Source organism: Scomber japonicus, chromosome 11, assembly GCF_027409825.1.
Source record: "Scomber japonicus isolate fScoJap1 chromosome 11, fScoJap1.pri, whole genome shotgun sequence".
In the NCBI taxonomy this organism is placed as follows: Eukaryota; Metazoa; Chordata; class Actinopteri; order Scombriformes; family Scombridae; genus Scomber; species Scomber japonicus.
In genome coordinates, this window is record NC_070588.1 from 11,434,902 (window position 1) to 11,703,953 (window position 269,052).

At 38.3% G+C, this 269,052-nt stretch overlaps 2 protein-coding genes across 2 annotated transcripts; one reads left to right on the forward strand and one right to left on the reverse strand.

The window, feature by feature from the left end:
• Positions 1 to 1,329: 1,329 nt before the first annotated feature.
• thsd7ba (thrombospondin, type I, domain containing 7Ba) lies at positions 1,330 to 143,755 on the reverse strand. The gene is made up of 28 exons (XM_053328594.1): positions 143,596 to 143,755; positions 111,146 to 112,031; positions 109,228 to 109,476; positions 108,109 to 108,278; positions 100,838 to 100,996; positions 83,037 to 83,245; positions 72,761 to 72,947; positions 69,997 to 70,228; positions 65,221 to 65,336; positions 63,784 to 63,916; positions 62,116 to 62,219; positions 49,115 to 49,306; positions 39,087 to 39,353; positions 37,557 to 37,735; positions 26,120 to 26,125; positions 24,116 to 24,249; positions 22,787 to 22,943; positions 17,247 to 17,391; positions 16,784 to 16,899; positions 15,882 to 15,999; positions 11,615 to 11,760; positions 10,284 to 10,452; positions 6,002 to 6,175; positions 4,191 to 4,286; positions 3,108 to 3,190; positions 2,140 to 2,335; positions 1,718 to 1,805; positions 1,330 to 1,411 (listed from the first exon to the last, which is right to left on the reverse strand). Exons 1-28 carry the CDS (start codon positions 143,753 to 143,755, stop codon positions 1,330 to 1,332), a joined length of 4,953 nt encoding a protein of 1,650 aa, XP_053184569.1.
• Positions 143,756 to 262,200: 118,445 nt separating this feature from the next.
• LOC128368341 (C-X-C chemokine receptor type 4-like) lies at positions 262,201 to 264,171 on the forward strand. Its single transcript, XM_053329131.1, has 2 exons — positions 262,201 to 262,215; positions 262,540 to 264,171. Exons 1-2 carry the CDS (start codon positions 262,201 to 262,203, stop codon positions 263,659 to 263,661), a joined length of 1,137 nt encoding a protein of 378 aa, XP_053185106.1. The 3' UTR covers positions 263,662 to 264,171.
• Positions 264,172 to 269,052: the final 4,881 nt, after the last annotated feature.

Consider the following 269,052-nt stretch of genomic DNA (forward strand, 5'->3'; position numbering starts at 1 on the left):
TATGTGCTCCCTAATATTTGGTATTTGCTGTCTTTCATGTTGTAAGCTCTGTCATCATTGTGCAAGAAGAAAAAAATGAGAAAAGAGAACGGAAAAGACAAATCCACTATCAAAAACAAGATGTTCTCCTTGCTATGTGCCCACTGACCTTATAACTGGATGTAATGTTAAGAAATCAACTAAATGATTGAAGTGTGATGCCCTCGTGAAAGAAAGTGAAGCATACTTGCTCTAATAAATGTGCAGTGTGTATTATCCAGTAGACATTTCTTCTTTTCTATTCTTGTACTGGTTATTGGTGATGAAAAAATCTAATGAAAAAGTATACATGAGGTATGATTTTTCATTTTATCATGCTGGTATTTGATATTTTGCATTAAAGGTCTGTGTTAGTGGTTTCCTGTTAATTCTTGACTGCATTTGTCTGCCATGTTTCAGTACAAATTTCACAATTGTGTTTCTTCAGTGGCCGAGTGTCTTGTGAGAATTAGGCAGGAGAAATTACTGCATCATTGTATCATTAAACTCAAGGCAAGCCTGCTTTTGGTTTCCACATATACACAACACATGGCATCATCAACAAAACACAATCTGACAGCAACAACTTGCATAACAATTAAAACACTAGAAAAGTCATTTGAAAGGAAAAAACAAAAATGAATCAGCACTAACGTAGTGCATAGAGCATCTTGTTTATTCTCAGGAATTCAAAAAAAGGCTGTTTGTTTACCCAAAAGGCTTTTGACATTTTCTTTACAAATATCCAGCACTGATGACACAAAGTCAAATGTCAAATGTGCCATTGTTCCACCTCTGAATGTCATGACTGCTGACTCAGGTTGTTTTTTTTATCCCTCTCCACACAAATATGAAACAACCATGGGCCATGTTGCCCTTTACACTTTTAACACACAAAAAAACTCCAATCCACCGTGGACCCACTTTGTCTTCTTCTGCTTTTAAGAGTCCTGATGTTTTCAGGGTTGCAAACAGTGCTGCATCTGTGGCTCCATGTTGCAAGCAGTTAAAAAAGAAACTAAAGTTCCATTTTCATCCTTTGTCTAAAGATATTGTGTCTCACTTTCACCATATTCGGTTTTGGTTCCTCTTATTTGGGGAGGAGAGCAGCCAAAATTTTGTGCTATTCCACCAGCAGCACATCATGTATGAGCATTGTTATTTGTCCGCTCCATTTTTGCAGTAAAATTGGCACTACAGCGAAAAGTCCCCCATTTCAAACTGGCTGACAACCAGTGGTATGTGTTGGATGTGTGTGCTAACAATCTGAATGCAGTCAGTAGTTTGTCCTTGTGAGGTATAGCAGCCTGGTCACATATCCATGTCACCATCGTAAGCCAGGGTCAAGGGCTTCTGTGGAGGAGGAGACGTCTTTGTGGTTTTGGATGGTTTACTGAAAAAAAATAAACACAGACAAGAAAGAAAAGCTGACAGTGTGTCTGACTTAGTACCGCAGTGCAGCCCAACTTGATTTCAGTCTTTACAAAGAATTCCATTATCTGATAGCAGCAGCACACAGCAGACAAAATATCGTGAGGAGTATAACTCATACTTGACAGGGTTCTGTTCAAGGAGAGCAGATAGTTAGAAATGTTCTATGCTTCTATGTGTTCAGTCTCTGACCTACAACGCAGTTTTTGTTCTTGAAAGCAGCAAAATTGTGCATAGTGATGATGAAAGAAAGTAATTTAGTACATACCAGACCAGGAATGATAATGCAATTATGAAGAGTATTAAGATGAATCCAACAGCAGTCACGGCGTAAACCCACAGCTTTACTCTTCCATCTGTGCAATCAAAATGCAGTTTTAATACACAACTTTTAAATATATGTACGTCTGTCATTTGTCAGGAAATCTGAAAACTTTTTCTCATATTTTGGAATAAAGAAGTACCTTTAGCTTTAATTCAAACACACCACAGAGGAGCTACTAGGATTTTTTAACGTTTTTTGATCCATTGAGGTTTTTTTTCACAACACATAATGATGAGCCCAGTAAATACATTGACCTAGAATGAATTCCACCCCTGGCTTAGTGATCCTAGCACAAAGCTGGTTCAAAGGCAGGAATGATCTCAGGCATGCTGGTTGAGATGTAAAGATAATTTCCATTTCAGTACCTGGGCCAACAGGTCGTAAGGTCCATTCGCTGAAAAGATCCTGGGCCTGAGATGGCCCGGGCTTTAATCTTCCAGAGTTGGTTTTCACATCGGCTTTCTTATTGTTGTCCACCCCTGGGGTTCTGGTGCAGTAGTCCAAGAAGCCATGTGTGGTCATTACTTCAGTGTAACCCCTCTCACACCCACACACTCCACTCTGCATGGGGGGATATGGGATAGAGGGAGGGGGGAGAGATCATTTACAATCGACACAAAACTACTCGTGATCGTTACTTTCCCATTGCTACAAAACACTGCTGACGAAACAGTGATGTATAGGGGCGACTTTGTTTTACTCTGTTCATTTGTAATATTTCAAAATAATTTCTGCTATTTATACAGGCTCATTTATCCCAACTCTGAAACATGTAACTGTGCTCCTCAGGAGGTAGATCACATCGACACTTTTTCAGATTGGAAAATTTACACAATGGGCGATGTGTCACAGCTAGGCGACAAACAGACACAATGAAACCAAATGCAATACACCACTTCACAGCAGTGTGTGCTCAACATTTGATTCATTTTTAAGACATTTCATCAGCATGAAGCATATAATATGATGTTAAATCAAATAAAAAACAAGTACAATCTTTTTAAAAGCATCAGTGCTCCATTGTTTTGAATGTTTGCAGTTACATGAAGGGTACTCTAAGGGGCAGTAAAACTTCAAGCTTAGGTGTTGTCTTTTTCATTGCTGCTTTTATGCTGTTTCCCCCCCTTTATCTAGGTGTAGTCCCTAACTGACACCCACATTCATTGGTATTAATGTGATAAATCCTTTAATGGCTTGTTCTTGATAATTAAAAATGTCATCTGTCAAAATCTATTTAACTCCCCTCCTACTATGTTGGAGCAGCAGGAAACAGCAAAAAAACACACAGAATTACAGAGATCACAGCTGCCTGATCAAAGTGCAATTATCTTACCGGTGTGCAGTGTGAGAAGGGTTTGGTGCATGGAGGATGGCAGTGTCTCACCGTGGTCGGCCTTTTCTGTGGGAAACAGCCCCCTGGAGAAAGACACAGGTTCTTATTTCTGTTCTTTTACCCATTGATCACTAAATTAATGTACTGTCACACCTGATTAATGGGCTCAGTTGCCTATCAGGGTCCCTGATCAATCTGCGAACATTTTAATTCCAACATGGAAAATTGCATGTCAAAATATCAAAGAGTAATGCCTTGGGCACTTGGCTTCTCTGCAGAGGGAGATTATTTCTTCTGGCCTCATATTTGCCAGAAACACTTCCTTACAGCGATAAGATCACATTCACCTACTATTTACAGCACATCAAGCTCGCCTCAAGCTTTCACTCTTGCAGCACTATTACCTTTGTTCTATTTCTCTACGCCTGCTTTACTTCCCACAAATACAAATGCATGATTATATTTATATGGATTGAAAGCCTCCCAGCTCAGAGTCTGGCTTATTGATTACTTATGTTAAGAGGGAGAGGAGAAATCAATGAAGGCTGCACTGAGAATGAGCAGATCAAATAAGGTGTTAAATTCAACTAGAACACAATACTAAAATTATTCTTTCTATATGTGCTGTTCTTTACGTGTTTGAGTGTAGCTGTATGTATGTGTGATTGTGTGAGACATGGGAAGTGCATGCTCTGAACAATTTTCAACCTGATTTCATTGGAGATGTTAGTAGCAGATCACATCTATTGTAGAGCATAACCCCAATATTATTGTATACACAGATGAACAACAGCTAAAATCATCACTTCTGATTTTGTATCGACCTCTCTCACTTGATCACTCACTTAATCCATATGATCCAGAGTGAAAAATGAGACACCATGCAGGGTTTTGCTGTTCACTCTAATTCAATGCAGTGTGAGGAAACAAGAACTGAACTGGGACATTCACAGCTGCAGTCTGCTTAAGGCTAGATATACATAGATATTCCTATTTATATACATGTGTGTCTGTGTGTGTCTCCATGAGTTGGCTCTGCAGAACCCGTCTTGGGTGTCCAGAAGGTGTCCAGCAATGATTCACCTGTGACATTGACACCATCTGAGCGCTGACACCACACTGCTCTCTCATTGTTGCTCCATCCTCCTGCCCTCCACTGGTAAGTGTGGCATTTTCCTCCTGTAGCAAGTGGCAGATAGGCAGATGATGCTTATTAGTAGTTTTTGTTGGGCATCTATCCCTCCCATAGACATTACTGCCTCTTCTTCTGCTGCTTTACTACTTTATATTATAAAGCATATTATGGATGTAGAGAAAGGATAAGAGCACATTTTTCAGTGATAAAATAGTATGCTACCAGACAATGGCATTTTGTAGGAAATTAGATGGCAGGAGCTAGCTGGAAATGCACTTAAGACACCCATTTCTGAAAAGGAATGCTCTTGTTTTCCTGGAGGCAGCTGTGGGAGGATTTGAACAGAGGAACGGTCAGACACTTGACCTGATTTCATGTATAAATGAAAATCCAGCCACACATGCAGTGCTGAAATTTGTATCAAGATGGCAAACAGAATAAACATCAGAGAAAAGGACTTCACTTCAAAATTACAAATTAGGTTACAGGTGTGCAGCATTAAATTAAATGCCAAGTGTCTGACAATTACCATTTTTCAGGTTTTAAAGGCTGCTAATTAATAAGAGAAAGGAGAGGGCAAGAACTTGTCGGTGGCTGATTTGGTAAATAAAGCTATGTAATTACAGCAATCAAAAAAGTGTTGAATTATTTCATGAAACAATGAAAAAAGTTAATAAAAATGTATGATAACATACAGAAAGTCAAACATAAATCTGTATTCAGCCCACACAATCAAATAGAGATAAAGAGAGGGAAAAAAAGGCAGAATAAATACATGCATGCATAACACCTGTGAAATATATCAATCTCCCTTGGGCCAGACGGTAATCAGGTGCATCCACCTCAGTCTTTCATCAAAATCAGATAGTGGTGTCGCAGTTATGACCTTTCAATGGTTCAAACAGTGACCTTTTAATTATGGCTTGTGTGACACAGTTTTAATGATAACTTTGCCATTAAAATCACAAAACTGACATTTAAAGCAGGACTGAACATCTAGAAAGGACTTGAAGTGTCATTTTTTAACCTTTTACCTCCCTTTATAGTAAAACCCCAAAGAAGCCTTCAATACATAACATGATGAACTGTGAGGGTATGTGATCTGATGAGTCAAACATTACTCGATCACGGCTTTCCAAGGTAGTAGTGGCCTGATAAATACTAATAAACAAGTGTGGTTTCAGGACAACAGGAAATAAAAATCTCTCTGCGGGCCTCAGTAGATATTTGATTAATTGAACTTATCAGAAGACAATTTCCACATTACTGATCTATCAACGATATGGAGACTTTTTTTCTTAAATATCTCAAAATCCAGAGAGATGCCACAAGGAGGTATTAAACTGCTCTTAAGACAAATGATGACCCTCCAGATACTTGATATTCACATAGTTGATATGGCGAATGTATTAGCATACAATTGCTTATTTACACAGCCAGCAAGCACGAAGTGCCATTAGCATTCATTTAGCATTGTGTTTCTTGCCAGCTAGGTGTGCATAAAATCTCCATTTAGCTGTCTTTTTAGATGCTATTTATCTTGAGTGAAGCTAGTAGCTCAGCTGTTCCATCAATGCTCACAAACTTTGATGTAAAGTTGTAAAAAAATGCTGTAAAGGTCCAAACTTTGAGTGAGCCCCTCCACGTACATGTAGTCAAGTGATCCATTGTTAATATAAAAATGTTGATTGTTGCAGCTGTAAGTAAGGTTAACGTTGCTGTAAAAAAGGTTCATTTATATATGTGGTTTCCTCAGTACCTTTGCAGGGCTGGGTCTCAAAGGCTTGTTGTGGGCAGCTGCCCTGGTTCTCCATGACTTGAATGATCACAGCTCTGGAGCGGGATTGGCGGCCAATGGTCTCAAAGCTCCTCCCCTCCAGACAGGTCAGCTGGCAAGAGCTCCAAGACGACCACTCAGTCAAATGGCAGTCTCCTGGCAGCAAAAACAAAAAACAAAAAACAAAAAATTGACTTAGCCAATACCTCGCTCAGTTTCTTTTCATAAACCTGAGCAGGGTTTGTATATATATATATATATATATATATATATATATATAGCTTGCCAACAATATTTCAGGGATAATTTTATTGGCTCCCCTGCTAGCTCCTGGAACATTTAAAAGAGATCGAAAACAACTTCAGTACACATCTGCAGCTGATAATGTACAAAATGCACAAACAAATTACTCAGGCAGCCCAGTGGGTATTCAGAAGTAATAGACCAACCAGAGCTATAAATTATATAATACAAGCTAGAACTCTGACAGCAGCTGTAAAGGCAACACCCAATATTGAAGCATGTCATAGCAGAAGAAAGATTCATTTGGGAAACATTTTCAGCGTGTAAAAGCTAGTTTGTGTGTATGTATTCTGTAACTCTGCAAGTAACATGTCAACCCTTGCCTCCTTGAAGGTCAAACATGAATACTCTTTGTAATATTTGATAGGTCCATCTTGCAGTGATCATATCACCCACTGGCACAGCTCCTTAGCCAGAACAAGCCTCTGATTCTCTGCCCTGAACGCCCATTAGTGAATGTCTGTGGATTGACGCATCTCATTATCTTTCATCTTTATACGGATCCACTCCATCAGCTCTTCTCTCATGCTGCTTCGGCTGTGGAGACATGCTGTGGCAAAAGCAGCAGTGTACAGCAAACAGAAACACACACACACACACACACACACACACACACACACACACACACACACACACACACACACACACACACACACACACACACACACACACACACACACACACACACACACACACACACACACACACACACACACACACACACACACACACACACACACACACACACACACACACACACACACACACACTATATACATCACATTCATGTTGACAACCACTCCCCTGGCCCGTACACTGTGCCTGCCACCTTCACATCAACAGACACATGAACACACACATCTGCTTTGGCCATCAAACACTCCTGATCCCAAGCCAAGGCTCACAGTAAAGGCGGGTTGAGTGATGAATCAAGGCGAGGATCAGAGGAGAGTGAGAGACAGATGAGCAAAAGCACGCACTGCAAGATGGTGTCTCTTCACAGGCAAAGCTTACAACAGCCTTGCTTGGTAGGAGCCACAATAAAGAAGAACAGTATAGTCCTTCCCCTAGATGATAATGATCGGTTTTCTATCACAAAATGATTAAAAATATATATAAAGTCAAATACAGTCTTTACAGCTTATGTAGCTGGCCTGCACATCAACTAAGTGTCCGTAAGGACAGTAAAGCTTTATTATAGATTTTCAGTGAATAAAGCTTGGAAGTGACAAGAGGAGGTCATAGCTGTCAGCTACATTCACACTGGGATTCACAAAGGGATATATATAAAAAGAAGAAAAATCACCAGTCTGCATCATGGACTGTCAGTCAACCATGATCTGCTGGCTTCTTGTTGCCATGGTGATTTTTTTAGGGACAAGGTTGACCATTTCATTGTGCACAGATACAATTAAAATGGCCTCTTTATTTACACTTTTCGAAATTTTCCATCAAAATCATTATTTTGAAGCACTGTGTGACAGTTTGATTTCAATACGTGGCATTTTAAAATGTCTAAGAGCTTACATTATATTTAGCTTTGTTCTTCATCAACTTAATTGGAGACTCAAAGAACAGACGCATAAAGGAAAAGTAAAGTAATAGTAAATTCATTTTCAAGTCATCTCTACTATTAATGTAAACTTCACACACAGTGCTGAGTTGCGCCTTTTTTGGCCCAGCTCCAGCTACAGGCACTGGTGCACTTTTATTATTATCCTTTCATGTGTTAAACACTGAATGCAGTAACACTGTTGGATAGACTTACTATAAGCACATGCACACGCAGGGCCTTTCACTCAAGTTGTGTGTGTAATCTGTGGGTGATTTACACTTGTTTTAATTAGCAATAATTGACTGGTACTTTACAGGCAGACTCTCTGTGTGACAGTGATCTTACTTGATGTAGATTGGTGGAGGATCAAAGTGTAGTGACGCTGAAAAAGTGAAACTCATTAAAATAAGAAAGAGATTCACTACTAATTCAATTTCTCCTTGTCAGTCACTCATAAATCAGTAATAACCTGTATTAGAGAAATGTTAATGAAATGAATGCAATAGAAGCCATTATTCATCAATGTGGAAATTCATCAACAAACTTCTGGAGGTAATGGCCAATAACGCTGCAATGCTGCCTAGTGTGTTCATAATCTCTTGTTTCCACTGTGTGATGATCCTGATGTTGCTGTGTAATGGATATTCTGCCCACACTGTGCAGCTTTAGCACATCACCACTTCTGATAGACAGCTGCCTGCCAAAGAAATCTCTTACCTGTCATATGGAGAGCCTCTTGAAATGACAGAGACTGACAGTTTCTAATATTTTACTATTTCTAATATCATGTAAGAACTGTTAGGTAGCTACAACGTATGTTACAATATGAGTTGAGAAATTTAAAGATTAAAGATAAAATTGGATAATGCAAGAAATGTTATAATTTTAAAATATATTGACTTAAACTAAGTACTGTATGTTACGGCCACAATGAGATGTTGTAAGTAGTAAAACTATAATCTAAATGAACATTGCGCTCTTAACATTTCACAACTTGTTGGCAGCTTTCCCCTCCTTTCATTTTTAATGCAGTTTTGATGAATAACATATAAAGCTTTAATGCCGCAGAAATACAATAATCATTAATCAATAACCAGTTTTACTTTAGGCTAATTGTTACTGGCTGGTTAAGTGAGCAATTTACAAGATTTCTGTCCAGGAGCTCAAAGTAAATTCAATTTGTTTGTTTGGCTGATGGATCTTATTGGTGAACTTAAACTTTCAAGATTTCAAATAAAGTTATGTTAAACTGTTAAGAGGTTTGTGCTATTAGTAGTTCATTTGGCTTCTAGAGAGACAACTCATTTACCTTATTATTTCTAAATAAATCCACCTTCTCAGTCGCTTATAGTTAGATAACGTCAATGCTTCTACCACAAACCACTACTGCACCTCTGTTTTCTGATACTGTGTTGCCAATTTGTAAAGCCATCACTTTGCTTTAATATATTATTGTGATACAGAATTAACAATTAATAGAGTAAACCTAAAACATTATTTCATTTTGCTATCTCGTGTTTTTATCATTGACTGTTTTTGCCATGAACAGCACATTTAATCAAAGCTGCTCTTTCATTGTGATGTTGAACAATCATTGCCTTTGTGCTGACACACAAACACTCCCCATGCAGAATTCCCATAGCTGTTCTTTGTGTGGCTGTGATATGTAGAATGATTGCTCTCAGTGGTGTGATCGACAAATTATTTCACTTAGCACATCATGATTTTTCATGCTTTATTTATTTCTTGGTCAAACATAATGTAGTGTAAAGAATCAATACTGTTGACTCGTGTAGTAATCAATTGTACAAGCTGTCTCTCTTTAAGTTACTCAGTACTGCCTTCAGGTGTGTGTATGTGCACTGTGTGTGGAACTACGTATATTCACCCTATGAATGCAACAATGAGGGTTAATACTCTCAGGTCATGTATAAACAAAAAACGTTCACTTATTTTTGTCGAAATGGACGGTTTATTTTTTTTCCTGGTTGTGTTTTGACAGGCCAAATCAGATAACGTAGAGTTAAAAGGGTCATTAGTGGATCCATAACTTTTATTGACTTTGCAGCATTTATAACACCTCAAAATGTCAACTTGTTAGGAAAAGGACAGATTCCAGCAAATTAGTTTGTGCTCAAAACAAGATTATTGATTATGAAGTAAATGACCTAGGAATGTAATTATTGGTATAATGAGTTCAGAATGACTACAGTTATGAATAATTCATGCAATCATGTAGGTTTGATTATTTAAAGAAATATTTTTTAATATGTTCTATATTACAAAAAGCATATACATTTCATGTATACATACACACTGTATACTATCCTGTGTAATTTTGTGGAGATATGTCAATACTTCCAAATAGTCAATATGTCAATGTAGTAAATTTGCATGCATCTTTACCTAGACAAGGAACAAAGCAGGGCTGCTCCATCTCTTGTTGAATCTGCTGTCTCAGTTTGTCTCCACAAAGCTCATCCTCTACTGGTTGTGGAGGAGACTCAGGCCAGTCACCCCAGTGGACGACACATGACAGGTCCCTTCTCCGAAGCCCCTCACCACACTCTGCATCCTGAACAAGTACACACAAACGTGAAAGTTTTAAAGATTCAAATGCAGACGTTATGAGATGAAAGAGACTGTAACTGCATTGAGTTGGATGTATACTGTGAATATAATGTATGTGAACAATACTAGAAGGCTACAGCCAAAAGAGTGACTCGCCGAGGCTTAATCAAATTTGAGCATGCTAATGTGCTCCAATGACAAGCTAGGATATTGATGTTTCGAATGTGTAATGTTTACCATGTTCACCATGTTGGTTTAGCATGTTAGAATCAAACATTTGCTAATTATCGCTGAACACAGCTGAGACTGATTTTTGCTGGTATTTGGATAAACAAAAGTATTACAAATGAAAATTTGACCTGATAATGTTGCTAGATGAAAAGTGTGATGATCAAAGTTATTAAAATTCATCCTCTGGGGACCATAAGACTGTGTACCAGAATTCACAGTGGTCAAGACATTTCAATACAGAACTGAAAGGTCAAGGTAGTGCTAGAGAAAAAGTCACAGTATAACCAAAGTCATTACAATAGAACGACTGGGAGTCATGAATGCCTGTATCAAATTTTGAGCCAATCCTTCAAGGAGGTGTTAAAATATATTGCATAAGTGAAAGTTTTGACCTACTGGTGACACTAGAGGAAAAGTCATTATAATTTATCCTCTAGCGATCTTAAATATCTTAATTGCAATCCATGTAATAGTTATCGTAGATATTTCACTTTGAATCATAAAAGTCAACTTCATGGTGGTGCTAGAGGAAAAGTGAGGGGTTCACCAAAATCAGTAGGATTCATCATTTGGGGACCATGAATGTTTGTGCAAAATTTCAGAGTAATTTAGTAGTTCATTTAATAGTTGTTGAGATGTTTCAGTCTGGACCAAAGTGATGCACTAGCAGACATCCCTGGAGCCATGCTGCTAGAAAAGAGATAATTAATGTCAGAAAAGAAAAGACACAGATAAAAATAAATGTCAAAAAAATAACTGTTGAACACTTCGGGAAATATTGTTACATTTTCAGTCTTCTTGGCAAGGTGCAAGGGGACACCCTTACTAAAGACATAATGACATCACCTGGGGGTATAAATGTGTAATGAAAAATCTCCTTTACCCTCAAGCTGTAAATCGTTCACCACAGGTAGAGTTAAGAAAGCAGGTCATACCTCCACAGTGCAGGAGGACCAGTCACTGAGCAACCACATGTAGCAAGGCCTTATGGGACATGGCTTGGTCTGTATGAGGTGACTGGGACAAGGCCTGCCCTCCTCATGAGCCTCCTGCAGGATTCTCCGAGTGCGCACAGACTGGGCTGCAGAACAAAGGCACATACACCGTTAGGAAGAGATCAGAGAAGACCTGACTACATTTGTTTGCAAAGTGCTTTTACAGAGCTTAGATGCCATCTATATGTCAAGATGAATACTATTTTTGGCTGCTACAGTTACTGTGCAAATTGCTAAAGAATAAAGAATACAGATACTGTGGGACTAAACAACATGCGAGTCAGCACGGGAGATGTAAATGTGCCATTGCACAAACATAAGGCGCCATAAAATAACAGTTAATAAAATGTGTGGCTGAAATGAATGATGATCATATTTGGAAGTGAAAAGAGGCTGCGCTTTCTCTTTACCCCGTGAAATATTCGCCTCATGACAAAGAGGAATTAGAGCACCACAACAATCCATCTGTCACCGTGCCACTTAATGCTCATATCTAAATGTTTCCCACACAAGTGCTTTGTGGAAGTGACCCATTAATAATGTGTGAAAGGAAAAGTGGCCACAGAGCAGGAAAAAAGAGCGGCCACAGAGCAGATTTTCTATGTTTTAGAACAGCTGGGTCCAGTGAGGCTCAATGAAGGCATGGCCTCCATCAGCCATCCTGTTAAGACAGACGTTTCAGATGCGTGGTTCGCTGGGGGAGATGTAGTGCTCAGTGGGCCCCAGGCAGACACAGTAAAAGGACAATCAGCTTTGCCATCTCAAAAAATACAAAATCAAAGCGAAAACATTAACGCTCCCATGGCATCCTGACAAAACAATATCCTTACGCTGTCTGACACAGATACAACACAAATCTCTTATCAAGATTGACAAATGTGTTTCACAATCTGTGGGTATGAAGTGAGAGTGGCAGAAACAGTCTCAGCAGTGACAGCAGTGAGAGACGCAGCCTGCAGTTTATATCCCGAGATGAAAGCTTGTTTAAATGTGAGCTTCTTGGAATGAGGGGTTAACTGCAAGGAGTCAGACAGCCAACGACAAATTAAAATTAATGAACTTAGGAAGATACTGTTGAGTCTCTCTGATTAACAGAATAACACGCTTTCTCTCTAGGAGATTAATAATGCATTAGGGATGGGCATCTCAAGAAAAAAAAATACTATTCACAGGGAACTATTTGACCATTCTTTGAAGATCCCCCTCACACCTCCCTCCCTCCGATGCATGCACGCACATATACGTACTCCATTTCTGTGGTAATGGATTCTGTTGATGGGACTGTAAACTTGTGCTCTACAAATGCCATCAAACATTGAAAACTCTCGTCTTCAACAAAGCCGATGTTAAGCGTGTCTTTAGCGATCTTCTTTAAAATGATGGCTGTTGTTCGCTCTGCACGTCTACTATCAAACTTACTTCACCTGCTGACAAAGATAACCATTGATTGTTGATCTGTGGATGAACCCCCACCTTCTGCTGGGTGCTTTGCTTTTATACTGTATGACTGTGCAAAGTTGCTGTAGACTTGTAACACAGCTTCAGACTGCACCTCACTTGTGTTCATTTTTTTGAACAAGTTCCATAAAGAACTTTTTGACGGCTGTAGCACTCCTTGCATGTTTCTCCTGTCCTGTTTGTACAGTAGCATCTATCCCATCTCACAGCACTGTGCAGAAAAGAGCTGAACTGAATATGCCACACACCTTTTAAACACAGGGGAAAATACATGTTTTAAGACAAGATGATAGTCATATAAACTATTGGATTTTTTTATGATTTAATGACTACTTGAAACTCATGACCTATCCCTAGTATTCATCCAGGTTAAATCATTAACTTTGGTTGGCGAATACTAATTGCATTTTTGAAATCATGCAGAGGTAGGGCATATATATTATTTAGGAACACTGAATCATGTTCCAACGTATATATTGACAGTGTCATATATTGAATTGACAATTAGAGCTTGATTCGACCAAGAGGATGCTTTTCTGGATCAGGGTGTGCCGCTTCTGTGACCACGAGATCCAATGAGACCGCTGCGAGATTCAGAATGGCAGAACTGAGCTGCTAGATTTCAAATATAACTACTACTTTTTCCCATGAAATAAACCCCTTCTCTGTACCCTATCAACTAGAATAACACAATGTTTCAACCGACTGCACCATGAAAGAAAAGAAAAAAAAGGTTGAGGACAAAGACAATTTTGCCTCCACGCAAACCATCAAGAGAAGCACAGCTCCCCGGACAAATCATGTTGTACTGAGGTCAGTGAAATTTTACTTTCTATTAACAATATACTCTCAGACTCTCAGGGCTAGATGTAAGAAGAGCTCTTGTCGAAGTGCTTCACAAGGAATTCCAGCAGCTACACGGCCTGGAATTCAGCCAGGAACAAGTAACCACACTGGCTCAAGAAAACAAATCCCTCCAATGCTCCGTTACCTCCCTCACATCCCAGCTCGCCTCCAGTGCTAAAGAAGACAAGGACATGAAAGAAACCATACTTGATCTACAATCACACAGCACAAGAGACAACCTTGCTTTTTTCTGGTGTCCCAGAGTGAACACATGATGACAACCCAGAGTAGCTGATACAGGAATTTATCACCATTCACCTCAAAATCTCCCTGGACAGAGTAAGTGGTATTGCATGACTACACCTTATAAGGCAAAAAAATACCCAGTGAACAAATGCCCATCAGACTATGGACCAATAACCCCAAGAAATCTTGGACAGACACAAAATACTACTCCCATTCGGAAAACAAAACATGCAAGATGCTTGTACCAAAATAGTCATGGAATAGAATATCTTGCATCATGAATGGAATTACTTGTTTGTCCCTATACAGTGTAGACATGCATTACATCATTCCACAAAGACAAATGTGCAACCCATACAATTCAAGATTTATTCATTGAATACGCTACCAGAGGAAAATAATGTTTAACATGGGTTTTATATAACACTGCACACAAATCACCACAGGCAGCACACCAACGTTGATTTTGACATAATTTGGTATCCATTCATTAGTCTTAATTTCACCTCTTTTTGCCTGTTCACCATCCACAGTAAACACGCACATCATCCTTAACAAACACACATATCTGCCATTACATATACACCGTGATCCCTACAAATCTGACATACACTTACACAACCTCAGGCATCACACACATATATGAAAAAAAACACACATATTTTGACCCCCCGAAGCTCCAATCTATCCTTCCCTCTAACTCTTTCCTTTTTTTCTTGTCTCTCTCCTCTCCTATAAAATACTTCTAAAAAGACGACTTATATATTCTTTCATTACTAATCAAATATTGTTATTATAGTTTAATTATTATAATTGTTATCAATAATATTATTGTTGGTGGTGGTATTCTTCTTCTTCTATTCTTTTTCTCTATCATGATGTTTATTCTTTTCCTAATATTGCCAGTGATATTATAACTATTACTATTATTTTTATTATCCTAACGTTAATATTATCCAGTCACTAGCACCTTCTGCAGCTCCTATCACCCCCAACCCACAACAGCTGTCACCCCCAACCTCAGTCTCACTCAACTCCCTCTCAAGACGCCTTCCACATTACCACATAGACATACACACCAACATACTCAAATATAAGTTGTACTCTGTTTTTTCTTTTTTTGTTTCGCTCTGTTTTGATTATGTCTAATTATTTTGTGACTCTGTAACCTCCTCCATCCTGTCTTCCAACACCATGTTTTGAAATGTTTTACACATGTATTGTTATCATTTTATTGCAGTGAAAGGAAAAAAAAATGAACACTGAATCATTTATGACATTCACAAAGGTGGGCTGTTTAAAATGTAGTTTAGATTAACCTAATATTCTTAAAATATAACCTTGCAAAACTAAGTTGTCTGTGTTAATTGAAATAAAACTGAGCTTCATACAGGATGATAATGAAGAGAGAATATCAATGCATACATTAGAAAAAAAAAACACAGAACAATATTTCCCTGTATGAAAAGGCACTGGATTAGACATACTCGTAAATATTTTAATACATTTAAATATATTCATGCACAATTCAACATCTTGGTGAATGCCTGAGCAGACGGAATAATGAGGTGCTGTACATGTGGTCGACTTCATGTCTGTTCACCGGGTTGGTGTTCCCACAGGTTTAACTTAAAGGTTTGTTTGGTCATATGTTTACCTTGGCTTCCACAGGTGTGTGAACACTCAGCCCACGGTGACCAATCAGAGAGAATACAGCTGACAGGACAGTCTACCACGCAGCTCTGTGACAGCTTCCACTTGTTGTTCAGACCAAACTGCAGAGAAAGAAGAACAGAGCAGTGAGGACGGCAACCCAATTATTTCCACTAACAAGAAAGAGAAAGGATGGCCACATTTCCATATTTTGAATAGACAGCAGTTCATTTGAGGACAGATTCTAGAAGAGTGGAGATTCAACAATTAAATAATTTGATTGCTTTCAAATAATTCTGGGGTATAGTTGTGCATTTGTTTAATTCCGTTTAATTTCTTCCAGGAATTCACATTGTTGATTATACTTAACACAGAGGTGGCAAAATCACAGCCTTTATCCACATAAATCCCTTAAATTTGCAGTATAATATGATATTGGATATACAAGAAATGAATTGTGTGTTGGGGAACAAGACTGATATACAATTTGCAACATACCCATGAAAAAGTTATAGCCACTGCAGCTTGATGGCAAATTGCTTAGTGAAACATGACTTTGTTAGGAGATTAGATGCAATATTTCTACTTATGCATTATTGAAAGCCTGGCTGCCCTGTTTGTTTAAGCCAATGGGAACAGCAGAGAAACTGGAGTACACAGCATTGATCAATTCTTCATACTTAAAAAAACACTCTCCCTCTCTCTCCCTCTCTCTCTCTTTCCCCGTCTCTCTCTCTCTCTCTCTCTCTCTCTCTAATATGATCAAATTAAATCATCCTGCCCCTGTTTAAATAAAAATTGTGTGACTGTGAATGCATACATTGTCCTCCAACAATAATTGTAGGATCAGAAATGTCAACTGCTGCATCCCATGATGAACTAACTGTCTGACTCCACAGATGTTACCTGCTCGCACTTCTGCAGGTCCACAATCTTGCCATCGCTGCGGATACAGTCCAGGAGACGCAACTGTGAACCCTGACCGCAGATGGCATTTTCACTCAGCTGGCATGTACTCCAGTCTGCAACACACACACACACACACGCGCACAAACATACACACACACACACATTGCAACATAGCTGTACATTACTGCTGACAAATCTGTATCAGACTTGCAGGATCTCTGTTCCAACACAGCAGCATGGTGCACACTGACCTCAACCACATTCAACTAGCTAAACACATGCTTATTTAGGGGATATTTATTTTGTTGACTTCGTAGCTAAACTTGCTTTCTTTCATTTCTATTCATTCCAATACAATAATATTGCAATTACACAACAGCATGCTACAATCAGTCACTGCAGGCTGCCCAGTCTCAGCATGTCTATGTGTGACTCAGACCTGCAGTGCAGATCCTCCTACCTGAGACTCTGTACTGGTAGGTGAAGCAGGTGCTGTTGAGTATGCAGGGTTCTGACTGGACCAGCTCTGGACAGAGCGACTTTGCAGAAGCAGATGGACGGAGGATATGTCTGCTCCTATTTCTTTCTGTCCATTGGTCACATTGCTGCAAAACAATGACAGCAAAATAAAATGTCAATTCACAAGGGCGTAGGTTAAGTTTCCGATATTAGGGGGGTGGGATGAAGCCATTTATAGTCTAGGGTCCTTCACCAGGTCAAAGAAATAGACATCTTCTCTCCTTCATTTATATTTTTAACATACTGTCTAACAAAATGAAGTGTAATCATACTTTGCGTAATCACTCGCTAATCAGTATTTCAAGTAATCACTACTTTAGACTGTAATTACTGCTCTGCCACAACCCTTTTCTTGCAATCAAAAATATATTGTATTGCTATTACTTCACAGTGTCTGCCACTTATATAGGCAATGACAAATAGCAACTATTATAAATTGTGACTTTAGTAGGCCACTGAATCACTGCTGAAATATCCTACTACTACAATAATGTGTGTGTCGCTAGTAAGCTAAATGTTTTGGAGTAAGCGAAGAGACTGTGCATGAGAAACATTTTAAAATGATTCTAGATGACCAGTGTGTTATCAGAGACAGTTAGAATAGTTTATGTGTTTCATAATTTCAGTTATTAAAGACATGGGGAAACACAACAAAGCTTTTCTGATAATACACTGATGGTTCTGTCCTCTCTCTACCCATATGATCTTTTAATATCAAGAAAGCACTACAGGAAATCCCAGACCACCCATAGTTTCCTTAGCAAGTTGTGTATGCTTAATGCAAATTGAATACTAATTATAGAAGATCTCCCTGAGCCTCATTATCCGTTTTTCCCTAACTATACCTGATCACTGTAGACCTCCAATTTTTTTTTACAATATTGTTTTAAAATTAGTCTCTGACCTTGAGACTCGCTGTGATAAACTGCTGTAATTGGACGATACAGATGTGTGATTTTCTCTATAGTCATACCTGGAATCTTCTTCCTCTGTGCCACTGATAGCTTGAAACAATAAACGAAGTGAAATAGCCTCCAAAATGTGTGTTTTCCCTCTGAATATCACACATTATCTCATTATCATGTGAAAATATCTCAAAATTATGCACTGAAGCTGCAGTTAACATTTTTAATGTCAAACTGAGGTGGCTTCTGTGTGATTCTTTTTTAAAACAATGTGTTAACGCAGTGGTGTTAACGGGCTGCGCTTTTAAAGGTAATGCAGATTCACTGACACAAATCTGTACACCCATCATCTTATCTTACACACCAGAGGCCTTAGAACTAGGACACATTGTTTGACACCTATACTGTTACTGTTTATACTGTTGCCTTCAGTGCACTATAAATACAGTATTTTCACGCTGAATGTCTGAATAATCCTGCAAGGTAGGTGCACTAGAGGAAGACTAAATTTACTGTACAGTATCATGTTTTACACTGTGGATTTGATGGCAGATAGAGATGAGTGTGATAATAACTGAGAGAACAGTTAGGAGAACTATAAGAACACATTTTCCAAATATCTACCGAGAAGCAGTGGTAGCATGACAAAAAATAAAAATGATAATAATTCAAGTCACACTACAAAGGAATAGAAATCTGTGAACAGAGGAGAAAAAGATGTGTGAAAATGTGAAATGTGGAGGAGCAAACAATGTGCAAAAATGTGAAATGTGGAGGAAACAGTCAGTCTAGTCTCTGAGGGGAAAAAGAAGGACTCTGCAGATAAAGGTCTTTGCCATTGAGTTTCATTCATCCCCCTGGCTCTGATGCATCAGAACATGCACCTCAATCACAGTCACCACCTAATGAGGGACCTCTGTGTGAGCCTCATGAATCAACAGCAGACTTGGTATCCGTAATGTTTTTACGCCACCTGTCACACAAACACACACATCCATTTGTATGGTACATATAACACTGACTAAAGCTTGACGGCCCCTTTGGCTGTTGTCAGACACTCCAGAGCAAATGTACCTTCATTATTGTAAAATTAATATACCACTCAAAGCTTCTACTTAATAAAAATATACAATTTAGACTAAGAATTTAATTAAGTCCTGTGCATCAAGCATTTTTACAATATAGTGTGAAAATCTCTCTAATATGCATATGTGTGCTACATTACCATCATCAGTGTAAAAACACTAACATTTCATGTTTTTGTTGCACATACTGCCTCACATCCCTAGCTCTTTGTCACACAAAAAAAGACGGACAGAGTTTTGGGATTTTCTGCTAGTGATGTCATCTATTACTGGAACCTTTGGCCTTCAACTTGATAGTGTGATTCTCATCCTAACCATTAAACACTCAGCTAAAATGTGCCTCATGCTGTGCTGGAGAAGACAGTTTATGAATAAGGTTGTTTTTTTAAATGATTATGATATCTGGCTATACACAAATAATGTGCATTTGGAAGCCCACATATACTCCACAGACAAATCATTGTTGTTTGTAAACCAGAATTGAAGTGTGATTACAAATTACATATTAGTCTGCCCAAAATTGCCATTGGACTTCAACTCTTTTATTTTCTGTTCAAAATACAACAAACAGCCCTGAAATATGGATGCTCTCAAATTCTTGACTGTTGAAGAGTACAACATCAACTTTGTGCTGTTAGGATGGGAATAATATCATAAAGGCTTAATTTCAATGGACCTCAGTGTCAATTAATGTTCTACATGTGTGCAAATAAACTTCGCTGTTAGTTGCATCTTATGAGCAATGTAGACTCAAAACTGCAATGCAGTGTTTGTACTTTGGCTTAATGACTGGTCTGGGTTTATTCTTGATATTATGTGATTCGTGTCTGTTTCAAAGAGTCTTGGAGCTAAATACAATCTCCCATAATTGCACTTTTATCGACAATGCTGGCCTCAGCCTAGCTAAAACAAGGCTGTGGGGAAGTTGTGAATGAATGTGGACATGGTAGGGAAACATTGCAATGTCATTAACAACTATGCTTTCCTTCATCACTGTGCTGTTTTTGCAGCCCACAACACAGCTGATCACATATTCCTGCACACACAACACAACATCCTCATTCTAGCTGAGTACAGGAATGGCCCAGGGCTATACAACCACCTCCAATTACAGTGGACCAACATATTTCACATTAAGCATTCCTGTGTCTTAAAACGCTATCCATTTACAGAGTTTTCTGCTGCCTGGACACTAAGATTTTTTGATGTGTGCTTTTTTTCTCCATCTATCATCAGTCTCTCTGTGCATCATGTCTGAGTCAGTCAGAAGCCAAGACAGGTGAAGGTGAGACACACCCATCTGGGAAGAAAATGAAAAAACTGCAGTATTAACAATGATTCAGTGGCTGGGCTTTGTTTTAAGTTCATAGTTTCATGGCATTCTGTAGGTTGTAGTTAGTTAGCTAAAATGATAATAAGCTAAAATGCATAGGCATGGCTTTGATTCATGAATGTGCAGATACTTCATTCATTATGTTTGTGTTTATGTAGATGTCAGGTCATTTCAGGTAGACATTCTTTGCCTGTCTGTACTTGTTCAGAAATATATTAGGTACATGTATAAGGCTTTGAGATTCACTGTGCAGAAGAGTTTCACATTAGAAAGGTGTTTTCACATTCATCAGCTGAAGGAAGCAAGTTTCTCAGTGCTCACCTTAAATCTGAGTATAAGACGGGTACCTATGAGCATACTTGATGACATCACAACTAGTCTGAAGCCAATCGTTGTCCAACATGCAACTCCAGTATCGATTTTTCAACAAGGGAGGAGGACAAGATGTCTTTTCAAGGATTAAGGATTTAACAAGGAAACTGAACATATAAGATGCAAATTATTATTTAGAACAGAGTGAGTTTGTGTATTGACAGGCAGGTGTAAAATCTCACATCTCAACATCATATTTAACATTTTAATATAGCATGAATTCTTCTACTCCTTGAGATATTGTCAAAAACACAACTGATAGAGCTGTAACATTTCATAAACCACAATGAGTTATTATTTAAGCCCTACCTAATGTAGACATTTCTCATTTAGTTGGATGAACAAATTAATTACCAGCAACTCCAATCACTCCTGTGTCAAGGAGTTGACGTGTTCAGGCAGGAATTTAATGTAGAAACAAATCATCCATAAGAGTTTTATATAGCTGTTACAATTTAATTGGCTTCCAAATGAACAATCTTAGCATTATTAACAAATGCATTACATGATGTTCAAACTGAAAAGATTGAAAGAGACTAAACGTCTGTGGAGAAATCCGACTCATAAGTTATCTTTCTATCTCGTTATATTCCAGTCCAATGACCTGCACTGTCTGCCAGTAAACCTGTAATACAGCTGCATGGTCGGTGCACCAGTAGCCTGTGGCTAGAAACGCTGAGGAACATATGCTACACATTTTTAGCCTGAGGGCTAACCTTCAGTGGAGAATCGAGGTACATTAGTAAGCTCAATTTAATTTGCAATACCCCACATACAGGAGTAATGCTCATTGTGATTTCAAACCACACATGCTTAGGGCAGTGGTTCTCAAAGTGGGGTCTGGGGAAACACAAGGGGTCCCAGCAAAAAGGGGAATAATTTATTTGGACTAAAATTCCATCTGTAAGTAACACAATGGAAGAACGTATGAGTATTTTGGTCATGGGTTTCATTCACTTTCTGTAATAAAACATATCAAAGTAAAACATCAAATCAAATGGGGGTCTGTGGACTAATGTGTGTCAGTTTGGGGTCTTTGACATGAAAAAGTTTGAGTTAGTTAGAGAACAGCTGGGTGAAGAGCTCTGTATGATGAATCTTTCTTACTAATTATCATTAACATTTCCCTGATGCATAATTAGAATATGAATGTGTTATCTTTAACCTTTATATTTACAAGAGGTCTGATGAAACAGAGTCCTTATTCCCCATAAACTCACTGCTTTGTCTCCATGTCACAAAAGATCTCTACTTATAGATATCATTGAAGACTGCAGATGTTGATCATTTTAATTGGTAAATGTGGCACGCGTTTCTGGCGCCACTTCACCTTCTTCCAAGATACGTGGAAAAGGAAAAAAGCTGAAAAGGTCAAAACTTCAGCAACACTTGTAGGTGATAAGGGTAAATCTATTAAAATAATAACTGCAAAATCATTATGTTCAAGAAGAATCATAGACCCTTACAAACATAATATATATTGTAAAAGTACTGATATTTGGAATTTGCCTGCTTTTACCTGCAGACAAAAAGCACATTTATTTTTGTATGGTATGAATATGAATTGAATTGGAGGAAATACATTTACACTATATAGCTTATCTGGCACTTTTCCCCTCTACCTCTTCATGTTGTTCACTTATTTGCTGTGGATTTTTTTCATTCTTTCAATGATAACAATAAATCATTCAGCTTATCATAACAGAACCTGTCAAACATAAAAACAAAAAATCAGAAACAAAACAAAACCAAAAAAACAGTCACTCAATTACATATTGCTTCTCACCAGAGGGCAGCTGCTCCATGGTCCCCAGGGTGCCACGACACAATCGTTGGGGCAGGCCAGAACGCAAACCTGAGCAGTGGGTGGCATTTCCTCCTGATCACACAAACTGTCCTCCACACTGCGGGCCTCCCCGCTTGTTGTTCCTTTCTTCACACACCTAAGCAAGAGCAGCAGATGCAGCTGTACAACTTGTCTCTGGGCACTGCTGACTGGATTCTTTTGAGTTTCAAAACACATGTCTAAGTTTCTGTCTTTAAATACAGTAGAAAAGACTTTTTTCTCCTGGGAGATTTTATAGTTCATTAAATTTTAAAGTATAAGCAAAATTTTGTAAAAACATTGTAGCATTGCTTCATTACATCATTAAAGAATGACCTATGTTTTATGGAGGGCAACCACTTCCAGTCTGTGAATGACTATTCATATGTTTACATTCAAGGGCAAAGATGGATGTAGCATGCTTTATTCTGCAATAAAAAGGGACGAGATCAGGGTGGATATTTGGATTTACCACACTGGTGACACAGGAGACCAAAGTTTGTGTTAACTGAAGAGTTTTAGTTGCCTAAATTTGGCTATGCCTTATTGGTGGAGATGAAAGACTGGAAAACACAGGAAAGCACTCACAAACAACCTACTTAGTAGTTAAGCTAGGATAACTAATTGGAGAAGGAAAAAGTTAGTCAACTAGCAAAACTGGGTGACTACTATAGATTTCCACTCAGGTAACAATATACAGAGGCAAGTACTCAGACTAGTGGGTGAGATTGTCACAAAAATAAGAATAGCCAACAGTAAATTTAGGGAAGGCATCGCCTTCTCTCGCTTACATTACTCGCTGCCCCTGGCCCTGTGATAAACCTGGAAATGGGCAGCTTTTTGTAGCAGGCTCCTTTATAAAATGGAGAAAATAATGGGAAGATTTCCTTCTACAATGCAAGCACACTTCTGCTCTTTTTCTGCATCTGTGTGGCTAATTGGTACCAATTATACTGTGGCTGGGTTAATGATAGACTACGTGACTTTTGACACAATAAAACAGTTTGGAATCTACCCTTTCAAATGGTGCATAATCCAATACCAACACCTGATCTTGCAGAAAAGGTCAACTGTTTTTTCTGTGGCTATTTGTACTACCGCTAAAAAGGCACAGCAGAAGATCTAACAACATCCATTAGGAAGCAGTAGTTTGTTTTGACGGTTTGTTTTCCCTTGGCATTGCAAGTGTCAGGACCAGTGTGAGTGCCAGCTACAGGACCAGTGCCAGTCTACTCCTCCCAATGAGTGTTGCAGTGCTTGCCGTCTGCCAAGCCTAACCCGTTCACTGACCTGATCTTGCGGCTTTGGACTCCCTCTCCACAGGCTGGCACGTCATCCACAGTGTTGATAGTACAAATGGACCAGGGCTCGATCCTCCACTCATACTGATTGCATTCACTATGGCACGGCACAGCCTCGTACACCTGTACACATGCATGTGCACACACACGCCCACACATGAACCAACACACACATGCACACAAGGAAAGAGACACACGAGGAATTATAGGGACAAGCAGCAAAGTGTTTAACCTGAAAAAATGGACACGCATATAAATCAGGTTTCACACATACATATTCAATACACCCACACACCCAAGCACACTATATGTGTAGATAAGAATAGTCTCTGCCTACATTTGCAGGGAATGTAGAAGATTAAGGACATTTATTCTTTTCATGGCACACGTATGATGTGTCTCCAAACTATTATTCCCAAAAAAAAGTCTCTCAGGTATAATTTCCTGCCTTAACTGGGGACGTTCATGTCTTTAGTACATGCTGTTTTAGAAGTCTGTGTCAGGCATAATACTTATTGAAGCCTATATTACTCATTTAGACAGCTGGGATGGAACTATGTAACTGGAGTTACCAATACCAGGAGGATGGTCATAATATTTTCTACAATCAGAATATAGGTTTAAAAGCATACTTGAAAGGATTGAACTGCATTCTGAGTAAGGAACAAAGGGAATGTGTTCCTATGGAAAGTAAACCTTTCACCACAGAGAGCCACTAAACTTACAAATGGTCACTTAATAGCTTACCACGGGACAGAGAGAGAGAAACAGTTTTATTCACATTGAAATAAATACTATGCATGATATGGAGAGAACAGCATGGGGTGTGTAAAACGAATGACCATGGCAACAGGCCCTTCAGCTGAGGATGCAACTGGCTGAATGGTGAGTCTATTCACCTCTCCCCACTCCACCAGTGACTCTGGCATGTCTGTATAACCAAGGGAACAGCCAGCACAATGCTCCTGTAAACACATGTTTACTCTCAATCTATGTAACAGTCTGCCACAGTAAAAGGTATACTCTAGAGGACAATTTGTGAAAAAAGCTATGACAAGCTGTAATAGGTATCTGTATGTGTGTGTGTGTGTGTGTGTGTGTGTGTCTGTGTGACTGTGCAGAGTAGAGAGAGGGAATGAGTGTTGAGTATTCCCTCCCCTACGGGCCACACAGATGCCTATTACACACCCTCATCATCTCCCATCTGTCCCTGCAGATGCCCCTGCTGGGTAAACTGGCAAATACTCTGCTCCCACTTTCCCTGCTACTTCCGCAGAAGCACAGCTCCAGCTTAACAGCTAATTTTTATCACCAGAAAAATGAGTTTCTAGTCACTGTCCACAGTACACACACGACTTATTAAGCACTATCACCATCTGTTTAGTGAAAGATCATGTTGACCTAGCACTCATCAAATGGGTTACAGTGTCACAGCACATGAAGTGTCAAATATAAATCATTTGTTGGAAGGTTAAAGCTGGCTACAATACAGGATCTGCTCCCAAATACATCTTGGGTCACACACATTTAAAAGGATTTCACATCACAGAGGATAAAATAATAGACTATTATTTGAAATAGGCTGCTTTGGTTACACGCTATATGGGCAGTCTTTATCTTCTGCCCTTTTTTTTCTCTTTTAGACGCTTTTAAAATCAAACATATTTTTTTTAGATAAGCAGTACAAGAATGATAACCTGGCTGACTCTCTTTGTGCGCACTTTCAAAAGCCTTACAGACTATTCACAATATAATGAGGTCCTAACATTCTGAGTCCCTCCAGTTAAAAAAAAGCAGATGAAATAATATCCAGATGCACTTCACATAAATTATTTCCATCCATGTGGCACTCTCTCCAATCAAACTATTGTTCTTTCTCTCGAGCAAAAGACAGCGCAGGGTCATAGGAGTATATGTGACTTGGACAGATCTGGCATGCATTTTGTCTTCATTAGCTAAAGAAGAGTATATGTACAGAATGAACGGCACTGACCTGAGCCTGCGTGGATGTCCATATTAGCAGTGCATGAAAAGCCAGAAGTTGGGTAGGGGAGAGAAGAACAATGATATGATCATTAGTTTAGATTTTGCCTGCAGTGACAAAAATGTATAGTTTTTCTTAAATTTGATTAAAATACTGCATTCTGCTATGTGTTTCACTAATGAAGGTAAAAGATGATTAAGTACTTCATCATCTACATTGATTCTAGCAGCCCTGGATATTTTGCCAAACTGAAAGATTCATAGTGTTGAGAGTTTTTAAGTGCTGCAGTTGGTTGCAACAGCTGTGCAATGGCCGGACCTCCAGCTGAAGGCAACGCTGAGAAATTAATTTGTCTGGAGATGGTGAGAGGGAAGTTGGCATCAATGACCATATGCTCAGAGAGACTGTGTGCTCTGTATCTAAACAAGGTTACAAAAAGTAACTGTTATGTTGTTGATTCAGTTTATTCGCTTTTATTTTTCACAGTAATATAGAACATTCTAATACACTTCCCTGACCTGAGACAGTGCCAACTATTGCTGTAAACAAACTGGAGGTACCTTTGGTCCAAACATTTACTAGACTCACAGTTTCAGCCAAATACTGTAAGCATCGTGCAGTGACAAATGGTCAAAGCAGGTACATGCACCCTTGTGTATTCTAAAAATCCCCCTTGAGGCCAACATTCGCTCATTAATTCATAACTTCACACATCAGTATGGGATTACAAGCTTAGGATCAAGGAAAACTCATCTTCATTTCTGGTTAGGAGGCATAAGTTAGTGATCACTACATCTTAAATTCCAGGTTTATAGGGAAAAAAACGTATTTCCTGTGAAACTCTCAACTTCTCTGTGAGATAACGGTTATGGCTTCCATCCAAATAACACACGCACCTGCAGGGGCTTGAGAACCACATATACACTGACTAATAATACTGCATGTGCCTACACAATGATACATTTGCATACATACACAGGCAGTACACACACTCATACACAAATAAACACATATACAAAAGGACACGAGAAGAGAAGCGCTAAGAAGCTAACCTAAAGAGGTGGAATTTTATTTTTAAACAGAGAGAAAATCAGAATCAGGTTTCTTATCAGGTGGGTTTGCACATACAAGGGATTTGCCTTGGTGTTGTTGTAGTGCATAACAGTCAAAAATACATACGAAATTCATTTAATGCAGTTAATGAAACGCACCATGTCAGATCAAAGATCACACACAAATATAAGATTATGGGGTTTTAGGTGTGATGTCCATGGTAGGTATAGAGTAGGAATGGGAACTGACAAGATTTCATTGATATCAATGCCATTATCGATTTTGCTTATCAATCCAATTCTTTATCAATTCCCTTATTAATTGTGTGGGAAAAAGTTAGTCTACACATGTTTTCAGTGACAATGCAGGGGAGTGCGCCGCTATTGACAGACCTCAACCTCTTGCTTAAAGGTGAGCAGGTGTCCTGGAGGTGTGCAGGGCCTAAGGGGATGGCAGATTGCAGACGATCACCTTTCATCACATCAGATGATACGCTGCAGCCTGCCTTTGTCCTTGGCAGTTGAAGTAGCCTACCAGATGGAGATGGAAGAGGTGAGGATGGACTCAGTGGTGGTGGTGTAGAAGTGCACCATCATAGACTTTGGCAGGTTGAACTTCTTCATCTCCCTCAGGAAGTACATCCTTTGCTGAGCCTTTTTGTTGAGATCACTGATATTCTGCTCTCACTTGATGCCCTGGTTGATGATCCAGGGAGTGAAAGGACTCCAAAGTGTCTTGTAGGGTGATTGGTATAGGTGGGGCTGCGTTTCCTTCTGAAATCCACAATTATCTCCAATGTTTTTAAAGTGTTGAGCTCCAAGTTGTTTTGTCTGCACCAAGTCACCAGATGGTCTATCTGTATCTGCCTCATCTCCACCAGAGAGGAGCAAAATGAGGATAGTGTCATCTGCAAACTTCAGGAGTTTGACAGACTGATGACTTGAGGTGCAACTGTTATGTACAGGAAGAAGAGAAGTGGAGAAATGCATAGCCTTGAGGGGAATTGATGCTGATGGTCTGGGAGTCAGAGACGCGTTTCCCCAGTTCCACGTTCTGCTTGTCAGATTGGAAATCAGTGGAAGAGCTAAAAGCAGAGCTAAAATCCACAAACAGGATCCTGGCATAGGTTTCTGCAGCTTCCAGGTGTTGGACAATGAAGTGGAGGGCCATGTTTACCGCATTGTTGACAGACCTGTTGGCTCTGTCGGCAAATAGCAGGGGGACAATGAGTGGGTCTGTGATGGTTTTAAAGTAGGACTGTACAAGGCACTCCAAAGACGTCATTACCACAGAGGTCAGGGGGATGGGTCTATGAATCGTTAAGTGTTGTGGTCCTTGGTTTTTTTTGGAGATGGGGATGATAGTGGAGGTCCTGAATTAGGCTGGTACGTGGAATGTCTCCAGTGAGGTGTTTTGGTTTGTAGTTGATGAGCTGTCTGTCCTTCCAGACAGACGGAAGCTCTTCTGAGAACTGTTGAACTCTCAGAGTACAGTTGTTTAGATCAAGACTATTTAAATTGGTCCTTGTCCAAAATCGCAGATGATAGAGTCCAGGGGTGTGTTTCGATACCCATACTACCATACTATTTAGTATGCAAGAAAAATATTTAATACGTCCCAATGTCCCCCTCCCCTTTTTTCTGTTTCCTGGCTTCATCAGTTATTTACTCAAATTTTAAATTATTATTACTCTCAAATTGTGTATTGTTTCTTGTTTCGCCTGTTTCTGTTCTTATGGGCTATAAAAGTATTTCTAGTGTATCAATGTGCTTATGCTGTAATTTACTACTAGTTATACTGATGTGATGTGATGCTCAATGTAAATATGACATTGGTTTCTGCTGTGCTTTACCTAATAATAAACATATTAATCAAAACAAAAAAAAAGTCCCAGTACATAGTATGTCAAATACAGTATGCAAAAAGTACCAGGATGTCCTACTACATCAGGTTGCATTCTGCAGTATGCAAACAAGCATGGTTTTCTGGCTATATTGTGACCCACGATCCTCTGTGCAGCAGAAGGTTGAGACAGCAGAAACCAATGACAGCACATTAACAGTGCAATGACTGAAGTCATAATGACAGATGAAGTAGATTGTCCCAATTGTATGTGTATTGAATGCAACAGCACATATTTTATAGGGGCAGCTGCAGAATGTACTAAAAATAAAAATTAGTAGAGAGATTTGGAACGCAGCAGTGGTTTTTTCGCTCCACAAACAGTATCTGGTTGGTGAGCATCCTGCATGTGGGCTTGTGGTGGTACTGTATGTAAACACCGACCAGAATGAATGAAGAATACTCAACAGTGGACTTACAGTTGATGAAAAGAGTTGCCAGAACAGGTGAACAGTGCGGTAGAAACACTCACATCTTTGAATCAGTCAGTGTTATTATAAAAACACCTTTCACTTTGCTGGTTAGCTATGTGTCATGATGTGCTCTGAACAGCTGGAAGCCTGCCAGCTGCAGCGCAAACTCCAGTATCGATCCACACAGCCAAGCTTCCGTGAAGCACAAAACAGAAGATGAAGAAAGGCTCTGTTCCTCCCCACCAGTAGCTGGATCTAGTTTGTTGCACACTGATTGCACGTTAGAGAGAAATATTGCTGGTAATGGAGCGCACAATCCACGTCTACAGAGATGCACAAGCAGACTGGCATGTTTCCCTCTTCTCTGGTGTTTCACTGCATGAACAGAGGTGAGTGCACCTTTGACCAAAATGTCCAGTAATTCCACAGATGGGACGGCACGTTTGGGAAATAAATCCACAGAAATTGTTTCCCCAATGTTTGTGAGCTCTTCTTTGGTGAAAGAACACTGAGTACTGTAGCAAAGCACTGAGTTTACAAACAAAAAAAATGAATGCACACCAACACACCGAAGCAGCCATCTGCAGCATCATCTTGGTCTCATGGGACAGAAAGCCTTAAAGAGGAGCTCTTTCTCTCTCTCCTATAAATCTCTCTGTCACTGTGTGACTATAACTTCAAATAGACTGTGCTATCACTGTCAGCAGGTCCATGGGTGAGTTAGAAAACAATGGCTTGTCTGAAAAACACAGCAGGATCTATTCCCATGTGATCTCTCAAATATAATCATGACATAATAAGTAAGAATGTGCCAACAAATAATGCAACCATTATAGGATGACTGTCTCTCTAGGAAATACATCTATTTTTGCTAGCGAAGATAAGATGACACTGAACAACAGGGAATTGGAATCAATTGCCCCACACTCAACTGACAATACATGTAGTAATGTGATTATTAATGTAGCACATTGTGCAAAAATGAATATGTTTTCTGTACAAACAACCAAATTAACATTCTTTCTGTTCATACTGGCCGTTAAGAGATCCCGTCACAACGCACTTTCAATGTAAGTGATGGGGACAAAATCCACATCCCTCCCTCTGTGTGAAATATACTTAACATTTATTTGAGGATGATATGAGACTCAAGCTGTCCAAATAAGTCAAATCAAGTCAATGTATTTCAAAGTTACTTTCTTTTTAGTGTAGTGATATAATCCTTCTACTGCAGCTGAAAAGAAAAACACTACCTGTTCAGGCACAATACATTTTATTTTCTTTTTCAACCAAAAAGACTAATCATGGAAGATATCCGCTTTATTTGACTAACTCAAACAGCTATTCAGTCAATTCAATTTTATTTATTTATCATCAAAACACTGAAGGCATTATCTTAGGGCACTTTCCACATACTCTTTATTTTACAAGACCAAACATTCCCCCTTGAGCAAGCACTTGGTGACAGCGGCTCCCCTTTAATGGGAAAGAAATCTCAAGCACTAGGTGGGCGGCCATCTGCCTTGACCAGTTGGGTTGAGAGAGAAAGAGGGAGGGTGAGAGGGGAGAAAGAGACATACAAACAAGCACAATAACAACAATAATAAGCAATAAGCTAAAGCCTCATATCATATTTAGATAATTCATAAAATGGGGACTGTGGATTTTGTCCCCCAACACTTAATTTTATGGCAAGCAAAACCTACGGAGAGCTCGGTCCAATTCTCCTGGCAGAAATTCAACAATAACATATATTACTATCTATCTACAGCATAGTTGATTATTGAACAATAATTGCATTAAAATGTGTCCTTGGACAAGACGCATTATTTTCCCATGTTATCAGTGTAAGACAGTGTAACTTCTTTATTGACTATAGAGTTTGTTTACATATCATACGTTCTCTCTCCTGCTGTTTTATAATTATATTACTATTACCAAACACACCAATGAACCAAAGGCCTTGCAAAATGTATGTCGAACATCAACCCGCCACTGTACTGGCTCTACTGCAGGCCAATGCCCTGCTTTTCCATAATTACACAAATGATATGGCCATCAAGTTCTATTTTCTGCTCTGAAATAATCTCCTCTTCTCATTTACTTTGTAATCTATTACCAGGACATAGTTCAACAAGAGAGGATTGCATTAGCGGAGACATTTCAAAAGCACTTAACTCTGCACTGGCTATGAGGAAAGATCTTTTTCACATATACAAAAAATGTCCCTCCTGTCAGAGCAATACCACTCTTTCACAGTTCAAATGAACAACTTCTATTTAAATGACAGCGCTCTGATTAACAATGAGAAATGTAACAAGACAATTCATACTCATTATGGCACCTGCTCGCCACATGCAAGCCCTTTTGTCTTGCATTCTTTTCTACTAACTGGTAGCTCTATCATCTCTCTCTTTGACTAATACTATTTATTTCATCTTGATTACACAATGATGAACCTTACTGGTATAACAGGAAACATGTTAAAACAATCATCTGATACAAGACTGAAATGTAAAGGGAGAGATTTGGAAAATATAATTATATTGTGGACCATCTGGGTTGCTAGAAGGGAGTTGATGCAAAGAAAGTGACGCTCCAAAATGTAATTTCTGGGTTTCAGCTCTTCAGAATACATAGTTTGTCTTTTTCATAATATAAAATGCTAAATTTACTTGTTGAGTGGAGAAAGAAAACTGCACTTGAATACAAAAATGTAAGCTTATATCTTTGAGTTACAGCTGTAGAGTGCATTTTGTCTTAGCCTCTTAAATAGGCAGGCATCCAACACAATAGTACACAATAGTGTATTACTTATTATTCATACTTATTCGAATTACAAGCACAAGACACAAATTACACATAAATTAGACATACATTAATATGGAGATCTAATTTATGGTATATAAAGAGCAAAGCAAACTGACCCATACATCAATGTGTGATGAGTGAACAGTCAAGAGATATCAAGAGATATAATATGAAAGGTATTTACAACCAATATGCCCATATAACGTAGTAGTAACCCCAATTTACTAAGCCAAGAGGAATCTCTCCAAAACAATGCCAACAACATCATGGGAAACACTGATACCTCAAAACCAACCAAGTCCTAATATGAGTATTCCAAATGTACACCAGTTGAAACATGAGTAGCACCAAACCAGCAGGGGCTAAGTCAAGCAGATCTGCCTGGGAGGTAAAAAAACAACAACAAAAGAACAGCCATGTCTTGGCTGCTCTTCTAAACAAGCACACCAGAAAAGCTTCATGATCACCAGCAGCCTCACAGTTTACTTACATGTGCCAAGTAGCACCCAGCTGAACCAGTCAAACATCCAATCAAGACATGAAAGCACCAAATGATTATTGATGATGATTATTTCCTCAATAAATCTATCCTGAAGTGGCATGATGAGGCAGTTGGCATGAAAGCTTGCTAATGGCAATTGAAGTGCATCAGTAACTAGATGGAGAAAATAGAAGTAGACAGTGTCAATAGATTGTAAGAGGTGCATTGCATATGCACTGCTAATATTTGCACACAGTATGTCAGGTGTGAGCATCACTTGAGTTGTCAGCCTGAAGCTTTATCAATGATTACTAAACATCAATGTTGAAACCTCCAAACCCATGTGATTTGTAAATGAAAGGGGGTTAAATATCAAGCACTAATAATTATATTCCTTCAAAGGGGACATATTATGCACATTTACAGATCTATATTTTTAATTTGGTGTTCAAACAGAATATCTTTACATGATTTGCAGCTCAAAAAAATGTCCTCATTTAATTTAAATACTGACTCTTTACACAACCCTCTGAGTGAAACAGGCAGTCTTAGCTTCTGGCACTTTAAACCCCTCCTCCTAGGGAGCCCAATCTCTTCTGATTGGCCAATCCCTTAGGAGGTAACAAACCATGAAACAAACTGAAAAATGACAACTTCTCAGGTACATCTGTGCTGGAATCTGAGCCAAAATATTAGAGTGGACAATGCAAACAACACATAGAAAAGTCTTAGCAATAACCTTAACAAAACAAGGCTATGTAACAGATGGACGATTATGCGTGATGAGTTGACACAGGCTCATCATGAAGGTAAAGGAAACCGTTGCAAATGAAGCATTCAGGATTAAAGACAATTTAAGCTTGTGCTTTTGACGTGCAGGCAGCATTCCTACTCAAGTTAACTTCAAGTTTTGGAACTTTGACAATGTTTACCATACATAGATATCTGACATCGTAACATTATCTAAACAACAGAAAATCACAAAACACATAATATGCCCCTTTTAAAATTAATGTTATCTGACAATACAATACTCAGCTATAGAGTTTAGAACAAGGAATAGAATTTACCCAAACTACTAATTAGAAATACATTTACAAGAGAGGCTGCATCAAGGCACAAACAGCCACATCGCTAATTAAAAGGGTCTTTATTTTCAAATCAAAGCATATTCTCTCTGTATATGTGGCATTCACAACACAAAAGCCATCAATGGAACAGAGAAAATCAAGGCATAAAATCTCAAACAACAAACCTTGTGTAATTTCCTCTTTGACCTGCGCTTGCAACAGGCACATCAACACACCAAATGCACAAATGGAATAATTAGTGGGGTTTTTTGTATTCTGCAAATTGGAGGCTGTGATTCTACAGAAATTAGGGTTTAACAGTCACAGCAGGAGGTGATATTCTAAGGACAGACATACAGTATATGTAGTGGAACAGTGGTGAATTGCTTCACACAAAACCAATTAATAAAATAGACAGTATGGTGTGTGAAAATGATTAATTTATCAATACAACACAATGCTACACGATTATTAAAAAAACAACTTGTATGGAAGTTCCACCTGCTGGGATAAAGAAAATCTAGAAAAAAAACAACACTAAATACACAAAAGCACAAAAATGGAACAACAAACTCAATATTAACAGTGTGGAAACTTGAAATTTCTGTTGCATAATACTGGAGTTAACTTTAACAAAAGTGACAAGCAGATAATGCTAGTTGTATTTTCTCAGTGTCCAATGCCTACTTTTCATCCACACAAACCAAAAAGCACCTGTCTTATACACGCATAGACCTCTCTCACACACATACACCTCTCATCACACACACAAAACATATGGCAGCGTTGGAGGTGGTCAGGAAGAATGTTTCTCCGTAGGATGGTGGTGGGGGGGGGGGGGGGGGGGCACAGTGGATAGTGGAGCCCTAAGGCATTAATAAAATGAAAAATAACTATCTGACTGGCACAGAGGCTGGCAGACAGTCAAGACATTACTGTTCTATTTTATGGGCATTGTGCATACACCACTTGATATCTCAGCATTTGGCGGAAAACACTCGTGGGAGTTATGATGAAATTCAAATGTCTCCTGTAATTATAGATCCAATTTGTGTGTTTCTCGGGAAGCCTTGCTTTGACAGCTGGGAGCTCTCTGTAGAAGTATCTTCGGGTATCTTATATTCAGACACGGGCTACAAATGTAGCTGTGGTATAAGATCAATGTCTTAAGATCTACCACTTTATCAGTATTTGGATATTAACAGGCATTTTATTGTTCTGAGTGTTAATTTTAAAAGTAGTGATATATAATTTAGAGTAAAAAGTAGAAAGTCACTTTTATAAAAAGTGAAAAAAAATCAATGAAGTGAAGTGAAGATCCATCACATATACTCACTTTGAATGCAATGATCTAAGGAATCATACTGAATATGTCAGGAGGAAAATTAATTTTTTGGTACATTATTTTAATATACATTATTGAAAACATTTCTATAATTAGTGACATTCAATTGAAAGTAATTTCTTGATTATCGTCCAACTTCAACACTTGATGCATGAAATAATCATCTCAATATACACATTCGCTCAATCCCATTTCGCCAACACTGAAAATCTTACAGACTTCCTCATCCTCAGCACAGTTACAGTTTACTTTACACCCAAACTCCTACACAGTCTGTTCAACATTGTGGCCATTTTTGCTCATTATTTTCATGGTGACACACACACACACACACACACACACACACACACACACACACACACACACACACACACACACACACACACACACACACACACACACACACACACACACACACACACACACACAATCTCTCTCTCCCTATCTTTTTTGCTCACTCAACCATGTGATGAGAGGATGAGTTTCGGTGCACTGTATATTTCATTTCTGTCAAGCCAGTCACTTCTGGCCGGTGCTCGAGGGGAAACATCTGCTGGTGGGAGTGAGGCCAGACTTTGGCTAGAGTCTAGTTCATAGTGGGCGAGTGAGCAAGTGTTTGTGAGACAGAGGGGGGCAGCCATTTGGAAAGTGAATATTCTTTGTCACACTACACCTAACAGAGACTAAATAAAGTGGTAAGGGCCAAATGTAAGTATTAAGGCTAGATTGTGATGTGTGGCCCCTTTCTGAACTCATGTGAAGAAGTCACTTGTGACAAGCCAGGAGTTTCCTTGTTTAATATAACATCAGGGAGAAGTGACCGCGTACAGCTCCACACCTATTGAACTACGATATCTCTCCACCCACACCTCAGACAGATGTACTACTCTTTTAATGGCCAATTTGATATTGTTAACCATGAGCCCTAGTCTACCCCTAGGATAAATCCATGAGGGCACCGGCAACAGTAAGCTCTTATTTCAGTGGTGAGGGTTATTACGGGGCATTACAACAGGGGCCATACAGACCGTGTTAGTGGGCACTTAACCATCTGTACACAAATCTCCACTGGAACACACTGGAATATTATTCTCACAGCCGTGCCTCATCTCCATACTGACCTCTACAAACTAAAGTGTCCTTTCAAGCCCACTGAAGCATACAGACGGCATTCATAAAACACTTCCCCTCTTTAAACCATGACCCCTGGAGAGATGTGCTGTCACAAAATATTCAGCGCTACGGATAAAACCAGACTATGGGATATCAAGAGCCCCCATCTGTCCACTTCTCCCTCTCTCTTCCACCCTTTCTTTTTGTTATTTAAGATCGCCCTGTTTTGATGTCAATGAAAGGGCATGTCTCGCAAGGAAAATGATTTGGTCTGACTGAAGACACCAGAAAATGAGCAGGTCACCCAAGAGTCCCACTGGCTTATGGGTAATAAACCTTGTCATTGAAATGTGAGCAGAAATGCAACAACTCCTTTGTATATTTATGTGAACACTGGGGCTTGCGACACCATATGTGCAAGAGGACATATATTTTCAAAAAGCAAACAAGAGGTGTTTTAAAGATTAAGATGCAAACTACTGCATCACACTAATGTTCCCAGTAAAAGAACGCTGTATAGCTCTGTAAAACATGGAGTTGTGTGGACACTATCAGCATTAACTAATTTGACATCCACCATTCCATTTACATGTACAATGGTGGTGAACATAGTGGACTCACAGTATAGATTGCCCTCATCTGTATTTTATTATATGTGTCCCTAAACATAATCACGTCCAGGAAGAAGTGACAGCAGAACAATGTAGATGGATGATGAGGTCAACCGTGTTTGCTTGTTTCTGCTGCGTCTACTCATGAAAATCAAAATACATTATTCTAACATCCATAAACTGTTAATGAGAAAAAATGTCAGAGAATGGCTCTAAATGGCTCTAAAGAACATCTCTGTGTGACTGATTGTGTCTCACAGTAACAGTTACTTGAATATTATTTAAACAAATACAGACATGGGACAAATAAAAGTAAAACAAATGCAGTACAGCCTGTATCATATCATATTATGCTTTTATCCCCACCCACACTAACTCTCCCTTCAGACTCCTTCGGGTAAAACAATACAAACTACTACTAACAAACAGTAAGAATTCATAGCACATTAACAATTCGTACTGAGAATTCAAACCAGAAAGTATTCAAGTAACACAGAACCACTAGATAAGAAATGAAAGACAAAGGTACAAGAAGACAGAAAACAAACAAAAAACAAATAAAAAAACATACAAAGGTACATAAATATATGTATATGCATGTGCTGCAGGATTGTATGTATATATGCAAGCGGTGGCACACATCTTACCTGGTTCTTCAAATCAAGTTTGGGGCATGGGCGACCCCCGTTGAAAGCTTTCTCCCTGAGCCACTTGGATCTGATCTTCAACCCACTGCCACAGGATGCACTGCATATTGACCAGGCCGACCAGTCGCTGAGCTTACAGTCTAGAGGGCAGGGAATATGGCAAACCTCCACCATGTATCCTGAAATTGAACATTGGCAGACATGAGGGGGAGGCCTGAGTCAGACTTGGTCAGCGGTTGCAGTGTGGATCACATTAATAACATCCGACAGCCATACCACTGGCTTGTGCTCTGCCAGATCTTGGACTAGCTCACTGTTACACCCAGAGCTAATTATCTGACTAATGAGTGTCTCATTCCTACACTGTGCCAACACAGCATAGTGGAACTGATTGAGGGTTTTTACCCTATACAATGACTCTGTTTTCTACTCTTGTTTGTTTGCGGTGTCTGCTTAACTTCATTATCATTAAAATGAAAGATTCGAATACACAAGTATTTCAACCACCAACCTAAGTAATGCTTTCAACTGTCAGGCCAACAACTAACATCTAGTCTATACATTGGAAAGTACTGAAAGTTTTGCTTTTAGTTAAGTAAAAATGTAATGAATTAGGGTTCATCTAATCCAAATAAAACATAACAGACTTGATCATTTATTCTAATCAGATCATCAAGATTTGAATAAAAATGCTTGGTAATTTAAGTGATTCAATACTTGATAATATGAGAAATGTTTTTTGGATGTGCTTGTCACAAAAATCTTTGACCTCAATACAATGTCAGAACTTTGAATCATCACCCACATTTGAGATTGTTCACCGATTCACGTAATAAGTCTGCTGCTGCACTCACTAATGGCTAGGTTGGAGAAACTTTCAATCTAACATTTACATTTTTACATTTTGTGTTTTTATTTAAAGTGACCTACAGTACAAACGAAGCAAGACATTCAAGCAGTGAAGGACAGTGACTCAAAAGAGTCTTGGTACGATTCTGAAGGAGGTGAAAAGGTAGAAGAGAAAGTTTTTAAAATGATTATTAAAGTAAGAAAATGCTGGAACTAGACAGCATCATCAATACCATAATCAAATAAATGTTAAAATGTTAAAAGGCCTCAAGAGTTGAGTTTAGGGGGATCAAGAAGGGGCGAGGCAACATTGGCTACTCAGCTAAATCCATGAAAAATAGTGACAGAAAATAACAAGGATAAGGGCAACCGTATAATTACATGTTTGTTGACTTACTCTGTTAAATTGTATTTCTCTGATCAATGTAAAAATCACTCCTAGCAACGACTACCGCAGATTCCTTGTTAAATGGAAATGACAGTGAGAGGAATAGGTCACTCACTATGATTGATTAGGGCAAAACAACACAACGCTCCCAACTGGAAATGGACTTCCATGAACACAACATCAGGTTGTATGAGTGAAATGCAACAATTTTGATAATCAGGTGTTGCGGGGTTATTAAAGGACATCGTGTTATAGCAGTAAAAGTTCTTTCCTGCAATGTTTGTGAGTCCTACCTGTGTCTGTACATAGTGTGGGGTTGACTGGGTTTCCCTGCTGGTCAATGCAGGCCACAACTCTGTAGCGTAGACCTTGGCCACACTCCTTTACCTCCTGGTGGCTCATCCAACTCTGCAGGGATCCCGAAGCTGAAGGATCAGGGAGGATGCAAGCAGACCAGTTCCCATAAGGTTGGGACAAAAAGTCATCACAGGGACAAGCTTCTGTCTCCTCCAGTGGGTACAGCCCCTCTTTCAGGCAGTGCTCCTTCTTTTTACTGCGACCTAGACATAAGACGGATGAAATGATTGGTTACTTTGAACTGAGTGGGTCACAAACAGTTTATGAATTGGGCTTGAAGCTAACTTTCTTCATGGTTGGAATACATGAATCAAAAGGTTTATGTTTTGATTTAAACATCAGTTGATGGAGAGTAAAAGAACACTCAATTTACAAAGAAAGAGCTCTGAAAAACACATTATTGGAAAAATATACCATATTTTATATTGAATATAAAAAAATATTCAAATAATAACAATGCTGTAATTTTGGTCATTAATTCCATATGATTCAAAATGCTTTCTTAATATTTCAATGAAAGTATGTTAGCAAAAATGAGTGTAAATTGTAATTGTGTATGATTGCAACTGTGGATGAAAAGTCTACCTAGGCTTAAGTGCAGCAAAGAATGTTATGTGATTTTTTGTGACTGTGCTGTCTGTAATCTATTTTGGTGACAGGCTTGTTTTTAGTTGATAAGATCACTGGTACAATTTCAACTTGGAGAGCTGCTGGTTTTGAAATGTACAACTTGGCTTACGTTTTCATTATTTTCACCCACACTTAATCCAAAATCCAGCCCGGTCGTCCAAACATAATTCTCTGTAGATGATGAAGACAATTTGTGTAATTGGATCTTATTCCACTAATAGAGATGACAACTATATGTGAATTTACAGTAGATGTAGATTTTATGACCGAAACATACTTCCAATTTGCAGTAACAAGCCGCTCATGATTAATATTTCAAATGGTCCATGCTGCAGGGAAATATGTTAAAAGAAGTTATTATTATATCCGCCAGGCATATCTGTCTGCAGCTAAACTTGCATACTACTGGGCTCATCAGCTTAATATATTTTGTGCACATTTATGACTATATGCTCAAGCAACTCTTGTCACTGCATTTGACAATTTAAAAAAAAGCTATTTTATAACACCATTTCTTAAAAAGTAAATACAGCTTTCGTCTTTTCAGCAGTTGTTGTCATTTTATGATATGCTTTAATTTCAAAAATCTTGAACCAGAGCATCTGCTGATTAATGCCATACCTGATATGTTATGAACCACTAAAGGCATGATACGAGATTAATAAATGCCTGTTTGCCGCTGCCATCTTGACTGCACCATTGTTCCCCTGTGTTTATTCTGCAGAGGCGCTATTCTGCATCTCGTAAAATTTCACAAAGTTATTAATATCAGTGGGCTACTAATGATTTTTATTTGCACACAATAGCACCCTACATTATTGTGGAGTCATCGACAGGTGCATCATTATCACATCATCTCCCTCTTCTGATTCTCCAAAGGACCTCTAAGTGAAAGGTATCGTATGATCTACAGTATGAGTACAATATCAGTAAAGCATTCAATGGCTTATTCAGTCACTTGCTCGTGTTGCCAAGAAATGCTTCATGTCAGATGTAGTAATTTAACCACAAGTCTCATGTGGTTTTAGCCCAACAGTACACCATTTTTTAAACACAAATCATTTCCTCTTTAGAGGAAACTAACATAACGCATAAGAGCCAATCAGTCAAAAATATTCCATGACCAGTGGCAAGGAAGCACTTTCCCTGTGTGATACATATTCAAAAAGCATTTTCAATGACCCCTGGGGAATGATTAGTGCTATTTGCAGTCATATTTAACTATAATTTAGAAGCCTCATATTAGAGTAGTGTATACTTAATGTCTGTGTAAAATCACAAAAGGGGTTAGACCTAGGTAAGTGTTAAACAAAATGGAATGTATAAAACAAATACAAATATAGCTTTATTGAAATACATGTGCCATATTTTAAACCTTTTGTATGTAAACTGTGTGTAAATGGGCCATTTTGAGCCATGGCATATATACAGATTTTGTGCTTTACCATGAGGACCAAAAGCAGTGAAAACTGCTGCAGCTGAGAGAGGAATAGAGAGAGTAAGACAAGTTAGTTTTTTTTCTCCTGATGCACATTTATTCCCTCTTCTCTCTTTTTCATCTAAGACTTTTCACCAGACACACAGCGGTTGCTGTTTATAATTAATGACCAAAATAATCAATCTTTGATTCGAGGGGCTGACAATAGCAGAGGAATGAACAGAGCACAGATACTTTTATATCATTAGTCAGTGACGTTCAACTCAGGAGTGATTTTGTGATTAAGTGCTGTAATTCTCTTTTTAGTGTTTTTAGTGTCGGAATAGTCTCAATTGAATTAATTTAATAATTTCATATTTCTCACAACGCCTTTTGACATAACAGTTTTACAACAGAGTGAGATCTCTTTTACACAAAACTCTGCCTTACTCAAAACAAAACATGTCTTATGGCTGAGTTGCAATTGGATCTAATGAGGCCTTCTTCAGTGAAGAAACTGTTGCCAAGTTTTCTCTGTGAGATCAAGGGCCATTGTGACTCTTCTGGAAACCATCATGTCATCATCAACAATCAATGAATATAGAAACAAAATGGACTGAGAAATGCATCATGGATTGTCAGCACTTGTTTTAGCATTTATTTTTTCCCTCTTAAAATATAACATATGTCTGAAAACACCAGCTCCAAGGTCTTTGTCTAATGAACGTGAAAATATACGTTTTCTATTTCAAGCTAAATACCTACATGCCTATTATGGCTATTAGAAGTACACTTTCAATACAGTTCACTTCAGGGTTACAGTTCGCTTCATATAATTAGACCTGTCCATTAAATCTGATGAGTATTAATAGTGTGAGCAGGAGTGCGACATAGCAGCTGGAAGGCATGTGTTCCTCTCAGACTTACTTTTAATATCTGGACAAGTAACAGATAAAACCTGTCAAGCTGTCCAACTGCTCAAAATCTTCCTTATGATTGATTGTCTGCTTCCCATTATTGAATAGTTTCATATAAGACAGATATGTTGCTCTGTTGTGAAGCTATGAATATCCTCCTGTCATCAACTCATTAGTCTTGCTTTATTACATTGTTTAAAAAAAAAAATGTCACTGTCACTGTCATTGCCTCTTCATGTTCACGTCAACACTAACCAAATACAGCATTTGATAAGAGCCTGAGCCCTTATGCAGGAGATGCATTCAGTTCATAGCATGTAATAGAAAAAGACAATCCAAGCTACTGCAAGTGGATAGACTGGCAGATCAAAGCATATCTTTGACATATTTTTCTATTTCACCATTTTGCAAAGGTGTTCAAATTCAATTGTTCCATTTTTGAATTTCCACAGTTTCCTTGACAAGATGTCAAAATCTCAAAGTCTCAAAATGTCTTTGAAATATTTAAGTTCACCATGACTGACTCTCACTGTCCTTTGAGTCATTGACTGATGATGTTTAGAATAGCTTTTTGGTTTTTTTTTAGATTTTAGTACACAACTGTTGCTTTAATGAAAGTGAACCACAATAACACAAGTGACCAAAGAAAAAAAATGCTGAAACCAAATGTGTAGACTTAAAGCTATATTTTATCTGAACCCATGGCCACAGTGGTCGGTTTTTATGAGTAAAGTTTTTGTAGTTACTTTTATGACACCTAATTGAGCACAAGTTCAAGTTTGTTTTACTTTTGTTATAAAACCACTGAAAGATTTATCTGTGAGAAACATTTCAGTGGTTGTGAAGACTGAAAAATGTGTTATTCCTTCTTTCAAAAGTTACATGATCTGGAAACCAGCAGGCTATAACCTACTGTATGTACCAGTAACAGCTGGTATTATATTGTTTTTATGCTCACATCACTTTGAAAGTGTTTTTTTTTCTTTTGTTGGTGGGTAAAATTAATCATGCTTGTCCCAACAGAACAGAGCCAGTGAACGCTTTGTGCAACATACTCAAGTGTGTGCAAGTGTAAGTGTGCCTTTAATGAATTGCAGTCTTGGAAGAATGAGCAAATTACCATGTAATTGTCATGATTAAAGTAAACACCTTGTTTCTGTACTGTAAAATAAAATTCCTTGACCTGAACCAGTTGGAAAGAGAGCGAGACACACACATCTGTCACACACATAAAGAGGACGTCTGGTGAAATAGTTGCAACACAGTTTAGCTCAACTTGCCATTCTTGAGCACCCCTATTTGTTTCATGAATCCTGAGTGTCCCATGCCTCCTGTGTGCCCAGCAGGCTTTCCATCTGTTTCTGAAGTGGGTTTGATTGGAAACATTCCTCACAGAGTGTGAGCTCACTGCTGTTGCAATGCAATTCACCAACAATCTGTTCAATCTACACCACTGCTGGTGGTTGATTGAAATGCAGCAACATTACTTCCCTTTGACATAACCAGCGATCGCACTACACACGCCACAAACAATCTGCATTTAACTGTGCAATACCCAACTTGTTTTAAAATTTAGCTATTCAGTATAATTGCATTTTTTTCTGCAATTCAATTTACTGTATCCCCATTTAATATCTCTCCATGAATGAAGAGACATTGGATTCAGATTGCCTTCACCTGCAGGTGCGATTCACAGGAAAAAGATACATGTATGTAATCCAGTGCAATTTTAGCTCAGAAGACAGGTTTCACACCTTCAACCCTGCCAACCCCCTCACCAAATGTGAGTTGGTTTGGTTGCACTGTAAATGAATACACTAGTTGCATTTTTAAAATCTCTGAACACCTGAATATGTGACATGTGCATTGGAGGAAGGTGCAACTTGAAAACAAGAACTCCCTCACACTGCTGAAATATAATTATATCATCAACACTTCATCCTGTATATGGGTAGCATCGCGACACTTCAATATAGTATATATATATATATATATATATATATATATATATATATATATATATATATGTATATATAGGAGCTGCCTTAATCATCCAATCAGGTGAAAATAGAGAGTGGTTTGACTGATGAGCACGTTGAACTAACACAAAGAATATGCATCACCATCAATCAAAAGATTAAAAAGGTACAACATTACACAAAATAACAATGTCAATACATCTTAAGCAACATCCTTGTAGCCCAAAACGTATTAAATCCATTCGATAAAAAAGTCAGAAGGGAAGATAAATAAGGAACGGATGTCTCAATTTGTCAAAAATAGTTTTCATTGTCATTTTATATCAAACGAATCTACCTCCAAATGGCATGGATATTCACAAGTCAGGATGTACCACTGAATACATAAATGGCATAATTAAGGGAATAAATGGCAATTTATCAGTGAATCTATACAGTAATATTGATATAATTTTCATTAGTAAAATTAACTTTATGGAGGCTCAAATAGATCAAATAGACTTATTCAATGCATTCATGTTATTCAAAGAACAAAGAAAGACTAATTTATATTGGTTTGCTGATATCCAGCTCCTGGTATTTGTCTAATAAGTATAGCATTCGTGTGGCTGACCTTTTAGAAAAATATTCAAATCAAACAAAAATGTATCATATCAAGCAGAAGTTCATCATTCAGTCCCTTGGAAGACAGAGTCTGTAAAGTGCAGATCAAGAAAGTACTGAATAACTTAAATGCTCCATTAGCAGCTTTAACACTGTGCAGTCTTCTTATTGAAAAGCCTCTGCAAATGTGGAGTGGATGCTGAGTGAATTAGTGTTTATTTATTGTGAAATGCAAGGCCACGGATGAATTAGCAGAAATATATTAATAGATAAAAGATGAGTTAAGATAAGACAATAGATGATGGATCCATCCTTCAGTGAAATGTCAATATTATTATTTCCTCCACTTTGATTGGAAGAATGCAAGACGCCCTCGATTGCTATCGGTGTGATAACTGATAATGCACACTGTTGATGCAGAATCATGTTTCATTATCTGCAGAACCTGCTAGTTATAATAGTTGCCAATTAGGCTTGGGCACATTATGACCTTAATGTTTTATGATTGGCTGATACATATATCTGACTGGGCTAAACTGAATCTTGAGCATTTGTTTCTGGGCTTGAATCTTGGGTGGAAATGATGTACACAACATGTTGTTTGACTGCGTGAGGCAACTAATCAACACAACCAAGTATGTTTCAGTGCATTAGGTCTTACTGCAGAGCATGACATGCTTTATATTTGCCACATATAGTCTCTAATTTCACAAGTTTGTTTTGTGTTCATGCAAACAATAGCCAATACACAATATGTATGGCTCACAAATTGAATTTATTCATCCTCAGAACAAGTTTGTATACTGTTTTCCACTCCACTATTCCTGTAATATAATGCCTGGTAGTAATCCATGTACTCTGAAGTAGGTGTATAATGAATTCTATAGAAATCCCCCGGCGCCCACCCCACCGCACCCCCACTCCAGCCTAGTGCTATACGCTCTGTTGGTATAACAGATTTTCTTTTTCACCCTTCTTGGGAGTTAGAGTGGATTTCTGTGGAAAGCAGTTAAATAAATCAATTAGTCAAGCAATCATTACTTTATGCAGCACATTCAATTAAATAAAATCAAATGTAAACAAGTCATATTAGGTTGACAATGAAATGAAATAAAATGATGACATAATATACTAGAGAAAGCATGAGAGCAAACATTAAACTGAATCATAAAAAACCCAAATGAATGATATGTATGATTCTGTGTATCATACTGATCAAAATATAGTATTTCTGTTAAAGGCTGAGCCAAAATTATACACATGAGGTACTTAAAAGCTTACTTTGACAAAGAAGAGAGTTGGAACAATTTTAAATAGCTCAGTAACACAGCTTTATAGTGTGGCTAAACCATTTATCTACAGTTAAGCTGTTACAGATACACACAAAAGCTTTGCTCTCTGATCTGAAGTCGAAATAATTCACAGAACTTAACGTTTGAATAGCCATACAACAGTCAACATGCAGCTTGAGAGAGAAATAAGCTACAACTCAATAGATAACAATAAAGCAATGGGGGAAAAAAACATATTCCTATCCTTTTATAATTTTTGTGAACATTTTTGCCATCAAAGTCCAGTCATCTGTCATTCTGGTAGGGGACTGATTCAGATTACAGCAGCATCAGCAGAAATGTGTTTCCTTTAAAACATCAATAAATCATTACCCATTAGTATCATTTATATAAACAAACCAGAGGACTGTTAAACAGAGACAGAGATAAAGTTCTCAGAGTCCCTTTACACCTTGCATTAAAATGCATATCATATCCAGAGTATATCTAGACATGATTTAACCTGATAACAGTTACAACTGCTGTCAATTTGTGTCTCCAGTGTCCACATTGAGATCTGATTGAAATCCAGTCACTGTGTCCAGCTCACAATTGAACGTCACATCCTCCCTTCGTGTGCGCAGGTCCAAAAAACTAACAACCCCCCCCCCCCAAAAAAAAAACCCCAACAAAACAAAACATAAAAAACTAGTTTCAAATTACAATGTTTTGCTGACAGGACACCTTTTAACGGTTCTCCAGCATTTGCTTAGCTACTGCTTCATAAATAGCATGGTTGTGATATGAGGGTTGATATGACGCAAGTTTCGCTTATACTAGTGTATACTTTCACCAAACCAAACTGAAAGCAGACACTTGGTCTCGTCTAGGTTTCTTGCTGCTTTCTTGCTAGTAGCTTAGCTCATTGACTGGTTAATGGCTGTTACCTCGCTGGTCTGAAACACTCGCACTGGATAACATATTTCCACCCACACAGTTGTTGTATGTGAATTGACAAAGCAGGGGAGGTTTGGCAGATTGGATCATAATAATATAATATGTCCTAAATGACTCTTACACCCAAAACAATTTAAGAGTTTAATGAGAGTTCCTGAAAAGGAGCAACATCATCATTTGTAACATGAACAAACTGTGTTTACTGAAAATGAGACCTTAATTTTGTGTTTCTGATATGAAAAAGAGGATTTCAATCGTCTCTTATATGGTGCCATTTATTTGTTATAACTTTGTTAGCGTATCGGTATCATTTAAAGTAGACTTCATTTACTGTAGGGCAGTCACTAGTTTTGATATATTTGAAGGTTTTTGCAGAATGCATTCAGGAAGAAGCAAACAACATGCTATTTTGACCACTCTATTTCCAGGCTATTACAAAGTAATTATCTTAGTATCATATACTGTGCAGGGTGACGAGGGGGCTTGAATCTATCAAGCAAACGTTGTGTAAGCTGGATATTTCCTGGACAAGTCAACAGTCTATCAGTAGACAGACACACATGGGCAGACAAACATATTCACACTTAATCAATTTAACCCACAGAGAGGAAGCCCACATGGGCAAAACATACAAATTCCACATGGAAAGGCCACAGCTCAACTGAAAAGTCAAACTCATTACGATCCTGCTCTGAGGTGATAGTGCTATGCTACTAACTATTGAGCCACCATGCAACATCACTGCAATAGAATATATGCACCCATTGACACCACTGGGCCACTTCACAGTCTCTGATTTAAGTTCCACATACAGTATTTTGGAAACCCAGTTAAACATGCAAAGCAAACATTCACACAGGCTTCTCAGTAGGAAATTTACAGGCAAGAAAACCTGTCAAGTGTCGTCCAACAGTTTATTTGTGGGTGTGTGATATGAGGAGAGCATGGTGGGATGTCAGCAGTCAACAACACAGTAAACGCTAACTGAGTGCTGAGGCGTAGCTGCTCATTTTAGGTCCTTCTCCTTTAAAGCCTTCAATTTGGAGGACTTGAAAGGAGGTTGTCAAATTATGAAAACGCAATTATGATACAAATAAAACTCAGAGAAAGCCTGTCATCATGTGCTTTATGCAAATTACAGAATAAAATGTTGTGTATTTTGTAATAGGGCAGTCATGATGATAACATTTACTTTTACTTAACAATGTTCTCAGACATTTGCTAACTTTAGTGGATGGTGTTTTTTTATTTTCTTCTACTCTTCTAGAAAATCCAAGAAATATGCAGTAGAACTGAAAAGCATTTTCTTAAACTGCTGAATAGCTGTTTAGACCTTCAGTGACTTTTCAATATTGAAAAAAGAAATATAATGGCTCAAGGAAGCTTTTTAGCATACAATGGCTGTATTGTATAGGCAGAGGCCTTGGTTTGCTATCAATGTACTCAGTCATGTATCAGACCTCAAAAAACACACAGTAGATTCAATTCTGATTAAGTTACCTGACAAAGAAATTCAAGTAAGTGTTAAAGTTGGCATAAAGGAGCTAAAATACTGCCCATGTACACTCTTTCCAAATAAACCCACCACTGAGCTAAGGCTTCATGTGTTGGATTCTAAGAGCATTATAGAAGGAGACAGGGTGTGTTTACTACAACCCCTCTGGCATCGGATCAAATATTCATGAAGACAAATAGTATCCAGCCTGGTCTGCAACCATGGCATGTAATTCAGATTTTGCTATCTGCACTGGAAAAAGGGACTACAAGCTGTGAGAGACCTAATTTAGACCTGATGTAACACTATGGGGACAGTACTGTAGAAAGTTACAGTTATAGAAAGAGAACAAGAAGTGTTTGAGCTGGATTGTGGTATGTACGTCAAAGCGGAGGGGCTTTCCCACATATGAAGAATATGCTGCAATGACAACAACTCCTTCTTTGTAATGAGTTTTTGAATTCTTTGTTTCCAATTATGCTCCATTTATACAACAATGACCAGTTCTCAGCAATAAGTACTTGTAACAAGTAGAAGAGTAACCTACTAAGTATGAATCTTTCTAACCAATTTAAAAACTAAAAATCAATTGTGTGACCTCAATAGAGAATCCAATCCGCCATTTGTAAAGATAAAATTGTTGACCTGAATGATATTGATGTCTCACAATCTGTGAATAAGAGAGAAGCCTTTACCTGTGAGTGAGCGCTTGCGACCTCTGGAGCTGCCACATCCAGTGCATTCGGAGAACTTGGACCATGCAGTTAGAGTGCAGTCATCCTTGCAAGCCACCCGGCACTCTCTGATCTGAGGGGGTAAAGGGCCAGCCCATTGTAGGCACTCTGTCATATTGGCTGACTCCCCATCCTTCCCAACACAACTGATTCCTGTGAACACAGGAGGGGGGGGGGGGGCAAGAAGGTTACTCCAATTATATGAGAAATTCACAGATATCAGATTGCACCTCACCAAGTTAACAGTCAGTCAAGGGTATTGTTTTCAAAGCTCCCTGAAGATATTTTTTACAGTCTACTGCAAACCAGTCATTCCTAAAATCAGACGTACCAGATAATGTTTTGCTTGGTTGAAGGAGCACTGAAGGAAAGGACAGTCCTATCACAGTGCATGTCATTGCTATATTCCTTTGAGCTTTAATGTTAAGATCTACTGAAATGCTAATGCAACCTTCAAGCACAACACCTTTATCAAATGTCTATAGATAACCATGATTTATTGAATAAAAACACTGTAATTGTAGTAACACATTAGTATGAAAGCTAAATACTTTTGACAGAATGATGTATACGGTATCTACTCAGGAGTAACGAAGTATCAATATCTGATCCAAGACGACTACAGACATCACAACCTTGTACTATAGCTGCAATGTGTGCTTGTGTCCTTTACTACACACTTAATGTTGCAATAAATTAAATGGAAGCAGAATTTCACAGTGAACATTACCCCAAAACAAGTTTTTGCAGTTCTTTGATATTTTAGAAAACTGTCAAAGGCATAAGTTCACACGTTGTCGGAAAGGACACAGCTGGATGTAGTTAAGGCAGGATCAATACAAGAGATACATCTGAATCACTCCGCCCACCCCCCCAAAAAAACCCTCCAAATCAAAACAAAACAAAACAAAACAAAAAAACTTAACTGTGCCTCACATATTTCACAAAAAAAACAAATATTCCCCTAAGAATAATGCAGAGCCCCGGGCTAAACAACAGCAAGCTGATACATCGCTGTGTGTTGTGTTGATACCAAACTGGTTGAAAGTCTTTTCAAAGCTGGAAATGTTGACCTTCTGTTTTCCCAACATGGATATTGAGTCTTATGGTGGCTTCATTAGGTCAAGCAATTTATGAAAATGCTGACACATATTGCAGATGCATTATTCAGTTTTCTGTCAGACCACTGTCTGAGACATGCAATGGGGGGTAATGTTTTGACAGACAGTTGGATGGCTGAATGCAGCATAATTTGTAGATTATAACATTATAAAATCAAAACGGTTTCTATTGCCAAGTATCCTGGTATAATAAGCACAATAAGACAACCAGCTATGCAAATGAGGGTTAAGTTAAACAGTGAATATATAAGCAAATATTTATATGCCCACACAAATGTCTTAAGAGCATACATATTTTAACCCTCGTATTGTCTTCGTTTTTACTACGCACCTTTTGTCCTCCCGGGTCAAATTGACCCGGTCTTGTTCAACTGTTTATAAAGTATGTAGTATAAAATGATCCTCAATTTTTTTGTTTCACCTTTTCAGTGAACTTGTTTCCAACACATTAACATATATTTTACACTTTTTTTTGTAATATATGGTATTTTAGCCCCATTTACATAACAGTATACCTCATTTTTGAGTTAAAAAAAGCAGAAATTCTGAATTATTTTCACTATGGTTTTGATCAGAGGCACACAAATTGATGGAATATCACAGATTGGTATATGTCAAAGTTTAGTCAGGATATTGTTTTGAAACCACTTAAATTTTTTTAATGGCAGCAAATAGTCACACCTGTTGTCCTCCCGGGTCAATTTGACCCGGTCTTGTTGGACTGTTTATAAGGCATGTAAGTATAAAATGATCACACAAGTCTGTGTTACACCTTTTAGTCAACTTGTTTCCAACACATAACCACAGATTTTTCATTTTTTTTTTGTAATGTATGGTGTGGTAGACCTCATTTACATGAAATGTCAAATTTACCTGTCTAATTCGACTGTTTATAAAGCATAAAGTCTCAAATGATTACACCATTCTGTTGCATATTTTTAGCCAACTTCATTCCAACTCATTACCACATATTTTAAACTTATTTTACACCTCTTATTCTTTTTTATTATGCTTAATTTATGAGCAATAAACCTAATTTACATGAAATTATACCATGCTTTTGAATAAAATAAGCAGAAATTATTACTTATTTTTGGATAACCACTGACACTCCAAAGGGGTCAAAATAAGGTCAAGAGGCTGTGATATAGTGTCGGTCATCTTCATCATGCTGTCTCAGAGTGAAATGTGAAATGCCCCAAGGATGCTATACACTCTGTCTTATGTTTATTGTCATCTTGTCCCCAACTGGAGAAAGCATATCAAAAGTGTAGCTTGTGTTTTGGCCCAATGTAAAAGCCCAGTGCTTTGAAATGTGTTTGAGTGTGTGTAGCCCCATGTAGGTAGATCAGAATTGTGATGAAATCAGGTGTACACATCTGTAGCTTTGGAGTTGTGTGTGTGTGTGTGTGTGTGTGTGTGTGTGTGTGTGTGTGTGTGTGTGTGAGAGAGTGAGTGAGAGTGTGTGTGTGTGTGTGTGTAGCCCCATGTAGGTAGATCAGAATTGTGATGAAATCAGGTTTATACATCTGTAGCTTTGGAGTTGTGTGTGTGTGTGTGTCTGTATGTTGGGGGGGGGGGGGGGGGTGTTAGAGGTAATTTTTTGTGTGTGTGTGTGAGTGTGTGTGTGTGTGTGTGTGTGTGTGTGTGTGTGTGTGTAGCCCCATGTAGGTAGGTCAGAAGTTGTAATGAAATCAGGTTTACACATCTGTAGCTTTGGAGTTGTGTGTGTGTGTGTGTGTGTGTGTGTGTGGGGGGGGGGGGGGGGGGTTGTGTTAGAGTTAATTTTTGTGTGTGTGTGTGTGTGTGTGTGTGTGAGAGTGTGTGTGTGTGTGTGTGTAGCCCCATGTAGGTAGATCAGAAGTTGTAATGAAATCAGGTTTACACATCTGTAGCTTTGGAGTTGTGTGTGTGTGTGTGTGTGTGTGTGTGTGTGTGTGTGTGTGTGTGTGTGTGTGTGTGTGTGTGTGTGTGTGTGTAGCCCCATGTAGGTAGATCAGAAGTTGTAATGAAATCAGGTTTACACATCTGTAGCTTTGGAGTTGTGTGTGTGTGTGTGTGTGTGTGGGGGGGGGGTGTGTTAGAGTTAATTTTTGTGTGTGTGTGTGTGTGTGTGTGTGTGTGTGTGTGTGTGAGAGAGTGTGTGTGTGTGTGTGTGTAGCCCCATGTAGGTAGATCAGAAGTTGTAATGAAATCAGGTTTACACATCTGTAGCTTTGGAGTTGTGTGTGTGTGTGTGTGTGTGTGTGTATGTGGGGGGGGGTGTTAGAGGTAATTTTTTTTGTGTGTGGGGGGGTGTGTGTGTGTGTGTAGCCCCATGTAGGTAGATCAGAAGTTGTAATGAAATCAGGTTTACACATCTGTAGCTTTGGAGTTGTGTGTGTGTGTGTATGTGTGTGTGTGTGTGTGTGTGTGTGTGTGTGTGTGTGTGTGTGTGTGTGTGGGAGGGGGGCGGGGGGGGACGGGGGGGTTAGAGGTAATTTTTTTGTGTGTGTGGGTGTTTGTGTGTGTGTGTGTATATGTTCATTGTGCTGGAAAGCGCAATAGCGTGACCAATTACACCACTAAATGTGACCGGGTCAAATTGACCCGGGAAGACCACAGGTGCTATAAATTTTCATAAAACACACATAATTTAACAAAAATATTCATAATTAATTTTACTTGCAAAGAGCATAGTCGGGGACCATCCATGTCATTTTGAGGCAATTATATATAAGAAAACCAAAGTTATGACATGTTAAATGTTGTCTTCGGGTCAAATAGACCCGAAGACAATACGAGGGTTAAAGCAAGGAAGTGATCACATGTCACAGAAATACTCATTAGTATGCAAATATATGCCGCAAGGTGCTCCCAAATCTAATCACCTACTCTACAGAGAGAAACTGTGCAGTAGAAGGAAATCTACTGTTCTTCAGTTACAGTTTTTAAGAAAACACATCTACAAATGACATGAAGAATTTATCACATATATGTAGGTACAAGTCTCACTTTTTTTTTTGCCGAATGTGAGAAGAGACATTAATGATGTGAATCAAGTGGCACATTCACCATAATTAAAACAAAAAAAAACATCAGCAGACGTGCATGGTAGGAAAGCAATAATTTCCTTAAAACACTGACATTTCAGTATTTTATTGGAAATATGATCCAGTTAGTGCTTTTTTTTACCCTCCTTTTTAGATAAATTATGTTGAAATGAAGAGCAAACAATGAGGTGTGAGGACATGCTGCCCCTGCAGCGAGCAAACGAGAGTGAGAGAGATGGAGGAAAGGACTTTTGTAGCTTTGTCAGGTGTCACTGATTGCCAAGAACGGTTGATTAGACTGTAGTCTCCTCAAACAAGGAATAAGAGTGCACAGACACACTACACAGGAGATAACATTTCTCAAATATTAAGATTTTTCCAGGGAACTCCTCTCCCCAATATCTCCTTATCTTTGAGGATTCACAGATCTACATACATGCCTTTAATCCATTTCATTGATTTCTATTTGACTTTTAAATTTTGCCCTCTGACAAAGACCGTTTGGTTTCTATGTCTGCTGAGAGTGTGTGGGATGGTCATTTCCACACAAAGCCTCTATAAAAGGCATTACAAGGGAGAGAATAGCTCTTATTAAAGCATATTTATATAACATTTACAATCACAGTTATGAGAAGTATTTTTATTGTGTGGTTTAGATCAAACAGTAATTATATTATGATATAGGTCAATGATGATTTCTTTAATAATCTACAGCTGCTACAGTATTAGTCCTATTAGCACCATTATGGGAATGACTATATGTCCCTTAGTTTACCTCAAATCGCCCCATCTTTCTACCCAAGATATTCTACCAGTGACAACCCAAGTGTCTTTTATTAGGAGAGCCCAACACTGCAAGTAATGATATTCAGATTTTGAAATACGAGCTATCCATTTTTAACATCATTTTTTCAGCCTCTGGTGCCCCAAAGTCCATTTCTGTAGCCTTACACATCTTCTACTCACAGAAATGTTTAGAATTTTTGTCACAGTCTCTCTGCCACTGACAGGGATCATCTGTAATTATACAGTTACTTAGAAAGGTGAACAACTTTGAGCACCAGCTAAAAGGACACACTTTGAGGTGGCTTGTCACACTGCAAATTTTTAAAATCTTTTCCAAGGTAATGTTGTAGATTTTGACATAAAAGCACATCTTTATTCAATCATATTTAATCAAGTTTATTTCTATTGATAGCTTCTATCAACCCACTCCAGAGCCTGTTACATTTTCTATCATTATGTTTAATACTAGTTCTTCTTCCATCTGCATAAAAACCCCTCCTATCAAATTTAATCTTCATGCTAATTCAGTCATACTGCTTTGTATAATGTTCCTCTATGCAATGCCTTGTGAAGAGTAATGTGGATTGGGTTCATCGTGTCTATTAAGTCATAGTTTTCCTGCAGCAAAATATCCTTGGCATGACTCATTTCTCAAAACAGTTCCAGTTCTAGTCAGGCGAGGATATAACATATCCAACTGGTTTGAAGCCACAAGTTGACTGAATTTAGACAACGTATCGCAGTTGGTGTGAAATCCATCTGCACAATCCAAGTTATCTAATACAGGTTTACACAGGCTTTCTCTCCAATTCAGTCTTCTGTTTAGTAAGACATGTTTTTTGGCAAGGTTAGGCCTCACTAACCACAAGTCCTTAAGTCTTATTTAGAAATGCCTCTGCTCTCTTGACCTACATGTTAAGTCAGCATATGTACTCCAAGAGTCACGTTATTCAACACTTGGTCAGACATTAGCATTCATTCAACAGGCAGCCTTGCATCCAACCAGGATGGGGCCAGGCAGACACTGAAATAGCAGGAAGCATTTATTCAAGGCAAAGGCATATTGGCTGTGTGCACCACAAAAAGTCTGGGGTTCACAATGTATCCTGCAATCTGACTGGTCCTGACTGAGCACAAAGTAATCTTGGAGACAGTTAAAGTTCTTATCTTACTAGCCATCTGACAATTTTCCATGGTTCTACAGTATTTCTACCAACACTTACAATTTTCAACTAATACTTTTGTCAATTCACCAAGAAAGACAGTCTGGCAACTAAAATCCTGCTCACCTCAATGAAAGCAAGCAGGTTCCCACAGTTGTAAGAACAGTCCTTCAGCTCTATTTTTCAAGGTGTAGAGATATTTAGACATGGCATGAATACAAATAAAGTCACAGGAAAGATTAGAACAGATGGAGATACATTTGTTCTAAAGCCTGACTGAAATTCCTTTTCTTTAAGAAAAGACTTTATTTGTACTTCAACTATCTTTTTACATATCTTACTAATGAATTGGAGGATGGATATTGGCCTACAGCTGGTCAGTGCATTACCATTTAGGCTGGGTTTCTTTAGTAAGACTTTTACAACAGCTGTTTTGAAGGCATCTGGAAAGATGCATGTTTTGATAATGTTCAGGCCATGACTTGAAGCATTGTTGAACACCCACTTAATAAATGCTCTAGGTAAAGGATCAATACATGAGTGCAAGAGTTAAATTCAGTGACATTCTTGCAAATCTCAGTTAATGTAATACAGGTACATTTTCTTATGGTTACATCATTTTAAGCTGGTCAACAGTGGAAAATAATATTCTAGAGTCCCAAGCATTCTCTATAATAAAATTGGAAAAGTAATCCTTTCTTGCCAGATGTATTGCAGTCTGGCTTCAGTGAACTGTGAGCCTAGCTTTCTTCCTTTTTCTTTTAGCTGCCTAACCGATTCTCTTAATCTTATTAATGCTGTTATTGTTTCACCATGGGAAGATTCTGTCTTTCGACCTTTTTAAACGTTCATGGAGCAGCAGTTTTTAAAGCAAATGACAAGGAATTGTCAACATTTTCAACCATGTAGTTTAGAGAGCTGTCATAACAGTATGTACTGTACTGTACTTTTGAACCAAAGAAATCCTTTTCATACTACGTTAAAATTGGGTTGGCATCAAAAACACACGCAGTGATGATCAGAAATAGGTCATTTAAACACTGAAACATCATCACTGTTAAACCCTGTTGATATTTCCTGCAGTGTTACCATGCTGATGAGTGGATTCATTTATATGTTGGATGAGTTCAAAACTGTCAAGGAAATTGTATTAATATGAAAATGCAGCTCTCCATTCAGTATCAATCTATCTTATCTAGTCATACCAAGTGAGATAAACTCTGAGAATACCCGTAAAATAATGATGAATATCTTGGTGGCCAATGTAATGATGATGACCAATAATTCTGATTTGGGCTCAAGGGCGGGATATTCCACTTTTCAGTTGTCAGATCATTAAACAAAAATAATTTGTTAGCTAACGATCTGGTATTAAAAAGAGCTAATTTTAGCTGTATAGATTCTCTGACAGGAAAAGAAACTGGTTGTGGCTGAACATTGACAAATGTAAGATTACAGAGACAGGTACCAGATGGTCTGTAATTGCTATGACTTGTTAGATCATACCACTGGCTGTTAAAGATCACCAGTATGTTAAAGGAAGTGGCATGGGGTCTGTCAAAACTTGGGCAGACACCTGAGTGATGATGTCTATGGTTATTTCTGTTTAATGGTTAATCAATTTGACTGAGCTTCAGCGTGGCAGCTTTAACTAACTCCTCAATTGTTAAATGTGGTGGTGGTGGTTGGAGGGGTGGTGTCCTTGGGTCCCTGATTGAGACAGAAACATCCTCTGAATGCCTTGGCTGAGTGCTTGTGTGCACCATCCTTTGTGCTTTACCACACATTCTTGTTTGGGTAGGGCATCCCAAGGGCTTGACACAGGTTGGCACTGGAGTAGTTTGGATCCAGTGATATTTGGATGAACCCCAGAAGGTTTAAAGCAGTCTTTACAGTTCCAAAAGATACTGCAGTTGTCAATTAACTGTATTCCATGGGTGAAGCATGTTATGTCACTGTATATTATTACTTTTTATCAGACACACTCGGATGATTTCTGCTCGCCAGTGTCAGCACTATATTTAGGCCAAGGAGTCTGCTAAAATGTTTGAATCCTTTGGAAAGGGGCCTGAGATGAATATATGTTACAATTGAAAGTTGCAGGGAGTTCTCAGGTTCTCAGAACCATTTTTTCTTGGTGGAATGTCAAAAGACCCAGTGTGGATAATAATCCTCATATTAATTGGATCTTTAGAGAGGATAACTAGCAAAAGCCCTGTTAGCTCCCAGACAGATGTGTCAGGCATAGGTACATTTTCAGTCTTTGCCATTCTGACATATCAAGTCAAGTTTTATTTATATTGTGCCAAATCATTAGTTATCTCATGACACTTTTCAATTAGAGCATGTCTAAAATTAACTTGTGAGGTAGCTGGATTCGTAAAGCTTCATAACGCTGTTGGGTTTCAAGATTTGCGCAATCAGCATCGCGAATACAGCTGCCATGCAAGCTAAGACAGTGATAGACGGTGATAGACCGGATTGCTGGTTCAGATGGTTCCTCCGATCACCGGTCACCTTTTTTGAAAGTGCCTACCCTTTTTCAAAAAGCTGGTGTCGGGTTAGGTCTAGACCATACTCTTTAGGATATTATATAAAGACCCAAGATTTCTCCATGAGTAAGCACTTGGCGACATTGGCAAGAAAAAACTGGTGGTTTTATATTTTCATTTTGTTCAGAGTCAGTTCGTACTTGCTATGCAATGAATGTTCATGTAGTGGAGTGAGGATTGGTGCTTTTTTATTTGATTTCTTCTAAATTTACCTCTGCGGCAGATGACGTAAGACCAAATCCTGACTGGAGTTGATACTTTCAGTGCTGGTGCTGTGCCATTAAGAAGCATCATTAGGGAAGGCTGGTTTAGGAGCTTCTGCAGCTAATCCAGTGGCGTTAGGACATATCCAGGGGAATGTGTCCATCAAGTCCGTGACGGAATGGTCTGCATTAGATGTAATCCAGTGTATAAAAATCTGTGTCTATCCATGAGCATTTGTGTCTCAGCACTTTGTACATTAGCTGCAACAGAGTCAATGAATTACTCACTCTCATGTACACGATGCATCATTTCAATCTTCTTTTCCTCTTAGTTGCTCATACGTAGTGCAGCTCATCGATTTTAGTGGGTTTGAAGACATAGCTTTTATGTTGTCTTTTGCCAGTCAGAGAAGCTTTGTGTGCTAGATTAGGCTAGCAGCTATATCTGTGGGTGGGCACTGAAACTTTACCATGTCCCGAAAGTTAGTGGTAGTTCAGTGTAGCAATGTTTGATTAATAACAATGAAACCCAATACTCTGTGTGATTCTTATACTTTCACTTGGCAATCCAACCAAAATGATAGATGTCCTCATTACAGCCCAAAAAGCAGCAAAGTAGGACCAAGTCTTTACCATGTTTTACCATGTAACCCTTTATGCTGAGTTAGCATGTGGTTGATGAATGGCTCTAAAGATCATGAGGTTCAAAGTATATGTAACACTAGCAAATAGTTGATTCAAATAATTAATATACTAGTAATTACACAAATGTTGATTTGTAGATAAGTGTGATTTACTGTAACAAAACAGATATAAAATATTAAAATGTTTAGGAAATAATAACTGATATAATACATTCTTTATTGATGATCATTTTCTTATTAACTAATATTTTATAATAAATTACAACAGGTCTGTGATGGATGTTGCCTGAAAAGAATGTGAGCCTGCAGTGACAACACTGTTTAAACAATCTTTCTGTGATGCCTTGCTGTAAGACGTTACCACTCTGGCTGGTCAGTCTAATTATTCCACAAACATATACTGGTGAATCAAGTCTGTTTGCACAGTGAGGCTGTCTAGCTTACCAACTGATTGCATCTATTACACAGGAGGCCTTTTTCACACTGCTGTTAACTGTTCTTACACCTGTGCGTGTTGTGCTACAAACTGTTTTAAATTAAAACTGTGTGGATGCATGGAGGGTCGCTGGAGGACATTGTTTATGCTGTGCAAAGCTTGCTAGACTATTCGATTGAGACTATACAGCTTAAAACCTTGCTTAGGCTTTACACTGTAGGAGGGAAATAACCCTAAATGTGAACATTTACCCCAATCACACAACAGCGTTAAGATCATGCACAGACCTTTCAGAACACACTACCTGATTTTACACATTAATACATTTCCTCTGAGGCCACAAGTAGTTTCCGAACATAATCAGTAACTTAGAAGGACATTTGATTATGGGGAGGTTTTGTTAAGCTCTATAACAAATTCATTCTCATTTAGGGAACCAAAGTAACGTGGTAAAGACAGAAAATGTATACATATTACATTTGTTCATATAGAGTCTGACTATAAAACAATTTTAACTAACTACAACATGCTACTTACTGAAAAACAAGTGAAGAGCTGGCCTTCATTTTGCATTGACACAATAATGCTGTACAACTTGTTTGTTTATATTCAGTTCTAAATGGAGGGAAATATTTTAAGTAGACTAAGACTAGTCTACTTAGTAGATTAAGTGTATGGAAAAGTATTATAATATTTACTTGTACTTAAATGCTTAAACTGTATGTTGAGATCACTATTAGATGGAAACTGCATACTGTACTGTTCTAAGGTTACATGATCACAATAATAATAGGAAATAAATCTACATCTTCATCATATAATCACAACTATTATTACCTACATTCAACTGTATTATACCTTATGCAGAGTATATTATATAGGGCAATGCAACATCTTTAAATGCAATTGAAATACAATCATTGAATCCATGCTTTCTTTTAAATGCCCTCATTCAGTGTTGAGGGCATCAATTCCCAATTATTGTGCCCTCAATTGGCAATTTGACATTTATCTCTCATTTTCATTAATGGTAATTCAGCCAACCACTTGCTGAATGTACTGTAAACTGTGGATAAATTACTTGGTGCTTAAAATCTATGTTTAACTTCTGTATTTCTACTGACTTCAAATTCCAAACTCATATTTAAGTTTTTGAAATGTCACAGGTATTTAACTTAGGCATTTTCTAATCATATTCAAAGAGGAAGCAGTAAAGGTCAATGAGGCTTGCTCTTAACCAGGGAACATGACATAAACTTTTCCCATCCCCGGTGAAAAGTCATAGAAATTCACTTGAGAAATATCAGTCAATTATAATGCAGAGTAGAAAACAGCAACAGTGAGCAGAAATGCTAGAAAGTCCTCAGCACCTCACAGATAGCCACTGAAAACTTCACTTGACTCGAATCAGTAAATTAGATAGAACAGGCAGTTTTTGGCACTTATTGGGAGGCTTGTGCTCCTCTAAATGAGTCTGAAATGATCCAATTAGCACTCTGGCTTTCTAACGATTTGGGCCAGGGGCAGTCATTTTCACAACTCCACTCAGGGAGATGCACTTCCTTATGAAGGACAACTACACAACACGTATACACACTCACAGAGCACAATCAATCAGGGATGACATTCAGTAGTTAGGTCACTATGTTTATATGATGATACAGGTAAACTCTGCAATATGGGACACACTGCAGGCAATAATCACCACCACAACATGATAGACTGTGTAACTAAAGGAAAGTATCCCCCTGATGGTAAAATATGTCAGCAGGAATCATATCATGCACAACAGTATGGAGAGGCATCTGATTCACACAAAGTCTTATAGATAACTGAGGTAAAATGCTCACAGAAGCACAAACACATGCATGCACATGCACAGAAAAAACAAAAAAACCCTCCTTCCCAAAAAACAAGGCTGTCATCACCAACTAGCTAGCGAGTTAAAATGTCAGGAATAAAGGAAGAAGATATCTCTCACTTCTTTCTTTTGAATCTATGTTTAACAGACAACTCACTTACTACAAAAATAGCAAAATTATATTTTTACAAAGAGCAATAGTCAGGAAAGAAAACTACAGGAACTATTGGTCTATTACCAACACATACCAAGGGAACACATTGACAGAACTGCACCAATATACTGCCACATGCCACAGTATTTATAGCCCTAAGCTAGTTTGATCCACATCACAGTGTTCTTATTTATTATTTGTCCTTTCGTAATAATCCATCTATTCACATAGAGAACTTTATACAATAACTGCAAAATAAATGTACAAAACTACAGCAAGTGATTATTTACAGATATAAATCCAGTGCAACTAATGTGCAAAAACATTTGTTAGCGAAACGTATTTGTATTTTTTCTCCATTTTAAGGGAGCTAAGGTTCACTTAAAGCTTCAAGTGAAAAAGATCATGGCTTCGCGCTTATTGTGTTACATTATTAATGGATTGTGTTCTGTGAGTGTTTAATAATTAATTTGAGAAAAATAAATTGCAAAAGTTTCTTGGTGACAGACTTTATGAACCCGAATTTCAAGCCATGAAAGACATAATCATCATGTCATCAGAAAGCTGTATTGGAAGGGCACTGTAGTGTGAGGCAAACAGGCTTTTAAATCGTTTTCAAACACTATGAGAAAGAGTGCACACAAGTGTCCATATGTAGTTTGTGTGTGTTGTGTGTAACAGGGCTAATTAATCTTTTAACCCGTTGCTAAGATATGCTTGTGACCAACTGACTTGCTGCATTCATTAATAAGAACCCAGTGTTGTGATGGGATCATCAAGCCAACAGACAGAAAGGTCCATCTCGTTACACTCTCTGGACAAATTGCCTCCGTCTTTTATGTTTCGATCACTTGCTTGTTAAAGGAGCAGTTCTGAAAGGACTATTAGGTCTCATTAAATAAGGACAATAAATAAGGACAGATGGCAGACAAAAGCCTAAAATGGTGAGTATAGCAGCAGTTGACAAGTGTAGAGAATATAATAGCTCAGAAAACAAAGAAAACACTTGCCTCTTGTTTCTAAACCATTTCCACAGGCTTCTCCTGTTCCAGATAATCCACGACGAACAGAATCTGGAACCAGAGTACAGCTGTGCCACTTGTGTATCCTCCACCTTCACGGAAACACAAAGAAAGAAAGACTATGGGTTGCTAGTCTATTTTTACAGCTTAATTTACACAGCAAGTGAAAGATTTTGTTAAGATGTTTGTTGATTTGTAATTGGTGATCTCGACCACCAAAATGCAATGCATCCTTTGTATAAACCAGATAGCCAACTTAATTGGTGCTTTGTGAGAACACTGCTGGAAACAAAGTGATGTGGTACATTTTATAATTGTTATTCTGCTTGAATGCATACAACGTCACTGTGAGTTCACAGTGAGCCTAAAGGCATGCGGTATTGGTGAGTGTATTTGATTTATGTGCAGTATTACTTTAATAAGTATTGGTATATAAAATTATTTTTTCATTAAACCATCACAAACATACAGCATGTCTTAATAACCCCCTAAGCAACCGTCTTAATACCACTTCTTGTAAATGTGTACTTTGATATCTATGAGTTCTGCAATGATGCTTGCAGGTTATCAAGAGTATGTAGGGAAGCCCTGTTGTTTCCCTGCGTTTGTTCCCCTTCCTGGTTTTCTGTGTACGTTTTCCAAGTAATTGGTAGTACATTACAAACTCTCCTTTTATACCAAGAACTTCTCCCTCTTTCAACAAGATTCAGGCAACATTTAGACGTTCTAATTGTCTTGAACCCGCCTCCCCGTTCTGTGATTGGTTCCCTAACTCAAGCGAAGATTTTGTCTTGGTGGCCATGCTAACTTTCTGAGTAAAGTGGAATGTTGCTGGAAGGAGAGCATGGGTATACCCAGGTTAGCTTTTAGCATCAATTTTATATAATTTATATTGTGTAACTGACTTAATTATATTCCAATTCAAACAATTTCTTAATGCATATTTGGCCAATAAACACCAGTTTACAGTACATCCCGTAAAATATGACAGATAGTCTCTTTGACCAAATCAAATTTTAGCAAGCCTCATCAAGTATACAGCCAAAACTGTCATGAACTTTGTCCAATTAACAACGCTAGTGAAAATGTTTTTCTAAGCAACACTTGAGCTGAAAAACAAAAACGCTTTGACAGCCTGTAAAGACTTTTGTTTAGATTTGGCCTTTTCATTGACCAATATTTTACATACTTACAGTATGTATCATTATTGATCTAACTATGGTTTGTAGTTATAGCCATTCTCTGTAATAATCACTGTCAAAGCAGTCAGTCAATAATTTCCTTGTTGAGCGTGGCTTATCACATACACAGAAGTATTTCAATGACACTAAACTCTACAAATATTGGCCATACCCCCTTTTAACAGCTTTGACGGGCTACTTATGCCTACATTTTTTGCTTTAGCTTTTTTTGTTCTGTCTATCAAGTACAAAAATGTAGCCATGTTGAGCATTCACAAACAATATAGAAACATTACACTGTAAAGAACATGAGAGCATAGTATTAAATGTCACAGGAGCTGATGTTAATGCCATAATAACAGCACATTTATACACATTTAACAACATTAATGCAACAATTAGTTCAGAATAATAAAGATAACTTGCCCTTGGATAAGAAAGCAAAATGTTTGGGTAAAAAAAATGGTGCTTTTACCTATACACTGGACATTCTGGAAGTGATTCACATTCTCTCTCTTCATACAGTGTGTCGGGACACTCCTGACCTCCATTAGTGGACCTCTGAATGATAGTCCTGTATCGAAACTGTGTGGCTGCGGTCACATTTTCTGTTGGACATGAAAAACAATCTTCACAAAAAGGCAGTGTTCAGTGGCAGATTATTTGCACAGTTCAATTTAAGTGTATGTTTTCCAGAGGGAAGAGAGAGAAAGATGATATTGAGAAAAATGGCTGACATATCATGTCTGGGACATCAAATAAATGGAGATGCAATAGCACCAGTGCAGACCAATATCTAGTGGAGATTTTTAGAGAACAAGTCATCTCTAAGTTGATCTGATCTCGGTTAGTGTGCCCTTGTGGCTGCTATGTCCTCCACTTCACTGCAGCCTGTTTTCGGACACACCACGTTGTATTGGCTTCATTTGGCTCACGCTCCAAGGCTCATTACACAACACTAATTACTAAACATTGAAAATGGTGCAATTAAGAAAGTGATTACATCATCAGCAGACCCAATGGACTACAGCATATTTACAGACGAGATGCCTGCTCAATTTTTTTTTAAACAATTACATACTTTTTGATTTCCTAGATACTTACAGTACACATATCGAAACCCATTAAATATCCATTTTCCTCTTGATGTGTCAGCTTAATGTAATCGACAGTTAACACTGTCATTTACACTTAAAATGTAATCATTGAATACACAAGAGACATCAATTGATAGCACATTTGTATGGCAACATATTTATTAGCCATGCTAGTGTGTGGTTGTAGGGATGGTTGTGGAAGACAGCTTTGGTCCCGACTGAAATATCTCAACAACAGTGTTCCCCAGAGGAGGACGCCCACTGGGTTTGGTGAGCCCCTGCCTTTTCCTCTAGCACCACTAGGAGAATGACACATTTGACTTCTAGTGAAATATCTCAACTATTGGAATGTCAAGAAATTTGGTTCAAGTATGTATGGTGCTGAGTCTATGAATTCAAATGACTTTGGGGATCCCCTGACTTTTCCTCTGGCACCATAAGCAGTTCAAAGGTTTTTTTTGTATCTTGTGAAAATATCTTAACAGCTAAGGGATGAGTTAGCACAAAATTGGTTACACATATCCATGGTTCCAAAGTGATGTATCCGAATAACTCATCTGACTTTTCCTCTCATTTATTTGAAACTTTTTGTGTTTTTGAGTGACATGTCACTGGGAGCATGCTAATATGCTTACCTTAGTTATATCTACAAACATGTTGCTATTTTACAAAAACCTCCTGCCACTAGTCAGCAATAGTCGCAGGAGACTTTCTACTCTACTAATGTATCAGGATATCTTATTACTTTTCAATACATAGCACTATTAGACAAACATTGTTCAACTGAGTTCATAGTAATGTATGTGCATGGCTACCTGGTACACAAGTTGATGGACAGGCGGTCCATTCACTGAAGGGTGTCACGATGCAGTCTTTCTTGCAGGGAAGCAGACATGGTCTTGTGGTTTCTGGACGAGCAGAATCTGAACACCTAAACATACAGATAGACAGTGGCCTTAAATTCTCTTTATCCCCCAGGCAATGAATGATAAATGTCCTGGGTCTTGCTGGTAACAGGACAGTGCAGTGAAACAACTGCCCTGTCCTTGACATCACACATCTCCCCAAAGAAAACATGATTGATTACGTGTCTGCCTGCTTGCACGCTCAGGCAAAAGGTGGACAAATATAAAAATTTACAGTTGTCTCACACATTCAGTTGCTTCCCTTGGCACAAATATTGTTCAATAAAAGAAATAAATCATCCCACCATTCAAGCATAGCAATTGTATTTTATGGGCCCATAATGCTTGGTCAGTTCTAAAACCCAATTATCCTTAAGTGGCACTAATTAATATTTTTACTGAAACTGTAGAGAACAATCTCCCAGTTTTGCATTTCCTCACAACTTTACAGAGCCTTTAGGTCTGTATGGATCATTATTTTGGATTTCTGGCCCACACAAATAAAGCCTAAAATGTAGCTGAATAAATCCAAAAGAATGCTGATGTAGCCCTGTGCCTGCTGGAAGCACACATGCAGCTATAATGATTATTAATATGTCATATCAATCAATATAGGCATACTTACAGATCTGTTTGTGAAATATAGCATGGTCGACCGAATGGTTTACATCAAAACTGGTATCCACTGTTAAAAGATAAACCTCTGGATTTTTCAACCTCGATCCTATTATCTTATTTTATTTTAGGTTTAAGTGACTAATGGGACAACAGTTTTTGGTCCAGTATTGAGAGAAAGTGTTTTAGCTGGCAGCCACAAAACTGGCTGCAATGTAAACATATTGGGCAATTGCGCAGCCTCAAACCACTAAAAGTGGTCGCTTTTGCTACTTACAGGCTCAGATTGACTGATTATTCCATGGAAACAAAAGAGTAAAAACAAAGACTCGAGGCAGAAAGGACCGTCAGGAAAGATAGAGTGCAGTAACAGTTACCTCAGAGAAACTGATTTTCTGCCATCACTATTCTCTTGACGAGTGAAGAGGAAAGCATTTTTTGCAGAGTGGCACCTGTTGAAGCCATACTCGGAAAATCTGTGAGTGTTCATGGAGTGATCCAGCTGTGTAACAATTACAAATTGATTTACAGCATTTATCAACATTGTCTTCCTGGAGAGTGCTACGAAGATCAAATGTTCAGCTCCAAAAAAAAAAGGGATTTCAACATGTCACTGTGTGAGTAACGTTACTTCTAGAATATTCCGTCAGTGCACTTTGTTTTTGTTTCCTTACAGTCTAACCATGATGACAGTCATCCTCAATGCATGTACTGGCATGTGTGCATTAATATGCACAGCAAGGTCAGTTAAGCTTGCAAGGATATAGATCACTTTGCAGTTAGTCATAATACTGCTACAGGCAGTTAGTTCTTGTGTTTACCATTACTTTCATTCAGACACTTAGAATAACAATCTGACCCGGCCAATGGCAAAAACAAGCACTTTCAGGGACCTACATTGAGGGTGTGCAATTGTCCAGTATTGCAACCCATTTCGCAACTGCCAGCTGCAGCGTTCTCACTCAATACTGGACACATTTCAGAAATAGTTCTCCCCATCAGTCATTTCAACATAAAATAATGGAGAATTAGGGTCCAGGTTGAAAAATCTTTCAGTGTCCCTTTAAGGGGACTGTGGTTCATGATCTGTTAGTAGGAGCAACAAATTTAGCATTTCTTTAAACATACAGATGAGTGCATATATCTTCTCATATGCATGTACAGCGTAGCCCCAGTAGTCTTGTTTTGCCACTAAGGAGACAGAGTGCTCTGGGAGAAAAATCCATCAAAGTCTACAGTCAGGCTGCTAATTAAACCTGAGAAAAGTGAGGATATGCAAACTGTTTACCAATGAATCGTTCCTGCCACACCAAGGACACCATTACCACCTTTTAAAGAGCACTTCATTAAGTTTTTACCAATATTTCCTGGCCTTAAAATAGAAAATGATCATGCATTTCCCCTCTATTTAGGCTGCTACATCTTGTGTAACATATCTGTAACAGGCCCTTTGGCGGTGTTATAGTTTGTGTATTGCGCAACCTTGAAGTGATGTGGTTTAATGCAGCTATGTAAAATCAAATCAAATAAGTGCTTTGATGTCTTCATCAGCCATCTACACCCCCCAACCCCCATGCAACAAACTCTCTCTCTCTATCTCTCTCACTCACACACACAGATCACAATTTCTTTTTAGTATGAATGACTCCCTTTGCCCAACAACCAAATCCAGGTCTCACTAGAGACCCAGCGTGGTGCCACATCCTACCGACTGCCGAAAGCCAGCATACACAGGAATGAGATCAAAGTATGCCAAAGCATAAGAAGGCAAGATACATAAAACCCATCCTTCCCCAGCTTTATCCCTCCTCTTCTTTTTCCCTCTTTGCAGTGATGCCTGCCAGAGGGCATGGCAACGCAATGGAGCAGCTGGGGGAATATTTTACGTTCAGAATGAAGGAATCAGACTTATAGTCAAGACGCTGTGTTCTAGGGGGACATGGTTTGGAAAATTAAATGTCTCTCACACAGAGTTATTGATTAACTCTTCAAAAAATGATGAAATGTCTGATGAATTGCTTTTATATTATACCAAGTTATTTCAGTATGTGATATATTCAAGTGAGCATTTATTTGTTGTTACACTTCAGCACCTACTGATGTGTTCTGTCCACTGTGAAAATAAGTAATAACAAATATATGTCTCAAATAAATAATAACGAGCCAATTTTATTGAAATACCCAACATTTAAATGTAATGTACTGTATGTGTAAATGTAACGCTGATGATGTCCTACGAGATAGTACAGGATATACACTTATTTTTAATGCATTAGTTTATTAATACATATTTCTTACTCAATATGTGTAAATGTGAGGCAGAAATCAAACTAAAAGTCAATTGAATGTTTATTTTTTATTTTTTCAAGGCTGATACTAAGAGAGGCTCTTACCCTTAATTGAGCCACTGCTCACTGTGGAGATTATTGCTGAAGACGGAACGATCAGATGTTTGCTGACTGAAGTGATCCCTCTCAAGTAGCATAACATCAAATATACTGTATGCAAGGAGCATCACTTCTCAGATGGGAGCTATTCAGAAGTATTAGGAATGTCCCCACATTTCACTCCCAGTTTAAAATAAACAGGGTTAAAGTAACAGACATTTCATAGTCTGAACTCCCTTATGTAGCCCTGTTCTGCCTTTTTCAGTCTAACAAAATTGCTACATAAGTTCTCTGTGTATTATTACTATAATGTGAGGATTTAATTGTTTTCCAAATAGGTCATGTCTGACACTTACATATGATGGAAAGACAGTAAGAAGGTGTGACTTTGCATTATAAACACATAAACTCACTTGTTATGGACAGTCAGAATCAAATATTAATAGCAAACCACAGGGCCATGTGTAAGGTGCTGTTCCATTAAATGAATACTCTCCATCCACATGAATAGAAAAGAAATGATTGAATTCACAGCATACAGTGCTATACAGGTGAAATCTGTTGGTGGAGCAGAAATGACAGCTTTCATTAAACCTCTGTGGCGGGAGACAGAACGGGCATAAAAAAATCCTCTCCATAATCCACTTTATGGCCCTGTCAATAATATATTGAGCTAAAGAAGGGCAAACTTTGTGAATTATTTATAAATCTATCTTCCTGGTGTGGGCTATAACATCATTACAGTGACAGCACAAAAGCCCTTAGCAGTGTTTGATATTGTATTGCTGAAAGAGGAGTAGATAATGGTGGCGCATAAGCAAAATGAATCTCAGGTTTAGAAAAAAAATCCTAAACACAGGCAGAAAGTATAAAAAAAAAATCTCAATGTACAAAACTTAGGGGATATATTTTCACAGTGCATCAAGTCCTCTGGGTCATCTGTCACTAAGTAAAAGCACACGCTATATATCTTCAAGTAAAATGCTTTTAGAAGAATGGAGAATGTGTTCTTAAATGATTTTTTTTTCTCTGAGAGAAACATGATCACCTCTCAACTTCTCCCCCAGATTTTATAAAGCTTTTTTAGTCCTCATCCATAATTTTCCATTCGTTTCTCTCAGGACACAATTTCTAGTATCTAAAAAACTAAGCTAAGCAGCAGTGTCAGGTGGGGACGGAAGAGGAAAAATAGTCTTCTTGCAAAGTGCTATTTCATAATGGCATAGTGACTTATTGTTGACTATGTTCACAGCGGACAAAACATTAAGTGTTAGTCTGAAAAGGCACATTAATTTATATACATTCATAAGCCAGCAAGAAGCCTTTTTTTTCCATATGTAAAAGTCAAAAGCTTTATCTGACAAATACATCTCTCTTGGGACAAAGTCTGCCATTACAGTAATAACGTCAACATAAAGGCAGATGTGACTCAGCACACTCTACTAACTAACACTGAGGAGAAATTATTGTTAATTCACCTCCAAACAAAGATAAAAATGCATGGAAGAACATACATACCTTCCGCCGCACACATTATACTGTAAGACCACAGTGCTGCTCTGAATTACATTTCACTAGGTGATACAGATTGAAAGTCTCAACATGAATATATAGTGTTTGCATAGAACTGTATCAAAAAAGCAAACATCGCCACACTCATAGATACACAGCGGAGAGAACATACCTTTTATTTATGACGGGTCCCACATTCGTTTTTATACAGCTGACTTTGCGGCTCTGGACACCCACAGCACAGGGAGCGGTATCATTCCAGAAAGTGGTTTCATTGAGATCCATAGAAGTATCCTCAATACACGGACCCCACACTGAGGCCTCCCAGTAGAACACCATGCAGGGATGGTCATTGCAAACTCTCCACTCCTCCAGAGCTGGAGCTGCTGGACACTCCTTCCCTTCTGGCCACCAACACACAGGAGAGAACCATAATGTCAAAAACACGATGAATATGTAACATGGTCCTCCAAAAGGAACTGGGTAGTCCCTTTTATGCTGTGTTTGAAAGTCATTAACTACATCTGGTTGGTTTTGTGTTTAGATTTCAGCAAGCAACACTGAAAAATGCATGTGATTTGCACAAAATTTAAAATGAATTTCTTCTAAAGTACAAGCAGGAATTTGTTGCTTTTATTATCACTGACCGCTGGCTGCTTAGCGGCTGAACACATGTTTGTTCGGGTTAGCTGAGCAGACACTTCACAAGTTACAATTTGTAGAACTTTGAATTACAAATGTAAAGTCACAGTAAGGTCACTGTCTCCGAATTTATGGGCCAATTGAAGCTAAACCATAGCAATCTTTTCCAGTCCCTGCTCCCCATGTCCTGTTGGTTGTCATATTTTTAGTCATTATTCGGACACATATTGTGCAGCTCTGTATTCAACCTCAATAACAATGCAACACTGCATGAAATATACTGCATATGTATTCACCATGATAGTGTCTTGGTTCGTTTTTACATTATTTCTGTTCTGTTATCGCTCTGTGGTTCCACAATTCATTTTAGAAAAGCTTGGATTTAGATTGCATGTTATGTGCACAAATATCGTATGTAATCAGTGTGTATTGAACCACCATCAAAGTAAGTTATCAAACTTTTTTTTAGTGTTTTGTTGTGCCTGTTTGTATTTCATCTGTGTATTTTTAATCTTACTGTATCTATAAACACTGGTGGACACACTGATATATACATAAATGTATGGGAAACAAACAGACATATATATTCATGTTTGAGATGTCTATGCTGAGATTCTGCAATACAGTTCAAGTACTGGGACTGCATCAATCAGTGTAGTGATAATCCAATCTAAAAGGAGTTAAAATAAACAACTTTTCAGCTGAAGTAGGATCATAGGTGTCATCTTATGAATGATAAGTGCCCTAAAGTGAACTGTGATCCATAAAAGGGCATTGATGAGTTTGTCACTGAACCACAACCGAATAAACACCTGCACCTTCCAATCTGTTTTTCATTCCCCACGTCCTTATTTCTTTCAAACGCTCTTATAAACATGCAGGCACATGGACACAAATGCAGCACATACACACCGTGCCTCTGCCAGCAAACAGATAGCAAGCAACATGATAATAAAAACGCAGTGTGGAACCTGGCTAAGCAGTGAGAGTCTTTCATCAGCTGTTATTGCAGATATGCGTTTGGTTACAGGGATTAATGGGTAGTAGCTGGCTGCCAAAGCTCTGCTGTCTGACTTGAAAACACAACACTAAGAATATGCAGAAAAATACTGGACAGAGAAAGAGCTCCCGATAATGGATGGTCAACTCACATTTCAAATGTTTTTCAGATGAAACATGTCTAAATAAGTGAAATCTAAAGAAATAACAGCCAAAATAAACTTGCAGTATTTGAGAAAATCAATCTTTTTTATTTTTAAGTTAACTTTTGAAATAATCTGTGGGTTTCATGTTTTTTTGGTTCGTACATATTTTTTAAGTATTCCATGTTTAAAATGTGTTTTTGTAACTACTGTATGCCAGCAGTCTTTGTAACTGTGCTGTCATTTAATTGAAAACGAAACTATATGATTAAATCCTAGAACATTAGTATTACTGTGCCTAATAGTTGTTTAATAAGTGTATAATAACCATAAAAACTGCACTTGAAGTGTAATTTACATCATACAGTCATTTATTTCTGTTTCTCCCTGCGCTCTAGTTTTATTTCCTTCTACCTTTATTTATTGACAGTCTATATGCACTATACAATAAAATGATACTGTAAACAACAACATACTATAGTCTATGTGCCTGATTTACTAAAGGTCTGCGTGTGTTAAAATGTGTGCAAACTTGACATCACCCGCAAAAAATGTGCAAGCTGATCTACTAAGGCAGCGCACTGAGGTTTGTGTCTTTCAACTGTGCAAGATAGTACGCGCTGTCCATTTAGTACGTTTGCCATAATGAATATGCAATGTGGGGCATTTCAACCCCAGTGTGCAAAATACAGGGAGGAGAAAATGCAAATATGTTATTTAGTACACGCATTGGGATTTACCAAACCTGAAGGTAATTTTACTGACAGAAACTGCGTCTATAAATAAAACCTTTGAAGGGCAGGTATTAACCAGCTGCGCACTGCGCACAGATGACTTTTGTCACTGTGGATAGGAGGAGATGAAGGCACATTCTTAGTAGATCACCCGCAAAACGCTTGCAAACGAAACGCGCAATCTATTGCACCGTGCTCGCAATTTAGTACCCACTAATTGGGATCTAAGTAAATGAGGCCTTATAAGTTTTCCAGTAATGCTCAATGCAACAAAACTCAAACCTCACCAAAAGAAAATCCAAGGAAACAAAAAACTCACTATATTCAGTGACAGTGACTGAGACCTTCTGCACAAAGGAAATTGAGTCATTAATAGATGTGCAAAGAGTCAATTAAGTCAGAGGCAAAGCTACATTACCTTTTCCTGGGAGGGCCAACACAGTGCGTGTGCGGCTCTGCCGGCCCTCTGCGGTCTTAGTGGCACAGCTGTGTGAGCAGGGTGACCAGGAGGACCAGGAACCAACCACACAGTCTGCAGGGCATGGCACCTCACAGGCCACTTCTGTCTGGGGTGGATCATCTACACAGTGTGCAAAGGGGACTTCCTCGCCTGGGGGAGAGAAGTTAAGATAATAAAATTACAATCGATTAACCCTGCCCCAGGTTTTTAGGGGTCATACTGCTCTCTGAAATCAAGATCATTAGAGCCATTACATGTAGAGTACTTTTCTTGGACTGATCTCACAACTATCAGATAGCAATACAACATTTTAAAATATAAATTGAACCACCAACACACATAAAGACTGGGTTCAAATCTTAAGGGATGCATGTAATGGTGCTGAGCATGAGTCCACATGCAGCCCAACAACTAGAAACATGTGGTGAGTTACTTTGACATGCTCTGTTTGTCTCTTTTGCTGTTTCCTGTAAAGTATGATTTTCTTTCAGGGGTGGATGGAGATGAGTGGTTGAAGACATGGACACATACATAGGAAGTATAAAAGAGGCCAATGTGATTGGTAATAGTATAGTGGCCACTAAAGCTACATCATTAGATAAGAAGGTTATTATAACTTGTAGCATTAGTGTCTTTTATGCAATATTATTGATCAAAAATGTCATCCTCCATGAAAAAAAAACACATCAAACATGACTAAGCATCCTTCCTAAATGTTCTGTCATACACTAATACAATTTTGTTGTATCTAAGAAAATTATAAGGCCAACCCATTAGTATTCTGAGCTAGTTTTAAAAGCTATCCTTCAGTCTTCATCTTGCAGTCATGTTATGAAATATTTATCACAGCTCCCAGTTAACTCTTCTTTTAGCAGTGAACCAGCTGCAGCAAAGACAGGGCCTTTTTTTCTTTACTGTACTTCCATGATGATAATGTTTTTTTTAATACTCTCACATTCATGTTAATGACTGAATAATACCCTTGGTAAAGAAAAACAAAAAACATTCCTTGTATGTTTTGTTGGAGTCTATCCAGAATTTTGCAGAGTGCCACAGATTCCTCTAAGGGCTCTCTGTCTAAAAGAGAAAGATCAATTTCAGAAACAGGGATACCATCCTGATGTCAAAACAATGCCAGCAGCATCCAAAGCATTGTTTTCAGATATACAGTACGCTCAAACACAGCAGTATCATTAACTTGGCTGAACTCTGCCACTACATCATGGAATATGGTTTAACAATAACAACCCCAGGGCGGATTTGTCATCAATTTTTCTTTTTTTCCCTCTCCAGGCCAATACCCTTGATGCAGTTGAGGGCAGTGGAGAGAGCAAATGTAGGTATCGCCGTATCAGATAGATGTGAAAGACTCCCTTGGGGAGTTTGAAAACCTTTCACCCATAAAGTTGAAGCGTCAGAGATCTCAAGCCATCAAAGTAACTGGTGTGTATACAGCAGGAGACGTTAGTCTGCTTGAAGTAATGACAAAGTCCCACAGGCTACCATACAGTTCGGGATGCTTTATTTCTTTCATTAGTGGAGATAAAAGAGGACTGCACTGAAGATTGAAGGTTTTCCAGCTGAAGCTGACAAACAATAAACAGTTTTGAAAGTATGCCACCTAATTTGATTTTAAAAGTGAGAAAAATGAACACTTGTGAAAGCAATACATTATTTACTCTTATTATTAACAGTATTAACAGCATACAGTACCAGTCAAAAGTTTGGAGACACTTCTTCATTCAAGTGAATGGGAAAATGTATCCAAATTTTTGACTTGTACTGTATATGTTTCTATTATAGAGCAGGCGACGTTATTACATGATGAAGGTAGCATTTTAAAGTACTGTAAAATGACAAAAAGAAACTAATAAGCGCTGAGGGAGCAGTGAATACTTTTTAGAATTATATATTTTCAAATATACCAAACTGAGAAAAGATCTGGAGGCTGCAGCACTTGAATATAAATTGTACTGATACTTTACATAATTGTTTTGAACTGACTGAAATTTCCAAGCTGTGTGGGTATTCATTGTCTTGATTCACCATGGCTCCTACCTAGGTAATAATATCAGGTGCCCGTACTTTATACAAAGTGGGCATAAAATGAACATGAGAATGCCCCATAGATTCTATGAATCAACCCCTATGACCCACATTCATAGAGACGTACACTGTGTACTGTACCTTTACCATCTCTATAAGTTCTGTGTAAATGTTGTAGAGATAAGAGACATTTTTCACTTGGAATGTGAAAATGAACAATGTTATACAGCAAGACAATGTTTAAAAAACCTTAAATGGGAACTGTGAAGTGGAAAGTTTCATCTCCAGTTAAGGAAATATTGGGGGAAAAAAACAAGATGGTACTGTTCTGAAAAAGTGGATATTGTAAAGTTAGAGTTACATTTTCAAACTGTCAAATAATGGCAACGGGCAGCACTGTCTGACTAGTTTAAAACTGATCTCCTGCTGGCTTCCAACACATTTTTGTTAAACTATTGGTGTGATGGAGGCTGTCACAACCTGAACAAGCTCTATGTTCAGTTAATGTTCTTACTAAGGCAAACAAATGATAAATATTTTGGCACATTTACTATTGCAACCGTAGGCTTTACTCAAACACATATGAATATGCAAGAATGGGATGTTATGCAAAACCTGGCAGGCTTCCTCTTGCTCTTAGCATATATTAAGAATTGTTTAGATATATCATTGCCAAAGGTAGAAGTATATGATATCCCCTTACAAGCAATAGAACAGCAGGAATTATTCAACAAATGTTCTGCATGAAAATCACACAGGACTAATGAATGGGTTAGCAAACAAAACTAACAAAAGACTAACAAAGCTTTGCCTGGAAACACTGCCTTAAGAGAAATGGTATGATAACATGAACAACTAATATATGTGTGTGTGTGTGTGTGTGTATCTGTGTATGTGTGAGGCTACATGTGTGGGGAACTCTGCAAATAGATGGCTGCCCTAGGGGTCCTTTTGCATTATTAATACAGGGATCTGTAGTTGAGGCTCTTATTCAGATAATACCACTGCCTCCTGCATGCATTTTCACCATGATTTCTATTCTGCTCGCCCACCCACCAATTAATCTCCTTCATTGTTATTATGCAGGTAGGTAAAGAAAAAAACTGGAAGTCCTCACCTTTGCTTAAAAGTTAATCATCACATCCACTCTGCACAGGCTGCTTTTAAGACAAAGTTGGTGGGCAAACGTAACACAGCGAAATGAACAAAACGAAAGTATAGGCTCTGACAAACTAACATGGGCAACTAATTAATTTGCTGTATTTGTCAATCCCATAACTTTAGAATTACAATGTGTGGGACTGCTTTTCTGAGTTAATCATACCTGATTGTTCCTGACCTATTGAGCAGAGTTAGTTCAGGCTGATGGTAACCATTCAGCTGAGTTATTGTAGTTGGGTTCAGAAATGTCAGAATGCCTGTGGCTTTAGGGGAGTTAGCCAACATACAGTATATCTACAGTAACAAGGGTTAAATCTGTTATGTCAGGTTTCGGTCTGCCTTGTGTGTTGTGGTTGGTGGTGTGAATAGTCGCTGAGCAGGGATGGGGAGCAGTGGGAGCTGTCAAAATAACTTTATTAAGCCCGGGGCAAAAAAACAGCAGGTTAGGCTAACACAGCACTTTTTTATATTGGTGTAGTTTACAGCCCAATAGAGTTGTTCCCATTAGCCTCTCTGTGTGAGATGGCATATTATTCTAAATTGTGTTTGCAACAAGTCTAGATTTAATTCCACCCAGCTAAAACTGCATGTAAGACTACTAATGGACATAACTGAGTTACTACCATGAATTAGAGGATGAAAATTGTGTTTTGGAAAGTTGCAGAAAACATGGTTTGAAGTTTGAAAGCTCAAGTCTCTGCATGAATGTCACGAGAGCCAGAGAATAAAAGTTCCTTGCTTACTGAAACCTTGGAAAGTCTAGACAGTTTTATTGGCATAAAATAAAGAAAACGAAACAGCAAGCAAAATTAATACACAATAACATTTGTTTTTGAACATAAACAGTCAACCACTCTCATTAACCAGGTGCCCAAAAAATGAGCACATACTGTATAATACTGATCTCTGTCCGTCTCTTCTCTACACATTCTAAAGAGGACTGTCAGATGGTAGGAGGCAGATGAGGAGAAGGTAGACATAACAGAACTAGATGTGTGCTCAGACTGTGCTGCAAAAGATTGATGCATTTTCTCTCAAGTGTTTCCCAGAGGTAGATGTCCCGTGCTATGGTTCTCCTGACTTAGCCAAAAAATGAGTCTATTCCATTTCATCCATACCTGGGGGCTTTAAGAATTACCTAATGTATTTTCTAAGCAATAAGAGCTGGCATATATGTGATAGAGAATGTTTTCTGATTGCTTGAGCAGCATGGATAATATTTTAAATCTCCAGATGAAGTTTGCTGAGAAAATGCTGTCTCTTACTCTTTAGAGATCTAGAGTTTTCACTGGAAAAATAAAAAAACAAAAAAATCATGAGCTTTTCAGACTTGAAATGAAAACTAATTTTATCCTGAGAAATTATAAAGCAACTGCTTACTCAATTGGGGGATAGTGGAGAAAACATCTCATATCTCTGGGGTGCTTTCACTTCATTGAATGGTGCCTACCAATTCCCACACATCCTTTCCTTATTCCAGTTGAGTGTAAATGTATGGAAAAAATCCACATCAATTATCTTCATGGCTTTGTTTTTTCTAGAATTCTTAGTGATGTTTTCATTTACACTGGTGCCTCAATACACAACACATCTCAAATCCAGCAACTCCATCCGCATCACTGATGATGAATAGGAACTCCACTTGATAAAGTCATCTTCTATTTATGCATGACATGAGTTTCATTTGGGAGACCAAAACAAAAAGTTCCCTAACCACAAACATGCTTGTAACAAATGCTTCACCTGTGCATCCTAAAGGATTCACCTGTTGATATTTGACACTTGCACCAGACCAACTCTCCAAATAGATTAAGTACTTACAATTTAACAATTACTACCAATCCATGTACAATGATGTTTGGTGTTCACTTTGATGGTAACCTGTCTGAAAGAGAGCTTCTGCTTGGAACCAGACTAGCGCAACATGCACTGACTGACTGACTTACTGAGTTCCTTCCAATTAAAATGTCTTTCTTTGACACGGTAAGCCAAAATCAGCTAGATTGCAGAAAGGGCCTCTATTTATTTATTAATTTATTTTTAGAAATCGTTCACTTCCTATCCACAGATAGCTTGAAGTCTTCCTGTAAAACATTTGATGAGAAAAGGCAGCTCCTTGAAATCAATATTACCATTGCAGATTAAGACAGCAAGGTCATATCATTTATTTGTATTATTAGAAAGCGACCTGCTATGATTGAAAGTTATGTTAATATCACAGATGCGTACTGTTTATGGCAACATGTCAGATTACTGTAAACAATCTTTTCATCTCTGTAGATGCTGTATGTCACTCCTACCTCTGCGTTCTCTCCCTCGACTCTTCCTGTCAAACATTTTCTGCATTTTTGAAAAAAAGTAAGAATGATTGAAGTCAAGCTAACAGTGGCAATGTATTCAGGTGCTATACTCTGCACAGTCAGTCTAGACATTCTTGCCACAGCAGTTTCAGACTCCTATTGCACTCTACATAACTGTATATAAAATATTATGGAAAACTCTTCACAGAAACTCAACGACACTCCTCCCACCAAACCAAAGACGACACTATTTAAGGAGGACCCTTTACAACTAGCACCTCCACCTAAAGACTGTAGATTTTCTACAGTTTACAAAAAGTATCTGTCCCCTGGACATTTTCTTTAAATCTAACATAACGTGTTTAAATTGTATGTGACAAAGGTTATTTGCTAAATGATCTAATAAATACTATCAATTTAGCATTAAAAATCAAATTGGGGAACTATATTTTCATTCCTGTTTATCATAATGTTTTTCTTTTTCTGTTTTGTTAGTTTGTGATTCTGTGTGAAATATATGAACTTTGCAACTGCTTTTTTAATTGGTTTTCTTTCTTTCTTTTTTCTTGTCTCAAAACAGCACTTTAACAAATGAAATAAAGACAAACTTAATAGAATAGTCCACAACTAAATTAGGGGAACAATTATCCAGAAGTTGATTCTATACTAAATATCAACATTTCTTGAAATAGACTAAAAACTCCTTAATATTATACTTAATATACCACTTCACTCTGACCCTAAGCCTAACCCATACATTTTTGGAGAGGAATGTTAATTATCTTCTATAATATATCCATGACAAAGAGGTAGCTGAGTGGTGTTCACATAAATGTTGTGATGCTATAGAATGAGTCTGGGAGGAATCCGAAGAGCATGCCAGTTACAAGGTGAAGTGGTATTTTCAATTAATCATCCTTCCCCATATGCCTCCATATTCTTTATTTGAGCTACTTACATTCTTCATTCACTCTGAAGGACATCAGATGAGATGTATGAGGGAGAAATCCAGGTCAACGTGGAAGTAATTCACGTTAGTATCTTACTTTAACAGCAGTGTTTCCCCTGCATTCATTCTGTAGAGGTGCACTGCTGCTACAACATTATGAGTACCACAGTTAAAATTTCACATCATCATTAATATCAATGGGCTACTAATGATTTTCACTAGCACACATTGTGCGAGCATGATAACACTCTGCATTATCTTGGAAATTATTTTGAGTCATCCTCACTCTCCCAATTCTTCAAAGGACATTTACGTGAAAGGCACTCTTATGAGAGTAGTATAGCTGTTTAAGGAATAGGGCAGTGCATAATGTGTGCACATAGCGAGTGTTTGGTTGAACATGTGGCAGAAAAATGATGGTGAATGCCAGAAGAGTAAGTTGTAAATATTGCAGCAAACAGTACAGTACAGTCTACAGTGTGTAATTTATTAAATGCTGCAGCTTCTAGAGACCAAGAAAAGTATCATCTATTGTTTACCCAACTACTGGAAAATTGATGGGGCTTAGCTCTTAACTCCAAAGTTGGAGACAATGGGTTAGCCTTATGTGACCAGGCTCCCTTAAGGTGAACTGACCTTTAAGGTGGACCAGCTATTCCTATTTTAGTGTGAATCTCAGCTACAGAGAATAGAGAGAGGAGATGTGTCAGGCTGCTCTACTGAAGTCTGATTTTTTGCTCAGCCCAAAAAAGCAACCTAAAAAGCAAGCCAGATCTTATTTATTCTTCACAAAGGCTGTTTTGTGTGTAATAGTTGGAATCTTTTGGGGATCAAATTTTAAGGCTTATAAATAAACTCTAACCATAACAAACTAAATTCAATTAGTTCAACGTCTTCTGTGATTGGCAAAAGCTTAAACTTTATTTTTCCCCAGGAGAGAAACTGCTCTTCTCCCTTTTCCCAACATTTCAGTGCAGTGTCTATCATCCCTGCTTGTATAACAGCTGAGGAGAAGAGCCTCAATGTGTGGGGTCTGAGTGTGCAGACAGACGTCAATTAGCTATCTGGAGAAAAACGTATAATCTTATAATAATAATCATAGTAAAATAACTTGCCATCCTCAATAGCACTATATGGTTTAAGAACAATGGTGGGTATGGGCTTTTTCAAGTGTAATGAGCATGTGCATACTGTGTTTTATTTTAATTAAATTGATTGAGACTGTCAGCAGTATCAACTCCATGACACAAAGATTGGCATCCTGCAAGATCTCTTATCAGGAATATGCAAAAAAAATGCTTTAGGCCTCCGGCAACATGTTTTTAATCCAAAAGTATACCAAATATCCTTCATTTGAAAATTAATTTGCATTGTGTAGACTTAATACATACAAAGTATGTAGTGCCAGTTGAATAGTTTTTAAAAATCAGTTCAGTTCAACTTTCTGAAATTAAAATCTACCAATTATTTCAATTATTGCAAATGAGGTGCCTTTTTACTGCTTTTCATACATATTAGCTGACTCAACCATGGGCATGAAATCCACTGAGATTGTGAATCATATTTTCATGATAAGTGAGGCTTGTAGACCTTACCTTACCTGACGTCATTTAACAAGTTGGCCTTGAGTCAATTAAAGAGATATCAATGAACAATGTGTCAGCATTCACTAGCAATAAATCCAGTGCAGAAAATTTCATAAGCCTTTTTCCTCAAACCCTCAAAAGCTTGTATTCTTAGTTACCTTGTCAGAATTCGTTAGACTCTCCTGTTGGGTAATATATTTGGACCCTCCACTGCCTCCCTGATAAACATACACATGATCCATTGTGACAGAATAATACAACACAGGCAAAAAACAGTGCAATTAGGTCTATAATCTATGGAGATGAGCAATTAATGCCTGGTAGGAAGCTGGAATTCTGGCTTTTAATCAGGCCGATATTTTCTGTGCCCATAAACACGGTGATGGGCCCTCATAAATAATGCATGCTCCAGTAACGCTGATGTTCCAATCTCCCAATGTGTTGATATGGCTGAGCACAATGGATCACATTATACCTGATGATGCATGCATCACTATGCTACTTATACAGTATATATAATATTACATGTCTAGACCACAGCATTGATGGCTCTTCTATGGACTTGATGGATTGTACAGCTAATTGTAGCTCTAATCTAAATATATTTGTGACTATGCTTTTGATACTTTAGTTAGCACAAGTTTAAAAACAACAGCATATACAAACAAATACATTAGCTCCAATTAATGCTGAACAATGGGAAATAATAACAGACAGGATAGTTAGAAAAGAAGAACAATCAGTTTCCACGCCTGCAGAATATCAGTACCTATGCACAGGAGAATGTACTCTGGAGTTAAAACTGTCATTCCTTAGAAGGATAAAGACCCTCAATGTGCATGCTCATACTGTCCTTTAGCTTTGCTCAAGTTTATTAGTCAAATAAAACCTGATGAGACAGGATTTATTCCAAAATGGCGTTATTTTTTTAGCTTTAGGTGTCTCCTCAATGTATTATATTCCACATGTGCGTCTGATAAACACCAGGTCATTATTGCACACAAATAATCTTTTTGGTGTCCGGCACAAATTCAACGTGGGTGAATATTTTATCTGATGGACAAAACTACTTCATAACTGTTCCAGGGCCAGAATTTTGACTAAACAATATTCCCTGAATTGCATTACATTGAGGAACACAGCAGGGTTGTCTTCTCACTTCTTGCTAAGAAAATACGAAGTGAACCTCTTATTTCCAGTTATGACAAAGACAAAACACAAAACAGGACTTCTCTTTATGCAGATGATATATTATTATATGTAGAAAACCCAAAGGTGAGCATCCCTAAACTGTTAAGATATTTATGGTTTGTGATAGTCTTTCTGGATAGTTTATCAACTGGAATAAGAGTGAGCTCATCCCAATCAAACTGTGCAACCCAAATTTAATAAAACACATTTCCATTCACAGTGACTAACAAATTAACCTACTAAAAAAAATATGCTCCTTTCATTTCTACATTACAGTCAGGTTTAAAGTACTGGTGGACCTTGCCTCTTTCCCTTATTGGGATAGTTAATGCAATTACAATGGTCAGTTTACCTCTATTGCTCCCCCTATACCAAATGTATTTAACAAGGGCCTTTTTTAAATTAAACTGAATTCTATCATCACCGAATTTCTCTGGAATAACAAATATCCCAGAATCCATTTATGTAAACCCAGGAAGGAGGGAGGATTAGCTCTGTCCAGTGTCATTCAGTACTACTGGGCTGTGAAAATTGATGATTTATTTTCAGTACCCCACTGCCTCTCATAAATGACCGCTACTAGAAATACTGCTCCCCATATTATCCAGGGGTTATTCTACTGTCTCTTTCTAGACCTCCCAAATCCAAATACCAGAGTGATGCATGTAACATGGGTTCTTTAGCCACCCTGATATATATAGATATATATATATATATATATATCTATATATACACATATACTGTAATATAACACCCCATTTTGGGAAATAAGCTCAAAACCTGATGTGGGAAAACAACAGAGAACGGTATCAATCTTCTCATCTCATACTCAACAAGAAATAGAATAAGCATATTTCCAAAAATGTCAAACTACTCCTTTAAGCAGGCTTTAGTTGGAAGAAGGCATCTGTTTAATTTGGGATTGTACAAAAGTCCAGCATGTCAGTGTGATGCATTTTAAATTTGACTGAAAGTGTCCCTTTGTAATGCAAATCAAGGACATTACCTTCAGCACGGACACAGGTCACATTCTGGACTGCACTTCCAGGACCACAGGCCTTTTGAGTAGGAACGCATCTTTCCTCTTGTTGAACCTGCCACAGGTAGCAGGTGGGGTCCTCGCAGGGGATGGACTCCACCAGATGAGGGCAGGTCTCCGGAGGACTGCTGCTGGACTCCCACAACACCTCCCTCCTCCTCTGTCTGAAACCTGACAGAGAAAAAGGGCAGAGGAAGGTTGTCAAAGAGGCCATTGAAATTCCTGTTCCAAGCAGTGAGCATTTTGTTTCACACATTTGATACAGACTCACTCTCAGCCAGCAAGTACTACACTTCAGTGCAGTCCTTGTACAGTATGTGCAGTACTCTAGCTGATACTGCACCTATAGCTGCTGCAATACTGTAGATGTAAAGATCTGATAGATGTCGACTTAACTGGACATTATCTCTGTGGTCATTTATTTAGATCTCTCATTAAATATTGTCTAACAACACCTCCCGATAAAAGCTATCATGTCTCTATGATACATTTACAAATAAAAGGTGAACCATGAGGGCACCCGTTTCAAAGAAGAGAAAAACAATGAACAGAAGGCAGTATGTGTTAACCTTATTCTTGTTTGCCATGGTTTCTCCACAACAAAACTGTTGTTTTAGTATAATTTAGTTTGTAATTTTGCAAATCTTATTTGGTATAATAGTGCTTTGGAGATAAAATGATGTTTATTTTTGGTTTTGTTTTGTTTGTTTGTTATGAAATCTAGTTAGGGGTGAATGAGTCATGTAATGGAGGGGCAAGAGTTACATCATTGTCAAACTTATTTTAAGCACCAGGAGCTGTTCATTAAATTATTGCTACAGATGTAAATTCACTTTCCTGGGCATTTCTGAGCTTTATATTGACATTGTTAAATCAGTGGTACAGCAGATACATGAAAGGTTTCAATATAACCAAAGGTAACATTTTGGTAAATGGCTAGTTGCCAACCCGTACTGTTCACATTTCCTTCCCTTTTCCCCAATCAGTGTCAAGATTCAGACTAACTGCCATCAGGTGATACATCTTTTTCCTGCTATATTGTTTCCAGAAAAATGTTGGCATACACACTATCATTCTGAAAATACTACACCTTAATTTTTACACGTTATTGTTTATTCTTTGGGACTCCTAGATATGCTCTAAAAAGATATAAAAAGAAAAAAACAATCACTTGGATCCCATTTACAAAGTGGGAAGTGAAACAAGGTGAGGGAAATAATGAGCACAATGGCAAAGCCAAGGACAAGGTGTTTTAAAAATAAGGGCAGTGTGAGTGACCAGGATGAAGTTACAGTAGTTTGCAACACCTTCACGACGACACCTGCCCCTCCAATTACTGAGTTCTACTGTAATTTCATTGTCGCTGTGGTTACTAAATTTGGATCTACCTGCAGGGTGTACTGCCTCTACACCAACAGTTCCTGAAAACCTCTGTATGGTACACTATAAAAAAGTGGTTCAACTTATAAAAATTAAGGTAGATATTTGCATGTATCTCTTTCAGTAATTCTAATCTTTGCTTTATTGAGTAAATCCTACCAGACATTTATAATTAGCCTAATTCAATTACGTTAACACAAACAACACAATTTGCTTTATTCTCTTAAGTTTCACCAACTAAATATGGGGATTTGTAATTTTGGTGATATTAACTGGTTAAATAATTTAATTTAAGCTATGCTTGATTCTTTATTTTACTTCCATCGTATTCAGTAATGTCCATGCAAATGGTTACTTGTTTTTTTATTTTTTTTATTGCGTATTAGGAACTTATTTCACTTCATAGCAATTCCAGTTTTATGATCATTCTCTTTATTGTAAGACTAATGTCAACTTATGTACAAATGGTTTTGTAACTGTTAACATTTTTTATACCAACATCTGTGCACAAAATAAACATGATAACTTTCAACCGTACCATAAATAAATGTGTAAATAATAAATGAATAAAAGTCCACATGCAAATTAGTTCACACTAAAATTAACAGTGTGTTTGGGAGCTCTACATGTACACATTAAGTCGAATATTTTCATGCTCCAACCAGGAGGTTGCCCTTCAACAAAATACAACAAATTCAAATTATAAATGTATATTTTGGAGGACACATCCCCTAAACTGAATCCCGTTCTTCACTTTGTGCATGTTAAAGAATACAATAAAAATAACACTATACACTATGTGAAAAGGAATACATAAATAAAATAATACATTTAAAAAAAAACACAGAATGACTACATGTATTCTCCCCAAGGATTGTAGAAGCATGTTTCCCAAGTTATTTTGTAAATACATACATGATACATATCAATACTTCCAAAAAAGATTACAGACAACATCAGAAAAAAATCTGGTCAAAATACACTCAACTGCTAGTTTACTGGGTCCACCTACAAAAAGATGATATCGTTTTTTTAACAGTCTTGCAACAAATTCTACCTACATGGGGGTTAATCATATTCAGTTTTTTGTTTAGACATCTTTTCAGAACTGTTCAACTTTGACATTTGACGCTATACAAATTGTGCTTTGTGCTTGTTATAAAACTGCATTGCACTATACTGACATGCCTCTGTTAACTGAGGGAGAACTACATATTGATAACACCTAAACACCAAGAGCACACAATAAAGTTAAGCACCAACAGCTACAGACTCCAAAATGGCCATAAAGTTAAACTAGCATCCCTGTAACACTGTAACTGTCTCAAAAACACTGACCATTGTAGAATTTATTACAGCACTGTTATATTAAACTGCATTAGTTTTTGCCCGGTGCATAAACTGCCAACAACTGCTGTATGTTTCAAATGAAACTTTCCAACATAACAGTGCAACATTTTCTGTTGAATTTGAGGACAGCCTAATTCTTGAGTTTTCTTATTTTTTTGGACTGGCTTTCATAACATACAGCTCAAGGATTAGCTTTTGAAATACTTCAAAAGTGTTTTTCAGTTATTTTGGACAGCTGAGGTTCAGTGTGTGTATCAGCCCCATTAGCAAGGTGCATCCAGATCTTCCAGTACTTCTGTTCCCTCAATAATGATCTTGCGCTGGCTGTATCAGACGTTATATCACCTCTGGTTATGTAGGTCTTCATCTCTTCATTAGAATCCCCACAAACCTGGCATAGGTAGGTCAGAATCCATGTCAGTGTTTTAAATTGTCATATTCAAAAACAAGAGAAAACAAAGGACAGTGTGTCTGAACATAAATGACTGATGTATCTACCCACTGCTCTTTGAAGAGATCCCCCTACCTTTCTCTGAGATACACCACTAAGCCATGGATAGCAACCTATCTTCTTACTTTGTCAATAATAAATTTTAATGCTACACCATGAGGATAGGTTTTTAAAGGTTACATCGCTGTGAAAAAAAGACTGAGGGATGAGGTTTATTATTATTTTTAACAAAGCCATTATAACTTGATTAATTAGTAAGAATTTTTCAATTTCAGTCATATATTATAAAATTCCAGACAAAAAAAAAGAAAAGCAAAAACCCAGCAAAAAATCATTACATTTGCTAATTAATAATTATTTGCTATTCAATTTCCTTGCTCTGTTATGTTGGAGCAAATGTTGAAGGATGACCCATTAATGAAAATTTAATAGCAAATTTCATTTTAAAAAGGCTTCTAAATTTATGTTTTGATTTTAATTGAGTGATTTTTTTCTTAGTGACTTGGGAGCAGAGGACTAAGCTGTAAACACCATCTGACATATTATTCCCTTACAAGTGTTAGGGGGACAAACAGTTGCCTTTAAACACACATAGGAGACAATGAGCAATGTTAATATTCATTTGTTTCTGGCCACCTGTCAAATTTAAGTCCAATAATATCTTTCTGGTGACAGTGATCCAGCCCTAGCCTGATATAATATACTAATCATGATCAACTAACCCAACATAACATACGAGCAAAACAGTGGATTTAAAATGAACTATGTTACATTTATTCATACCCCTAGCAACATGTTCCTTATGCACTGATTATCCGTTTTTGCAGGTCCTGTAAGGACCTCCAGGGACATTATTTTCAGGGAATATTGGTCCGGTTTTACCATGAACATTGCCTCTGGGTTAACAACGATAATCATTCAGAATTCTTTGTTCATCTGTATAAAAAATAAGGCACAGATAAAAAAGGCACAACTTGTTAATGTAGAAAATTGACTCTAATACAGTACATACTGCAAACCATTTTATGAAAAAAATGTCTACCTGAGCTGCATCCCAAAAAGCAGGCCATCGATCTTGGGGAGTTTGATTGACAACTTCCTGCCTGCAAATGGAGAATGTCTTTGCCATGTTTTCACTGATGATCTGACAGTTGTTCCTCTTCTTTACTTCATTAATGAGCTCCACTCTTGCATGTTACAAACTTTCTTCTGTTTCTCCTTGTGGGTTAGGGGGTAAATACTTTACCTCTGCCTTTCTTGGCTTTTTGATATTCTTTGCAGGTGGTTTCTAATGGGCTCATTTCTTTGTGAGAGTTCATATCAAGCCCAGGACATCCAAGCTAGGGATGCACCAACGCGACATTTTCAGCCCCAATACGATACCTACTGTAGGCTTTGGCTATTGGCCACTACTGAGTACCAATTCAATATGCTTGGTTATTTAACACTGTGTGGAAAAGACTGGGACTTTTTTTTGTATATATGTATATATATATATATATATATTTTTTTTTTTTTACCAGAAGGCTTACCGGTGCTGAAGTGATGGTGACATAAATGAGACAGTATTGTTGTAGGGGAGCATACCTAAAGTTAGCCTGAGGAGCAGAGCTAATGCTAGCTGCCAGTCATTGCTTAACACACAAACCGAAACTTGGCTTTTAATTAGTTGCTTGCTTTGACATAACCATAACCTTTGACGTAACCACCATGGTAAAAAGTTGAGAGTTATTAAGTTTTATGTATGCATTGTATTTAATTAGCTGAGATGTTTTGTCAATACATTTTTGGCCACACACAACTGTTCAGATTGGTGCATCCAGTTACCGGTTCTTTAATGCTTCTGAATCAGTGCCTCAGTAACATCAGACAGCTCCATGCTTGTTTGGTAGGATACATACTGAAAGATGATTTCAGCCAGTTTCTCGAGGATGTCTGGAAAGATTGTGGTAAAGTTGAGTTGAATTCCATCCTTCTTGAAAGCTTCATTTCCTGAGGCAAGCACAAGCTCTGTGAAAGACTGATATCGACTGATGTCTGTGTTCTTAATTTTTTCTGACCACTCAGTTTTTAGATGTCAGGAATATTACCTATTTTGCTGACATTTTAGGTTTGTTTCCAGTGAGATACTGTTCTGTTCATATTGTCATATTGCTGTTGTAAACACTACTGTTGCTGTTCTCAAACCAATATTAAGTTATATTTTAATTAAAAATCAATTCTGAATCAGGAGTACCCGAGTACACAGTGCTTACTTCATTAGTGAGCATGTATGTTTCACTTTTCGTCTTGCTAATGTGTAAGTGTAGAGCCTACAACAGACGAATTCAGTGTTATGCATTGAAGTCAAGGCACTTTGAGTTTATCGATTACAATAAGCTGTCTGTTCCACATTCACATGCACATAGCTGCTGCATATGCAATACAGCAATGCACATGGCACAATGTTTGAATCGCTGAAGTAAACACAAAGCTATGTTCTGCTGTCTCTCAGTGATCATTGACTTTATTACTAAATTATATCTAACACTGCTTGTCGATGAAGGCTCGCTTCAGCAGCCTCTGAACACAAACAGAAAATGGAATCTGTCTCGGAATAATAGAGTGACTTTGAAAACACCAAATTACTACAAATTTAGTTTGCTTATACACTGGAGGATTGTCAAATATTACTTCCATGAGGCTGTTATCAGCAGACAGATCACACGCAATGAACTTGGCATTTCAAATTCCTCGCAGCTGTAGCAAAATTCAAGCTGAATTCAAAGTTTATATTATGTTCATTCTAATGTTGATTGACATAAGTGTCCTTTTGCCTTAAGAATTTTTAATACCACCTTATATTACACTAAAGTGGCTAGGTTGGGAAATTATAGGGTTATGCATATTACTCCTTCTTGAAATATGACTAATGTGTCCTGACTGTAGATGAAGTTCCAGTCCCAGGTAATTTTCATGAAAAATATGAAACCCTCACCCCCCGACTGTGTCGAGACTTTTCATTTTTGCACATTTATTACAATGACACTTATGTGCACCTCCAGAGCCCTTCTATTGTCAAATGTTCCTGTAAATTATCACACCCATGACTCTGTGGATATGGAGAAACCTAATTGGAACAATTTTAATGAATAGTTCCACTGCCAGTGTGTGAAAATACAGATTCTGTTGTTGTGGGCTCTGCACGCACACAACTTACTTGACACGCTGGATGGTGTGTTACAGAGAACTTGTTATCTTGTGATTCTGCAAATCCAGCTTCCTCCCAAAGGTAAGTGCACAACAGCACCACTGCTAAAAACAATCCTGGAGGAAACACTGAATCCAGAAGAGCAACTGCTATGAGAAAGAGGGATGGAGGTCACCAAAGTATGGATCGAGGTTGCTGAGCTATGGATGGAGTTTTCTGATTCACATTCCATATCAGTAAAGGTCAGAGTAAGAGTGGGAGATTTGACAATGTGTCCTGGTCCCTGATGTCAAAAAATCTCTAAAAACAGCATCCTTATAATAAAAATAAAGTGCAGTCACAGAGATTCTATGAGGTAGGTCCAGTTTGCAAACCTCATGGTCCTGAAGAATGATCCATGATGATGTTTGGCTTGATGAGATACTGGACCATCTGTAAGAGAAACCACTTCAGTTTCTGTTGTAAAAGACATCAGGTCACAACCCCAAAACACTCAATATGAGAGGAGAATATTAACACTAATAATAAGATGATAAGATATAAGCTTTGGACTTTAATCAACTTAGCAATTTTCATTAGCATGCAGAAAGGTACTATATTGCTAAACACTAAATCTTGAGTCTTGAGCTTTTGTCAACAAGTTTTTGTCCAAAAGTAGACTTCTCCAGATCCCGTTGCAAAATAAAAGAGCCCATTTATAGATCTGCTTATATTTTGACTCAATGTTTAATAGCCTTTTTTTGAGTTCTTAATGTTTTCCACTGATGCATAATGTAATAAAAGTAAAGTAAATTCCTGGGTTATCCAGAGCCTGGTCTGGGTTTAAAACACAAGAGGAATTGTGCATTGAAGTGTATTTCTCACTGTTAGAACAGGCCTTCTAATGAACATGATTATTTGTGCTCAAGTGTAGGACAAGTATGTCAATGTAAGAAGCCTTTTAATTTTCTTCATGTTATCATAATCCAGTGTATGGAGAGGACGATGCCATTTCTGGTTATGCATTTTATGAAGTCTTGTGGGTAACGTTAAACAAATCACAAGGTGTAATGACCACTTTGCCATCTATGGTACATAAATGAGGCACTTCTGGGTCACCATATGCTTCCCTGGAATAGTGTATGCTGCCATTGGAAAGATGTCAGACAACTTACTTTGCCCGATCACTTAAACACTTCTTGTGCTTTCAAGCTCATAACTTCTAAGATGCATTTAAATATTTCACAAAGAAACCAACCTTTCCATTTACAACAACTATCTGAATCAACTCTGAAAATAATCTGGCAGACCACCTGTTGAACCATGTGCCAAGATCATTCAAGTGGAAGAACTGGTCCCACTGTAACACACTGTGTCTGCCATCTGGACAAATGACTCAACAGGGAATGTTGTTTCCAGTGCTCTCTTAATGTATTCTCCCAGCACAGTCAAATCCACCATTGACAGTTTTGTTACCTGTAAAGATGGTTGAACAGGTTTACTGCCATGTAGATGGTATTCAAGCATAACTGATAACGAAGTTGAAACTTTGCAGATAACAAACGGGTTAAGTAATTATATCAGTGAAAGCAAAGCAAAGATATCTGGCCTTTAAACAGTCATTAAAAATATATAGTGAAGAGAGACAGGAGGGATGAGGATCTAGCCTAACATTACGTGGCACACACACTAACTGGTAAACCACCAGGGCGGAGCTAAGTAATTTAATGTTGGCTAGTACATGCATGGTTCTAACAGTAGTCAGATATATTTGACAATTTAGATAGAGCTCTGTCAAAGATTGATAATTAACTAATTTATCATCTTCAGGGTTTTTGCTCACTGCACCCTCCGTAACCTCCTCAACAACACAATGGTTCCCATACATTTAAAGCAGGGGTAGGCAATCTTAAATTATACCACAAAATAAAAATTCATTTCCAACAGATGTTGACTTATATGAGGCCACATGCAAGAACATTTTAAAGATATCTTCCCTGTTAAACATACAACGTAGACTGTAGTAGTGCATGAGTGCATCAAAAAATAAGTAAAATAAAATCAGTGTTATAACAGAATGCTGCCATCCACATCAATAGGCCTATTTTAAGGACACTGGAAAACACTTACATATTCATTATTATTAAAACCCAAGTGTAAAGTGAGGCTACAACAAATAAACAAATACCTACCAGTCAGTGTGATCCCTGGCACTGCCTTGTTTGGCTGAGCTTCATAATCTGGGGATTGTAGTTCGTCACTTTAATTTGAAAACATGCCTCAGAATGGTCTGTCGTTAAACAACTGCGGGAGGGGCTGAGCGCATTTTTCATGTGCTCGCAAAGGTATGTTGACCCGAAGACTGACAACAGTTCCGGAGACAGCTAAACTTCTCTGGTGCAGATGTCAGAGCAGGTGAAGATGCAGGCTTCATGATCTTTCAGTGCTGTGGTTTTTAACTGTTTTCGTAGTTCTGAAACTTCATCACCCACAATGTTGAGCTCTTCAGCTCAATCAGCTGAAGAGCAATTTTTAAGTGCTGTATATCCATCCAGCCTATCAGAGACGCATCCAAATCATGTCCATCGAAGCTGTTGGGCTTGATCAAGAAAGAAAACAGTGGCCCGTCCCCATATCGCCCTCAAGCATGTATGCAGCTATGTCAGCGGTGCTGATGTTGCGCTGGGAGGACAGCTCTCTCAAGTGTCTGAAATAGAGGAAAGTGGAGGTAGCAATATCATTTGATAATACTGCTAGCTTACCGCCAAAAGCCGTCCATGTGTCAAACATGTCCAAAACAAAATTTGTCCTGCACCTGGCAGTCTGACATTGAGCTCACTGAGGTGTCCTGTAATGTCTGTGAGAAACAAAAGCTTCACAATCCACTTCTTCTTATCCAGTTCTGGATAGTTTGGGCCCTTTTCAGCCAGAAAGGCCTTGATAGTGTCAAATCAGCTGACAAAATGTTCCAAAACCTTTCCGCTGCTCAGCCATCTAACTGCTGAGTGGAGAGGGAGATCTGTGTATGCGCTGTCCATCTCCTCAAGCAGGGACTGAAACTGTGTCAGCGCAGATCGCTTAACTATGAAGTTAACAACTTTTGCCACCGTAGCCATAACTTCTTTAAGATCTGAATTTGACATTTTTGCACACAGGTTTTCATGGTGTATTATGCAGTGGAGTTTCATGACTTTTTCTTCGATCAATCTGATAGCTCCCTTTTTGGCGCTTTTCCACTACACAGTTCCAGCACTACTCGGCTCAACTCGGCTCGACACTGTTCCAGGAACAACCTTTTCCATTACAAATAGGTACCTACTCAACGTGCGCTAGAGAGTGACTGCGTGTGAATGTGTGTGTGTGCGACTATTAATGCAGCAGCGTGTGCGAGAGGAAAGCGTCCTGATAGCTCTGTGTTGCCGCAAACCTATCACGTTTGAAATCATCAGATTAACGGTTCGAGAGATATGTGAATAACAGACAGACAAACGTTCCTGTCATTTATAGATAGCTGTTGAAGATGAAAAAGCAAGAAAATTCTACTTGCAAAAAAACTACACAGGAATGAGCTTTTTCCTTACTCCATGCTTTTTTCAGAATGTGAACATTAATGGCAAACTACACTGCAAGAAAACTTCAAACCTTTTTAGTTACATACACTTATTATTTTACCTTTGCAGTGTTACGACTTACTCTACAGAAGTTCATTGCCAATTAACATAATTTGGCTGCCACTGTAACTGTTAAACGGAACATTAAAAAAGACTACATTGAAGACACTAGCTAGCTTAACATCTACTAACTTTACGATCACCAAATTATCTCAGGACAAGCTATAGTTTAAATTTTAGTCTTGTGTAAAAATGATTTCTTGCACTGCATGCTGACACACATATGAATAAAACAAAGCAAAAACAGTTACTCACCAAATAACTTTAACCTTAAATGATATTCCATGCGAAAACCTGGTTTCTCCCAGTCCTTTCTCTTGTGACAGGTGCAGTCTTCACAGCAAAACAAGTCCAGGCAAATTAATTCTTGTTCTCTGCTTTTAAAGGATGCTTGCCAGATATGCAAGTTGCGCCAATTTAATAGCCATGGCAAAAAAGTTTATTCAAAATCAATATAGGTTAAGACTTTTTAACATTTTCATTTTGACCAACTTATTAAAAAAATCAACTGACTAAAACATGCTAAACATACGCAAATATGCAACATTTTTTATACTGAAAAAGTTCTTAAGTTTAAGAGAGTTACTCACGTCTGAGAGCTTTCTGCTGCTAGCTCAGTTGCTAGCTTAGTGGCTAGCTTAGCTGGTAACTCGGTGGCTAGCTTGGCGGCTGACTCAGCTAACTGTAGACTGTAGTAGTAGTGTGTGCTGAATGTATTTATACATCTACAGCAGCAGGGGCGGGTTTATGCCAATCACCGCTGTGTTATGTTCAGACCTGCCCACTAAATCCTCAACACAGAAATCTTGAAAGACAGTGTGTGAAGCCTAGCTCCACAATTCAAATCTAAATGGTTGAAATGCTTTTTACACCTTTTTTATTAATACATTTATGACCTATTTAATGTGTTTAGAAGAAAATGTCTGAATTCACTTTACACAGTCTTTAAATGAAATGTCTATCATGATGGGCCGTACGAGCAATAATTCATTCAAGCCCTCTCACACACATACATTCTCCTTACACATACATATATTTTCACACTCACACACACACACACACACACTCTCCTTTCACATACATATATTTTCACTCACACACATACATTCTCCTTTCACATGCATATAGTTCTCACATATATATACACTTGATGTATCACATTAGCTGCTGCTTGGACTGCTGAAGGGACCTGGCCTGGTCTGAAAAGTTCTCGCATCTCACTTTCCACTGCGCTGTGAATAACGTTAGGTGCAGCTGAGCCTGTCCTCTGTCGCTCAAGGGACGAGGACAAGGATGTGACAGTTTCAGGGGATGACAAAGTAATAGCTTGCTGAAGTGTCCGCTTCTCATCTCCCCCCTCCATGCTGATCGTTTTGACCTAACCTGAACATGACTCTGCTTGACTTGACCTTCTCAGCTAATCACAGAGCAATAAATGACCTTATTCTTCCTCTTCCTTCGGTTTTATGGCGGGTTGCAACCATTGCTTATTAGGTGTATACTGCCACCTACTGTACCGCAGTATGGAGACGATAAATGACCTGCCTTCCGTTTCTACTATACTCCTTCCGTTTCCACTATACTCTCACTCACATATGCATACATTCTTTTCTTACATACATATATTTTATTTCAACATACATACATTTTCCTCTTACATACATATATTACTTATAGTATTAAATGTATACATGATTGCATGTGCATGAGAGCAAAGTGTATGAATGTGTGCATAAAATATATGAATATGAAAGAAATATTTATCAATGTGTGTTCAAATATATTTAGAGAGTGAAAATATATGTATGTGTGAGTGAAAATGTATAAATATGAGAGTGAAATATGTATGTGTAAGGAGAATGTATATGTGTGAGAGGACCAGAATGAAATATATGTCTTGTACGGCCCCTCATACATACCGATATATTTATTCATTTATTCAGTTGGTTGCAATCTGCAACCTCACTGCTAGATGCCACTAAATCTTACACACTGGTCATTTAATCAGAGGACCTGTGGACATTGATTGTCTAGATAAAGCCCAGCATTTAGTTGTTTGAAGGTGTTAAACCATAATATTAGAAGAAAATGTTTTACCACAGTAGTCCCACCTTTTGCTTGATACTTGACACAATGCTTTCATGTTACGCTGTTTATGGCAGTTGTCAAGTCCCATTGTTTTGCCTGCATGTTAAATAGCAAAAGTTATGATTGTTCAGGAGTTTGCTATTTTTGCTCCAAAAAGTAAAGCACTGATTGCAAAGATTAGAGCCTGGGGAATAATCAGAAAAGATTTGATGTTTGAAATAATAGGGGAAGTCTCCCATGTGTCGGTGTACAGTAATACCTGCATGGCCTCCTCATATCCAAACTGGGAACACTGGATGCATTGTACCAATAGTAAATTATCATCAGGGGCACAAAACTATTACTATTGCTACCAGTTTTTTTTCCAATTTATATATTTTGCTTAGCTGCAATTTACCTGAGTGCCTAACGTAGGTTTAATTTAGAAAATTTGATGCTGTGCTGTTTTTGTGCATGCCTGGAAGGTAACAGAGTGCATGAAAATGATCTCTGCTGCTGAACTTAAAATATAGGTTGAGGAGAAGATGTTTGTATAGTGCAATTATGCATTTTTCTAAATATGTGTGAGGAAGTATTATTTGAAAACAGCTCTGTTATCAGTCCAACAAAAAACATCAGCTATTGAATTAACATGACCTCATGGAGCTATGAAAGATCAATGTGGGGGATGTTTAGTTCTTTGAACTTATAAAGTCCTTTGACTAAATTATTGCTGTAAACAGATAAAAACAGGGCCTCTTAATAAGCATTTAAATTGATAATTCCAGTATATCAGACTACTGGAGATATCACTAGATAGACTGCTGTGAGCCATGAAAAGTAAGAAAAAAAATCAATTTTCAAACAGTAGGCCAGGATATGCAGTAGGAGAAAAAGTGTGAGAAACAGCAAGCTGTTGCTTTGCAGGACTTTTGTCTTGTGTTGTTGTCATGCTGAACAGAGCTCCTATGAAGTGCATCATATCATTTGCTACAATATTCTTCACTGCTGTCACTAAAGCATTTCATTTGTCTGAATTACTGCTATGAAGAGCCAACATTCACTTACCCGTTTGGACACTGCTAGCATCTCTCTGCCTCAGTGTGTGTCCAATAAAACACTGCCACAGATTTTACGCATGCTGACATTAGATTTTGCATATAATTCCCAGACAGTTGGCTTTTTATATACATTTTCATTCCTCCTTCCCATATTTTGCACTTAAAATACTTCTTCCACTTTACTTGCACAGTGAAGTGGTATCTTAGACCACTGAATTACTACATCACCCTAAATTGTCAGCTTCTGACAATGTACTTTCTGCTTGGTTTGCCTTAATACATGGTTTCCCTTAAGTGTTACTGATGCTGTTATATTTGATCCACAGACACATTGTCGGATTACACCTTCTATATTTAATGGGGGAACAAATCTAAAAGGAGATGTTACATAACATGAACAGTACTGTAAACGGCTGTGAATTTGGTTCAAAACTGCAATTAGCAAACTGTCCAATTTGACACAATAATTATCATTAAGGAAATTACACAATATTACTCAAACATAGACATGTACATGGATTTTTTTTTAAAATAAAATATGTATTTCCTCATAAAAACGTTTTCAACTGAGCTGATACCAACCCTATCATCTAATTTAAACTGTATTTCTCTGCAGTATATTTCCTTGATACTTGAGCAGCAGCAGTTTTTCTTCTCATTTTACCACAGCTCTGACACTCGGCAGAAAGGTGCCAAATTCTCTCCCTCCACAGGTGGAACTGTGTAACCCCAGGACTCTACAAATTACATCCACCAACCATCTGCTGGTGTGAGGCACTAGTTCAGGAGTCTGATCTGAGCGGTCCTGCCCAATCGTGCTCTTGAGGAGCAAAAAGACTGTGGATCGATTACTGCATTGCACAGAGCACTTGCTTCAGCTCACATCTAACCCACAAAAAACAATTTGGCGTGGGCATGCCCCCATGGATATTAATAATTGAAAGGTTTCTTGGTCATACCAGGTTCATTTCAGGGAAACAAGGGCCATCCAGCTCACTGTTGTTCAGAAATACCCCTCCCTCCAGCTATGTGAATTGAAGTAGAGGCATCACTAAAATTCTATCCAGTAACCTTCCGTGTTCAATTCATTTTCCCACATGGCTGCAAAATGTGATAAGCCGAGATAACATAAAAAACGTGAAAAGCACACACTGAGAGGCAATTTAAATTTGTAATTTTCCGGAGAGCAAAGCTGGTCCAGCATAAGCATCTTGGGTAGCTGGCTCTTCTACCTGAATGGTGGGATCCCGCGGGCCTTTCGGTTAGAGACGGATCACAGTTTATTCTGTTGTGAAACATAAAGGCTAAGTGCACATTCAATGGGAGCAAGAACCACAGGCAAACCCCTTGGATCATATGCCTTACTCCTCAATAAGTGTTCATTGCTTCACAGGCAACAGATCTCACTGCTAGGGATATTCTATTGGTTTCATTCTCTGTTTGCTATGAGCTCCGAGTCTTCATGAATGCCATCAAAAGGCAGTATGCCAGAAAAGAACTATGTGCAAAACAGCAGATGCTGTGTTTTCTATGCCTGGAAATATATTAATGACACTGCCTGTGAGAGAAGCTGGCTCATCCCATAGAGATCCAGTACTGGAGAGTGTGGGCACTGACCTGAACAATCCACACTTCAGTCGCTCCCTGGGGGGCTTTCATGCACATTTACTCACGGCAGGGACGAGGTCATGCTGCCTTTTTAGCACAGCACTTGCACACTAACAGCTTTAGCACACTGACAGAAACACACACACTATACTCCAAACACAATGTGTAGCTTCTCTGAAGCAGTGAGACATGACACACATTCACCTGTGCAAAAAGACAAGCACATTCAGACGGGACGAGCGTGCTGTATACTTGAGTACAAAAACACACTTCACTGCCAGCAGAACAGGGGGGCACAACAAGTATGGAGCTACTATTGGAGCAATACCATTCGCAAATCTCAAACTCTTTGTGTGTTATCAGATCTGTGTGTGCGTGTGCATGCTTTATCATTTGTGTGTGCGTAATCAGATCTGTGTGTGCGTAATCAGATATGTGTGTGCGTATCCAGATCTGTGTGTGCGTGTTCAGATATGTGTGTGCGTATCCAGATCTGTGTGTGCGTGTTCAGATCTGTGTGTGCGTATCCAGATCTGTGTGTGCGTGTTCAGATCTGTGTGTGCGTAATCAGATTTGTGTGTGTGTGTAAAAAAATCCGAAAGACTGTATTCAGAAAGTTGCAAGTGAAGACAAATCTGCAAATGCATGAAAATATCTACACATCTGAATACGTACACATCTGTAAGTGTACATAAATCTGTAAATATGTAAACAGATCTGTAAATATAGATCTGTAAATGTCTGTCATCAGTTACAACTCAGGCAGGAGCTCTCGATTGGCTGTCTGTTTTACACAAATGATAAAGCACGCACACACAGATCTGATTACACACACACAGATTGAGATACGCATTTGCAAATAGTATTGCTCCAATAGTAGCTCCATAAACAAGACTTTTTGTTCCCCCTATTTTCTGGTGTTACTGTAATAAAGTGGTAACATCTAAACCAGGTATTACAGTCACAACGATGATGTCTAAGCCTTCTCTAAGATGTTAGATCTTTAAAACCAATCATAAAAAGGGTAGTCTATAATGGTTGCCAATTCAGGCTAGTTTAAATCATGTTACTGCCAACCACAACACTGCATTATCATATTTTTCATGATAATGCAATGACCAGCGCAAGCAGCACGCAGACAGTTTGGTTATTTCTTGACTTCGAAATTTGCTTTGCTCATCTGTGGTATTATCATGCCCAGCACTGCATGGTGCATGGTGAACTGCTGGGAAGAGTCACGGAAATAGGCAACGCAAAGTGGTGTTTTTGTAGAAAATGGGTTTTAGACATCTAAGAACCACGTCAGTTTCTCTAGCTGCCACAGCTCCCGCCGCTCTAGCCCCCTCCACCGCCATTTGGAGATTTTACCAAAAAAGAGCAAACTAAATACTGCAAATGTGCTATTTTTACTGTATGAAAAGATTCTACTTCAGTTCATTAAATCCCTGCAGCGTCTGAGGCCAAAAGGACTAATATGTTGATAAATCAGCAGCGTCTGAAAAGTGCCACCCTAGATCACAGTGCCATTACATACAGTTGTTCAATGTGTTTACCTTCATTAAATCACCTGAAAATGACAGCAGGCTTCTGCAGACCTCTAACACACATCTAACTAGTCAGTTAGAGTGTATAACTTAATATTCTTCCTTTTCATAAATGACATATCTTTTTAGCAGGGCTCATCTTAGCCTCTTTTCCAACTTTCTTTTCAGCAAAAGTAGCGTCTCATATTTATTCTCACAACAAATTTATTAAAATGCTGTTGTTTAACATTATTAAACCATGTGACCATTTACAAGGTAAGATAGGTAGCATTAGAGTTATAGCTGAAAGTCAGATCATGACTATTATGTCATCCAAAGTTGGATGTCCTCCCACTTCAAAACTCATTCTGGCACCACACACATACACACACACTCTACACATAAGCATACAAACACAGAGATAGGAAGCATCTTATCTTCTGTTACTCTTCACCCTTCTGGAGACTGAGAGCTTAACAACAAGTGTGCTCTCTTTCTGACTTTAGTCAGCGGTGGTTGAAACATATATTGCCTCTTTTCAGAACACACTTCCTCTCAGCCAGCCACTTATCAACAAACGATTTATGATTCAAACATATGCTGCCTCTCTCTCCTGCTCTGACAACATCATGCTATTGCGCTGTCATTCTATGTGTTCGCCTCTGACAGCCACAGTACCGCTGTCTCTCTCTCTCAGTATTTCAGTGTTGCAGCACTAGACAATTTATTGTTTAAACATTCAAAACATGGTCCAATGCTTAATTGAAAACATGTACATACATAATAGCTTTCAGGTTATTGTCAAACCCTTTGTTGATCAATTAGCTATTGTTTCAATTGCTGGAACAGTTGCTGTGAACAGCTGATTGTCAATGTATAAAATGGCTATCTGCATTGGAACCCAACTAATGATATCACCACTGGCCCATCTGTGCAATTCTAATTTTCAATTTTAAGTCACATCAGCTTGTTAGCTAGTTATCTTATAGTATCTTTTTGGATGTCTGTGTACATCCTTATCCCATCAATCTGTCTTGGAACAATTTGGTATTTCTGGGAAGACTCAAATCCACTTTTTATAAGGTCGTTATTACAGCTATCATTTTCTTATTTCATTTGCACACTAGCTGGTGACTTACCATTTTTTTCAGTTTTTAGTGCTTGGAACATGTATTTTTCCCCTTCAGGCTGCTAATTTCTTTACTTATATATTAGTCTTGTACTCGAAAAAAATGAATTGACCAAAGCAATAATCATCACTATTTTTTTCCCTCTTGCATAGTTACTGTTAACAAGTCAGTCATTTTTCAAGTTACACTTCATGATTGTGATATAAATCATTTCTTCACAACAGTTATCTAGAACAATTATTGCTTGGACTTTAAACCACTCTCACCAATAACAAACCACTGTTGACACATATTCCAAATCTTTTAAAAGCCAAAAGCATATTTACACTCATATTCAATTTACTCCACCATACCTTTCTTTCCCTGTGGTTCTTTGCAGTTGTCGGGCAGGCAGGCACCCCAGTTTGACCACCGAGAGAGCAGGCAGCGGTGCTGGCAGGGGATGGAGCAGTGCTGAACGGCCAGGGGAGGCTCTTCAACAGCACACAACCTGGCATTCACAGGCCTGGACACTGAACAAACAAAGGGACACAGGCAGGGATAAATCAGGTTTAAGTCAAGCTTGGTCACACACAGGCAGCAGTGGAGTGTGTGGGTGATTGCATATGTCAAGTATTAGTATCAAGAGCATCAGTGTCATCAGATTGAAATATGGATGTAGTTTATTTATGACTAGGAAGGCAGTAGTGTGTTCATTGGTGTAGGTTACAGCTTCAAGTTTTGTACAGTGCGTGTGAGAAGCAGATAGATTTAGCAAAGCTTACTGTGGATTTTACAAAAAGGAGGGAATAGAAAGAACAGAGGGAAAATTGTTCTTCTCATCTCATGTCTGGCTCACGAGAATATTAAATGAAGGGCAGCAGCCAGCTAAGGGAGTAAACAGGAACTGAACAGTGAGATATCAAGGCAAGACACGGTATAACCAATTCACTGCTAAGCATGGCTGGCATCATTTGTAGATCACAGAAAGCTCAGCCACCTGTAATAGACCCTGACGTTAGTCCCTCAGACAGAAAGAGAAGGTATTTTGGCCTGTCCACAATAGAAGGATTTGTATTCAGTCTAATATTCCATTTTGATACACTTCCACATATCATTGAGTGTCAAATATCCATTTAAACAAGGGCCCAAAGAGAAATCCACTAAATGTCCCTTCTGCATTTTGTGTTCTTACTAAATGTAATTTACATGGTGTTTGATCGTAAATTGTAATTTCCTGTGTTTGACAATTGTGTTACTGCAGTAGACATCCCAACAGGGGCACAATGTTTTTCACATTACCAGAGCAAGAGAAGTCCATACTGAAGATACACAGCCACACCTGTTTACATTAGCTGAAGCTGTGCAGGTCATGTCAAGGTAAACATTGCAGTTGACGTATTGATCTTCGTCCTACGCGTCCATTGGTTCAAAGTGCTGCCTTCATTGATATTATATACTCTAAAATATTCACTGTTCAAATTCACCTCTGATCTGTTAGCATTTCTCTGAACACATCTGGTGAGTTAAAGTGCCACTGCCTCAGCTCTGACATGAAGCCACAAAGGATTCATCATAAGCACTATGAAAAAAGATAGAGGCAGAATTAATATGTTATAATTTGTGGTGATATTTATTAGACAGGAAAGGGTGTGATTTGCAGAGGCAAAATCATAGTTAAAAGCCATTACTGTTAAAACGACCCACTGTGCTTAATTAAATAGATAAATTAAGTACATGTTATGCATGTTCCCATAGTTTTTTGATTAATTTCACAGTTTTAAAGCTTTTGTTTAATTGACATTTTACAAAAGAGTTTTTTTGTTTGTTTTTTTAATCACAGCCATCTGGGGTTCATAAACACATAGAAACATTAGTTGCCTCTGTGATGGTGATGATGAAACCAAATTTTGAACAATGGTTATGACTGATTTTTTTTCCCCATCTCGTTCTCAGATTCATGTTTTGACCAAAACTAATTCACTTTTTTAATTTACTTTTGCTTATCTTTAGATTGATTCTGCTTTGTTAACACAAGTGATGATGGAAAAATAAAACCATAAACCATACCATTATGATTCATCCTAGAGCAACCTCATGAACATTTTTAGGTATTTATTGTAAACTTCTAATATCTGTTATTTCCATGGAAAAAAATCCTCTACAAAACAAGTGAGTGGTGTTATTTTTCTAGCTGCAGAAACAGCAGTTTGTTTGGAATAATAATAAGAGAGACTGAGTAGCATGAGAGCAGAGCCACCACTTCTGAACAAAGGAGTGTGAGAGTGAGTTTAAAAAAACCCTCAAATTTGGAAACTCAGCTTTACACTCTGCAGGACTGGCAAATGAAAGCTACCTGAAAGTTTCATCTCAAAATCCTCCTTCCTTTGTTTATATATTCTGCATCAAGTTAAAAATTGGCAAGGTGGTAACTGCCAGCTGCCATCTAACAGCTTAGATGGCCCGGAGCAGTGAATCAGTTCAAATGATGTCTATATATGTCAACAAATTTCCACATTTGGAGCAGGTGAGCTATACTGTAACTGACAGTGGACTTTGCCACAGGGGACCACTATTCATCACTATTCATTTTCCAATTCCAACCACAAGTGTCATATTCCCAACAGAGAGTCAGGAAACAATTTTTTTTAAAAGCACAACTACAGCTGTCTCCTAACCTTAACCTTGTGCTTAGTATTGTAGCCATGACAACGGAGGACACCTAACTAAAAGGAAATATAAAGGAAATAGTCAATTTAACCACCAGCACAAAATGCAGCCTCAATTCATAGCTGAGAGATACATAAAACACAAAGACTTACTGTTCTCTAATAACTCAGAGATCACTGCCAGCTAAGCGGATTTAGTGCAGAGGAGGTCCCCGAGAACATTACAACAAATACATAATATCAAATAATCTCATCTCACAACATGATTATTTTGCATTTAAAGAGAGATCATATCGTGTATGAATCCTACATTTTGACATGTAGAGCGCACACACACACACACACACACACACACACACACACACACACACACACACACACACACACAATGAAATCTATGTATAAATCTTACATTTCTGCTATTGGAACCACATCTTGTGTCATGAACAACTTAGTGATATGTTTTCATCCATGCTATTATGGATTTATACTGATCAGCCAAAGCCAGGCTAAGTGAATAACATTGATTATCTCCTTAAAATGGCACCTGTTAAGCGGTTAAGATATATTAGACAGCATTAAACAGTTAGTTCTTGAAGTTGATGTCTTGGAAGCAGGAAAAATGGGCAAGTATAAGAATCTGAGTGACTTCGAAAAGGTTACAAATTGTGATGGCTAGATGACTGGTTCAGATCATCCAAAAGTGGTTTAAGGAAGGACAACCAATGATCCTTCAACAGGGTCATGGGCATCCAAGGCTCATTGATGCACATGGGCAGTGAAGGCTAGACCATCTGATCTAATACCTCAGAAGTGCTACTGTAGCACAAATTGCTGAAAAAGTTAATGCTGGCTATAAAAGACAGGTGTCAGAACAAACAGTGCACTGCAGCTTGCTGTGTATGGGGCTGCGTAATCACAGACTGGTCAGAGTAACCATGCTGACATCTGTCCACAGCCGAAAGCACCTACATTGGATCAGCATCAGAAATGTGCTTTGTTCACCTGGGGAGGAGATGGCACCAGGATGAACTATGGGAAGAAGGCAAGCCAGCAGAGGCAGTGTAATGCTGTGAGCAATGTTCTGCCAGGAAACCTTGGGTCTTACAAACAAACAATTTTGCCGACCAAGTACCCTCCTTTGTGGCATCTCCTCCCCAGGTGAAAAAAGCACATGCACATGATTCATCAGACTAGGCCACCCTCTTTCATTGGCAGAGGCCTCTTTCAACAGCAGGGTGCTAGACTGCAAAAAATGCTCAGAAACGGTTTGAGGAACATGACAAAGATCTCAATCTGATTGAACTGCGGAAAATAAGTTCTGATAAATGGAGACCCCACTTCACAACTTGCAGGACTTAAAGGATCTGCTGCTAGCGTCTTGGTGCCATATACTAAAGGAAACCTTCAGAGGTCCTTTTGAGTCCATGAATTGAGCTGTTTTCATGGCACAAATACACATAATATTAGTCAGGCGGTTTAAATGTTATGGCTAAACTATGTAAGTACAAAGCCTGAAGGAGACATATTTTTAATACATTCACTAAACATATGTGCTGTAACATAATTTATTTATATACAGTATTAAAGAGAGCTGAGAATCATTTGTCTGGATACCAGTGCCAATAGAAATTTTGGTACTGACTTGAAACAATGTTTGATCATTCATTTTGGGGGTCGAGAAACATGATTTTTTTTTTCTACATAACTTTTTTTTTTGTCAACAAAAGAAGTTCTGTATTATCTAAACACAAGCAGCTGGAGAATAAAATGTTGGACAAACCAAATATTCAATACTGTTGCTTTTGTTACATCAATTTTCAATATTCAAGGCTGCAAACACTTTTCCCTTTTTATCAAAACAATTGTTCTGACAGTCAATTGTATTTCCCCTACTCTGAGATAGCTGACATTTTTCTACCTTAAAGTCCACCCTACCTGTGTAATGTAAGGACGATACGAGTGATTCAAAAAATTAGGAAAGCAGCAGTCTGAATGCATCATTACCATCTCCACACCAAGCTTATACTGGATATCAGCAACGTCTCATTACATTAGAAAACATTAGAGGTTCCCTCTCGTTCTTACTTTCCTTTTTAACTTCTAGTCTCTACATTGATTACATTTATTACAATATGCCATCTGCTTACATTTGCAGTGTGCTTAACCTGCATGATAAAGCAAAATAAGATGAGTATAACTCATAGGAGTTTTCACTGAAGTTTGATGAGTTTTCACTGAATGTTTAAAGTATGGTCACCTCTGTCATACTATGGCTGATACAGCATATTTGATTCAATTCAAAAACACATTGCCCTGCAAGTCTGCTATAACTATAAATGCCCATTTTCTCCAGGACAGACACAATTACACTGATGCCTATATAATATAATGCATTTATATGCATATATACAATGCAGTCATTGATGTTCAAGTTACAGCGTCCTCTCCCACATTAAAGTGATGAAGTTGGTTAGCTTTCCAGACCTAACATTAAACTAAAATGAAATGTCTTTTTTGCAGGTTCTGAGATTATGTATGTTGGATTATAGTGGTAAAGTTTACAAAATATAAGCTACTGTATCTTGTAGAGTTTTCAGTGACATTTCCACTAGTGTCTTAACTAGGAATCATGTGCCAAGATCTTGTGATGACCAATATCAACCAGTCAAGTTTCTTTTTCCAGTTAGTTTTCTTTTCCTTTCTCTTAAAATTCAGAAACACGCATATGTGACAATGTTTTAGTCTGAACTCCAAACACATATACAGTGGGAGTGAGAGATGGACAGTAATAATGTCTTTGCCTGGAAGTACTGATGGCTCTAGCTGTTGTTTTTCCCAATATATTTTAAGATTTCTTCAGTGCACTCCAATACTTTCACAAAAATGCTCAGAAGAGATTTTTCTGTTACCCAAAAATGAAAATTAAAGTTCTGATAAAACAAAATTGCTGTTATTTTATTAAAGGTCAGATGTTATTTCCCCCCATAACCCCATTCTTTCTTCCTCTAAATTGAAATTATTTTGTGTTAATTGTTCTCTTTTATAATGCTATTATTGTACAGTATGATTTGTGTATTTTGCTGCCTTGTGAAGCATTTTGTAACTTGGATTTTGAAAAGTGCTCTAAAAATAAAGTTTATGACTATTATTATTATTATTATTATTATTATTATATTATTATTTGTAGTTCAGCTGCCATTAATAGAGATGATGATGATAATAGAGGTGATATAAGGATGTCTTCTGCGTAGTGAGCTGCTGCCAGATCAGGTAAGTCATGATAATGGCTTCGCCTGGAAGTACTGATGGCTCTAGCTGATGTTTTTCCCAATATATTTTAAGATTTCTTCAGTGCACTCCAAGATGAGCACTTTCACTAAGATGCTCAGTAGAGGCTTTCCTGTTATCCAAAACGAAAATTAGAGTTCTGATGAAACAGAATTGCTGTTATTATATTAGAAGTCCGAAGTTATTTTCCTCCCAGGGCAGCAGTGGCTCAGGAGGGAGAGCTGTCATCCACTAATCGGAAGACCGGCGGTTTGATTCTGGGCTCCTCCAGTCCACATGTCGAAGTGTCCTTGGGCAAGACACTGAACTCCAAATTGCTCCCAAATGCTGTGTGTAAATGTATGTGTATGTGTATGTGTGTGTGTGTGTGTGTGTGTGTGTCTGTGAATAATTAGATACTCCCAATGAGCTGGATGGCACCTTGCATGGCAACCTCTGCCATCAGTGTATGAATGTGTGTGTGAATGTTCACATGTAGTGTAAAAGCGCTTTGAGTGGTCGAAAGACTAGAAAGGGGTTATATAAATACAGTTACCCATTCCCCCTGTAACAACAAGCAATATTTTTGTTTTATTCTATTTGTAGTTCAGCTGCCACTAATTGAGATGATGATGATGATAATGATAATAGAGATGATTCAAGTACATTTACTTTGAGGAAGAATTTTAAAATGTGTGTCTGTGAAGGATCTTCTGTAGAAGAGAGTTGCTTTGGTTTTGGATAAACTGCAATATTTCTAATCAACATTATTTATGCAGTGTTTTTTTCTGTCTGCTGCATAGTGGGCTGCTGCCTAACAGATTAAGTGAGTCAAAACTGATCAGGTTTTTCCTTTCTGTTTTTTTCAGGCAGTGTTTTAGAAATAGTGTTAGTAAATTGTAAATCAAATTTGTACTTTGTAGTTAATGTCCTTTTTAGTTCATGAATTGATGCTTAAAAACATAAACCCACTGAAATTTGCTGTGAATATTCATGGCACACTGAAAATGAATCACAGTGACGGAAATAACTGATCCTGTTTTTTTTTTGTTTTTTTTCCTGTTGTCCCAACAGGGTTATATACAGTCCAATGATAAAGCCCTCGCAGTAATTATGACAAGAGCAATGGATGAAATGAGATGATGTTACCATAAAGCGACAGAGTCAGCACAGGGAGGGGGTCAGCGTGGACGGCTGATGTGGATGGATTCGACAGCTGACATTCAAACTAAAAAAATCTAATTCAAAACATCTTTATTAATCCCACTAGTGACAATTAGTTGTCAGCAGCTCATTGGACACAGAAAAATACACTAACATACAACAATATATAAACAAACAAATATACAAACAAGCTAAAATTAATAAGAATAAGGCTGTCGTCTATCCATTGTCATAGTAAGACGTGCGTATTTTTATGTGCCACTTTTTAGCCTGCGTCTTCACAACGCCTCTCATTCAACCATTCAGACTTGGAGCAGCCTTGCTCGTCGGGAGTAATTTGGGGTTCAATGTCTCGCTCAATTATTTTTTGGTGTGAGTATTACAGCCTCATGGGGCCCCTAGCATGGCTATAGATTTTTTGTCTTGTTCATTTTCACAGCACACAACTCTGAAGACACACTAATGTGCTCCATGAATCTCTTGAGTAACCATGTGCTTCGAGCATGCCCCGGGTCGACTGTGATGAAGCTGGCTTTTCTTACCCTCCTTCCTGTGATGTGGTGCTGAGTCATCAGGGACTTGAACACAGTAGATCTTCCTGGTCTGGATCCCCCCTCCGCACAGAGTACTGATATTAGCCAGCCGCTGGTGCTGCTTGCTCAGTAAGGGAGCAATGCGACATTCACCCCAATCAGTGGTCCTCCACACATACCTGACAGAGCAAACACACACACACTTACATAAATACATAAATAATGTTAACAAGCACATGCAAGTTAAATTGAGTAACTGTTGAAGTAGCTGTTTAATATGTCTTAGGAAGTACAATGTCACATTTGTCTATTTTCAGGAGGAAAACTTCAGATCATCCAAAATAAATGGTTAAATGACTGTACTTAAACAGGATAAAGTATCAGTATACACACAGCAGTCGCACAAAGCGAAAGACACATTAGCGAGAGCAGTCTCTGGCAAGATCCTCTCTCAAAATATGTCAGGGGAGTCGATGCATGATTATTTTGATTTCAAAACTTCTGAACAAATGTTTGGTTTCAACTATGAAAAATGCAGTGGTGCAGAAAGCAATAATATTCAAGTTTACCAAAACAACAGCCTGTAGTAATCTATCAAATGCTTAATTTCCGTAATGAGTTTTCCCTAATCATGTAAATCCTCTGCTCTGAGGCACTCCATGTAGATTTAGCAAATAAAACAAAATCTACCAGCAGGGGAAATAATTCTCTATTGACTGCTTTGTTTACTGCATGTAATATTAGCCAAAGCTTATCTTAACTCAAACAGCCCTAAAACAATGAGGTTCTGTCAAACAATGGTTGCCTTGCATGTCATGTCCATTGAGTCAGGAACCCCTAATGCTTCATGAGGTTATTTTGAGTGTCAGAAGATAATTGAGGTAATGACAAAACAAACAAACAAACAAATGTGCAAATAATTTAATAGTGAAATCATTCCGAGTTGAAGCCTCTAGGCTTTCTCTCATAATCGTTCAGGTGAAAACACCCAGAGAAGCTAAATTAAAAATCACCATTTGACATTTTATGCATAAACATCTGCATCAGGAGTTTACACATGAACAGAACTTCTGTGTCTGAGGACTATGAGCTCAAAATGAGATGACAATCATCACTATTAAGGATTACCTGGGGCAGTGTGGAAGTAAATCTCCAATGATGTTGCAAGCTTCTTTTTCCTCAAGGGCAGGACAACGTTTACCCCCGCCGACTGAGATCTGCGTCATGATCCGTGACCGGAGGCGGTAACCAGGAGACAGGTCGGTGGACCGGCAGGTCTTAGAGCAGGTACTCCAAGATGACCAATCAGATGTCTGGCACTCTTTGGGCATCACACATGCCTGGAAGGTCAGGGGGGAACTGTCCTTGGTACAGAGACTGCAGATTGAGAAGACAGAGAAATTAAAGTAACGGTGGGAAAAAAAGAGAATACAGCAAACACGAAAATGCTACATTACTGACGCATCAAGGAAACTGTCATAACATACCTTTAGAGAATAAGGTTACAGAGAGTGGGAGTGAGTGGAGCACACGTATGACAGATGAGATGTGTGGTTTGGATTTAAATAGATGAGGCTTTTATTAAGAAAGGCGGACTCCATCGTGAAAAATACCATCTACTTAGAGATCCTACACGTGGATATCTTGACTGACTGTTAAAAAGATGACCTTTGCAGCTGCCATTCCTTCAGTACATGATGGCATGTACAAGAGCTATTATACATCATAATGACACAGGTCTGCGACATTAAGTTAGCCTTTTACAGAAATGGTACAAAGAGCTGATATGCTCACTTAAAAATATAAAACAAGTGGATTAGTCATGCAATTATAGTTTCCATTGTTTAATTTGGACAATTTAATTAGTTAGGTTATTAAGATGTGAGTGCAATGCTCATTTTAGAATTTTACTTTGTAATTAGGGTGTAATTAGAAAAACAGAATGAAGCAGAACTCAGGTGGGAAATCTATATTCAAAAGTTCCAATCCCAGTTCTGAGTAAATACCATGCTAATCAGTCACTGTACAGTAAATGGTCCCTGCACAGTCAAGCCATAAAGCCACTGAACCTGCATTGCCGGGACTAATAATATGCAAACCCAGAACAAGACATCTACTTTTAAGCCCCTGCAGTCAAATGGCACAGGACAAACAAAAATGACATGATACTTGGCAATATCAAAACATTTAAGAGGATACTGTTGGGTTCTGGTTTTGATACCATAGTTTCTATAAATGGCAGTCACTGATTGATCTAAAGAGTCGGCTAATGGTGTCACTTTACGTCAGGTAGACGGCATAGTGGCATTTAGTCAATATTGTATACATGTAATGATTTTCTCTCTCCTTGAAGAACAGAAAATAGAGTGTTTATTACTGTATGTGTAGGTATGCATATGTGTGTGTGAGTGTGTGTGCATGTGTGTGTGTGTGTGTGTGCTTGCCTTCTGTGGGAACATGTGCAGAAAAAATCCATTCTTATCAAATCCAAATACCAGAGCTAGCTCAAACGGCAGGGACAGGAGGGGAGCAGCACTTGACATTTACCACAATAGTACCTCACTGCCATGCTAATATGCTGGTGAAACAACATCTCTAACATAATCTATTTATAATTGAATAAAAAAACCACTGTCAATAAAAAACATTTTATTTCACTGAATACACCTCAGCTTGTAGGAAAGACCCACTGGGATCATGAACGGGGGTGACCATTGATCTGGTCCCTCTCATGTTACAACACAACACCATAAAATCAACTCTATTAAAACCATTTCACCTGACAGACAGCTACCGAGCACTCTTTAGATTTCACCTCAGATGCTACATAAATGTAGAAAGTGATGACAAGACAAATCTGGTTATCTGTACAAACTACACACCAGCACTTTCTCCACAGCCACCTTGCTTTCATTTTCATCTCAGGTTTGTTTTGGACGTTAAGAAATACCTCATTTTTCACTGTGTGTTTATTTCTCATCTATTCATCTTAGGTTTTCAGTCTCACAGTAGATGCAGTGCCTTACATCACTCGTAATTGGCTTACCTCAGCATAGCATTCTTGCCATCGCTCCGTGTGCAGCGGACTTGTCGTGTCTGGTAGCCCACCTCTAGTTCCCATGACATGGGGTACTTGTTGTGGGCGTGGAGATGGCGGTGCTTGTGCTGGTGCTGATGCTGATGCTGGTGGTTGGGATGGGACTGGTGGTGAGATGTCTGTGTGTGCAATGTGACTGTATTGTTCTCTTTGGAGCTGACGCTGAAGTCCACGGTGGTCCTACCACTTAACATGGTATCCTTATGATGTGGTAGTCTGCACTCACTCCAGGCCCCAACTTTAAGGCTGTACTGGTACTCGCCCTCCCCAGCAGGGCAGTCAACAGGGCCAGAACAAGTCCTGGTCTCAGTCAGATTGGGGCAATTTTCCCCTCCAAACATTGGTGTGGCCAGGACATGTCGAGTCCGATGCTGCAGGCCAATGCCACAGGTCTTGCTGCAGCTTGACCAGGAGGTGAAGTCTGAAACCACACAGTCCTGGGGACAGGGGATGAGGCATGCCTGCTCCATAGGTGGTTTCTGGGAAAAGAATTCACATATCCTCGAAGTGACTGTGGTGCGGTTTGAAGTGCGTACACAATGGACTTTGCGCCTCTGGATACCATGCTGTGCTGTGACACACTCAGCCGTCCTCAGCTTAAGCTCATTGGAAAAGAAAGGGACAAGAACGCACCCCCCCCACTCAGACAGTTCCCACTCAAAGAGGTCCTGGTGCCAATCGCAGACCTTGAAGCAGTGGCGTCTGCTCTCAGGCTTGTGGATGTGATGACAGTGAGAGTGGTGGGTTGTCCAGCCCTCTGTGTGGACACACCATATTGTTCTGGTTTGAACTCCACCAGAACCACACTCCTCCCCGATACAATGACCCCACTGGCCTGCAACCAAGAAAAGACACATGGACAGGGCATTTTCATTAAAAATTGAAGCAAAAAAAGATGATTTAAATTGCAGCTATCTGGCAGCTTGCAATCAAGCAAAATTCAAGGCTACTCACTTAACCTCCATGATTGCTTTATTCATGAACAGAGGAAGAAAGGAACACAAAGTAATCAAACCACAGGCAGACATCAATATAAAAAAAAGTGTGAGGTTAGTTTCTTGGTCACAAAGGACTAGATTCAATTGGATTCTGGATCCTAAACTGATCAATACCATAGGCTTACACAGCCTAGGATATCGATCAGCAGTGCAACCACAGCTGCTATTTGATCAAAATTATATAGACTCTTTAAGTCTGGCTTAATAAAGTCACCTCTTCAACAGTGAAAGCATGTTGTCTGAATTTATACACTGTACGTGGGAGGTTACTATAGATCCTTTGAACTAATGAAATAAGACTTACATTCATTAAAACTAACCTAAGCTAACCAAAGACATGATATTTGGCTGTGGTCTGATTCTTCTGCTCACTCACACTGTGGATTGGAGTTATCTTAATGTGCAATTACTAGAGCTGGCTGGAATAATTTTAGAATACAATCAAGACAAAAGACCTGCTGCAAAAAGAATTCCAGTAGCAAAGGGATTACTTTCTGTAAACGAGAAGAAGCTTATAATAACGTAGGGCTGCCCTTTATGGAGTCATTTTCAATGCACAGAGAGTACAGAGAATTTTTTTCTTACTTCTTAAATATTGATGGCTTTAGGACCTGCAAAAAAAAATCCCAGTTGAAACTGGCAGTTTATGCACCTACAACGAAGTAACTAAGTTAGGCTACACTCAATAAAAGCACAAAATCCTCTTTATACTCCTGTCGAAAATGCTCAGTCCAATAAATTTCACACGCCGTTCAGTTATGAAAGAGAGTGGCAACTACATTTTCAGGTATTCAACATCATATCAGAGCAGTGATGTGGTTGATTTCTGCAGCGTGAAACAGAACCTAACTTGGCTGTCACTACTTGGTAACATCAAAGTACATATGACTGAAGCACAGTAGCAATAAGTAATTTTCCACTTTTGACAAACAGTGGAAAGTAGAGGTGGTCTGTGGTCAGAGAGGGAGGAATATTGCTGATACCTCTTTGCTGCTGTGAAAACGTGCTTAAGCTTCAAATTGGAGCCTGGAATGTACTACTTATACAAACTCAAGCTGACCGCAGCCTGTATTCCTATGAAGATGGAAACGAAAACTCATACCATTTTTAGAATACATGTTGAAAAACTATATATATATATATATATATATATATATATATATATATATGGGGTAAAGAGAGAAGGTCCTGAATTCCACAGGCTGTCCGTGTTCATAGTCACCAACTCTAAATTGCCAATATGTGCACATGGTTGATGGATTGATGCAGAATGGACAAGAACAGTGTACAAGGTGTATGCTTATGTGTATGTGAACAGCTATCAGACTCTGTTGCTACACACAGTGTTCACATATCTATTTGTTGTAAAATATACAACACAAATTGATATTCAGTCTCATAAATACATCTGTCAATTCCAACACTGACACTATGAACATATTGTAGCCTAACGCAGTTTGGTGATGGCACGGCTAAGGTTTTGGGCCTGTTAGGTAAGAGTAAACTTGGAAATTAAAAATTCACAGAGAGATTGTAATTCTTTTTTTTTTTTATGGATTTCAGCCATTGATAGTATCTGCTGAATATAAATGCTCATTTTGTGGAAGACTTTCATTAGAATATTAGGTTCCTCGTTTCAATATGCCCACAAATTGAAACCACAATGTGCTATGATACTGCAGGGATAATTCTGGTGTTAATATCTGCAGAATGTCTGTATTTAAAATAGGTTATCAAAAAGGGTAATTAAATTACAATTTAATAAAACGCTGAATTAATTTCTGATTATTTCAAAAAACTGTTGAAAAACTGATGTTTGCTGTTAATTTAGTTTTTGACCTTTTTTCCTCATTTACAAAAGGAGTAAATCAGAAAGAGAAAATGAAATCAATTTGCTGATATGACGTGGTTATCTATCAGTCGCGTTCACTCATCTAGTTATTCTGCCACATGCTATGAAAAGAATAATTTGATTCATTTCTTCTAATTGGAATTAAATTGATGTAATAATGAGATCCTGCTGCTTCCTAAATTGCTTTCGAATGACAGCGCACTGAAATAGTTTAATGCTTTTTCGTGACAAAGAAATGTGTTGTTAACACTTTGTTCCCTGGCCAATCATTGACATGACAACAGTGCTTTGAAACTGTTGCTCTCTGCTTAAGGGGGCAATATTTCAAACTGCTGAATTGTTTCATAGTTCATCGGAGCACATCATTGAGTTTATTCGTCTTGGCTTTGCAGTGTTAATGGGGACTTACAATGTAACTCACATCATTATGTTCATGGGATCTTCTTGTCCTGTGTACAAGACAGTTTTAAAGCAGGTACAATATATTAAAATGTCTAAGCTCAGGGGATAAGGAATCACAATCACAATTTAGATTTTTTTTACACTGGAAAGCAGAATAATTGCTTTTTCCATTGGGTTAATTACTGGAATCAGATACAGTTGAACATGCAGATAAACATAAATAAATGCAAGCAAACATGACCATACTAGTTTCAATGACTGATTCTGCAAGGAATAAATACTGTCATTACAATAATTATCATCCTTTTGTCTTCATTCACGCTGCAGCTGAAAGTGGCCAAGGTCAGACCTCCCTCCCACAATATGCGTGCTCGGCATACACAACAAAAAGTCTATTCTTTTTCAATTCCAATCCTAATAATATGGATCAAATGTGTCTTGTATCAAACAATTAACATTGTCATGTGTGAGTGTTGCAATGACACTGAGCAATTATATTATTTACTTTTAGGAAGTTGTTATTTTGGCTTTTAAGAGTATTAACATGTTATGCAGGGAAGGCAAAATGACTTAAGAGGGGATGGAAAAAATGGAGGCTTGGATAGTTGTACTGAATGCAGCCACCTGATAACTAATGAGCAAAACCAATGGCTTCCCATGGATTTCTTTTCTTTTTTTTCCTTTTAGGGAGGGAGGAGCGGTTGCTCTGAACACTATTTGGCTACATTAGCCCAAAAGGCCATTTGAAACTGGAGGTTAACTGTTTTGCATAGACTACCTTGAAAATGAACTGCATAAAACATGACGCCACACTAAAGTAGCTGAAAATCCAGAGACACGTGTCCCCCAACTGAAACATTTTCTGACTTTTTTTTTTTTTATTGTCAAAAGTGGACCTTCAGCAGTGAATGCGCCATTGACGACCCTGATGATTTTTTTTTAAATGCAAATATAATATAGTAATATTTACATTAAATAATAAATAAGACGTAGTAAGATGATGTGAACTGCCAGGTTATTTGTTTACATCCTCAATGACACTTGAAGCGCTTTGAACAGGAGAGACATGTTTGTTTCTGTCAGAAGAGAGAAGAGGCTATAAAAAAATCAGGCATGTCACTAAGCAGTGAGAACATCTACCTGTATAAAATAATTTTAATTGAAAACAAATATCACTCAAAAAGTGGCAGTAATACGATCCACATCCACAGTCCTGCTTGGTGCTGTGATTAAAGAGACTTTCTCAATTCCGTCAAAGTTGAAAAGACCAAAACGCTTGAATGTGTTACTCCCTAAAATAGACATGAAAGGCCGTCGACAAAAAAAAGATGTGAGTAACAATTCATAGTTGAGCATAAAGACCTTCAGTGTCAAGACAGCGCATGCCATTTCTGTTTTCGTGACACAGTGCATTGCTCTTGTGGTCACTGATGGCTCCCTTTCATGATAACGACTCCTTCATCAGCAAGACCACCTTTGGTGCTGTTTTCAAACTGTGCCAGGATATGTGTGCGTGATTTATGGAGGTGTGATTGGGAGTGATTCGGCTGCCGGGGGAGCCAGCAAACACAAGCACTAGTTCATCTCCTAAGCTCTGAATAATCACTCTCTCGATCTGTCAGTATCAGCATCTGTCAGCCCCTCAGGAGGAACCAGTCGCCCGTAGCTCCTTCATTCCTGTTGCACTTAGTCGCCTTGCTTACACCTCCGGGGGGCTGTGGTACCCCTGGGGCTCCTGCGCTATATTTACTATTCCATTTATGTCCTGGCATAAGGAAGAAAAGAATTGGTAAAAAAAAAAAAGGCAGAGCAAACTATACTACAATACTAGAAAAGACAGAAATTAAACTCAGCCGGTGTACCGTGACTGAACAAATATTCTCTTTTTCAGCAGTGTTCAGTTGAACCCTTAAGTTGGACAAATGATAGCAACACAATACGACAGTAACAAGTAAAAAAGCAATCTCCACGATGCCCCGAAACCAGACAGACGGAGACAAAGAGGAAGCAAACAGCAGAGCAGTAAACTGTCTCCTAAACAGCAACTAGAAGCACTGTGTCAAAAGAAAACTGCTCTGTTAAATCTTTCGCTTCTCGGGTCCCTTTAATTACATTTGATAAAAGCTCCACAGAGTCCAGTCAGTAAAAATATACAGTATGTACAGGATTTCAATGCTCAAAAAAAAAAAAAAAAAAGATGACATGTTTTAGCTTTTTATGCAGTTTCAATGTGTCACGAGGATGAGATATAAAGCTTTTTTATGCATTTATTGATCATATTGATCTGTGTCTCAATATAGTGCACTGTCCTGAGCAGTTTAGCATTTTAGCTCGAATCGAATTAGAAATACATCAGTTCTGGAGAGCACTCTGTTAGCAATATTCAATACTGAAACTTAAACAGAGCAACAGCACTATATTTTGATTAGGTGTTTATCAGTATGAGATTCCCTTGGTTTCACTTCACTACAGAAACAATACATTTATGATAGTACACGTAATTAAAATTGGAGCCAAACATTATGAGGCACATATGTTTTTCCTCTCTCCAGTGAGGCTTTTTTGTACATTTTCCTCACAAACATCTGCTAACTTCAACTCACCATCCATCTTCAACTTCTCTGCCAGAGTTAAGTTTAAATCTTTAGATACACGAGTCCTTTGTCACAACACTTTTTAATTAAATGATATCTATGCTACTGAGCCTCATTATGCACAGCACCGTTTCCCATGCCACACTTCCATCGCTTGTAATTTATGAGCAGCGAGGTGCATCCTCAATTACAACATTCATATAAGCAGAAATCATCAGATTATCACCAAGCAGTAAACCCATCTCCAGAAGGCCCGAATCAGCTCATTTTAGTGTTTACGTGCTGGAATGGGAGGAATTTGTGAAATGTGAGCAAAAGAAGTTAAAAGTCATTGCCAGGAGGGAAAAAATCACAAAGCAAATTAAGTGACAAAAACACTTGTCACCTGTGGCTAAATAGAAGGTTTGTGTGGTGATGAGCAGCTCCAGTGAAAAGTCTGACCTTCCTGCTTGAATATAAAATATATATTTGCATAAATACTGAATGTGAATGGATAAATGCTGAAATGAATGCATGTAGTATTAGAGTTTTAGTTTGGCAGTGGTACTTCTTTGCAGCTTGCATTATCCCAAGGCAAAGCATCAAATGCAGCTTCAATATCCCACACTAATGAATTACGTACCCTGGGGCTGCAGTACTATGCACATGGGCCTGATGGGCTTTTGTGAAAAATTAGCATTCAGCCCTACAGCATCAGTGCCAGACCTACTTGAATGCCTAATCACTAACTGAATGGCCAGCAATATAAACAAGACAACAGTAACACATGCTGCCCATTGAGTGAGGTAATCCCCACTACAGACAATCAGTAACTAATAGGAAAAAAATCACTGTAATGCAAACCCCTCTTCAGCAAAACTGCACATTTAAAATGCCAAAGAGTGCCAGTGAGACTCATCATTTCATCCCATTAATGAAAATACGATCATGGTGTTAAAAACAGTGTGGCAAACTTGCAGGCAGAAAAAACGCACAGACTGCAACTGATCTCAGAGTCTCTGTATATCCCAATTTCACCAGGTGTGTTAGGTTTGACCCTTAGCTGGCTTTTGATGACCATATAAGACATCGATTCTATCATCTCAAAAACATCTCTATACTCTCTCTAATCCTGTCAAAAATACAGAGAGACTTGTACATGCATTTTTCTTCTCAAAACTGGACTACTGCAATGCGCTCATCACAGGAATCCCTGGCAGGAGCATCCAAAACCTCCAGTACATTCAGAACAGCACTGCCAGGATCCTGATGAGAGTGCAAAAACATAAACATATAACACCAATTCTGTTTTCATTGCACTGACTCCCTGACTTCTTCAGGATTTGCAACAAATCCTGCTACTCATACACAAATCCATCAACAAACATGCACCTCCCTACCTACAAGAACTGATCAACCATAAACCTCCACACTGGTTCAGCGGCCTTCCTAAGCATCGAAGTCCAGCACAGATCCCAATCTCTTTCATTGTATTGTGTTCTGTAATATTAATGCTGTAGATCTTTAATTTTCACTCTGAATGAAACGTGTGGTGTAATTAAATGTATATTATTCATTATTATTATGAGTTTAGTTCAAAGATGTAGTCTCACACCCTGGACAAACCATAATGCAGGACCTACAAGCTCCTCTACTCTGATTTATCTCAAATCAATATTGTGGTAAATCATGAAGAGGATCATTTTAATACCAGCATGAAGACTTCTAAGTGAATAATCAATCGTCTTTAGTCAGTATTAGCATGACTCCTTCAGAGAGTTACCACACAGTGAGGTAAGGACAGTATTTAATTAACACAGCAGTCACATAACACAGTTAGGTAGACCCTCCAGCAGTAACAGAGGTCATGAAGAAGCATTGCCCTCTCTCATATTAAACACTGGCTGTTTTCACTTCAGCCACAGCAAAACAAACAAAGCAGTGCAGTATCAGGCTGCGTAATTAATCCAATCAAAACTGTAATCTTGATCCATGCTTACATGCAACTTTAATCATTTGAAATGGCATTTGAGCAGTTTTTGGTATGATAACTAAGTGCTGGAGTAGCACTGTGCTGCTGGTGATCAGTATGTTGCTGACAGTCACCATGTACAAACATACTGGCAGTCAAATGATGAATGATATCCAAAACAAGTCCCTCGACCACAACACAGAGCTTTTCTGATTCAGACATTCATAATAATGATTATTCACTTTCCTGTCCTACAGTACAGCAGTGCCTCAGGACAATAAAGTATACCTACATGATGAATGCATGAAGGTAAAGATAGATAGAGTATGCATGCTCTGTTGTCCAGAATGTATTTGTTGTTTAAATTTCATGAATCTTTTTAAAAATGATCAAACAAAAACTAGTTGAAACATTTAATACCTGTTGTGAATTAAGGGAGACTTAAATACCCACTAATGTAGACTGTAGACAAGACTACAAAAATAAATAGTCACCAAGCTCAAAAAGTTTCAACTGTTCAGATGACTGTCTGCATACAGATGGAGCATGAGTTTGTATTTTCTTTTTGACACATTATTTCCCCTGGTCATTACTCATGTCCTATTTGTTTTTACTCTGTATATTTAACTTGCCCACATTGGCTGTCAGAAGCTATCAAATCGTTGTTGTTGAAAACACCCAAACCTTTCTGTTAAGTCAAAAGAAACAAACAAGAAAAGTTGGGTGGATAAATAGTTGAAAACCGTCTGACATCTGAGATAATTTACCTGGGATTCCATGCTTTCATAAAAGATATTGAAGTTTTGGCAAAAAATGTGGTGCTTAATTGTAGGTTTGCCTGTTGCCTCTGTGTGCTAAAATAACTATATAATAACTCATCTGGGGATATTGTGACACTAATAAATACAGCTTAATAAGTGGTTTAAACATGTAGCTGAACTGAACATGTCTGACTACTAATGCTGCTTCACCTGACAACTTTTCAGGTGTCACTTAACATTAAATAGCTGTTATTAGTTGAATAATTATGGGTAGTTTTTTGTTATGTTTAAGTGTGCCAACACAGCTTGGTTAAGGTCCAGTTAGGCCTAGGCACAAAAACCACTTGGTTAGGGTTATTGAAAGATCATGGTTTGGTCAAATTGCCCAATTTGTCGGCAAAAAATGGTTGCAAAATGGTCCCAAAGTCTCGAAAAAAAAAGAACCATTTTTGTTGGTTGGAATGGTGAATAAGCAGTGGTCTCACACAGTGATCTTTGCTACTTTTGCAATGCTTTACAACCTTCTAACAGACTTCCCACACCACATCTTCCTAACATATAAATGAGTTCATAGAGATGTGTTTTGACACCTCACAGTATGATAAGTATTGGGCGGTTGCTGCTGGCAGGTTGGACTGAGAGCCTTATGGATTCCTTCCCTGGAGATCACAGCACCCTAGATCACACTATCAACATCTGCAATTATTATTATAAAGTACTGATAGAGATAAGGTGGCAACAGTGATGAGAGTTTTAATGATAGTTGCTATCACATTGTCATTGTCATACACTGCCCCTCTCATACTTAACATGGTATGCCTTCATGTATAAACATCAGCTATTGTATTATTAACAAACTAGTATACTCTGCATATCACAGCAATTATTTCTTTTCTTTTTTTTTATAAATAACTTTAAAAATGATGATTGAAAGAGGTGATGTTCAAAACTGTTAAAGCTGGGATTTTAGTTCAACATGTTGTCAAATGGTGTTCATGAGTATGTCAACACAAGACAACAAGGTCTTCATTATTCTACACTCAGGTTTTACATTAAATCCCATTTGAGTGACATTTCTATTTTTCCTTAAATGTGATAATTACATGATCTGCATTCCCACTAAAAAATATTCTCATTCTTTTATCTTGATAGTGAAATGAGTGTTTGACTACAGTAACTCGTCGTGGGAGACCTGGTAGTTCACTTACAAAGCAGATATTGTATTTCCTCTAAGGCATCCTTTATTCACATGGATCCAACTTTGATTTTAAGCTGGGAAACTCCTGTGAGGCTTCTGTGAGAACCAACGTGTTTACTGTACTTGGTTCAGTATCACTTTAAGACATGATGATCACAGCGGGGGCCCAGCTAAAGGTGTCCTATACCTCTGCGGTGATCAGAATCTTTTTTTCCGTGTAATTGCTTGTCTTATGTGGCCTCCTCAAGTCCCCGCACTAGCCTGTGTAAAGGTGACAAGTAATTGGATAGGATGTCATTCACTCCCCTGCCTCACTGTCTTACGCTGACCTGGGATTTCTCTCCCGTAAGCACAGGAGCAGAACTAATGGCCATATCGCCTACAGGCAGCAACCTGAGGAGAGGCCCTGGTGTTTTGATAATGCAGGTGAGCAAGGCCACAGTGAGACAGCGATAAAGTGACAACTGTATCTCTGGTAACGCAGAGCAGTCCATATGATATACCTGCTGATTATTGTGGGAACTGTTATTAGGCTTCCTGTGGGGCTTTATGTTAATTCATATTTTCCCCACTGAATTTCAACAAAATATTGAATGTAAATTACTCATGTATTTACAACATAGGATAGTTTCACATTAACCCTGGCACTGGCTAAAACATTTTAAAATATACTACTGAATGATGATGCATGTGAGTTTGCGTAGGTGAAGTGATTGAAGTGAAGTGAATAATTATATTAGCAATGGCTCAAATGACTATATGAGCATGTGAAAGGGGTCACATAATATGACAAACCCACACAATTATCTACCGACTGCAGCTCCTCCAGTTTGTTTCAATCTCATTACTCTCATCAACCCCCTTTTCACCTGGAGAAGGCAGGTATTTTCCTCAAGAGTTGGTTGAAGGCAAAACATAGTTACGAGTGAATATTGAACTATTCACACAGCTTGTTTTGGGCTAAAAATAAATCAATTAATGCTGCTTTTGGGAGCCATTAGCACTAAGGGAAAGCAGCATTTACTATCTCAGGAGTCGGGGCTCCACCCTGACCTCCATATCCTCACTTTTATCTCACCTTATCTCCTGTTTGAAGTAGCCTAATACATCTAAAGAGAACAGCCTCGCTACAACACAATGCTTGACATTACACTCATTACATTATTAAACCTTTGCTTTGGTACAGACAATATGCCAAAGCTCAGAGACCTTTCTTTGTTTTCAGTTTAATAAAAGTATTAATAAGCAATTGTATTTGTTCAACTCTGTGATACAAATGTTCAGCATTTCATTTTTATCAGCATCATGTTACTTAAATAATATCAAAACCCTCCTTGACTGAATTTATTAAATTATGCAAGTAACTCCTCTGATGGTCTGAATGCAGGTTCAAGTGCTGCTCAAATTGTCATTTCTTCTCTCACTGTGTCTCTGAGTGCATGTAAAAGGGTTGTTTGTGCCCTAGATTATTCCTGACTACTCTATCAAAAACATCTTTTAGGTTTGATTCACAAAAGAAGGCATCAGCATCAGAGGTCTTTATATTTCAGTATTGATCTTCTCAGCCCTTCTAACTTCTGCTCACTGCCATTGAAAAGGAATGAAAAGTCATGATTAGACAGGTATCTTTAAAGGCTTCTTTGTCCGCAGGGTTTATAATGTGTCAAATTTATTTTATGATTCAGACTTAAATAAGAGGAATTAGCTTTTCCCTTTAATCATTCGGGAATGGTTCCAGAGTTGAGTTAAGGACAAAATCTATGAGGACCCAGAGCCAAGAGTTTCCCTGACAGAGGGAGTGATTACCTGTGTCAGGTAGCCTGCAGAGTGAGACCGGCAGAGGCTAAATACTTCACCTATCCTCCATCTGTCATTTGTATTCCCTTTGTCCCTCAAGTATTAATCAGATGCTCACTCATTTTATGGTCATATGTGGGAGGTCAAATAAATAATGACTGGGCGAACTGACAGTTCCCAGCATCCCTATCACTATTTATCAAGCTTTTGTCAATATCACCTGAATCATACTGTATGTGACAATAAAAGAAACTATGTGAGTGTTGTAAAATACTTTTGCTTTCCTGTTAGCCAGAACAGCTACAATACTTTTTGTTGTTTGGTATAGACACACAAAAACATTACAGTATGCTTTCAAATGTGAAATTGAAAAAAATCACTCAATGTACTCTAAGTCTGCTATTTGCTGCTGGACATTGATACCCATTTGATCGCCTAAGCCAAAATACACAACCAAAAACAGTCTCTGGCCTATCTTTATCTGGGATCCAAACAAAGTCATCAACCATTGTGCAGCCATGGTAGTTGTTATCAATGAGTCCATTAGAGATGGGCAGACACCTCAGGTTCCATTCCTCTTGGAGACTTATTGGAAAGGACAGAAAACTAATAGATAATTTGGGAGCCCTGATAGTTAGAGGTGTACCTTCCGTCATCTCCCTCAGTTAACACAGAAGACACTTCAGCTGCAGTATGTCCACGTGATCCCAAGCTGAGTTTAATGTATGTATGTATGAGACTGTTGAACCAATTACCATGAAATTTTGTGCAGGCTTTTACCATACCGAGAGGATAAATCCAACTGACTTTATCTATCACTTGACTTTTCCTCTAGCGCCCCCATGAGTTTGACATCATGGTTTTAAATGAAATACTCATGGCATGGATGGATTTCCATTTATTTTATGGGGAAAAAAGCTACAGTCAAATTCAGCAGTGCAGCTTTGGGAAATGTTATTAGGCTTCCTCTGGGACTTTGTGTTCATTCATATTTTACCCACTGAACATGAGCAAAAAGATAAATGTAAAGTACGCATTTATTTCCTTACAACATGGGATAATTTGGCATAAACTCTGGCAATGGCTAAAACATTTTAAATTACACTGTTGAATGATGATGCATGTGAGTTTGCGTAGGTGAGGTGATTGAAGTGAAGTGAATAATTATATTACCAATGGCTCAAATGAATATATGAGCATGTGAAAGGGGTCACACAATGTGACAAACCCACAAAGAATTATCCACCAACTCTGCAGCTCCTGTCATCTCTACCAGACTGTTCTCTCAGATCACTGACTTAGTCCTACAGACTGCAACCCTACTGTTTGGTTCAATCTCACCACTCTCATCAACGTCCTTCACACCTGGAGAAGACAGGCATTTCCCTCAAGAGTTGGTTGAAGGCAAACATAGTTATTTGAAGAGTGAATATTGGACTATTCACACAGGTGGCCTGAAACAGACTCCGAAAATTAATGCTGTCGCTCCGTTTTCTGCTGGATGTGTAAAAGGTGCTGTGTAAAAGACACCGTTTGCTACTGTAACTGTATAGGACATTGCAGTGTTGAATTAAATATCTTGACAAATGTCGGATGGATCATCATGAAATGTGGTACAGTACAAACGCATTGTTATGGATCCCATTTCTTGTCTTGGCAAGACCCGCCCCACTCTGCCTCTGATTGGCTACTACTTGTTGCCTTCTTTGCTTGGGTTGGTTTAGGAATGAGGACTGAGATTGGTTAGGGTAGGAATATCAGTGTAAGCCAATCAGCAGCAGAGAAGGTTGGGTGTTGCCAAGAAAAGCAGTAGGATCCATAATAGCGCGGTACAGACATGTTCCCCGCAAGATGAATTGCAAAGACTTAGGTGAAACCTGGGTTTGTCCTAAACACCATCATCAGGTCAAAATTGTGATTTAGCCAGTACTATAATTTACAATCATATATCTGCAAAACTAATGACACTGACTTCAGTCTCAGCCATATTTTGTGTTTTATTTTTTCCAATCTAGTCATTGTGACAATGTTAACAGGGCAACCACTATTATTATTATTATTCTTGTTGTTGTTATTATTAGTATTTACTTCAACATTACTGGTAAGGTATACTGGTGTTATAAAGCATTGAGCTGTGACAGTATAACAAGGCCATTACCAGGACTAGACACATGCGCCAAACTGCTTCACCTGCGAGTGTTAGTGACAAAAGTGGTGATTCAATCACAAAAAAAGCTGTCAGTCAGCAGTTCAAAGCTTAAAAACTTGTAATGTAGAATATAATCATGGCTTGCTTGATGTAACCCTTGCTATTGAACCCACACCCTTCACTTGTCACACTGTGATACAGCTGTATGTGCGTCAAATCCTTGACTGATTTGCTGCCAGAGAACAAGAGACTTTTTTCATTAGCATCACCATGAGAGCAAAGGGAAGCAACCGCTCAATATAGAATGTCATGTGACTGTGAAAACAATACAGTACTTACGGCATTGTCATCTTCATTCTTGAATGCACATAAAATAAGAAAGTCAGTTATGTAAGGATGGGCGCGCATCAGGGAGAGGCGTGAATGGGATGCATGAATTTTAAACAACGTTAAACCAGGTGCAGCCTGCCCTGAAAGGCTGCTGTCTGGCTTGGATTTTGTGGCTCATAAATCAAAGCAGAAATTGAGACAAGGTATTCACAGCTCTGAGTGGGAAATAAGTATTCACCATATGCACTGTGCTACCGGATTATTAGTTACACCTGTTATAGCATTTCATACAATAGTTGTGCAATAAATCCTACCTTTATGAAGTATTGTACTTCCATCCTTTGTTTACACTGCATAAGTGAGGTGTCATTTTGCTGGCTGTAGTTTGTATTTGGTAATACTTTACTACGTATAGTCAACCCATTCTCATTCCCAGGTCATCAAATACAGACACTTTGTCACACTCCTGGGCATCTCATGCAGACACACAAGGTACCATTTGGCATTTGAATACGTAAGACGTAAAGTGGCTTTGGTTACACCTGTCTCTTTGATGTGACCTGGCATATCTGCAGGGTGTACTTATCTGTCAGATATTGTACACTCATAGGTATCATCTTGGTATAACTGAGATACAGCCGCACAAAAGAATCCACATTTTGAGGTATACTGAGTGTACATAAATCGGGCTACAGTGATATCACCACCAGCAGCATTCGCTTATCATACCGACATGGTAAATAGAAAAGGAACAGTTCTGCATTCATGCTATGGATAACACTATGGAGAGTACTATAGAATATTACAACAGACGAAAAATACTGTATAGGAAACATTTTGCTCTCAATGGAGATCCAAAAGATGCAAGAATAAACCCTGTATGCACTGCAGTCTGAATAACGTCTACCTACTGATACCCAAGCTATGCACACAAAAATTCAAAAATACATCTAGTATATACAATATAAATAAAGTACAATTGCCTTGCAATTTAAAACACAGGCATGAGCCTGTCAATGTATAGAACATTAGAGACCTGTAAAATTGCAAAGCAGTAAGACTTTTTAAGCAACTCCCTAAAGAATTGTTGAACAATATAATAACAAAAAAGGAAATGGCTAGACTTAACTTAGGCAAAAATTGTCACAATGACAACATTAGATCAAACCACACTGGAACAGATATTAATACCTTGAATGCTTTTAAGGAAAATGTGAAAATAGTATAATGTATCATACACCTCCAAGTATCAATTCATTCAAGTAATCAATTCAAATTCAACAACCACACAAGGCAAGGAGAATCAAATTGGTACAAGTCTCAATATTTCAATCCAACATTAGTTCGGTAACAAAGAAATAAAAAGATACCTTGTCAATATTAGCACTTCACAACTCAGTTCAACCTTACAATAGTTTGCACCTGCAAACAAAGTAATACACCATATGAATAAGAGAAATACTCTGTCCACTTATTTAAACCAGTGATGGTTGTGAACAAGCTGCCTTTTAAATGCCTTTTAAAATTCTGATTTGTGTAACATTGTTTATTCCTTCACTTAAAAATCAAAAACATATAATATGAACTGTACAATCAACGCATTTTAAAATAACCTTCACAGTAAATTGATTTCTATTTTATCTGAATATTTCATATACTTTTTAAATTAAAGCAAAATAATATTACATGAATTACAAACTGTAACTGTAAACTGTGTGAACTTATGTTATGTCTTCTGTTTGATTTAAATTAGAAATGATATGCCAATGAAATAAAATACAAAACAACACACAACTCACTCTATTGCTTCAGTAGCCTATTAAACAGTTCAGTCGCTTTACCAGCCACAGAAAAAAAGCAATTAAACACTCTACATGTCCCATTTTTATTAATTTATTTATTTTTCCAGTTTTTTCAAACAACTTTAATTGAGCTTTAACAGTCGGCTAACTGCACTGTTCATCACTCAATGCTAATTGTGTTAGCTCCACGCCCATTCACTTGAACTCGGTAGCTTAACCTAACACCTTGAGGTACAGCGTTTAATTATCTATTTTTACCGTGACTCACCAATTAAGGAGTTCCCCTGTGTCACACTACAAACTTACAGAAAAGTACATGCTGCCATCAGTCTGACTTGACAAGGTTATATTGTGTTTTTACTGTTTTAGCAGATTTTACCTTTCAGCAGCCTGCCTTCAGTGCGCTATATTTTTTTCCCAGCATGGTGAAGTCATGACCCAGCCCACTCTGCCCCTGATTTGCTTACCCTGATATTTTTACCCTAACCTTAACCAATCTCACTCCTCATACCTCTTGCGGACAGGTGCACTCTGATTAGCTAAGACATTTCTGTTTAACTCAGCCATCTCAGCAATGTGTAGTCAAATGTACAACAGAGCACATCTGACCATACCCAGTGCTAATGTTGACTGTTGGAGGTTCAGGAGACATAAACCTAAAACACACTATATACTGTAGTGTGGCGTTACTTTTTAAGATGGATATTCATACTTTGGTATTTTCTTTAACATAAATACACTCCACTTCTCAGAGGATGTCTGAAATGTTTGTAGAAAAACATAAAAACATGTAGGTGTCATATATACATACAAATATAACATTTAAGATAATGGAAAAGTATTGTTTTGGTAGGGTATTGGTACCAAAACTCAGGATATTGTAATCACCAGTATCATAAAAAATCAGATTAAATACCCAGTCAGACTGAAAAAATATTGTTGGAGGCAGCATTGTAATACTGTAGCTCTGGATCACAAAAATCCATGCCTCTCATCTATTTCCAGTGTCATATTCTTATAGAGAAACTGGTCAGAGTATTAAAGCCAGTTATATTTTTGAGAGCACATCTATTTGGAACTCCCACAGATCCCACCTGTTCCTTGTTGAAAATCTGCAACTATCATATAATGGCTGCAAATAATATGTCACACACATTCAAAGACAGTTTGATCATGAAAAGTCTTGAATATCTGTTTCTGATGATGAGGGAGTAGCAGCTGCTACCCCTGTGGATTCCCCTAAAAAAAATACAAATTGTCATTGTACTTTCAGTTGTTCCTCAAAACACTGAGCCCTTCCTTTCCCCAAAAGGAATGCTGAAAACTGCAGCTCATCAGTTTCTACAAACCGCAAAGACTATTTCTGGATCAAGAGTTGAAAAATAAAAATAACAAGACAGCAGTGAACTTGCAAATAAATCATAAGTTATTATCATGGGTCCACTCTTTTCCATTAATCACATTTCCTCCCCATTTAGATTTTCTGTCCTCCTGTATTAAATCCCATTGTACAAATTTAGGTGTTATCCTTGACAACAAGCTTTATTTTGGCGGTTTTGTGATGTCTGTTGTCCAATCTTCCATCCTGCACGCAACACTATAATTAGATTTCTTTATCAGCAACAAACATTGAAACTGTCACCCTTGTTTTTATTACACCCAGTTAGATTACTGCACCTTATATTCTGGTTTAAATCAGTACAACCTGACACCAAAGTGTCAACTAGTCCAGAATGCTGTAGCAAGACTCACTTCTTATAAGATTAAAAAAAAAAACATAACCCCAATTTTAACATTTCAACACTAGCTGCAAGTCTGTTTTAGATTAGATTTTAAGATTTAATTATCACTTTTAGGGCATGTATGTGGTTGGTCCCTGACTTTTTCCCTGACTGGCTATAATGCAATATGAGTCCAGTCTGAGATCCTCCAGGGTCTCTCAGTATTTCTTGGGTTATGTCTAAAACAAGAGGAGACCAGACATTTACAGTCAGGGCCCCTTCATTCTGAAATGACCTGCCAGTTCTGTTTTTTCATTTTCATTGCTTCTGTTTTTAGTGCATCTATTTAACTTAATTTGTCACTGTATAATTTTTAATCGTATTCAATAATGTTATGATTATTCTACTTTGATCTGATATGTCTTGGGTTTATGTCTTTGTAAAACACTCTGCTTTGATTAAACACTTTCCAACCAAAAAGTAGCGTTTAATGTGGTTAAAGCCGGAAATTCAGTAAATCAGTCTGCAATGATCTATGAATGAGGATGATTCATACAGTATCTGTTCTCCACAGCTGTTTATACTGTATGAAAAGCTTCTCCTTCAGTTCATTAAATCCCTACCGCATCTGATGGCAGCAGGACTGATACGTTGATAAATCTGCAGCCTCTGAGAGGTGTCGCACCAGAGCGCAGTGCCATTACACTTGGCCGTGCACTGTTTTTACCTTCATTAAACCATCTGATGACACCAGGCTGCTACAGAATAACCACACACACCAGACTACATACAAAGGTCGGCTATAACTCTCTTCTATTCTGCTTTTTGATGGCGTCATCGGATTAACGGGGCTTATCGTAGCCTCTTTTAAAAGGTTATTTTTAGCAAAAGTAGGATCTCATTTTATATTTAAAACACACTGTAGTGCAAACGCTGATGCATAATATTAATTATTCCACTGTGTGACAATTTACGAGGTGAGATGCATTGCTGAATAATTATTGTTGAAATTGTGTTGATCCAATATAATCATATAAACTGATGAAGTAACTGATGAAAAAAACAACTCCATCTACTGTTGGCTGTTATTTTGTGTTGATGTGTGTTCATGTCGTGATGCTCATAACTGTCCAAATGTAGTCTCAGCTACATATCAACTTACAGTAAGCTAAAATCTTTAATGATATATGAGACTTCTAGGCTTCGATGGGTTAAAGAAAAGTCCTCTATAGTTGATAGTTTTCATTTTTATTTCTCCTCATTGGTGTGTGAATATTGTTGTTGCTTCCCAGGTAGTCTGTTTGTTGAGATTGCATATGCTTATCTGTCCATATACTTGTACAACGAAGCAAGTTAAACATACCCAGGATACATTTTCGTGACCTGGCTTCACTGAACCTAACATTGGCCATCCAGATAACCAGTACTACAAAGCAGGCTATCAACCTTCAGGTTCATGTGAAAGAGGCGAGGCTGTTAATTATGAGCAACATCATCAGAACAATGAATGAAGAAGGCCTACATATAATATGAGATGAAACAGTGAGCTACATGTGGTAAACACCTGTTTTAGGGATGGCAAAAAGTCCTATTCAACAAAGAAAAATGTAAATGACAGCCTGTGTCATACAAAAGAATAAGTTGAAGTTGAAACACTAGAAATATTGTCCATATATTAATAGCTGGCTTAAAATACATGTAGGTATTATTATATGACTTAAGCATAGAGTGTGTATTGCTTGATATTTAGTTGGAAGATGAAGAAACCATCTGAATATGCCACATAAAAAGAAACTTAATAGTAATCCCATACTGTTTCTGCTACTGAAGCAAAGAGTGGGAGAGTCGTTAATGAGTGATGAGGTCTATCTGACCCAAATGTTACATTCATAATCATTGGAGCCAATTAACAGACTTTGCATTATTTTCGAATAAAAAATACAAATAAAATGTTCCAGTTTTATTTCTAGCTATCATCAATTATCATCACACAGTTGTCACATGTTATTCTGAGCTGCAGTGATAAATTCAGAGTGTAAAATCATACACGCTGTAAGCTGTAACTCTGGGGATAAAATAAACTTTGCATTTTAACACAATTAAAATCATCATCACTTTGCAGCTAAAATCATCATTAATGTATGTGTTTAATGTCATCAACAATCTCTCCACTTGTTAGAAGCTCTGCTTTAAAAAATATATTTATTTCTGCTTTGTACTTAAAGTCAGGATGTTTGTTGTGTGGGAATGATGACATTTTATCCAAGTGATCTAATTGGTCAGTGGTAGTGCTGAATCAAAAAAGCAGGCACACAAGACCTACCACTCTGCGCTTATAGATGCACTTGCATGTTAGGCCTATAGCCTATAGCATCTACCTGGGATTGTAAATTTTTGTAAATTGGGATTGCACCGAAACACAGGATCCATCATTACCTACACAGCAGAAGTAATAAAAGATCAAACATTACGCTACAAATCCTAATTAAAAGTTCACCTGGTGTCCTTGATGATGATTAAGTGCTGGGCGTTTGGGGTAGGAAAGTGATGTATGGTGCACAACACATATATTAATTACTTGCTATGAGTGTGTTGTACATTTATTTTTTGCAGGGACAATGCACATTGATCAGCATCACTGTAAATGTTAGTTACGAGGCTAATTTTCATGTATTGTCCCTCAGCCAGATGTTAAATTGAGTTGATCTGGTGAGATGAATGAAAATGACTGTCTAAGGAGGATGGTATCAGAAACTCTGAGAAACACAAGAAGTTATTATTGGCATTGCATTTCCAGGGAGAATCTGAAGTACATTATTAGTTGTAGAATTTGTTCTCTAGTAGCCACGGGAGAGAACATGTCAGCTGCAAATTAGATTGTACATACTATACACAGCCTATTTCTGTTCTAATAATGAGTTCAACTTGTTAGAGTAGCTCTGTGGTTCACTTCATATAGCACCTACGGTCATCTAATGACCACTATGTTCTGATTACCACCAGAAATCTGAGCCCTTTACTTGAACCAATGGTGGTGTTTTAATAATGAATACTGAACAGTGCCATACATACAGAAGCTTAAGATATATAGAAAATACAAGTGTCATTATAGTCAAGTCAAAACCTGTTACTGTTAGAACTGATTAGTGGAGGTAAAATTTAAAGTAATTTAAATATAATTATATGCATTTTTCTATGTATGCATAATGAGTAGCTGGTCAGTTCTGAACAGCTGTTGTAAAATACTGCTTAAGGAATCAGTAACAAAAAGTGATCAGTCTTAAAAAAAAGACAGCCAGCTCAGCTCAAGTATTTCCTGAACGAGCATTGCAGACCTCACTTTACTTGTGATTAGTAGCTTCCTTGGATATTATAATTGTGTCATTGAGTTGCTTCTGCCACTCACTGACTCAGGCCTCATGCTGCCAAATCAAATAGTCTGAGAGCAAAAGCCACCAGCACCCTTTTTCCATTGCTGTCTGTTTATCATTGCTGTGTGGTGTTCTCTCCCCTAGTTACATCTTATTGAAATGCAACTTTGTGAGTGCCTCATTTAAATCTCTGTGAACTGCACTCCCACTTGAGTTCCACACAAGTTCAACATTACAACTACAGGGTTATGAAATTCAATAATAATCTTTTCAACAGAATTCAGGGTAAAGTCACTTTGCTGAGATGAAACATTATAAAACCATTTGTGCCAAACCCCCTAAGGAGTTCTGAAGATTAGCAGTGTGGTATAATTTCAATATAATTGCAATTTCTAGGTATGTAAAGATGACTCTCACCTTAACATGCAGAACACAAAATGACTACAACATTGTTAAAAAGTTATGTGAGCCTCATGGGGTCATTGAATCTGTGCTAGCCATAGGTCAAAGAAAGAGCAACTCCTTCAGTAAATACAAGTTGAAATACTAAATTACGATGACTCACCATGTTGACTAAAGAGATTACATAAAACTTTCCTATAATGCAAAGTTTAAGATATCAAGGACATAACAGACCACTCTGTATAATGTTCTGTATAAAAAAGGTATTTTAAAATTCAGTCAATTATAATTTGAGGCTTCAGCAGTCTGAGTTAGCAACATGAAATGACTTATCTGGAATCATGTTTATCTTATAATTATCTTGTAAATAGTTTACTAAATAATTTTTGTATAATTACTAAAGTTTATTTTTCCTGAAAATAATTTTGATAGGTTTAGATTGTAATACCATTGTTGTCTTATTTAATTTCAGTGGAATATATTCAATTTTCCCATTTCGGAAATAGCACTCTCACATCATGAGTACAGCAAAAAATTACAAACTGTGAGTCCACACTGTGATTAAGAAGTCACTCATAAAAAAAAATAATTCAACAGCCTTGCTTAACACAAAAGAGGCTGAAAGCCAAGCATTAGTAGAATTAATTAAATTGGTTTGTTGTGCCCATTGAGTCCAATAGGTCGATTCAGCTCTCCCTCTTCTCTCAACAACAAATAATTATTCAGCTGCTTATCCAAGGGTAAGACGAATGAAAATGAACAAGTGGTAAGACTGAATGAGAACAAATGAATGTGCAGCAGAAATATAACGGGACAGCACCCAGACTCACAAACAAACCACTGATGCAAACAAAACAATCCTGCATGAAAAATGTCAAACGTCTTAACACCATATACAAGTTAGACATGCAAAAAAGTAAAAATAATCACTATACACTCTACCTTAATGTTTAAAGAGGTCAGCATTTGTCACTTTTTCATTGACATCAGTTTCCGGTAGTCTGCTCAAAGTCAGGAGTCATTTTATCATGGAGCTTTGTTTGCTATCATGGGCAATCTTACAGACATCAAAATCTGACATTTTAAGAGTATGGTGTTAATTGTAACAAAAAATGTGTTACTAAACTCTGTAATGGCCATGCTGAATCTAAATTAGGCCCAGAATTCAGGGTCAGTCTCTGGGCATAAGAACATTACATCAGTATGCCTTATTATGTGGAACATGGGGTGATGTCAGAAGCTGCGTCAGGTTTTAATGCAAGTCATCTGAATAACTTTTAACCTTAAGCTGTATAAAAATAATGGATGTAGCCACTGTGATGTCACCCATGTGTTTGTGGACTTGTGTTTTGAAGCCTCGATTTTGGCATTTTGACTGTCACCATCTTGGTTTTTTGGAGCCATAAATGATGACAAATACCAAGACTGTATTTGGTGTGTAGGTGGGAAAGAGGTCCCCAGGGTGCAACTACAGCACCTCATGCACTGACATGGCAGTGACTTATTAATCACAAGGTCACCACACCCTAAAGCAAACCCTGCTTTGGTGATCCTCTGGCTTTCTTCTGCCACATGAAGCTGACAAATTGTGTTTTGGTGAGATATCGCAACAACTATTAAATAGATTGCCATGAAATTTGGTACATATCCAAACAGCCTCAGAGGATGCTGGCATGGCTGTGGACTCTTAGTCTTGTTCGATCCCAAATTAGTGTTAGTTGAGCGACACAAGTGATAATTCAGAATATCAATTTTGCATTGGCAAGTGCTAAACACTGGCAGGATAACTCCACTGCAATCTCTCCCTCGCAGCCTCTCACCTCTCTTTTCCATTCCTCCCTTATATATCCTCATTTCTGACTTGCCTGTTTCTGCACAGCAGTTCATCAAAGGGTAAAATAAAACAATCACTCTTGATAGACAGTGCTCTGCAATCAGAAAATGACTCATATGGGAGTGTTTCTCAGGTAACAATAAAATCCATTTTGTTTCACCTCGCTGTCTCTCATGTGTGCTCCCCATTGGGTCAAATACAGAGTAAATAGAGTGGGCTATTTTAACAGGTCTCTATAGATACTGCTGTTCAAACACAGAAAACATGATTAAAATGTTCAATCTCTCTAACTGTGGGTACTGTATAAGTGAGGGGTTCCCATCTTCCATAATTCTGACAAGATATTTTAATTGAAATGAAACATCCACCTAAGGATGAATGTCATGTCATAAATGATCAAACAAAGGAGGATACAGTGATAGAAATAAAGTGAAAAAATAAAATGAGAAACCTTTCGTGTTGGTAACCTATTTACTTCCAGCTCTGCCTGCAGTAGGAGGTCTAAGTACTTGTGCTGACAAAGACAGAGCACTCCAGCATGGTGAGCAGCTTGTCAAGGAAACCACTCCATAAGGAAGACAAACACAAAGTGTTTAAAAAAACAAAACCAAAGGTTTAGATTTTAGATCCCATTGTTTTTTTTTCTGCAGCTTTTCTCTGGACTCATACTGACTCAGTCTGGATGAGACTTCCAGGCACACAAGCAAGAAGTTCATCTCATTAAAACTATTGTAATTATAAACAGGCATGTCATGTTAAGTTACAGCAGCAAATAGTCTTTTTTTATGATCTGGTGTTACAAAGAAACTTCCTCACTTGTGAGCATTTATAAAGCATATTAATACTCTGACACAAATAAGGAACAGAATGATGAAGTAATAATGCTATGTGGCACTGAGGCTTAATTTATGTTGTAGTGTTCAGCAAAGAATGTCAGATGCTTTGTCTGTTCATTTCATGCAGTGATAAATTGCGTTTACGGCCCCTTTATGTGCCTGACCTTCACAGACATGCAGAACACGTGAGTAGAAGGGCAATCACATAAGCTTAAAAGTCCACGTTCCCAGTTTCTAGTGAGAGATCAAGGAACAGGACTCTTCTCCCTGCAGATTTACTGAATTCTTTGCACTTGGGCCAGTTTGTAGCAGCAGAACACGAGAACCTCCCGTCAGCAGGTTTACCTTATTTGCATTATCGGAGCTGAAGCTATTCAGACTTTTTCTGCTTGTGAGGTATGACTGTATTTCTAAAATCATTTACCTAATTCAGTAGATCTTCTATTTCAGCAACACTTTTGTTACAACTGCAAGGATTACTGTCCTTGAGTCATCTATAGTGTTATTCCATTTGAGCAGTCTGTGTTTTTGTTTCTCAATTAAAAGGGTGTCCTAAAAGGTGTCCTAAAAAAAAAAAATTCCCATCAGATATATAATAATTTGATTTATTAAGGACACTTGCACACATGGTGTTTCATCAGACAAAAATAAACCTTTCATGTTTTTCAATTTTAGTATTAATGGAAGGAATCATTCAGTAATAAGATTACCTTCTAGCCTTGATTCCCATCGTTTACACAATGACACTCCAGGTTGAATATTTCCAGTTGCAACAGGAATTCTTTACATTTCTATCACTATCACTTTTTGTCTTCAGTTACAAACCCGTCATGGCCGTGTCGCTCCCCATTCCTCGCTCAAGCCTCTAATGGAAAAACTCAACTGTGGGAGATTCAACCAGAATTGGAACGTTTTGAATAAGGGTGAAGTGAAAGCCCTGTGCTGCTTGAAAGGGACTTCTGAGAGGAGAGCTGCACTGAAAGCTAACTCTTCTGTGAGAATATTCTCATGGGATTAAAGATCTGACTGCTAGGAATCTCCTGCCTTGTGGCTCTCGTGAGACCAGCTGCCGGTTTGTATGACAACCTCAATCAGTTTCCTGCCAGTCAAAAGGAGGGGCACAATGATATCTCAATTGAATAATCAATGTAAAGGGCTTTTGAGGAGGCACGTCAAATATTGTCAAGGTCGCTTTGATAGCTGGCATATGCAGTTTACCATTACAAATGTGGTGCTTTCAACACTGATCAAATTTAAATTAGACAGACCAGAGCATCTGTTTGTCATCCGCTTTTCTTTTTTTCTCTATTTGTTTTATCAATGTTAAGCCCAAGGCACTATTCAAAAAATGTAGAGTGGATGTGTGTGGGTCTACAAAAGCCAGAGATATAGAATACATAATTGGAGCAACATCTCTTAGATCAATAGTCAACTTTGAATTATATTCACCTTGATCCTAATCAGGCTGACTTGCTGTACTAGATCTGGCTTACCCAAAGGAGAAAGGCGAGGAGGCAGATAACAAACCACATTTCTTTATTTAAAATTTTAATGAGACAACATTTGTGCACATTTGCAGGAATTTGCTGAATTGTAATGCCACCCTGCATAATTGATATTATATGAATAGAACAAGGGAAACATCTTGAAAGCTTTACAGTGTTTACAAAAAGCCAGGAGAAAACACTTAAATGAAATGCTTGTCAAAACAAATTGAGTGAGAGGAGAAGAAACTATTCTATGAAACCTCCTCAGAAGTCCTGTGTTTATAGTTTATTTGCCGCCTTTTCACACATTCATAGTTATGAATAAAACCCAGGTGATTATTTGATGTATGAGCTTGCTGAGTTGCCAGACACAACATGCAAAAAGTGATTTGTAATTGCTCTAAGGATTTATTTTCTTACTTTTAACAAAAGCTAACTGCTTCCCCTTGCTTTTAACTTTTTTTCGAAGCATATCTGTACTCTGGATTTGTGCATATTTATTTTATCACTCCCATTTTCACAATATTGAAACCTGTATTATTACAGTGATATTTTTATAATTTCATCACTTTCTATGTGTTTGTATTCAGAAAATGAATCAGTTTGACAATCTTCATCTGTCTATTTTAATTGTTTAAATTCTACATTTTGCTGCTTTCTTGACTCTTCACAGCATTATGTTACACTATGCTGTGAGCTCACTGATTTGCATTTGCCAAATGTTTCAGAGCATAAAGAGTGCAGTGCAGCAGCAGTTTTTCTTCCCCCGTGTGAATCATTGCTTATTTAACTTTTAAGCTTTCCATATGCAGCAGGAGAAATCATACTGTGACAGGGATGTACAGCTGTTGTCAAACTGCTGAAAAGCCCACAGATCAAACCACCTGTTACCAGACAGCATTGTGATTCTATTAAAATAAATGAATGAATCCATACAATTAACCAGCATACCATCTCCATGTTGGTTAACATAATAGAAAGAAAACTTTTTTAATCTTTCTATTTTAAAATCCAGAATTTTACTCAGGTTACTCTATATACCACGTCTTACAGGATTTAAGCTAAGGCAGAGTTAGGCTACTTAGTAGCAAAGGAGTCAGAGAGAGGGGAACAAACTACATATAACAACACTGTTATATATAACTTGAATTATTTACTGTACTACTGTACATGCACGAAGCAATAATCTGTTCTTATTTAGAATAAAATATGAGCAACCAAACCCCAAGAAACATGAACCTTAGGCCTCAACAGCTTCATTCAAGTACACAATTGGCCTTGGGGGCAATCAATCTCAGTCTTCAAGGAGGCAATAAGAGCATGTCCATGACCACAGTTATAGCTAAATAAACTGTAGCTCCAGAACTCAGAATGCAGCTCCTGCTTGAGTCCAGTTAGAAGTATTTTCAGGTGAAACACTCCAGAACAAAACAGCGCATTAATACGATGTTTGGACCTTCGATTCACACACTTTTATCACCAAACTAACCATGAAAACAACCAACATATGAAATAACAAACATTTGACACAGTAGCAAGCAACTGTATAGCTAAGTGTGGGTAAGTACTGCAGACCTGTTATTGTTATGTTAAAACTTGCAGCAGGAAAAATAAACTATTGACAAAAAAGTTGCTGGTACAGATTAAAATGACTGATAAAAATGTAATTTTAACTGTAATATACATGGAACTGGATTGTTGGCTTTGGCACAGCATATTATGCAAGAGAAATACTGTATGAGGCTAAAATGGAGTGGATAAGTTGAGTTTATCAGTGAAAAGACTTTAGTCCACTGCTGAATAGTCCAATCCATACACACATTAGTTCAGCTTTTTATTTTGTAAATTAGGTTTTCATTACATGGCAGTGGCAGTACAGACCCTTATTGGTTTGACAGTTAACAGCAAACCAGTAGTTTCAAGGGTTTGATTATTTCTGGATAAAACAAATTTAAAAAGCTGGTGCGGACTAGAGGTGGTTAGATCAGCTTGTACTCAGGTGTGTAAACGCTGCAAAATACAATAAAAAGTAAACCCAAGTCAATGACCATTACTGTATTATGTCACTGGCTAAATAAGTGATCACTGAGAAGGTGTGATGCAGCAGAAAGTTTGTTTCTTCTGCTGCCATTTTTGTTAAGGAATACGTTATCGTTTTTGAAAAGTTTTACTTTCTTGATTCACACCACAATGTGAATGTAGAGCACATAATCGAAAATAATCTTTTCTGTGGTGTGAAAATGCCTGCTGAGTCAGCTCATTCTCATTCTCAGGGCATCAACTAAACTTTGACGCTGTCACGCTCCTCGGTGTCTGATACCAATGCAAAAGCATCTAATGTCTGTATGAGACACATCAGGCATTCAACTAACTCCTATGCAAATCCATCCATGTTGTTATTAGATGACATGAGACTGATTGCAAGAGCATAAGGTGATATTTTCTTTCTTAGGAGGAGGTGGGTTGGGTGGAGTGTATTTTGTGCCTAAACCTAACCAGACCACATTAGTTACTGTGAGTGTCTATTATTTGCACAGATGCGTCAACACTGGATTTAGTGGAAAGCTTGTTGCGTTGCAATACAGACGCCAAATGTTGCCTTGTGCATCTGTATGAGATGCAGAGACATGAAAAAGAGTTGGCATTTGATGACCAGAATATACCAATATGCCAGACTCAGATTCAGATTTGAATTCAGTACCATGTGAGTGATCAGGTTATTGCAGAGCATGTAGACACATTCTCAGGTTTCCTACAATGATCAGGTTTCTCTTGAACAGGTCATTCGTCATTTGCAGCTGATCAGCTCCTGTGAGGTCATGAGACCTTAATGGATTATTTGACCTCAAAGTGTTATTGTTTGTGTTCTTCACTGTTGCTTCATTAGTATAACCTCTGGCAAAGGAGGTTCTCAGAGGAGGGTCTCTCTCTTTATCATTTTTATTTACAGAAAGAACAAAAAGTGTCACTGTCAGTCACAATGGTGAAGGTTGAAAACGTCTTCTGTGAATAAAGTGACTCCTTGTCATTGAGAGCAACCATCCTATGACACCTTTGATTTCTTCTCTGATGTCACCATCCCACATTTCAAAAATATGCATCTTTGGCCAGCTACTTGTGCCAGTTATAGGAAACTGTGCAGGAACCTGTTGGTTTTGGAGACTTTTTCATTGTCGCCCCATCACCACTGTCAGGCCAAACTTTGATTCCCTTTATAACACCATGCTACCCCATCATAACATGAGAAAACCATTATAAGAGTAACTAGATATTGTTCACCTGAAACAGCTTATCCAGTGATACTAACTAGCTAAAGGATGCATGTAGCTTGTTTCCCCTCTTTCTCACCATAAAGGGAAAGAGCCCCCTGGAAAGTACTCAGTGTCATTTGGTTGGATTTGAAATCCTGGTATCCTGGATCCTAGCAACCAGCCTCCTCTGAGCTTCTTTTAACAGAAACAACAGAAGCTCACTGCAGCAGTGATGTTTGATTTCAGCTTTGATGGTGCAACACTGTGATAAAATTGCAAATAAATATTCTCAGAGTCTGAAATGAAATGTAAATGTTGCCTGACTGTATCACTGCACATATGACTTCATTTTTTTCTTGCAGACACAAGGCAAGGCGAATAAGACTAGGTCCTGGGGCTTCAGCCCCGTAAGCTCTTTGAATAATCCAGCATGAGCTGAGATCCTTCTCATTAAGAAAAACCTTTATTGATTTCTCAATCTTTTGAAAATCATTGGCCCTCAGCTGATTGTAACAACTGAAAGTTCCCACATAATTTAGATGAACAGTAGAAGAGCTTTGTAATTCAGTTCTCCTGAGAACCCTGGCACGATAACATAGAACAATATTTTTATAGTCAAATGAAGAGAAAATGAATGAATGTAACAAGCAGTCGTAAATGAGGAAATATTTAGTCACTAATAAAATACAAATTATTTTTTTTAATCATGGTGCCTGCTGTAGTCTCAAAACTATACACAGTCTCTAATGTATTGTTAAAATGATGTAGTATCATCACATTTTTCTCCTTAGAGATACCAATATCTCACTTTCCAAACTATTTGGATTACCTAGTCAAAAAAACTAAATAAGAAACTTACAAAAGTGTGTTTTTTGTTTATTTTTGTTTTTTTGAACAGTCAATTGATACACACTACAGCCCCATCTGGGATGAGCTATCACTTGTATCTAACAATAAAGCAGATTCTTTCCTGTTTAGGCTGTAAGAAAGAAAAATAACATCTGATAGGTGAATCCCAGCATTTTCAAGACTTTCTGCAAAAAAAGATTACTCTTATCTCAGAGATGACAAATGAAAACCTTTGAGAGAAGATCTTACTTCTTCAGCAAACAAAAGCTGACACTGAATGAGTGCAGCGTCTTGTTGTTTTGTTTTAATGCAGGTGCTTCTGGGAGTCAAAATGAATCCAATTTAAAAGCTCTGTTTTGGATAACATTAGCATTCTGAAGGTATAACAACACTACATAATCACTTGAACAAAATTTGATAGGCATACTCAAGAGTTCAGGTGGCAAAAAATATAAAATCCAAACTTTTACTTACGCAATTATATTCTAAAATAAATTTCCTCAACACATAAACTAGTTATATGCAATCTGCAAAAGGGCAACAACACTAATGTAATGAAATAAAACAAACCACACACAGCGCAATGAAAATCACTGCTGTGACAGCACAGTAATGTGTTATTAGAGTGTTTGCAATGGGAAACAGTTAACATCCAGCCCTTATTATATGTGATCGCTCCTATAGTATTTTTCTCACACATAATTGGATATCAGGGACATACAGAGAACCAATTGCAACCTTCCATAGTAGAAAAAAAGCCTGATTGTTAACTTCTATTACCATCTGTTCCATTTTGAGTGTGCTGCTTTTCAATGCACTGCAAATTATTGGGAAATGTGTAGCATCCTGTTAAAAGGGCAAGTATAGCTGATTAAAATGGATTGTCTTTGAACAGTCACTTTAAAGAGTTAACTAAAGAGAGTTAAAGAGTTAAATTGTCCCATTAGCTGCAGTGTTTCAGTGCTTTATTCTGCTCTCCAAGACACTGATGAAGGTCAAGCTTAAATGGCTCCAGCTCTCTGTTTGAGCCAGAGACTCCCAGCTTAGCTACAGTTCTGGGAACTGGCTCACACAAAAGATTTATCCCACAATGCTGCTGGCCTAGATAGACACACCAAACACACAATAGGGCCGCTGTGCATAATTTAGAGCACATCTTCCCTACATTGACAAGTCCAAAATTAAAAGGGAGCTTGTCAGCCAAATTAAGTATTCAAATATATCATGTCTTTGGTCTGGGGACGTTAAATCAATATTTGCCAACATGAAAGTAATACTCTGACTTGTGACATAAAGCCCGGAGCTGCTACATAGACACTGGATTTGAGACAGATGTGGAAGTCTTATTTAAACCCAACTCCACCAAATATGCCTAATTTTCCAACTGAAGTTTGTGTTGTTAGATATAACTTCAAAGCATTGTGATACAGATGGTTACAGTCCCTCAGTTTTCCTTGGAGCCAAACAGACATAAGGAGGATTTATTCAGAGGTGAGGCATCTTAAATTTGAGATTTTCTTTTTTCTTTCTAAAGTGATTTTCATTTCCAGTTAAGTAACAACACATAAGCCATCTTAGCCATGCAAGGATGTCAAATCCTCACGCTTGGTGTCCCGGTTACATCCCTTTTGAACATACGCTCTTTCAAGTGAAATTAATCAATCTCTTTATCACTTGGGCAGTGTCATTACCCAACCACAGAGTGAGAAATGAAAGTGCTAATCGCACAGCAAGTGAGGCTTTTGTGTGGGAAGGCCGAGTTTTCCTCCTCAAGCTGCTTTGCAAATGCATTTTCAATTGAATTTGTGAAGCGAGTGAAGGATGAATCGTGAGATTACCTCAAATTCCATTTATAAGAGAGTGACGTTAAACATCAGCTTTCAATACGGTTTTCCAGCTATGACTCACTCTAAAATATTAACTAAAATCTACACAAGGTGATACTGAAATATTGTACACAGTGAGTGTAAATAAAGTAACATACTATATATTAGTAACATGTACTGTGAACAACACTCAGAAAATCTATACATTTAGACTCGACATTCACGGAAAAATATGCAGCATGCTGTTCAATGAAACCATGTCAGTTAGATGTAACTGGGCCATAAATCCACAGCAGAACATACTGCTTCATGATTATTTACTGTGCACCAATATCTCATTAACTGTGTCATGTTACCACAGCACACACATCATTATGGTAACAATCCAAGGCCTGTTTGTCACCACAGGGCTAAGGATGGATAGTCTGTCAAAAAAAAGGTATTATTATTCTTACCACCCAGGTGTACAGGCTTACTGGTTTGATGGTGTCTAATAGCAACCCAAGGTTTATGCTCCCCAACAATTTGTGTCAGAAAGAAGAGGATTACTTTTGCCACACAACTGGCTGCACTGAAAATAAATGTAGTGGTATAGTATTTTTCTCCAATAATGAGAAGTAGTAAAGACTGTCTGACGGTAAAGTACTAAAGTATGTGTGGAACACGCACACATGCAGCAAATTCAGATGTATGAAACCTAACTGGTTCAGAAGTCTGTCTTGTTAAAATTGTCACACTTGAACAGAAAGAAAAATGAACATGTTTTATGGCATACCATTGAAGCATCCCTAACACATATTGAGCAACTAGGTGTACGTGTATGTCTCAGTGTGTGGAATCATTACTGACTACATCCAATAATTATGATTTTGCTCCAGAGATGAAAGAGATTTGCCTTGAATGATGAGCATTTAAATAGACATAAAGCTGCATTGATTAACACCTTTATAACCAGAAGAAGAAGAAGAAGAAGAATTGAACATTTTACCTGTTTTCCATGAGAAATGATGGTCCTTGGGTAACACAATGTCTGACTGGACTGGAATGGAAAAGAGAGACAAGAGGAAGAAGAGGCTGAGGTAGTTCCCAGCTCGCCGTGTCCAGGCAATGACCCCAAAGTCATCTTTTAGAGTCATAGTCCAGCCCATTGCTTCCTCTCTTACTCCTGTGGGAAGAGCATACAATTCATGAGTAACTCACTCATAAATTTGGCCAAAGATGTGGGCCAAGGGAACCAGAGGAAAAGATTATACATTGTGTGAGGCTAAAGTCTCAGACACTGCAGGCTGCTGCAGAAAGTGTCCCACTGAAACCTCCAGCCCAGAAACATGACATTCAGTGTCACCTTCCAAAGTGCACCACACTGTCTTACACATGAATCATAAATCCAGCAGACAAGTGTGATACCATGCCTGCTTTTCCCCCACATACACCTAAAATAATTAGTCAGAGAGGCTTGAGCATCTTTGCCTCCCATGGTAGAAGTGAAAACATGTATTGAAGGAAGGGGAGACTTTAATCTTGGAGTAATATAGGGTATTAGTACCTTTTTATTGCAGCTCATTTATTTGTATCTCCTGCTACTGTGATTCATGTCCTAGGAGTGTTAGGATTAATCCTGGATTCACTAGGCCTCTAATTGTGTTGCACCAACAGCAACATTAATGAATTCAGATTTGAAACTGTAGCACTTGATGCATTGAGAGACTGACGTTATGGTGTTCATGACTACGGTGATTCATTTTCCAAAAACAAATTTTGTTGCACTGTAGCACTTGGGTATAGTGATATTTGTTATTATAGACAGATCATCCCACAGAGCTCTCCCCTGCAGTTCTTGGTAATTTTGGATTCAAGAAAAGTAAAACTAGATACAAAGCTAAACTTGTAATTGTACCACATAATTGGGCATAAAATTAAATATAATTGCACAAATTGTGCAATTCAGAGAGTTGTTCCAACAACAAAAGACAACAACTAAAGATGTGCAAAAAAAAGTTCATAAGAACTGAAAGATACTCTGAAGTACACACAAGCTGAGATGGTTGTCTTGAGGTTGCACTATATTATTAACAAATATACAGTACACTAATTTATGTGCACATATGCAAGTGCTAAATGATTAGACACAGTACACACTCAAGTAACATGACATTTTGACATTTTTGATTTTGACATCCAAACGTAATCATCATGAGACAGGTGGTTTCTAAGGTATTGTTCTCACAAAAAAAAATTGTATTGCCTCATGACATGTATGTAAAAATTCACTTAATTCAGCATAATTGCCTTTTAAAAGAAAACACAGTGGGTTCATCAAACATAATCCTGATAACAAAGTATCATAGAGAGAATCTGATGGTAGATTAACTACAGAGAGGCAGCAGGCATTTGAGATTTAAGATTATTTACACATGAAATGCACTGGGTATTCAATTATTTTTGCTTGATTTCATTCAGAGAAATTAGATTTTTACTTTGCTGCTTTAGTGTTTCTATGTTTTGGTAAGGGCAAAATGTGTTTAATGAGAAAGAATTGAGAGGGTGGAGTTGGCTTGGTGCCCAGAAGTAGTTTTCCAGATGCCCAGTTTTTGATGGACTGTCCAATTTTCTTCAGGGTTTGACGTATTATTATGTAGTCAAAAACGTTTGGGTCTTTTTATCAGAGGGGTTTCTTAAATCAGTGTAAATGTAAATATGGGGTTTGGCATTTCAACATACAACTCTTGTTTGTTTGTATCCGTTCTCAATATCACTCTCCATTCTGTCCAGAGTGTGAAATTGCAGTATGAGTTTTACACATAGAGACACATACATGACATGTTACTTGAAATCTGTCAACCCAAAGAATAGAGATAAAGTTAACAGTTATCCATTTATAGAACTCATCCCCTTGGAATAGACTACATGTGCTTTTTTTTATTAACACTGCCTTTGTCTTACATTTTTTGTTGGCCAGAAAATGTATTCTATTTGGATGAATGAGCAGAGTAGTCTTACACAACCATATGCCAATTAGACACCTCTGGTGGCTGATTACTAGCCAACCTCTCGGGCAGCTCTGCTCTGGAAGCCATACCTGACTGCACCCAGATTACATCCTCCCTCTAGCTAGTCTAATTTGACTATTCATAGGACAAGCAGCGTTCTCCATTGGCTGACAGAACATCTTACACCTGATTGGAAAACATGGTCTTGAACAGAAACAGGCAATGAAAACAAGCATAACCCCAAGGCATCCCAGTATTGTTTTTTTTTTTAAGTACACGAAGACAAACATTTGAGATTACCATAGCGTTAGATATGGTTTGAAAAAATAGGATGATTGAAAAGGCTGATTTTTCTTCAAGCCTATCAGTTTGAAGAGCTGTGGCAATCATACTCACACAGCTCAGGCTTGTCTCCTGTCTGTGCTTGTCAGTACAGGAGGAATACAAGCTATCCTGAAAATCTTTAAAAAAAAATAAAAGCTCTTAAGCTGCTAAATATCTGGGTCAAAGGAATCATGCCAGGCTCTCAGTGGCCACAGAAAACCTGGCAAACAGCAGCGCGGCTCAGATGCTGCTGTGCATCCTATTAGATCTGATGGAATGCAATCTGCTTCACTGTCTCTTGTGGTCCTTGTTTGGGGCTCAGTCTCTGGATTCAGAGAGTAAGGACCTTGCAGCCATCATAACGGAACAGATGAGCAACACTCCACCGCCTTCTCTTTCACAGGTGGTCACAATAATTAATGTTTGATTAGATCTTTCCAAATGAATGGTAAGAGCTAATTTGGTATGCCAAGGCTCTGAACAATCACCATGTGAGGCTCCAGCCTTTTTAAATAAGCCAAAGAGACAGTTCTGTCTGGAGTGGAAACAAAGGCATTTGATCCCAGCCCATTTACCAGAGATGCCATCCTCTTCCCTGGATTTACACACTATTATGTAGCCTACCAGCTCATTCTCTCTTCACATTCTTAAATCCATGCCCATGTCCCTGTGCTCTTCTTTGTGTACTACAACCAATATATTCAGGTTAATACAGTTGCAAGTATTTTCTCCATGTTGTGGTGCATGTAATTGTTTTTCACTGGGTTTGACAATATGAAAACACAAATCCATTCTTATCCAAACAAGCTGATTTTTGCAGATGTTTTCATTGGCAGGAATGATCATGGCAGTACTGAAAGAATCAGAAATACACCACAGAATAGTTTTTTTTTAATTGCTTTGATCACAGGCTTGTGGATGTAGCTGTTCTGATCTGCCAAAGTATAGACTGGTATTTAAGAATATTGCTGGGAATCTCCATTTTGTTCTTAAATTATTTTGACACAGTGTATATTACTCTACTCAGAAGTGTAAAAAACATCTCTACCCTGATTTTAATGGCTAAACAGAAGATGACAGCTCTGAAACATACTATGTATCTATTATTTCATCATGACTGTGCAACAGATGGGTACTGCTGATTGAAAAGAAATCTGCAACTAACTAATACTTGCAGAAAGTATTGTGCCTTATACGCAATGTGCAAAGTGGAATGAGAGAGTGTGCGGTTGGAGTTTTGGATTTCACCTTAGGGTTCACCTTTCATGCAGACCAGAGTTGCAACCCTAATCTTCCTCTACCCATAACCCCATTTTAGTTGCCTTACTCTAATTCCAATTTTACTCTAATCTTTTTTCTGCAGCCAAACTTTACCTAAATCTAACAATACAGTTTTCATGCACATATTTTGTAGAAAGCAATCATTTTGAAAATGTTGGCATGGAAAATCATCCAATACTGTCTGCCAATAGGATAGGGGGAAGATACAATAAAGACATATTACTACAACTTTAGATTAGCCCTCTTGAGGATTGTCCTCTTAATCAACTCCCCAACTGCAAGCACACTTAGACACACTGTATCTGACACTGCAGGGTTTGTAATATACACTGTACCTGAGCAAGATGACTGCCAGTCATCCCTTTGGGTGATCTTGTTGGTGCAATGGGAAACACTTTTCACTCGTCTTTCCGTAGAAGACAGCAGGAGCAGGGCAGAGGAGGCCTCCAAAGACGTTAAGTCTGACAGGCACGGTAAATCAGCTGTGCCAGGCCTTCTGCCTGAAGCATCATGCAGTGGCTTAATCCTGTGTGAATCAATGTGTAGAGGGCTGGGACTATGTCACACCTCCAGCAGCACTGAGTGGTATTAACTCCCTGGCGCTGGCTCTGTCAAGTTCCCACCCACTGATGTTCCTACTGGGATTGGCACTGGAATCAGCACAGCTACAGGGTCTGAGGTAGAGGAAGACAAAAAGAGAGAAGAAAAAAACACTGATATAAACATCTGATATAACAATATAGTGAAATGTGACACTTTACACAATGACATTGATATTTCTTTCTCACATGATGTATTGTTGATAGCTATGTTGCATCTCAGATGTGAGCAAAGGCAAAATGTCATTGTCTAGATGCAAAGAGGCGTCATAAAGATGCATGACCTGAAGGCAGCACCATTTCATTTATTTTCAGTACACTATCAGCACATGCTGGTCCAAAGGTATGACTTTGCTGTGATTTATAGTCTGTTCACCTGTTCTCTCTTATTCATTCTACTATTCATCTTAGCAGAGAGATCTTAGAGAAAATGTCTGTGCATATAAATAAGGATTATTATGTTTCCCAAATTTAGACCTGCTGCAGCTATAGAGGGGAAGGGCAACATCACTTAAGCATCATTTTACCACAGGGCTGGCTGTTGTTTGTGAATTTTACATAAAACTGCAAAGCTTACAGTGATGATTTGTTATTGACTGTCACATTTTGACAGTGATATCAAAGACAAGAGTGCAGTCCAAAAGTTGCTACTCAGGTTTTTTCTTTCCTATGGCACTCAATGATTACCTGTCATCGCTGTAGCCATGTCTGTCCTGAGAGCTCATCCAGAGGAAACTGTGATTCTATTAACACCTTCTGCCCTTGTTTCCCATCCACCCACTATGCCTTCCTCAGTTGCCCAGCTACACTCCCTTATTGACCTTCCTGGCCATACTCCTGAAAACCAAGATCCCAGTGACCCAGACTTCATTTCCCAAGGCTTTTAAGTGCTTTGCCTAGCTTTCCATTGTGGCTCAAATGAGCTTGTCTCTGTTGCTGCACTTCTCCTCGTCTGGCTGGCAACTCACTAAATAAAAGCCAACAAATAGGATGGAAGAAAGGTGTTCCTGGTGGATGGTGCAAAATCAATTGCAAACATGTACTTTCAGGTAGGGACAAAGAACTAATTTAATCTTTATTCAATCTCAACTTTCGACTTCTATTACAGTCAAAGTGCATGTTGGGCCTGTTACTGTTTTTGTACATCCCTTGGATTTTTGCAACAATGTAATAATTGCTGCTGTGTATTTAATAAACAGAAAACTTTTAGTAGGGGTTATCTAGGTTTTTGCAGGCATGCTAAAAATTCCAAATCAAGACAAAACAGTGCAAATTTTTATTCAAGCGAGCAGTTCTGTCACTTTGGTCCAGATGGAAATATCTACACTACTATTGGATGGATTGAAATGATTTTTTTTACAGGCATGCCATGTCACACTCAAGATGAAATGTGAAAACTTTGTCAATCCCTTAATTTTTCATCTAGCACAGTCATCAGGCTTTAATTGTATGTTTCCGCAATAATACAGTTAATGACCAAATAACTGAAAAACTCTTTTGTAGTCTTTTGTAGTGATAAGGAAATGTTAGCATGCTAACGTACTAACGAACATGTTAAACGTGTTCATCATCTGAGAGTGTGGATGTTAGCATTTAGCTTAAAACACCACAGTGCCTAAGTCCACAGCCACAACTGTAGACTCTTCCTAAAAAATAGCAGAGGTAATTTCAAGAATATGTATTTCACAGGTCTGCCAACTTTTCATTTTCAAGTATGAATTTGCTTTTGACTGCGTGAGAAAGTGGACATATGGCACGACAGTGTGTGAAAAGTGTCAGTTTCATGGGAGCTGGCAGCCTTGATTTCATCTTTAAAAGAGTAAATCAGTTTGCAAGGTCTGCAGCCTCTACAGGCCTGTCCTCTAGAGCTGTCTCCACTCCACAGAGTTTAACACAAAGACAGAAGTATCTTCAAACCTCTTTTGTGACAACAATCTGATCTAAACCTGCCTCATGTTTTTTGCCTTCCCTCAAGAGGTGGTTACGTCATCGGGCTTGGCACAAACCCCCAGTCTCACAGCCAAAAGCCCTTTTGACATGACTAAACAGCTTTCTCTTTTCATCACATACATTAGTTTCTTTTAATATCCATCCCAGGGAGTGTATTTAGCCATGTGCCCTCTCTATCTAACAGCATGGGGTTGTGTTTACCATGTTCACAAGAAGAGTTTATATGAACATATTCATGACTGCTGAAGTGGACATTTTCCCAGAGCTCAGAGTTCACAAGTTGTGATGTGTTATTGACATTTTCAGAAATGGTGGAGGCCATAGAAGTTATTTTTTCGGTGAATGATAAGTGTAAGTGTATTTTAATTTTAGTTGTAAAGGGTTTTCTTACTAATATGGCTTAGGAAAAGGTCGATATATTCCCAACAGCCTCATCAGACTTTTTCCTCTGATTTAGCATTTCCTGAATTACTTTAACCATTCAATAACTAACAGAATTGTTAGCCTCAACGGCTTCTAGACACCTGTTGCCACAACTTAAGCAGCAACTCAACACTGCAAGTTAATACAAAGCGATTTTGAAACAAAATCTCAACATTGCCCAGCTTGGATTTTTATGCTACCAAAAAAACTGTTGAAATTTAAACCACAGCTGCTACCTGAATCATTTTGGGAGATCGTAGATGCCTTGCCTATTTCAGCATAGAACAGGTATATGATGTTGTCAAATAATATTATAGCAATGTTTTGCTAATGTGGGTGGATATTTAACCCAGCCATCTCCTGAACTTTACCATCTGTCAAGTTATTTTTATCCACCATCTCATAAAATGTTTTATTCAAAACATTATTTTTAGTGCTACAGTAAGATCTTGATTTGAATTATCATTCATAAAATCTGAATGTGTCTCCAAAGAAACTCACTTTTTCATGAATACGCTTGGCAGCAGACTCAAACCCCTGTATCATAAAACACTTTCTACCCCTGTACCTCAGCAGACAAACATCAAACTCACCTACAATGCTTTGCCAATAATCTCATCACTACAACAAGCCATACATTTTCCAGTGCTTCCAGAAATTGAAAATCATTTTTCCCAGACTGTTTAGATGTTGTATGTGGCTGTATCTGAAAGGGAGAGGTATCTCTACTTTGCCAGTACCTCAAACAGTCCGGCAGCCCAAGCAGCTGCTCCTGAAGCCAGGGTTGTGAACTCAATCAGCTGCATGTTTATCGTTGTGGCACTGAACATACTATGGTTCTTTCTGCTAGCCGCCATGTGCTGTATGTGCAGTGGTATGGCTAGTTAAGCAAGCTGAAAGGGTCACAGCATTGATAACAGCAGGAGAGAATTCTAACTCAACCATGCCCACCCAGCCTCGCCAGACAAAGATCAGATAAATGATATCATCCATCTACTCCTCACTATCTTCTTTTTTTTCTTACAAAATTGGGGAATTGGTTTTAGTTTGGTTTTAAAGGTTTTTTTATTTAATATCTACATTTTGCAGTTTTCTTTTCCTCAATGCCTGTATTCCTATAAAATTGCTCTGGGTGACCCAGAGCAATTTTTTTTTAATATAGGGTGAGAAATTGAATCATTGAATTAGTCGGCCTGGATGCACATGCTTCTTTAGAAAATTGCTGAATTACTGATTAATTATAAAGCAAATGTGATCAGACAGGGTAAATTTGAAAAAACAAACAAAAAAAATGTGGCACCAGAATGTTTGAAAATGGACAAGTTGCAGAGAGTCTCAAACAAGAAACAAATTAGCTGTGTCAAATACAATTACAGAGAGGAAATCTCTATTTCAGTACACTTAAGTATATTTTTTATTTGAGTCACAACTGGTCCTTATTCATCTGAATAACAATTTCCTGGGAAGTGATTAACATTTGATGAAAGGAAAAATCAAGCAAAACTGGAGCCTGCAGCTGTTTTAACATTCAAACTCTCCAACTGTGTTGCCCAAAATCAAATTTCTGATCCAGAATAAGAACCATTGCTCTGTGTGACTGATTGCAGCTCAGTCTCATGTTTATCAGAATCCATCAGGGAGAAGCACACAATGGATGAATGGATGTATGTCCTTAAATGTTAACATTATGTCTAACAAAGACTGCTGTCATGCATCAAAGCTGCTTTAGGCATATGAAAGGTGTCTCATTTTATAGCTAAATATTCATGCACCATTTATTCATTCAAGTTTCCACGTTCAAAGCAAATCAATAGTCTTTGGAGTCAATTGACGTTAATTGATGTGATGCCTAAAACAAAGCAACAGAGCACTGTGTCGTTAACCAGATAATTCTCACTCAATATTTTTCACACCATAAATATTTCATCAAATAGATGAAAAGGGATCTCAAAGAATGTCAAATTAGCGCAGAACAATAGCAGAACAAAGACTGCAAAATGATAAGCTTTTTTCTATTTATTGGTGTGAACATGGAAGATAAGAATAATACAAGTCTCCCAGGAAAAAAAAAGTAGTAGCAGCTTATGTTGCTTTAGGTGAGAGGACACCTCTCATCTTCCTTACCCAGAATGCTAATTGGATATGTTTCAGGTAGTTCATCCTCAGTGAAAATAAAGTAAGTACACCCCCCTGAGATGCTGCGACAGCATGTGCAAAATAGAGCAAAACGATTTGGAGCAGAAACAGACACCAAAAACAAATGCGCCTGCTTTGTGAAGCGGAGCTTGGAAATTAGTCCACAAAAGACAGAATGAGAGAAATAGAGAGCTTGAATGAGAAACAAACCATTCCTGAATAATCGGATTTGTTAGGCGTGGCTGTTCCACCTGGCCTCCCAGCCCCTACCTCCCTTCATTAAAAAAAGCTTATAATTAAAGCAGCACTGGCTATAATCCTGGTCACTCTGGCTCCCTTTATTTAATTGATAGGAGTGTCTCGTGGGACCAGGATATGCAGGTGAGCGTGTCTGAGTCCCGAGTACCAAGAATCCAGAGGGAGTTGTTGCCCAGAGAGGGAGCAGTGAGAGTAAGGGGGTAGCGTGACGGCGTCAGGATTAATTTTGAGGAGGCCTGGTTGCTGAGGCAGGCTGATAACATGGGTCACCGGTTGCAGAGACACCTGAACCCTGAAGCCATGAGTATCCCTCTGGAAAATAACTGTTAATGCATTGAGAGCTGTGTGTATTTATCTGTGTGTGTGTGTGTGTGTGTGTGTGTGTGTGTGTGTGTGTGTGTGTGGGCGGGGTAGAGGAGGGGTTGATACCTGCCTAGCCTGCAGAAGATGTCCGGAGATGGCTCAAACAAGCAAAAAGTCAATTATACACGGGGGGAAAAATGTGGAGGAGAGTGGAACCATGGGTGAAATTAAAAGCCTGGTTCTTGTGATAAGTGGTGATGATTTGAAGTCTGTTCCCTTTTCAAAGTGGTAATCTAGGGTTGTGTAAAAAATGTCAAAATGTTCCAGTGTCTTGGAGAAAGAAGAGGGTGTTTGGTGTGTGAAATAGAAAAGAAACTGTAGTATTGTAGTTTGACACAAGACACAATACTGTTGGAAGTCAGGATATCAACACAATAACAACAGCTCTTAATTTTTATGAATGGATCAGACTATGATACACTGACCAATTCACTGCCCAATCTGTGCAGCAGTCCGCAATAACAGATATAAAATAAAACTACTGTATGACTTAATCCCCCTGTGCCACATCAAAGCAGGCTTTGCATAATAAACGTGTGAATTTTAGTCTTTAAAGCAGAATTGCATATTTTTAGATCAAGGCACAGGCGAGACATTGCAAAGACTGAACGGGCAAAAAACAGAGTCTGTCAACAAGGTCATAACAGGTTAGTCAGCAGAAGGACGGACACTGACAGGCGTAAGTGTTGAAAACGAAAGGAAATGGGACTTGGAAACATACCTTAGGACTTAATATTCAAATATGACTTTGAAGATTCTGAGACAAGGCTTTAGTTCATGCATAAAGTCACCATTTTCAAATTTTGAGTCATCAAAAACATTATGATTATCTTTCCCGTTCTCTCAGTTCTAAATGTCAGAACATTGTGTTCACTTTGTTCAGTGACCTTTCCAAACCCATCAACACTGCCAGCAGCACTAATAACCCAGACACGCATAGCTATGTTTCCATCTCATACTGTGCTATCTACATATTTGAAACAATGAGCCAATTGCTATGCAATGAACTGCTGTGTTTGTTAATGCGCTGAAAGATGTGTGTGGGTGTGACATTATCAATCCAAAACTGTGGGGTGGATTGAAAGAGAGTGTGCCACACATCAGGTTGCACTTCATCAGAGGTCTGCTATGTACCAATATTAGCAACATATCAAACATTTTCAACACCTGCCTGTAGGCATCCACAATTTTTCATGCCATAAAACTCAAATTCCTGTTAACTATAAACCATGAACCAAAACAAAGGCATCCACCAATACACACACACACACACACACACACACACACACACACACACACTTTTGAAGTCTCTTTTATGAAATAGGTAGGGTTTATCTCCACTGTGTCAGAGCTCAAAGTTCATATTTTAAAGGGGTGATGGGAAACAAGTTAGTCCATTGTGCTTCAGGTAAGCACCAGTGTTGTGCCAAGAGATAAGGGCTCAGGACAATGGAGAAAGGCTGACTGAGAGACCGGATGCTGAGTCTGTTGCAGCCATGGATGGAGAGAAGACAAGAGGAGGCTTGTCCAGCATTTGTTACTGGGAATTATGGTTCCATGGAGAGGAAAGGCACTCAAATGGGTGACTTCCTGTATTGATTGACCGGTGTTCCAGAGATTAAACCTTAAAGAGGTTCTCTTTGATCTGTAAGCTAAATGATGACTATACTGTGATAAAACATATTTTTTATGCAATTTATGTGTGAATGGGCTGAATTCGGTTATATGTATATTTTCATGTGCACTTTAAGGCATTGCCTCTAATTTCATTGTAGTACCTGTATAATGACAATAAATTTGATTTTGATTCTGATGTCAATGTTGGTCTTAATATTGACATTGACAAAATAAAAAAAACTTTTTAAGCATTTCATAGGTTAAAAACTTGCTGCCCCAAGCAGAGGAGTTTAAGTATCTCGGGGTCTCATAAGTGAGGGCAAGATGAAGAATGAGATTGACAGGCAGATCAGTGCAGGATCAACAGTGATGTGAGGGTGCTGCACCTGACCGTCCTGGTGAAGAATTTACCAGTCAATCTGCGTTCCAACCCTCACCTATGGTCACAGACTTTAGGTAGTGACTGAAAGAATGAGATAGCCGACACAAGCGGCTGAAATGAGTGTCTGGGCTCAGCCTTCTAGATTGGGTCAGTGGTTCAGACATTCGGGGGAGGCTAGGAGTAGAGCCACTTCTCCTTTGCATTGGTGGTATGGGTACCTGGTCAGGATACCTCCAGGACACCTCCCTTTAGAGGTGTTTCCGGGCACGTCCAACTGGGAGGAGACCCCGGGGCTGACCCAGAACATGCTGGAGGGATTACATATCTCTCCTGGCTGGGGAATGCCTTGGGAACCCCCAGGAAGAGCTGATGAGCATGGCTGTGGAAAGGGATGTCTGGGTTTCATTGCTTGGCCTAATACCACCACGACCCGGCCACGGATAAGCGGCAGAAAATGGATGGGTGGATGGAGGTTAAACAGTTCAACCTGTCATCTGCTGTTAAAAATCAGTCCTGAAAAGGGAAGCCAATGCTGACAGAGTGGAACATTCTCTACATCATGAAATTTATATAAATGGTAGAATGTTAACACCCAGCTCCCTCAGCCATCACCCTTGAGTGAGAGTCTCTAAAACTGTGCATCCCACCTCTGCTCATTTTCAAATATATGCTGATTGAGACCATTTTAGCTTCAGGAGCTAACAGGGGCACAGACCAGCTAGAAGAAATCTCTTCGTCTGTGAATATCCACAGTACATCCAGTAACAGTTTGTTATTTTTTTCTCTGGTTCTTTCAAAATGGAAACTTCTCAAGTACATCAGTACACGTTTGAGCAAGAATCAGATCCAAAATGTGTGAGTGTGCGACACGAACAACCCATGAAACAACCTTGGCAATGACCTTAACAAAAAAGGCTGTTTGTGGGCATGTGCAAACAAAGAAAGTAGAAATAACATTGCAAATGAAGCTTTCAGAACAGGCTGAATCTCTGGCTTTTGACTTCCATTGAGCATTTACACATGTGTTCACCTCAAGTTTTGTAATTTTGACCACCCAACATCGTAACAGTATAAAGATAACAGAAAATCTATATAATATCTACTTTAAGAATAAAAATTAAGAATAAATTCTTCATAAGGGCGCATTTGTCCTGTTTGTATATATGCAATAGGCAGCAAATCTGGCCTAAATTATAGGGCTAACAGCTGAGCTCAATGAATTGTCTGTCAGGTGAAAGAAATAAATGTATCATTTACAAATAATGTCTGACCCTGATCTGACAGGCAGCCATGTGCACTGCAAATATGGCTGTGCTTGCCAATAAGATAACTGATGTCACTCACAAGTGTTGACGCTACACAAGGCTGATGAGCAGGAAATGGAGATGATAGAATGCAATTTGTCATTCACTCCATGGGTGTTTACGTAGGGTGTAGCATGACAGATAATAAGTGCCTACTCTAGTATCAAGTAGACAGGCAATGTTTTGGCAGCAGCAATTTAGCGCTTCCCCAAGTGTGTGAACATTTGATAGGAATTGCCATCACTAATTGCAGGCTTTAAAAGTATAAACAACAATTTGGGTAGGTGATAATGTCCTGTGGCAGGGTTTTTATAGTGGGAGAATTCAATATTCATGTTGACGATCGTTCCAACCCAGACTTTGAAAACATATGTATCACAAATTAATTTGACTTGAAACATGTTCTGGACCCAACCCTGAACCATGGCCACACACTTGATTTAGTATTTACATATGGTCTGAGTGATAATTCTGTCATCTTAAATGATCCCTGTTTATCTGATCACTCTTTTAGTATCTTTGACATCATTCTTCAGGCTGTCACTGCGGAATACAAACCACAAACTCTCGCATTTTTAATGAGAAACCTTTTCTTCTATTTTCTCTGCCAGTGTCAGTGAGTTCATCTGATATTGATACCCTAGTAAATAAATGTAATTTTCTCCACTCTAGAAACTGTGGCTCCTATAAAAGACATAAACATTTTAAGCCAGAGTCATCCGCAAGTTCAAGAGATACATTTTACTGTTTTTTAACAGTAAAATTTTAACTATCAGAGCTTCTGTTATTAAAGACACTAATGACCTTTTTAGACAGCTGTATGGATGGCAAGCAGCCAAGCAGATATTCTTAAACATTTCTGTCTCTAAAAAAGATTGTAACTGGCAGTAAAAGTTCCACCTCCCAACTATACACTATCCTTACAGCCCTTTTTAAACAGGTCCTTGATAGTACTGCTAACTCCACTATGCATATTATGCATATATTTATGTCTGGAGAGTGAGTTTTTCCCAATGCCCACTGTCCTGTATATATCCAGGGACGGACTGAGACTAAAAAACGGCCCTGGACTTTCTTCCTAATAGGCCCACCACCCAACCTACAAGCAATCACTAACAGCGTTGTCCTGATATCTCCTCACAATATTATACCAAATATTATACCAATGTTATACCACACAAGGTATATGTAGCAAGTAACATTGCAGAAACAAGTAACTAATTAATTGCGCAATTCTGCTGTGATTAACTACTATCAATTTCTTCCTTATAGTAATGAAGCTGTATACAAACAAACCCCAGGCTTATAGTCTATGTTAGGTGAACCCCTAAATTCCACCGGATGCGTCTGCGTTATGTCTCCGCTCCGGCATGGCGGCGTATCCGATCCGTTTCCATTCAAGTCAATGTATGTACTTCCACTGGCTGCGGAACGGCTGCGTTATGGTTGCGGAACGGCTCCGGCTCTGGAACCCTTAGACTCTGATTTTAATTTAAACATCATATAAACAAGGTGACTAAAACTGCTTTTTACTTTGCCTTGACTATTGTAATGCTCTTTCCATGGGTCTCCTTAGAAATATTATTGAGCAACTTATCCAGAATTTATCTGCCAGGCTCCTGACTAAGACAAGGATGACAAAGCATGTTGCTAGTATCTTTTCTATTGGCTCCCAGTTTCTTTTTGAGCTGCAAAAATAAGAACTTTAAAGTGCTTTTACTTGTTTTTAAAGTTCTTAATGGGTAAGGACAGGTCCACATCACATGCAGCTTGTCATGTTACTGTCCCAAGTGCTATTACAGGTTATCTGCTGTTGGGCTTTTAGAGGTTTGAAATCAGGCCCATAAGAAAATTGGGAATGCTGCTTTTTTCTAAATGAAGCAACAATGTTAGTTCATGCAGGACACAGAAGTCATACACCCTAGCTGTAATCAGATTGAATCAGCCTACTTTATCAGTCACACACCAATCACAGCCATTCTCACAACAAGGATGTGAGAATTTTTAAACATAACTCCCACCTACACTTATCTTGCTACACCGTTGCTCAAGCTGCTGCTGCTGGCAAAGCTTCCTTCCACCAACCCAGCCTCGATCTTTCTGGTTAAGGGTCAATCTGAAATTCATGTCTTGCTTTCGGCCCACTCTGCATAAGGGGTTTTGCATTGTGCTCCCTGTTCTTAGCTCAGCATGCTGCTGGCTAATCCAGGGAGTGGAGCCTTCAGCGCCAAGCAAAACTGTATTTCCATTTGTCATAATAAATGGTTAAATCTATGACGAGAGTGTTCCTGGCTGAGAGACATTTTCTACCAAGACAAATCAGAGTGGTCAACTCAATAGCTAGCTTTAAAAAAAACAGCTAACCTGGCATTTAATCAGCTCTCGTCATTACTGTAGCCTAACCCATCCTCTGTTTTCATGACCTTTTATTGTCATACCACTTGTGCACGTAGTATAAAACCAAAATTTTATTTATTTATTTGAATCTCTAATTATTGTGTTCATGTTATTTTTCTGTTTGCGTTACTGTGTGGTTCTGTTGCTTCTCCCATTTGTACTGTGTTGTGTCATATTTGTTTTTAATCATTTCTCTTGCACTCAATTTGTGTTAATCACTTAGCCTGCACTAAATAAAACAAATGAATAAAATAAATCGACCACTTTTTAACCATTTTAATTCCTTTTGCAAACAATGCTTATATTTTGTATGTATTTTCTTCTCAGATATTTATTGCCTTGACTGTTCCACCCTTAGCTACTTCATAGCAATTCCAGTCAGCAGTCCGATGGACATTATACAGGGCCCTTTTCCAATCCAGCTGACATCACACTTTTCAAATTTTTATCAAAAGTTTGGGTTGGGTTGTCTTTTAAACATAGTGTGAATGCTTCTCTTTCCAAAAGCTGCCTTCCCTGCTTCAGGACTGCCTGTGTCCAAACATGTCCTCAAAAAATCCTGGCCTTTTTCATTCCTTCGCCAACAATTACAGACTGGTTTGCAAACACTCTTTTAAAGTCCAAATCATAGGGAAAAAAAGCTTCATTACAGCTTCTGGAAGCCTTGTCTGATGATTTCAGTCAGGTTGTAAATAAGTGTCAAATGTTGATTTAAGCACTGCTTTTGATACAGGAGATCATTGACTCTGAATAATAACAATAATAATAGTAATAAAAAAAGCAAAGCAAGTCTAAAATAGTGATTTTTATTTTAAGTGACTTAAAAGAAGACACTGTTTTAGCTTCCTTGATCTCCTCTGGCAGGTAATTCCACAACTGAGGGGCCTGAACAGAAAAGTCCCTGTCACTGATAAACAGACTAAAGCAGTGGGTTGGTATATGTGACAAAGCCTTTCAGGTTTTTCTTTTTTTGTGTGTATATTGTTCCACTTTCATTTGTGTTGTTCTCCCCTTAAACATCTGTGTCCTTAGACAAGGACCTGCTGGCTGTTCCCAAAACCAGACCTTAGGACCAAGACAACCTTTATCTGTAGGGCATCCTGGTTCAGCAATGACTTAAGGATCTCATCTTTTAAATCACTTCTAAAAACTAATTTTTACCAGTAATTTTATGTCTCATATGCTTAATATCGTATTACTTTATACTATGTACATTTTATAGTTCTAAGGTCATTTATGTATGGTATGTGCTCCATGAAGGGCACTGGGAGGCCACCCCTCTCTAATTTCAATTATACATTTTAATGAAAAATTGTTTGTGTATGTGTGTTTGTGTGTACATGCAACATGCCCTGATTGGTTGACACTGCACTCCAAAAATAACTGGATCTGGGGCGGAAAATTTTATGCCCAAGAGATGTTGCCAAACTGGGGGATTTTCCACCCGCTGCTACCTTATTAGATAACAATTACCTTCTGAAGGCAGGAAAAATGTACACTAATCACTGCGGTACTATGGAGGTAATTGTGAGGTGAAAGCAGTTGGTAAGTGGCCAATAAAATATATTTTTTTAAACTTTTAGAAACCTAGCAGCTAGATACCAGCAGCTGGCTCTCTGCTACACTGTATAATGCGCCAAATTATTTTTCCCAGGATGGCAAAGTCCATGACCTGTCCTACTCTACCTCTGTTTGGCTAGTACTTGTTGCCTTTGTTGGTAGGTGGTTGGTTAGGTTCAGGGATGATGAGTGAGATTAGTTAGAGTTAGAGTGAGAATACCAGGGTGAGTCAATCAGAGACAGAGTAGGGCTGGTCAGGACTTCGGCATCCTGGGAAAAAAAATATCGGCTGATGGCCAAAATACAATTACTGAGGGCCATAGCCCCACCTAATGGAAAAGTCACAATTGTTTTGTATTAAGAGCTTTGTAATGTTGGTTTTGAGAAGTGCAATACAAATAAACTTTGTTACTCTTATAATGGAATCATAATGATTGACAGAGGCAAGGTGCACTCTAACTTTGTGTCCTGATTTTCATCTGCAAGTCTATAAGACAGTTGTGAGTGTGATCATGCTTTTGTTATTTTTGCTTCAGGACTCTAGATCAGCCTTCTACAGGTCATTTTTATTTTTAAAGCACCTTCATATCACTTATTTTCTTTAGATTTGTTCTTTTTATTAACTCAAAATGAGATTTTTTTGTGATTTGTACAGTTTCTGTTCATATTGTTTCATACATCCTTGTCTGCTGTAAAAGTTTTAATACTAAAGCCAATGTAGAAGCTTTAAACTGCATGTTTATGTAACATTTCTGTATTATTTTATTCTATGCAGAGTAACTATAGTGTATTCTGTATACTGTATGTCTGTGCTTCCTATTTTCTTGTAACTTTTCACACCCATAAAAGCGATAACAACAATTGTCCAGCCAGTCATCCAGAACATTGTCAATGTAAAATGGTCTGCTGTGCAAAAACGGTTGGGGACCCCCTTTTCTATTCCAGTATAATGCTTATTGCGAGTCCAACCAGGCTTCCTCTCCCAAAGATGACTATGATCCGTGCAGTAAAATCCATGTTTATCATCTATATTATATCATCACTATTCACCATAATTACTGTAATCCTTTGTAACTTTAAGCTAGAACACATTTAAAATGTTCAACATTGTCTTATTGAACATTATCTTTGAAAATCTTTGACTGTACAATATTAAACAAGGGATTCATATTCTAGCAGGCAATGGATAATACATAATGTGATCTGCTCTTCTGGATGGCATTTAAGGCATTTTCAAAATATGGCATGCGGTTCTTTAATAGACAACTTCCACTAGAAAATCATTGTTGCTTGGCTGCCTAAATACAACTTCAATCAACAATAACCTTCTGCATACGCCATTGTCACAGAAAACTCATACTGCATGCTAAACTGATGAAAACTCTAACAGGAAAGGACACTCTCCAAGTGAAAAGTTTGCAGCTACTATGGCATTAGAAGAAAAAAATACAACTTACAGCAAGCACAAGGACAGCACTGTTGTGCTTGTCCTGATATAAGTACAGAAAACCCATTTAGCTCAGAATATAAACAGAGTATCCCAATGCTATGTCTCAGTCTTTCAGGAAGATTGATGGCAAAAAATATTATATAGAAAATATATTTTGTAGCCAAGCGTGGAAGTGGTTTCTGCTCTCTGTATTCATTCTTGCCCCAGTCACAATGTGTGAAATATGAGGGTTTGACAGACAGCTGTCAGCCCTTCTATTGTGTTTAGAACTGGGTAATGGAGAATTTGTTTTTCGGTTTGATGCAAATAAATGATGTCTATAGATATAGCCTGAATAAAAATGTTAACTTGGCAGCTGCTTAAGACAATTATAAAACACAAAGAGCCAGCACCTGTTTGTTTTTCAAGGATAGAAAAGAAAAAACTTAGTGGCAGGACCCAGTGGGATGGTATACTGTCCCTGAACTGGAAGCTTTCCAGTCACATTCACGGGATAACCAGCTTCTTTTATCCTTTTAAAGTTGTATCCATGAATAAAAAAATGGTTGCACACATGAAATATCTGGTTACATCACCTATATTGTGTTCATGGCGCTTTAAAAATTCACACATCTACAGATCATGTAATAAAAGGAGTGCTAACAACAACATATTTCAAAAAGGTCAGTTTTCTTACTTTGCTGCAGTTTAATGCGAATTATGTGCCTGGGATGTCATTATTATCAGTGCATTTTTGACAGCTAAATGGAGAAATAGGAAGATCTCCTTTTAACTATAACAAGCATAGAGCACAAAAACTTTGTTCTTTTGTCCATGCAATATAACAATATGGTTAAAAGATATTGTATACTTGAGCTACTGTTTTCTGTAATGTATGCTTTAATGTTTTGCCAGTGTGGCAGTTAAAACCCAATCCCTGTCAGAGAAAATAAAGAGCTTCACCTCACTCCACCTGATAGATAGTAGGATTTAGGAAAGTGTCCACCAATTCTATGCTTTGTCGGTCTGTATTTCAAGTTACAAAAATAGGACCTATTGTATTTCTTGTCTTTATTTGCTGTAGAGGCTGTTGCAGAATGAATAAGACACACAAGAAAAGGTTTTCTTTCAAAACCAGTTAGTCTGTCACACAGCTGAGTTAGAGAATATCTCAGAAAATCAAACATTTTGTTGGTGGAAAACGTGCAAAAATGGGGTATTAGTAGGGCCAAGTAGACTGTAAATGTTTAAAATGTTTTCACATAAGTGATTGAATCCTGATTAAGAAATGCAACTTTAAAATGACCTTTAATTCTTCATTTCACTTAATGAGTATGTCAGTATTGATTTAATAAGTTATTAAGATGCTGTAGCAGTGGAAAATGGTATAGGCTATCATCCTCTGGTTGCACTCATTATGCCATACAAGGACTTTAATAATTGATTATGTATTAGCAACAGCTTAACCTTAATTTAAGACATTCTGCATCAATAAGCCAGATCATTTTTTAAATTAGATGGGTTTCTTGACAAAGAATATAAGTCTACTTTCACCAAAGACGTTTGCCACTGTGTTGTGTTAGTGGATGGTAAATGGTAAATGGACTGTGCTTATATAGCGCCTTTCTAGTCTTTACGACGGCTCAAAGCACTTTACATTACATCTCATTCACCCATTCACACACATTCATACACTGATGGCAGGGGCTACCACACAGGATGCCAACCTGCTCATCAGGGGGAATTTAACCATTCATTCTCATTCATATTCATATTTCATTCATTCATTCTCATTCATACATCGTTGGCGCAGCAGTGTCTTGCCCAAGGACACATCGACATGTGGACTGGAGGAGCTGGGAATCGAATCAATTGGAGGACGACCGTTCGACCTCCCGAGCCACAGCGGATCATACACAACATATAAGACGAGCGAAAGGATTTGGACCAGTTTTCTTCTATGCAGATGTAAACACTGTATATATTATATCCAAAGGAAAGACAGAATAGACATTTTTGACACATAATAAAACTGAAATGTCTAATCTGTACAGTATTTATTGAAGTGATATAAGCTACTTTGATGTTATAAAAACAAAGGAGGACAACTGGACGACTATACTTTCTATTGTTTTAATAGTAAAATTTACTGTTTTAAATTTTGTTTTCTAATAAATGTAATAGGGGAAATATTTTGATTGTGTTTTTCCATGGGTTGCTCGTGTTGCCCATTCTCATATTTTGGATTGGATCAAACATACTCAAACATACAGATGGATTTGAGAAGCTGACATTTCAAGTAAAGAAAAAGAGAATGTAGTGAAAGTCTTGTTTATATAGCCTATGGAGATGGTGGATGTCTGCCGAGGGGCGGCTTTTAAGAGCTGGCCAATCACAACAGAGTGGGCTCCTCAGGAGACTGAACTGAGGGACTGCATAAAGGGTCAGTATAAGATGACTAAGGAGTTTTTTTAATCTGTAAATCATGCAAAGATATTCCATTAGAGACCCAGATTAAAAATATATAACTGGAAATATGCATAATATGGCTCCTTTTACTTGACTTTTAGTCTCATTAAAAGGAAAAGGTTTTAAACATGACTTATGTCAATCTTCAAGGTACAACTCTTTATTCTTAGACGAAGAGAGCCAAAAGGTCAATGGCAAAAGACAATTTACAGGTTACCAAGTTAACATACGTTTGTGAACTGGGCCATAACTGAGTGGCACTTCTTGGAGTCATGTTGAAACTGAAAATGCTGCAGACTTGGAAATGACAACATGCTCCAGATGCAGCAGCACAGCATGAGCTGGGACTTGAATCTATACATACAAACAGAAACTACATCTTTCATTCGACTCAGACCAGGGCACACCACTCCACAATAAATCTTTCAGAGCTCCTGCTTTACAGTAAAACTCAGAATTCAAAAGGCTCTTTCATAAAAGCAACTCATTGTGGTACAGATATGCTCCTAATGCCAGCAAGACAAGTATGAATCAGTTACAGCTAACCAAACAATGCCTGCAAAAGATTCAAGATTCAGGAGATTTGATGTGCTACCTATGCATACAAGTTTGTATAATGAAATGTAGAATGTACTGTAGAAATTATATAAGGTTAGTCGGTTTACTGGCCAGCATGGATATGACAGTGGTGATGAAAACTGAGCTAAAAGTCTATGAACAGCAATCTAACATATATCTTCCCCTGTTGACAAAGTGGGAAGTGTGCAGTGCCTGGGAGACGGCATCGTCTGTGGATCTGTTTGGGCAGTAGGCAAATTGCAGGGGGTTTGAGGTACTTGGTTTGGGAGGGGCAGATATAGTCCTTTACTAACCTCTCAAAGCACTTCATGATTACTCAGGTGAGGACAACTAGGTCGCAGAGAGCTTAAAGATGGTTGTGAACACTGGAGCCAAGACATCAGTGTAGGACTTGAGAACCCACCCATAGATGCCATCTGAACCAGCTGCTTTCCTAGTGTTGACCCCCTTCACTGCCCCAGTAGCTGTACCATGTTCAATAATAATAATAATATGATTCTCTGACTGATAAAACAGACTCTGATCTCATGCCAATGAGCCAAGATATCTTTTTGAATCCTTAAGCATAAGTGGAGCTTAATTTCAGTGCTTTCACTGTTTTTTGCGACATGTAGCAATTCATTGTTTATGAGCACATAACAAACATGAAACTTAATACAAGTGTGTGTGTCTAAGTTGAGTGAGGTGTGTGTATCTTTGAGTTGAGTGAGGTGTGTGTCTGAGTGGAGTGAGGTGTGTGTGTGGGTGGAGTGAGGTGTGTGTGTGTGTGTGGGTGGTAGGGGTGTCGGAGGTGCCTGTGCCTCTCCTACCTCGATATCCATGACGACCACCCTGCGATTGATTCAGCCAGTCACTTCCTCTAGTTCTAATCCTGATATAATCACAGTTTTTGTATCGCCCATGGACGCGACTGCCACCTGCTGTCATGGAGGTGACCTGCACAGGTTCTGTACCTCACTGACGCCTTAGTTCTACCAGATTACACTCTCTTTCCAATCTTAATAAATGACAACGTACAAATATGGGATTTTTCCGGGAAATTGTTCAAACAGAAAACCAACAGGGTTTGTTTTTTTTTTAAATACGGGAGGGTTAACAGGTATGATAATAGCATGGGAATTTTATCCACTATGAAATCCATTTCTTAGCCTCCACCAAGTATTTGGCTGTGTTTCCCCTGCTGACAAGTGGTTTAGAAACTGTATGTGTCTTCTGAGACTACTACAAGACAGCCAACAGTTACATTGTGACTTCATGTAAGGTAAAAATGACACACCCAACCTTAAATCTCCAACAAAATACAAAATACAAATATTACTTATAAATTCCTTGTTTGTAATTATGTAGTAGTTGAAAACACACAACACAACACCTCTGTTAAAAAAGAATACTAGCATGGCGGCTTTGTTTGTTTGCTCATATAGCTGCTTGTTGTATCAGAGCTGGCTCACATCCTCTTCACATATCTTGAGTGCAGCTGAGTGTCAAGGAGGAGGGAGAAGGGTTGACACAAGTGTAATGGGGTTGTTGTTGTTGTTGCTGTTGTTAGACTGGAGTAGGTTAGGGTGTGATTTTGTCCATCTCAAACCTGTAGCAGAAGACATTCAAGTCATCAGCCAGGTCTTTGTTTGCCTCAACAGGGGCAAACATCTGTACTTGTGATGTTGCAGGCCTTTCCAAACTGATGCAGGAGCATTGGCTGAAAACGTGTTTTTCAGCTTTTCAATGTAGTTTCTTTTATCCACTCTGATCTCCTTTGTCAGTGAGTTTTTGGCCTGCTTATACAGCACCCAAGCCCTACTTTTGTTTATTCATCCTCCTTGGGATGATGAAGTTGTTTTAGTCTGGCTGTGAACCATGCAGCAGCATAACATCATGGTGCCCCGGTGAAAAAAATGTTTTTGTGCCTCCACCCCCGCCCTAAACACAAGGGCACGCACGCACACACACACAAGAGAACTCGAGAGAACTGCTATTGTCACTATGTAGGCTAACATTACAGGTGCAGCCAAAGCTCCATATCAACACTTATCTAACAGCCTGCCCTGACCTGGGCTCAAACTACCACAGCCTAATGTCTTCAAAGATGTCTTGCACAGTATGTCCATAAGCATAACCATCAAGAAAAACACAGCTCATTATATGCCTTACAAAAACACAGCATTAACCACTTAACACACGCCCCTGTTTTTTATGCTGTTAGCCTAAACGACATGCCCAAGTTGTGAGCAGCACAGATCCCACATAGTTTGAGACTCAGAGATGTGTCTGGTATCATTGGAAAGGAAACACTCTCAGGATTCTTGTAAAAGTGTCTGTGTGATTCTGTGACTTACTGACAAAGAGTGGCAGAGGTTACAATGATGGGGTTGTTTACTCGCCTATAGGTTTGCCTTTACAATGACATGTGTACAGACATTCAGGGACCTCTCAGCAGGATATAGACACAATGAGGCCACAGCCACATGTCTTGGCTTCATGCAGTCTCCAATTTGGAGTCAAAAGACCAAAAGATGAATTTTTCAGAGTTATTTTTCAACAGGTATGTCCATGCGTTTTCCTCAGGTCCTTTTTGGAGACTCCAAATGGACACTTGGTTACCAAAGCTGTATAACCACAATCAAACACCTATAACTTCACATCCCCTTTGCCTACAATCAAAATCTTGGTCTCTAATGAAAGCTGACGCCATATTAGTATTATTATTATTATCATTATTATTATTATTACATATAACCATATTTTTTTGTTTGGCCATATCTATCTATCTATCTATCTATCTATCTATCTATCTATCTATCTGTTTATTTTGGTATAAGTCATATGTTAAGTCGGAGAAGAACCAACCGTGTACCAAAATGCCGAGTGCGTAATGATATATGGTTCAACTCTTTTACGCACAGGGCGCACGCCGGTTACGCTTGGAGTTTGTTTATGGACAGCCAAACTTAATAGCTTAGTGTCATACACCGTTGGAAACCTCTGACTATTGGCTAAAAGGTTATCAACTTCATTACACCGAATATTTCCATAGGCTAGAACAGCAGTCAATCAAAGCCATGTCGTCATTGTTGTCGGTCACATGTCCTCATTGGCTTTGGAGACATGTACTGCCTAATCCTAAACACCGATTGGCTTGTGTGTGGTGTCGCCAGAAGCAGAAGAGGCTCACGGTCGTAAACATCTAGTCACTTTATGGGATACAAGTCTGTCACCATTTATTTATTTATTTTCTTATTTCTTTTCTTACGTACTTTAATGTTAATCTTTGAATTTCAGTTGTTGTATTGTCATAAAAATTGTGACTTGTTGTATTGTGAGCTGAAAGACTGAAATATTGTTATTATGACTTTAAATAAAGTTGGGGAAAAAAGTAAACATCTAGTCACGTGTACTCTGAGATGGACGTGCAGGTCAGGAAATGACGTAAAAGGACCGTATATGGTTTGTTATTTGTGTTATTACGTTACGTGTTGGACTAAATACATGTTGACATATTGAGGAAAGTATTTCGGTTTTATGGAAACGGATTTCATATTTCACAAGAATGGATATTTGGCGAGCTGTACAGAAAGTGCTGAGTCATAAGATGATCGTTGTGGATAAAGGGAAGACTTTGAAGGTATGTAGGCATTATAGCTTTTCTTACTTAGCTCAGGGGCTAGACGAGCTAATCGCTAATACTATTACGACTTATAGACCATATAAGTCGTGAGTGGTCTTGAATGAATCAGGACAATCTAAGCTTTCCAACGATGTACGGCATGAATATATATGTTTAAGGGTTGGTGTTTAAAACATCCAGAATAACTTGTGGCTACCTCCTAACATCCGTCCCGTCCCGTAGACGGAACAGCGTGCGTTAAGTGATTAATGAATGGATGTGGCACCTATATCACACAATCATTTTCCAACATATGAGGTAACAAGTACATTGCCGTAGATTTAAATCCCACTAATCCCACTTCATAACAAAGGGAAGCTGTACTCACTCATTAGAAGTTCATCTTACGGGCCCTGCACTCAGCAAAGTCATGTACAATGCTGCTCAGGTCCAAAGTCCTCGCTCTGCTGTTTTCAATAGAGAGTATAGCCAGTCCACTAAGTCCGGAGAAGCGGGACGCGGCGGTCAATGCCGCTTCATTCATGGAGCTAGCTGGCAAGCTACCGCTAGCCTCTGGCGGCAAGCTAGCTTTTGCCTAGGTTGCCTGGGTTGCCTGGGTTTGAGTACAAAAACGTGTCGAATTTGGTCATTGTAGCTTTACCCTCATCCTGCTTCTTTCTTTCCTTCCTCTTTTGCGCGCTGCTTTTTTGTTTGGGCTTGCTAAACATGATACTACCTTTTTTAGTCAACTTTCATCCACTTGCTTTTTTTTTCTGCTGAAAGGAGAAACAACTAAGTCACGTCATCATGACTCATCATGACTGACAGCTATCAAGGTGATTGGACAAATGATAATTTCCTCCTCCCATACCAGCCACTCAGCTAGCCCACCTTACTGACCCGCCCCAAGCTATTTCATTCACAAAAAACAATACAGCTTCTGGACAGCTGCTTTTTTTTTTTTTTTCTTCCTTCATGGACCCCTGACAGTCTGGGCCCCAGCTGCACCGGTTGCACTGTTGATATTTACGCCACTGGAACCATGGCTTATTATTGTTGTATGTGCTGTAGTTCTTGGTTGGCACACACATTTTTGCTAAAGTTGATACAGTAACAATCAGTTCATAGAGGTTGCCAGTTGTTGACTACAAGCTTTGCAGATTTTAGTTTCTGCCTGTAAACTGGAATAAGATGAACCAAGCAGTGATCAGAGTGCCCTATAAAACTGCCCGAGGATCAGAGTGATATGTGTCTTTGAGGATTGTGTAGCAGTGGTCCAGTGAATCATTACAGTATGTTATATGCAGTTTTTACTTAGCACTGTGACATCTGTACACCAAGATTCATTATTGCAAAATAATCATATTGTATATTATTTCAACAGTGGAAACCATTTGTAGTTGTCATGGTTACAGTGATCAACTGCTTATAAAAACTGGATTTACTTATAGTAATCATGTAGCCCACTTAGTCTTGGTCTTTTCATAGTATAGTACAATGCCTGTTACTGATGAGGGCCTCATTGAGAAAGTGCTTTGCTATACTGGCAACAAGGAGGGGGAGGAAAAGGAAGAAGAGGAGACCGCTGTACAATCCAGATTTTAAAGACTGGTCTGCTGCATGTGGGTTTCAACAACTTTGACCTTTTACATCCCTTTGCAAAAGAAGTGAACTTCATTTTGGACAAAACCATGATCCAGGCAGTAATAGACAAGTTTGTGAAATATGTTTTCGAGCATTTTTCGGCATTCCAATTGACATAATTGAAACAGCATTTCAAAAAGCTAAAAAATAGTCAAGCTGTTCGTTTCATGACTTCATAGTTATTTAATAAATGTACAAATGTCACTAGATGATAATCTGCATGAGAAATTTAAAAAAGAAAAAAATTGGCTATGATTATCATCTGCTTATAGTGATCAATTTGACCCAGATGGACATGATCACTCTAAGCAGTTTGCTCTGTATGTATTATTATATTCAGAAGAAACCATCTTTAGGTGATTCTATAGTCCACCAAGCCAAGACTTCATCTGTACAACTCCCACTGGATGTATGCAAAGAGCTAAAATGTCATTCTCCCAAATCAATTCCATTTGCATGTTGTAACCTTTCAAGACCAAACTTATTCAACATTATCTTTTTCAGCACTGTGCCTAATAATAACACAAATTTTAAACTATTCAAATATATTAAAATGTCTTCAAAATGTCTTCAAAATGTGTATAGGAGGAATAGGGGGCAGAGGACTTCCTGTGCATGGAAACTGGCATGCAGCAGGCTAGAAGATAACTGGGATCTGGCTGAGTACAGCAATTTTGGGTGGCTGGTACTGTAGATCTACCACATAAAGACAGGTATTTACAACAACCAGTACTCAGTTGGAAGTCGCACCTTTCAGTGTCAACACAGTGAGACATACTAGCAGCACTGGACACCAATACACAAGCATGCTGTGGTAATTCAGCCTTGAGGCAAATTCTTGTATGTATAAACATGATTTACAAAAAGGCAATCAAACCTGACAATGTAGTCCAACCTTTGTGGAAAGAGAACGGTTTGACTGACACGTAAAACCTCTATCAGCCTAATATCAGTCTAACCCCTGAGACGAGTTGAAAAGTTTCTAGGTGGGTTGTGTATAGGTTCTGACAGGGACTGTGCATCAGCAGAGCACTCTGTCTGACCTTCCCTGCTGTTGAGCCCATTACGCTTCAATTAACGACAGCGGCCTGCTGAGAGCAGAAGGAACAGCTGCTGGGCTCGCATGGTGGTAATTCAATGAGAGTCCCAGACAGGGGGACACAAAACTTGATCCACCAATCAGACACACCTTTGCACAAGGGGATACAAATTTACCCTGCTGCATTGGGCCTCAAGACGGAGGAGCGAGAACAGTGACCTGGACGCCATGAGGCTTTCACAGTATGCGAGTGCTAGTTGGAAATATTGCTGAGGTTCACCATATGGGTAATTTAATTTCACGTGCAACAAAAAATCAGATTACTGGCAAATGGATACTCAAAATCTATGTTTAAGCACTCCAGAGATTCTTTTCAATTATGTTTTAAGAATATTTTTTGTGGGAGAATATGATCGTGTCTTCCAAATGAGCTGTCTCTTGCAGGGTCTTCTTTTAACCTGATAATATTATTGTCAGCAATCCTACATCGTAATGCTTAAGACACACAGAAGATAACTTCATGCAATTAAGGCCGATTCCGTGTGTGGTTAGATTGTATTTTAAAAACATGTCATTTACAACTGCTTATAGGATGTAAAGTCCATTTCAAATTACTAAATACACTTCCTGTTTCTATCATACCGCAGCAGAAATTATATGTGGGCCTCATCTGTAGTCTCTATTTTAAGAAATGTGCTGTGCGTAAAGACAAAACAATAAAACAGCATGCGTTTCTTCCCTAAAATAGTGACAAGACAATGAACTGCAGACTAGACTGGTAAACTACTCTGTTTAAAAACAGATAACAAAAGCAAGGATTTCTTTAAGTAATCAACACAAAAGACATGCAAATCACACAAGGCTTCAACTTTGAGCGAAGAGTCACCTTGAAAGTTTGTGCTTATGATGCAAAGCAACACCAAATCCTGACAATGCAATTAACATGAAAAATGTGAAACAATATGTTTGTGTAGACAAGGTTTCCCCAAGTCCCCTAACAATGTCCACACCTTATCTGTAACTTCACCAGGAGTCTTAGAGAGTGTAATTACACCAGGACCCGCCAGCCTGGGACAGTGCTCGTTGGCCTGATTGGATCTCACCTTGACTTGCCCTATTTGGCCTAGGGTGACGGAAACAACTCTCTACATCTCGACGAGGAACAATGCATTAGTTAATCAACTGATAAAAACTCCAGATAAAAGTGCCCTGATCCTATTAGAGCTGGAAATAACTCTCCACTTTCTGCTGGCAGTTTTACTGTTACAAAGGATGTAGTGTAGCATCCTTTAGAGTGTGTGCCATTTTCAAGGTGCAGTTAATGAGCAACGTCTTTTGAATGCTGACTCTGCAGAACTTGTTCAGAGGACACATGTATGGATGTAGAAATTACACCTTGTTTTCTTAGTATTTTCTCCTGGTTAACTGAGGAAAATATAGTTATGTTAGCTATGGAATAAATTGAAGGGACTGTTACTCAGTTCTTCTTTTTTAGATGTACACTATGAATCCTGAACAAACTAAATAGTTTGTTTGTACTTCATTTTCCTTTCACATTTCCCTGAGCTATCACACTGTAACAGAAGGGAAGAAGGTGCTAGGTACAAATAACAGTGTAAATGAAAATATATCAAGCATCCACAACACTTATCCTAAGTGCAAACAAGCAGAGCAGAACCTTGACAGAGCTGCTGTGCAACAAAACGCTTAGACAATATATCGGGCTGCAATTGAATTAAGTGAGTGAATGCTTTGCTTTAATTTATTTCTATTGTCACTACTTGAATGAAAAAAAAGTTTTTTTAAACAACAAATTAGTAAAACCCTCTGACAGTTGCCTTATTTCCAACCACTGAAGGCCCCAAACAGGCTTGAAGCTTTTTGCAACAGATTATATGGTTAACATTTATTTATTTCTTTTTCTTTTTACCAAGACATAAAGTTGAAATTTGTGTAATGGCATTAATGAACATGTTGACACAGTAATATACGGCAACTTTAAAGCCTACAGACAAAGAAGGTAGTTGTAAGTGGAAGACAGAAAACTAAATTTTCACTGCAAATATTTTTGTCATAAGCTGTCAGTGTTCAGTGCAGGACCTCTTAGAAGGTATGAACCACAAACAATTAATTTCGGGAAAATAGCATCATCCTGCCACTGTTAGCAGAAGGGACCTTGTTAGAAAGACACAGGTGAATGACTTCCAAGGGATTTTCTAGCATGTGACTCATGGAACAGTCTACATTGCGGGGATGAGACTGTCTTTGTCTCTCTGAATTGTAATGTTTACTCAAACCTTTGGTAGCAGAGAATTAAGGCAGCTCTTTCACAACTGTCACATTTGAATAAACAAATCCAAAACAGGAAATGGAGTCTTGGATCAACACACTAACCAAAAACTGCTGTACTGAATAATGCATTCCTCATAACAACAATGTGCCGCAAAGACATGTGAGACTGAGAATGGGAGGGTACTGCCTGCTGTGAAATAAATGATAATTGAAAACTTGACAAGTAACAGCGCTCTCAATCTCTCAGAAACACATCTGAAATGCAGAAATTGCAGACTGTTTACAGACAACAGTAAAAATGGGATATTGCAGAAGTTTAGAGCATTACCGCTAGCATTATAGCTATTGTAATAATAGTAATAATATGTACGATTTATACAGTCGCAAGGCATTTTTACCAAAGTAGTACTTCACATACAGAAAAACAGGTAAAAGGCAGTAAACAAACTCACAAAAACACACATTAACATGATAAATATATTGTTTGTGAAAATAAAACATGGCTTCAAAAGTAAACACCAATTTTATAACAGGAGTCTTTTCTTTTAAAGAGGACAATGAAGTTGCTTGGCTGGTCTTCACCGAGATGCTACTCGAGAAATTCAGTCCCTGACAGCTAATGCCCTGGTCTCAGCAGACCTCATAGTGTGCTGGAAATGTCTGGATTTTGTGAGTAATATTTAAGATTAAGGGTTTTAAAAACTGAAAGCGGTTAGTAGATCTCTGGAGAAATCCTATGAATTAAAAGCTACAGGTATCAACGGCCCTGTTTACACCTGGTATTAACATGCGTCTCAGCCTGAAACCTGAGACTCTCAGGTGATCCAATGACAAGTGGACAACTGAGACACATTGCTGTTCACACCTGTCACTGTTATGTGTCTTGAGCTGACCACTTGTGTCCAGATTCCGGTACTGCCTACGTTACTTCTGCTGGAAGGTCAAGTACTCTGCTTTATCGTCAAATATAAAATCAGGGAGGCCAAAATTTCACAAATGAACATCATACTGCATTGAAGAAGGCTTTAAACTAGTGATTGAGACCATAAACACATTTTGAAAACGTTTACTGAGGTTAGAAATCAAGTGAGAAATTGGTGAATTCTCCATTGACTTGTATAGAGACGGAAGTCCTTTTGAACACAAAACGGTCGCCCCCTGGTGGCCTTTTCATAGAATGCAGCTCTAAGTTACTTCCGCGTTGGCCTCATTTCAGAGGACTGGAACTCCCCGCCTGGTCAGAACTAAGAAAAATGTTTCAACTACTATACATATGCGGGCTATTTCATCTGTGCTCATCTCCATTCTTTCGACCATTGTCACGCTTTTACCAAAACAACCGCCACTTCCTGTTTTGATGACGTATTTTCCCATTACATCCTTGCCGGGGACGCATCAGGGCTCATTGGAACACAATCCATCTTGGAGGTCGTTTAGACTTGTATTTAGTGCTGTCATCTTGTGATCGACTCACTTTAGACACATGTTAATGCCAGGTGTAAACAGGGCTGGCTGGAGACACAGGCATTATTTACATGGTATTCAGATCCAATCAAGCATTGTTCGGCGTACCCTTGTAGGTTGTGCAAAGGTGCGAGGTCGGGGTATTTATATATAACGGCTGTGAAACAATTAGAAGAAATCCTTCATTCACCAGCTTTATTGCTGCTGCCACTTTCTTCATTAACTCTCCAGCTTGCTTGAGCTCTGCAGCTCTCCTTCTTTTTCTCTTGTCTTTTGTAAAATGAGTCTGGGAGCCGTCAGTGAAGCCTAACTTTACTTTTAAGGTTATCATACTAAGAGAAATAGGATTGTACAGCTCTGACCGGTCTAAGCATCAGTTGTGATTGGCCACCGCAGCGTGACGTTGAGTTGCGCTTCTCCATAAGTAAGCACCTCTGCAGCCCCCAATCGAATAGCCTAAAGACACTACTCCCATTCAAATGAGTGGGAGGACTGGTGTTTTCACAACAACACTTGGTTTGGTGTGAATTCAGCCTGAGGGTTGTTGGAACAGAAGCAAGGGTCTAATCTGTGTGATGCTCCTCAGCTGCTTTGTTATGTTGCTACAACGTTTAGTGAAGATTAAATTCAAAAATCACCCAAAGCTATAATTGCATTGTTTTTTTTGTACAAAACCAGTGCAACTGTAGCATGCCATGTTTCCTATTTATTTTGGAAGCAAAGACCATCTCAATGGTTTTAACTGTGTTTTATGTGAGGAAATTCCAACACTATGCCTGTTTGACATGTCTGATAACAGCAGTAAAAAAGTAATATTTTGGTTGCAAATTGCTTCGGCTGCATGTACGGTAGAATGATAACAATAAAGGATCAAGACTAGAGTCCTGGAGAATCCCAGTAATTGTTGCTCTGCTTGAGGAGGTGTTCACTACTTACACAGTAAATCTCATACAAAGGTCAGGTAAACAAATATACCCGTGGCAAATTTACCCACCCAAGAAATATTTGACATTTACCATTTATCCTCCACCCATAAATGAGATTTAGAGTCAAAGGAGATGGTGTGTCACTTAGCGAGTTTTTAGCAGTATTTATCAAGTGAATTATCTTAACTTCTACAGGAAAAACTGGCATTCAATATTGTGCAGACATTCACAGTTCCCAGATGATGCATCCTAATGACTTCTGTGTTTTCCTCTGGCGTCACCATGACATTGGCAATTGTGGCTTTAAGGGAAATGTCCTCATAAGTATCGCCTGGATTTCTATTCAGTTTGGTAAAGACATTTATGTTCCCCACAAGATGATAATAATGATCCGTGACTTTTGATCCAGTGCCATTATCAGGTCGAAATTTGAATTTGTCCAAATGTTTTGGTTTATGACCAAAACTAATGACATTCCCGTTAGCTTTTGCTGTCTTTGTGTTTAGTGTCATTAAGCTAAACTAAAATTAAGTGAACATACTGCAAAATATCAGCATGCTTGCATTAGCATAGTGTTTTCCTTTTTAAAAAGATTTTTATTTAATTTCACATAAATATAATTTACAAAAATAGTAAGTTACATTAACAAAACCCTGTCTGATGCATGGAGCCCTACACTGAGCCACTGCGAGCTGTTGGAACTTAGTGGTGCAAACTGAGATATCTTACACAATCAGTTGACTTATTTTTGAGCTATCAAATTATTTCTTTTTATTATTATTATGATTGGGTTAAACATTAACAAAGCTGTTTGAACCACATGTTTTGGAAATGCAATGGTAAATGACAATTTCTTTTTCATTCATGTATGTGTATTTATGATACCAACAATTGTATCTAATTTAGACCTCTAATCTGATCAGACTAATTTGAATTTGGAAGGTCTGTATGGTCAGTTAGCTCTCCAACTAAACACATTTTAGGTGCTTTAAGTTATTTACAGCTGTATATTAGTCAACCAGTGCATGCCACAGGGCATCAGAATTAATGTCTAACCAAAAAACTGTTTTTCCCATAAAGAATTCAGCTTGTTTAACTGCCAGTATCCGATTTCTGCCTCCAGTGCAGGTCATGAAAAAGAACATTGATGGTCCTGAGCTGACTACAAACAGTTCAGATCTGCATCCAGAGGCCATGCAAAGCTACTCATAGTACCTGGACTATAGTTTATATTAAAACATATCATTAAACAATAAATGTGTCCATTAAGTACTAATGTAAATAGCCTAACACTCCCCCATTTCCCTATTGTAATCCTGAGCTACAAAAATATACATAAAAGAGTGAAACTGAACCAGAAGTTTCACAATTTCATTCAAACAAAAGAAAACAAAACAAAAATGGAAGTAATACAGGGCTTCGCAAATACTCAGACAGTTTTATGTGAAAAACAGAACATAAAAGATACTATTTCAATAACACTTCCTCTTGGCTGCATTTGATTTGAAATGCCAACATTAAAGTTTTGTCAGAGATGCAAAATTTCAATTCACATAGTTTCAGTTCAGCACAGTTTCCATTCCCTGCCCTATATATAATGTTTTGGTTTAATCAATCTTTTATATCGAAAAAAAAAAGACAAGATTATACCTAACACTGTTGGCTTATTTTCATACACTGCTGAAATTAGTAAAGAGCTCTTGACTAAAATACAGCTTGTGTGCTAGGAGGTGGGTGCACAAAAGCATGCAATCAGCTCTATCACAATAAAAAAATAAAAATAAAAATAAATAAAACAAGATCAACTTCAGAAAAGCAAAACATTGGGCAATCTGTGTGTGATGTTATGGAAATGGTGCTATTTAAACATGCAATTAAACTGAGAGCAGCTAACATTCATTAAACATGAGCCTTTCTAAGAATAACTCTGTGCTGTACGGTTCATGAAGCCTGATTAGCTGTTTATGTCTTTGAGATTGATGTCCTTGAGCAACTTTTGGAGAAGAAATTTGGACAAGAGCTATACACATAAGGACAAGAGCTATTTATAATTATAATACTACTATTAATAATTATTATTATTATATATCATTCTGATACCATTGATGTGTAACCGTGTAACAATAGTCAAATCTCTTGAACAAAGCCTTGACTGTGGCATTGAGGTCATACTATTCAATGGAATATCCATCTTAACTCTGCTGACCTTCAACTTGTGACTCTTGTTCCTCTTTGTTCATACAGTTGTGTGTGTTCGGTATATGGAGTCTCATTTTCATATCCAAACTGTTTCTACTGGCATTTTAAATTATTCTCCAGTTTGTGTGACCTCTGACCAAAATTCCAGGAACCAATTATCTGAGCCCTTTGAGCTCTGTTTGGCCTTGTGTTGACCCTGATGTCATACATGAATTGATCTGAACAAACACATGCTGCTCCACTCACCACTAACCCAGACTTTATTACAGAAAAAACTAAATGAATAGTAATTTTTACAACTTTAGTCTCAAGTTCACAAGCTTTCCTAAACACCTACAGTATTGAACCAGTGTATTTCCTTTTCATTGTATATGTACAAAATTGATTAAAGCCCAGTTGCTCAGTCAAGAAAGACCATCTTTGATGTAGTTTTAATATTTTAGTTAAGTTGTATAAAATATACATCTTACTCTCAGTTCCAAAGTAGGTTATGTTCAGAAATTTGCTGATAATACAGTTACAGTCCTATTGAATAAATGCAGAAAGATTTATCCAGCAAGATGAAACTTCAGAGAAGATAAAGCCACAAGTCTTCCATTGTAACTGTATCATAATGAAATGTGACACTTTGATATAAAGCCCTCAGAATTATATTACACATTAATAGTAATTAAAAGAATATTTAACCTTGCACACTTGAGGTCTAATTGTTGCTCTATCAACTCCTGGGTGGGAGGATGCTGCATGACATATGGACTAGCAGTGTGGGTGCTCTATCTCCTTTGTTGGGTGAGGCACTTATCTGATTGTGCTTTCCGGATAAGAGAGGAAGGAGAAAAGAAAGGCTGAAAGTGGAACTTTATTGAACATTCTGTCTCTGTGGAGAAGCCTGGGCTGGCTCACTTTGTGAAAGCAGAGACCTCAGCGTGGCCAAATCCAATCAAATGTTTTGAGGTCTGACAGGTCCAATCAGTCAGTGGCTGGTTGCTGCTTCCTGCACTGGTTCAGTTTTCTGGTTTAAGACCTTTACAGACGCAAAAGAAAAACAATGCTGGTGAAAAAGTACTAGACAAAGACGAGGGTGAAATTGAAAAAACAATGTTTCTCTTACTCTTCCGCTTTCTTGATGGCATCATTTTGTATTGCATCATAAAAACTGTACTGTTCCATCATTCCACCAGGACAATTTGCTTGTAACACAGCAAGTATAGTTTTAAAGCTTTTTCACCAGCTTCATAGTCATTTATTTTCAAGTATGTCACATTTTGTGATCTTTACATTAGATTTATATGAATTAATGCCCCCTTAACTTTATCTTATAGGAAGAAGAACTATACCCATGCAGCACAGATGAGCAAGAGGGTGCTTTATGTTTAGAGAGTTACAGTAAAAGCAGCTTGAGGCCTGCAATATTGCGTTCATACATAAGTTATTCAAAAGTCGTTCATTTTCACTTTGGTTCAGCTGCTACATTTCAGTGCCTTTTTCTTTCTCAGGCAATACCAAATACATAGATTGGGATGGCTAAACATGTAAGCCTCTGACTTCCTTCACAAGACCCGTGGAGCAGTTTATTAGGTGTGATCATGCTGCTCATAAATACTAAAGGAAATTACATAAAATGTGAGAGTTTATGGAGACAGATCTTGGCATTTCATAGCACAATATTATTCATGCTTTGCATAATACAAAGCAACTTGGACTAATACTTTCTATTTCTTATCGGATCAATCTCAAACTCATTTACAAATTGATGGCAAAATAGGGAAAAATAGCACCGCATGACAGTTATTTCAGTCTTTGTACAATGACATTAATTGTTTGACTCAACACACTGAAGATTTTCTTAACATGACGTTAATGTGTGATTATAGTAATATAATCCCATTATCACTTTATGAGACACTTTCTGTTAGCTATCAAGATGTGATAACTACTCATAGGCAGTTATGTTTTTTCAATAATTATTAATTATATACAAGACAAGCAGCACAGCAGAAAAAGGTACATTCAGATTTTGTTGAGGAATAATAAATCATATCATTAATAAAACATAATAAATGATCCTGATTGCTGAGTATGTTGATCAGATTAAACACTGATGCTCCATCTGTCAGTCATAGTAACCCTGAACCATAATCAATAGACACGCTGATCTAGATTCACATACCATCAACATGACCGCCTGAATGTTCCTTACCTCGTCTAGGACAGTGATAACATTAGTCTGCCCTCAAAGACAGTGGCACAACAGTTCTGTTGTGGGATGGGAAGAGGATTTGGGATTCTTTACTCAGCACAGTGTGAAAAATACTTAACTGCAAGACGCTCTGCTTTCAAGATTCTACTTAACTACATTTTACTCATATACATATCATCAGCATATGTTGGCTTCACAACACACATGGTGTGTGTTTTATTGATGTATTTTATTACTGGTGCATTAATGTGTAGGCAGCATTGGATTATTCAATTTTGCAGTATGTCAATATTCAGCTTATTTTAAGTACCCCAAGGCTCTCTCTGTCTCTCTCATATATATGTGTGTGTGTGCGTGTGTGTGTGTGTGTGTGTGTGTGTGTGTGTGTGTGTCCTGACAATTGGAACAAATTTTATACCAGTAAAAATGATACAGCATAGTCCACCCATGATTTACATTAAAATGCAGTAGAGAGACTGTGATAAAGATGCTTGTAATAATATCAATTAACCATTAATATCATAATAGTTAAGTGATATGTGTATGTGTATCTTAGTATGTGTTAGCCATCACACAGACATTTGTATCTGCCAGAGTTAAAGAAGTTGATGCTAATGATGCTCCCCAGACACAATATTTCTCTGTGGTTTCCCACTAGGTTTATCCTTCACTATTTGCATCCCACAAACAAAACATGCAACTGAATCTGAATCATATTCTCTTGTATAAATCAATGTAAGAAGCAAGACATGACGGAAATGTTGATTTGCTAGTCGAGGACACAAGGTTATACTGTATCTCTTCATTGCTGAGAATGTATTAACATTATCAGGTTTGTGTTAAAACTACAATAAGCATTTTGTTATCTTTTGAAATTCTGTAGCTAATACAGCAGATGTTGTTGTTAATGAGTGCAGCAGGCATTTGTTTGTTTTGGAAGTGGGTTGAGTGACCGTAGCTTGGAGGAGGTGTTCTCCATCAAGGTTATAAAGTACCAGCCTTGAGCTGACAATGTCTCACAGCTTTGAGGTGAATTCAGAATGCTTGTTTTTATTTTTGGTAGTCTGGGACAATGTCCATATGTTAGTAGTGAGATGTCTGGAGACCATAAAGATGTCCAAGAGAAAATAAATGATACTTGCATGGTACCGCTCCAAAGTCACCACATTTTGGAGGAGTGTGCAGCGTTCAGACTAGCAATGACATTTATGTGACCTGACAATTAAAACTCATTTTATACCAGTACAAATGATACAGCATAATTCATGTTATGTTTTATGTATTCCAGTTATATATCCCACCCCTAATTAAGATCCAAATCTATCACGTATATACAGTCAGACCACATATGCCTAATTAATCAATTAAAGACATCATCTGGCCTATGGACTGGAAATCATTTAGTGACTGGATTCTCCTGCTGAACTGATGGGCCTGTAAAAGGAAGATACAGAGCCAATGAAAGTCAATGACATTTTTAATGCACTCAGATTTTAATAAAACAACATGCCTAGGGCCTATTGAAAAATTCCTTTGATGGAAGGCTCTGACCTGCGGTAATGCATTATAACCATTTGAGCCTGTGAAATAATGTGCAAATTCAATAATGGTCGCATCGTCACAGCTCATAATAAATAGCTTGTTGTGCATGTGCGGCTCTATATGACTCTGTCTGTCACTGTTAAGGGACATTAAGCATAATACAGTATTTCACATGTGAAACATCTGTATCAAGAAAAGGGAGATCAGTAATTTAATAGAGGAACACCATGTCAAAGGTGAAAATATGTCACAGTTGACTCTAATAGGAATTTGCCCCCGACAACAGCAGGGAAGCAGTTTGCCCATGTACGTATGACTGTTGCTGCATGTGCCGTCATTGTGGGACTGAGGTATGACTCAAAAAGCTCAGCCTCTTTGAGCTGCTTTGCTCGAACGAAGAACTGTGAGTGTGAATAGCTTCACAACCCAACTTGAAACACAGCGTGCATGTTATGTTTATGTAATTGGCCACAAATGTTCAAATGTGGTTACATTTACAGTATCAGGCAGCCAATCCACAAGGTTTCATTTTTTAATTACTTTTAAAAGTAATCTAAATATCCCATTCAGAAGTAAAGAATGATTAAGACAGAAAAGATTTGCTTTAAGTAAAAAGCTTTATGAAAGGGAATCCATCAGACTCCACATTTAAGTGAAAGATAAAGGAATCTAATCCTTACATCCCTATATCATTTATCAAGGTTTGGTGATTGTGTGGAGTGCTGCCACAATAACTTAAGAATTGTTTTCATATGGAAATGTTGCAGTCCAGCACACATTTCTGACAAGAAGGCAATCCACCATTGAGCCCAGATTATTCCCAACACAGACGTAGTCGATAAATGGCCCTGCAGCTTTTAAAAGTCAAGTTCAGGTAGCTACTCATTTGGCATGAGATCAATTGAGTACACTTTTTTTCACCGAGGTATAATAATTTGAGCTGTCAATAATGCTTGTGGAAATAACATGCTACGAGAAATTAATGGCTGTGAATTCTGCACCAAACAAATCATTTCTATTATTAAAAAACACTCATGATGAACCGCCTTTACACCATCATACCAAAAGACAAATCTGACAAGCCAGTAGTTTTACCTAGAAATAATAACACATTGGCAAATTACACGCCAACTCCACTTCTCTCCTAAAATCTTCAACGAGAAGAAAGCACCAACCAATCCAAAGCCACTTCAGAGCCCAGGGCATGATGTGGATAACCAATAAGCACTAGCATGCCCTGGCACTCATAATTTTGCCACATTAGTGTAAGGAGTGATTCCCATTCCAAGACTCTGGTGTTTGGCCAGGAGGTACTCAGTAGCACCAGTATAAGAAATCAGCCAGTGCCAGTCATTATCCCATTGTTTGGAGGCACACAGTCTGTCCTAATTAGATGCAAAAGAGCAGAGAAACTGTATCTAGTGGCACTGCAAATGAGGATAGAGAAATACGTCACACTGCCTGCTCCTGCAGGTTGAAGAATAATCAAATAATGAACTACCATGGGATTGTCTCATGCAGAGAGCAAAACACACCAACAGGCAGCCTTTTGAAACAGGCAACAGTTGTAAAGAGCAAAGGGTCACTGCGAAAAAAAGACCTGCAGCACTGATCCTCGCCCCACGTGTGTCAGGGGGTTAGGGTGAAATGTGATTCCTCATAGCAGCACATCCACAGATCTTAAAAAGACCAAACAGCTATAAAACACAAACAGCTATAAATAAAAACATCAAGCTATTTGAGCAGTCAGTAAAGATGTTTATGCGATGTTGGCTCTATTTCTCACAACACTTGGCATTATAGAGGCAGCATAATTTTATTGTCTTTGCTGAAACATGACTGCATATCACAATAGACAGGATGATCGCTGATCTAGCATCCATTTCTGACGGTGCCAGAAGGTTTCGTTGCATACAAAACATCCAAACAAGATGAGCACAGCTTGAAATTGTAACTAGGATGTGTCTGTCAGTTTTGCTTGCCATTTAGGCAGGTAGCCAAGACTTTGCTCAAACAGTCTGTTTATTCTTAACAGTATTTTTGTGCTGCTAAATTTAACTTGTTAAATAAATTCTTCATCCAGGTGTCACTGTGGGCAGCTTCTGTGGGATGTTCACAGCCTGATCAGATGTACTTACATTACATTAAAAAACTGCAAGATTTTTAAACCAGAAAGTATTTAATGATGGGACTGGATTTGAATCATCTTAGAAAATGTGATTAATTGGTCATCATAAACCCCTCCTACAGTATAACTTTGAGCGTAGGGTTTATAAGTAATGATTGAATATAATGGCTGTACACAGAGGGATGAGAGACTCTACAGAAAGGGACAGAACAGTACACAGTAGACTTTTTTTAATACAGAGATCCCACAATATTGCCATGAAGAAGCCTAGTCATTATGCCAGCTTTGCTTTTTCACACTGATTCAAACAAAACCAGCATAATGCCACCCCATGTGTGATTTTAGATGGCGTGCCAGCTTTCCAGAATCAGAGGTGTGATGTGTAACACAACAGCGTCTGTGTCTAGTATGTGTTGTTCCACCATATTGGCTCTCCCTTTACACAAATGTCGATCCGGCAATGTGACTATCTCTGCTGCTGGCTTAATGGTGGAACAACAATACCTCCCATTCCATGTTCATACCTTTTATACAGAAGAATGGCAAGGCAGAATAATGGTGCAGCATTGCCACCTTAAACAGGCTGTGTAAGGGGCTTACTGTATGAGAGCGAGAGGGGGGAGGGTTACTAAAACATCAGTAGATTACCAACCTCTGAAGATCAGGTCCTTGGGCTACCAAAACCTCATTCACATGCACACACAGACTTGGCTTCTAAATACACTAATATATATTTTAAAACTGTTAAAAGTGAAGGTGAGATCTAATTGCTAATACACTCACGTCATAGAAAATATTTGTTCCAATGTCAGAAAATGTGAAGGTTGTTAAAAGGGATTAAGTGTACATCTGTGTGTGGGTGTGTTTGTCTGTTTACACATAATCAAACAGGGAATGTGGACAGCAATTAAGTGAAAATGAATAAATAGAATCATGTGGACTGTACAATGTGAAGTAATATACAGTAGCCATGCAACTCTCTGCTTCCATGAAGAATTGAAAGGCAGCTATAAACCAGGCAAAAGATGAAAGATCCCATATCGGAGAAAATAAGTGGAAAATGTTTGGAGAATCTCTTGTCACTTCAACTTGCAAACACTCACACATGTAGCAGTGAAATATATATAGAAAGGAAAGTCATAGCATTAAAGATTGTATCACTACAATGATTTATGTTATTTTAAAAATGGTAGGGTCAGTAAGTCATTTTAACGCATTATTAAGCATGGCAATTTTTACCAAGTGTGCTAAATGTTATGGAATAAAAGGCTGGCGATATTCTACATGTTCTTTATTTTTTGAATAAATCACAAGACGACTGAAACCAAAAAGTATTAGTAAAAGCTTGATATAGTGTATTACTTTCTACACTGTCACATAAACTAGATGCACCCTTGCACTGGATGGCAAAATAAACTCATTTATTTTGAGGCAATCACAGAAATACTGTCCTGGTACCATAAATACTGGCTACCACCATTATGTGTATTCATTTGTGGGTGAAAATAGTCAACAAATTATTTATTTACATTATTTATTCCTCCTCTTTTGAGTAATATTTGCCAAAAACCACAGTGTATAAGAACTATAACTAGAATATACCACTGTATAAGAATTTTTTTTTAAAATATAAAACTATATATTTGTGACCTGTTTTTAAAGATGAATGTTTTCAGGAGGAACCGATGTACTTTAATTTGACAGCCACAGAAAGTATAATAAAATGGATTAATGCATTAAAGGTTTTTGTCTTTTCACTGGATTTGTTGACCACTAGTCATTGTGTATTTGGCTCTGAATGGTTCTGAAAGGTGGGTGACCTAGGCTGTACCTGAAGGCATCCTGTGTAGACATTTTTTACTCACTGCTGCTGTTGCTGCCCTGCTAAATGTCTGCTGATGTGTGCTTTTTCTGTTGTGGCGCTTCACAATCGCCACGGTCTCAGAGCATATAACACAAACTGGTTTTGAATTGCCCGTGGAAAGTATTTGCTCCATTGTACATGCGTAGTCACAGTCATCATGTATGAACTCTGAACGCTTGACAATGAACCTGAACGCCTCCTGTGTAGTCACTTGCTGCTCATCTGCTACTAACGCTACGCTTTCTGTCTAGACACAAGGTTAGAGTTTCCATTCTCGATAAAATCTCGGTTTGCGCTGTCTTCTTTTTCTCTTTAGAGCACTTTTATCTGACTCACATCATGCTACATCTCTCTCCCTGAAATGCTGGATTCAATAAGCAGAGCCTTTCCACCCTGCCCTTGCACAGAGTGGAGCAACCTATTTATTACTGGTTTATTCAAGTATATTAATATTAAATTGCACCAAATTCAACATTGCACTTGCAAACATACATACCCCCAGTGTTGGGAAAGTTCACTTTCTACATGAACTAGTTCAAAGTGCAGTTCACAAATTTTAAAATGAACTACTTCAGTTCATAGTTCATAATTCAAAATTTAAAAAAAAATGTTCTCAATATGTTGCTGCAAGCTATTATTTTTCAAAATTATTGCCACAGCCCATATAGAACCACAGACAGCAATTATCTGATCAGTTTTAACACTGAAACTATGCATCAGATTTAAGTAATCATACAAAGATGCCGTATTAATGGAGGCAGAGTCCAGATAGTACTGCTGCATTAATTTGTTTTTGCCTCCATGCTTCGCATTTTGATGGCGCATGTGGCGGTGACACAGGACTTTTTGTACAGCTTACCAAGTATCCATTCTTGTGAGATATGTAATCCGTTTCCATATAACTTAAATACTTTCCTTTTAGCCAATAGTCTGAGGTTTCCAACAGTGTATGACACTATGCTATCAGTTTGGTTGTCCATGAACAAATGCCATTATTTCGTGCTCCGCTTTTCTGTGGTCCGCCCCACACACACAGGAGCAGTGGAGCAAACTTTTTTTTCATGGACATACCTGTCGAAAAGTAACTCATTTGTAGGTCCTTTGACTCCAAATTTGGACTGCATGAAGCCAAGACATGTGGCTGTGGCCTCATTGTGTCTATATCCTGCTGAGAGGTCCCTGAATGTCTGTACACATGTCATTGTAAAGGCAAACCTATGGGCGAGTAAACAACCCCATCATTGTAACCTCTGCCACTCTTTGTCAGTAAGTCACAGAATCACACAGACACTTTTACAAGAATCCTGAGAGTGTTTCCTTTCTAATGATACCAGACACATCTCTGAGTCTCAAACTATGTGGGATCTGTACTGCTCAAAACTTGGGCATGTCGTTTTGGCAAAAAACATAAAAATAGGTGCGTGTTTTTCAAATGGTGCAATTGGCAGATCTCCTCAATTCATACATTTATCATACCGTATCAAGCATGTTACTGTAAATCTTGCCTTGTATTACAAGATATCTGGGAATATGTACTCCAAATCCAAATGCTCCAAATTGTGCAAATAAGCCTACTGACCCGCAACATACTCACTTACCCACACTGCATAAATACCTGAATGTTTTATTGCAGCCCTGTCCTTTAGTGAAGCCACTCTACACCATGTTAGCAACATCACCATGTCTGACTTATGTAATGCCAAAATGTCCAATATAAATAGCCATATATTACCTCTTCTGTGTCTTGCCCTTTCATTTTAGACGTTATTTGCAGTCTCTTATGGTAGAAGGGTCTGTAAATGTCAAAACATTGGAGGAAACAGACAGTGACATGACTTAAAGGGGAATCTTTCTTGGCACAACTGCAATAACGCCAAGTGTGCAATATTAGAGGCCTCAAAATTCCTATTCCTACTTGTAATTTCCACTTGGATGCATCTTCTTATGGTAAATCCGACAAGATGCAATAGTGGCATTAGAAAGAGACTCAGTTCATAAAAGGAACTTTCCTTTTAAGCAGTTCCAATGGGATCACTTACAGCTCTCACCTCTGTTGAATATGTCTGCATTACTGAGTAGTAAGGCATGCATCTTCCACTTGCCAGTCATTACTTGTGACATACACTCATGTAAAAATATCATCTCCTCCTGATTCTATAGGACACAAAAGGGTGTTTGAATTCAAAACCAGTACCTGAATATCAAAGCGGTATCATATCAATTCCGACCGATTGCAGCTGCACATTTCCATTAGAGTGATAGTAGGAACAGCATGTTTTCACCAGAGGTCATATGGTCTCTCCAGGTGAGCAACTCCTTTCCTTTCTCATTAGATGTAATTACCGGTGACACCTCAAAGACAGCGAGAGAATAACAAAAAAGAAAATGTCAATTGAGACAGAAGGCCTGTACGGGAGGGGGAAAAAAAAAGAAGACACATTTGACCATTAGGAGAAAAGCGTATTGCTGCACTAATTCTATTACATGGAGGGAAGATTTAGTGAATATAGCCAGTGATCCAAAGTTAATAGGGGTGATAGAAACTGGAGACTCAAGCTAAAGGCCAGTGGGTAGACAGGAGGCTGACTGGGCTTTGTGACAGCTTCCTTCAGCTGCCTGACAACTGCATAACAACCAAAGAATAACCTGTGTGGCCAGTTGGAAAGAGCTACAGACAAATAACACAGATACTTGACAAAGACCCATGAGATAAGGCATGCTTAAGTTCCTACATTTGTATTCCAAGTGGCGTAGGGGGTTGGGGGCTAGTGTAATTGAAAACTGTTGGGGTGTTGGGGGTCAACAAATTCAATAGACTCAAAAAAAGCGGTTGTGTTCTGAGTAGCAATGTAATGTAGCTGAGGATAATGATTCTTCAGCCCAAGTAATGGCTTCCAGATTGTGTATCAAATTGAAGTGAAGAGTAACGGAAGCCTAAAATAATTGGCACCAACTATGTCAAGTGTAGAGCTGGCTAAAAGAGGCTGGTTTCAGATTTTTTATTTTTATTTTTTTGTGCTGTTTGCTATAACCAAGCTTTAGTATAATTTCTGTCTGGAGTCTTTTTTGTAAATCTGTAAATCTGTAGCAGTTAGCAATGAATTACAGAACAGCACAGCATCATTTTAAGAGGTTTGATAAGTAAAATATTTACAGCCTGGCACCACCAAAGGTCCACCTTGAGTGATTTGACCTTCATCTGATGTCGATCCAACGCTTTATTGCCCCGTGTCAGCAGAGGTAATTAGATCAATGAATCCTTGCATGCTCCTATCATGGTTAATCACTTGACGAGCACACATAAATGTTTTCATCTCACAAAACAAAAAATCTATCCCGTCTATTCAAAGATGCAACTCTTTCCAGTGTTGACCATTACAGCAGTTTGTGAAGCGTCTCTCTCATTAAAATCTATCGAGTAAAGCTTAATGTCCGGTGCAATCTCAGTTCCGCTGGAGATTTGGCAGTTATAAGAGTTGTGGCTCACTGAAGAACAGTGTGAATTCAATAGCTTTTTTTCATCATTTCTTTTCTGTAATATTCCGCTAATCCCAATGCATGTTACTCGAGATGAATGCAATGCATATTAAAATCTGTGTTTATTATTCAGATTCTGTGCATACAGTATGTTTACACTAGAAGATCCCAAGTCATGTGATGATATTCTCTCCGTGGAGCTGAAATCTGCCCTGGCTCCAAGAATAAGTTCCCTATTCATGTGCCCTATAGACATTTCAGAAAATAAGTCTTCTAATTTTGAACTGAAAGCACTAGCTAATAACAGTAATTTCAAGGAAAGAACAGGAGGCGGGCTGTTAAGCACAATCAAACCAGTGCAGCTTCATGGTACAGTATGTGTACATTTGTTGTTTCCAACCTTTCTCCTGTCAGTTCTGTTCAAGTCTATATGAGGTATTCAGCAATGTTCAATCCAGACAGTTTTTGGACATTTCAGAAAATAAGTCTTCTAATTTTGAACTGAAATCACTAGCTACAGTAATAACAGTCATTTCAAGGAAAGAACAGGAGGCGGGCTGTTAAGCACGAAGAAACCAATGCAGCTTCATGGTACAGTATGTGTACATTTGTTGTTTCCAACATTTCTCCTGTCAGTTCTGTGCAGGTTTATATGCAGTATTCAGCAACATTCAATCCAGACAGTTTTAATTGGATTGGTATCGGCTACATAAAGCTCGAGCTGATTGTTTGCTCCGGTATATGCCACCTGTCAAAGAATCTCCATTATGGCCCCAAAAAACACTGGAACAGTAAAGTGTTGTGAGAGAGTTTTCAGCCAGGAGTTTCAATTAATTATCTGACAGCATGTGTCAGCAAGAGATGCAAGTAAAGCTATGTTGAGTTAAAAGGGGGGTGAAAAAGGTCACTATTTCAGCAACATTTTCAGGTGCATCACATTGCTAAAATGCTGCTGTTGGTTTAAAACTGCTTTTCAACTTCAGTACTTTGGTCATGCAAGAGATGCAATAGCTGTTATGATAGATCCACAGTGACACTCTTCTCCAAAATTGCATTAAAAGAAATAAAACATCACAGGAGAGCTGTAATGCATGCTCTATTTTCTTGCTTTTTCTGTCTATGCAGGGCATTTTATCCATCAAGCATATTTTAATAAATTGTAATGTATGCTCACTTATCTTGACCTACTGTGCAGATATATACTGGAGAATAACAAAACTAAATAATTTTAAAAACTAGGATTTGGCATTGGATCCGGGGCAAAAAACTTTATGAGACATCTTTTCCCTCCTTTGCACTCCAAGGAAAAAGTAAGTGTATTTTCAAATTCGCTGTCACTGATGACTGCCTTTTTGACGCAACTGAAATCACTGTATTTCTATTTTTATGGTCCCTTTATAATCCCAACAGTAAATTTCACTATGGAAGATTTGAAAATCAGCAAACAGAGCGCTGACTAATCCGGAGATGATCTGACAGGGAGCCAAACGATTACACATTAAAGAGAAAGAAGAGGAACACAGAGACTGTTGGTACTACCAAAAATTTCAGTATTCAAGATACAAATAGGGAACATTCATGGAGAAAGACACAATTCACTTTGTTTGTACATTTTTAACATTGGGGGTTTTTCAACTTCAGTATTATTGTTTAGCAACTTTAGATGGAAGCTAATTAAATTCTGAGTCATTAAACCTTTTACTACAATAAGTAGTAAAAGGTTTTTGTTTTATATAAGTAAAGAGTTTTGTCCTATTGAACACGTGGCAGTGAAAGTAAGTTATATCAGCAAAAAGTAATGTTTTGCTTTCTTAATCTGATAGTGTTATTAAAGGATTTTCTTTTTTCTTTTTTTTATCGTTAAACCCCCCCCCCCCCCCAAAAAAAAAATGGCTGTAGACCTATGTTGCTGTCCAAAATGTATTAACACCAACACTTTAATTGTATGTTACTCTATTTTAATATAATACTTGTGTCTCCAAGTCTTTGACTTTTCCTAAAATAATGTTGTGTAACACCCCCTATTGTTAAAAATAGGCCTTGTTAAAAATAATGAATATGAATCCTGATTACAAACATGGGCATTCTTATAACTGATAACGGGTAAAAAGGAACCTGTATATGAAAGACATTCATTTCCGTGCGGTTTATGTGAATCAACATTTTAAGTTATTAAGCAACAGTGTTTGTTGGAGTGTGTGGTCTGACAACTAAGTCACGTCATATTTAAATTATAAAAAGAGCAGAGGAGAATGACCTGCAAAACAACCTTCACCAAGTACCTGAAGTGCAGGAAAGCTGTCTAGTGAGAAATGCTCAATGTCTGCTCAAAGTGTTTTTGAGCAGACATGTCGTGTTCAAATGAAAATGATTTAGCATACCCAAAACCTTCATTGTGTGAAAAACTTATTTTAATTAATGGATAATTCGTTTTTTTTTTTGTTTTGCCATGTTACCATTTATTGTTTAGGCTATTTAGCCTTGTGTGCCCATTGTCTTAAATATATATTTATGTTATGGTGTTATAAACGTAAAAAAAAAAAGTAATGGTTACCTCAATTTTCTTGGTCGTATTTTCTTATTCACACATTGTTGAAATGCCTAAATTAATAATTGATCAGGTGAAAGCGAGTGCTTGACTTTGTCATGTTGATTTTGTTGCTACATTAAATCACCTCTAAGTGTGGTGTAGTGTTATTATTATGGCTCATTATTGTCTGTTCGGGGGATTTAGGCCACTTTGGTAATTTAAATAATGCGGGTTATCTTGTCATGTGATGAACGTCGTTTAACATCATATGGTGTGATATGTGGTTTTCCATTTTAGAATGATTTATACTGAAGCCACCCATCGGAGATTTGAGTGTTAAAAACATGTCAATGAGCCAACTCGCTGCACTGGGTGACGTGGGTTTGCCCCAAAGATTGTAGTATTGTATGATTAATAACAGTGATCAAGGCTTTCAGCCTTCAGAGAGTATAAGGCAGATGCCACTGCACATGTGTGTGAATGTGATGTAATTTACAGTGCTTCCTTGTTATTGTGCTACATATCACAACCTTGTTGTGATTGTAAATTTCTCAAAGAACCAGAATAAAGTTAATTGGTGTGTTTTGATATATTTCAGGGTTTGGATGCACACAGTACTTGTAAGAAAGATCAATTCATTGTTGATTTGCCTCTGCACATGAGATTTGTTGACAAATGACAAAAATATAGAAAATCAACAGCCATATCCTATCTTACACTGATGATACAGTATGACCAACCAATAATGAATTTTCCTACAGAGAAAAGTGAATTCACCATTTATTTTTCTGACCTCAGTATACAAGCTGTGTATCTGGTATTAAGCACCACTGCAGTGATGCACATTTTACTGCAAACAGCCTTTTTGAGTGCCTTTCAGATGCATCTAATCCTATTAGCAGAAGGATGTCATTGACAAATAGCTTTCTACTTGCTTTGCCCTTTCATTGCACATTATACCAGGACAGAGATATGCTATAATTCAGTATCATTGGTGCTAAATATGTATGCACTAAGCCATCTGCCCTTGTTCATCTTTTCTAATGAGTAAACCTCTCACACAAAGAAAACTGTTTCTTTTGCAACACCTGCTCATGGTTCGTGACGTATTGTAGCTTATTGTTCATAACTTGTGCAGTAGGAGTACTTTATCATAAGACAAGGAAATTGCATCACTGATTGTAAATGTGCAAAGAAATAGATTGAATTGCGCATTAAACTTGATTTACAAAAATCTATTTGACTGTGCTTATTTATTTGAAACACCATTAAGCATTCAGACTGCACTTGGATGTAGTCTCTGAGTGCCTTTGATTGCGGTAATAGGTAATACGCTATGTGTTAGACTTGGAAAAAGACAAGACTACTATATTTATTATTCTTGAAGTCAGTATGTAAAAACTGATGGTAAAAAAGCACTGAAACAGCTGTCACTGAGTGCAATATGAGGGTGTATTTGTTTGTTTGTAATTATCTTCATTCCATTTTTCCCTAAATGTATTATTCAGTATCAACATTTCAGTGTTTTTTGCCCACCAAGGTCTATTTTGTAATTAAATGTATTGTCAGACCAGTAATCTATAATATGTGTGCCTTTCATTTCACCACACATCATGTTCGAATGGCAATTATCAGTCGTGCTAGCAGCATCCGAGTGGCAGTCAGTCGGTCAGTCCACCACTTTGGTTAAGACTGAAATATCTCAACTGTTGGATGAGTTACCATGAAACTTTGAGCAGACATTCATGGTCTCAAGAGAATAAAGTATATTGATTGTCTGACTTTTCCTTTACAGCCACTGTGAGGTTGACATTTTGGCTGATGTCTTGACAACTATTGGCTTGATTGCCATGAGATCTGGTCGAGATATCCATGTTGGTGATCCTCCAACTTTTCCTCTAGTGCCACCAGCTTGGTGAGGTCTCAGCATCTATTCAATTAATTGGCTCAAAATAGTCGTGGTTCACAGATGATGTATCCTGCTGACTTTGGTGATTCCCTGACTTTTCTGTTTGAGTGACAAATAACTGTTTGATGGATTGGCATTTCATTTGATTCAGACATTCATGACCTCTCAGGGTGTAATAACTTTGATGACCCCATGCATTATCAGGTCAAATGTTGTATTTATCTGATATTTTGGTTTATAGACAATCTACAAAACTAATGACATTCCCATCAAACTATTTGTGTTATCAACAGTATAGTGCTAATCATTAAATGCCAGTCTGTTATACACCAAACTATGATATCCTCACATAGCAGCTAGTGGAGCTGTAGCCTTTTGTTTGTGATAGACAGATAGATTGAATGATTATTTGATTTTAATTATATCTACAGTACCTTCATGATTATATATTGGACTGTAAGTTACACAGTGTGTTAATAAAATTGATAAAATGAAGATTGACAACCAGATCAAATCACTGAAATGCTGGACATGAATGAAATGGGTCGTTGGAAGTGGGTACTTCAAAATGAGCAGAACCAGATGCATCTTCAAAGTGAAATCATACAGGCATTTCAAGTCATATAGGAACCCATGAGGGACAAATATATACTTAGCGGGAGAGATCATCCCCCCATTGGCTTTTCTGTGAACAGATTGGCTGCGAGATGTAGTATGTTTGCCAAGAAACACTCTGCTCTCCTGTACAAACTCCAATGTAATCTCTTGGCCTTGGCTTCTTGTCATGTGCCCTGATAGGCTTATAAAAGATTAATTATCACATAAAGTCTCCAACATTAGTACAAATCCCCTATGATCCTGGAATGAAATCAGCAAACACACACACATGCCATCCATGCATGTATTCATGCTTTTCATTTAAAATGTTGGTTTTCTGAAATCAAACCACTGATTGCTCAGACTTACTGGGTCACACTGCCTGTAACTTGACCACCAGGCACAGCAAGTGAGTCAGATATACCACCCTCATATTTCAATCAATAATCAGGGTGGGACGCAATTAGTAACTTGGAAGGGTTGTGAGAGTCACGTGGCAGATCAATCGAGCAGAGAGGCGGCATACTCATTGGAGTGATTCACAGCCCAACAGTTTGTCCCCGCTCAGCCTGAATCTATGCCGTCTATCTTCTTTATATGAAGCATTCAAGGCTGGAAATATGCATCTGTCAAACGTCCCCCATTACTCCGGCTGCCTGTCACACCTGGGGCAGCTCACAACCAACCAGAAAAAAAAAAGACGGAGTGTAGCTGTCAGCAGAGAACCCTCAGCGGACTGAAAAGGCACCAGCTTTCCCCATTTCTCTGGCTCTAATTTCCTCAAAACTCTGATATTTTTCTGGGTCTCCGGCTGAGTGCTGGGTTAATGACAGAGGCTTGTGTCAGGCAAGTAGCTGAGGCAGCTTCTTTTTTCTCCATAGAATTACAATATTGTTGTATATCAAGGTGCAGTAAACCAGATAGACAGTATATACTCCATATTACTATAATAGTGTGACATCTCGGAGAACGTGGCTGTGTAGCTGAAAATGAAGAATGTGCCATTAATATTACAAATAAAGCTTCATGACTATTTGCTGTGTGAAAGCTCATGCCATTGATGCTTTCTCAGTATTGTGTGCAGTGTGGGTTGCAGCGCCCACCAGCAGTGCAACAGGATTGCTGCACTGTGGCTGTATGGCTACGGACTGTGGTCAGTAAGGTTAAAATGAACAAGTTGCCATGCATATTCTTAATAATGAAGTGCAGCTGATGCTCCAGTTCCTGTTAATGTTTCCACTGCACCATGTCTGGATGTTCTCTCACCTCAACAACCAATGTCTTTTCACATCACAAAGCTATTTCATCTCTTTCCACAGTCCAAGAGAGTGCGGCAAACTATGTCATGAATGAAATATAAGCACACCGTTGTATTACTTATGAGACCTAACGCAACTTTGCTCTGAGCTATTTTCAGATTTCATTTAAATTCATCAGTGTGATGAATATTCTTAGACCACAGACATAGGCGATAGGGCATCAGTCCGCGTAAAAATATTAGCTAAAGATGAACTTCGAAGATTAGTTATCAGCAAGACCACCTTTCAACCAACCGATAATGTCTACATCAATCATTATTGTAAGCCTTCGGAGGAGCCTTCTAGCAGAGCAAACACCAGCCAAGCACACCATAAGACACGATTCAAGTGACACTTATGTGCTTCCCTGTTGAATTTCAGATGTTACCTTGTTTCAGATGTTTATTTAAACTTCAAAGGCTGCACAATGCTCGTGGGCAATCTTAAACTAATTTATCCATCTCCTGAATGAGAGAGACAATAAATAAGGGCTGCTTCAGTTATTTATGCAAATTCACACATTCATTTCAAAGCTTAAACTTTGACAGGGAAATATTTTCACTAGTATCAGTAATCTAACTGAAATCTCTAAATGAAATCCAATCTAACTTCCACTCTGACCTAACCCTATCCTGTGTCACGCAGCAGTGGGCTGAATTTAATCATCCTCTTTCTCGCCGTTTCCAGCACATTAAGAGTTAATGTTCCATGCACACTGATTTACAATTTGTGTCAATTATTCTCTGGCAGAAAATCCATTCAAACATACACGCATGTTCAGACACACAGAGGAGTGCGAGAAATTGTCCTGCATCCCACTCCTTTATTTTTGCACCACACAGATAGACTGATTTCTCAGCAGGTTTTCTTTTCTGTATATGAAGTCACAGTCGAACACTCCATAAATATACCAAAGAGACAATCTATCAGATCAGCTTCTCTGGATTTAGCTGCAGCTCAGTTCTGGGAGCACGCCAGCTCCAGATCAATAGAGTCCACTCGTCACCTGCTGATCTGTGAAGGAACACCTGAGCTCATCCTCCCGCAACTCTTAACTCACTTCCTACCACCAGCTTTGATCAGCAGAAGCCCATTTCCATCTGTCTTACTCTGCCACTGTGCATTTCTCATTCCCTCTGCCTCTTCCTCTCCTCTTTTTCACTCTGAGGTTTATCTGTGTTTTTCATCTAAATACACTTAGACTCCTACATGCACTTTTTAGTAACACTCTTATGATTGAAGGCAGATTCCTGAAGTTGTCATTGCCACAGCTAAGAAGTAACAAAATCACTTATAAAAAGCACATTGGAGTGCCTCACTATGGTATGAATCGACTTAGCTCCCACTGCCCCTCTTAAGACAATCAGGTCTCCACTTCAAATTCATCATGGCAAAACAGAACAAGGAGAAACTAGAAATATAAAGGAATCAATTTGTGCACACTGGAGAGCAAGCAATAAGGTTTTCTATTTCTTTGTGTTGTTGCCCCTCAGTGCAAAGTGCATAAATCACTAAAAAGGTCTTACCTGGTCTCTTGGTGATGCTGCTGCTGTTTGTAACAGATCCTATCTCTGCCTATGGGACAGAGTCCGAGGGAAAGAAAAAGAGGAGGGGAAGAAAGCAAAGAGAGAGGAGGGGCGAGGAGAGAGACCACAAGCTAGAATGAGAGAGAGCGTGCAAGAGAAATCAGGAGGAAGGAGAGAAAGTGTCTGTGGACAATGAGAGAGAAACACAGACAGAGGAGAGAGGAGCGAGGAGAGAGCAGTGACAGTGGTGCTCTCACACAGCGCTGCGTTACACTGAACGGGATGTGCGGGCTCTGGGAGGTGGTACTTCTCAGTCAAATGACATCTGCCTCTCTCTAAAAAACCATTGGCTAAGAGGGATGATTTCCTAATAAGCCATCCCCGCTGTCTCCAAGTGAACACTCCCCCTCTTTCTTTTCCACTGCATATGCATACACAGATGTATGCACACACATACACACACACACACACACACACCTATTCACACGCTCATATATTCTTTTTCCATGCAGCCTACAAAGAATGTCTTTGCCTCCTCTTTTGTCTTCTCTCTTCCTATTCTCTCTCACAGCACTTCCACTTCTTCTCTTTAATCTCTCAGGTCCTCTCCCGTATATGCATTAACATTTTTCACAGTTTTTGCATGAAATTTATTTTTTTTATATTTTTTAACCTTGCAATTCAGAATTGCTTTAGCTCAAAAACTGCTACCAGCAGACCTTACAGTGCTACATGTAGTGTTAGGATATTTTCCTCAGGAGTTGGTGGAGGCCAAACCAGAGCTAAAAGGAGAGCAAATCTTGGACACACTATAAGGTGTTCTGAAACACAACTCCAAAGAAATGCTAACATTACTACATGGCTGCTGGGTGTGGAATGGGCAACTGCTCTATTACTTGTATGTTGTGACAATTTCATAAGGTGACAATACATCAATATATTGTCACATAAATGTTCAACAAACAAAAAATTCTGAGTTTGAGAGATGAGTTCAAACCCTGCTTACTTTCTTACCTCCGCACAGCTGACCAATCACTGTGTAAAGTGGGTGTGAATTTTGGATTTCAGATTTCAGAACAGTTAATGAAGGAGCATATAGTAGAATATAGAACTTTGTGATAAAAATAAAATATGTCTTCATTGCAAGAATAATTGCTGACAAATACTGTACATTTGTAAAATTGTCCTTGTATTTGCTTACAACTGCATTTTAGTGTGTCTTTCATGTACTTGATTGCTCCAGGCTCAACTTTTATGTTTGAACTGTTTTGTTTTGGGTTTTTTTTGCTTGAGATGCATGCACATCGAGACTCCCACTGCATTGCCAGACTGGCCTCATTTGCATCAAAAGGGCCACATTTTTCTATGAAAGCTAAAGTCAGTCTTAATGCTGCCTTAATGCTGTGGGCAGCCATTACTAGGCAGTAACAATAATTACATCATCATGTACAGTCATATAAAAACCAAGGAAATATAAGACCATCGTTTTTATTATATCATATTCCCCCAGGGTGTTAATGTACTTTATGATGATGATGTCTCACATTAAGCACCACTAAACAAACTCAAGAGTGGTTTCATAAACACTAAGTCAAACTTACCAATCACCATATTTAAACTTCACTAGAAAGTTTCTGGCAACCACAATGCAAAGTCTGTTTCTGCTCTACTGTTGTTACAGTGCTAGAGTGAAGTTGGGGAAGATGAAATGCTATATGAGCAGCAGGTGTTGGCAGCGGTGTTACAGAAGACTTTGCAAATGAGTAGTGAAGCAGCAGCATGGCAGAGTAAAATTTTATTACAGAGTCCATTGAGCATATGTTTCAGCAAGCAGAGCATGTCGTGTGAGTGCAACAACTCAAGTCTTAAAGTTTTTGTAGCATTTAGCAACTTTGTCAACAGAACTAAACTAATATCTGGCTTCTAAAAGACAGACTAATAAGGGGATGGAGGCACTTGAGCAATGGAGCAAATGAAGTAAATGCATCCCCGTTATTCAATTAGGGGGAACATGGGGGAAGTTATGTTAGTTACTCTTATTGTTTAAGTAAATTTACCATACAGTATTACAGCAATCAGGTGATTATATTTAAGTAACCTATTGAACCACCATTTGAACTGGTTCAGTCGATACATTGATTGATCAGAGCAGAGTGACACTGCAGTGAGAGACAGGCAGACAGACAAAGTGGAGCCTTTCCTCACAGGGAGAGTGTCTGAATTAACAAACACTCATGTTCAGCAGTAGAAATGGACATATTTAGACTTGTACAGACTACTTTTCTTTGGTTTAAATTTTAGTCAGACTTTGGATGGAATTATTTTTTAATACAAGAACGCATCACTCCATGTAATCATCTCTCCTTTCATCCAGCTGCTCTGAGCTGTGCTTTCATTATTGTGATTATTCTCTCGTTTTTTCATACAGGTTAACCGAGAGGCACAAGGGATGGTTTTACAATAAGATCCAGTCCTTGACTAAAATGGCCCTTTTAAGTCTTGAGGAGCAAAAGTCACCTCCTAAGTAGAGCATTAAAATAGTTCTTGATTTCAGATAATTTAATCAGTTAAAATGATTGGCTTTTGAAATTATGATTATTAATTCCTGTAAAACATTACAACTACATCTGTTAGCAGGAACAATAACCTTTGTGTGTAAAATAGACAAATGGGATTGGAATTAGTTGTTGTGAGACCATTTCATTCATCCAAAGTGTTTCTACTTTGTTGCAATTGTTACATTGTGAAGATGACCTTGTTCAACCTTCAGGTTAACATTGTTTAATCAGTTTTGTTGGACCTTGTAGATGACCTAGTATACTGCAGTGTACTACCATTTTAGGGTACATCATGTTTTTAAAAAGAATTAAGCATTCTTCAAATAGTAATTTTCTGTCCTGAATTATTTCTTGATGTATTCTTGGTTTTCATATTCACCTTCAATCTAATTCATATAGACTAGTGCATGTGGCTGTTTCATGACTTAATCTAAGAAGTTAGGTGGTGAAGAAATGCAGGAAATGTGTTTTAAATTACAAGGTTTTTTTCCCTTGTTTTATTTTTTACTCTGGGACTAGTTACTGCATAATTCACAGTTAAAAAAACCCAAACCAGTATTTAGCTTATACTGGCCCTTTATGCAACCCCTTAGTTCAGCCTCTATTTCTGGCAGTCTTAGCTTCTGGCTCCTTAAGGTCCCCTTCTCCTGCCTTTTGTTCAGCAGATCAGTAAGAAATAACGCAGGGAGGGAATAGTACAGGCAGAAACAGCCTCAGTAATGACGAAGTCTGACGAAGAGTTGCAGTCGACCAGCACACCTCCAACAGGTAAATTACTTTTCCCTGCTTTGAAATGGAAAAACACACAGCTCGCCAGCTCAACTTAAGTCATGGCTTGGTGTGACTACCCCCAAAACAATTTTTTTAAATGTCACAATGTTAGCAGAGAAGAGCAGTGAGCTTATGGACTGTGTGTGGAGCAGATGACCATATAAATAAATCCATCAAAGGTTGACGTCGAGCTGAAAGTAGAAAAAAACTGGAAACCAAGCATTCCAAGCAGTCTGAAGCTGGTGCTTTTTGCTAACGAGATTACTTCTGCATACATACCTAATTGTTGACACTTAGGCCAACATCCAACATTGTAAAATGATATGACTGAAAATAAGGAAAAGTGTAATAGTTCCCTTTTTATGTTACTAATATATTGACATTATGGGTAGTCTGTTTAAATGTCTTGGAAAGGACGACTGCATATGTGAAAAAAAAATTGTATTAAGTTTCTCCAGAGCTGTGCAAAGTGCAAGGATAAATTACTTCAAGTGATGTCACTTGAATTACAGAAGGGTCAGTTAGGGCTAACGATTACAGGTTTGAAAATGAAAAAGATGTCATGGTCATTTTGATTGAAGCTAATGACATGAGGCTTCAGTAGCTGCTACTAGCATAACACACCTTAATCTGTACAGCTGAGTGCATCCAGTCGAGTTGCATTGTGGGTGACATAGGTACCACTTTTTGAAGGAAGCAGGAAAAATTCATGTAATTCATTCGTAATTCTTCTTCATTATTTTTTTTAATCATTTTTTGTGAACAGTCCATCATGAGTCAGACCATGCTATAGGTGAGCAATGCTTTATGCTAAATTGCAGATAATGGACATCTGCCTGTTGGTCTTTTCTCAGCAATTTCACAGTCAAAACTCAGACAAGATCAGCGGTTGGTAAATGTATTGCACTACATAACCAATAGAGACTGATTTCAGACACATTCATGGAGTTCGGTGACCTCACATCACTCAACGTCTACCTGATTCAATGTCTAATCATCCAGAATAACTAAAAATACCCGTATGAGTACAGTATAAAGGGCCTTTAATGATCTATTTCACTATCCTTATTGTCCAAGGTTTTGGAAAAAAACTGCTACAGACAAGATGATTGCTTGCTTGATTTAAGAGCCGAGTAAAGAATCATTGATGAATGATTTGGTTTTAGCTGCTAATGCAAGAGAATCTGCTGTTATAGTTCTTTTGAGTATATTTTATCCTCCCTGAATGGTTTTTGTTTTCTTATTTTATTTACTGCATGTACTGTATTAACAGGATTTTGGGCATTGCCATTGGTATTGCATGGTCCTTTGCAGAGGACTAGTTTTTAGGGTCAGTATCCTTTTCTGTGTGACATCTATCAGACATGTCTTTCACAAGGACCAAATCAGTTTTCATTGCTATGTGGGTGACATATACTGATACATGATAGATGATACAGTATCAATATTGTATTTCAAATACAATATTGTCTTGGCTAAGGATGAAAGATGATTCAGTTTGGAATTGAAACCACAATTTTAAAGAGTGGGCTTTTCAAACCCAAAGAATCACATTTTTACTCCTAATTTCTGACACAAGCATTCAGTTCAAACTATGTTTTCGATTCTGGTGCAAGTCACTATGGCATAAACTGGAGTTATTTCCTCAGTCTTTTCGATTCTGGTGCAAGTGGAAAGTCACTATGGCATAAACTGGAGTTATTTTCTCAGATTTGACAAAGCTTCTCAGAGTCACACATTATACAACTTTCCAAGGCTGAGTAGTAACCAGTCCAGCTGATCTAGAAGAGTCAAGTAGGTGGAGTGCAACCTATTATATTTGTCATTTAGTCATGCTAATGACAAATACAACATTACTGTCTGTGTATTTTTGTTCTCCACCTGTTCTATCTTTATTCCTCATTTTGCAGTTCATTATACTTATTAATGACCAGATGGGTTGAGTTACCATCATCTTCTCCCTGCATCAATTGTACTGTTGGAGTATCTCTGTTGGGACACAAGCTTATCTGTTGGCTGTTTCATGTCCACCATAATTGCATTTTTGATGGACTCTTTTTGTTTGACCCGTACTTTTCTCCTGACCCACTGTGGGGTAATTGGCTGAGCTAGTGATAACCCCCCTGAGTTCTTGTCATTCTGCCCTGACATCCCTCTGCCACCCCATACTTTTATCTTTTATTTTTAAGAGAAATAAAACCAAGGATAATTGGAAATTTTCTGTCAACTCGGCTTACTTGCTCTTCAGAAACAAGAAACTTTGCTTTGACAAGAGCCACACAACATCCGACCCATCATACAGTAGTGTGTCTACTGCGCACTATGGATAGACATTCATTAAAAATGGCATAACGCTAATTAATCAGTTAAACAGTAAAAGGGCCTTTACATAAAATTCGTCAGGTGTAGCTCACCAAAAGATTTATGTTATCATTTCATAAATGAGCAAGTTTGCTCTTTTATGAAGCGGAAAGGATATTCAGAAAAAGCTTCGGTCCCACAGCAGTGAATAAAGAGCTGACTTCCAGTGTTGTGATCTCTCTTGAGAAGAATTTTACTTTAAGACTCACATGTGACAAGGTTGTACTCTGTATCAGAAGTGCATGGCGTCCCTCTCTTGAGGTTTTCCCTCACAAAAGGGAACATGGAGAGAACTCCTATAGTCCTCTCCCTCACCACACAAATTGAAAAAACAGTTTCTGAATAATCAGTCACAAACTGAAAAGCCACAGACCAAATCGAAATCTAGGGATAGCATTAATCCTGACAGTAAATTCACATCACCAGACACTGCTGGGGCTGATAGCTGACTCTCTGTATCTCACCCTTTGGATGCTCTTTTCCATTCATGGAATCACACCGAGGACTATGGCTGGCTGCCTGTGGTTTGCTATCTGATTATGCATTTTATTTAAAGCTGTTCTTTCCAAGTACCAATCAGGATTTCCATCAGGTTGTCTGTTTGCCTTTTAAGCATTTAACCTCACATCACTGTCAGCCAGAAGCAAGCTCCTGAAGCCATATCTTAAAATGGTTGTGGTTAAATTCACTTATCATATTAAGTAATGTTGGGACTCATCGTTATCAACTTCTTCAAGCAATGCAGTAATCTCCTAAATTATACCCAAGCTATAGATAGCTTATCATCTTCTAAAAAAGAACATATCACTGACCTCCTGACATAATTAAACAAAAAAAAAAAGTAATAATTTTTTTAGCATTTACACAGAACCAAACTCTCTAAGAGAATAGAGGCATGTAATACATTGTTCAAGTGTCATTCAAAAATCATGTTGCGTAAAATCAGTGTGCCTTATTTTATGAAACTGTTGACAGCACCAGCCAAATTTCAGGTAATGTCCAATAAATTGTAGAGTAAAATGTGAATTAAAAGCCTCTTTACAATTAGGAAAAGACATAAAAGCTGTCAAAAGTCCGCTGTTAATAGATGATAATAATAGTGGTTACGTGTCAAGTAAAAGCTGAAATGTAATTATGACACATTTCAGATTTATGATTTCTGTTAATACTGCTTCACCATTAATGTGTTAATTATATATAACTTCATTCATTTATTATGTTTTATGCATCCCATGTGTAAGTCACTTGCCTACATGACATATGAACTGTACACATGGCTGATAACATTATTTCAGAGTTTATGTAGTAGCTCCATATTAAATAATAATCCGCTTTTAATTTACAGTAGCTGCACATTTGCTGAGCATGTCACTAACAGTCACAAACTATATTTAAAGAGTACAATTAATTCCCACAAGGAGAAAACCTTTTTTTAATGTAGGAGATGTATTGATTCAACCTTGTAAAACTGTGATGCAGGTGTTTTCAAAGCAAAGACTGTGTAGAGACAAGCAGTATATGAATGATTAAAATATCCTGATGAAAATTGACTGCAGCAACGTAGTCAGTCAGCTGGGAAGGCAGCATTTTTACTGCCTGGGTTTTTGGTAAGCTCACTTTGCACACTTCTCTCAATTGCTCTGGTCTGTATTTTCCACTGATGTTATGCACACATACTCAAGACCAATATCCCTTTTTCATAGAAGATGTCACAGGGGGAAAAAAGGCACAGATGTAAATAATAAGATGTATGATGGCTGAATTCTATTTAGCTACTTCAGTTTCAGGGTCTTGGTATTGTGCACATTGGCTCACTGTCACACTGGCATGGCTCGGTGGGACACTTGAATAAAGCCGAGCGTCTGCTTATGTTATTAGTTACACCTGTGCTTTTCCTACTGTACCCAGAAACTGAACCAGCTAAAAGGAATACAGCCATATTTAAGTAAAGTAGTGATAAACTTGACGTTAACTTATACTAACTTTAACTAACATATTTTTTGTAATTTGTATTTTGATTTTTGTATATGTAATTTTATAAATAGTGGTCTAGGAGAAGATGGAGGCCAGAGATGTGGCTGAAGAGGTCGGGTCTTCAAAACATCAACATAAATTGCATTTTAATTTGGACTTTTTTTTTCTCTTTTTTTTTCATGAGACTCATTCTAAAGGGTGTAATGAAAACACTGCAGCCGAGAGACAGTGAGTAATTGCAGGCCTGGCAGTGTTATCCATTACAGCTGAGAGTACTGGGAGGAGGGTAAGCTCACCCAGAAATGCTGTTCCTATTTACATTTAGACAAGCGTTTCTCTGATACCAAACCCCCTCTCCCTCATGACAGGGTTAACAGTCTTTTAATCTGCTGTTGACAGGCAAAGTCATGTGACTGATAAGCCAAGGTGCAGGACAGTCCGCACGGCAGCAGTGGTGTCAGTGAAACTAATAAAGGCTAACACCACTTTAATGCAGGTTTCCCTTTACTAACTGGAAGTAAGAGGCTCACAGCTTTTTCAAAAACAGTAAAAACAGGCTTGCAGAGTCATCCCGCTGCTCTGATGAATGCGATCCATCACCATAAATAACCTGTTTTACATATTTCCAGATACAATTTTATGAGGTTATCCGTAATCATTGCAGCTGCAATCACATCAAAATGAATTCCATTCCTCCAGGTAGGTGAACAGATCAGTGCATGCTTCCATCGTCCTTTATCTTATACTTTAATTTAGTAAGATGATAGTTTTGATGGACGTAGTTTGACTGAAAACAAACTGCGACTTCAACTGTGAATGTACAAAAGTCCTTGAAAATGTTTTCAAATCTTCCCTCATTTACTTTCGAAAATATCTTTATTTTAGTGCAAAATGCAAATCACAAACTCTCTAGAATGAAGAATAAATTAGCTTTTTTAATGCTTTGTTAAAATGAACTAAGAACAGCTGCTGATGATTGATTGATTAGTTTATCATGAGAAAATTATTAATCACCAACTGTTTTTCATTACCAATTAGTTGTTTTTTGGTGTGTTTTTTTTTCTTTTTCTAAATGCTAAAATTCTCTGGTTCCAGCTTATTAAATGTGTTTCCTGTTTTTGTTAGTCTGCTATGCCAGTAAACTAAATATCATGGGGGAAGTGACAGCAGTTTATTGGAATAAAACAAGACATGTAGGCTGCATCATGATTGACATTTTTCATTTTAAAGACCAAAGGACTAATGGATTAATTGAGAAAATAATTAACTGATTAATCAATATTGAAAATAATCTGTAGTTGCTGCCCTAAAACTAATCAAAACAATAATAAAAAAAAGTATATACATATATGTGTGTGTGTATGTATATATATATGTGTGTGTGTGTGTGTGTGTGTATAACCATAAATATAAAGAGTAAATGTTGAACACACCTCAGTACGCCACAATTGAACAACGTCACTTTTATATTTTCTGACAAAATGTTATTGGATTTCACTTATTTGCACAGACTGGTGGTTTCATGTTTGCCAATCTATGAGTAAATACAGAGGTTTAGTTTGTCAGCAGGATATTTGTTAACTTGTTTGCTTTTGTCATTCACAACCAATGTAAGCAAACATAATTGTGTGCACAATGTAAGATACAAGTGTTTGTAGGGGGGAGCCATGTACCCATATTTTACCATGACTATTGAAAAATAGTAATATCTAGATAAAAGAAATGGTGAAATTATAACTACAAAGCTTTCTCCTTCTTTCTCCATTCTATTAAGTGAAGCTTTAAACATTCCCTCACGTAAATAGTAAAAACTGAAGCTTTTATGGCCACACACAACAAAGTGTGTGCATTCAGTGCAACAAAAGATGATTTTGATCTAAGTAACCTTGATCTTGCCTTTATCAAGACCAATACACAACAGTAGTATGTTTTTCCTCCTGTATCAAGGCTAAATAATTGGAAGGGACAGGGAATTTTGAGACAAACATGGCAGCTTTCACCAAGCATCAAGAACACAGAAAATCTTTAACCCTCTGCTCACTGATTAAATAAAAAAAGACTCTAAAACAATCAAAAGCATCATACAGCATGCAATTTCTTTCTGCAGTGGCAATCGACTCACCATTAAAACTCTACCAGCTGTGAGCTCAAAGAAGAAACCTCCAAAACACGACATATCTGCGACTTTTTAAAGTTAAAACTATTTTATTCTTGAATGACTCTAAGGTTCTGTGAAACGTGCCTGCTTTCTCTCTTTGCATCTTTAATAACTCATCTTGCCTTTGCCCTTAGCCTCTTTATATTCTGCTCCACGACTATCCAAAGGGCTTTTCCTCAATTGTCGACAAGCTCCGTTATGAGCATGTAAGGCAACATAGTGGTTTTACTATTCCTCTACACAAGTCCTTTCACAACACTTGCCCTGAATAATTGAATATCCTTAATTTATCCTGCTTTCTCACTAATGAACCACCAAATCTGCTTAATATTGGAACATGATCACCTCCCATGGTGTACCTTTCCATTGTATCCCATTCCCCAACTAAAGCTGGCAACACAGAACCATGATGTCCTTCTTTCATCTAAGACTAGTCCAGTTTTATCCGCAATGACTTCAAGCACAACTCCTATCAAAAATACTGATTTATATAGGATTAAAGAAAGATTACGTTTAGCTAACAGTACATCAAGCATCTGCTTTACAGTAACAAGAGTAAAACAATAATGAGGCCTGTACTGAAATACTGAACAAAGCACAATGTGTCTTTATTTGAAAACCACACCCACCGTGCCATGATTTTCAACCAAGGGCTGAAACACTGTAGCCTGTAGCTACCTAAAAAAATAAACCATTAGATTTCAGCATGCCAAAGGATTATTTTAGCAACTTATGTCTACCAGAGAGGAAAAGGCAGTAAACCTGTTGCATTGTCTTTTCTTATTAAATGCAATATGTGAATGCAAGGGCTGAGATCAATTGATATAGCACGACTGTATATCAAACTGTACTACAGGCTGACTTTTCATGGTGACTACTTATATGGCAACTGTAACGTTATCCAGTTTTGTCTCCTTAAATGTTCAGTTTTTCTGTTTGGCAGCTTATAAAAACTTAGCTGTGTGTTCTTTAGTGCAGTTCACTACACAGCAGCTTTTAGGCATATTTCTGTTGTTTGCTAACAGACAAAAGAAGGATGCAGCTGCACCCAAAACAAAGTCGATGGAGAGCAATGAGTTGTTTTTCCCATCCGTGGGTTAGTGAGGCTTAATTTCACTCTGTCTCTATTGAGAAAGCCTTATAGTGGTGTTATGTTTCCTCAGAAAGCCACAGGATTATTTGGGTACAATGACGTCTGTATGTTCACACACTTTAACTCTCCAGCCATTTAATTATGTATTAGCTCTGGTTCTTACAAACCATTATAAAAGGTAATTAGGCTGTTCTGCTTTATACATTTAGACATCTAGCAAGTGCTGTTAAAAGACAAAGCCTAACAATTGCAATTTATTTTGCCTTTAACTATTAAAACATCAATTGAATTTAATGGAGTGGTGTTCACAAATCCAGGGATCCATGCAAGGTGCATTATTGGAAACCCTGTGCTTGTCTGCACCATTTTTTTTCTTTTCAAAGAAACCCATTTGATTGCTAATTGTTTCATGTGTCATGTCTTAAGTAGGGGACAAAAGCAAGGATGAAAGCTTCTGCAATATGTGAGAAAAACCTAATGGATACTTCCACTCTTCCATAATGGCACATTTACACATACTTCAACATTTAGTGCACAAAATGTAATTTGAGTGTATCCCCTGATAGGTGTCCTCAGAAATGCAAGTACTGTCACTGAGAAGTACACAGAGCTCATTTGTTTCTGAAGATCGAGTTCAAAATTGAAATCATACTGAACAGTGTCATGTTAAAATACCTCTGCGGTTGGATATTGAAGAACAGCTGGGTGCTGAATTTAAGCTTGAGCGTCAGTGAGCTGTAATTTGTAAAAAACAGACATCCACTTCCTGAGCGAGCATAATTACAAATGTGTTTACAGGGAAAGTACTCTAACTATTCCAATTACTCCAATGTACCAGAAAATAACTTCTATCAAATAACTACTCTGTCTTACTTACATGGGTGCCTCTGAATCTGTAATTCATCCCTTTTGTTTTGTGGAGTGTTGGTATTCCTTTGGGAAACATAGAATGCTGTAAGGTAGGTACGCGTCCCTCAGAGGCCATGAGTAAGATGATTAAAGTGCTCCACTGCAAGAAATAACGTGAAAATGAGAACTTTGTAGGGTTAATGACTGCCAATTGCATGAAACAATCTTGCATAAATAATTTAGATAAATCCTTTTTAATATTGTATACCCAAGCAAAAGTAACACACAGCATACTGTATACCAAAATATATAAATACAAATGCAATACATGCAACATCTTTTCCAATACTCACACATGTCAGTGTATAGACACAGCACCATTAAGATAGTGTTTTAAGTGTTTTTTTTTGGGTGCTCTACCCGCTGAGCTATGCTCAACCCCTAAATCATGAATCTTGTCTTATAGCTACAAGGTCTTTCTTCATGTGAAAGTAGTTTAACTTGTTGTTAAAGTGAACATTATTATGCATATTATACATTTTCTGATCTGATTTTAGTCTTGAGCTCGATTGGAAAATATTTGCATGACTTACAGTTCAAATAACTCCACTGACCTGTTCTGCAGCCCCTCAGTTCAGCCTCTGCATGAAACTCTTTAAGGGCCCCCTGCTGTTTAGCCTACTCAGTTCTGATTGGTCAGCCTCCAGAAGCTGCGTCACAGCAGACATCAACACAAAAATAGTAGGATTTCAAAAAACAAGATTATCAAAAGACGATTTCATTCAAGTAGTATACAAATATACATTCCATATTTATCATACAGGAATAATACAATAAAAAGAGGTTGGTCATCTAAGGAATTATTATGAGATATAGCTACCTAAACAACAATGCCTATCCTCTTCCTGTTTAGTTGTGCAATGGTTGAAGCACTTCCTTTGTGCCATAACTCGAGTCTTCATTTCCCAAGAGATTGTACCAAGTGGCAGAGAGAATTGCAGAGTGAGAGTGAGGCTTATAGGGAACCAATCTCAATGCTGAATGTGCCATTATTCCATAGCCATTACACTGTGCAATCAGCATTCACTTCATAATGATAAGTTAAAGAAAAAAGTTGTCAATTTCCACTTTAAAACCCAATACCTCTAATGGGCGATAGAATTGGGAGTTGTCTACTTCAGTTCCAGAGGCCACGGGGGGGGGGGGGGGGGGGGGGGCATTGTTCTTGGCCTTGTTTTTATCACATGGTCCTTCTGCCTGTCCTTGCTCGAACTGCTGCGGCCATTGTAGGGGGGGAAGGTTAGCACCCTCAGTTGTAGGTACAAACTCAATTGATGCTCACACACACACATGCTTGGTCAATTCCCTTTCCTTAATCTTTCTGCCTGTTGGGCTAATTCATGGCAGTTCGTCCGGTACTGTCACATGCCCTACTTCAGTTCTGATACCTTACAATGACAGATTTCTTCAACAGAGGAGTTTAGACTGCCCAGTCCAAACTCAATTTTGTGTGTTGTATTCCCCATGTGCTCTCTCACTTCCTGCTTCCTCTTCACCTGTTTCAGACATAGACTTAAAAAATATATTCCGTCTTGTTTCGGTCAATCGTGTTGTGGGTGTGGTCTAGTTAATTAGAGCCGACGGTGTATGTAAATCAAAACCAATGACACCAAATGTAGAATATATATAAATACTTTTTAGATCAATGTGAATAAAAACCTGGCTTAGACAAATTTTCGACCATGACATGGACAAAACCTTAGCATCCAAGATTATGCAACAGACATATTATATCCATGCAAGAGAAGCTTACGTCAGCTTGTCAGCAAGGTAGAAAAAAGCCAATTACAAACAAGGCGTTCGGGGCAGGTTGAATACCTGGCTTTTGACTTGCAGGGAGAATTTCTACATATGTACATTAACCTCAGGTTTTGGATCTTTGACAATATTTAGCATTGATATAATATTTAAAATGCAAGCCATATTATGTGGTCTTAAACAGCACATATCACTTGCTGCAGATATTGGAGGCACTCATAAGACAGAGAGCTTACAACAAACCAAAATACCACGAACAGTGCGAAAAAAATAAATAAATGAAAGACAGCCACAATGAACATGCCGCTGGATAGCTTTTATCATTGCGCAGTGTTTCTGCAAAGTGCTTTTTGTGGCTACTAAAAGCACAGTGGTTGTCAAAGAGGTTTGGTGTCACACAGTGAAATAGCATTAATGCCATGAGAGGAGAAGCAAACTGAAACAAAGACAGTAGGCAGAAATTAAACTTAAAGCAAACCCTTACAATGGATGAAGCTTGAACAGTTCAAATAAATTTCATGCATGAAATGTTATTATTACCACTCTATTATTTATATTTTGAGTGGAAACCTTTGAAAACTGCTTGCTGATTCAAGGTGATGTCTCTTGTGTGATGGTCTTAAGATCAAAATGAGGAAGAGGGTCATCAGATTGCTCCCCCAGCAGGAGAGTAGAGCTTTCTTTCCTGCATGATGTTGGCATAATTAGGGAGAGCAGAACATGACACATAAGGATCAAATCTGATTGGAAATGTTCAGCTATCTAATTTTTAGTCAGTGTAGGTAGCTGCTTGCAGTATCTGCAATGTCAAGTCTGCATCAGCAGTTAAAAGACACGAAGAATCGGGGTCTGCTTGAAAGTCAAGACTAATTCCCCAGTTTTCCTTGTGAGAATGTCTGAGGATGATGGTACTGTATGTGCTGTGGAATAAAGAAAATATCAGATTTCTTCTTTCAAACCATTCACTACCTCACACAAAGACTCCCGATCCCATGTATGGTTTATCTCACTCCCCCCATGATACTCTGTCTGAAAAATATTGTTTAATCAATGTCCCGAAAGAACTACGGCCATATCAGCAGAGCCACCTCATCTCTCCTGACAGTTTCTAGGTGACTGTTTGTCCCACTATTTAATCTCTGAGACTTCCTCCCATGTCAGGTTGGTCCATAGCAACATTCACACTGCTTTCACTCTCACCTTTGTCTTGATGCTGCACCAAGCAAGCCGGGACCAGTTTGTGAATGAATGTTATTTGAAGAAGAAAATGATCTGAAGTCACAAGGTGTGATAAGATGATGGGAATGAACAAGAAACAAGCATCCTTTAAATACACACATGGGAAAGACATCAAGATTGACATACTATCTAAGAGTTTAAAGTCGCATAGATACCAAAAAAATTGATGTGAATTTGATGTAAATTTAGATATCCAGCTTGCTGTGCAATTACTATGTGAGGGACTGAGGAAATACCACACAGATATTTTTATGGCCTCATTTCAGTGGGCCAGCTGCTATGTGAAGACACAACCAGGCACACGGTCATACATAACATATATTCTCTCTTCCATGCAAACCTATTACCATACAGTTTTCTATGATGTAACATGAAATTAGCACGCGCAATGTAGCCCCGTCCCCCTTTCAACCCACCACGACAGATGGTTTATTACAGCATGTTTGTGACACCTCTCATTTTGCCCTCGATGTCATTTACTATTAGCATTTACAGATCACAATGGAGAAAGTCTCATTTGCAGCTGTAGTCTATAGCCGTGACAAGTGTTGGAATTACAAATGTGACATGATTCTGGAAATGCCCATTTATAAATTGTAGAAGGACTTAAATTTAGGAAATGCTCTCCTAGTCCTTCTTCACCCTGCCAAGGCAATTTCCTGCAGAAAAGGGTGGTAGTAAATATAGTTAACGTGCTGAGGCTGCAGTGTTACACCAACATGCTGTTAAAACAAGACATGAGATATTGGAGTGATTCTACCCACAACTGGGACGTGAAATCCTTAACCATAAACTAGTCTTGGATCGGATTAACCAAGGAAGGACCACCAAAGCAGCTAAGCATTGAGTACCTCCCAAAAACTACATTAAAGGGAGAAAAGACTGAGGTCAAAAACTGTCACTACCTTGTTTCAGTGAAATGTTTTGAATTGATTTGTAACATTGTGATAGCTTGCTACAAAGGGAATCAACAGGGAATGCCTTAAAATGGTCTGTGCTCAAGAATAAGATAGAAATTGTGTGCAGTGCCATCAGACATAGTGCACACAGCATGTGAATGTTTACCACCCTAGCTGGTCTATGATGCTCCAGAAGACCAAAGGGACCAGAGAGGTAGGAGATCAAATATTGTTGAGTGCCGCTTTCTGTCGAAGGAGGAGAAGGTCTTCTCAGTCAATCAATAGTAGATAACAGGAATTTTGGATTATTTTTGGATTATGGATTTGAGAAGTAGGATTTTCTTGCTAGCTTCATGGATTTGTTGTTGTGTAGGAGTGAAGTTGTGTATCTGATCCGACTGGAGTTTAGATTTACTCCACTTCCTCTCAGCTTTACGACAATAACATTTTAACTGATTAATTGTTCTCCATGGAGCATTCATTTAGCCAGATAATATCGTTTTTTTAAGTGGTGCAGCAGTTGATGCTGTTTAGCAAATTTTCATTAAAGACAGCTCAAGATCATCACAGTTTGATGATAAAGGTGGCGACATGGAACAGAAATAATTAATGAATGCTTCACACACTGTTTCCTAATAATTATGCTTTATGGTTGTTTCATAAAAGACACACTAGTGATCAGAGATAGCAGAGCCCTGAACAGCAGTAACTCTTATGTCAGTATCCAGAGAAATAAGTTCAAGGTTACAGTCACATTGGTGAATGGGCTCAGGAGCATGTTGAATCACAATGAGGGTCACAAACTGAACTGCATTCATGGGAGCAGAGTTTATCTACACAGATATTAAAGTCACCACTAATAACAGTCTTCTTGTCATGAAAGCAGATCTTTGACAGGAGATCAGCAAACTTAGAGGGGCCGATTGACTGACAAAATAGGAATGACACATCACAGTATACATTTAGGGCAAGAGCTCTGTTTATTATCACATAGATGGCTGGATGCATCAGTGACAGGGACTGCAGCTAAAGTAGTTTCAGGAGGTGTCTATTTTTTTGTCCGAACCTGGACTGTGCATGCGGTGGAGAAAGTAGACTTCCTGACTAATCTGTCCTGAATCTGTCTCATAGCTAATACTGTTAATCCTTCTATCCCACACCTGCACTGCTGTCTTTTCTACTAGAATAGCGGCTAGCTTAGCTTGATTTATTTTTAGCCAGGAGGCTCACAATTTGGAAAAGGAACACTCATATTCATGGCTGATTATTGTTGGAAGTATGAACAATGAAACATACTTTTATTCACTTAATATGGGAAAGTATCAGAGAGTGGTTGCACAGGCCATTTTCAGAGCCTCCCCAGCTGTGCTTATTAGGAGACCGGCCTCTTCTTTCAAGGATTGTTCTCCGTCATTGGATGAGCCAGATAAAACCAGATTTTAATGAATAGTGATTGATGACATTGCCTCTTTTCTCTAATGGCAATGACTAATAGTTACCAAGAGAACCTTTATTAAGTTTGGTCTACTTCTCTGATCAACAATAATTACAATTCTGATCAAGCAGTGCGTCAGACAAAAAAAAAACAAGCCATCAGGAACAAGAGTTTCCATTTAGGTTCAAGGAGAACTAAAAGGGAAACTAAGGGAAGCGCAACATTTTCATCCTGAAGGCAGTGACTGTATTGATGAATGCACATAACTGTCAATTACAGTGACATGTGATCCAACACAGGATGGAATAGTAATTGATCCAAGTGCTTTGGCCAAGGTTTTTAAAAAAGTTGTTCATTAAGAAGGCCAGTGGTCCAGACTGTATTTCATCTCTTCTTAAAACATTTGTTTCCAGCCTGGAGCCCTTTATTCCAGCTCTCGGTTGATAAATGCACCATTCCTACTATATGCAGGGATGCAAACTCATCAGAGGTGAAAGAGGTGACAAAGATGCAAAACACAGGGTGGTCAAGGAGTTTACAGTCATTTTTAGCACGAGGATATCGGGAAAAACTCACCCTAATTAATGTAATCTTACTGCTACAGGAGGGATATCACTTCAGGGCAAAATAAACAGGGTAAAAATAAAACGGCAAAGAAAAGAAACAAAAATAAAATAAATATAAATAAACAGTCTAGAGAGGACAGAGCCAGGTCCAGAATTTATTAAAGTGCATTGCATCCACTATAGAATAAAGTTCATCAGACAAAGCAATAACACAATATGCACCAGAAATGACAAATCAAATGAAAGAGAGACTCCACTTGAAGCTTTGGTAATATTGTCTTTGTTACATTCATGCCAATAAAGCCTAATGAATTGAGTTGAAATTGAGGGAGAGAATGAGATATTTTGAATTAGACAGCCTGTGTCTATTAGCATCTGAATTTCATGCCATAGTCCAACACCAAAACAACAACAACTGCACACTAAGGACCAAAGCTCAACTGCATTGGTATTAAAATGAAAAGAAGCTACATTGATAATTGGAGGACAGCAATTAAAAACCAGAATAAGCCTTGTCAAACCTGACCATTCCTGAAACCAATCATAGAAACACTGTAATAAAATACAGACTTGAGGAATAGAGTCTTGAGATAGAAAAAGGAAGACATTCAAAAACCTGACTACCCAGAGACCAGAGACAGTGGTGACCTCCAAGAAACAGATACAGAAATGCACTTCCCTACTTTTACATCCAAATTATAACAAGACAAAGGAAACACATTAAACTAAATTTGGAAAAACTGTCTCACTTTTTAACAACCTTTCAGAAACACAGCTTCAGAGAGAGGGAATAAATTAAAATCTTGGTATGTAGTAGTTCAAAAACCTGAAGATGTGGTGTTTCAAAAACCTTAGTTGAGTGTATGCACTATTTGTCAATGACTAAAAACTCCTTAAGACCCACGCCAAGTGCATGTGTCTTGCTTGCCACCTGCTGATTAAAATGAAGGTGATTAACCCCAAAATTAGTGACAATGTGCTAGCCTGACTTGTGAGGGGGACCAGCTATTCTCATTTTCGTGACCATCTCAGCTCCTCCTAAACAGAGAAATGTCTAGCTGCTGAGTCTCTCTGGAGTTTATCTCAGAATTTAATATTATAATCCCTCAGACCCTGTTAAACAAGTTGAAACAGATGGAGATGAACCTGTATATAATCAGATGGTACCATGCATTTCTCATCGGAGGACAACAGCAGGTGAAAGTCTTTCTGACGTACAGGCTATAAATACTGGAGCTCTTCCAAGCTGTGTAAACTCGCCCTTCACTTTCTATACAAATGATTTTAGAAACCAGTACAAACAACTACATTATCAAGTTTTATGATGATACTGCCATACTCAGTTTACTGACAAAACATTCAGACATTGCTATGTATAATGTGTAGATAGAAGAGGTTGTGCAGTGGTGTGAGGGACACAACCTGATGTGAAAAAAAAACAACTAAAGAAAAGGTCTTCCATCCATGGTCTTTTGGGGATCACAGCCCACTTTTAGTCAATCGGGAAAGAGTTTAGCAGTTAGCAACATAGAAGTACTTAGGTATTCACGTGGATTGTCAGTTATGATGGGCTCATCAAGTGGAATATGTTGGTTCATGAATCTGTCAGCGTCTGCATTTTCTGTGAAGGCTCAGGGTCCATGGAGTGGATAAAAGTATTATGTTAATGTTCCACAGCACAGCCACTGAATCTATTATTCGTTGTGGCATCACAATATTTGGTAACCCGTCCGTTGAACTCAAATCACACTTCCAAACCCTGATCAGAAGAGCTGGAAAAAAATAATTGACATGCTGCCCCCATCTTCTCTCCAGGAAATATTTGAGGAGACAGTGAGGAAGCAGAGTCTGAAAATCACCTGTGACCCAAACTATATCCTTCACAAAGAGTATGAACTGATGCCTTAAGGCAAAAGGTCCACGTTACCAATTATAAATTTTCCTTACTTCCACTATCAATCAAACTGTGTGCGTGTGTGTGTGTGTGTGTGTGTGTGTGTTTAGATGTTATGACTCTTGTGTCTTATATCTGTGCAGTATTTTGTGTAGGGCATCATGCAATATTCCTGGTGTGTTATGTTTATGGATCTGTGGGCGATACTGCAGTTTGATTGTACGTGTAGATATAATGTGTGCATACGGAGAGGCTGTGGGCTGCTGCGTCACATGCGTTGTGTCAAATGCCCGAGACGATTTTCTCCTAAGGGAGACAATAAAGGCTAATCCTGTCTTATCTTATCTCAAAAGACCAAAATGCCCTATGATGAAAAACATGCACATCATAAACATTAAGCAGGATATACTGCGTTTGTCAGATAAAGTGAATAAGAAATCACTTTTGTCATGTCTCATTTACCCAGACTCTACACAGGATGTAAATATCTCAGCCATGAAGTCACTATACGTTTATCAGATTTCTCAATGTATCCCTCTTTCTGATTCCCAACTTTTCAACCCACCTGGGAGGATGTGGTGATCAGAGACCACAAGAGTGGAGTACTTTGCCCTCAGGTGTTAAATCTTGCAATGCTACCCAGCATTGCTTGATTCCTCCCCACTGACAGGCAAACTGCTTATGACTAGGGATTTCAACACTCTTTGTGACTGGCTACAGTTGTGGCTCAAAAGGTAGAACAGGTTGTCTAGGTTGTCCTGAATCCTCCATCAGGTTGATCTTCTTGTCCAAATGTCAAAGTGTCCTTTGCAGTGTTGGGCAGTAACATGTTAGAGTAATGTCAGTACTTTTTATCAGTAACAAGTGGTGTAAAGGGAACAAAATTCAGTAATTATATTACATTAACTAACTAAACTAAGATACAGTCACCTGATGCTAGTGTACTTCAGAATTGGATGGAGTGTGAATCGTGCAGGTGAGGGCGGGACTTCTTCCAAATAGTTTCCTGCCTTCTTGTTAAACCACAAACATCTCATTTTCTATTTCTACAAGTCAATATAACACATTACTTTTACTGCCGAGCTATAAATAATATAATTACTTTTTCAATGAATAATATGTAACCAGTAATCAGTGACAATTGACTATAATTCTTGGGAAAATAGTGAACCCCAAATTGCTCTCGTTGGTTGTGACCTTGCATGCTAGCTCATTCATGGTACCATCATGAATGAGCAGAAGAAACACTGTAAAGCTCTTTGGATAAAAGCATAAATGCAACCATTTACCATCCACTGCCACCATCCCAAGAAAACAACTTTACATTCACTCTAATCGTCTACGGTCTGATCTTACTGCCTAAAGCATATGACTTTTTGTTTCATGGCTCCCAAATATGAAAGAGATCATTTCATTTTAGTATTATCCTCCACCCAAAAATATCCAACAATATCAACTTTCAGCTGTCTGAAAACTCAGAGAAGAATACAAGACCCTAAATGACACCATCCTGTTCTTATAAAAAAACCTATCATCGGTCTTTTCTCATCTCTCTGCTATGGAGCTGATAAGTGCAGTCACTTTATGGAAAATTACACTTACAATATTTCTGAAAATGGCTACATTTTTAGAAAAAAAATGATCATCCTCAAACATCTTGAGGAATGTGGACCTAGCTTTCAATCTCTACAGGGTTTCTAACATCTGACATCTGGTTTCCTCTTTCCATTAAGTAAAACTCTGTGATATCTTTAATTACAGTTATAAATTAAAGTGTTTTGCCTCACTCAGTCAGCCTGGATTGTTCTCTGCACCATGACTGTACATTCATATCACAATGACATGGCTTATGAGACCTGTCTATACCAACATTTAACAAGGGCCAGAATTAGGTTTCTGTGCGTCATCCACATTACCATCATCAAAATTCTTGCCCTGGAAACCATAAATTCAACAATATTCAACAAGGCTACCAGAAGCAATAATACTCTCCTAATAAAACTTTTACTAAAAAGTTGCAAATCTGGTTATTCAGAAACACAAACATTAAACATTCCTATGCACAACTCCCAATGTGACACAAGAAAACAGAATTCCAGCTTGCCATGCAAAGTGACACAGTACCTTAGCAATACTCCAGCAGAATGCTATAACAAGGTTTTGTGAATTTCCCCAACATGTATCTCCACAACTCCAAAACATCACATTAAAAGTTTCATTGATGCATTTTATTTCTGTCTACTGACAAATAGTTTGCAAGACAAGACTACTGCAAGTACAACTGGATTTTCGACAAAACAAACTTCATGTGGCATATTTGAATAACAATATAGATTGTGTCTAAATTCATGGTCAAAACATATAGTATGTAGTGTTCAGAGGACTTCAAACCTGGCACACAATTACACAGTGGTTATTCTGTGCTTAAGGCCCATAAAAAATGGATAATTGGATCTTTGATCATGAACAAAGTGGTACAGTTAATCAGTTCTTGATGTAGTTCTTATGAGTGTTATTATGAATGTGTTGGAACTTGAATAATTGTAAATAATAAGACTACTCAGGGCAAAGCCGAAGCAAAACCGTGCACTCTCACCATCCCCCTCCTCAGCGTCTGGTCGGGTGAGTTGTCTGTAACCGTACCATGCATCTCAGTGACAGGAGACAGATGGCGTTTGACATAGGTCACCCATGCTGCACAATCATGAGGGCTCTCCAACTGGGGCAGTTCTCAACTTGTCCACCTATTCATTATTCATAAAGTCACTGGAAAGAGTGTAATTGCCACAAATTATCACCTACTGAAGCTTAAAGATGATGCAATTTAAATTTTGAGACACTGAATTAATGACTCATCAAACTAAGGAAGTGCAAGCTGGCATATGGCTAATACAGATTCAGAGAGGCCATTACACTATTGTCATTTCAGTCTATTTCATCATGAAAGGCATGGTTCATTTTAGAATTGTTCCTCCCTAATAAGAGGAATTCAGTGCAATTTTTAATATTTTTGTGACAGGGCCGTGCAAAATGTTGAAAGACGTACAGTAACAGGAGTGAAACAAGGCATTTCAACCTCACTTCATTAAAACGCAGAAGAGTGTTTTGTGTTGAATACTTTGAATATCTTTTACTCACAATGATCGTGCCTGCACTGACCGCAAATTCAAAAGAATTGTTAATGTTCAAGGATTGCTTTCTGTTTAATAGTGTAGAAAAAATTACAAACTGTAGCCTACAATAACGCTATGTGTCAAATTGATGTTGGTTTTTTTTGAAGGATTACCTTGCTCTGTCTGTTTCCATTATCGTGGGAGTTTTAGTGGATTTCTTTCCGAAGTGGGTTAAATATTGTGAGGCCTGTCAGGTAGACAAGGGGCATACCGACCCGTTACCATTCCAAGGTTATCAAATACCAACACTTTGTCCTGTCCGGCCTCATACAGACACAAAAAGGTACATTTTGGCAACTGTATGAAACACACCAGGCTTTCAACTAACTGTGATGTAAACCCATCTGCATCATTATTAGACGCTCCGAGCAACTGCGACGGCCTTCCATTGATTCCAAAATTTGGCTCGACTGCGACGCTGCACAACACTTTAAGCATCCTCAATTCCCATGTTGAGGTATTCTTTTAATGATCTAACTTGATGACTCAACAGTATGATAAGTTGATGCTATAGCCATTAGTTTAAATTTTTTCTCCTTCAATTCTGAAAAATCAAGTTGTTTTTGTCTATGTTACCCATGATCCTCAGCCTCCGTTGCTATGGAGACAAAGCCAGTCCACAATTACTGAGTTTTTTTCAAACTGATTAAGATTCTGTGTTTGTTCATGGAGTCGCCTCCTTCACACACACACAATCACACACACACACACACCAACGATAACAATACATAACACTGGAGCACTTTAGTGGATGACGTGGCTCAATATTAATATTAAGAATGATGATTTCATATTAAACATCCTCAGCCACATATTCTTTTAAATTAAAAACTTAATGAGCAGTTTCCCATTTTATCACAGGCTATAAACGCCTTTTGTTAACAGAGATAGTGGCGTTTGGATTCAGATAGTTGTTATTGCAACTCAGGACAGACAACCCAAAACAGTAGTTGACTTTCTAATCTGATTTTGGACTAAATTGCATTGAATCTTGTACCATTGCCACATAAATGGGATGAAGACAGGGTTATCAAACTGAACTTTACATTTCACATCCCTAGATAGATAGATAGATAGATAGATAGATAGATAGACTGGCTTGGTCGCCATAGCAACAGTGGTTGAGGATCATGGGTAATGTAGACAAAAAAACCCAACATTTCTCAGAATCGAAGGAGAAATAACTGATGGCCATGACATAAAATGATCATATTGTTAAGTTATCAGTGAGACTTTCGTGTTTTTGTGTTGAGAAATGTTGAGGAGATCACTCAAAGAAAACCTTAACATGAGAATTGACGATGGCAATGGCCCTGAGCATGCAATGAAGCTGCCGAGACGCAGAGGAACATGACAAAAAGTGTCTGTATTTGATGACCTGGGAATGAGAATGGTTGGGCATGCATATTGGTGGCAGCACTTCTCAACAATCAGTTAACACCTTCAATGATACTTTTATGTCACCACTATTGGCTTTTTTAAATGGTGTGGAAATAATGAGCTTTTTTCATAATTTCATTCCAACCTTATGGCCCCTCCCAGCATTAACAGGCATTTATGATTGTGCATGGTAAGCGTTTCAGCACAGGCTTTGCTCATGTTTTTACAATGAAGGGAAATGAAAACAGCTGAATCTGGATCTGATAATGGCCTGTACAGCTGCTAAAGGGGCTAAATGAGTGAATGGGAGATAACAGCCTATAGCCACCAGAAGAGCAATTTAAGGGTTGCGGTAAGATACAAGGGGATTGTGACGATGGCAGGCCTTTTGTTCCCAACCTTCAATGCAACGAGGGCTCCATTCTCTCTCAGTCTGAGGCCCAATTCCCTCCATCAACAGCACAGATAAGTGCTGGTCCCACAGAGAGATGAAGGAAGAAACAGATTAGAGAGAACATCTGATGCACAGAAACACCAGCGGCTCCCCTAGGACAGGCAAAGACTGGTTTTAATGTCAGCCCTGCACCCCATCACTCTCACAAAGGAACAGTGTCCACAATGAAAGAGGATAGCCAAACAGGAGTATAAGACTGCCCACACATATAGTAAATGCACAATTATTGTTACATTTGGCCAGAAAAAGTTTAATTTATCTGGAGAATTTACAATTTTAGAAAATTGCTTTTCTTTTTTCACTTAATTGTGTCACACATTCATGTTAATCAAGTGTGTTCATCTGTGAGATTCAATTAAATCATGAGTTCACCTCTCAATACACAGAACACTGCTCTCTTCTGTGAAGGATGCCGTTTTGGGATTTCAGTGTTTCCAGGATTTAATTGATCCCTTAACAATGTTGGGAACAGCGTAACTTTAAAAATAGAATCAATTACTCATTAGATAATACTAATAGAAAGAGGAACATTATTAATTAATCAACAGTAAATGTAATTTGTTACATTACTCATTACATTATTTTTGTTAGTCAGCCCAGGTGCTTTTAAACACCTACACACACACACACACACACACACACACACACACACACACACACACACACACACACACACACACACACACATCTGTATGTAACAATCTGTAAAAAATAGAAAAAAGAAATATCTCTCACAAGTGACAAGAATTCCATCACCAGATTTTAATCTCAATGTATGACATTTCAGTTTGTCAGAGAAAAAAAAAAGACTGGATTTTTGTGTAACTACCACATTGAAAGTCTTGAAGCTCTTACTAAGTGAACTGGATGTTGCAGATGTAACATTATGCATTATAGTGGAAAATGACATCTATCTTGAGCAAAAGCATAGTCTGTACATGTAATGATGCATAACAATAATACTTTAATAAGAAAGTATAGGTGAGGCATATTTGCAACAAAACTTCAAGAAAGATGTGTGAAAAGGTTCCATGAATAGCTTACACCAATTAAGTGTCTACGCTACATCTCAGACCGTCATTATCAAGCCCCTCACTGTTTTCAGACAGTCCATACGCATTACTGGGAATGGCATATAAAGCCTTACAGCTATCTTCCATTTATCAGGTGGTGACCTCTTGTTGCAGGACTAACAAAAACCTCAATACTCACCCGGCTGATTGACGTTTAACCATTTTCTTTGGAAAGAAAAAAAAACTGGAGCAATTCTTCTTCTTCACTGCATTTAAAAGAATCACATTCAATTAATCATCTTTCGTTTAAGTTTTCTTTACATGTGTGAGGATGGCCTAGCCAGAGTGACTTGGAAGGTGATAGGAGACATACTCTGACCTGTTGAATAACTAAAAGATTATTTATTTTTATTGCACAACACAGAAACATAGAACTTCAAAAATATATTTAAAAAAGAGCAAACTATTAAATCACACTTAATCACACTCTTGCTTCTCCTCCTTCTTTTTCTTTGTGTTCACTGGTCGATTGCAAACTAACATAAAAGGTGCATACCTCCAGCTACTGTATCAGTGTGTAAATCAATGACATTAAATTAACTGAATTCTGTTAGGGTTAGGGTCAACCCCCTTCTGACTTACTTGAGGCCTTGACCTGTACTTAGTACTATGCTCCATTCCTGCCCTGCGTCATGTACTATTGCTCTTAAGTGTCTCCCTCTCTACAACAGTGCATAGTAATGTGTCCTATATGAACTAGTGTATTACACCACTGACACAGATTTGATGAACTTTCCCCCAATAAATAAACATTGAACTAAAACTTGGAACAAAAGAAACCTAACATATTACCCCTGAAAACAAAATATTAAATTAATAAACAATTACTGAGCTTAACCAGAATTTGTCTGCTGTGATTTAAGGAGAAAATGTTGATAAGTATGGTAAGAAATACCATGAAAAAGAGTTGCGCATGTTTGTACATGATTTATAAACATGACACAGTATTGTGAAGTGGTACATAGCATGACGTAAGTATGATTATAACATTATATTCTGCTGAAATATACATTATAAGTGGAGTACATGCACTTCAACATTCACAACAGATGGGAATACAACAGTTTTATCACAGCCTGGATAATCAAAACCAGGCATATTAACTTGAAAAAGAAACACTGCATCAACACTTAAACATGTAAATCCTTCTCATTTATTTTCAACTGCATCAGCACACCTGTTTCTCATGACATTTGACTAAATGTAAGAACAAAAGGAGCATGAATGATTGAAAATCAGTTTGAGATATATTTCAACATTTAACCTCCATCCATCCATCCATCCATCCATCCATCCATGGGTCGGAGCCCAGCTCACATTGGGTGACGGACAGGGTACACTCTGAACAAGTGGCCAGTCTATCATAAGGCTGACAGATAAAGAAACAACCATTCATGCTCACAATCACATCTACATTTTACAGTCACTAATTTACCCAATCCATATGACTGTTCTCGTAAGGAAAATAACAGAATCAATTGTTTGAGTGAGTGGGTGCCCCAAGAGGCATGTTTATGTTCAGGAGATAAACCCCTGACCAAGCAGCTTTAGTGGTTATGACTGGAGAAAATAAATAAATCAGCTCACCTTATTATAGGCCCCATTTACACCTAGTATTAATATCTAATCTGAATATGGGTCCATTATCTGGATAATTATGTACAATGCATGGGACTCTACATTTATTCCTGGTATTAGAAGATGTTCTCATTTTCTCAATTGTGTCTGCAATGAAACTGCTCCTACCAACATCATTTGTTTCTAAATCACTTTTTGCAAAAGACGACTTCAAGATGCTGCAACAGTTGTAAGCCGAAGTTTGGGCACCCCAGACAGATAACATATTTTGGGGATTTTTTAATTGAAACCAAATAAGTTCATTTTTATGTCATAAATTGTAGAAAAATGAAAAAATAAAAACATCATAGCGGCATGTGGAAACGTTTGGGCACCCTACATAGTCAGGATTTAGTAACTATCCTTCTAGCAGATATCACTGTGTCAAAATGCTTTTTGTAGCCAGCTAAAAGTCTTTCAATTCTTGTATTTGGGCTTTTCTTCCATTCCTCTGTAATATTTTTGGGCCATATTGCATGCACAGTTCTTTTAAGATCTACCCACAGATTCTTACTTATGTTTAAATCAGTGGACTGTGAGGGCTATTCCAAAACCTTCAGCTTGAATCTCTTGAGGTAGACCATGGTATTTTTAAAGTTATGTTCAGCTTCAGGTTTTTTACAGAGAGTGTGATGTTCAAGAATTTGCAGGTATTTAGTGTAATCCATTCTTTCCTCCTTTCATGCAATGTTTCCCGTGCCACTGGCAACCCTAAAGCATGATAAATCCACCCCCATGCTAAACAGTTGGCAAGGTGTTCTTTTCATGTATGCTGTTCCTTTCTTCTCCAAACATACAGTATATGTCACTGCCACTTTTAGTTAAGACATCCATTTTTTCTCTCCTTAACATTTGCTTGCAGGTTTGAAAAAAAGGTGAAAATTACAGCGGCAAACGATCACAATTCAGAGAGCAACAAGATGTTTTGTGCACAGCTTGTCAGTACAAATGCCATTTCATTAGGAGGAGAAGGTCACTTCTATCCATCACCTTTGCTGCGATAAATGAACAATTGTGCGGCAGCTAAAAGATCATCAATTGACGAAAGACTAACATTGATCTACAGAAATAGGCTAAAACATTTTAGTGGCTAAAAAAGTTGTTAGGTTGTGTTTCTTTAACAAAATCAGTCTCTGAGGCACAGCCATAAAATGCTAAGCCTTTAATTAGCATGTTAAATGAATGCATTTCTAGACTATTATACATAATTACCAGGTGTCTGAGATAAGGGCAGATTATTCATTTGTTTATCTATATTAATTAGCACAGAGGTGACCTATGAAGAGTTCTGTTTAATGTTACATATGTAAGAGGAATTCAAAAGTAGCTCTCCCTTGCTCAATACTTAGTGACAGTTTGTTTTAATACTAGACTCAGCATTAACATCCAATAAATATGGAAAGGATAAATATACTGTATTTCCCCTCCAGGTATGCTCTTTACCCTAAACAAAGCCGACACAGACCAGTGTGAAATCTCTGAGGGAAGTCTGGTTGGGGAGAGTTGTCCCCCCAGTCAATGCTTGAATAATGCATGAAGGATCTAGAGACATCACTTAGAGATTCTGCCAATATCATCTGGGGCCCTGCCCACCCCTGTGGCTGCTGCCCTTTACGACAACCTTTAAAAGGGTGGATTCCCTTGATGCACAAGCACTTGTTTTCTAAAATACCCAAATGATAAGATAAAAATAAGCCATTCAGTTTTCACAATGAGGAGCATGGGTTTTGCATTTGATGAAGGGGACTGGGGAACATTTCCTTATCGATAAAAGAAGGATGAAGTGATACTCCAGTTATATCTGCCTCAACTGTATTTACTCTGTTTGGTTTACACAAACAAGTAAAGAAAATGTTTTGCTTGGTTTGGGATTCTGGATCCTCAGTTCAACATTTTGAGTTTTATTCCTGTCAGATATGATATCATTTACTCACTTACATAACTGCGGCATCCCAGCCCCATCAATACTTTGCTCCAATGAGTAAAATGTTTTATTCTTACACACAGTGGAAAGTGGACAGTCAAAGGCCAGAGATTAGAGTGGATGGTTGAGCAGATGACTTTGACATGGAGACCAAGGTTTGCTCCCCACGGTCCTGTGTGGTTACGGTTAGGTAACTAAAATTCTTTAGTTAGGAAAATATTATGATTTTGGTTAAATATTGATAAGAAAAAACTAATCACATCTCATCTAATCAAACTTAAGTTGAGTAAACATAACCATAAAAACGTGCTAACATAAAATCACGCTTACATTTCCATAAGCAGACATTTTAGGGAAAATGAAAAATGTTTACAGTGACAGTGAGTTTATTCAGATATGTACTGTATATAAAACATTTCAGTAATATGCTGATAAGAGACATAATAGTTAATGCAAAGTAGTTGTGTGGCATGTTCTTAAAGACATGTTTTAAACAGAAGCAAGTTTACTGAAACCCAAATTGTTTGAAAGTGAGAGCAGTAATCACTTATCACACAATACCAAAACTATAAAAACATGTTGCCATAAAAATTCTTTGATTGGATGAAAGCACTATCCACCTTCTTTTATAAACTCATGATGTTGAAATACCATATTTTCATATTTCATGTGACTGCTGATGTATGATTGACCAATTAATCCCCCTCCTCTCATGCCTGCAGACTTTTTTTGGCAAACCACATCACCAAATAATCATTTTAAATGCAATCCATTAAAATGAAAGGGACTTTTCTTCTTTGATTAAATAGCACCAAGAAGGCTCAAAAGAAGGTTTAAATATAGGTCAAAAAAGAAGAAAAAGAATAAATAGTTGACTCAATATCAAATATTAATAAATAAACTCTGGGGGGTTAGACTGGACCCTTGTGAGGTATTAACTTAATGAGTACACTATCACATACCATCCAACTGAATTGAAAAACCATTACTGACTACTTCTCAAATCAGCCCTGCCTTAACATGGCAAAAAGGCCCATGAAACAAATGCATCTACAAAAAAGAAGCCAATACTGCAACATATGATAAAGTGTCGAAAGAAACAGTGGTAGCAGTTTGTTCTTGGTTGTTTGAACACTAAATTAGGCAGAGTCACATTAGAAATAAAAAACAATGTTGCAATGAACATTAACATTTAATGTAACATTTTGAAAAGCATCTACTTTGCTGCACTGCTGCATTTACTGGATGACCCACTCTATCTCTTAGCAGCCCATAGGAGGAAAGGCCCAGGTGAGCTTTCAGCCCCTTTTTATAGACGTCCCCTTCCCTGGGTCTAACCCCTGTTATCTTCCCCTTGACACAAATTTACATTTTTTGTGTAAATTCTGTTGATGGATCAAGTTGCATTTAATAGCCTCCAAATCAACTCTAAAGAGAGTTTAAAGATGATGCCGTAAGTCTAAGTACACATTTAGCAGCCCTGAATGAAAAGTAAGTGTTCTGTAAAGCTCTTTGGGGGCTGATCCATTTTGCAAACGTGAAGAAGATTCTGCAACTCTGTGAAATGCTTAAAATACAGTTTTGACTCTTGCAAAGTTACAGCACTTGTCAGATCAATAGCAGTGGTGGAGGCTTGATTTTTTGGTTGACTGTTTTTCTGTATAAATTGCTGTTAGTTTTTTGGTCTGCACTTAAACGGGTCAATGTCTTGTAGAAAGATTACTTTAAAGACCACCGTACTGTACCATACTAATGAATTGGACCTCAGTTGAAAGGCTCTTCTGGAAATCAACTGAAGTCCAAATTGATTCCCGTCTTTCGAGACTTCATGGTATTTGTCTGAGGGTTCATTTGTTTGCCTATTGTGTTTTCATATACAGTGAGTGCACATGACTGATGAAGATTTTCTCAACTAGTGGTTACAATTACAATATATTCAACAATATCAAATGCATTTTCAGGCCGCTTTCTTTAAAAAGTTCCTAAATAACTAGTGTTATTACCACTTGTTATAACTTAACTGATGAACCTAAACATTGTAACATAAAGCAACACTGTTCTTGTCCTGTTTGCAATTGTTCATGTTCACTATCTTATGGCATTTTAAAAAAAAAAAACTGAACATTTCTGCTAACTTCTTGTGTTCCTTTTCATTCTTCAACAATGGAGAAGTTCTCACTTCTAGTGTACAAATATGACACTTTACTAGAGAAAAAGGAGAGAAAAATCTCCACAATAGAAGACTTTATTTGAATGCAGCAAGATGATATTGTATGTATTGATGTGGCTGACCATAAATATCTTACTTCTCACAGACTCTTTTAATATGTCTATTGTATGTCATATAAGTAGTAATATGGGATAAATACTGTGGGGAGAGTTGTAACAATAAATCTTTATACTCTATGCAGGAGAGGCTTAGCTGCACTTTGGCCTCTAGAGAAACTGAAGAAACAGGAAAGACAAACCTTTGACATGACAGTGTAGAAATCCGTTGTGGTATCTAAATTTCAGCTAACATTTTCTGAGTACAAGTTTGCTCTAGGAGCCAAGTTGTGGCATCTCCTTGCTCTGTAAATACAGTATATCACTTTAATGGTCAATGAAATCAATGTGCAGCTTTACCCAGTGGCTAGAGAGACCACCTTACGGCAGGAAGGTCACAGGAAGGTCCCCCCTTGTAAGTCAATGTGTCTGTGTGAAAACTCAAACCTGCTCCACACACTCTAATCTATGTAGTAGAAGTGTAGCTATGCACTGCATTTTCTGGGGGACCTGCAAAAGCCAATAGCTTACTACACTGTATTTATAACATTGCAGCTGAATGCTAAAAAAATCCCTAATGAATTTATACACAGGCTCAGTCTGCCCTATTTAGGAGATTTTTATGTCAGTCACTTATCAGAGTTTTCTACACCAGGAAATACACTCTGCAAAATTTAATAGCTTGTAAATAGTTATGATTCTGAATGAAGGCCATATTATTTCCATTCTTAAATCTACTGGCACATTTGAATGTCTAATCGGATGAGTGAGTTAGGGTGAATGCCATGTGTTTGTGCTAAAAAGGGTTCAAGTCTTTCTTTCATCTGTCAACTAGCATTTTTCCCAACTGTCTTTGTCACCATGGAGAAAAAAAAAATCTATAAAAGCACTATCTATATTCACGTTTGCAACCCAATGGAAACTTTCCCCATTTATCTCTCTAGGAGGAGTCAGCTAGAGAGACAAACAGGAGAAGTTCAAGGTATTTTCATGTTAAAAAACCAAATCTTCCCAGTGTGTTTAAATCATCCCCAGGCTGAACAAAGTAACAGGGGAGTTTCATGCCGAGTCAAAGCAAAAAAAAAAAAAAAAATGCCTTTAAGCGCAGTCCCTTACTTTCCTTGACAGGTGCATGTTTGTTTTCTTTTAGAAGGCTGAGGCTGTTTATAGAGCTCGTTTAAAAAGAAATGAGTCCCATACTCCAGTTCTTGGCACATTACGGAATCAGATTTTCTCATTGCTGCTCTACTCAAATAGGTGATTTGGCTGTCATCATCGCAGTGGAAGATTTGCTGATAGTTTCTTTTGGAAGCACAGTGGTGGTTAAATGTGTCCAAATTGGTCCAGCTCTGTCTTTACCAGGCAGAGAGCTTATATGGCAGCTATTGTACTTGTTGCAGATCTCAATATTTTCTCAAGGCATGCAGCTCTTTCCCTAAATCCTTGACTACAACCCACAGCCTCCACTTTACTGCTCCAAAGACCTGGAAGCAAACAGCAGAGAGTGACATGGCTGCTTTTCTAGGTTATCCATAGTATGGCTAGTTTTGTAAAAGTAATATCATGATTAAAAAGTGAAGTGAAAGCATACTGCGACCAACTCTTCATTTTGGCTGTTTGCTTCAATTTTTCTGTAAGGTTTAATTTTGCATGGTGAGAGCAAATAAATATGGCATTTGCTTCTTTTTTTAAGCAAACGAAGACATTTTGACAAGTTTGATGTCAGAGCTGAGCGAAGCAGCATGGAAGATCTAACAGAGTCACCCGTGCAGATTTGACAGTTCAGTAGTGGCAGATGATTCGGCAGAGTTGAGAGGGGCGGGGGTTCATTATCTCCTAATTACACGAGATAGAGCAGAGGCTTACTGAGCTGGAGCAGGAAAACACCTGCAGTGTGTCTCCTCTGATTCCACTGCCAAGCCTGTAAAAATGGTACTAACCAAAGGATTACAGCGCATGATATTACCAGGCACCTTTGCAGACAAGCAAACGAGAAGCTAAAACCAGAAAATAATGGTACAGTGGTGATGGATGTCATTAGCTGTAAGTGTGTACACTCAGCCAGTCCAGTTAGTAATTGAAGAAACAGCCAGCTTTTTTTGCATTTTGTTCCATTCCCTTTGGCCAAAACACAGTTGCCTACTAAGATCCCAAATGGCCACCACAATCATGGGCATGAGGCATCTGCTTTATGGTCATGATTTTTGAGAAAACATTAGTCACATCTGGTACAAAAATAGCCACAGGACAGAATTAACCCTTAAAACTCGACTAGATGGCAAGCCGTATTGTTAACAAGGAAAGGTTGTTTGTTTCCAGACCATCAGTATTAAAGAAAAAAGGCAACTTTTTTCCCCCTTCTGGCAAATTTATACACCAGAGCCAGCTCCAGGCGTTGGCAGTGCCTGACGCTATGACAAGGAAAATATCATTTTCTGGAGCTGAAAGCCCATTGCCTGACTTTACCTGAATTATTCTTGCAGCATGTTCTCTTGTCTTGGTAAGCAACAACTGTGGCAAGCTCTTCCCCTCTCTGTCACACACACTAAATATATGACAAAATGAGCACGAAAGCAAAACATCTCTATCTGCAACTGATGTGAAAAAATTGACTCATCAGTTGTCGCTTGTAATAACAGTTACAGAAATATCACTCTTTTTAAAGTCAGATCTTGTTATGGTAGAGACTGTATGGAGACACAGTGATTCCTCATCCACAAGAAAGATTGGAGGAACTGAGTTAGCTGTACACAAAAGATTTAAAATTTGATTGCAGTGTCTCATGTGGCTTCAATCACTGAATTGAGAGCAGCCCCTCCTCTGCTGTTGCTGCATGATGAGAAGAAACTGTGCCATCTAGTGGAGGCCTGGAGAACAGCACAAATTATGGCAATTTCCAATAAAAGGTGAATAAATGGGACAAGCTGTGTGCATCCAAGCTTTGCATTTATTTACCAGCCACTTTGTATAATGCAAATCTGTCTCTCCAAACAAATGATACAGATGAGTGGTGTAATGAGGCAGGGACACAGAAGTTGATCTGAGCATGTTATTGACCCGGACACAGTTTTTGAAAATTGTAATATTCATTTGAACCTGTCTGTCTATGCTAACTTAAAAGAGAAGCAGATAAATGGGCTTCCAAAGAGCATCTACATTAATCACAGAAATAAATGCTTATTGGCCACCAATATTGTGTAACAGAGTCAATTATGCAGTAGCAGTATGTGGTATTATAATTACATAAAATCGGTGTAAATAGTTATAACCTGATTATTCCTCCATAGTCAAATATGTAGAACATTTGAGTGTCAGTTTCTGTACCCCTATGTTCACTTCTGTGGGTCCCCCCTATTAATGATGTCTCCCACCTTGACTTCTTCCCTTTTATTACTGTGCTCCATGGGAGGGGTAAGCGACATTGTGGTCTTTGTGTTAAATTACGGCTATAATTTTACTTGTCAGCTTAAACTTATTGTGTTGTGCGCTAACATATTCCTGTGTCATTTAATTTGTGCAGGAGCTCAAGTTACATATCACAATTGACTGGAGGATTTTGTTATTTACTTCTGTTGTCAGGTACGTTTTCTGTGTTTTAATGTGTTTGGCTGCAACATCCCCTTTTGTTGCTGTACTTTATGGGGGAGAAGCTCAAGTTACATATCACAACTGACCAGAAGATTTTGATATTTACTTATGTCATCAGAATGACAAAGACATCCTGTTCCGAGCCTCTTCATCAAAACACAATGTACATGACGTTAGACCGCACTGGTTACGAGTGCATTACCTCAATCAAACACTGTTGAGTCAACTCCAGTTTTGCTGCTTTCCTCACAATGCTACAGAGCTCAAACAGGCTTGATTGTTTTTACAGGACCGGGTAGAGGAATTAACTCCACATATTTGTTTGTTGTTTTTTTTTGTAATTGGAACAAAAACACATGAGGTTTTATACAGAGGTATACTGCAGGGTATTGGCATCAAAACTCCAGCACTCAATAGAGGTAGAAACAATTCATTTGGTACAACACCAGGCTGGTTCAGAGAGTGAAATTACATATCATGCCGGTGCTGTAGTGGGACATATTCTCTATTACTTAACGGAATACTGTTTTCTGAGTAGCAGGAGTATAGAAATAGGGGAACCACAAGGAAAGCACCAGTAGATATAGAGTAGCAAAAGAAATATAATGGAGCACACTTTCTTTCTGACCTTTCCTCTCTATACATATCCACAGTGGATTTTATCCCATGAGACACTAATGGGAGACAGCAGGCAGACCTGGGCCACAGAAAAAGACAGCGGACCCGGTCTGGTCGGTGCATCTAATTAGCAATCACGGCAAAGCCTCAGCCAGAGGCTAATGGAAATGTAGATAAGATCCTATGGACAAATTGAAGGTACGATATAATAAGCGACTGGCAGATGGAGACTAGGAGCCTTAAGATGTTATCTGACACACATGCTGGCCGGTCCTGCTTCTGCTGACCAAGCATTACTAGCAGCCCTGACCCACAGAGCAAAAAGAAAGTGAGATAATTGTGTCATATAATAATGAATTACACTGGCACCAGTTCAGAGAATTACAGATAGCGTTCATCAGCACACCACTTGCTTTGTATGATTTTCTAATTTGGTTCAGTCAAATAAAACCCTGGCAATGGGGAATCTATTCATATATGCTCTCCTTTTTTCCTTCAAAGAAGAATGGAGAATAATCGGAGAAGGGGCAGTCTCTGGGTGCCCCCTCTTTTCCATTACAATGTCTGATTCAAGCTGCTTTGGCACTCAAGTGGAGACCAAACTTTCTGCGTTGTCTGTTGTGTCTCAGGGCGACATGCATATTTCATGTTAATGCCTTTCTAATTGCATCAATGAGCAGTGGATGGAGAATTGCATGTAGCTTGTAGTGACTGGTGAGACTACAAGGCAGGCGTTAAAACATGCAGCGCCCTGCTCAGCAGAGTAGATCGCTGAGACTGGCTCCCCTTGTGTAATACGGCTCTGGGTGGCTCAGTGGGTGGAGGGGGGCTCACTCTGCATGCAGCTATAGGTGATTTGTGAGTATGGTTGAATGTGGCAATGTAAGTATGGGGGTGGATCTGTCTATATATGTGTGTATATGCATGAAGATAGTTTTCTCTGTATTTCATCACATTAAATTATCCTTGTGTTTTTTTTCTCTTTTTTGTTGCTTGTAAACAAAGAATTGATTTTCCTTCTTTAGTGTAGTCTGATGAAGGTTTAAGCTGTGTTTACTTAGTTACCAGAAGAGTAAGGTGTCCTCAAATTTAGTCAAAAAAAGAGCCAATTCATCAAACTCTGAATGACCGTCAGGATCTAAATACAGTGCTTGTTCTCTAATGATCGAGATGTCGTCGCAATCTCAAATGAGCTAATGAGTCCCTGTTGGTTGGATTTCACTCTACAATTAGAAACTTTTCTCTTTCTTTTGTTGGGATAAACTGCAAAGTAAGTGTGCCAAATCTGTTAGTGCAAATTGAGGGTTACACCTAATGGGGGTAATTAAACAATTCTAATTAAGCTTCCCAAACAAACAGCTAATTACCTTAACTCTAGCGTCTGTAAGATAAAGCAAAGTTCTTCATCATGAACTGCTGAGGAGAGGTGGAGAGATAACCACTTTTTATGGTTTGATGCCGCCTGCATATTCCATACTCAGCCTTATAATTAGAGAACATCACAGAGAAGACGCAGCTGAGGCAGATATTTACCTCAAGCAGATTTTCATTTAGCCATGTCTGAGCTGCATTCAAATCTTCTCAGAGCCTCTTTGTTGCCAAGCAACATGAACCTGAGGTACTTTATGGCATTCTAGTTATGGAGTTTTCCCTTCAGGCTTTGACAATTCATATCTGAGATATACACTGACATCCCTGTCTTTTGACCTCAACAAAGTCAATCTTCAAAATTAGAATCTTGGTATGAGATGTACTGCTGATAACAGTGGTGCATAAACTGAGAAGGATTTCCTTTGATTCTTTTATGAAAGGTATATTTTCCCTTTTCTCCTTCTAATTGGTTATGTGTAGGACAAAGGAAAAAGGTTACAAAATCAAGACAAGTACAAGACTATGAAACCAGGTTGAAATCTCCCAAGTGAAAAGTTAGATTTAAGATGTCTAATATATAAAGACACAACAACTGGTTCCATTAAAGAGAAAAAAGGAGTGTTTTTTCTCCCCTCATCACTGAAGATCCTGTTGCTTTCCATTGGCACCGAGATTGCCACTTAATGTACCCTCAAGGAATTTGGCAGGAAACCAGGCTGACATAGGCGAGGTTAGAGAGTGTGACTGCCTGCACGCCGAACTGTGTTGAAAAGTGACAGTTTGGCCATGACCCACACTCACTCTCATGGGGTGAGAGATGAACCAGAGTGAGCCTCTCACATAGTTGGAAGCTGTCCAGATTAATTAGAAGACTTCTGAGAATACAGAGAGCTGACTCTGGCAGCCAGCACCCCCCTCCCCCCCTCTCCTGCCCCCCCTTCCCATAGCCTGACAGTGATGTCACTGAGAGTGGATATCTATCTGGGGATCTTGGAGAGCACGGAGGCTGCATGATTTATCAGGGATAATTTTGCAGCCTACCTGCTGAATTTGTAAACAACATTGATCAATCTGGCATAGCTTTTACAAATGGCTGCAGTTTCTAAAAATGACAGATCATTATAATAAAGGTGGAGGGGCAGGAGGGTTGGTAATATGGATCATGGCCTGGAGATAAACTCAGATAGATTCTGAACAGCATCATTGATTCCCCATGCATCACGAGGACCAACAGCACTGAAATGAACAACACAGGACCTTACAATGGGGAGAGACTGAAAAAAAAGTGTTGAGAAAGACATACTGGAACAAACCACAACCACTGGGACAAAGACAGCGCATAAACCTTTTGTGATTAAACACTGCTTCACTCCTCGTGTTTTACAGCACCAGCCCCGTGACAAGCACCGAGCCCACTGTGCTTCTTCTGAATTCTCTTCTCTGCATATCAACTCCTTAATCTTTGAATGTGGCATTTTAATACTGTGTGATGTTGAGGCGCAAGCTCATAACACCATCTGTAAAGATACAAAAGCTGATATTTTGGGTGTCACTTTTCTGCTTGAGAGAGATCATTTGCTGAAGAAATAATTTTTTTCAGGCTTTGATTCAGCATAGAGAATGTGATCAGACTAGGCCACAGACAGACATATGGAATAGAATCAAATAAAATAGAATATAATAGACACTTTTAAGCATGGTGTGTCTTCAACCTTCAACACAGTTGAAGAGCCTGAGAAGTAGGGCAGTGCAGTTTCTCTTGTATGCTGCCAAATGAACTGTAATTGCCGGGGGAGATGAACATCAGACTCGAGGGTACAAACAGGAAGGCAAAGCTCATTCAGTACTCTGATCAGCAGGGATGACTGGCAGGTCATTGTTAGCATTCAGAAAACAAACAACTCCTGCATAAAGAGCCTTGCTGCTCAGCAGCCAACAAACATCGAGCTGGAAATCACCAGGGACCAATGATATAACTGTGTAGGAGTAACTAAACGAAGGGCAAGAGATTTAAGACTATTTTGATAATGCAAATGTTTGGACTTGTAATTAGAAATTGAAAATAATATTAAAATTTTGTTAGTGTGGATGATCACAGATACATAATGGCTCAGTGTTCATAGATTTTAAGGCAGTGTATTTAAGATTTAGCTTGTGATCTTATAAGTAGGTCAATGATGTAGAAGAATAATGAATTTATGATTAATCACTTCCATATTTGCATTGATGTTTCAAGCATTCAGGTCAATGAATTTTAGGCAGGTTTTTTTATACCTTGCAACTGTCTCTCCCCTTCTCTATACCATCATATACACTCAGCCATATTCACTGTAAACCTGCATTAATCCATTCTTTGGCCACTTTGGGGCAGCATAACACATTGAAAACTGACATTATAACCTAATGTCATTTGGCACACATATTTGTGGATTTCATTTGGAAATGTTTTTTGACAACCTGGTGAATGTAATTCCAATATTCACACTCTGTTTAGCTCTGCTTTGGCCTTCACAAACTTCTAAGAAAAATATGTTGCTATTTAGCTGCACCAGCTACAGTGGATTTATCTAAGCGTCTTACAAAAACAGCTGTCCTCTTCATCTGGAAATGAGGTTAATGAGAGCTGTGAGACTGAACCCAAACAGCAAAGTTGCAGGCCATAAAACCAAAATGATGAAATGAAAGACACTGAAAAGCTCTATAAAATGAGTTTAATTGTGGAGTCTGATGATAAATCTTTGTGGGTTTGTCACCATTAATGTTGCATGTAGTCATTATTTTAAAACTAGAATAGTCAGATTTTTTTTTTTTTGTTTTCTACAGGAATAACATTTGGAAGACACACTTTAAAATGAAAAAAAAAACTTGTTATAATGACTTGTGAAAAACTTTATATTGAACTTAGAAAAATGATTATCTCAAGTAATTCTGTTTACTCCCCCCATCACAAACAGCCAGGTTCAAGGATTGTGATGTTGTTCAGTCTGCTGGTACATTGGTCAAATTGTCCATCCATCCAGCAGCCAGCAATTTAGTTTAGAGTAAGATTGACAATAATCAGCTGGAGTGCTATTTAATTTGGTATGGGTCCACTCAGTACAATTTCTAATGATTATAGTGACCCACTAACTTTTCCTTTAACTTCAGCAGGTGCCCCAGCTGAGTCGATGGTTGTTGTTATGGCATGCACGGATGATAGGGTATCCATTTCATATGCAAAAAGACCAAAAGCTGTGTTGATGAAACGGTCTCTCCTGAGCACTGCAATTCCTGACCTGCAAAGGGGCAGTACTAAAACATGCTGCATTTATTTCACTTAGTGAAGAGGTATGTATGCTGTGTGGCTTGGGAAGGGTGTTGAGGCAGACTGTGTTTGAGTTCATTTAGCTTCATTAATGAGCTGAACACTGTGAAGGGGCACCATTCTACATAAATCTTAGATGTAGCTGAAAAGCTACATGGACTATAAGGAGTCCTCAGTGGCAAGAAAACGAATCATTTAAAAAAATCATTCATCAGTGGGTCTGCAGTGCTACTTTCTTCCTGAGTCCAGCAGCAGCTGTTTCCAGCCAGTTGCCTTCCTCCTACTCAGGAAGGCTTAGCTCTGTAGCCTTCATGCAGAGACAAATAGCTTCTGTAAATTACATAAACACACACTGCCAATAATGGCGATGTAAGCATTGTGAGAATGATTCACTGTAGGCTAAATCAATCTGAACAATACTGTTATTGTGGCAAATTTTTCTGCAGCAAGCAGTCTACTTTTGAGCAGTGCCATTTCCCTGTCAGCGCTTGTCATTCATTTCTTGACTCAACACACAATACTTATCCTGAGATTCTGCTTAATCCTGTTTGGATTTTTTAGTTTACATAAACCTGTATGCTCATTCCTGGCAGTTAATTACCTTATGTTGCTTAAACTCCTCCATATAAGAATTCAATTTGACACAGAAGCACAAGGGATACATTTCCATGAATACATCAAAAAGTAAGTAAAAAAATGAATCATAAAACATAAAATGAGATAAAATAGGATAGAATAGGAATAAATAAATAATAAATAGATACAATAAAATAGATCTGTGTGCATATAAATGTGCAGTGTGTATATATTTACATGTGCAATGTCTGTGGTAGTGCCAGATTAACTATGAGTAGTGCATGGTTTTAAGTCTCAGTCAGTGGAGGTAGGAAGTAGCTACTGGGTGCTGTAGTGTTTTGGAGTCTGATGGCTGATGGCACAAAAGAGCCCCGTAAGTGCTTTGAGGCTCGTGGCTGCAGGAGTTAGTGGCTGAACATGCTCCTGAGCTGCTTCAGCTTGAGATGGAAAGGATGAGAGGGGCTATCTATGATTGCCTTCTCTGTGACTGCCTCCACACAGTCCAGTCTCACCCCCACTACAGAGCTGCCCTTCCTCAAAAGCTTGCCCAGTCTGATGGCACCACAAGACCCAGCGTGGTGCTGATGTGGTGTACCTCCTCAGCACAGCACAGCAAAGAAGATAACATTGGCCACTACAGACTGGGAGAACACTTGAGCCTCCTCAGAAAGATCAGCCTGCTCTGTTCTTTCCTGTAGAGGGATACTGTGTTGTCTGACCAGTCCAGCTTGTTGTTGAGTCGGACCCCTGCAACCTGCAGGTGTCCGCCATCTCCACTCCCTTACCCCTCATTAAACCATAAGCAGATATTGTAATTAACAAATGAAAGACGTTCACACTTTTTGCACATATGTTAAATAATGCTTTATATATTATGATTATAATTTTTACAACGTTGCCGGTCAGAATTTATCAGCCCAGCTAATTAACAGTATAAAACTGTAATCTTAAGGAGTCTGTGTTGTCACTGAAAGATAAACAAGCTGACCTCCGCAAAGGTACCAAGCTTGGAAAAAGAAAAAATGTGTAATTTTACCCCAGCAGGCCTAAGGATCTCCTCTGGAGTCGTTTCAACAGGAACCTCCCTCACATTCTCATCTTCTCTGGGATAAATTGGCTGCCAGACAGCTGGTCTGGATCATTCTGGTCTAAATGAAGAGTGAGACAGAATAGACGGCCTTGTCAATTTGTTCCCAATATCCTGGCTCACAGCACTCCCTGACCTGCCCACTTCAATCCTCTACACTATTAGGAGCATCTCAATTCATGCAGAAAGTAGCAGAGCTATTAAGGCAAAGTCATGTCAAGATGTTCAGGTTTAATTATTAGCATATAAAAATTAAAACCCTGATATCCTGTACCAATGATGTCAGGAGAAAGTCATTTACTGGATGCGAGAGGGTGACTTTAATATGCAGCAAACTCTGATCCGTGGTTTACTACACGACAGTGGCTTTTTTATTATACCTGTCAGGAGACTTTCCATTTCATTCAGATAAATGCTCCTGCAGCTCCTCCAAGACCCTGTCTTCATCACTTTACTCTCCTTTCGGACACTTTATAGCAGTTTAGCAAATGGAGGCAACACCGACAAGCTTTAGAAATGAATGTCATTTTGCCAACAACAACAGATAGAAATACTGAGAATGTAATTTAAAAGCTTGTGTAACCTTTGACAAAACCGTTTGGTGAGACAACTGGTCCCCAAATTGCCTTGCTGACATTAGGAAAAACAATCTGCATTTACCTTGATTTGTGTAAGCTCATTTTCATGGACAAACCGTCTATATAGAGATTAATGAGTTAATCCAAGCCATTCTCTTGTCCTCACTGTGAATAAAGGAAGTAAATAATCAAGAATGCGGGTGTCATTATGTACTTAGGGCCTTTAGTCGTCCTGAATGCTGAGTAAAATGAGATAACTTTATCTCAATTGTGGCTGATAAACACAGAACTGTTTGTGGAAACAAGGAAAAATGCCTCAATGAATCAGGCTCAGGAAGACATTTGGATTACAGAGTGTATCAGTGGCCCACTTACAGTAGCCACTTAGTGTTTGTTAATGTTTCAGAACGAGCTGGGTGATACTTCATCATAATGTGCAGTAAACTTTTCTACACTGCCTTTTCGTCTTAAGATGGAAGTCAACTGCAACATTGTCCTTATAACATTTTGTGTCTGCAGAGCTCAGTTTGAAGCAGAAAGTCCAGGTACTAAATGAATAAGTAACCAATAACATAGTCTCCTATTATGATTCCTTTTCCATCCACTGTGGAAAAGTAATTATGCAACTACACTGAAAATGCAGATCAGCCTTTACATTTAGTTTTTTAAGAGTGAAAAATATAATAAGCAGATTATTGTATCTGACAATGCAATGCCAATTTCCCTGCCCTCTTTATACAACACGGTTATAATTGAAATGAAAATAAAAAACACACTTTAGGATTGTAGTTTATTATCATAATCGCATGATCCCATGATGACAAGGAAATAAGAATTGAAAAAGCCAATTGACATCTCATTATCATGTTTTTGTTTCACGAGAGTGTCTCTAATCTTATTCAGCGCCATTTACATGATTACTTTTGCATGGCTGTTTATCTACCCTGCCAAAATACAATTCAAATGAAATTCTTTGCATTTTCATTTTCAAACAGACTTGTCAATCAAACTGTGTGGGCAGGGGCAAAAGGACAAGCTGCTGTTCAGTTCCTGTTGATCCCACACAAATAAGCCTGGAAAAGCTTCATGTTCATGAACTGATGCAAAAACCCAAACAAGAAGATGGATCAGAGAGAGCAGAGAAGGCAATGACAGAGAGCAGTGAACAGTGTCCATTTTGACACTTTCATTTAGTCTGTTTTCAGGCTTAAGCTAAATCTCATGGTCAACCTACTCGCTGTCACTTTGATTTAGTCCTATGCGAATTATATGCTTTCTTGTAACTACACATGTATATCCTCCCAAATCTACTCACTGGCATGCAGAATACTGTCAAATACATTTTAAAAATCTTATTTTAATATAGAGCAGTAAAGTGTGGAGATTAGAGCAATGTATGGGCATATAAATCATTTGCATCCAACATCAATTACACAGGCCTGGTTCCTGTGTCATATTAGTGTATTTATCAAGGTGTTTGAATTCCCAAATGATAAAGCACCTTACTCATTGTGAGAAGATTGAAACTTACTATTCATAAACCTGTTCAAAATTAATAATGTTTGTGATATGGCCACATGAGTGTGCATACAGTGTGCATGACATTAAAAAAATACTATATTAGTGCATCCATCCAGAGATTATTAGTCATTAAAAAAAATGTGTATCCTGATTATCTTTTTTAAAGATTATCAACCAAAATTAAAAAAAACAAAACACTGTTATTGCGCCATGCAAATATTTTTGGCCGGATTTCAAGACATATTTTACAAAATGTACCTCCACCACAAAACAACAGAGGCTAAAAAATAATGTCTGGCACATTAAAAGTAGGTTAATAATAGCACAAAATACACAGTCGGAAATTTTAGTAGGGACTGTTTCTTCAGGAGAAACTAATGTGCATTTGCATGCTGTTTAGTGTGCCTCAGCTAAGCAGCTAGTTAGCATGCAGGGTGGTGTTAGCAGTGTACTTATCCCTGGTGATTGTTTGTTTAGTTGCTTGTTCAACAGGTGCAGGACAAGATGTGTGCTAGTGGGAAAGCTAATGAGTGTTGTCATTCAGAGTCTGTGGCTCTTGTGTTATGTAGCAGGCTGCTGTCTGGCTCAGTGTGATCAGTCTGCCTATGACAGAATGCCACGTTATTTCTTCCTGCACGATTTAATTGGCTGTATGAAAGCAAAGTCTCCATATATATAGATGGAGACCTGGGGGAGCCATCATGAAGCCAAAAAATACAAGAAATTAAATTATCTTTTTTTTTTTTTATTTGTCATGAAGACAGGAAATGTGATTTACTAGTAAATATGTTTTCTATAGATGCCAAAAAAAAGCAATATAATTTGTGTTGGACTAAATTGTCTCTGCTTCCCACTCTGGCGTCCTCCTAAATTATTGTGTATTGCAATCAAATTGATCCAAAAATACAACCTCCTCTCTTTCACTCACTAATTCACTCACTTAGTCATGCCATCAACTTTCGAATGATATGGTAGGCAGGCTGAAACACTCTTTTTCAGATAGGTTAACTAGCAGGCCGATATCCTGAAAATATGACACATGCATGTGTGTATTTTTTTCCTGTTTTCTCTGCAAGTAGTGAACAATGGCAGCCTTCCAAACCATTCACTTCACATAACTCTTAAACCCTCGTTTATTTCCAGCAAATGCAATGTTAAAAGAAACATTGTCCTCTTTAAATATGAATACAAATTATTAGATCCAATGGACAACAATGGACTCAGTGACAACCAAAATAATGGACTATTTTCAGAGAGTGGAATACATAATCTGTTGCTTTTTAGTGAACAATCACTGATCCAAAATGGGGGTAATCTGATTTAATGAATGACATCCAGCCAGTTGTAACTGTGTTTATAAGGTGAAATAAGTGACTGTGAATCTGTAATGTGTATGAGAATCCATCTGTGTAATGACACATATTTTCCCACTAGATGGCCCTTGCACCCAACTGTGCTGCGTCTTCAGGAGTTATGTTTCATTAGACCTGATATGATTGTCATTTAATTCTGGCTCCAGAATAAGAAAAGGAAGACAACTGATGATAACAGGTTACTGAACATAATCCAGAGTCGATTTTGAAAGCAGATGGTGGTCTAATGCAAAAGGTGGTCAGTACAGGCCTAATCTTTACTGATGTACACATAAACAACTTTTAATTATTGGGCATGTTGTTATATGTGTTATTTCTTCTAAAAGTCCTGTTTAGAGATAAAATAGCTTGTAAGATAATTGATTTTTTTAGAGATCAAGTAGCTTGTAAGAGAATTGAATTGTTGACCGTACATTTAAAGGTCCATGGGTATTCATATTAGGCACAAAAGTACAGCAGTCATCTATTGTATATAGAATTATGTAATGATTACGTGCGTACATAGCGTGCATGGGTTGTGCTTGTCAATTGGTGTCATACATGAGAACAACCCATATGGCAGGATCAGTCAAAAATAGCGTTCCTCATTGAAAAACAACAACACAGGGTACAATATGTTCTAACTATTTGAGGAAGTGGTTTGCTCACCAGACTGTGTCACACGCAATCCACTTTTAACGCCTTGTACTGAAATCATTTTACTATAGCAACTTGCAATCATCTGTTCACAAGCAAAGTAGCAAACTGTAATTGTCTGCTGGCCAAATGAACAATGGAGTGTGCAGTGGCTGACAAATTCAGTGCATGAAAACAAAGAAAGTCTCTTTGCAGGATGGGAGATGTCAGTCACTATCTTGTGTTGGACATAAATTGCTCTCTCCGCAATGATGGATTTCCCTCCCAAGGCCTCTCATAAACATCTCAGAGCTGAACGGCTTTTTTTTTGTTGCTTTTTTCACTCCTCACAAGGCAGCCTGTGGGCTCTCACTCACAATATTACAAGGTTTCTTTTGTTTCTACTGGCAGTATGGTACCCTGGGATCCATCCACACTGGCCCAAATGGGGATACTGGGTGTCAGAGGACTGCTCAGCCTTGACGTGGCTTTAAGGCACAAGCTGAGCTGTACTGGTAGAGTTGGTAGCTACCATTCCTCTTGGTGATTTATGGGCTGGAGCGATGATAAAATAACGTGGAGGCCCGGATATTATTCCAAAGGAAACAGTAGAAAGCTCAGTAAGTGAAGGAGGAGGGATAGTTAGGTTTTGGTGTTTTGTCCAAAACCAGAAAGTTATTGACTGGAGGGCAGGGCGTGGATGGGAGTGTGTGCAGGTGGTGTGTGTGGGCTGTCCTGTCTTCTTCCAGGCTGGGTCAGTTTACCTCTCTGTCCCCACTCACTGACCTTATAATATGGGCAAAACCTCCTCTCCTTTCACCCTGGCTTTTATGGCCCCATGTAAATCTCTCTCCGGTAACACAAGCTTGTCAGCCCTCCTCTAACTCCTTTCTTTTCAACACATTTATCCTCATGGAGAATTCAAAGAGGGACTGTGGCAGGGGAGGTGGTATGTGAGTCTGCTTGACTTGAAATAGATTGAAAAAGGCAGAGGGATGATCAAAAAGTTGAAAGTCCAGAGCGAAACCTTAGACATGGGAACGGCTGGACACTCGAGTGGGCAAGAAAGCCCCTCTCAGATGAAAGGCAGTCTTCCATCAATAAGTCATTAAAGTAGACATGTAGAGCCAGAAACAAGAACTCTGACAATCACAGTTATCTCCGCTCCAAGTGTAAGCTTGCCTGAAGGTGAGGAGGGGGACTTAGGTGAGATTACAAGTTAGCCCTTAAAATAATGAAAAATGTTATGAAAACTTGAGAATAAGTCATATGAGGATGTGAAGAGCATCATTTGGTGGATTTGGTCATTTATGGCCTTAACTGCACATTTATTCATGTTGAATGTTATAAGAAAAAACCTACAAGCTGCATTGGCTTTTTTTTTGTAATCAGGCTCTATTGCAACAGACACAGTGTAAAGTCATTGTGAGGAGGTCACTAACTACTCAGACAGGATTCCCCTTTACAACATGATGTTCAGCAATAAAATACCACCCAGAGCAGTCTGTCAGCTTTACGTCTTCGGGGCTGTTTGTGCTCTATTTATAGAAAGAGAGAAATACACGGATGAATAAAAGAAAAACAAACACTCGACTTATGATAGACAGTTTTCACCAGCTGGTAAAGGCATATGTTGTTTGTTGATGTTTGTGCATTCGTGTGACCCTGTGAAGGAAAAGTGAAGCGGCAACCTTTAAAAGGACTATAATTTTATCACTGGTGGTCCGAACAAGCATCTCTGACCCTGATCTGTCTTAGTTAACCAATGAGAGATATTATAGTCTGACAGGGGGTCACACAAGCACTTATTCATGTTGCTAATGTCACATTTTGAAACCAGGAAGCTCCAGGAAAGAAGCATATAACAAAATTTACTAGGCAGTAAATTCAACTGGTTTAACGGGTATGTGACAGCGCAATGTTGGGTTTTATGCCATAAAATCTATGTGCAGGAAGAGTAAAACCGCAGCAAAGGCACAGCCGTTGATACCATACAAACATATTTCATGATATTTCACACCCGATATGATTGCATTTTCCCAGCTATTTCAGTTATAATGTGTAGTATCAAACTTGGGACGCTTTAATAATTTAAATAGTGTTGGAGCCGCTGAGTGTTGTTCATTTCACCTTTTCAAAATTGCTTTGTATTTTCTCAGTGTGACTGCCGTGAGGTGTTGGTGCATCACTTGAAAATTACAAATAACTGCACTCAATAGGCCTGTGCACCGAATCCTAATCATTTGATAGACTTCAGCTCTAAGCCAAATAACGATTTGGAATAGCTTTGTCACACTGATTGTGAAGAAGACTTAGGACCAAACAAAGTCATTGTACAAATGTCACTCCATTTCAGCCATTAGTTGTGGGTCACTTTAACTACTTACTATCAGGCCTTTCATGGCTCTGTGCTTGTTAGGGCCTTAATGACTTGAAATTCCCTGAACAAACATGGAGTCAGGGAAGAGGTCACACAGCTCTCCTTTCACTCTTTCATTGCTCATTCAGTTTTGTTTGTTTGTTTGAAGGGTTCTTAACAATTTGACTCATCCTAATTCTGGATTAGGGCCCTCAATTAACCCAAAGGTTAAAAAATGTAATCCTATTTGCCTTTTGAAAGTCTCTCATAATAATCACATCTTTAGGGAAAAGTGGAACAATGAGCAAATGAGTAGCAAGATATAACTTGGTTAGTTGTAATATATTTGGTCATCATGATGAACTGTTACCAGTGGGTTATTAGATGAGGCTTCGATTTAACTAAACCTTCAGTCACTGAGCTTTCACCTTTCACAATTTCCCTGTCTGACTTAAAACAAACATTGATGGAGGTTTTTTGTGCTGTAAATGTTCTTGCAAGAGCAAAACTTAAAAGAAGTAAGACGGTTAAAAAAGAAAAAAGAAAAGCAGCCTTGTGTTGTGGTATGGGTGTGATCTCTTCTGATAATTGTTTGATATGTTTTGGAGAATTCTGAATATCTGGCACATTTTGTTCTTCACACTGTTTGACTGTGATTGTTGTAATTACTGTCTGTGTGTGTGTGTGATTGTTTTATGTGACTAGACTTGTCTTGATGTTAAGTTACGTGTAAATCCTGTCAGATCTCTTTTGCAAAAGACATCGTTATCTTTCCTTAATATGTAAAGCTTAACTAAATAAGAACTATGCTTGGAGAAAAGCAGAAACTGCATGGTGGAAATGAGATAAACCAGCTGCCTTAGATGGTCAGTTGAGGAATCAGCTGTCTTGTTATTTTAATGATGATGGCAAACTCTCAGAAAACTGAAAATGCTATGTGTGAACAGAAAACAGTCATTATGGGTACATACAGCATCTGTATCTGCATTGGTGTGGATGGGAGCTGAGTGTGTTAAGTGATGCATCATGAATGACTGGCAGTAGGACAGCACTGTAGCTGGTCTTTTCCTGCCTAGTGAGCAGCTAATGGTGCAGAGAGTGGGGGAGACAAACACTGTGGCCCCGCAATGATGCCAGATGTGCTGTCAACTCGGCATTGTCGGCAGCAACAAAGCCTACTCACCAGGCTCAGCGCTCGTTGTTTATTCACATTCGAAATGAGATACACTGCCATGAACGTTTTTGTTGCTTGTGCCTGCCCGCCTTCTCTGAGCGCCAATATACTGAAACAAACAATCATTTATTCTTTTATTCAGACTTTTAAGGTTTTTTTCCTCAAAAAACAAGAAAAAATTCTGCCAGTGGAGTGACTTAATTTCAAATCTTCCTCATGTGGTTTCCCTAGTTTCTGAAATTGATCAGAACTGAATGTCTCGACTGTGATCTGCCAGCCCCTATATTCTCTCTATAATTTACTTGTCACTATTGACTGGTTAAGTCCCTGTTTATTTTAAGAATGCAACTGTTCAACCTCTTCTGAAAAAAACTTCTTTAGACCTTAACTCCCTGGATAATTTCAGAACAATTTCCAAACTGCCTCTAGGAAAAACTTGTACAACTTGAACAATCGATTGCTTTTTAAAACAGAAATGGACTCTTTGAGACATTTCAGTTAGGATTTTGGGCAAGCCACAGTACAGAGACTGTACTTTTTAAAGTGATGAATGATCTGCTGGCTGCCGCTGATGCTGGAAATTCTTCGGTTTTAGTCCTGTTAGATCTAAGTGCTGCATTGGACACAGTTGATCATTTTGTATTGAAACGCCTCAAACACTAGGCTGGCATCTCTGGGGTAGTTTTAAAGGGGTTTTATTCTTACTTACAAGATAGATCTTTTAGTGTAGCCATTGGCAAGTGACAGTCCTCTGTGATGATGACCTGAATCTAACAACTTTATCCTTGACTTCAAATGCTGGATGGCCCAGAACTTCCTACAGTTAAATATTGATAAGACTGAGGTAATAATTACTGGCCCTGGTTAATGCTTATGCTTAAAATATCTAGGCTCTCTGTCCCAAAATACAGTGCAAAACTGCTAATCTCTTGGTAATCTTTGATAACCACCTCAGCTTCTACAAGCACATTAACACAGTTGCTCAGTCTTCTTTGTTGCAGCTCAGGAGAGTCTCCAAGATCTGTTCAGTTTTATCAAATAGAAATCTAGAGATTGTCATAAGTGCTTTTATTCACTCTCGTTTGTAACTCTCTCTATACATTTCTGAACCAAAAGAGTCTATATACATTACAGGTTGTCTATCTTTCTGACACCATACGTGTCTGGTCGCAACTCAAGGTCCTCAGAGAATGCTCTGCTAGCCATTTCACAATCTTGGCTGAAGACCAAAGGCGTACAGATCTTCCTTGCTGTTAGGACCCCACTCTAGGGAACAGCCTCCCTGAGGAGATCAGACTGGAGAGCTCCTTAACCTATTTTTAAAAAATAAATGTGCTTATACTGGGCTTGTGGTGTCTGTATTCACAAAATGACTCAAACATGTGGATTTGTTTTGAAAACAGGTGAAATGATCAGCTCTTTTTCACTATTTTAAATGAGAAAATAAGATCTTAGGTCTCAATAATTAAGTACTTACTATAGATGAAGATTACTACACACACACACACACACACACAAAGTAAGTAAACTGAGACAGACACGCAAACATACACACATTCAAACATGAAGAAACCCTATACACTCAGATGTGACACACTGAAGGACACACAGATACAGACACACAAAGACACATACACACAAACACACACACATACACACACACACACACCTCCCCCATTACTGAGGGAGGGGCGGCCATCTGCCTTCAGGAGCAGCACCACAATGACCAGATCAGAGGAATCCACAAATGACTTTTCTGACGTTAAATGTGCTTTCTTTGCCTCTTTTTGTCAAACAACCTGCAGCTTCTGCAGTCACGCTACAGCTGTGGCAGCAAACCAGGGTTCATGTAAGGAATCTGCTCTGTTTGTTTCCAAAGCACGGGCTTAACTCCTGTAGTGCTGATGACTTAATCACCTGCGGTTTTTTAAGCAACACACATCACAAAAGTCAAATTTACTTTACCCATGCTAAAACTTGCAATTGTTCATTGCGTAAGAACTCATGACAAAACACTTTGTAAGGACAAGAAATAACTGTTTTTTGTCACAGTCTGACGCCAGCCTGGCAGCATGAGGAGACAAAAACAAGCCTCTCAGCAACAGTCAATAGTTCATCTTTTCCAACCTCTCACGCTATCTGAGAGAAGGGAAGTTCGACTTGGGCAGACGATGGCTGCTACAGTGTCTCGTGATATGTGTCAGAGTGGGGGTGGAGGCGTGGGAGGTTATTGATCTCACTGTGGACATCTGTGGCATCTATCAGGAGGGCTGTCAGTCATCAGACAGGGGAAGTGAGGGCAGAGTGGAGTGGTTTTATGTGCGTATGTGTGATGAAGCAGGCAGACAACAACAGCGAGACAAACAGGTTCACAAAGAGTTCACCCTGTTTCTACAGTGGTTCAACATAACCAACTTGTTTTTGTTTCTCTGTCCTTTTTCAATGCAGACCTCCCTCTCTGCCCTGTCTCCACACTCAACACTGTATATCTGTATGAGAAAATTGCACTTGCCCAAGAGGAGTTAACAAGATTTGTTGTTTTTTTTATTCAAAAAAGAAATAGTAGAAATACAAGAGATAAGCGGTATATCTACAGCTATCATTTCATTATCAAGGCAGAGGAAAATGGGCTTGTTTGGGCCAAATATCATAGATGGTGCCAACAAAATCTACTAAAGGGCTGATGCTTAACATTCTTTGGAGATGCAGCCAAGCTGCTGGCTACACGTGCATATATTTATAAAAGAATCTGTCCAGGCATTTGCCTGAGATTATTTGATTGTATGAAAAGGAAAATAACATTGAAAAATGAAACTGACACTGTCAAAGACTCACAAACATAGATCAAATGCTCATCTTTGCTGTGCACAAATTTGGGTTAGAGATGTTTTGAGCTTAAAATAAAACCAGATCCCGTTATTAAAAGAAAGAATATAGACAGCTTGGAGACAGATCGGGGCACTTGTTGGAGGTATGCATTATATAACCAATTGTGAAATGGATTCTTTTAAAAACATGATTCATGACATCTTGCTTCCTCTGTGTTACAAAGTGCGCTAGCATTATCTATGTAGGAGAAATTGAAAAGCCCTGCAGATGATTTAGAAACTTGATGATGGAAGAAACCATCTTTCTCAACCTATTATAATGGCAGTCAGCCGTTGGGCATTCAAAAAACAGTAAATCTAATGAATCATGGGGGACGAGAAAAAGAGAACGTAAGAAGTAGCTGTGTCTGATGTTGGCAAGGAGAAAAGGGAAAATGCAGTGGGCGTTGAATGAGTCACCATTACCGGAGCCCTGTCAGGGACTACAGACAATGTTAGGTGAGTAAGACTAATAAAAGTCTGAACAACAGAGAGGTGAGCTCAGGTTACAGGTGCAGGAGAAGGTCTGCTGCTATATGTTTACCTTGACAGTTCATACCAATTGCCTGTGGTTACATGCATGGAGTAAGATCTTGTTCAAGCTGAACTGCTTACATGGTAGCGTGTGATTATGTTTCCATGTTAACATGAATAATACCAGTTAATATTCCAGGTCTCTGGAAATCAGGTCTCTGTTATGCACATTTGCCTTTCAGCCAGGTGTCAAATGATAAGATTAACACCACTTTCATGGCTGTGCGTTACATATGGAGCTGGAAAAATAATCCTAGTTTTGCATAAAGACAGCGACCCTTGCTCTGTAAAAGTGAAAAACCAGTCTACCATCACCTCTGAAAGTCACTTATTACCATATGACCACACAAAGACCAAAGAGTAATAGCACTACATTATCGTGACAAAGGGTTATGTTTTATAACTATTTCTTGACTTGGCATAATGACTTTGTTTGGTCTCCACTAGCTGTTTCCCACTCCTTCCAGTCTTTATATTGAGCTAAATTAAGTTCACAATCTCCTAGCTGTAACTTCATATTATACATATAGACATGAGAATGGTATCACATTAGCATATTTCACAAAATGTCAAACTGTTCCTTTAAAGCTATATCTAAATAGAGATTTACAAACACTTGGGAGGCCAGGGATGGTTGTAAGACAAAGGTTGTTAGCAACAGCACCACTTTCACCAAGAGGAGATGGCCTAAGAAGCACATGGTCACTTTCATGTATGACTTCACTCTTCCTGTCCTTGCATGTGAAATTGCATAACTGTGTGATTTCACAGCCAACACACTGGTACTGATCCTGTTGAAGTTAGAATTGTGCAATTGTTATTACATTAAAGAGTTGTGTGTTAGTTAAAATGTGAGCCATTTTATACATGCTAATTTCAAACTAACATCAAACCCAATAATGACAACTAAATATATTTTCTCTATGCCTTTTTCAGCAAAACTGTCATGTGCATGTACTTTAGTCTTCGTCAGATGAGGCGAGGCAGGGAAAGACAATAAGGTCCATTGCTGAAGAATACTCTATCAACCATGTGGCATTGAGCAGATTGCCAACTGTGTGAAACATGTGCACGTCATTTTGTGATGAATGCAACCCGAGTGAGCCGTCATGACAGGAACGGGTCAAATCCAGAAATGTCAAGGAAAGATGATTCAGGTCTTCCATGAAACACATAAAGATGCCTCTTTTAAGATAAGGCAAGGAGATATTGCCTCCTCCAAATACCTTTTCTTCGGCGATAAACTCCATAAAGCAGGTGTTTCTGACCAAGTGGCTTGCATTTATGCTATGAATCTTTGAAAATTGATTTTTGACGACACATGTTGTTGTATGTTGTACTTACTGTCTAGAACTTTGAACGAGATCCTTTAAACTCATTAAATTTAAACAATGTAACTATTTTGTGTTTATATAACGTTTGAGCAGCAGAGGGTGTTTAGCTTTATTGGTTTTGTGGTGTGTGTGATTTTGATGTGACTTTGTTCTCTTTCAGTTGAAAGAAAAATGTGTTTTGTGTCTATATTAATTTTAATGTATGTGTGAAAGATATAGCTCCTGAGACAATATCTTTATGTAACACTGATATTTTGATTATATGCTTTGATATTTTGTTGGATAAAGGATATTTAAATATTTGAAAAAAAAATGTGATCAACATCACAAGTTCTCCATTGGGGAATGGAAATGTGGTTAGAAGAGGAAACAGGAACTACTTTTTTGTTGATACGCACCAAATTTTGGGTGTGACTGAAGTTCCATAAATGTTTTTTCCAGGTTACAAAAATTAGACCAACCGTCACATGAGGGGTATATTAAACTATACAATTTGTTCAATTAAGAAGTTACCTCTTCTTACAGAACCCTCTAGGCATTTATTTCACAGTTTGCTTAACATGTGCAGGATATTCAAAACAACATCCTATCTCAACATCTGCTAATATATATATCAAAGTCTCCTAATTTTGTCAGATAACATATAAAACCAGATGGATAGCTCCTGAGGGGGACAGGGGGCCCTTTTTAATTCTATTACTCTTTGCACACACACACACACACACACACACACACACACACACACACACACACACACACACACACACACACACACACACACACACACACACACACACACAGACAGACATCAGTCCAAGACATAAGCAGCTAGTAAATACCTCAGAGAGTGGTTCTTACAGATCCAAAGCTGCCCTGAAGGCAAGAGGCCCATGATGGATCAGACATTGATTTGATTTGAAGTGAGTGTGAAAGCTGCTGTCTATGCCCTCTGCCAGAGAGGTGAGCCATGATTGAGCAATGGCTGTCTGGAGGGTTCACTCAGAGAACTGTAAGTGGACAGGCTGGACCTGCTGCTAACAATCACCTTTTGTACAAATCGGCTGGAAATGAATCGTCGATTCACAGAGCGGGAGGTTGGGGGCGAGGGGGGGGCAAGTCCCAGCTGCCAGAGTCTGAATTGTTCCTTCTTGCATGCATCTATCAAATATTTATATATATATTATATGTTATATTTAAATATTGATATTACGGCTGTCAAAGTTAATGTGCATACACATACACACACACGTTTCTATATATATACCGCATTACCTATTCTTTTTTTCACAAAATAAATATAACATATTCTTAGAATTGGTTTACTTTTCAGGTAGAGTGCCCCAGTAGAGATACCTGAGACTCTCTTGTTTATCAATAATAAAGCTCTGCTGTGTTGGCTTGATCTCCGCCTTACAACTTCAGAGAGAAATCCAAATGTGTCTCTGAGCAGTTAAAAAGAACTGTACCCATCACAGTTAGAGCTGTTACCTCTCAGTCCTTTATAGAATAAAGCATCACAGACCAATTGGGTAGATAATATGTTGTATGCAATGGTGGAAGAAGTATAAGTAACAATACCACACTGTAGAAATACTCCAAAACGAGTAAAAGTTCTGTTACCTGAGTCAAACCAAAGAAGTATTATCAGCAAAAGTGTCAATAGTGAAAGTTTTTTAAGTTTGTTTTGTATGTTTAACACATACCACTATAGTTTACTAATGTCATGTAACTATATCAGATGGGTGTCCTGTTGTTGAGCTAAATACTGTGATAGTTTTATATATATGAATCAGTTTATTGTTATTCTTAGTTTCCACAACAATTATTCAACACATAAGTTCCCAAATATATTTATATGAAATACTTAAGGAAACCCCCTGTGATGCACAGGAAGTGATGTGTTTTACACCTGTAATTTGTTTGAAATAAAACAGAAAAGTTTGATGACTGAACAAACAAAAAACAGAAACTACTTGTGAAAAGCAAATCCAACACAAGAAACATCATGGTGCTTCCCACGCAATTTAATTGACATGTGATCTTGGGGAGAGTGCACAAATGCTAGAGCGGAGAAAAAATAAAAACAAGGAAAGATTTCAAGTAACGCAATAAACACTTCAAAATACACAAGGTTATCTAGGTACGAGACCAAAATAAACAGTGAATGACCCTAACTGAAACATTCACACTGCCTTGGCTGTCATACAGATGTTATTGATGATAACCCAGTAGCTTTGTTGACACTTCTGATAATGACACCTTCTGCCAGTTGCCTTGAGGCTTCCCACTCTGGCTACTGCAGCTCAAAGCAAATATCTAAGTGTCTCTCTGCTTGACATATAATAATAAGTCTAAACAATAAGAGTTCTTACTAGCTTGTGCCCGCCTGAGGCCTGGAAAACCTCTGGCTGTCTCCAGAAAGGAAACATTTTATCACATCTTGCTCTTCAAATTCATAGCGTTGATAAGTCATGGGCACTTGCTGCTAAAAATTAATGCATGGATAGTTCTTACTGCCTCACTGTTTGTCAAAGAAGAGTGTGTTTTGTCCATATCGTCTCGCTGAGGCCAAGGGGAGACTGCATTAACATTTCCAGAAGCAGAATAAGAACTAACAAAAGCAGAGCTGAGTTTTCCTGCAGAAATCTCAATGAAAACAAACACAACAACAAAGAGCACCTGTTATATCCTGATCAGTCACGTGATGTGCTATTGGTATGCTGACAGAATGACCAGTGCCTGTTCTGTTTCCTGTCATAAACAATTCTAAAGCATGGGTCTCCTGAATAATCAAAAAGCAAGAAGACCGGATGTTGGTCTAATGTATCATTTACTCCACATCTTTGTTTACACAAAAACACAATAATCCTCACAGATTTGAAGCAGTGGGGGGTAGGAAAAGCCCCACTCTGTATCAGTGGAGGGATCTATAGTCTTTGCAATCCTTAGAAAAGAAAAGAAAAGAATTCAATTGTGCTGAGAAAATAAACCCGAAGGCAGCCGAGTACAAAGGGCCGAAGGTCCCAAGCGAGTGCCTTTAGGATTGGGCTGAAGAGTTGGCTGGAGGAGGAAACTCTATCATAGGCTTGAGGGAGCACAGAGGTTTAGTTTGTTTAGCTATAAATCCCAGCATTTTTAATACACAAGGGGGAATTCCCTGTCTGCCTTAATACAAACATGAGTCGTAACAAATCCAAGACTCCTTTTTTACCGGCCTCATGGCGTTCCTCTTTCTTAAAGAATTAAACAACCACATAGGTCGTTAGGCTATGCACTCCAGAATATCACATAGGAGTGTCTTCTTATCAAGCACCTCTATCAGCAGTAATTGGCAAAATAACATCATCTGTCACTGTTAAAAATAATTATGTATAATGATGTGACAACGTTGTGGCAAAGGTTTGTTTAGGTTTCTGCACTTCAAACACTTGGTTAGGGATGGGAAAAGGTCATGGTTAGAATTAAAAATATCACTTGAAACATAGTGTTGGTTAAATGTACTACTTAGGCAACCTTAATTGTCATGGTAACAGTAAACACCACGACAATCATAGTTACTTTTTTTTCAAACTGTCCCTGCTTGTAGGTGAAAGCAGGAAGTGATCTCCTGCATCAAAGGTCACTAAATACACTTTTTGCAAGTTAGGATCGAACCAGCCACCCAACCTGCCACCTCTGAATTTTATCACTTTATGAAGACTTCATCTGAACTGCATCACTTCTCCAGGTCATAATTACTACAGCTGCTAGATGGGGTCCATCACTCAGTGGTCATTTTTGGCAACTGATATGATAACCTATAGGGAGGACAGATTCAGTAATACACATTCCAGACACACAGTTTCTTTTGTTTCCACATTCTTTGTGTTGGATAAAAATCATCAGTACTGGAGAACACACTCAGCAAAACAATGCATGTACCTGAGGTAAAATAGAAAGTTGGCATTTGATTTGGTTGTTTCATAACAGGCTCCAGTCTGATGAGTAGACTATGAGTAAGATGTTTGTGTGCAATGAGCTTTGACTCACCAACTGATAGAGAGCACAAGTATAAACTGTTTTTGCTAACAAACAGTGACAGCTTTTACTATCCACTGCCCTTTCCTGGAGACTGTCGGAAGAAGAAAATAAAACGATTTGTTTTCTGTTTAGCTTCAGGCAGTCAATGTAGACGGTGTCATCTTTCAGACGTGGAGGCACCGCAGGGGCGCTAAAACGTCTCTTTGGCCTGGGTTGATAGATACTCCTCCACTGATGCTTTGTTCAAGTCTAGCGCTGGACAGATGACCCCTCGCTCCAGACCAGAGCCTTACATCACTTGTCACAGGAAGCTCTGTCCATCAACAAGGATGTTCATATACACAAATCCAACTAGTTGGTTTTCCATCACAGTGTTTAAATAATAAATAAAGTCTGGCCCCTTCTGCTGAGTGGTGCTATAAATCAGCACTAAAAGGGGAGTGCCGGAGGTAATAGGTTTTATGCACAGAGGGTCTCTGGAAAGCAAAGGTTAGGTTTACTTGAAAAATCTAACACTAAAAGTTAATGCTTAAATGTTTCCATATTTACTGTGGTGCTGCTCAGCAGAAGGTGCTGAATTACAGAATGATATGAGCTACTTGCGCTGCCAAAGTACCTTGTGACACACCCATATTATAGCATTATGTCACAAAATAACATACATTATTGGAAATTACACATATCAAAACTAAATGTATCCTTTGCAGTTTGAAATGAGAGCAATAATACATGTGGCTCGATGCAAATAATATTTAAACATTTTTTGATTATTACTTGAGTAAGGCTGTGAGGTTAAAGAGGAAAAAAAGTAAGTTCTGTGCTGGCCAGTTCTTTTGAGATGAACTGCTGCCAACATGTTCATTAAAAAGATTCTCCTTTAAGATTCTTGCTAGAAGTTATAAAGCAGCCTGGTTTGGCAGCTGGTTTATTCCCTCTTTCACTCCTCTGGTCACTCAACTCTGGAAATCTTATCTGCTGTCATCTGGTCTATTGTCCCTGTTATCTGAGGTGATCAGGCCTGAGCTGAGCCACTGTTCATGTCTCCTCCACTGTCCTCACAGGCCAGATGGAGGACCTCCACCTGCAGAGAGCCTGAAAGGACACTCGCTGTGATCTTCTGTCGTATACAAATGCAGCAGAGGGTTCTCCCAGTGTCTGGAGAAAAAAGCGACATGAGAAACTCAATCGCATACAGAACGCGATTGAAATTCCTACTACCTCATGTCTCTGATGTGCTGAGGCGGTGGCAGTTGTATAACCCCGTGCCTTTGTAAAAACCTGAAAAGAACAAGCTCTTAATTGAACATCTAAACTGTTATGCAAATTATATCATCTAAGCAGGCGAGATTGCTTTGTGTGTACATAATGCAAACACATGACAGATAAAAAACCATGATACAATTAAGGCCATTTTGCCAGTGTTTTGAGGCTGTTGAAAAGCAAACCCACAGTGGAAATATTGGTGAAAAAGGAAAGGGAACCCCGGTTGCATTTAACGTGCACTCATAGAAAACACCCTTCCTATGCACCAACAAGCTGCATTTCTCAAGCAGCCTTGTGGCTTTGGATCTGTGCCACAAGTGGAAATATATTCCTTTCTTAACTGCCTGAGGCCAGTGCCACCCATTTCAGTTTTTATTGGTTCATGCCCCGTTTTCTAATTCCACAAGGACTCCATGTCAGGACAGGCAGCGGCAGGATTCAGGGTAATCAGCGTGAAAATGTTCTGGAGTAAATATCGCCTGCTTTCAGTCCTTGCCCACCGACGTATTCAGACTAGTGACTAAGAAATGAGCTACTTACTATTCCAGTAAGAAAAAAATGAAAACAAGTTGAGGGTGAGACATGTGTGTTTGAGTTGCTATTGCTGTCCTGCTGTGACCCCGAAATAACATTACCACATACAGCGAGTCAGAGTGATGAATAGATTTCAAACTGATAAATGGGCCCGCAGAAACATGTAGGCTCCGTTAAGATAGATACCCTAAACTCTATTATGTTATGTTCACTTGAGTCTGAAAGTTATTCTGTATTGCAAAAAAAGACTGAAATCACTTTTGTTCAGAAAACAAAGGCAGGTTATGACTCTTTTCATACAAGTTTAAACTACAATTCCCTGGAGGGAAGTAAATCAATGCATCCTTCCACCTTGTTAACACTGTGGAGACTCAGATTTGTCGTGGAAAGAAACAGGATACTGAAAGTACTAATTAATGTAATTCATATTGAGCATACCAGTTGAGTTCCTGCACACCCTTTGCATTACATGCTGAATTCACTGGGGCACTGTAACATTGACTGAGGTCAAGGAAAGAGTTTTAAATGGGCCAACAACACATGCAGACTCACAGCAAAGTAGGAAGTTTAAAAGGGTGCTGTCCAAAGATAAGGAGCCAGCTTTGTCTTTAAAGTGGTTCTATTGTTCAAAATTCAAGCTCTTTCTTCAAACACAAACATTTAAGCAAGCAAGCAAGCCGGATGCTTTTACAAATATTTTTTTCTGTGTGGAAATATAATGATTAATATTCATCAGTGCCAACTTCATAGGAAAAAAAAGATTTCCTCATAGCACTGACAGCTTCTGTTTTTACACACACGCCACTCAAGTCAAGCAAAGACACTGCCTGTGAGATTATGGTCACTTCTACACAATATCTGCATTCATGTGATAAGTTGAGGGCTGAGTATCATTTTTTTTCCTGGTGTCATGTTTTACTCACTGAGGCTTGATGCATCTGGTCTTGACCGAACACCAAACCCAAACAAAGGCTCGGTGAGCATGAAGGATGAAGTCTGTTCTTCCCTGAGCAGACTTCACACATCGACCACAGAGAGATGGGAAAACAAAGGCACCCTGATAGAGCCTTGACTGATAGATAGATAGAGAAGTTATGCATTCCTGGGCGAATAATGAACATAACTCTACGCACAAACATGCAGGGACATTCAGATCATCTTAAGTCATTTAAAAACAACAAAACATACACTCCAGAGAGCAGAAAAACATGATATATGCCACAAAACTGGCAATATACATTTTCGACATGATTCTATCAATGTGAATAATAGTGTGACAGTAACTAATTCAATGAAATGAAATGGAATAAATAAGGATGTTAAATCAAACTGCCAATGTATTTGAAAGCACACACGTGGGCACATGCACATGCACATGCACACACACACACACACACATACACACTGCACATGTATTTAGTTGAAATCCACATAAACCACTTTTCAGTGCCCAGACAAGAGATTAAAGCTATTTGAGTTACCTAAAACCTTTTCTGCATTTATGGGTGACACCCAAAGTCAGCTTCAACAACAAAGACTGGATGTTATTTTCTATGCGGTGCATTAAATAAAAAAAAGTGAAGGTGAAATTTGAGTAGAGGTATCATTATGAGAAATTATCCCGTGCTGACTTGCTGAGGGGCTGGGATGAGTTGGAACTGGAGGGCTGGTGTTGACTGAACGGAGTTGCTCATTCTTCTCTTTATCTCACTGGCATTCTTCTGCCTCATTTCAATAGCCATTATTCACTGAAGAGCCCCCTTCGCTGCCGTTCACACTTCTTGGGATTTGTATTCAACTAGCTCACAGATCCTTTGTATTCTGGGCCGACAGCAATCTGAATCTTCACGCTGACAGTGGAGGCTGCAGATATACTGCTGGAGCTGCCAAAAAAGTCTTATGTATTATGAGGAGTGACATCTCTTTTTGTTGAAATCCTGCAAAACAATAAGCTCCATGTCCACACAAACTCCAGAAATGATGATTGATTGCAGTGTGCTGATTACACCTCGTTTTATTTGTCAAAGCTGCAAGACAGAGCACAAATGCTTACTTCTTTTTGGAAATAATGTTCTTTTTGTAAAAGGTGTGATAATGAAAACCTAAGACACCACATTTAAATCTCTGTAACTTTTGTTTTAATCATCTAAATGTTTCATTTAAGCATTTTCCTGTACACATTCATTGAGTTTTGGTTGATACATCCAAATGGTGTTCCTTTAATGAATAATAATAAGACAATTGGATAGATAGTCATATATTATCTTTAAAAAAAAATACAAACTCCAATGTTGAGTTGAATTGAGTTCTGAATATGTCAAACATTTTTCTCTACTTATGATTGGAGCTGTTTCATGTGAGAACAGGAAAATGATCTAACGCCATGCAACTGGGTCTCAAAATTCAAAACACATACAACTGATTTTCAGCTTTGGTAAATTTGAGGGAAAAAAATGTAATTTCAAAGCAACAACATATGAAAGCTTTAGAAGAAATACTTCTGAAAGCATAAAAAACCTCTAAACTTCAGAAGGTGAGTCAGTGGAATTTCTGTCTGCAGAGGAAACGATTTGAGGGAATGTAAAAAAAATGAAATTGTGTATGTTATTCAGCACACAGATGAAATCCAGGAGTTCTGCTTGCAGACTGATAACGGCGAAAATGTCTGCGTCTGAATGGCGTTGATAAGAGCAACATACCAATACAGTGGCCTTTCTCTGAGCTGCAGATTCCCTCTGTTCTTCTCCTCAGGAGTCCAGCTGCAGGCGGATCTGAGGACAACAAGCACAGGATTAGTCTACAACCACATTGATAAGCCTCAATAAATGCTTATTACTCTGGTTTACATCCTGTGATGTGTTATTAATGTCTGTGAGTGACTGTAAATTATCAGCGTATTATTATTATTTCGTTATTATATTAAAGTGATAATCACTGAGGTCCTAATGTATTTGTCACCTGTATTTTTTGCTAATCGGCACACATTACTGAGGTGCTCTTTCACTGAGTTTTCAGCGTGTTGCTTCTCATACTAAAATACCAATTCTAAGGAAAATGAAAATGAAACATGCATGTTGGTTTTTTGTCACAACAGGGGGGTGGGGGGTGAGGGTGAGGGGGTCGGGGGGTGGGGGGTCGGGGGGTTAGCGACATTAGACACCAGGTGGTCTCTTTATACATCCATGCAGCAGAAATTGTAAAATCCTGCCGTTTTATTAGGTTTTTAGCTCACAAAAATATAATACTCATTTTAACTATTCTGCAACGGAGATTACACTTATTGCAAACACAATAACAGTCAGTAATATTCAGTGCTGTTCTGCTTTCCATCTCATCTGTTAATAATATTTTATTATTCAGCCATGACTGCAATCTCCTTCTGAGCGTCATCATTTTGATATAACACCTTAGTCCCAAAGTTTCATTACAGCTTGCTGGTGATGTTTTGAAACTCAGCTGAACCGTGGTGAGTTTTGGGGGATTTTGAGGCACCATAAGGTCATAAAGGGTATTGTGCCTTTCACAGAGTTGCTAAACCTCAACTGACCTCTGGTAATGTAAGAATAGAGAACTGAGTAATTGAGCACTGATATATAGAATAAGCATGATAAGTAATACTGCAGCTTTCCTTCAAATAATAATGACCTTTTGTAGCAGTTATAAGCCTCTTTGTTTGTAAATGTGATTATGTTTTCTTCCAGCAAAGCAGTCCTGAAAAAAAAAGTTATATCAGTTGAATCAATGATGTAGATCGACTCATTGAATCTATCACCACTCTCATATATCAAAGACATGAAATAGCACTGGCATGGCTCGTGGTGGATATTCAGTTTCAGACAACTGTCAGCTTGGTGTGCGAGGAGGGCGGTGAGTTTCGTGTGGCCCAGCCTTGCCATCACTAACTCAACTGAAATCAGAGAGGGTTGGCAAAGCTGTGAGAGAATGAATGTCGAACACTTTGATGCTCGAAGCTGTTTGATAGAAATCCCACATTATAGGGCGTGTGGCTCTTTTCAAATCCTCTGAGGGTCATTTAGCACTTGGGAGTGCAGACATAACAGTACTTGAGAAGTGACAGGGTGTGTATAAAGGTGAGGACAGATTCAGACCTCCGCTGATGAAAACCGCCATCAGACACCGTTATAAAGTGATTTGTAGAGAGAAATATAAGGCTGAGAGGAGACCCTGAGCAGCCAATCTAAATGTCAAGCCTCACTCCGTGCAGAATGGGGAGGGCAGTGCAAAATGTGGGGATGCTGAGTTGATGATATATCACCAGAAAAGCCTGTGTAATCCTAAAATTGCTCTAATTTTCCAATAACTTCACTGCAGGCTAGGGACTTATATGGGAACTTGATATAGTATCTTTTATATTTTAGTGGCCTTACTGAACTTAATAGCATGCTTGTGTGCTGTGGTGTATTCCTGTAGGAGTCTTCATTGCACACAGAAATGCATTATTAATGACATTATCACACTACTTCTAGCTCTAAAATGAATATTCTGCATGTGCTTAGTTTCTCAGTTTAATTTATCTTTTTTTTTTTATTGATTATTGATATTATTATTTTATTGATTTTGTAATAGGACCTGTCCTCATCCACCAATACATAGTAATAGTTCTTGTTAGTGAAGCTCTTTATTTCCTATAGCATGAAAAATACACATAAAATAAACCATAGCCTATTTGATACAAAGGAAAGAGCTTTAAGAAATACTATCCCATTTAAGTTTTTTGCCATTAAATAATCTCTCACAGTACTCAAATAGTGACACCAGTCCGTTCTCTGCTTTGTCCCCAGAGGCTTAGATCGGGTTTTTTTCCGTTTTGAAAGATGACATGATAGCAGACGTTGGTTCCTCGTGTTCAAATAACACACACTCACGGCTTTGCTTAAATAGTGAAGCCGTTTTTGGAGAGTGCCCACCTCTCTGCTCCTCCCTCGTGTCATGGGTGGGGGCGGGGTCAACAACTGGTAAAAGGACTTGGCGTCTGACTCTCAGAAATCACTTTACCTTAGATGCGGTCAAACGCGTACACAAGTGCTGAAGTTGAATCATTAACGAGTGGCAAATATGGATGATATGGAGGTAAGTTTCTTTATATTTTTCTAACCTGATATGTGCTGCATGTTATTTTTTATACATTTATAATCAATTAATGTAGATAAATTATATTTTATAATAGTCAGGTTACAATTGAAAAAATATGATTTTTTGTATGACAATTGGAAAATTACAAATAAAGTGTTCAAAAAAAGAAAATTTTAAGTCATTTTTTTAAAAACTCAAACATTTTGACTCCTCTAACATATGAAAAAAACATTTTTTTACTTAGAGTCTGTGCCTTTTATGTGATGTAATCAGCTACCCAGATTTACATTTTTCTAACTTTTCAATGTCTTTTTCTTTCAGTTCAGTTTCGGCACGTTTGTGTTTGACAACAACAGTTTTGACAACATGACAGAGATGTCTGGAGACTTTGGAGACTACCAGGAGGCATGTGATGGAGCTCTCAGCAGCAGCTTCAACAAGATTTTCCTACCCACAGTTTACGGAATAATATTCGTTCTTGGGGTCATTGGCAATGGATTAGTCATTGTCGTCATGGGCTATCAGAAAAAGGTCAAAACAATGACAGACAAGTACCGGCTCCATCTCTCCGTGGCAGACCTCATGTTTGTTCTTACGCTTCCCTTCTGGGCTGTGGATGCAGCCAGCAACTGGTACGGTGGAAATATCCTCTGTGTATCTGTACATGTGATCTACACAGTCAACCTGTACAGCAGCGTGTTGATTCTAGCCTTCATCAGTCTGGACAGATACTTGGCTGTGGTGCGTGCTACCAACAGCCAAGCCACAAGGAAGCTTCTAGCAAACAAAGTTATCTATGTGGCTGTGTGGCTTCCTGCAGTTGTGCTGACTGTACCTGACTTGGTGTTTGCCAGGGCACAAACCACAGGGTCTTCAAACATCCTCCTGATGGGAGATGAAAGCTTGGACACTGCACACTCCAGGGTCATCTGCGAGCGCATCTACCCCCAGGAAAGCAATCTCATATGGACAGCCGTCTTCCGCTTCCAACATATTCTGGTGGGTTTCGTACTGCCTGGCCTGGTCATCCTCATCTGCTACTGCATCATCATCACCAAGCTGTCACAAGGTACCAAGGGACAGGCACTGAAGAAGAAAGCACTGAAGACCACAGTCATCCTCATTCTGTGTTTTTTCTCCTGCTGGCTGCCCTACTGTGTGGGCATCTTTTTGGACACCCTCATCATGCTGAACGTGGTCTCCCGCTCCTGTGAACTGGAACAAGCAGTAAATAAGTGGATTTCTATCACTGAAGTCCTGGCATTTTTTCACTGCTGCCTAAACCCCATCCTCTATGCTTTCCTGGGAGTTAAGTTCAAGAAGTCAGCAAAGACCGCATTCAGCAGCAGATCAAGTCAGAAAGTGACTCTCATGACAAAAAAGCGAGGTCCAATTTCATCTGTGTCAACTGAGTCAGAGTCCTCAAGTGTTTTGTCAAGTTAACATCAATCAACTTTGGAGTCTGTGACTTCTCAGGAGAGAAAATTTTAAGCTTAATTTCAAAGAACTTACTACATTTTGTACAGATGTAAAAAGAGAAAAAAGAAAACTTTTTCTAAGTTTGATTTGCAATGTTTACTGCAACTGTGTGTCTTGTGATGGTTTCATTGTATATTATGTAAGTTTTATGCGCCTCAAAACAAATTTTTACTTTTGCCAGTGCCTCAATTCAGCTTTACAATCCACGATTCATTTCACCTTTGCAAACTGTGACGCTGTTATAAAGTTAAGGCATAGAATGCCTTGTCTGTTTTCAGGGATGGTAGCTGCTTTTGGAAACTGTAAATAGTTTGTAGCATTTGTGTGTTCGCACTTAAGTTGTGTGATTATCTGAAAGCTATTATTTATTGCTGTCATTCACACTGGAAGTTTTGTAAAAGAAAGAAACTGCATGCTGCTTTTTTATCCTTTTAAAATGTGTGTTTATGTAAAAAATAAAAAATTCAATGCTTCCCATAATGATTGTGTGGTGTGCATTTTCACCCAAACCACCTCCTCTTTCCCTCAGGGGTCGGGGGTTGGGGGATGAGGTGTGTGTGTGTGTGTGTGTGTGTGTGTGTGTGTGTGTGTGTGTGTGTGTGTGTGTGTGTTGAAGGGAGGGAGGGGTATGGGGGTCCTAAACCTAACACAAATGTCTCCACCTGATCTTGCTGGAAAGCAGAAGGAGGACTGAGCAGGCCCTGTAATTGCAGGAACATCTGTGCACTTTTACATCTTAAGCAGCCACGACACAAAAGCAAAAATCTCCTGTTATAATTTGCACCCATATGGCTCCTTAACAAAGAAAATAGCATGTTAAGTTCTCCTTTGGAATTTTTTTCTTTTTTTCCAGTTAACAAGATATACTGCCTTCATTATGTTTGGCTTGTAAACAAGTGTTATACTCATTTGCTTCACAGAATGGGTCAACAGGTCATTTTAGCCATTCCCTGACTCACGAAACAATAAATAATAGTATGCAGAACACAGGCTGTATATTCTGAATAGGCAGATATAGTTTATGCTGAGTATTAAGGCAATATATCTTTATTCTAGAATAATATAAAGATTAAAAAAAACCTGAAATGTTCAACACATAATTATGACCTCTTTTATCTGCAATATACTACAGATTTAATCTGGGTGGACTGGTGACAGAATGATGTTCAAGTCGGAGACCAAAGGAAGTAGGTAACAATAGATGTCAAGGAGAACGGAGTCATCAAGTGGCCCCTGTGCGAAGCAGCATTCATTCAAGACTCCAATTGAGATACATTTCCATTTCTTTACATGTAAAAAAAGGTGTGAAGTACCTCCATCAAGACACAGGGTTAATGGATATTTTGGAGCTCTGGTTTCTCACAGTGGAACAGGATAAAACAAGGGGTGCTTTTCAATTGGAAATGTTCCCAAATGATTCTGAATTTGCATAAGAGCCTGACTGCCTCAGACTGTGCAAGGAGAGATCTGTGATTAACACTTCACTGTGTTCAGATAAATCATTTTTATCTCCTTCTTTCACTGTCAGGACACCTTGATATTCAACCGTGGGCTTCGGGATCATGTTAACTGACTTACACAGAATTATAATGGTGTGCCTATATAGTAGGGTTACACAAAAACGTACACAAAATATACGTTTAATACAGCACAACAGTTGTTGCACTTGGAGGACAGATTTGAGTCTACCGCATTTCCATCTTGATTGATTTGACCAATTATCAATATGTATTTCAGATCAATTCCAAATACTTAACCATGACTGTCATATGAAAAAAAAACACAAAGGACAATGCTTTTACCCAAATTGCTTAAAGTGCCTACTTGAGTGAACACATCTTAAGTAGCTAAGGGCCCCTTAGGAATTAACCCTTGGGTCCAGAAGGCAGGCTTTCATTCATAATTAAAGCCTTTGTTCTGTCTTTGTGATAACAAAATATTCACTGCTCAATAACACTGAAACAAAAATATAAATACTGACTCTCTGGCCAACATCTGATATCTTTCAAAATATCAGAGTCATCCCTTTCCTGTGAATAAGGAGAAAATGCTACCTTTTGAGTGTCAGTTAAAACAAACGTGCTGCAGTTTGTGTTTCATGTTTGCTTTTCTGGGTTAAAGGCCAAAGCTGTTGAAATGGACAGGAAATTGTTTCTACTTGTGATTCATTACCAGTGTGCATCCAAGTGCTGATTTTCAAACTGGAACTTGACACCATTGCGCAGTCTTTCTTTAAATTGTGCGGTTGAGAAGCATTTGAATTCTGAGTTGCACAAGATGCATATAACCGCAACATATGGTCTGATTGTGGGCATGGACATTTGCTGGATTTTATACACCTCTCTCTGTCTCTCCACATGGTTCTCTGTCTCTTTTGTCAGTTTCAGCTGTCAAACAAAGGCAATCATGCACCCCAGAAACTTTTTGTTTTTTTTTAAAGAAGTACAAAAATCATTGTTAAAGGCTATTGCCAATTCATAATGAAAGGAACATACTGTAAATACCAAAGGTTCCTTTTGGGCAGCAGTGACCTGCCTCTCTAATGGGTGCATTGTTTTGGTTGGAAAGTGAGCAGCAGGAAGACTGTTTCCTGCATCAGGAGGAGCTCCTGTGGCCAACAGCCTGAGAAAAGCTTTGATGACCCCCCACTGTATTTAAACCACCATCTCTCGCCATGCATGGCCATTCCTGCAAAGGTCACTTCATACCTGAATGCACTTAGTGCACTGGACCAAAGGTGTGAAAGTAATTTCCTGGATTATGCCACTTCATCTGGATGCATAAAAAAGCCCACACATGGTGATCTCTTGTTAGCAGTGCTGTTACTTCCATGTGCCCGTTGTTTGTTGCTGTAGCTACCATGTTGATTTAGTTACTTGAGTTTTTTTCAATGTATATGTCATTTATACTATTCAAGATTTTTCAGTATTAAGGGGCTACCAAATTAACACATTTTCAAAGACAGACTAACATTTGTCCACGGTGCTATCAATAACCCACAGTTGATATTTGTCTGTCTAGATAATGTTATTTGTGAAGCTGAAATAGAGAGACTCACCACATGCAATCTATAGAAAAGATTGCCTCTACACCACAGCTTGTCACACAAATGTATCAACACCTATACGATGTAAATGTTGCTTTCATCAATCAATCGTGACAATTTTAAAAACAGTACATGCAGTGGTGGACTCAGGTAGTCTGAGGGACAGGGGAGAAAAATATCAACGGCACCTGATACATTGAATTGGTCACCATCAACAGAGAACAAGGATGAATGGTTGGTAAAAAAAAGGCTACATCCCCAATTACTTTTTAAACATTCATTTATTTTCAAACATATCTTACAATATACAAGGGATATGTACTGTTTGAAATGTTTATTTCTCAAAAAACATCTGTAGGAAAAACATGGAACTAATAATATTTTTAGAATTAGCTGTTTTTTTCTTGTCTGGGAAATGAGAAGAAAGATTGGTGGAATAAAAGGTTAATTCTTTTGGCTATTTATTTGTAAAAGTTGGTCAGTCAGGATGTTCCTCTTAATAGACAAAAACAGATCTGAGAGTCTTCCTTCTCCACATGTATCTCAAAGCTGAATCAGCATCAGTTAATTGATCATTCGCTTTGAGGAGTTCTGTCACGTGAGCATGGCTTTAAAATTGCTGGTAGGGAGAGTAAATTGAGGAACATTATAGTCATAGAATTAGCAAACATCCTTAAAAGATTGCACCTCAAACACTTATTGTGCCTTTCCAGTTTGGTAGCGTGATAAGACACTGATAGACGCTACCACTACCAAGGAAGTTGCTCTCACTTCTCCCTGTCAATGTATCTGTTAACACGGTAACTTAAAAGGTTAACTTCCAGATTTCATGACAGGATTTTTCTCTTGCTTTTTACCATGCCAAGACTGAAGTTGAAGTTCTACTGGGCATCCCTTTAAATGTACCTTTATCTCTCTCATCTCCTCCCTTGCTGCCTGCCTCCAGCTGTATTTTGCAAATCCCTTTGTATTGTCTCCAATTTTCTGTCTCTTCTTGGCATTCTGTAATTGTAGGGTAACACAATTCTAATCTCCGTCTTTATAAGTGCAGCTTAATCCAAGCAAAGGGGTAGTGAACACATTTTGAATAAAGGATTGTCTAATGATTTTCTATAAGAATTGACCACACCATAATAAGACTGAATTCTAGTTTGTACCAAATATTTAGTTAGAGATGGCTAGGCATGTATCTAACTAGTTTACAATCCATCTAGCATATTGTTTAGTATTGTTTATACAGTTATACACCTTTGGACATACAACATAAAACTATCTCAGAAAATACAGTCTATATAGAGTGGTGCGTCCTTAATAATATTTATTCCATAAACTTATTTTTAATTGCAAAAAGTCTTGCTATATGACCAATAAGTTGTTGAAGGATCAAGGTTACAGCTTCAACTACACTGACGCAAACAAACTAAAGAGGATGTGACTGAGCAAATCAGTGAGTAGGACTTTAGGAAAGTCAACTGAATAGAACAGCATGTTTTTAAGGCTGCTTTATTTTCCTAATGGTCAGCTTACATTAACGATATATTAATTTATACTGAAACAGTCAGTTCACTCTATTGCAAGGGCATTTTATAATGCAAAGTATCTCATGTTCTTCACTGGAAGGGCACTTCAACTTGTTTTTTTCACTTACAGTACACCCTAAAGAGGGGATTTTCTTTCAGTGAAACAGCACCCAAATCTGCACTTAAGTATGCTAGACTTAGGGGAACCTAGAGTGTGCTTTCCCTCTTTTTTTGTTCACTAGAAAGGCAACCACACCTCATCACAACAGCAACTAATAGGAGACACACATATATTGCTTTTTCGTTTTGGGGGTTCTTTACAGGGCACTATCACATTTTCTTTCACCTTTCATTCTACATTGTCACATTTATAGTCACTCTAAAGGGCATTTAATCCTGATGTATTGATAAACACACATCTTTTGCAATGTGGTTATCAAACACTTGTGATATGTTATGGAGGCTTTGATATTTTCCTATAAATAATAAAACACACACAACAGCAAAAACAACATAATTTGTATATTAAACTTGAATTAAGATCAAACATAGCTACATAAAATGTTGTCTATATAATGTTAAAAACAATTATTGGTGCATATTGGGCCATATATGCCGATCCTGATATGTCTGTCACTAATCTTGGCTATATATATTTGTCTGGCTCCAGTATTAGTATGTACATCTACTGTTTGCTGTGTTTGCACCTTTTTATATTGCATATTGCACTTTGTTGCTCTTATAGATTGTTAATGTTGTATTTATTTACTCAGGGAGTGCTAAATTTCG

What these genes read in the sequence shown, in the direction of transcription:
- thsd7ba (XM_053328594.1), bottom strand. Translation starts at nt 143,755, where the DNA reads ATGGGCTGGACTATGACTCTAAAAGATGACTTTGGGGTCATTGCCTGG. An exon ending in ACCACATCACAGGAAGGAGG is followed by an intron (nt 100,997 to 108,108) that starts GTAAGAAAAGCC and finishes TTGTTTGTTCAG; the next exon opens with TGTCCAGGCCTGTGAATGCC. An exon ending in GGTCCTCCTGCACTGTGGAG is followed by an intron (nt 10,453 to 11,614) that starts GTATGACCTGCT and finishes GTACTTGTTCAG; the next exon opens with GATGCAGAGTGTGGTGAGGG.